Raw genomic sequence first — 286910 nt, forward strand, 5'->3', positions numbered from 1 at the left:
CAAAATCCTCGGAAAAAATAAACCGTGTTACCAATTTATTAAGAGTGAACCCTGTCTTATTTGACTATTCGGAGGTCCCGTGTGACATTTGAGCCTAGAAACGCGCATCCCTCCCTCCGTTTTTTCCTTCCATTCGCTTTCAAACCCCAAATTTCTTCCGTGAACGAAACTAACTCTCCATTTAAAACGTGACGGCATTCATTTCAAAAATACATAAACCTTGACACCTGGGCGAGATGGATGGACATTCTGGCTCGTGGCACGGATCGACTCTGACTTGCACCAAGGTCAGCCAGTCCGATGTGTGTGACATGCACAATACAACAATAGCACACACACAACAATAATGCATCTTCTATACCAAAATACATAAGTACATATTTACTTGCATCTCCTTCATCCATCCTCGTCGTCTTCCCCTCTAAAGTGTAAAGCGGTAATGATGATGGTAATCTTCAGGGTTGCAAAGGACACCGTGTTTTTGGTGGTAAATGCTTGCTTTCTCTTAATTTGTGTCACAAAATCAAGAAAAAATGTGGTATGATTTCAGTGAGTACTTGAGTTGAAGCAAAATGAAATGAAATAAATGAAATTTAGCGTTGGAAAACTTGAAATCTTCTTTTCATTTCCGAGACGAATTTCCATTGACTCGTGGATAAATTTGTAGCAAATTTTTCCACGTGGCATAATTTGTGAAGAAATAAATTCTTGATTAATAAATTTCGGCATGATTTACAAATTTAACACAAAAAACGGTGGAAAAAGAAATTTCATGAAAAAGCACGGTGTTTAAGGAACCCTAGATGATGATGAAGAAGATGATCATTCACCCAAGAGAAAAAATGCAGCGTCCATTACATTGTAGGAAAAAGTCAGACTTTACGAATTCATATGTCCATTCGACCAGACGGAAGAAGAGGGGAGAAAAATCCACTTCTCCAGAACTGGAGAGGATTTCTGATTTAGTTGTGGATAAAAATGGAAAAAAGTGGGGGTTAGGCGGCTCCAAATTCTGGACTATATATAAATCACGTGATATATGTATTTTTGGATAATATCGGGCAATTTTCGAAGTTCAGATAACAAAATATCAATGTGTAATTAAAGTAATATTAATGACAAACTTTATATCCTACGCTTTTAACAAAAAAACTAACTTACCTATAGTATTAATTTATAAAAACTAACCTTTTTAGGAAATGGAAATATAAATTTTTCTTGTTAATTTTAAATTTGATAACCACATAAAGTTTGTATTAGTAAAAATGCTCCATCTCAAAAGCCTACCACCACCTACCACAGTGTTTTCATTAGATAAACTTTGGATTACAACAACGGGAGAATCTAAAGCACAATTCAATTTATTAAATGTTTAAATATTTCTATCTGGCGCGATAGAATACCAAATAACTTTCCATTGAATATATATTTTTAAACATGATAAACTTCACGCATTACAATGCAAAAGCTAGCTGAATACATTTTTCCATGTCTCTTTCAAATATAGATAATTTAGTCAAAGTAATAAAAACAAAATAAAAAACAACTTACAAAATATAATTTTGACAGATATATTTATATACAAGTCAAAATTCGTACATATAATTGCACGACCATTTTTCATAAAATTAAATAAATTCCTTGATAATTATTAATGTAGACTTTGCACGCGCAGCCTCACTGTGTCAACTTATTTTCACAACCTTTACCTTCATATTTCCATAAATTAATACATATCAGATAAATCATGCACGTGCTTTGGAAATATTGGCAACGAAACATTCCTATTTTCTGAGGAAACTCAGAAAAAAGGTTTGACATTTTCATATTCAAATTCTCATAAAATTTTATAAACAAGTTATCTTTAAAAAGTATCCAAAATCCAATATGCAATCTCCTCCAAAAATCCTTCACAATCTTCTAATTATATTTCACCAAATACACAGTTACACAGCGTCACGAGACCACTTTACAATTTTATTTCATTTCATTTCATAAACACAACTTCAAATATTTGATCACAATCAGAGAAAAAAATCATGAAACGCGTTTTACTTACTCAAGAAAAGAAACGAAGCCCAAGTTTGAAAGTGCTCACACATTCGTCTCGTCTCTTACGTAAGTAACTTTGATATTACATACAACATTTGCCCATGCAGCATTTCCCCTTCCGACCAACGAAACAGAGGGGAGAGAGGAAGTTGAGAATGGTAAACCTCGCATTCTAGTTTTCCACACGTAAAAAAGCTCCCCAGTCTCAGTTCTCTCTGTGACTGCGAAGACGGTGGAGGCTGCACTTTTCGCTCCGTCGACTGCATTCCCTTCCCACTTTATTAATCGGGCTATGCACTTATACTGCTTTTATTTGGGTATGTCCATGTCCACCTAAGAAAAAAGGGTGCATCTCGCTCTTTACTTACAACCTTTACACATGTACAATTACGTACAAGGTCAACAATTAGCCACAAGCCAACAACACGGTATACGACTGCATGAGTACATGCATATTTACGACGATTACGGCACAGGTGTGGGTTTTATTCAATCAAGCGAACGTTCTTGTCTTGAAGATGTGAGTAAATAAAGGTGTGAAATGTGGGCACGATTAAAGTAAAAATTTCCAATCGTCTCCAACCACTTGGAACAAAAATTGTGGAAAAATAAAAGAGAAAGTGACAAATTGTGCAGTTTATGAGAAAGTTTGACACACTTTTCCAATATTTGAGTGCTTTCGAGTGAGAGAGATTGGCAAAAGGGAAGATTTTCGACATAGTGGAGAAGCAACACGATTATTTAAAGGAAAGTGAAAATTGAAGGGAATTATGAATGGAAAAATTGTTTCGTTTGAAATTTGAGGTGAAACTTGTGTAATGTAATTGGTAAACAATTTAGCGAAATTTTTGTCAGAGTTGCATGAAAACTAATGCTATTTGACTTTATGAAAAATTGAATGGTTTTAATTGAAAATTTCTCGGGTGAAGTGCAACAACAAGTTATGAAATTTACTAAATAATTGAAGCTGTGCAATTTTGCTACACTAAACTTGCATACTTTATTGTGTAATAACAGCAGTTGGGCAATATTTATATAAGATTTGGAAACCAAGTAAAAGTTCAATATTTAAAAAAAACATGAGAAAATGTGCAAAAATAGCAAGTCGTGAAATTGTGCTAATAAATATAGAAGGATGTCCTTCTGATTTTATCGTGATCCTAGATATTGTTCAAGTATGAAGTGAGACAAAACGAGGACTGGTTCATGAAAATCGGATAAATCGGATATTTACCAAAATCTAAAACACTTAAGAAATTTCAAACTATGAAAAGTAATGAATGTGTCTCTTGGATGTGCACAAGATCCAAAATTGTGAAATTAGGTGTCTCCAATTGTTTCCAACTTCTGAACATTTCACTGGGTTAAAGTGAGACACGAGACAAAATTCTTCCGTATTTGGATGGAAAAGTGTCGCAAGGACGAAATGTCAAGATTTGATGGTGCATTGTGAGAAAATCGGACAAATATTTCTTGGATTTCATTCAAATTTTTTAAAACTACGGAAGATTTCGGAAAATGTGAATTAAACCTTGATCCAAGGCGTTGTTTGAAATTCCGTCGTAGATTTTGAGAAACTCAAAAATAAATAAAGCAAATTTGAAGGCTCTTTCTTAAAATCAGTGTCCAAGTTTAGTGAAAAACTCAATTCTTAGAGAATATTGTCCCTCAACTTAAATTCATTTTTCATGAATTTTACCCAAAATGTGAAACAGATTTAATAAATCCCGAATTGTGAAAAGGAGGATGAATCAATAGTTACTTGAAAGTTAATGGGAAATTGGTGCGTGGGAAAATCCTTATGTTATTCAAGAGTGTAAAGTGCATAACGGAAATTTATCCACTAAAATAAGGTACCTGGCACTTCCATATTTATCGAATAGTTAGAAATAGGCAAATATTTGCCAATTCGATCAATACGCAAAATTTACACAAACGCCCTCCCCTACCAACTCAAGTGTCAGTTTTAATTACTGTTTTCTGAATTACGCCCTCTCACTCCTCAATGGCTCTCACTCTGCAAAGCGTGAAAGAGAAAGTTATTCTGGATCGATTTATATATTCACGTCGACTTATGTAACCCTCATAAAATTATCAACTTTTCAATATACACTAAATTAACCGGACAACACAATGAAATCTATTTCTATCTAAATCCATATGCCTAAATAACAACAGGATCTTCCTAATAATTTAATCTAGCTTAACCTTTTCCAAAATTGTATACGGCTTCACAAAGTTGCAAACTTTATCATGAGCCAGTATTCGTAACTTACATATTTATTACTCTAAATCGTCAAGTGATATTTTGTAGTGGTTCTGCCCAATAAAGGCGAAAACCACGATTCATTTGTGGCTGGATTGAACCCTTGTCCCGTTTTATGGCGACCTGCCACACACACCGCGAAGCAACCTAAATAATTGGATGCGAACGTGTCCCGCACAATGCGCGTTTTGTCGATATTTCCAGCAGGTGTACAAATAAATACGATCAGCGTGTAAAAAAAACGATGGAACACTTATATGAAATCGTGCACAAGGCATGTCATAGGTTTTGAGTGGTTAAGGAATCGAACGTATGGATAGGTCAAACCAATGGGTCAAGGGTCAAAAGTCTCAAAATCATTCCCATCCTTTACGCACGGACCGTTAATGAGATCGATAAATGCAGGCAGATGGATATCGTCCTGATCTTTATGTCATTATAGATTTTCCATAATTCATTTCGTTATTAGGAATTAATCCATTTCCATACAGCTTTCAATTTAGCAATTTACTCGAATATTTGTAATCAGATAAAATATCAGTAAAATGCAGTACAAATTATACTGTCAACTGTACAGTTGTGCTACAATCTTTTATAAACGCATTAAAATTTTTGTATCTGCAGCTGATTTTCATTTATAAATTTTTGGATTTTACTCAATAACAAATAGGCGAGTGAAGTGCAAAGAAAAATGGTTAGAACATTCATTAATGAGCTGGGCATATGTATCGTAGCAGGTGGATATTTATGTCTACAATTAATTTCGTGGCTGGAGTTAGGCCCAGATTATTTATTCAGTTAGCAAATTCAGGCCAAGTGCAAGGGTCCCAGCCTAGCCTTATTTCTACTTATACCCTTAACGCTATTTGACTAAATAATAAATGCCTTAAAATGCCTTATTCTCTTATACAAACCAATCCTGCTGGGATTCCATGGGCCGTCCTTCTGTTAATTGGTTAGCCTAGAGTAATTGAGCCGTTCTAAGAGATGTGGGTGTGCCGCAATGTTTCCCGTATGTGGAATAATGGGCGGTGTGACCAATTTGTGGTTTAAACAGGAACAAGAAATATTTATTCTCTTAAAGCTGGAGTCCTCCCGAAGAGTTCCGCCTCAGTTGAAGATCAACCGAAGACTCTCCCCGATTAATACAATACCAATCTTTAAATACCAAGTCTTACATAGTCATTACATGTAGTGTATCTTAACATTAGTAACTATTCTCGCGTAGTCAACACATGGGTCGGCTTTTACCTATTCACCATACATTAACTCTGCCTATTCATACAATGTGTTATTTAACTAAGGAATCTGTATGACACGGGAATTCCTATGTTCCAAGTGAGTGTCCAAATGCGTAGTGCGGCAGTTGCTATTCATCCAATATTTTAGCTATTCGCCCTATTCATTACATACATTTGACGTTCGCCCTATTCATTCAATACATTTGCTGTTTGTCCTATTCATCCAATGTATAATAAATAATTACAAAATAATTACTCAACGAACTAATTGATAGCTCCTAAATAGCATAAATAAATAAATAAATGACTACATTTATACAAGTTTGTAAACTTAAAAAACTGAGGTATGCAAATAAAATGATGTAATTCATATTTATCATTATCCAACGCCAATAAGATTTTTGTTGTAGATTTGTAATATTTTAATACCAACGATAGGTGTCAAAAACGTTTGGTAGATACATTAAAAATATGAAAATTCGAAAACTTCAAAACTTGAAAAACTCCGTTTCGAGTTTTTCTTCCAACCAAAATTAAACCCAGCTCGTTTGAAACAGTGAGAACTTTACAAGCGTGGGAATATTTGTCTCCTCGTCGTGAACCCTCCATGAATCTCTTTTTATGCTTATTTAACCACAACTCGACACAAAACAGGTTGGAATCTTTTGATTGCATTCCCAACCTGGCTGGAGAAATGAGACGCATGAGAAAAATGTGCACTTGCCAGGGCTCGATTATTTCCACCACCTCGAGACCTTTATTATTCTCTCCAGGGACGATGACATCGTCCCGACCAACACAAATCTGTCGGTAATGAAACGCCGAAGCTACTGTTCTTCACGTCTCGATAAGACATAAACATTGAAATGTTGCCGATTTTTCGTTACCAAATTTGTTCCGGTAAACAGTTGTCGTTATTTTTACCAATTTGATACCGAAAAATCGGCACCATTACCATCCTTTTTGTCGGTATGGGAAGCCCCTCATACAAATCACATACTTTATGCAGGACTTCTTAAATGTCATGAAGAGTAACAAAGCAACAATAGGATCCGTTTACTAAACAATTTTTTTCTCCTGGGCAAATCTCCCGTCTCGTTTAAATTTTAACAATTTGCCAACGTCAGGTTTACTTAATCTCGACGAAATGTTTGCCCTCTCGTCGTGCATGGAGAGGTTTTAAGGAGCTGAGGAAGCTACGAAGCAGGTGGACAAAAAACCTCCATCCACCTTAATTGTCATTCATCCCAGAGAGAAGGGAAACGTGACCTTGTTTCCTAAACGTGACTTTTACCCAAATTTCTGAATATTTACATTGTTCGCAAACTCTAAGCATAAAGCTAAACAGGATTCTTAATGCCGTGCAGCGAGCAGGAGGGTCTTATGATACAGGCATGATGTATGTCTGTCCGTCCGTCTGTATAAATGCATTTCCAAATGTGTCAATACAATTTTCACTTTCGGTTTACATTGCCTGCATTGTTTGTAACACTACCGAACGATAATACTAATCATGCGCAGAATTCAAATTTTCTACAAAAAATTGCAAAAAATTATCCCCTCTAAAAAATAGCAGTGAGCTGCTCAGAAATATGCATAGTGAGTGACCGTCCATCAGAGAATCGTTGCTTAATAGCAGACTGATGATAGTTTTGTTATCTCATTTATTATGTAGAGTTATTCGGTTTAGAATATTTCCTCTTGTCTCGGGCCACGTGAAGTTGAGACATATTAAAGTAGCAGTTTGGCCAGAGGAGGAGGAGGAGGACGGAATACGAAATGGTTTGTTTGGCAGGATTCGTGTCACTCATTAATCTTCATTACGCACTTTAAACTTTAAAACTTCCGCTCGAAATTCGTCTGCGTCCTTAATTCTTGCCTTGTTTTGGATTTGGATGCGAGCCCAGATTAGTGTTTCGTATGGGATTATAGTTACGAATTGAGAGCCATAAAACGACTGACAGTAACAAATTACTAAAACTTACTCTAAACAACTTGGTAATCAAATTGCTGGCAAATAAAATCTGCTACACACAATAATTTTCCGCACAGTTTCGTGAGAATGGTTGGAATTTCGGGTCGGGTAAAACTGAAATCTGTCAAAATTTCCAACGAATTTAGTAGGAATTTGATACTGGACCGGAGGCAAAATTCAATTTAGCAGGAGGAAATTGCATAAAATCTCAAATTAATTTTGTTACCATTAATATGGTCTCAAAAATTGTATGCCAATTGATTCCAAGGGATGCCTACATCCGGTAAAACATTTCTATGCCACCATTTAAAGTATAATGATTCGCTTGTACATACATATTTTTCTGCAATTCCGCCCCATTTGTCCCCCATTACGTGGTGCATACATTTTCATACAAATACAAATTAACCGATTGAGCTACTTGTTTGTCTCCATTTCCCATCGGGATTAAGGCCACAATGCCAAGTTTACGTGAACTGAATGAGAATAATCCTGGGCTGAGACGTAACCCGGCTCGACAGGAAGTTGCGTAATGAGTATGACAGACAGGATGGGAGACGACCCCTGCCCGTCTTTAATTTCTACGCATCAACAATCTCACAATCTCATGACTTCCTTTAACAAGGTAGTTTGGAAGTTCAAGTATTATTCTGGTAGGAGTGATATTTGGAACTCAAAATTTTTTCGTATTATTTTCGAAATTGTTACAAATTTCGGGTTTTATGGCCTAGATTTTAGGGAATTGTTACAAAGTACAAACCATTTGCAGGTTTAAGGAGGTTACCGGATTATAAATATCGCTTCGTGAAGTTCATCGTTACCTAGTTTTGAAGTTTTCGATTTTAAAATTTTTAGTAATGTAGAGAACATTAAGTTTTGTGTGTTATTGTGAATTGATAATTTACAACGCCATTTCTGGAAAGTTCAAATGTTTTGATACAATTTTAATTTAAAGATTTGAGCATTAGGTGGTGCACGAAGTTTGCTTGTATTTAATTTTGATATTCACGTAAACTGTGTAACTCTTCAAAATTTTCAAAAAATATTTCATCACGAAATTTCTCAATATTTGCATATGTAGTTTGCACAGGTGAAGGAATAAACGAATATTATTTTATTTTAAGAATTCTGATAACCTAAAATTTTAGTTACCCATCAGTGAAATGAAACAATTCAAAATTACACACATCCGTTACCGCTGGAAATGTGGAAAAAATTATTTCGATGTTTGGAACCCATATGAATACCATCAAAGCTTAAATGCAATTCCAATATTTTGCAAAGATTACAAAGTAATATTCGCTAAAAAAATTTATTCTTAACTTACGTAGATCGTTGGTGTCCTTTACTGTCTCTGTACCTAATTTTGTACCATTTATATCATTTTTGCAAATTTTGCAGAAATAGATCAGAATTTTTAATAAACTACAAAATTAAAGTACTCCAATCAACTTAAATTGTAAAATGAACCAGATCGTTGTCCAATAATAGTTGCAAATAATTGGCAAAAATATTCCAACTAAAGTTTCGCATATGTAGCAAAATTAATTAAATATCGATTTATTTATTTCCCTTGAACAAGACGCAATCAAAAGTTAAACTTTAATTGGATATTGTTCCCCCAAAATAAGCAAATAAAATATTCGCAAAATTGCGATTTAATTATAGCAACGTCAAAAGTATAACATATCAAAATCCAAAATTACGGAGTAATCAACAAGTTCGGACATTGTCCACCTTGTCATTTCCTTTTTCACAATGTTATGTAATGTTGAGACAATGGGTTATAAATAATTTGTAATGGTATGAAATTATTGGTGTAAAAAATTGCCTCCCACTCTAAAACATAACTCGGTAAAAAAATTACTACTAGACCGATATTTGGTAATTTTTGGTAAACTTACCGCAAATTTGTAACATTTGCATACCTTTTATTTTCACCAAATAAGCGTCGTAACTATTCTCCAGCCGGTAAAAAATAACTTCCGTAACCTTTCTTATCCAGTTTGTACTTCGTGGTAAATAAGTGTTACCAAAAATTCCTAACCTCACATCCCGGTAACATCTACCTACATATGGGCATATATATCTGTAACAAATTATTGAGTGTATGTCTCACCAATCACCCCGCAAAATATTCCCATAATTATACCCTTCGAAACAGAATATTTTAACGTACATAATTCTCTTATGCAATTGTATTATCGTACTTCACGCACCCTTCAATTACGCCGTAACGCATACAATTTAAATCATCCCATGCAAAAATAAGTCGCAAAATTGCAAAAAAACAAAACAAATGTCAACACTCATTAGTTCTATCTCCTCTTATTTACTACTCCATTTTTGCATTAATGTTCCACTAAAAAATGTTGTAAACACTCATTACTCTGAATTACGCCTATTAATCTACTCAAATCGTTTAATGATATCAATTTCTAGGACGAAATTTGACTCTTGCTTGCGCCAATTTTTGTCCAACTTCACAATTCAATTTACTCGCTCTTATCATCGCGTGCTTTTGATTAGCGTGACATCATTATCATCTCGATCTGAAAATGATATTGAGCAATTCCCACCTGCTTTTACGGCGTGTCACCGCCATAAAATGTCCTCCGCGTAGAAAAACAACAATATTATAGACACATATCGGTGGCTGACTAACTCCGAAATTCGGGGGAGGACTGCGACACAACAGCACTTGAATAAAATATATTGGTGGATGAGTAAAAATGCGGATGGCATGTGCGGTGTGCGGTGGGTCGTAATATTTAATTCGGCACCCCCCACAGAATAGGAAAAGGTTGAGCACACTCTAAATAATGCGGCAACTCGTCCCTGTTGTTACGCCTCGCCTCGCCTGGTTGAATGTGTGGAGGTAATAACAGGGTAATAATAATGTCGTGTCTATGTATAAATGCGGGTTTTTAGGGGATCTAGGTTAATGTATCACTCTATTCGGTTGTCATTCATTCTTATTGTCCATGTTTTCGGACGAGTTTCATTTCATGCATATTTCTGCGAATCAATACATATCGCATCATGGAGAGGAAGGAGACCGTGCATACAGAATGGGAAGGATGTAAGGGGGCTTGATTGCCAGGTTAGTTAGTTTGTAGATAGTATAAGACTTTGACAGTACACCATATCTCTAATTCTATCGGGTCAAAATTCTTGCAAGTATCCAGCACACGCGTTATGCGTGGTGCGTGGCGTGGAACGAAATGCGAAATTCGAGGAAAATTCGATTAATTGAGGGAATTGCAACTCTATCGTGTTACGAGTTTGGCAGGGTTCGAACCAAGTGTTCTTTTGTAATATGAATTTTTGAGATGTCGTATGCGTTTTTTTAATTTATCAGAGGGGTCTTATCAGTAAGTTGAGCGTAGTTTTACACTATGTGAACAATGTAATAGGTAAATTTTCAGGGAAATTTTTGTTTCGCAAATTGCAAATATTATTTATCTATTGCGTATTGGAATAGATAACTAATATTTCATGAAAATAATTGCTCAATGTTTCTTTTAAAAATCTTTATGATTGTAAGATTTGTTGCAAATATTGTTAAAAGTTTGGTTAATTTTTTTCTGCATAAATCTACCAATTGACACACCCTGACACATGTAATCTAGTCAGTATCGTAAATTACGTAACAGAACAAGTTTACTAGACAGAAAAGTAATGGATTTTTGTACAAATTGACGGTACGATTAATTATCTCCTGCAGTCAAAAGTTGGTTTATTGGTGGAGGAAATTTATCACATTTTTCAAAAGTCTTTTACTCCTCACAGAAATATTTGAACATTCACTCAGAAACTGTGAATAATAAATCATACGTTTCTCCACATTCCGAAACCATCATCGTAAAGTGTACAGTTTTTTACGGCCGAATGCTTTTTATTTGTTTCTTCAGCCCGACTAGTGTATCAACGTCAGGAGATGAAACCAATACCAAACAAGAAAATAGAGCTCAAAAACAATGAAGACAAACACACTAAACAATTTGGTAGCATTTTTTAAAGTTCGGTAGCACCCAGCGTTATGAATTTAACTGGTGTGTTACTTACAATTTAACTGCGAAAATTGGAGCAAAAATTGAATTTCGCGGTAAATAGGTTTTACCATTGGCGCCAATTCATAAGTTCGAAAATTTACTAGTAGGTGTTATTTATCACCGCAAAGTTCAAAAATCAGAGCCAATTGTATTACTAGAAATATTGAAATCGTATTTATTGTACACTTACCATATCATCAACCAAATTATTACCAATCCTGGTAAATTTGTTACCGAATTACCATCACGGGATTATTAAGAGTGAAGCTTTTAAGGAACATATCTCACTCACTGTTTCTCCTTTTGCTTCTGCTGCTGCTCGTCTGTCATTCAAATCATAAAAAGTAGCGAGTAAAATAAACTTTGTGAGGCAATTTGGTATGAAAACTAAATAAACAAGCCTTCATCCATTGAGCCAGATGAACAAAAGTAATAAATTTCTTGACATTCATTTCATCTCAGGAGGGAATGGAATTTATTACCAAACGTTATTTGCAAATTTGGCATTAAAAATAGTTTAAAGAAAACATTCCCAAGAAATTTATGGACCTGAATATCCCTGAAATTAACGCGAACATTGGTAATTGTGTAATTCTTAAAATCATCTGTTTTAAAAAATTCAGAGTAATTAATTTCCTGAAAAATTCAATATTAGTTTTGTACATACAGATTTTTCTGAAATTCGAAAATCTGATTTTTTAAACAACAAAACTTAACTAAGAATATATTACATATTGGCATTGAAACTTTACAATTACTTACAACTTTTACAACTTTTGTAACTTTTCGCCACTTCACATTTGCCCAACTTCAAGTCTTATAGCTATAAATTAATTATTAATTTCACCTCTGACATAAAAATCAATCTCACAAAATCTTTAACGCTTTTCAAACGTTTAATTTTGCACACTTATGCAAATCGATTTTATCGCAATTATGTATTTACAACATTTCAAGTTGGCATGCAAACACAATTTCTTTGGCTCATTTGTATTTACGGAGAATGAAAAGTACACAAATCTCCTCTCACTGCAATGACTTACTCCCATTCTCCCCGTGAATTATTCACGCATCCTAAAATCCCATCAGTACAGAGAAATGTGCGTGAGTTAAGTTGCGTAATCACGGAATTGCTCGCAGCCTTGTTTACATCTCCTCGCCCAGTTTTCAGGGTTACGCACGAATGCAGATACGACCAGAGAAAAACCACTACTTTATGACTGGAGATGTAAACCAGAATCACCAACCAAGCCACCCAACAGACGAAACAATAAAAAAGGGTGAAAAATGAAGTGGAGCCAATTTGTTTAAAAATTCCGGAAGAATGTTCCCCCATTTTTTACGACTTGGCTAATCCTAAGCTAAACCGGTGAAGAAACTGGATCTTGACACGGCTCAAATAGTTCCATTTCTTGTTTCAAATACAAATTTAAGTGTTTACCATGCGCTTAAAGGTTTATGGGGAGTGATAAGTATGACATTTTAAAGAAGTATGCATAGTTCTCCGTCTGGCAGGGGTTTCGATTTATGGTGAAATGCGAAACTCTGAAATTCATGAGGAAAAAATAGAAAAAAATGAAAGCCAAACGCGAAAAATTGAGAGTTACATAATAATGACGGACCTCAGAAATTGTTAAAACTGCTAGTAGGAAATTCTCACTTTTTCATTTCAAATCGTTACAAAACATTGTCTCATAATTTATTCTTATCTGCTTTCTCCCCACTTTGAAACAATCTCTAAGGACGTAAAATATTGGGAAGATAACATATCGAGCGGAAATTGAGAATGATGAGTGTGCTCCTTATTTTGACAGAGTTCGTCTGGGAAACAAATCTCTTTCTTCAAATAAATACCAACAAATCGGTTTCTCCTTTAAACTAAACTCAATTTTACACAATTCCAATTTATTTCACGTCTCCACGCATCTTATCGTCTGCAACGTTCACCAAACTAAAAAAAACACATTTTTTCCTTTACATTTGAACCCCAAAAATATGACATGTTCAAATATTCATTTAGATATTTGTATTTTTTAAATAACCAGGACTTTGCAAATTTCCCGTTACTAAAAAAATGTGCCAAACTTACACAATCCTCTATTTCTACTTAATTTTGTTTTATAATAATAATCAAATTATCCATACTTTCACACACGGCGTCAGATACATACATACATACAACAATTTCCGTATTTTCTTACCCAATAATTTGAGTCACTCGGATGTGTGTAACGTAGTAAACTCCATGCGCTTACACACAAATGCTTTCACTAGTTTGCAAAGTTTAAGAATCCTTTGTCAACTTACAGAAATCCAGCAAATTCATTTATACATTTCATAAAAATTTACAAAATTTACACCGCTTATGGAAAGGAAAATACTTCTAAATAAAACTTCATTAGGGAAAGTTGCGTTTTTTTATTTTAAAAATTTGGCAATTCATTTTGAAAAAATAATAAATTTTATGAGTTTTGACATTAATGCTGCTATGCGGTATACGAACTTTCCGCACCGGAAGCCGCAACAAGAATACGAACGTTGAAAACAGAACCCTCTCGTCTCGTCGACATACATTTTTATTTGCAGATTTGCATTTTTATTTATTTCCATATTTCTCTCTCTCTCTTTCAGCCGAGTCATCTTTCTGTCCTGGTTTTGTTTTCGTCCCTGTCGCGCGAGTAGTTTAGTTCCCACTCGGACATGACAGACAGGCCTGGTTGTTTCCTGTCAGGAATATTTTCCTGCTTGACAACACTCGGATTCAAACCCTGTCCAAAATAAAATTCGAATTTACATTCAAGTCAAAATCAGGGTGCCAAAAGCTCCGTGATTCGTTTCATTTAGACCGTTTCTTCTGGGTTATGCACTTTTTAAATGTGGAAATGGGTAGATCGTGTCTATATTTATTAATCTCATACAATAAGTAGTTAGAAATATAAAAATGTAATGGACCAAAGATTAGGAATATAAAATTCGACAAAAAATTTTAAAAAAACACGGCAAAGTAGCAAAATATTTACTTTCTCCCATTGCTTGAATTGATTCTTTAACGCAAATTTAAACCACAAAACGCACCAACTTATGGCACAAAAACACGACACAAAACAACGCCACATTTGCAATTTGCCACACAGAAAGTCCGAAAACCGCAAACAAAACCCGTGTTAAAAAGAACCCTGGCCAAAATGTGGCATTCGGGCAGAAAATGGAGTCACTATCTCGCAACAGACTCTTTCTTTGTCTCATGAGACATGACACACAAATCGGAATGACAAAAAATCCATGAGATCCACTCCACCAGACAGAAAAGGACAGAGAATAAGTTTCTGAAAACTTTCTCCCTGTCAGAAACGGAGAGAAAGTGACACAAACAAATAGATAAGGGAGGCGAATGGAAATGGAAGCGCAGTCATGCACCCAGTCGACTATAAATTTTAGCCTGATGCGATTCCATGCAACTTTTGGCTATTAATTCCCCAATTTTGTGATTTATTTATTTTTTGTTTGTTTTAAAGTTTCACGTATTTTTTGTAAGTGGCTAAACTTTCTAAACTTTGCAACATTTCTGCAAATTTACTTTAAAGTTACACAGATCAAGAGCTTTTCTGCATTTTGTATAAATTTCTGTAATAATTTTATCCAAAAATTCGTGTAATTTTTTCGTCAGGATAAAAACAATCAGGAATTTGCTGGCTCGAATAAAGCTATTCCATTTCTCGTTTTTATCTCCTCGTTAGACTCTCTGGGATTTGAATTAGCCTGCTAAATCAATCCCGTTCGTCTTACCACGCAGGGCAAACACAGCAATAAAATAGTTATGCATTTGCAGACGCGTCAGTCAGTAGTGATGGCACTAATGATAATCTGTTTTACATGCCATACGCCACTCCACGACTACTTATTTACATCTCACTATTTATCCTGGCATCCACTCTAAATAATGTGGCAAAGAATTTCTAACGGTTCTTGATAACTACATCGTAACCTTACAAAATGATAACCGGCTACTGCCTCAGTATAACTTCGTACCAACTACCAAAATCAGAAAATAATATGGTAATAATATCTTATTATCTTAGGGTGTTGATTTTACAGAGCTGGTAGAGTACCAGAGTGGTCGCAATTTAGTATTGCTTATTTCACGCGAATCGCAAATTTGCCATGAATTTGTGCCAACACGATTCACCTTGGTAATCACGTTTTTTTTACTCAAGTAAGTATTTACTCTAACAAAATAAATCAGGAATCTCTGTTACCGACGAATTATTTAAAGTGTCCTCCACAGAATAGAAAACGAATCTGGTTCGTTCTTCTCTCTCTCTCTCCTCCAAATCGTGCAGGTGTTCATGTTTCATCTCTTTTTAAAATTTCAATCCGAACATCAGAATTCAATAATGCCGATTGTATCGCATTGTGATGCGCCAGTTGGTGGTAAATGCTCCCTTCTTCCTCCATCCACGTCCACATACGTATCAGTGGACCAAACGTAAAGCATTTAAAGTATCGATTTTCACATGTTCATATTATTGACACGTGCAAATGTGTCTACATCCCTACCTCCAAATCCAATCCCATTCTTCCCGCAGCGTCCCCAACACTCGGAAAATTCTTGTCTTTCTTATTCTAATTTGATTCAATTGTCCACCCAAATAAAAAAGAGTTTGGTCCATTGTTACATTTATAAGATCACGAAATGAATGAGGCATTGTTGCCCAGAAAAGGATTGAATTGAATCCATTTGCGTTCCATGGCGAAGTAAAAGTGTAACAAGGAGATCATTTTTGTTCGAAGAATCATTATTACGTGGTCTCCTTCTCGTTATTATTATGCTACACAGAGCCCACATTATATATGGAAGTCGTTATTTTTCTGTTAGCAGTGTTACTTTTGTCTATGAGAGGAAGTTGTTTGCAGAAAATTGTGTTGCGAAATGTTCTTCATTCTTTTGTGGAGGGAGAACATAACATAAGTCATTTTTTAAGGAGATGCTTTATACACTTTAAATAATATATGGTAACAATAATATGTTAAACCGGTAAAAGTTCGATATGGTAAATTGTATAGCTATTGTTACCGGAAATATTTACAGTAATTTTTCAAGAAAGCTTCAATCCAAACTGCCTAATAATTTTCGTCAGAAGGAGAAATTTCTTTGATGCACTAAGTTTACAAGAAAATCTTAATTTCCGAAGAAAGCTGTTACCATCCGGTGGACACATTTTCTTGTGGAATTATTCAGAGTGTGACGAGAAATGGAGAGAGATGGATAGCTTTTTTAAACCCCATGGAGAATTCCATTCCAAGAAAGGGTTGACTCTCTTGTTTTTTTACTGGATTGGATTGAGTGGTGGTGCTGGTAGTGGTGCTGGTGTGACAATGACAATGTTGTGAAAGAGTGACAATGACAAGCAGTCCGGCCCAGTAGTTGCGTTTCGTGTGGTGTCACTAGCCCACTTTTTTACGTCCAGTCCCTGCACAAAGGATGCCACAAATTTTTGGGGTGGTCACGTACAAGGAAATCTTCACCCTTCACATGCCAAACTACATATTGTGCGTTATCCCAGAATCCATTGCACGCTTTACGCACGGTCCCTTGTGTCCTCTTCAAAAACATGGACGGCTTTGTTCTCCGGAAACAAAAGAGAGTTGTGGATGCGGGATAGAATAAAAAAAAAAGTGAAATGGAAACTCGTGTAGTTTTGGTTTCTAGTAAATTGCCACGATTAATGAAACAAAGACTTGAGGAATTCATCATTCACGCTTCAAGCTGTGTAACTCTGTGTAACATTTCCTTTCAATTTTTTAATTAAGAGTGCCAGATTAAAATGAAGAGAAGAGATCTGACAAAAAAATCGGGTGGAATTGGTTCCGAACAATTTCAGAGAGAGCAACACTCTTATCTTAGCTTTTTAAATGCGTAAACGTAAATCGCATAATTTGTTTACATATTCCGTGGGTAAAATTATGTAAAATTATGTTCCAAACTTAATTATAATGCTGATGGAATACTGTTTGTGCGAGAGAGAGAATCGATACTTGCAAACAAATGTGACTTGAATTCTCGTGTGATTTAATTTTTGGGATGGGCACACTTACGGAAATTGTGCAGCAAGTTTAGTCATTATTTTGGCAGCTTGTTAAAATATTCAGATTCCGAGAGAGTCGGGGAGCAGTTAAAATAAATGTTTCAAACAAGCGAACCAATTTTACCGACTAATTGACATTCATTCATTCGAATAGTCGAAAGTTGTTGGTTTCTTACACACTCAATAATTTACCACGAAATTATTATTATCGAGGACACGTGGCCATTTGGTAACGAGATTAGGTAACCATGGTGACTGTAATTATCATTCCGTTGCAAAGTCTGCTGTTGCCACAGTATCTTCCTTTCTCTCTTAGAAACTATTTAATACTTCACGGTAATAATAATTTCGGGAAATTCAAATTCTTTACCAGTTCCTTAAGATTTATTACCAACTTTTTTTTAGTGTGTAGTCTCATTCTCTTTTCCACTGTTAACTAACCTGCTGGCAAAAAGTGGTAGGAATTTGAATCTTAACGCGACTCCGTTTTCAAATATTTCCTCCGCCACGGAGTAATCCTTCCTTTTAGTGCTCGTTAAACCGACTGAAATATCCCATTCAGCAAGGAAAATATAAAAAAATGCAAACTACACCCGAAAACTAAAACCCGGGTGACGCAAATCGAGTAATAAACAAGACTACCCCAAGACAAAGAAAACATTTCGGTAGTAACAAATATTTCTTTTTTAACCAAAGTTTTATATTTTTTGAGAAAAAAATATTCCAAACTTATACAATGTTTGCTGCACAAAATTCTGAACCTTTCGCTGAAAATTTTACAAATTTTTTTCAGGAAAGTTTTCCAGCTTGTTTAAATCCCTGGATTTTTTATACTGGTGTTTATAATATTACGAGAATTGGGCCAATATTTTTCTCGAATTATTCAGGGTGCCATTTTTTTCTGGAATGAGTTGAGGTTAAAAGGTCCAACTTTTTTTATTCGGTCGTCTCATCTCATCTCATCTCGATGGTCTTTAGGAAGCAGCCCATTTCGGACCGTGCATAAAAATATGTCAACTTTTTGGTAGGGTTAGAGGTCAAGCCATCCCATCGTTCCCATGTGAGTTACTTGTTACAAGGCGAATATCGGCTGAAATTAGCAAATTCTTAGCGCACGACCCTTTAAGGAACGATCCCATTTCGCGAATGGGTTTAAATCGGAGAGGATAATTTATGCGACACTTGGCCTTTGATGATCACCACTTATACTTTTCTGGAGAGATGTGATGTGTGACTTAGTCGCGGGGTTATCTATTCATCCACCTCGTAAGAGTCGGAATATGGAGAAAGTTGACATTTCCTCCGTCTTAAGTATCGCCCTGGAACGACTCCACGCTTCACTAGCTTCGACGCAGGAGAAGACGAACATTTTTACATTTTTAACTCACATCTCTCCTCATCCCTTTGACATCGTGTAACGTACCATACAATTTTCCGACAGGGTTTCTCATCCGATCTAATTTACATATTGGTAGTAAGAAATTGGGAAGTAGGAACTAGTTGGCAGTGAAATTTATTCTTTTAAAAAACAAAATTTCTGGAGGTTATTTTCAATTTTGAAAATCTTTAAATTTTTCGTTTTACTAGCTTTTCTAGTTTTCTAGACTTGTAATTTCTAATTTCTAAGATCTCTTCTTTCCATAATTTTTCAAAATACCCTCAATTTTTTATTTCATAAACTTCTTTTCTTTCTAGTTTCCCTAAGTTTTTCGTAATTTTCAAGGTTTCTTAATTTTCCCCATTTCTCTCAAATTTTGAAATTTTCAAAAACTGTTCCCACGCACGACACCCTGTTCCTCCTCGGGTTTGCATAGCCGTTCGCCCTCCACGCTTCATTACCTTTGCAACGTCCACATCCACCTCAGGGCCCGAAGAACTCTTTACCAGAACCATTTCTCGTTAACGATGAGACAGAGGGAACCCCAGCCAGCCTCACTTTTTTTACAGCTTCTCCTCCTCGATCCGCCTGGATGAGCAGATTTTTACAAATATTCCTCCCCACGCCAAATCCACCAGACTTTGTAGGAAGGTGATTAGTCAGCTCGAATGGATGATGAGGAAGGACTTTAAACAAACCTTCACATTTTGCTCTTCAAGAGATCACGATCAATCCTTCGTTCCATTTCATTGAATAGTTTCACATTTCGGGAGGCAATTGCTCCATCAAGGGGACAAATTTGGGAAATTTATTCACTCTTACAAAATCCGTTATCGTTTTGCATACAAAGACAGACCGATTTGGTAATTCTTTGTTACCCGTTAAGAAACGTTAGGTAATTATAATTCTTTATGGAGGCACTAAACGTGCAGTTGTAAGTACTGAAGGTTCCCAGGCGGAGACAGATTGCAAAGTTGGATAAAAAAAGGCTTACAAAGTTTACTAGCAAAATATGAGACAAAGAATTACATAATTTCGATGATACATATGATATTTAAATATTTTTCGGCTTGAATGTTTTATTTTTTGTCTATGTTTAATTAATCTATCGGTTTTTATTACTTAGGTTTTCCTTAGTTAATCAATCACAATATGATCTTCTATCCAACACTAATCTATTAAATGTAAAATTAAATATGTACAAATTTCATTCAATTCCCAAATGGCGTGTGAATTGTGCATAATTTTACTCCTTCGAATTTATCTTCGCCATTGATTTAAACACAAATTAAATTAAGCACAGGCGCTCACAATTTGTAACCAAACAATAATTTACCGTTTACATCGTATGAAAATATAAGATCACACTCTGAATTTCAATCAGGATCCATGTTTAGATAAATTTTATTGAATACTTTTGGGCGGAGACTTGATTTTTTTCTTATCCGGCGCAAATTTGGACTTGCCATAATTTTTTCCGGAAGGGGACGATCACTAAATAATGCTCGACTCCAAACCGGGACGACAATGGGGATCGTTATCATAATAATAATTCCTCTTATTACGTGACATTGTTATCTTGCATCGTCTCTGCCAAACCGCATCTTCGTGGCAAATTCATTCTTCCTCTCGCTACTAAACAATCGTGGGTTTCAGCGTGAGGTAAAGGGACCCTGCATAAAGCACGTGGTCAGTTGCTGCTCGTTATAAAAATAAGGGCAAAATTCCTCAAATTTTACTAAATTTAATTTTTTTGTCAGAAAACCTATCAGGTTTGTGTGTCTCTATTTTTTAACCTAAAAGCCAAGGCATCATTTAGCTCCGTGGCAATATAAATATGGTTCCAAATTCCTAAAAATTTGGCGTGATCCTTTCCGCAGGATCCCTTCCAGAGAACGAGACCGCAATATCGTCAAGATCCTCATCCGCCCCGTGCCGTGTCTTGCTTGATGAAGATGAGAATTGCTTATTATTATTAGTTCGAGAGGGGAGCAGGCGGTCTATAACTTGACAAATTCGTCTCTTCATCATCTTTCCTCCTCTCTTTATCGCGTTAACTCGACAAAATAAGAATCCGGTCCTCCTCCCCATGTAAGGAACATGGGAAGGAAGCAAGGTTAACAAAATACGCTACAGGCCGTGATGCACATTCTTCAGAGTTCATTCCGCCCTCAAAAAGAGGCATAACTCATCTCATCTCGTGGCAAACAATACTCGTCGTCGTGATGAGCAGATTCTCTCAAACGCAACTTTGTTGGAGTTAAGATTTAGAATTTAAATATTCAATTTTAAGTCCGTCATGCTTTGGAACTTTATAAAGGCAGGGAATTTTGGAATGTTGGGTGACTTTTAGAGGAAAATTTTATCTATTTAAAAATGAGAATATGTAAACGATGTTATTTACGTTGTTGTTGGTGTCCTTACGAAGAATTGCATTCCAAGTAATGTCAATTATTTCACACTATACTTTGCAGCTCTGCAAATTTTTAGAGTTATGGCAAAAATGTAAGTCAGAAATCTTTTAATTCTGTAAGTTCCCAACTTTTGTAAAAATTGAAAAAATGATATCAAGCACTTTCAAATTTAGCGTGAATTTGCTGTGAAAGAAAATTAGGGTATTATTTCTTCGCGTAAATGCATACCATAAATTTGTATTCATTGCAATCTTGAAAACTTTGTAATTTTTTAAAACATTCATAAAAAAGGTAGGTGCATATTGCTGGTCATGCCAATTTTTACCCATATAAATTTCCTAAGCTAAATATTTTTCAAATTACGAAACTAAATTTACTTCCATTCTACTTATAGTGACCAAATTATTTAATCCTCTGGTCAAACAAGATGTCCAAATTCCACAGGAAAACGTGTCACTGAAGTTTTCCAGGTCTAAAATTTGACGTGAATACCCCTCTCATCTCATCTCTCTCTCCGGGTTGAAAATACATAATTCCATAAAAAACAATTCCTCTCTCTCTCAAAAATTAATTATCATTCTGCTCACCAATGTAAAACCTTGGTGTAAAGTAACTCATTATTTTTTCTTATAAATAATTGTGCTCGTAATTGCCACTCCCCCCACTTCGTCTCGCCCTCTCGCTCGCCTGCAGCAGCGTGGAATGCGGTGGCATTACACAAATTGTAATGAGATGCATTTTTCTCTCGCCGCTTGATCATCATGATGATTGCATTTTTGTCCTTTGTAGCTGCATTCATTCACCAGTTTAATTACGACTTCGCTCCTCTCATCGAGTTTAATGACAATAATTATCATGGACTTTTGTGGTTCTTGGGACGTATAGGAACATGCATATTTGCCGCCGGGATTCGGGAGGGCGGGGGAAGGGTTAATTTATGACGCTGCCGAGTTTGAATTGAATCCCAGCTCGTTAAGGACAAAAGAGGAATTAATCCTGAATTGCGATGAGTGATGAGGAAAAGCTGTGAACTTTGTAATTTTCAAATTTTGTAAAATTTTAGTCTAATAATGGAACATTGGTTCATACTTTGAAGAAGAAATGTCTGAACAAAAATCACTCCAAGAGTTTCATGAATATGCAAATAAGTCCGAAATTTTTTCCGTGGTAGACAAATTAATTTTGAGTATATTTACATATTTCCAATAAATTTGAAATGATTACTAACAATGAGATTTACACGGCTATTTGTAACGATCGTAACGTTGTGAATTCACCAGTGTCAATTCAAAATTATTATGAGTGCAGACTTACGGTTTGAAAAAATCATTATGCGAATCGTAATATTTGCGTAAATCGAAATCCGGTATGAAAATATTTTAAAAATCGAATACCTAATTAACCATAAGGTTTATCACTTTTATCGTTAGAACTTGAATAACTTGGGAAAAGTTTGAAAAATAACTTACAAACATTGTATAATTCAGGAAAATGAAAAACGTAATTAATCCAATTGTTTATAAACAAGGTCCCAAAAAATGGGAAAACTTAGTGGGGCAGTGCAATCTCAACTAAGAAATAAAATTAGATTGCATAATTTTTGAATCACTGCTCTCAGAAATATATCCCATTAATAATGGTATTTATGTGTTTCTAAAATATAATGGTCCATTATATATGATCTCAGTTTATTTAGCACACTTCTCTTTGACTAGTAAAAACTCATTAAATTCTCAATTAAGATTGGAGAATTCATGCTTCTGCAAAGCAAAATTTACAGTGCATCCAGTGAAAATGATATTGAGAGCGGTGATGCAAAAATTCTGCAATCTAATTTTATTTCTTAGTTGAGATTGCACTGCTTCACTAAGTTTTCCCATTTTTTGGGACCTTGTTTATTTATAACTTGTAACTTGTAACTTGGGTTGTCAACGACATTATATTTGCATCCAGAATAATTTTACTAAATTTTTAGTTTTCAAAATTGAATAGCGTCGTGATTTCTTAACCGATTTCGGTCAACTTGGTTTTAAAATGATCCGAAGGAATCAGCGTAACTTTTTCCAATAATTTAGAATACTGTGATGCTCCAAAATTGAACGGTGGATAAAAATGTGACTCCGAGTGCAAATTTTTGTTCCTTTTTGCCCATAACTTGAGTAAAAGTCAAGATTTCTCTTAGTCGGATCAGAAATCGTTTTCAGGTTCCCTAACAATGATCTGTGCAAAATTTCATCAAAATCGGTTCAGAAATGACTGACTAGGGATACCTTTTCTATGATAGTTGAAAAATGAGTTCTAATTTAACTTTTTGCATGCACCATCCTATGTTTTGATTGCAAAGTGAAACATTTTTCTGCAAAACCAATTTGCCAATTTTTTAATAGCCTTCAAAGTTGGCGAAAGTGGGGGTGGACTAGACGGAGTGGGAGCGTGTGGAGCTGGGGGCGTACGTGCCCCCATCTTTATCATTTCCTCGAGATTATAATTATTGCGTTCGATACTTTCAATCTCCCATTCCTGCGATGACGATTCTTCGGAAGTTGTGTCGGTTTGAGCAGCACTGTCACCGTAAATGTCAATTTCATCGTCACTGGTAATTTCTAATGCATCGAGCGTTTCAAATGTACTGGTTGAAAAATTTAATTTAAAAAGTAAATTTTCGATTAAAATCAGTCCTTCACTTGCTAAGTCGTTTAGATTTAAACCACTGTCAATTATAGGTACTCCAGCCGTGTCATATTTTAGTTTTACTAATTCTAGTAATAATTCGCACACTTTAATGATTTTCGCAATATTTAGAGTGGTAATTGCTAATATGATTACTTAATTGAACAATTTTCAGAGAAGTTTTAACAAAAGAGAAAGAGCTGATGACTAAAATAACAACAGGATTTAAGTATTTATTTGGTGCGCAAACTGGGCAAACTGATCTTACCACTTCGCACAATGCCATCAGCATGCATCATTTTTTTCATTCACTTAACTAAGTTTTCTTACAATTAATTAAATTTCAAGTAAACATAAGTTACTAAATTTATCAAACATAAGTTACTGATGGATTTCCTTGCGTCATACAGATGATAGTGACCGTCACAGGTGGTTAGGGTATAGTGGGGGGCACGACCGCCCCCATCTCCACACGCTCCCACTCCGCCTAGTCCACCCCCACTTTCGCCAACTTTGAAGGCTATTAAAAATTGGCAAATTGGTTTTGCAGAAAAATATTTGCACTTTGCAATCAAAACATATCATGGTGCATGCAAAAAGTTAAATTAGAACTCATTTTTCAACTATCATAGAAAGGGTATCCCTAGTGAGATATAGAATTATTTCACTTTTTTGGGGTGGGGTAAATGCATACTTAGTAAATTTTTTTCGTTGTTAGGTATTTGCCTCACTAAGAAAAAAACACGAATTTTCATTTTATGCATTATTTAACAAATTTTTCCACCGTGTACAAATTAAACTTTATTACGGTTTATATAATTAGGCAAATAGTTAGAATCTAAAGACTAATTATAAAGTCTTTGAAATTTTGTACACTCAAAATAAAAATTTGTCGAATCAACACCGCCGGTGTCAATATATGACTTAACCGCCTTGGTTACAATGTTGAATCCGAGTTATGATGATTTTGATACCGGTAGTTATAATGTTATGACCGGACGGAAAAAATTCATTACTACTCGGAATTACAATTGTAACCAAGGCGGCTAAGTCATATATTGACACCGTTTTGTTTTGAGTGTAGAAAAAAATCAGCATTGCAAAGCTTACAAACTATGTCGACACGAAAAGGAATTTTGCATACTGCTCAAAGCTTCTTAACCCCGTGTTTTTAAAGTTACTAAGTTTTTACAAAATTTGAATAAATTTTCACTGACAAATCATACATATTTTTGAACACAAAAACACACACAAAACACAAAAACTGATTGATTTTCACGCCGGCTTAAAAACATGGAAAAGTAAACATTATTAGAAACCAATTGGTATCTTGCAAAAGTCCATAAAAATAGTCCACACATTATTGTAAAGTTTTCAAAAGTATTCTGATAACTTTTACCAATTTTATAAATATATGACGTGAATATATAAAAAATCAAACCAAAATTCCCCTCAGACTGTTTGATTTAGACACCGATATAAAATATTGCGAAAATATATATTGCATCATAGCATAACACAGATAATGCAGCCGTATTGGTATTTTAGTAATTAAACTAATTATTAATCCGATAATTATTATTTCAATTTCAGAGTTTACCTTCCCTCCAAATTCTGATATCTGCCACTGCCATCGACTCGACCAAAAATCCCAAATTTCTAGAAACTCATCCCCACAAAGTCTCATCTCTCGGATGCCACGAAACCACCACCTTCGTCTCCGTATCATCACTAATTACATTCGTTAACTTTCCCCCTCACCGCAGAAAGACCAGAGAAAGGAGAAAAGAAACCAATTAATTCAATATCCTCACTCGTGGTCAAACTAACAATAATCGTGCAACATGATACCAAACCACTACGAAATCACGAATCACCCCCTAAACTAAACTAATTAGCGCCCCGGGAATTGCGGAATGCCCGACAAAATAAGATAAATTCGGCGCAAAGTGCGTGTCCTGTCGGGATTAATTAATAAATTACGTAAAAAGTGAAAGTTTTCATGGACAAAAAAATTCAAGTTCATTTCCTTCGAGAATTCCAATTAATTTTAGACCCAGGAGTTTCAAAATGCCCCCAAAAAAAGTGCTAACAAACTTCAAAAAATCGTGTCCTACACCTTTCGAAACTTCAGAATCGCGCAATGCCCCGCAAACCGAGATAAATTCGTCGCCAAACTGCGTGATTAATTAAAGTGAAAGTTCTCCCACGCAAAAAAAACCGTGTCCTGGGAGAAATCCAATTAATTTTCCAAAATGCATCTTCCCACCATTATTTCGCTGGTTTTAGTCCTGTTCGTCCTCATCCCCCCAGGGGAGGCATGTCCCCTTGTTTGCATTTGCAAATGGAAGGGTGGCAAGCAGACGGTAAGTAATTAATTACACATTTTCCCTCCATTTTAGCCTGATTGAATTGAAATGGAAATTCAGAGGAGTGAAGTCCCACTCGAGGGGAAGAGTTGGTTCCTTTGTCGGAATCATATTTAATTTCGCGGGGGAATTTATCGAGGTTGATTGCATTTTCGAAATATTGTAGATTCCTTTTATTAATTAAGTTGTTCGAGAGAAGGGAAAAGCAATATTCGGCCAGTAACTAAATTGAACTCGAGAGTTGAGCTTGATTGTGAATGATTACTCCACTTAAAGCGTAAACAATTAGTGAGCACACTCTAAATGATAAGATTAAATGCAATTATAAATCCACTCTTGAGAAATATTACCAGCCTGGTTATAAATTTCTGCATGTAAATATGAAAAATCCACACACAAAAAGCTATGAAAGATATACGGGAACTTTCACTGTTTAACCTTTAACAAGAATCAGGGAGAAACTGCATAATAAATTTCAAGGAATATTCAGAAGGAACAATTTTATCGTCATAATTTTGTTCCCGAATTTTCAAGTGTGTGAAAGCGAAGAGAGTGCGTCGAGTGGTGTATGTACTCGAGCGGAGTGTGTGTGACGAGGGAGGAATAATTAATATTTCGGTTAAAACCATTGATTTCAGTAATGCTGTAAAATGAGGCGGATTTATTCACAATTTCATATCTGTTCAACCTTGATACGTATTTATTGTGGTGCAGAAACTCCCATGACCTTCCCTTGACATTCCTGCCCAAGAAATAATAATTACGAAATTAATACCATCGCTATAAATAAGTTTAAGTTCCTGCCATGAGTTACACGTACGTTCAGCTTGTGCATGGACGTGGATGGCAATTTGCCATCAGCTAGCAGGTTAGTGACCAGACAGCCAGCGTACTATCAAAATTTATGAAAAACTCGTCAGTATTTCCAAAACTTCTGTAGTTACTGGAAATCGTAAAGTCATACCAGTGGGAATGCGAGGGGACCTGCGTTGCAAACTGTGTCGACATTCTTCTCACTGTCCATCTGCACTTTGTAAACGTCCTTTTGACATTTGATGAAGGCCTCGGCGCCCTGTTTTCACGTTACAAATCAGAACAATTTTTAGGGAATACTTGGGAAATTTCTACACTGGTTTCATGTATGTAGAAACTCACTCAGATCTTTATAACCCAGTAATTTGTGGACCTTATTACTTACCGGAACAATTTTTTCATCGTAGCAGGCGTAGAAATCCTTCGCGACGGAATCGGGATGGGTTCCAGCCTCACAAAGTTTGGCGTTGATGGCCTTCGTCCACTCGATATCTTCCAAGGCTTCGGGCTTTGAGAACAAAGCGGCGAAACTGGCTTGTCCCAAAAGAGCGACCAGACCCAAAACGACCAAAAACTTGGACATGATTCCAATTTTTTCTTACAATTTCACGTTTAGTTCTTGCAGAGAAGATGGAATGATAATGTGAAAATTATGAAATTGTGGACGGCTTAAATACCAATGTTGCATAATTGGCCACGCATCCAGCAGGATTCATCCACATGACAGAAAATTTGTATATTTGATGAGATGCAGATCCACAATGCAGCACATGTCCCATAATTTGGAGAATACAATTAGTTTTGACGTCAATTATTGAGCTAGCAAATCAAATCTGCTGGAATTCTATTCAATGTTTTGTTTTGTTACAAAACTTGGGCGAGGTTGGGGTGTAATTGTTAATATTTAATCAACTGCAGTGTTATGGGCAGATTCACGTCAACCTTCGCAAATTCAAAACCAGTTTCATTCCGAATAGTAATAAGTCTGCTAACTCGATCTCATACTACTATTTACCAGATTTACAAGTGCAACTTGGCTACGTGAAAAGATTAAGGCTGAAATTTTTAAAATTATACTACAAATTAAGTACATAGTTTGAGACAATTATGGTTTCTAAAATTCAAATTTCCAACATTCTTCAATTTCATGAGCAGATAGATTTTACTGAACTTGTAACGAATTCGAATTTCGCGAACTCATCTTTAAATTGTTACCAAACCGGTAAAACTGCAAAATTCCATAAAAGCTTGGATCCTCTCCAGCTAAATTTTTTATAGCTCCATTCTTGGGATTTTGAGTTCTTGGAGGCATTTGCATTCAAAGAGTCACGATGCGGAGTTTGTTGCTCCGACTGGATCGTTCTTAATTCGATTAGAATAATGCTCAGATGCTCGGAAGAGTATTTTCCTGTTCTCGAGAGGACTGCTTTCTCCGGGTGAAAGTTAACTCTGGAAAAGGGCAACAAACTCGGGACTAACTTTCTCCAAAAATTCCAGCCCCTTTGTCACCCATTCAGGTGGAAACAATCAAATTACTTCCACTTCAGTCCGCATTGTAGTGCTCCTTGGAAAGTAAGCATTGTTGATTAATTAGTCACGAGTGGTGGCGCGGAATTCAAAAGGACAGAAAGTTGAAGAACTTCAAGTACACTTATGTATTTACACGGGGGGAATGTGGTAATTAAATTTGACAGAATTTCAGCCGTAGTTTTTGACTAGGCAGACAATGAAACTGGGAGACAAATTGTTCTAAATCAAATTAGACAATTCACTCAGATCTTTTTACAAAGATCCGTAAAATTCTTCACAAATTCATAACGATAATTCAACATTTGAAATTTAACCGGCATAAGCAAAAGCAGATTGCAAATCCAGCTAAATAATATTCTAACCTTACACAGATCAGTGTAATTGTTGCGGTCAATTGGTTTATAAAAATTTCATAGAGTTGCATAACTTTAAGTAACGATTTTTCATCGAAAGGAAACCCTGGGTTTGGATTATACTTATGTAAAATTCAAGCAATAAAACCATCACATGCTAAACGTGAGTTTATACTTGTTTCACTCCTAGATAATTTTGGTAAATACAAACCTTTAGTATTTCGCACGATTTTTACCATATTTTTTTTACACCGGTGCCAAACTGCTCTACAATTATACGTACGTACAAGAATTTCACTCTGGTGGGTATAAAATTTGAACGTCACACTATTCACAAAGATAAAGTAGTTATCCCGGGTAACAATTCTGCCCTCAATTTATTTAGAGTTGGGCCTCCATCAACGAAAGGATTTTCATTAAAAAGGACTGTCCATTAATTGCATTCACAAGAGAAAGTCGGTCGTCCCAACCACAAGCAGGACACCCACTTTCTGTGTCTTCAAAAATCCCCGTTCATCGCTGACGTAATTAATGGACAATCCCATTTTGATAGTGCTCTCACCTGAACATGAAGATTTATCTCGGGCGACAAAGATTGAGCCAGTTAAAGGATAATGAATGAATCCATTTAGTGCAGGTTGCGACACTAACGTGCCATACTCCCGATTCGGTGCGGGCACATGAGTATATCTCCAAAATGCCCGAGTAGGCAAATCTTTACCACTTTCTCCTCCGAGAAATGCGATGAATTAGAATTAAGAAAGTTGTCGAGGAGAGCGCGTCGCGGGTCTATAAGTTACCAGATTACACCTTGTTTTACCACGTACAGGACATCAATCTCCCCCTTTTTTACACCACTTTTTTCTTTAATCTCCATCAGGGAAAGGCATCCGTCACGATGTCAGAGACGAAACCGGGGATGGAGATGGTCTGCATAAAAAATGGCCACTTGATTCCAAACTGTAAAATTTGCACGTGAAAATCTAGACGTACAGACGTGTTAATTACGTATACGTTTCTTAATTTTTTACCAATAAAAATATATAACATGTTAATGTGAAACGGTTTAATTTGAAGTGACACAAATCATAAAATTTTTCAAAGAAAATTAAAATGTTCTACAAATATGCTACATAATTTTTCAAACTTGGAAAAAATGCATTAAAAGTATGCAATTCAGGGCAAATTTTGTGGAGCAACGTAATCTTGCAACAAAATCTTCATCATAATCACGGAATATAACTACAGAATTCAAAATTTTATATGTTGGCCGTGCTTTAATTTTGTCAAAGTGGATTTTTACAAATGAATTTGCATAAATAAATTTGGTACGTACAAAAGTTAGCGTCAATACCAAGCTTAAAATTTAGTTAACAAAACCGGGTTACATAAATGTCTGAAATTTTTCCCATATACTTATTATCAGACCAAAGCATGATCCTCCTCCCACACTGGAGAAAGTTCAACTTAAACTATGTCATCGTCTAATCTATTGCTCATAACTTTCACTTGCAGCGTTCCCAAATCTTTTACAAAATTTCACAAAATGTCAACCAAACAAATTACTCTTAATTGTGAAAAGTTAAATAACAATAATTTTTCCAAATTCCAAAAAGTGCAAAAGTTGACGTGAATACAAAGTTTAGAATTTATAAAGAAATTGCGAGGTAAATATTCATCCAATTTTTTTCCGACGAGGCCAGAGCAGTGGAGAAAAGTTGTGTAGATTTAGTGGGATCTGAAATGTATAGAGAAAGCAGGAGGAGAAAGCTTAATTTTTCCTTACAACTATTTTGGGGGGATTTATGCCCGTCTTAAATCCTGTCATCGTCTGATCTATTGCCCATAACTTTCACTGGGAAACTTTATTGCTACCTCGTCTTACTTTCTCTCTCGTTAAAGTAAAACTCATCCGACTTTCTCTCCCCGAGACCGAAGGGAGTCCCATTCCGCGGACACGCAAAACATACTTTCATCACTGCTTCCTCCCTTTTTTCTAGACACTTTCTCTCCAAATGCGGGTTTTATTACGACTTTTATCCTTCTCCTTGTTCAATACGAAACTCTAAATAATTCGGGAATACATGCTCAAATTATTCACATTTCTTGTTTTTTTTAAGATAAAGGTTCGTAAAAAGTCAAAATATTCAATTAATTTTGACAATATATGTAAATTCGTTCGAAGAAGCATCATTGTTAGCTGTAGGTTAACGCCAAAATTCAATTTTGTACATTTTTCCTAACCTAAAATTAATCGAAATAGATTTTGTATAGCATACTTCCTTGTCACTTGTAGAAACAAATATTAAATTGCTGACTGTCATTTACTTTTGAATTAAAAAAAAAGAAAGTTACCAAGTGCCACGAATTCAAATTAAATTAAATGGATGAAAAAAATACACACAAATCGATCACATAGATTCCAAACTTTAGTTAACCACCCTAAATAAATATTTTGGCTTGTTTAATTACGAAAATAAAAATTACAGGTTAAGAAATAATTTTTTTGATAGTAGTTATAAATGGTTAAAAATCATTTTTCAATTTTCTCGCTATACGCAACTAATTTGTAGCTAAAATATTTTGAGGTGAATTAGTCACCTAAAAATGTTAATTCTATTTAAAATCTTAATTTGAAACGTTCACTGTAAAATTTACAGTACGGACACATTTACAGTGTAAATGTGTCCGTTTCTGGTTGAAAAATGTGTCACAGGAAAGTGCAAAATTATGAATGGGGAAAGTGCGACCAAATTATTTCCCAAATAAAAAGTGCTTTATTTTTCACTTTCCTTAATAACGAACACGTTACACATAACCGATACCGATCTGATGATACCAACTTTTAAGAAGTTTTCAAACTATCCCAACCAACAAATTACGGTTTATTCCATTACCCGCCAAATAAACGTAATCCGCTTAAGATTTCCCGATTTCTAAAGAATTTGATGTTCACGACAAACCAAAAAATTATAATTTGTCCCTTTTCTTTTCAAACTTTCTTTATCGATTGCGTTTTTCTCTCACCCAATTTCACCGGGTTTTATTTTCTTTCAAAATAATGAGAATTTAGGATCTGAGCGAAATCTGGTCGGCTCATCTAACTTGAAAAAGTTGAGAAAAGAACAATCTGAAAAAATAAGTGGCTCCGGGACAAAGTAGATTCGGTCCCTTTTTCTACTCAGGCTTTCTCCCACGTTATTATTGTTCTCTCTCCCACTTTTGATCACACACGATACATACAACCACACTCTCAATAATGCGGTAACGCAATTTTCAGAGGGTGTTGGCACCACCACTTTGGTAACGATTTATTACCAAAGTCAAAAACATACTTATGATTCTACCAGTTAGAATTAATATCTCTTCGTTCTTCATTCTGTGACAAAATTGAATTTGGCGGACAATTAAGTAACTAATTCAGTAACCAAATATGCACTGATTTACAAATCTGGTAATAAACTCTATACTGTTTAGTATATTTATATTCAAATTCGATACAACTATGGGATCGATTTTTCACCTTAGATCGAGTAATTGGAATTTTATACCCAATTATTTTTACCCCACGGTAGCAAATCCTTCCCAATTCAAGAGAAGTACTCAACTTTGGTCCGCATCTTATTTAGCGTGCAAAAAATAATAATAGAATCTTCATCTCGACAACGTTATCTCGTAGCGTCGTCGGCTTTCTTTTTGTCTCGGTTTTCACTTGCAGAGGAAACTGGCAACCAATCAACTTTCTCCGAAATGGAAGACGGGATTATCTCACAGATCGAAACTTTCCTTTTTCTCAGAACTTCGATAATCTATGTTTCCATCAGTGCTCAAAGTATTGATTGGCACGGACACCCAATTCGCATTCTCGTTTAATTCGCGAATCCACAGAAAGTATGCCGCACCTTCCTGTCCAAATTCGGTAGCAAAGTAATCATTACCAACGCGACTTCTCCAACTTTTGTAACAGTTTGTTTGACAGGAAGCGTACCTAACTCATTTATTTCGTGCCAAACTAGTCGGATGTTACCGTACAAGTATTGAGCATCAGATTGCCCCCACATTATTTAGAGTGTCAAAATTATTCCTTAATTTCAATATCGTTTGGTCCACAAAATTTCAAATTTCAATATTCCCAACAATTTATACGGAAACTTGTGTCATTATAAATGTAACATGACTCTCACATTCGGAAACTCCACGTGTAAACGTAAACGATACAAAATTAATGGGAGAAAGTTGGTCAATTTGGCCTCATCGTGTCTGGACAATATTTTTTATCTCCTTCTTTCGTACAAATATTGTTCCGGGAGCTTTTTAGGCCACCGCAAATCCACTCCTTCACCTGACACGGGTTCCAGGCGGGTATTATTTATGGTCGGTCTTACGCAACTGGACTTGTGTCCTGTCCATTACCACGACCACCTACGTAACGAACTCTCGTGTAACAGGGTCGTCGTGGTCTGGAGAAAGTTGGTTGTCGGACGAAATAACGGGATGTCATATGGACAATCTTTATCTTTCCTTGGAGAGAAAGTTGTCGTGGTGACGGAGAAAGTTGCGGGTTGTAAGTAATCCTCGCAAAATTGGACAATCGTGTAAAGACTCGGGTTCATTACGTTACGTGGCACATATTTCTTAACGGTAAAATGTGGCACAAGGATTGTGGTACAAGTGGGAGGCCATTTCTAAGATTGGGAAAATTAAGTGAGAAATTATTTTGTAATTGGGATGTCATAATTTGGTTGTTGATGATTAAAATAATCTAGTAAATAGGGTTTCCGATGACTATGCTCGATTAATCGCTTGCTGTAATTAATTATATTGCAATATTTACATTCATCTAAATCTAAACATTTTATCACTTTTAAAAAAAAATTTTATCGGAGGTTTAAAAAATAAGTAGAACTTTACCAGTTCTACTTGAATTACTCGGTAACCAATTCGCATAAATGAAACGAATTGCCCAATAATTTTCAAAACTTATTTGAAACTTTATGTGCTTGTGCTACCAATTTTTCTATAAAAATATATTTTTGCTCGCAGGTATCCTGTCGCAACCAAGGTTTGGACACGTTGCCGGACGGGATTGACCCCGAGACGCAAGTGCTGGACATATCCGGCAATAAGTTGGGCGTCCTTCCCAAACACGCCTTCGCGCGCGCGGGATTGCTCAATCTGCAGAAAATTCACGTTTCAAACTCTCGCCTCACACAAATTGATGCGGGTGCGTTTTCCGAGCTGATAAACCTGGTGGAAGTCGACCTGAGCGATAACTACTTGCCCGCCGTCCCCTCACTCGCCTTCAAGGAAACCCCCTTCGTCAGGTAGGCAAAATTTAAATCTTTAAAAAACCACGAAACATATTCACACAAAGAGGTAAATCAGGGTTGCCCCTCTTCTGGGTGGGTCATAAAAACAATGAAGACCTCCAACGATTTTGCTCAATTTTTTATATGTTGTGATACAAGTATCGAAGTGTCATCCCCGTGAATTTCATGAAAGAGGCATGCCTTGAACTCCCGTATTAATTATTTTAGTGGTGGGGGTTTTTTACATGCATTTAAATGGGAGAAATGCATGTACCAAAATCATGCTAGGATAAAATCGGTGAAGACCTCCAACGATTTTCTTCAAACTTTGCACACTTACTTATTATATAAGTAAGCATGTTTTAGCAAAGTTTGGTGAAAGAGCATGCCTGGTTCGGGTGAAACATGAATAAATACGCAAAAAATCATGCAACCCATCATCATTTTAATTAAAACTACCAAAATGAGGGACCAAAAAGTGAAAATAAATAAAAATAATTCCCATCCCTTGGAGTTCACTTTTGCTACCTTATCTGATCGTGGATTTCGTCATATTTACCTGGATTTGGAGCAGTTTTCATCATTCTAACCTGGACCTGGAGCCGATTTTATCATTTTTAAATACGGTGAGTGGTGGTTTTGATATTTTGGTGGGTTGCGAGAAGGAAAAATCCTACTCTGGGCCGAAGTGAACGTCAATCAGGGGAGAAATCCCTTTATTGACGTGAAAGTAAGCCGCAATGCACAGTTTTTTTCTGCCAGCTTTCTCCCTTTCTGTGCATTGTCATGATCTGAGGAGTAGGTGGGGAGGAGCTGGCTACTTTTTGATGTTGTATTGAGTACAACAATTACATTTCTCTGTTTGTCTCGCAGACATAAACGGAGAAAGTCGTGGTGCCGGTGGACTTCGGACTGTGTGAAGGGGTGCAGTGATAGTTTGAGGTAATTATGCTAATGTTCTTATAATGCTGTTAAATATGAGTTCATGTATGACTATGATGAAATGCAATACATTTTCTACCAAAACTATTTCAAATGCTAAAAATAAAAAATAATACTACATTATTTAACGCATGTTGGTTTATTAATTGATAATTGAACAGGTGTCCAGTTCATTGATCAACCAGCATGGTGAAGTTTACATGTGCAGTTTGTGACTCACACACAAGCGTCCGGAGAAGCATGCGCCCAATATCAGAGCAACAAATGTGGACAGTACTACCAAATGCCATGCTAAAAGTCGGAAAAACTGCAAGACTCGATCATCTCATCTGCAGTGGTTGTCATGGTTTCATCAGGGGCAGATTGAGACGAGGATTAAATGTAGACCTGCAAGTACGTCTGAACCAAGTGGAGACTTCCCGATCTCGTAATTTTCAATCAAGACATCATGTGGAGGAGGGGATACAAGACCAGAACGATGAAGACATGCCTAACACCAGTAGTGATCATGAGGTGCCACATGATGAAGAGTTAAGTCAAGCTATGGTCATCGATGCACAGGTCCCGGAAGATTCTTTTGAGCAAGATGTGCGCCAAATCCAACAGCACGACCCAGTTGTAGAGATGCCGGGTATTCCATCAGCTTCGTCAAACGAGAATCGGTGCCTTATTTGCAAGACATCAGTTCGGACTCGTATCAAACGCCGAGCCATTATTGAAGTCTTCTTAAGACGAGGAATCCTAATTCCTGAAAATAATAGATGCTGCAAAGACCATCTGGAGGATGAAATATTGAAACCGGAGGACATGGATGCAATTGAAGTTGAAAAGCCTTATTCGACGCTTACAGGAAAGCAAGTGGCAAAATGGTTGACTACCTTAAGAAAACTTGCAACAGAGAAAAAATTACCCATTGATTTCTCCAAAAATTCGTCATTCACCAACTCGGATTACGAGATGTTGCTAGGAGTATCGATGGCCAGTTTTGAAATCCTACTCAAACATTGCGAAGGTCCCTTAAGGAATAGTCCAAATCGTACTATTCGTAGTGCATTGGCCATGTTTCTCATGAAACTTCGACTCAACATTTCTCAGAGAGTTCTTGCATTCTTGTTTGGTATTAAGAATCAGTCCACTGTATCCGAAAGCATCTCAGCTGTCCTTGACGCCCTTATGTCCACCTTCGTTCCACTTCACAGCGGCTACAACCACATTACTAGAGAAGACCTCCATGAGAAGCATATGAGAAGATTCTACACAGAAATACTAGGAGTACCGCCCGAATCCTTGATCCTTATTCTCGACGGTACCTATATCTTCACTCAGAAGGCATCAGACTTCAAGTTGCAACGTAGAAGCTACTCAAGTCACAAGAAGAGAAATCTTTTCAAGCCCATGATGGTTGTTTGTCCAGACGGATACATAGTTGAAGCTACAGGCCTCTTTTATGGAGATTGTGGAAACAATGATGCGAACATATTGAAAAAAATGTTGGAAGAACATGAGTCCATCATGGTAATACTAGAAGATGGAGATGTCCTAATCTTAGATCGAGGTTTTCGGGACGCGATTGAAGAGGCAGAAAGCCAAGGATTGTCTGTGTATATGCCCGAATTGCTTAAGAAAAATCAATCACAATTTACGACGTCTGAAGCTAATCGTTCGAGGCTTGTAACTATGCTCCGATGGGTAGTCGAATCTGCAAACGAAAGACTGAAGAATAAATTCAGGTTCTTTGATAACACAATTGCAGCCAGTTACTTTCCAAAGCTACCGGGATTTCTTAAAGTTGCTGTTTCAATTCTTAACGCCTTTTCTCCTCCACTTTTTACTGAAAGCGATTGGAACGAGCAACTAGTTGAACTTGTCAGTTCCCGACTTGAAACAGAAAATTCTGTCCAGATGTTAGTAGAAGAGAAGAATCTACAGAGGAAGAATGCGGATGAGGATTGTGTACTCGAGTTCCCTCAACTGTCAATGGAAGAATTAAAAAATATTACTCTGGGCCCTTATCAAATAAAGATTGGAGCGTTGTACAACAATCAACATGCACCATCCGGATCTGGGTATGAGTTTTTCTTCCATGAGGAAATGGCGGATTTAGTACGAGCGAAGTTGCAATCTCGGTTCTGCAAGCGTGGTCACCACACCTTGTGGATTAAGTTCATCCCATGGGGACGTAGACCAGAAGCAATAGTAGGGTGGTACTGTCTCTGCAAAAATGGAGCAAGAACGCTTGGGTGCTGTGGACATGTAGCTGCGGTAATTAATTCACCTTACTTTCAAACTTGTTTATCATCAGCTTTAGCATAACGTGGCTTCAGGTACTTCGTGGCTTCGCTACTTGGCTCTGGATCGATTTGTCCCGCCCGCTCACAGAAGACAGTTAGACTTACAAGGGTACATTGACGCCACTCCAATCCAACAAGTTCCCTCGTCGTCTCAACCTGGTCCTTCTCAACGTGCTTTAGTGGAGGATATCGTCCAATTGGTAGATGATTCTTCCGATGAAGAGGAGTTGTCGGATTTCGAAGAATTGCTTGATATTTAAGAGTTATTGCCGGACAGTTTGAATTACCCATTCTACAGTCATTTGTATTAAACCAGGTTTGTCGGCTTGTGAGTTCTGTTACATTTTTCTGTGCTCTATTTTATGTACGTTTGTTGTAAAATGCTATTTTGCAATTTTGTCACAATAAAACTATATTGTAACTAACCCGTAACCTCTGTAGTTCCAAAGTTGATTATAGATGTATGAAAATATCAATTAAATAAGTTACAAACTATGCTAAATATTAATATGTACATATTTACAAATACATACATATGTAGATGCTTACATGTATAGATACATACATATGAAGATGCTTACATATTTAGATACATACATATGAAGATGCTTACATATTTAGATACATACATATGTAGATGCTTATATATTTAGATACATACATATGTAGATGCTTATATATATAGATACATACATATGTAGATGCTTACATGTATAGATACATACATATGAAGATGCTTACATATTTAGATACATACATATGAAGATGCTTACATATTTAGATACATACATATGTAGATGCTTATATATATAGATACATACATATGTAGATGCTTACATATTTAGATACATACATATGTAGATATACACACATGTAGATGCATACTTATATAGATACATTCATACATATGAAGATGCATACATATACTTACATAAACATCTTAATCTTTTACCAGTAATTTTCCATGTTTGGTCGGAGTCCATCTAATTATTCAAACGACCAAATTCCGCCAACTTAAAGTATCACAGCCACCGAGAAACCTGTGTAGGCGGGCTTTGCGAAGTTACACAAGTAGATGCGACACAGGGTAAAACGGGCAGTTTCCTTCCTGCAGAATGTCGCATCATCATTTGAAATGCATTAATGCGAGGATAGAAATGCAAATTGGCCTCATCCACGTGCATCCCTGACAACACAACTCTGCTTCACGGAATCAGCCACGGTCTGATTCTCGACCTCTATTATTCACTAGCCCAAGGAAAATATCAGGTTTCTCAAAGACAAAAATTTAAGACGGAAATGTTACCTTGCTTAAGGAGATTTTTTTTTCGTGGAAATTTAGTCTCGAAATTTTAGGTGAAAGTCGAGGAATAATCTTTCTCGTGATGATATGGGCCCAGAAGCGTGGGTTATTATTGTGTTACAACTCTCGCAAGAATACTTAACCTCGTTTCAGTCTAAAAAGCTGAAAAAATGCAGATTATTCCATTCTGTTTTTTTTGTCTGGACGAAAATAGGAAAGAAGCAGCCGTGACACGTGTTGTCTTACACTCACGATCTCGCTCCATAAGCAAATTATCTAGAGAAAGTTCGCTTTACAAATTTTTACTATCTAATAAAATTTGATGGAAAATGGAAAAAAATGGAAGAAAAAATTCGTTTCTGATAAACCTCTTTTTTACTATAAAAAACGAAACCCAGATTTGAATGTTTGTAGCCTCATTTTTTCAAAGAAAAACAGTGTTTCCAAAGCCCTTCTAAATCCGCAAAATATGATGCCATATCGAAATAATCATGAAAAGCGGGACAACATGTTGACATTAGGATAGAAAGTTTTGTGTAATTAGTCGAAGGGGAATTAAAAACTTGCTAAATTCAGTCGGACTTCAACTTTCAATATAATTTCGGTTGATCTTATTTCACTTTCACTGTCCCCAATTTTCCATATTTTACTCCATTTACGAGAATTTTCTTCGCATCCGTGACCATTTTATGTGATATGTTTCGCTACACAAGAGAGATTCCAGTTTTGCGTAAATTCAAAATGGAAAATCTAAATCTCGTTAATATTTTCGTAGTTTGAGCATAAATCGAGAAATTTGCATAAACGGGATGAAACTGGGTTTAAGGAGTCGATTAATATTTCAGCACTTGACTAAAGCGAATAACGGGGCAACGAGTGGCATTTCGTAGGAAGGACGGTGACAAGATCCAGAAAGAGGAGGAAACAGATTGTAATGGTTTTGTACTTCCTTCCGCTCGTGGCCGAGGTGAAGGCAGACAGATGGGCTCTTCTCATTCATAACAACATTCTGAGGCTCCAGGGTTGCTAAATTTGAGGCGAAAAGTGAGATTTTCGTGAAAACTTATCAAAAATCTAATACTAATTTTTCAACATTTATTTAACAAAATTCGAATTTCTCGATTTCGAATTGTTTCGAATTTCTCAATTTTGCCCAAAGTTTGTATGTTGAGTTTGTTTTGGTAATCGTTTTATAGTTGTGCAAACTTTGAAATTTGTGAAAATATTGCGCAGTTTGCGTTGCATGGTTTCTCATTAATTTGTCTGCGTCAAAGGTAAACGTTATAGCCTTTTTTGCCAGTTTTAACCTTGGCATGCTTTTTTGGGTAAGCAAAACGCCGTAATATATTTTTCGCGTTATTTTAGAAAGTGTATGTAAAATTAGATGTAAGCCAGGTGAGTGAGAAGTTTTTAGTTCTGTTGAATTTTATCGAACTTTTCAACGAAATATTTTAAAATATTTTACCTAGAGTAAAAAATATTGGAAGTTGCTACAACATAAATTGCCGAATTTAGTGGAAGTTTAATTCGAAGATAAATATATTCAAAAATAAATAAATATTTTCCACATTTCATAAAAGTTGCACGTGGGAGACGGTGAAAGTGCACCCTGTCCATGCACATCTGACGGAGTTCTGCTCCTATGTCAAAATTTGAGAACAAGACGATGAGCACAATGGGGCGGAGGGCACTTAATTCATTCACAACGCTGCCCATCAATTCTCACTTCATAAATACCCGTAAAGAACGGATTGCATATTTCTTTGGTATACCGTAAATAAAACGCACGAATTTTATGTTGTATAAAATGGCAGAGCGGGTCACAGAAAATACACACGTTAAGCTACGCAAGTAAAACGTGCGTTTACCGCACAGTGATAACGCACGTATTATGGTATGCAAGATGAAAATAAAATGTGCGTAAATATTTCCCAACCACGCAAATAAAACGTGCATAATTCTTGCTTGCTGTGTATGCATTTTACCCAGATCATTTAACATGCAGATTACTGATTAATGTACATAACATCCTTTATTAATTTTAATCAATGATTTTTAACATTGGAATGCAAGTAAATGTATCTACACTATCTAATTGGCAAGGAATTAGTACACACTTATTTACAATACTCTGCACGTTAATAATAATAGTTGAACAATGCTTTATGGATACATTAACTATTCCAAGAAGTGAACTATCAAAAGGATAATCTGGAACTGATGTGATTTTATCGAACTTTTTACATCTAATCATTACGTCATCCTCGAGTTTAAATATTTTATCAACAATTACGATATCATTATTTTTTAAAATGAAGCAGTTGTCACCCATCTTGCATGTTACCCAGTACGACAAAATCCTGTATCTTTTGAGTTCTGTCTTTTTTGACATTTTTACAATATTGTTGGAAATTTTCACAGTATGTTCAGCACTTTTAGAAATTTGACATTGCCCCCACTCCATCACTCTTTTTACAACTTGCTGTAATGGTAAATTATTCCCTCTAATTAACTTTTTTATAGAAAACAAATAACTTTCAAATGCGAAAGCACTAATACTGTCTAATGAACCAAATTTAAGTGCATCGTCTGCAATATGATTCATCGCATGTACATTATAAACTATACTTTTACGACCATAAATTTCAGCCATTTCTTGAACAAATTTGGAAAGAAGAGTTTTAGCGATAGAATTCCATTTAATATTATTTGCATTAGGAGATAATAAGATATACGCCGCAGTATGAAAAAGTAAGAAATGTTTTAAGTTTTTGCCAGGCACAACATTTCTTAAAGCACATTGACCAGTATATAGAAGAAATTGTCTAAATTCTGTGGCTTTATATCTTTTTATTTCAGCTAAGCCTCGAGGTCGGCGTGAGAATTCTCGGGGAAAATTTTTTCTTATTGACGCTAAATAATCAGAGATCATCTGCATCATTCTAGAGGATAGCCTACACGACAACGGGCCGGAAATAAATAGATATAAAAGTCTTCGCATTGTTCCTAGACAAAATAAATGCATATAGTCCAACACGAACTGGCCAACCAAATCTAAATCTAATCTTAATAGGGGTGAGTCAGACTGGTGATGGTCAGGGTCACATTTGTTACGAAAAGATTCATTTGTTCTTAAATTCCCTACCTCAGTTTGGAAATACACATGACCATCATAAAATCCTTCGATGTCACAACGTTCACAAGAACTATAGCCTGAATGTCCTTTTATACATTTTAGGAAACTACGGGCAGGGGTGTCACAAACGATACAATACAAAACTATTTTTACTTTTTTTTCGCTAGTTAACTGAATTTCACTTTGTTGTAAATGATAGATTTCATCAATGAATTTCTCTAAATACTCCCTCAAAGACGTAGGCTTTGTTTCTCCACAGAAAAGTCCAACTAAAATTGGCCTAATTTTGGGAAATTCCTTAATTCTAAATAAGATTGGCCACATTTGAGTACTCGAACTTTCAGTAACTGGAAACCCATCACAGCCAAATAATAATGAAATTGATTCGAAACTAAAAATTAAATTATTTGAATCATACAAGGATTTTATTTGGTTTTCTATTCCAAAATAAAAATATTGCCCTCCAGCAATATCTTCAACTGAAATGATTCTAGGGGTTCTCAAAAATGTTTTCGAACAATTAGGAAGCTTTACGTCAGGAAATTCCGAGTTAACAATTTTAAGTAAATCACTCAAAGCTGAATGAGTTATATTGTGCTGAAGGCTCCATAATTTGAGACTTTCTTTGAAATCTAGTGTTCTGGGCACTGGTTGAGGCTGAGACTCAATATCAATGTCAATATCAATGAAATTAGAATTCTCAACAAAGGAAGTAATATTTTTGTCACCTAAAATACTAGTTTCTAAACTAATGTTGATACTATTATCTAAAACTAAAGTGTTACTAATACTTTGCTCGCTTTCTTCTTGTTTTCCATTGCCTAACGCTGATTGAATTGATTGAACAAATCGCTCTGTCCCCTCATTGATCCTTCTTCTTTTGCTTCTGTACGACGACATTTTTCGATGGTGGACACTGTCCAGCAAATTCCCTTTGATTTCGAAGCCAGTTCTGAATGTGCTTCGCTACTTCGGTAACGGCAGGCAGCTCTGTACTTTGTTCTGTCTTTGTCGCTCGAGCAGCAGCTAAAATGTTAAATAATAATTCGTAAATATATTAGGGATAGTCAAGGTTAGCGATTATGTGGATTATAATCGATTCCTGATTATAATCCGGTCAAAATTCTCTATGGGCGATTAGATTATTTTTCGCAAAAAAATGATCGTCTAAATACACGATTATTTTGGATTATAATCGTCTTTTCAAATTAACATTTAAAGCGAAGCAACATCTCCATGACCACAATTTACTTGTGTATTTTCGTTTCTTGAAAAAAAAAATCTCGTTTTAATTGATCGGAAAAATTAATCGGGGTACTCACAGTTTTGAATTATAATCGGAAACGATTATTATTCACATAATCGCTAACCTTGACTACTCTTATTATTAATGATGCTCATCGGATAAATATATCGCAGCATGACTTTACCAATGACAACTTTGCAGAGGTTTGAAATTTCAAAGCGAATTTTTTCGTTGTGTCCGTTCCAATTGACTTTTGCCGCGAGTTCCTTGGAGAAAATCCTTTTCATAATTCCTGACACGACTTTCTGTATGGATTTCCCTCCGATTGCACAGAAAATGTGTTCCTGAAAACAAACCATACTTTAATCACAATATTACTAAAAAAGTCGTGTTTAAACTAATCATAACATAATCTAAGGTCAAACTGTACCAGTTTTTTTGAATTTGTCGCATCTTCCAGCCAAGTGTCAAGTTCAGAAAAGTCAGCAGCACATGTTAAAGGGATGTCGACTGGAAGCAAAACATTTGGCTCTGAATCCTTCCCTCCCAAATGTCCCAGAATGCTCCTATTATCGTCTTTAATTGCAGCAAATCCTTCACCCACCAACCGCTCTAATGCTAGAAAAGATAAGTTCAAAACCCGGCTGTACTTTCTATTATAAATATATATAACCATACCAAGCTGTCGTTTCAAGATTTCAGAGAGCAAATCTTCACATGATGTTGGAATCGCTGCCGCGGAGGATTGAGCTTGATTATTTTCGACAGGTCTTGCTAATGGTGCTACGCTACTTCCTCCTTCCTCTGAATTATTCGAATCGTGCGGGAATGTGGCGTTGTTGAATACGTCTACTTGAAAAATCTGGTCCTCAAATTGAATCAGACCTGAATGCAGTGCAATATTTATTTATTAAATGTGTATTATTTTGTATTCATTAATTATTTACTTGTGGACTTTTACTAAACTGGACTTACTTGATGATGGATGATTGATTCCCTTAATGGTTAAGACATTATCCGCCGGATTAGATAAGGTCTCGTTCATGCATTGAAAATTGTCAGTGCTTATAATAAGTGGACTTGAGTGTGCAGCCGCGTTTGCACTTGAAAGTGACGTCGTTTCAGTATCCGTTGTATCAAGGTCAGATGTTTCCCTTGCGGCCTTCTCCAGATTTCTGGCTTCGTTGTAATTATCTAGGGGACATATAATTTAATTGAGTATAAAATATTTAGAATTATATAATAATTGGTTACCTGTAGCTTTCCAGAATTTCACTTCCAGCTTTGGCCATTTGCTAGTGGGAACTTCGTGCTTTTTGATTTTTGCTGTTGGATTAGAGTTCGGTCCGGGTGGCCAGTGGCAGTATTTTTTGTCGTCACTCAACCAATTTGACGACACAACTTGTACGGAATTATCAGTTTTGAATTTGACGACGGAGAACATGTCTGGTCTTCTCTGCTGCTACGATGAAACTAAAATACCCGACGAAAAGTTTTCCTTGCGTCGCACTTCACTTAGTGATTCATATTATCCGCGTTTTACCTTTCATTTTAACGAGAGCAGCTTTTAGAGGGGACTAATGTATATTTTACACACTCAATTTACTGCGGAGAAAACTTGGGAGTTTTATGTACATTATACCTGTGTAAATATGTTGCCTCCAACACACGCGTGAAAATAAAATTGTCACGCAACTTAAACGTGTGTAATATTCTCAAAATTTATGCATATTTTTTTTACTCTCGTTTTACACGACTACTAACAAAATATTCACGAAATATGAAGGTCTGTTCTCTACGGGTAACGCTCGACTTTGTTGCAGCAGCCTCTTCTGCTTCCTTCGTCGAGTGGGATGAGTTATGGGCGGGAATGGAAATGAGACGGCTTTCGGGCACAGATCACTTTTTTTCGTGAAGAGGAGAAAATTTGTGTCCACTTTCTCCCAATTCGATTTCCCTCTTCTTATTTTGTGCGAAGACGTTATTGAATTGAAGGAACTCTTAATAATTCGGTGACTAATTTTGAGTTTCTGGGTAAATGCATGCTATTTAAGATTCTTAGCAGTATTGTCTTTTCTTTTATTATAAAAGATTATGCTAAAACCAGCTTCACTATCAAAGTTATTTCGAAATGTTTCATTGCTTGTGTCATCTCGTAATTACAATCTCTTAGTCTCAATTAAAAATACTTAATCCAATCACCACAATGACGAAATTTTTTGTCAATGTTTGAAACATTAAACTCGAGAGCATAAAATGCATCATTACTTAAGCTTGACGAATACAATTTGTAGTACTGAATGTAACCAAATTGTTGACGGTGTCGCTTCAACCCGGCTGACGATGAGTTCTCGCATTGCTTAGCGTGTTGAGGACAAGCCGGAGAAAGTCGCTTTCTCTCAGTTGCAGAGAACTGCGAGCGAGATGGATAACGAATTATCCGATTTTTCTTCTGTAAATTGGGCCGAATCGTGCGTGGCATTCCATTACGCATTAGTCTGGCCCACTAAAAGACCATTCCTTCCTTTCTGGCCTTCTCCTCCGTTCGGTTACAGCTTTCACTGTGCGAGTCAGATTAAAATGCCCTGATCTTAAACTCGAAAAACGTATGTTCAGAACCTAAAAAGTGGGAATGTCATAATGCCACGAGCACTGGCAATAAGTTGGCTGTAAAACGAGAATCGTATAAAAGGCAGATCTTTTCGCGTGGAGCCAGAATAGGAAATCTTTTGGAGGCGAGTTGGGGGCAAGGGCACAGTTGTTGGCAACACGGCGTATTTATCGCTTTCTCTGCAGACCAACAAATGGCACAATTTCGTATTTCTGATTTCGCATCGTGATTATCCGTCCTTTCAGTCAACAGCAGGGTGACGGGTTTTCAATATTCTTCCTTAAATTGGAATAATGGGAACAAATGATGTAAAAACAAAAAGCGGAAAACTTGTATTAAGTTGGGAAAGTTTTGTAAAGTGATATAAATTTTTTTTAATTAGAAAATTTGGAAATAATACATTTTTCACCAATTCTCAAAAATTGTTAAAATAGGGAAACGAGAAAACTAGGAAAATTCGAACGTCTGACAAATTCACCCTATACATGCTGACCTCCCATATTAAAGTCGCAAATGGGAAATTTCTAATTTCACATTGATCACGGAATTTTGCTTTCGTCACTAAATAAGTACGTCGCGGAAACCCTGGAACATCTTCGAAAAGACATTTTTGGAATTAAATTCGATAACTAGCTCGATTGAGAGAGACGAAAATGTTGGAATTATTCCATTTTCATTCCAAATTCCTCCCCTAATTTCCCTTCTCTCCGTCATCCTCGTTTTCCAACCGACTTCTGATTCACTCCAACTCTCAATCCTACCAATGTTCATCAACTCATTGAAAAAAATCACGCTTAATTGATCAACGCATTCTTTAAATTTTATCTTTCTCGCTTATTTTGAACGGAGTTTTTAAATACAAGTATTTTGCCATTTTTAGATTTTACGAATAAATTCCTTTCCTTTTTTGGCGGAATATTTTTTTCGTGTAAGAACCGGAATTTGCTGATGTTGGCAGAAATTTCCGTGAATCTAATTAGCCACGTATCGATTGGGGGGCGAGTGGGCTGAGAGAATGTCATGTCTTTATCCCATTAGCACAACGCCACGTTCCCTTCGCCTGCCCGTCCTCGTCTCGCGTGTTCTCCTCTTGGCCAGAGATGACATTCCTCCCGGGAGAAAAAAATCTTGCCCCGTGTCACTCTTGTAATTTTCGGAGTGGAAGCACAAATTTGGTCTGGCTTGTGAAATGACGAGATGTTGCGAGAGATGTCGGATTAGCAGAAAGTTGCCCAACACAGAATTCCGGCAAATTCCTCAATTTATTACAATGAAAAATATTTGCAGGATACCGACTGGGCAAGCTACGTATTTATTTTGCTTACGTCTATTTTGTGTTACAACTACAAAAGTTAGAAACGAAAATAATTCATTAACAGAATACATAAGGGACTGCTCTCTACAATTCAGCCTAAATTCAGTCTTAACTTTAATAATTATAAATTTTGATTGAAGTTTTGGTACCTAAAAATTGTTGTTGGTAGTTTAAAAGACGAAAATATTTTTGTAATTTTTCAAGAGCATAGGATTTACGCCAGAAATCAATATCTTCAATTTTGAAAAATTTAAAGTTAGAATAGATAATTAGTGAGACTATAAAAAGTTAAACAACAACAGCACTAGAATTACATAGTTAAAAAATTGGGATTTATATTTTAAAAGAAATAAATTATTTTTGTAACTTTTCAAAACTGTTCTGCACTTTGTACACCATGAAGGAATATTTTTGATCTGGAAAAATTTAAAATTATAATAGGTGATTCCTGGTCGATCAAAAGAATTATATAAGCAAAGTTTAAACAAAAAAAAAACAGGAATAAAACCTGGAGGACAAGAATTACACAAGTCGATCGTTATGGATTTGAAGTTAACCATTGCCGGAGGAGTTGTAAACTTAAAGTCATCATTTCTCTCTTATCTTTTTTTATTTGCTCCCATTTTTTATCCCGTTTGATCAGATTGGCTCCTTCCCCTCCTCCCCAGTCAAGCCTCCTTTCACTCACTCTCGACTTTCTCTCAAATAGAGCTGCCCCACTTGAAGAGGTGAATTCGCAGGAACGATTTCATTACTTGAGACGATGAACTCAATCACGTTTCTTCCAGGTTTTATTCCGACCTCGACTCCTGGCTGGCGTCATGTTCCACCTGAGAGCGAAATGTGACGGGAAAAAGTCGAAAATATGGACTTTCTCCCCCGGCGGATTTTTTATTGTGGGCGACGTGTCGTTAAAATTCGTCATATTATCTCAAACACAAATTGGCCATTAAATTTGACAATGAGAAAGAAGAGAAGATTTAAAATTAGGGATCCCGCACGTTGCCAGGGATTTTAAAATAGCAAAGCTTGAAAAAGCCTGTTTTTACCTAAGTACCATAAAACAGGGTTTTATGCGATTTAATTAGAAATCAAGTGCAAATTCCTGAATCAAAATATCAAATTTGATAAAAATAAAAGCGTATTTTAACAAAATTTGTATTCCTCAGACATAAAAGGAAACAATTATTAAAACATCTTTCTGAGACCAATCGTTTCCACATTTTAGGACAAAAACGCGTAGTTAGGAACCCTGGAGGAGGATCGGTTATACGTAAGTTTGTTCGTAACGATTCTCTCGGGGAGAAGGGAGATTACGGCTTTTCACCCTTATGCAAAGTGGTAGGGGACATGTGGAGATGATATTTTTTAAATTATGCAATTTATTTATGGGAAACAGCCATTGTGCAAACGATGTAATCCGTCTAAGGCATTTATATTTATATCTTCCACAAGTACATCTTTATTTTCGTTGGGTTTCTCACCCTACGAATTTTGTAATATCGCTAAATACACTATTAACCAATAAGTATCAACCAACCTACTTAACATCGTTCGTTATAACAAAATATAAAATCCAATTGGACTCAAAGTCTTCGTCATCGATTTCATCTTTGAAAAATCTAGAAAGTTTACAAATAATGGCTATCATAATGAATGATTATTTACACCCGTAAATATTTTTCTAATTTGAAATCGGGCAATATTTTTTGTAATTTTCTAGCTAATTGTTTCTGTGTAACTTTGCAGAGACCTGAATTTGGGTGGGAATCCGATAAAGCGGCTGAAAAACGGTGCATTTCGCTTCCTTCCGCAGCTGGTGAAGCTTGACCTGAGTCGCTGCCAAGTGTCGGACGTGGAGGACCAGGCCTTCGCACACCTCGCAATCCTCGAGACCCTTAAACTCAACTCCAATCTACTTCCCATCCTCTCCAACTACACGGTCAGTTCATAAATGTTTTACTACTCAGCTTCGTAAACTATGTTACTTCTGTAAAAAAACTTCACGGTTGCAAAGTTTACACAGTTGCGTACAATTCAAATCCACTCGTTATTTCAACTTTTTCCTTAATACATATTTACACTGCAAAGAAATATGTCATTGTGACACGCCGAGATTATTATTTTTTGTATTCTCTACTACAGTAAATTAATTTACATAGGTTTGACATATGGAACGGTTATCTATAAATTACAATCAAGCTTTTATAGATAGATAAAGAAACATACAAAGTTTACATAATATGGCAAAAACTAATTTTCCACATCATATATTTTTGAAAATATTAATTAAGCTTTAACACAATTACAAACTAGACCATTGTTATACCTAGACCTAGGCCATTTATTTAAAGGTTTAAGAGTATACCTGATGATTTTTTAAATTCCTTATCTCTCACTAGAATTACAAAAAATTACGTGAATTGGTTTTTCTTTCAGGTGAAGTCGTTGTCGCAGCTGCACGGCGTGGAACTTCACGACAATCCGTGGGAGTGCGATTGCCGTCTTCGAGACCTCAAATTGTGGATCGAGACCAAAAATATACCTCATCCAATTTCACCCACCTGCCACTCCCCCCAAAGGCTCAGCGGTAAGTGAGGAATCTACCTTAAATTTCCTCATATTATTTAGGAAATAATATAATTATTATATACATATTGGCAACATAAAAAGGAGATCTTGATTTATTTCTGTGGAAATTTTTCTACAGCGAAAAATTACCAGTCAGTACTTTTCTCACTTGTCAAATTTGTAAGATTTGTAAAATCTTTAAAAAAAATCAAAATTATCGTTGGTATAAATGCCAACGAAAATTTGGTTAATGAATTATATTTTATAAATCATCCATCTGAGGAAGTTTATCAATTTTATGCAGGTCGTGCATTTAAAAACATTTTACGCACGGCGCGATTTGTACAATAATATTTTTGGCATCGTTGCACGCCACTGTTAATTATTTATTTTGCTAATCCTAAGGGTTAATAATACGTAAAGGTACGATCTTCTTGAAGAACTTCAATCGGATGTTTATAACTCGATACACTGTGTAAACCTTTGTAAAATTATTTGACAAACGTATATTTAAACATGCAAATGGTAACCAAGTTTTCTTGGACACAAATGGCTTATTTCAGTCAAAAATGGTTGCATGAAATTGGTAATTTGGTTACCTTGATGCACCTGCTTCAAACTGTATAAAAATAACTAATGCAGATTTTTGCCCATTTCTTAAACTCATTTAATGTCTTCATTATACTGCAACTTTCTCCACTTTCGTAATAATTACAAGGTTACACAAGAAGACTTTGTCATTCTGTGGACCCGCTTCGGACTAAAAAGTTGCAAAAGTTATTAGAACTTTCAAGGTTTGCCTATCTCAGGGAAATTTCACTGACTGCGAGGAATTTTATTTTTATTTAAGAGAGAAAGAAAACTTTGAGGGGATTAGTTTCGACAATTTGAGAGTAAAATGGAATGCAGTCGTCGGGAAAGTTGTTGCGGTCATTTCGAGATGCCAAAAACTTTTGTGAAATAGCACAGAATTTAAATTTATAAACTTACCAATTCTTTAAAGCCAAGAAAATGGATATTTTTAATGTATGCACGACACAAATTATTTAGAATAGAAAGAGAAATGAATGAAATTACTTTCCACGAATTTTCAAGCTAAGGATAAAAACCTTACTGAAAATAATTTCAAATATTTGATCAAATATTCACAGCCGTGTAAATTCGCTTTTTAATTTGTTACCTGAACTCAAATATTATACAATGACATGTGTACGTCTATTAAATATTTGTATTCGAGTGAACAAGTTTATTTTAGCAGAGCATGCAAAAATGCACTACAAATATTTTGTAGAATTTGGTTCTGTTAAAGAAACCAAAATTGTGAACGTTCAACTGTGTCGGGTAGCCTGATTCCGTGTCAAATAAATAAGCGGAGAGAAATCTCTTGAAATCTGGGCAAACACAACGATGGTTAAATTAGCATCATTACTTTTGCAGAAAGTCGAGAGTTTGTTCGATTCCTGCGATCGCATAACGTTTCTCCATTCGAAGAAAGCACACTCTTAACAATGCGGTAGCAAATCTTCACTATATTTCAGATGTCATACTAATTTAATCAACTTTGACAAAACAAAATATTAATTTAGGTCCATTGAGCTCTTATTAAATTAATCAAACCACAGGTTTCATACCACCTCTAAAACTTGGTTTTGCATAATGTCTCGTAGAATTATTTAGCGTGTCCCCATCGACCCGAGACTCGTTAGTTTGCCGTATCTGTCAGGGAATCAGCTTATGCAATTGTCCTCATGCAAAATAAACAGACGAAAAATATTTCGCGAGTCTGGGCCTCGTTGTGTAACGTTCTTAATGCAAAAGCGGATCCGCATTTTTATCCGGACTCATTTCATCTCGTAATTTCCTCGTCGTGCGAGTGATGGGTGAAAGTGAAGTGTTTTATTTATGGGAGCCAAAGCAGGGGAAATTTGTGATTTGCAGAATTCGACAACTTTTCCTCGTGAGGTTTGCGATCGGTGGGGCGAGAGGTGATCAAAGGCTTTGACGAGCGATGAGAGAGACAGCTTTTTCAAGTGTACCTTCCAACTTGCCTTCTGTTCTATCTTTAATTTCGCCGAGGTAACCAAATTCTGCTCCTATTTGAATCCACTCTGGGGACAAAGTGGAACCACAGAATATTCATTTTTAACTTTACAGGATGTGCGGGAATTGCGTCATTAATTTTAATAATAAAATGTAGCGACGTCTACCCGGTCACAGAATTTAAATATTTGACAACGTTATTTTCATAGAAGCGGACTTACATTGCCAACGTCTTTAAAAATCCGCATGAAAATTTAAAAAAAATTCTGACCAAAGCTGCGCAAAGTGAAAACAAATAGCAACCTGTCTTTTCAAATAACTATACTGGCATTTCAATTTTATCACTTTCGGCGTCAAATTGGAACTACGAAAAAAATGCCGTACTAGTTTTAATTCGTGTGTGACTTGGGCCGTATAATTTACATGACAAGGAGAGGTTATCCGTGAATCCTAATTCCCCTCAAACCGATCACATTATTAATGCACCGTCCTTGACCACATTAACTGAGAAATTCAAATTTGCACTGCGTCCCCACGTGGAGATGCAATCACTGAATGCACGACGAGTCAAAGAAGTGGAATTCCAATCCATGCATGAAACCCTTCTCCGTTTTAATTAAAGTAAATTGTGGCAGAAATCTGAAATGTGAGGACGCCATCGATTCATTCTCGTTCGGAGAAACATTCGCAACATGGAATTCGCTCAGGTTGACAAGAATAAACAGATTGGCAGATGAAGATCGGAGACAATAAATAAATGCACGCTTAGTAATTTGGTAGCTAAATGGTATACACGTGATTATTCATTTTGGAAATAATTTTTGTTGTTGTGCTTATGATAACTAACAAATTTTAATTTCGCGATAAGGAACTACTACCAAATCGGTATGGTCTTACATCACTACCGTCGAATGCCAGATTGTTACCGAATTTTTTAGAGTGCAGATAAAATCGAGATAGATTGATTGATTCGCAATTTTTCTCTGTACAACAAAAGTCACGTAGGAATCCGACAAACTGATCCGCATTCTGGTCACAGGCTTCATTTCGTGGAGGGAAAAACCTTGGCGGAGACTATTCTAGGAATCGGCCTGATTTACAAGTGTCCACCGATCTCACGGCGTGTATGCACGCTGATCGAAGGACGGAGACGAATTTGCCAAGGTTTTTTGCTCTCTTGGGAATTTGTGATTGCTTTTCTCCAAATCGTCGTTCAATCCGGTTGATTTTCTTGTTTCCAATAAAGGTTTGCTTAAAAGATTGGTTAAATCTTGTACGCAATTCACCGCAATTAATATGTTCTAGATTAATGGGAATTTGAGGTTTGGATGAGGCAGCAACCTCTCCCTTTTAGTTCTCTAATTAATTAATCATAATTACAATGTTTAAAATAGTATCTATTCCGTCTACGGATTTAAAACTTAATTACAATTAAGTAGTTCCCTACTTGCGTAATTGGGAATATACGATAGTAATACTTGTTCTCATCTTTATTGATCACCGTGAATGTTTAAAAGATTTCGACGAAATGATCTCTGCAAGGAAGGATGTCACTGTTTTCAAGTGGATCTTGTGGCCATGATATTGAGTAGAGTCATGATTCACGATGTGAAAGTTATGTCACGATCAGACAAGAAATGAACGCGGAAGAGCAATCGCGTTGCAAAAAACACACGATCTTCTCTCCACTCAAGGTATTTAGCAACCAGGGTTCCGTTCCTTCTCCCACAATTTTCGCAGCACTGGTGGGAAAAATTTAGACTTTGCAATACCGACAGAATTATTTTCGTATGAATCACAGTCAAGACCAAACAATAATTTTTATGCTTTTCTCATTAAAACCATCATGACATCTCTCATAATGCGACATTTTCTCGTTTTCCCCACGACAATAATACTGCTATTAATACAGTTCTTAAACCTTAAATTAGTAAGACATTTACGCCGAGTTTAGAACTGGGCCCGTAACGGCCGTAACGTCCAAGTGCCTGCCAGTTCGTGTTTTATTTCTTTTTAAACCTTGTCGAAACAATAAACAACTTAACAGGAATAGCAAATTTATGGAAGGAGTAGAATTCATGTTCATAATTGATAGTTCTAATTTCTAATTGGTATTAAATGAGGTCAATCTGGCTATTTTTCGCAAGTAATCTTTTACCATGACAACCTAAGATGCTCAAAAATAGCACTAAAACGCACGTTATTACACGTAGTTTTTTTCCAAAACTCATTTTTGGCAAACAAGTCTTTTTTATACAATAATGTTACAAAACTTATGGCGCTACAAACAAACATAGCTGTGAATTGTCTGAAAACTGATATTCCAGATTTTTAATAATTTGAAAAGTATGAATAGAAAAAAGTATGGAGAAAGTGGAGATGAGAATTAATGAAATGTCGGATTTCGAGTGGGATGATAAAACTTGTTAGATTATTTATCTCCGCTGTCTGCTCATCCCTCGAATTCAAGGATATTTACCGCTTCACAAATCAAACACGTGTCGTAAATCATGATTGAGAGATGAAAGCTGGATAACGCGGAGAGATGTTCGTGCAAGCAAGGAAAACACCTTGAGAGACCAGTTTTACAAGATGATGAACAAGGTTTCCTGCACTCTAAATAATTCAGTGAAAAATTTCTACCGAATTGTCACAGTTGCTAATAATTTTCGGTGCAGTCAAAATTTGTTTTTTTAAACCTTCTAATTTCAGGCCGGTTTGGAAATTGATATTTCCATGAAAATTGTGTTGGTGAATTTAAACTGCGCGTGACCTATTATAGACAATTAGGTTATCCAATTTTGATCTCATATTTTTAAGAGTGTCGGACGTAGTGGGAGTGAAGCAGGACGCACGTTTTTCCCCATTTTGATGAAAAAGTCATTTCATTTCTTTAAAAGCCTCGAACTCTTGAGTGTTTGAGAGCGACTTTCCCCTTTCGGCTTTCTCCCCGTTTTATTTTCTTTGAAATACACTCACAAGTATAAAATACGACTTTTAAGGGAAAAAACGACGTTCACATATTTCTTATACTTTAGCCGAGTTCAAGGGCATATTTTGTGAAGAAGGAAGATCAAATTTATGTTGCCAATTTATTTGCATGGAAATTTATTCATGTTGTAAAATGCTGAAAATATTGTTTTTATTTTTCTTCTGCCAGGGCGAAGATTTTCGGAGCTGCCCGTGTCGGAGTTTGCCTGCCCGCCGCGGATCGTGTGGGAGGGTGGGGGCGGGGGTGGGGTGCGACAGGTGGGCGTGGTCGAGGGCGACAACGCCACCTTCGACTGCGCCTTCGAGGCCGTGCCAAGCCCCGTCGTGCGATGGTATCTCTTCGGTCGCCCAATCCTCAACAACACGATTCTCTCCTTCTCCAGGAAATTCATCATTTTCGAGGTGAGCCGAGTTTTTGAGGGTTTTAATCCTTTGGGTTTTGTATTTAAATATCTGTAAGGTAAGATCAATTTTGTGATCAACTAAACCGTAGAATTTGTATCTACATAAATGCAAATGCCCGATAGAATATTTAGAAAATATCAATTTGACACTTAAATTGTACAAGATTTAGAAATCTGTCAATTTAATGTATTTAATATCCCAATCAGTTCAATCTACACGATACATAATTGCGAATTCGACTTCATGACGATGCTTCTTAGCAAATATTTATGCATGAATCTGCCTAAAGCCGAGATCATTTTCTCCTCAGATAGACACGACTCAAGTCCCTGGTTATAACCGAATTCGCGCGTTGAAACTGTACCGGTGCACTAATTTGATCCCGAATTCTGCACACCTACCGAAGATTTGATTTTTGATTCGATTTCACGACTTGGGAAAAATGAGGTGCATGTGCCTTCTGCTCACACGACCCGTGCTGGCTGCGATGTCGAGTGTGCAATCAGCGGAAGTTAAATGACGCAAAGGGAGAAAGTCTAGCCTTGAGAGAAAGAGGTGAAAACGGTGAAAAGATCGACGTGTTAAATTCTGAAGATCTCTCATTTTTTAGAAACTATTTCTCTTCCCGAGTTGAAGTCGAAATGAAGTGAAAGTCAATTTCCACTTTGATTCCGGAGTCATGTTAAGAGTTCTGAGGACATGGATCAAACTCAAGTGGGCTGAAATTATTGAGGAGAAATTTTTTAATCTGGAAAATAGTAGACAAGATTTTATACAAGTTTGGTAGTAGCTAGCTGGTGGTAGAACTGATTTCAGTTGGTCACCCATCAATGGCATCAATTGAGTAACAGATTGCATTTCAATTCACATCTTATAATTTTGGTAGAAATTAAAATTTTCTATCTCGTTCGCAAAACATCATTCAAACGAAATTCAAAATTATTACCTACTCTCATAAATTTTGAATAGGTTGTAATTTTTTATCGAATTACTTTCAGCGTACTTTTTTCATAAATAATACGTAATTTTTCCGAAAATGACTTTGATTCTGCTCTATTTCTAGGAAAACTGGAAAAGCAGTTTGGTGCTAACCAACACGAATTTGAAGGATGGCGGCGACTTTTTCTGCGTCGTGGAAAACTCGGCGGGTTTTGTGGAGGCTAACTTTTCCTTAGAGATTCTCCCGCTCCCCCCGTACCAAAATATTTTGGATACGTCGCACATCGTCGTCGTAGTTTTGGCAGTTGTCACCATCCTCATCATGCTCGCCATAGGAATCGGAGTGTTCCTCTGGTAAGACAAAATTTTTAAAATTTTCGAATTTTTTATTTTAAAAAAACCCTAATTTGTGTCTTGGTTTGCAGGTACCGATGGCGTTTGGCGAAACAAAGGGCAGCCCAGAGTTACAAGGGGAATGGGCACGGTCCTCCGGGTGGCGAGTTGTTGACACCGGTGAAGCCACCGCGAATCAGCTACGACTATGAAATAAATTCGGGTTCCCTCGTCCACCAAAATGGGTTCAAAACCCACCACGCCCATCACGGCAAAGGCGGCGGCGGAGACTCGAACACCGCGGATAATCCAGACCTCATTTTGGAGACTAATAACACTTCCAATTATCAGGTAATAAAGCGGAACACAAATCTCAAAGTTACCAAGTTACTGAAATTTCGACAAAAATGGTATCCTCGTGACTTTCGTTACATTTATTTTCATTGGGGGTTAAAACGTAAGAGTAATGACAAGGGCTGAGTTTTTTAATCTGCATAATATGATACTCAAAACAACCCAATGGTATACCAGAAATATACAAACAATTATTTTATTCGACCACTTTCCAAAAATCCCTCTTTGAATTCGTAGCTTTACAATTTACGAAATTTAGGAAAAAACGCACTCACTTATGTAATTTTCTCAAGTTCTTTAAATAAAGTGTTTCTCAGTGAAATATTATTACTTTTACGTGGATTCTATTTCACGTAACTTTTCTACTCCTCCATTAAGAGAAATGTAAAGAGAAATTGGATATTCTTCTTTCAACCTACGCAAAGGCTGAGGTCGCCTTTAAGAGAGATTTTTCCGAAATGAAAGTCATATTTCAAAACAAAAAATATTTCGCTATCTGCAAACACACGAATGGATAATCTCGTCTGACAGGACGGCCTCCACTTTCACCAAACCTCGTGTTTACATTCCGTCTTCTCCTTCTTCTTCTTAAGCCTTGGGAAAAACAGGATAAAATCGCGTGTTTAGAGCGAGATAACGTGAAACACGGTAAAACAGCTGGTAGAAAAATACCCAACGAAATGTTTCCTTATTCTCGAGAAAAGCTGAGATAATCTCGTGTCCTGGTTTAGGGAAAATGCTTGTTTTCTTAGCTAGGTCAATTACTACGAGCCAATTCACTCGGGTATTTGTAACCCAGTGAACTGTGTAATTTTTCTAAAATTTGTGTACAACTTGCACAAAATAATTTTTCTGTGGTGGGTTCTGTTATTAGACTTTGTTTTTCTGTCAATCTACTTTGTCTTAATTTTGTAAAAAAAGATTCATGGTTAGAAAGGTAACGTGAGTGGCCACCTTTCCAGGAAATAACACGTCCTGAAATTCCTAAACTGAGTGCACACCGAAAGCGGAAATTAGAAACAAAGCTTTTTGTACTGGTTGAACTTATCGGGCGAGTTCATCGAGTTTGTTTTACTTTCTCCGCCGTCACCCTCGAGTTAAAATTCTACTTTGTTTCCCTCCTCGAACATTTCGTAGGCTGCGTCTGATTTCCTTTTGGAGGAGAAAAGTCAAGTGGTCGGGTGACATTGATTCATCGCGAAACAAAATGTGAACGATGGGTCGACTTACATTTCACTCTACGAGACGCGAGGGTTTTGTATTTCCTTGCCCACAGGCAAGAAATTAAAAAGTGGTCACAAATTGTATACATCGGATCAGAAATTATGAAAACCACCTATAGAACAGCACTGAATCTTTTCTAAAATTTATTACGCTGTCAATAATTCTAATATTTCCCAGATTTCATTATTAATGTTACCTTAAAATTTAAATGCAATAAGTCAATTAGGTGAATTGGATTTACGCGAGTTCTTCATACCTGACTTTGTTTTTATCCCAGTGTACATAGAATTTCCATTTCCCAATTTCCCCACTGGGAATCATCACTCTGACAAATTCTACTGTAAACCCTGGTTAAAAATAAAGCGGACATTTTATAGTTTGAGTTTGTCTCAAATATAATTCCAATTTGGGTTTCGAGATAAGAAAAAAGAAATTTATAATTTAATCGAATCGTGTTCCCAAGAAATGTCGATTCCGGGAATCCGACGCTTTCTCCAATATTTGATCTGCTTTCACCGAGAAGATTGGATTCATATTCCGGGAAGAATTTGTGGATTCTTCGTACCTGGAACAAAGTGTGTAAATAAATGCGGGAAATTTGAGTGGATTGCTAATCTGGACACAAGGTCAGGCTAGGTCAACATCGGCCGTGTCGCCCAAATTTGTGGAGAAAGTCGTCGCGAGTGATTATGAATTTCCTTTGGCCACTCGTTTCCCTCGTCGGATTTGTTTGCTTGGTTTTGTAGAATTTGGTTTAGGGAAAAGTGGAGGATGTTGAAATGGGGAAAGTAATGAAATGGTTGGGACGACTCGAATCTAAATTGGATGATGATGGTGATGGTGATGGATGAGCTTTTCGCCCCACTTATTCACCACTCGCGACACGAACACGCCAGCAAAAGAGTCGAAAAGGCGGAGGGAAAACCGATACGAAATCCGAACAATTCCATCCTTCAAACTTATTCCGCTCAACGTAAACACGACCAAAGCCATTGAGCAGCCAAAGCAGTGGGAGAAAGCAGAATGAAAATCCGATTTGTTCAACTCAAGGCAAACCTTGAGCAAACAAAAGTCGTGGCGAAAGTCCTTTCGGTCCTGCCATGCTTTAAAAGGGAAGAAAAGGAATAAAGGATGCAAAGGCAAAGTTTCTGTAGAATTTTGAAATTGATGGATTTAAAATTTCGAGAAGCATCAACTAAAATTAATGTAGAATTTTGGGACAGAAAAACCTGGGAAAGGCAATGAAATTTTGATCTTTTTAATTTTATTTAAGAAGTTTAAACTAAAATTAAAATTGAAATTTGATGTTGAATGCGGTAGATAAAAGCATTTCGAGCGACCCTATTTTCGGTTAAAATAAGGAATGTGAACCCATAATATGAGACTTCATTATTCTTTGTAATATATATCAATATTTATTTTTTCGAAAAAAATCACAAAATTTTGATGACTATAATTATGATCTACTTTACTTTTGAACTTTAGGAGCACGGGGGTCTTGGAGGGGAGGAGGAGAGCAACAATTCAGAGCTGAACTGGGAGCAGGCGAGCCTGAGTTACCGCAATCTTGGCTACGCGACGGAATACCCGACCGACTACGGGCTCCCAATTATCCACGAAAACTCCGTCTACAGCGACGACACCCACTCCACCGCTTTCTACCCCCTCCCGCCACACCCCAACGGCGCCATCCCCCACAATGTCAGCTTGCCCCTCAGCAACGGGTGCTCCTCAACCGTCATGTCCGGCGTCTGGAACAAGAACAAGGTTGGCGCAAGGATCACAGCGCCCAACGCGAGAGACTCGCCTGACGAAGGGTATCAGGAAGGCTACGTCGGAACGGACGTGTAACAAACGGTGGCAAATATGCTAATTTAATATATAAGCCAGAATATATGTAGTTCCTCCCTTGAGAAGAAGGAGAGGAGTCAAAAGTGTGTGCTAATTAAGTTAGGATTTCTTTTTCGGGGAGAAAGTGAAGAAATCAAAGTGATGTTTAAATTTTATGGGACGAATGGAATCTGGAAGAAATATATTTTGAAGTGGATTTTGAAACCTGGGAGCTTGAAAATAATAAGGTAAGCAATTTGAAATTATGTTTTAACACGTTAATATTTAAGTCCGGGAATTTATGAGTATCAATTATTTTATTATTTTATAGTAGTAACAAGTTTTCAAAATTAGTGTATCCATTTTATGCATTTTGTAAAGTTATAGAAATTTTTGGAATTTCGTATTTTCTCGATCGTACGGATTTTTACCAGATCTCATATTTTCCCTACATACATATTCGAGATCTTTCTCCCGAAATTGAGTCCAGTGCCGTCCACCTAATTTTTAAAAGCCCAGAGACTTTCTCCGTTTCATTCATGGCACGATTTTTTCGAACGAAACTGGAATAAGAAAGCAGACGAGGAGGGTTTTTTTGCTGTTTGAGTGGAGAGGATTTTCTCAAGAGTTTGTTATCCGGCCTGTTTTTTCTCCCGTTGAATCCAACTGCGGCCGCATCAGAAAAACAGGGAGGCGATACGTAACAATGGGGGCGAGATCTGTAAACGAGATGGTATTGCTATTCTGCGCGGCTGTGACGTGACGTGACGGCGACATGGTGCATCAGAGATGAAAGAAAAAGCTGCACTCTGGGCGGAATAAAGGAAAGTGCATTTCTCATCAAATAGAAATGACAAACAACGAAAAGGATAAGAACGACGAGAGAAAGTTTATCCGAGAAAATCCATATTTAGGAAAATATGGCGTTAAGAAAGTTTATAATTTTGCAAAAACTAAATCTTCACATTCCTTCATCCGTCTCCCAATACGCTGCAAACAATCCACGAACAAATGTTATTACACCATCGCCAAATTTTGGTAATATATTATTATAACACGCAAACTATATTTTGTGACCTAGTTGGTTTTAATTTATTCGGACAAATCGTCGTTCGCTGATCGGACACAAAGTTGAATTTCTTGGTTATTTGGTATTGAATTTCTCACCAACGACGATTAATCGAATGTTATAGGCTTGTCAAATCGGTTTAATCATACATATTTGCAACCCTGTAATAGATTCGAACATCATTATTTACAGTGGAATTCGAGACACTTGCTCCACTCGGATGAAAGTCTAAATTTAGGAAAAAATATGGTGTCGAGAAAGTTTTAATACTGCAAGGGCGAAGGGAATATCGCTATTTTCATATTGTGTCTCATTTCTCCAAATAGTTCTAAACTTTTGTTTCGCTTTCTATCATTTTTCTCTATTTTTCCGTCGTCATTGTTTTCCACGGTTGAGATGTCAATCGTGGATCGAATTGAGTTTCAGCCCTCGGAGCCTGTTGAAGAATTGAGTGAAAGGAGGCGTATGAATTTCTTCACCTTATTTACTCTCACCATCGGTGCACGTCTAACTCTCGCCCGACTGCCTCTATCCCTCGCTCCTTCCTTCTGTAGTTTCGGACTGCTTTCCATGTTCATGGGCAACGGGGGAAGGAAGTAAGTAGACCAACGGTTTATTTCTGGGAGGATTGGGCTGATACAGCGGACGGAGGCTGACAAAAGGAGCAGAGTTACACAACAAGAAAGACCTATTTCCCAGTGAGGCGAAAAAATTGGACCTTCTCCTATTTTTCTCAATCATTCCTTCATTCAGGTATATACGAGTGGGAAGAAGAACGAATTTCGGGTGCAGCAGGAATGATTTACATTTCGTATCGTGAAATAGAGAACGGATCGATCCATTGACGGATGGGAAGAAAATGCAAATCTTATTTGTGGTAAAAGAGGCAGAGAAAGTTGATGTTTTGGTTTTGCAACATAAATGCAAATATTTCGACCCTGGGAATATATATTTATTTGAATAATTTGGGAATATATATTTCGACACTAAATTAGAATTATCATTTAATGATTTTGACCTTGCAACTAATTTCGAATTGATACAATATACAAGACCTAATCAAAAATTGATAATTATTTTTTTGTCGAACGAATGCAATTTTAATGATGAAAATTGAAACATTCAATTTGAAAAGCTTGAGATCAAACATGATTGTCACAGTTTTTCTAGCTCTTTGATTAATATGAAATATTACTAACTATTTTTTAAGAAAAGATGGCTTCGAAATGTAGCAAAAATTATCGCATAATATGTACAGCCAAGTCGACAGCGTATCAAATTGCGCACCTTGTGATGAAAGGTTGCTCAACTTTCTCTCCTTCCGTGGCGAGACTTTCACTGTCTTGAATCCCATCCAAATCGCAAGTTTGGCCATTTTCCAGATTTGCAATTCACTTCCTGGCCAACGAGCTAGGTATAAACTCGGGCAGTTTGCAGAATGGGCCGTGTTCATAATGGGCAAAGGTGAAAGCAGGCGAAAGTGAATGTTTAGCAGAATGGGCGACATTTCTGGTACGACTATTTTACTTCACATATGACACACATTTCTTCCTCCGCACACAATGCACCGCGTTTCCGACCGAGTTCACTTTACTGCACATTTCTCATAAGGCTAGTGAAACTCGACTTTCTCCAAGATTACCCCCGGCACCTCTGCCAAACTTACCGGCATGAATGAACTTTGGCCCGTTTCCTGCTAGTAAAATGTGAATTATTCTCCCATTTTTGCGCAAACTTTTACCTGGCGAGAGTAGGAGAGAAGGACAGCACTTTGATGATGGGATTGGATCGAGCAATCATTTATAGATTTTGCATCAAACAAAGTTTCCGATCAAAGCAAACTAATTAAGCTTGCATCACACGAGCGCAAATAAAACTTTGCAAGCAGGCTCTCGTTGGTGTCAGTGCACTCTAAATATTTTGGCAAAAATTCTACATGTATAGCAAAAGTATGTGTTCAAATTGTGCATGTGCCTAGTTACAACCATTCTGGTTCTACCTAACCTAACCTAACCTAACCATGATTTCCAAGGTCTATCTGGCCTCTATTTTTTGCAATTATATATTTACCTATATTACCTGAAATGTTATTGCAGCATAAATATGACAAGATTTAAATTATTAAATTTGACTTTATAAAGGTGCACTGAAAATGAACGTCAACTTCCACATTCATTATTCACATAAATCTATTTAAAGGGCGAGAGTCCCATCCCAATCTCTATTTCGTTGCCATATTTTTTAGCGTGTTTCTTTTTCTTGGAAGCATTTGCTTGCTCCACTTTTTGGCTGAAAGTTTGATAAGCGAGGAATATTAGTTCCAGTCATCGGTTTCTGGACTCATTTTGCTTCCTCATTTCCACGACAGGTAATTAATGCTGGAGAGAAAATCAGTACTTTGGGAAATTTTGGGCCCCATAACGGAGAGAGGATCGATTTTCTGGAAATAATGAAAATTGGATACGTATCGGGAGACGGGATTTTGATGACTGGGAGGAAACAAGAGCGACACAAAAGAGCGATGACAGTGCAACGGTGTTATTAATCTAGAGAAGATAATAGCACACGCTTAAAAATTATTACCCTAAAAGGAGTAAAATATAACTACATATAAACGTAAAAGTGACTTTACCCGATTTGGGGTATACAGCCACCACGCAGCAACAAAGTAACGGTAGTTACCCTTTGCAAATAGCCATTTACCCTATTCTCGTCTTGGTGCTAACCCTGGTTGGGGTTACTGTTCTAACCCCATATTAAGTAAAATGAATAATGGTCGCGGTATTTAGTGTCTCAATAAAATGAATGCGGTATTTGTAAATATCCTCATTAGCATATTTTTATTTCAATTAAATCCACTTGCACTCTTTAAATCACAATTATAAAACAACCAAAAATAATATGAAATAATCGCCTTTGATAACCTATGTACATATTTAAAGTGACCGGAGAGTAATGGTAATTTAGTGAAGGAATTTTTGCATTGAAAACATACGTAAATAGTGCCATTTTGCTACTTCTGAATTCCTTCAAAAGTTTCGTATTGGTACAATTGTTGCCAAATTTTATTCCGCGTCGCGTCGTCCGTTGCATTTTCTATTTTACAGAATAAAATAAAATGAAATGAGCAAAGTGTAAGTTATGGACAATTGTAGATAAACTTACCCTTGAAAGTATCAAAACAATAATCCAGCCCACATTGCGATAGTAGTCGAGTATTTTCTTCCATATCTAGTACAGTTAGTGTGGAATATTTCACGAGCTTCAACTAATTAATTATTAGGCAAATTAATTAATGTATACTTTAGTTTTAATTCGCAATCGGGCACTCACTCTTGTTACAACAGCGAGGGAAAAGTTGAGCGTGGACTAAGCTTTTTTTTGGCGGGACAAAGTACCCGGAATGTAGTAAATGCTAGTACAGTCTGACCCTGATTGGTGTAACGTCTAACTTATTTTAAAGTAATATACCGACTTAACTAAAATTATGGCTAAATGATGCATAACTAAAATTGAAGTTATCCATTTAACGCTAAATTTAGTCAATGTTACTTTATATATAGTTGTCTACCAGTTCACTTCTTGCAAAGTCGGGAACATTTTTAAGCGTGCAGCAAGATATTACATTGTCAACTTTGCAAGGGCTACTGGCCATTTATGCAATAAAGACATACATACATATTACATTGTCAACAGGGTTTCAATTTTTCGGAAAATTGAGAAATTTTTCATTACTCGTTCACCTTTTTCAAAATGATTTGCAAATTTTTAAATTAATTTTTTTGACAATGATTTTTCATAAATTATTTGCTCATTTAACAAAAATTAAATTATTTTTTCATAGAATGCGTCTTTGTATTGGTAACCGGAAAAAATCACCTGGAAAAAATCACCTCGGAAAATATCTCCCGGAAAGAATCTCAAATGGAAATAATCCCCTATGAAAGAATCTCCTATGGAAAAAATCACCAATGGACAAAATCACCTCGGAAAAAATCCCCAAATTAATAAATTATAGATTCACTAAATCTATATTATTTTTAGTAAATTTTACTTCAAATAATGTACTCTTGTTTTTCTCTCTACATACATATTTGTATGTTTATACATACTTTTAATCTTAAGCTCGATGGTTTTTGAATAACTTCTATCATATGAGTGAAGAGGAACCACAAGATATTTTAATGCCATATTCACATTGCGTCCGCCACACTTAAAGGGTTTAAAACACTAAAACCACCAAAGATTTTAATTTGTTAGGATTTTGAAAATATGTATGTGCAACATTGTACTCAGGTTCTCATATCAAATGCTTCATAAATTCAACTTTAGGAAATTTTGATCGTTCCCTGGTCAGAAAATTTTGCAAAAATATTAAAAAATGAAAATATTTGAGTTTGACATTGGGTTATCTTGGACTACAACAGTCGAAATTTAGAATAGAATACAGTGAAGACTTCCTCCTGAGTATGCACGTATGTTTGTACATATATGTATGTATATAGAGTGAAAAAATAAGAGTTACATGAATTCAACACAAGCTGACCAGTCTATTTCTATATTATTTGTAGTAAATCTATAATTTATTAATTTGGAGATTTTTCCGATGGTGATTTTGTCCACTGGTGATTTTTTCCATAGGATATTCTTTCTATAGGGGATTATTTCCATTGGAGATTCTTTCCGAGGTGATTTTTTCCAGGTGATTTTTTCCGGTAATCCTTTGTATTGGTCAGTCAGACCTACGAGATGCTTGGTCTTATATTTTTTAAATTTAAGTTGAACCTGAAATTCAACTAACGAAGGTTGACGAGAAAGAACCCTGACCCTTGTTTTGTGTGAGGTGATCCTGCGGACGGTTGGGAGCTGAGGATTAGAATTTGAATGTTGATTACTCATCTCGTTCTCTGAAATCGTATCGATCCACCTGCCAACAAATCTCTTTCAAGTCCATTTTCCTATCTACACGCAAAATAACGCAAAAACAATCCATTACCACGTGGTGACAACAGTGTAGATTTCGATAAACATAATATTTACTTCAGCAATGTTGGGTTATATCATTACTAAATTCCAGTGTGTTTACATTGCCAATAGCAAGGTTCTTACCTTGTTAGCTATACTTTAAAAATTGAGGTATGACCTTCAATTTGTTTAGTTTGGTCCGAAAGATTGCAATTGAATTTACTTTGTAATCAACCCATGTCCAAATCCAGCTATTACCAAAAAGTGCAAGACCATGATGGTTTTAATAATTCGTTACTCTCTGAATCCTATATGCACACTTTTCCTCTGTTCTTTTATTTCGACGAGGAGGACGCCGTGGGAAAGTGTGGGAGTGGTTGTGAGCTGGGAAATATGGAAATTTATGTATCGAGCGATGTATCACCGTCGACTCGAGCACAATATCGACCCGGCCAGACAGACACCACTTCCGCCACAAAAGCTGAATTATGATCTCATTTTGAACTTGGGCCACTGCATCGAATAAATTCAAGATGAGATGGAAATGCACTATGGATTTCGCCACGTTTCATGAGAATACATAATTTTATGCGATTTTGAATTCAGCTCGATGTGGAAAGGGTTTTGAGATATGAGATTTTTAACACTTTGCTCGCCTGAAAGCAGAATGTATAAAATTAAAACTTTTAAATGGAAGTGGCAGTTAAAATTAAATCCGCCTTGGAAATTTTTGCATTTTCATAATTTTTAAAGTCTTTTAATGGATTGTTGGGATTTTGAACTAAAAAATCATAATGCTTTGAAAAAATAACCGTATAAATCATAAGACATGCTCCAAGATATTTCAATTGCTGATTAGTAAATCGAATTGAGACGTCAATTATCCAAACTTACTATTAGCTCCTTTCCTTATTTATGCTTCCTAAATTGCAAGTTTGCCAATTGCCTCGTCGGACATCTTCCTTTTCTGCTTAAGCCATCTTCTCCTCTTTTTGTGGTATTTAGCTGTTTTGGTAAATTGATTATTTGATAAGATCCGAGCACGAGTACATTCGGGAAGAAAGTGAAAGGAGCACTTGAGCTGATGGCTGACTTTCTCCACTTGATCCTGATTTATTGCTTTTCCATACACAGCCCGGTGCAGACGGGGCTCTGGAGTTGTGGGGGTGCCAAGTTTGACTTGATCTTGATCTTTGCCTCACCCTCCCGCCGTCTGACACCCCACTTTATCCCTCCACGCCGAGATACATGAACCCTTTGCCCCTTGGACGGGCCGATTGATGTGCAGGAGTTTGGTTTTTAGGCAAGATTTCACTTTTCACTGGGAAAATTTATGGCCTTTTTCGAAATCCACCAGCTTTACAATCCAGTCCACATTTGGAGAATGTTGGGAAAGATCGCATCTCTGTCGGTCGATGTGTTTACGTTGCGTTTGTGGAAGTGGCTAATAAAAGTTAAACCGGTCTTTTACAGAATTCACGAGGATGTTTGTAACCCAGTGAAATCGGTTACGATATAAAGAAATGTCTCCACAAGGATCGTCGGACTACAGAATTGTTGCAGACTTTTACAGATCAAGGGAATTACGTATTTTGTGAAAGGTTGTACAGACCAAAGATTTACAAACATTGTAACGATTGGTTTCACGTCAATGCTGAGTTTTTGGTATTATTTTGTATGGTAGAGAACTGTTTAGAAAGTTGTAAACATCGCAAGTCTAGGATTCGATCGCTTTGATCTCTGTTTTTGCAAACTTTACTCGAAATGTGGGTGAGTTGGTCGAGTGGTTGAGTTGTCTTTGATGTGCCACGAGGTCGTTATAAATTTATGCAAAGCATGGTCTGCACAAGAAAACGAGAAAATGTTGATTCAATGTTTACCTGCGTGAAAGAAGTAAAGCAGTAAAATATTTGCATACACTTTCATAGACGGTGACTCTTTAGAGCCTTGATAAATATCACTCTACGTATCAGTTCAATGACCGATTGATAGCAATTTGCTATGAATTGGAAATATTTATTCGTTGATAAATGCAAATTTGTCATCAATTCGTTTCAACCAAGTCGGTCTCGAGTCACGGTGGAAATTATGTTTGCTATACTGAATTATTTCGAATCATTAAAACCATAATTTACATATGCAAGTTCTCTATTAATGTGTCGCGTAATGCGACACTCGAAGCCATTATTTGGTAATTTTAATATGACAAATACCTAGAAAATATTAATAGATTGATAAATGCATAAATCCTCAAATAATTCGTTCGTAAAATTGCTACGAATTTTGTGTATGAAATTGAGTTTAAAACCGTGATGATTATGAAAATTACACGATTGTAACTATTTTTATGAATCATTATGTATTTCAAGTGCAGAATTTAAACAAATGTTTGACCTTATTTTATAGTGAAAGTACATAAAATAGTAAAATATCTGCCTACGTGTCGTCGTGTCATGAGTAAATTTCGAGTACGAGAGTAAGTTACGCGTAAGAGAGGAAACGTTGAGGAGGTTGAGTCGTTGGGGAAGTTTAATTAAACAGGTTCCATTCAAACGGCAGAGTTTGTAATGAAGTGGAAATTCATGTCATTTTGGAATAGGTCAAGTTTCCGTTTCTCTGTTGGACTGAGGTGAAGTGAAAGTTATCAAAGTCATGGAGAGCGAGGGAATTTATTTGATTAGGTGATCGTGTCGCATGTGGGAGTCACTTATGAAACAAACTATTTTCAGGGAATCATTATGAGAATGACTTGCGTTCCACATTTAAACTATGCACCTTAAATAATTCGTTAATAGTAACACAATAATCTTGCAATTAGTTGAAGACTGCGTTTTTGAAAATATTAAAACAAGAATCGTTGGCAAAATTAAATACCATAATATTTATTAAGTAAATATAATTTAAAATGGAAGCACACCTTAATAAACTATGTATGTAGAGCTACTGAAGGTCTGGTAGACTAGTACTCAAGAGTAACAGTTTTGATAATTTTTTAAGTGTGCGTACTTCCCAATCTAAAAGTGACGGGAAAGTTGTTCCAAGTTTTTCTTCCATGTCCCGTTGTTCCCCAGCTGCCAGTCAAAGAATGCACTTGAAGACGTGTCTGTCCTCCTCGACGGACAGGTGTCGTGTCCACTTTCTCTGTTCGTCTCCCTCTCCGCACGGCACTTGTCACGGGGAGAAAGTTAGCAGAAAATTAGGTTCCATTTTCTGTACGAACGTTTAGATCACATAACGCCCACAAATGGAATTGGCTATTTTTACAAAAAATGCGTCCAATTACTTTCACCTCCACGTCCTCTTCTTGTTTCACATCAATTATTTGCCGTACAAATTTACGGGGGAGGAAGGATGACAATACGGTATCATGTCCGGTCAGGTGTCAACTTTTTGAGTCAACCGGCATTGCTAGATTTTCAGCTTGAAATCCGAATCGAGCCCGCCCCTTCATGTCACCCGGATTTTGAGGGGACTCGTTTATCTGATGACAACTGTTTTTGTTTGGCGTGGGAGTTGATAAACAGGAAAGAAGGGAAAGTTGGATTTACGAAGCGATATCCGCCACGGTTGAAGCTTTAAATAAATGTAACCATATACAAAATCCGTATGATTGAAAAAAGGAAAACTGTATGTCGACAAAACTTGACCAGAATTTCAAGTGTGCAAAGTCTGATATTAAATATTAAATATGCTCTTTATTCGAATGCCGATGGGCGTTGTTGCAAATGTTACTATTCTAATTACTTAGTTCAGATGTTGTTTTAGTGGATTTAAGCGTGGGTACCTTGTACTTACATTAACGCAAGGCTGCAAGCTCCATAAATTGGCAAAGTTTAGAAAGAAATTTTAACTACCGCTAGCTGTCAATGTGATTGTTTAAATTTTGTAATATGCACAACGTGCACCTTGTTTGCAACATTTTTTACAAAGCAACGTTTCACGCACAAATTTACTGATCATGGTGACAACGCCGACGCCACAAGAAAGGACGGAGACTGAAACGCAATCCATCCCGTTTCCGGTCGTATCTGGAAGTATTTGGATTTTGGCTGGCTATCACTGTTTTGTATTTGGACAAGGAATGGGTGACACAATGGGAATAAAAGAGCTCTTATTTAGCTTTTCCAGACCATTTTATGACGCCATTAGTCAGTCAGAGTGAGAATGAAGAACTCCAATATCCAATTCAATCTCGTCCCCTCTTTTATTCCAACAGACGAAATGCCTGGTTTTGTCCTATATGGCTTTATTTAACTGCGGTAGATATTTTACACGAACTGTCTGTCTGTCCGTCCGACTAATTCTGTATTTACACAGCATGAAATTGAACATCAAGCTTCTCCCTTCGAATATTTTGGGCAGGTACGAAACGTAATTCTAATTATCTAATTTGTTAGTTCACACAGAAGCTCACGGGTCATCAGACCTTGAGTTTTAACTTATACCAGCAGAAGTATCCTTCTGACCTTCTGCATAGCCTGAGTTTGGTCAAAGGTCAAATAGTTGACTTCAGTCAGAGTGAACGTATTACAACTTATTTCGATTCCAGGTTGCACTACCGGGACTTCATTACATCTGTTGACCAAAGTATATTCTCTGTTTAAGCTGGAGTGCATGTCCATCTCGTTGAATAACGGAGATTGGGAAATAAAATGGAACCCGTAAATTTCCATCGACTTTACTACCTCGTCATCGGAAACGATGCACTTTTGGTGCAGTTATGGTTTTCTCAAACACCGAAATCGTGATGATATCCATTCTGCAGCTATTTTATCGGTATTCAGGTGTCCTCATGGTCAGTCTGTGGGTCCAGATAAGCAAATGTTGAGAAAAACCTTGCCCTGAATAAAGTGCAACTGTTGCGGTGGACATTGGATAGCCTTGAAATTTTGGTATCGATAAAGCAAGAATAAGGCAAGGTGCGATAAGGTTGGCCCAGTTATACAGTGGGCCAAAAATTACTATCTTTGGTTCACAATTATTTTGAGCGAAACTAATTCTATATTAATCTTTCTTAATTAACAAATTATTTACTGTTCAGCTTAATTAAAAACATTTTTTAATCCTTTCCATGAAGAAAATCACGGAAAGTTTTGCTGGTCCGAATCTTCGGGTAAAAAGGTCGTACAAACAACAGCGTGGGTGGGTCAATTTGAGAAGATTACATTTGTCTAATGCCAACTTTGACACGAGAACCAAACAAATCTCAACCCACGCTCACATAAATTTGGTTTCTTCGCTGCTGCAGTCCAAACATGACTCGTTCTCCTCACTCATTTCGCTTCCAATCCTAAAGAGTAAAAGTACATAGCTGAGAATTTGACACTGGTGAAAGCAACTGCACACGTGAGTTTGGCTACCTGACAAGAAAATGTGTGGGCGTGTAGCTCCTCACTTTTATTTGCATTGCATGCTGCTTCATTACACGTGTCCGTTTATACAGCATGAGTGAGTTGGCAAATCTCGTTACAAAATCTGTTCGAGCGAGTTTTGGAGATTACTGGATGTCATTTCACTCCTCGTCATGTCACACAAAATGAAAGGTGAACGTCGTAATCAGGGAAAATTTGGGCGGATGTGGATGTCGAAACCTTGACTCAAGTTGTGTTTAAGAGTAATCAGCAATAATTTCGATTGCGTGGTTTGCCTCGGAAGGTGAAAGTGTGGAGAAGGCGGGAAGTCGGAATATGCATTGAGAACCTAAAATCATCTCTGGCACGATAAAGCAGTTTCTATGAAACGGAGAAAGTTTATTTCGTAAAAAAAACAGTGAAAGGTTAGAAACGTTTTCAAAGTTGGAAATCAGATCTTCAAAATTGAAGAAAATTTTTAAATACGCAAATATGTAAAAAAAATTTATGGTGAAAAATTATGACGCCGTTTTCTAATCCTTGCATTTCCGTTAGTTTGCGAATATCGAGCAAAATTTCCACCCGATTGGTTCCTCTCACTTGAGCGGAGAAGGTTTAGCAGGTTGATCCAATTTATTGTGGTGGAGACAGATTTACGATACTTTCCCCCTGCTTTCACCCAGGTTTCTGTTTACGTAACGAGGAACAACCGCCACCAAGTCAGTCATACGTGGTCCACCTCAACGAGCTCTGCTTACCTTTCTCTCCCTCCAAGTCCCCAACCGGAAGGAAATCTGGATCCACATTTCTTGCCAGAGTGACTTCACTCCTCGCAAATAGAGTGGAAGATCGGGAGAAAGTAGGCTGGAAATTGGTTCAAAACGGTCCAAATTTAAATTCTGGTAAATCGTCAAGTGGGCCGATTTTACGAGTCCCCACATTTTAGGTACTCACATCTTGTCACTCTTTCAAATTGTCAACTCTGACAGTTTGGCGGGTGGGTTAGGTAACATTCATGCAAAATAGATGAAGAGTGGGTAGTTTGATGGACGGCGGAAATTGGCCAGTCTGCCGTTACAGAGGCATTCAATTCAATGTCGTGCGTGATGATTATGGATTTTTACGTCAAACTTGCTTACTACGTCGTTACACAAGTTTACAACTACTTAACTCCGAGACCTGATTCCACAGGAGATAATAAATTTTGAAAGGACCCCAACGTAAAAATTTACATAATTTTTACATGACATATCGGGTCAGAATTTATGTAATTGATACGCAGAAATTACGTTACGCCATAATTAAGTTAGGTAACAAACGTTATCATTCACACGAATGTACAAATTTGGTTATCTGTTGTTGTTCACATCTGCGATAATATGTTACCAATTAGGTAAAAGTGTCAATTTTGCGGTAAATAAGTTTCCTCATTTTGTGCCAGGTGAATTAAATTAGTTGAAAAATGTTGAAAAATCTAAGTCTGCTTCCAGAAGCACATTTGCACGATCGTATTCTTAATGATGTGAATGATTTTGTTATGAAATCTTGCGTCAATTTTTTTTATTACTTAACTTTGCAACTACTTAATTTTGACACGACTCGTTAGTTTGGAAAGATTTATAAAGGTCGTAACTCGTGACGCACAAATTTCTGCGTATATCGTGTTGAGGAGAAGTCGGGATGATGATATAAATCCCGAAATTTGGTTCGTTACGAAATTTCACCCATCGATCAAATTACAGTGGTTAATTCGGAATGTAATCCATATCTGGACAATCGTTCACGCGAAACCGCACGCAATTTCCGCACAAAGAGCCAACAAAAACCGTACAGCAAAAGACCGTCCAGTCACAAAGCAGCAAAACACAAATAATTCCATTCTACTGTCCACTCTAAATAATCCGAAAAAAATCCACTATTGGGTTTTACATGTTTAGTAAAAATTTAGTGGAGAATATATCTAATTGTTTCCATTCTATAACAAAGTATTTCAAAAATCTATACTCGATAAAACAATGTTCCAAACTTGATGGCTGCCAAACATAATTGTACCAGTTTGCAAATAATTTGCTCAGTTTTTCATATTCAGCTGGAACAACTGAATTAAAGGAATAATTGTATAGTAGTTATTACCAAGCTCCACTGGGAAATAATTTTGCTCTCCCATTATTTAGGGAGCTTACTCACTTGAACGTGCTCAGTCTGAGAGGAAAAACCATGTAAACGAGTCGCTCAATGAAAATGAAATCCTTTTTCAACGTGTCAAACCAAAAACGAGCCAATTTCACTACTACACACGTAACGAACGGAAATACTGCAGTGGATCGATTACGTCTCTCGGAGGGTGCATATCTACGTTTCGAGACCCTTAAAAAAATTTGTCTTTCCGAGTGAAAACATGTGCCAATGTTTGTGAGAGAATTTCAAGCAGGAGTTCAAAATAGCGCACGATGACCGCACCCTGACGGCCACTCAATTTCCAGCTAATGTATGTTAACTAATGCTTATTTCTGGCGTAAAATATGTATTTATTTGAGTTCTCCTCGAGTGGACAAGTTTGGCATTGTTTTTGTGCTCAAGTGAAAGTGGAATGATTTTCAGACTCGACTTGACTTTCTCTCTCTCATCGCCGCCTTTTGTTACGCATTACTTTGCTCCCTATGAAATGAAAGGAGCGTTATTTTCGAGGACGGGGGAAAGGAGTAGTTTTGCCTCTCGGGAGAAATCATGGGTAATGTAATAGCCGTATTCCAACAACTAAACGACATGCTCGGCTGGAATGTTATGCTTTCCCTGCAAACTCATCCTGCTTTCTCCCTGATTATATCTCACGGTGGAGAAAGGCGTCCTTGCAGCCCTCTAAAACCGTTGCGGTTTTACATGTTACAAAACATGTAAAATGGTCGAAATTTTGTCCTGTCGTAATTACTTAATTTATTATGAGTTAGATTTTGACGCCGAAAACTAAATTTCAGCAATCTGTAGAAAGTGTATTATTAATTAGGTACGATTGCGGCAGATTTTTAAGCGTCATCCGAAATTTTATGTTTAATAAAATGACTACAATAATTATCTGCGTACTAATTATCTGTGAAACCTTTTTACTCAAAATTTTTTAGTAATTTATGTTTTGCTCAGTGAGTTTAGTTCAGAGCGAAAAAGTAAGCTTGCATTGTGAACCCTGTCCTTTTACACGCGGAATAATGTAAGTGGGCCACTTGGTTCCGCGTTATGTTTCGTCATCTGCTCTGCATGTCGGCCATCTTTGTCGATAACAATACGTTCTTATCATCATACTCGTCATGTCGGAACGTAACGTCCTAAGTGGCGTCATTTCGCAATCTTGCGTCCCATGCGACTCACCCGATTCGAGAAATTGGGGCCATAATGATTTCCATAAATAGGGAAGAAATATATAACGATACATTCCACGAGATGCCAAATAAAAATCGATTTCTTATGAGGATAAAATTGTCCAAATCATAATTCTCGACTTGTCCTGATTTGCATGAAATGGTCGTTTATAAAATCAAAATTCGCCTGTTGTGTAAATTCTGTTGGCAAAAGGTCAAGCCTGGTCAGCCCACTAGACGACTTTCTCCCCACCCGCAGTTTCCTCATGTTGTGTAACATGCGTGATAACGCTCACTAAATAATGCGGCAAAAATTGGTTACCATTTTATTATGTAAAAATATATACAACCCCGAAGATTTTTGGGAATGAATTTCTTGAATTTTACTCAGGAATTGTTCTTTATTCAGTTATCAGTCTCGATTTGTTCATAAATGGACGTTTTTTGGAGCTTGAGCAAATTATTTTAATTTTGGTCTTCCATGACCCCGAGATAAAATATTTCATGAAATCAAAAGCAATTATTCTGATCGAATTTTAGAGTTTCAATGAAGGACAAATTCAAAGTATGTATGTGTTCAAAGTCAGATCCGTAATTGCTAATTACCGAATTATTTAGAGTAAATTCCGCAAATTTTGTTGCAAAATTGCTATGTTTATGCTCTTGGAAGACGTGGTTACTTCGTGAATGGACGTTTGTTGAGGAGCAATTTATTTTACTTCACACGCAACAGCATTCCCACCGCGGCGGAGACCTCGTCCCGATATGGGTCAAACTTCCGAGTGCATAAATTATGACCGTTTTCACAAATAAGGCATTACACGCGCTGGGTGGACATGATTTGAATTGTCCCGCCTCATTTATTATTAGGTGGAGTGGAGGGCAGCACATTTTTAATGATGGTCACCTCGTCGAGGTGCAATTTTCGTAGGAAACGTGTCATATGTACATACACAGTATTCAATTTTGTATGTACGTAAGTGCACATTTTCGAATTATGGGTGCACTCTAAGCAATCTGGTGGAAAATGCTATTAATTGACATTAATTCAAATTGTATCCATTTATTTGCTGCAAATATATGTACACAATGAGTGATTTACTTGAAGCATTAAATGGTCACAAAAATTGAGTGTAACAATAACTTTTTTATCTTTAAAGTAATATTTTTACCTCACGTGCGTGATTTGTTAATTAAAGAAAAACAAATGAGTTTCTTGGAATGCAAAGTTGCTTTTGCTGACGTGATTTTTAATTTACATACGACAATTCCATTCTTGGAATTTTGTGTCAAAATATCATAAAACTGGTAGTAAATACTTAATTCCCAAATGGGCAGACTTTATACATCCACTGGTATTAAATAGTTACCACATATTATTCAGTGTTTTATGAGAAGGTGGGGAAGTTCTGGGTGTGTGTGCTCTGGCGTCCTTGGGGTTTCTTTGTTTCGTGACCTTTGGTTTCGTTTTTGGCATGCAACGAGTCCCACTTTTGTTTCTCTCGGTCGATATTTCCTTCCAAGACTTGTTCTAGGAAACAGAGCAAAATCTAAAAATGGGCAAAAAGTAGAAAGTGGATAAAAATTTGCATAGAATAGAATCTGGCGTAATTCACACCGATATTTGTAACGTTGTAAACTATAAATTTTGCGAAACTGCTTTTCAAACTTTTATACAACGCCCACATCTTTGACATGCGAAAGTTTACAATATATTCGTGAACAAATTTTTTTTCCGTAAACTTCGTAAAGGATCTTTAAACGAATTTACTCGGTGTATTTCCCTGTTGAAACGCTGAATGAAAACTCATTCCGGGAAACATAGCAAAATAGAATGATGGACAACAAAGAAGAAAGTGAAACATGTCCAGTTTCGAAACCAAAGTTCGTTACGAAGGAAAGAAAGTGAGTCACAGAGAACTTTCTTTTTTTTGTCCTATTTTTAAAATGGGATCGCTCCTGAAGCTCATTACTCAATTTGGGAGAAAGTGAGTTATTGCTTTTGCAAGAGAAGCCGGACATGGAGTTCTGCTAAGCTCTAGGATTTTTAGTTTGGGGAAAATTTAGCAGTGGGTTTTTAATAGAATTTCGTATTAAAGATGACAAATTGGCCATAATTTTACCGATTTAATTAAATTATATTAAGCCCAGTCGACTTTGACGGTGTAACCCACTGAATCGTAAATTTTGTAGAATTATTTTACGAAGTTCTGTTGCAATATTATTAAGACAAATTGGTATCGACTTACCATTTTTTTAAATTTAATTAGGACACGATATTTCTACTAGAATTTGTACTAAATATTTATCATAAATTCCCAAAATTTATTTCTGATTTGATTAAAATACACTAAAATGTTGACCTATTTAAAGCCTAAAAAATAATTAGTTTCTTTCTCATCCTTGTTTTTCCAGAGTTCCGACATTCTCAAACTAAGGCAGGAGATCTTCACCGCAGAATTTTCCACAGCCTACTTTCTCCCACCGGACGACCTGCCATTCTAGCAACCCAGCCAAGAAAACGCACCTCCACCTCCAACACCCACCCGACGAAAACAGCAGCGACGGAAACCACGAGGAAAGCAAACTTCGCGAGACGCGGAATGATGAACGAGGAAAATAATGGAGTTGTTAATTCGCTGTAAGTGCAGCAAAACAGCAGAAAACAGAATTTATTTACTCGCCACCCACCACAAACGACCTGCGAACTCAGACCTTCGAAAAAGACAGCAGAGATAGCGCACACTCTAAATAATCTCCCAGTAATTGGTTTCCTGAATGTGGCAATCTTCACCGAGTTGATCGTAACTTGATACAAATTGGAGGTGCTTACATTTAAAACTAAACGACAAATATTTGCAACTAAATTTGTTGTCACCCGACCCGATAAATATAAATCTTAATTTATACCAAAGAGTGGTATGTTCCGTGACAAGTTTGAAAAAAATTAAGTTTCGTTTGCATCAAATTTAGTACCATTTCGTGGAAAGTTATCGCCCATCGGTAACACAATATAACCAATTCCGTACTCGAACCTCAGTAAAGAATTGGACATTATTCAGAGTGTATCTCTAACTATGTGAGATGGACGACATTCTATTTTATGAGGGTCGTTGCCTATCTAATCGCGTCGTTGGGTGCTCCGAGGGCGCGAAATAATTTGCTTATTCGGGGAGAAAGCCCTACGAAACCTGAGGCCGGTGAAAGTTCGCGGTGAAGGCAGCACAAAGTTGGACATAAATTATTTGGGTCTTGGTCGTGTCCTCCACTTAAATTCGGTTCTTACATGTTACACGACGTTAAATAACTCATCGTCCCAAATCACGGTGACCACTTTGGGGCCCTGCATAAAGCATGTGACAGATTTTAGGAGGGTCAGGCTCAAGGCATTCTATCCCTTTCGTGACAATTTCAACATCGGGTAAAAATACCGGTCACAGTGGGCCAAGGAAATCGTTCGCATGCTTTTTGCGCGGTCCTGTTGCTCCACACGTAATTCTGTTTTATTGCTTAATTAACTTGTTGTTTTTAATTGGTTGGAAAGCCAGAAATTTTAATGTCAACACGAGTCGACCGTAAAGATTGGTGGGTAGGTGGAAGTGGATGGTGGAACTGGGGACAGATTTATGGGGGCAAGTAAACCAGCCAAGTATTTAATGAACCACCGATTAAGTAAACTAGATGTAGTTAAGGAGAAAGCGAGGGGAAAAATAAGGGGTAAACATAGAAAGAAACATGTAATAAATCTATATTTTATACCTGTCCTCAAATCTATAATTCTAATTGTGTAGAATAATTAACTGTAATTTGTGTGTAATAAAGATTCAGAGAACTATTGAAGTAAGACGATGTGCATAGAAAGGAAATCCTAAATATAATTTAAATAAAATTTAAATGCAATTTTGTGAATTATTTTATCAACTGATTTATTATTAATTTATAATTAATATAGTTCTTTATTTAATTTATTAGTTCTAATTTTACAAAATGCCGTACAGTTTATTATCCATTGTCAAATGTCCAAAACGGCTCAATACCTCAAATCCAACCACGAATTGAACTACTTAATCGCCACGACCAGATTTCCACTCCACATTAGACCAGCCAACCCTGCGCAACTTCGCGACCGAAATTAACATAAAAAACGCACACAAAAGTGGTCGTATTTTCCCTTGTGGTGCAGAGAAAGTCGTGCAATTCATGTTACTCGAATCGGGTCGTGGTCACGGTGTGGATAAAAATTTATCAAAAATCCAAATCTCATATCTCAAATGGCTAGCTTTACAATGTAGGCGTCTCTTTTTTAACAGTTCGTCCACTTTTTTGTAATTACAGCTCGAGCAATTAAGTCTGGAATTGCGCTCCATCAACGGAGTGAAAGTTGAGGCGTGCTCCTAACTTTCACTCGTTATTTCCTGTGACTGAGTGACCGGGTGAGATCGTAATTACCGAAATGTCACTCATTTTAATTGCGAGGGCGAGAAACATTCGTTCAAATCGGGAGAGGTTTTAGTAGTTTCTCTTTTCCGGTTCGTTACCGTAGGAAGGTCACTCTTAAAAATTTGGTAACACAATTTTTCATCCAGTTTTATTGTTAGTTTACCAATTTATCAACGTTTCTATTTCCAACTAGATAGAGTAACTTTGATAATTCTTTTCGTTACGGGATTTAATTGCAGTGCACCAATTTTATTACCAAATTATTTACCGTGCATTTGTTCAATTTCTCGTGGAGGAAGTGTGTATACCGCGGTTTGTGATTTATTTAAGGCTACGAAAACAAACAAAATATTGAAACGGGAAATCTTGTCCTCTAAATTTTCTATGTACATAAATAATCGACTGTCCACGATGACAGGTAATTAATGCCGGCGTCAAATATAAATATCGATCGTAAATGTTGGTCACTAACTGTAAGATAAATTGTAATACATGAAACAATGTACAGTACTGATTCATACGACTAAAATATAATTAATTAGTTTCCGTAATTATTGTAATTTAAATATTAATCAATGTTGTCAATCTAAATAAATTATTATTACACGAAGAATTAATTTATTGATTCATGACTACGATAAGTAAAAGATATGTATAAGAAACTGTAATAAAGAATTAAAAATTAAAATTTTTCTGCTTATTAAATATTCAATAACTCCGAAAAGAAAGTCATATCATTTTCATAACTTCATAAAACAAGGAAACTCCGCAATTAACAGTTCAAGGATTTTACCGAGTTTACAAACATCCGACTTAATCGCATCTTGCTAAATTTAGTAACTTTTTCCCGCTATTTTCATACCCGTCGTATTCCACCAAGAGAATTTTATTTATTCCAAGTCCCGTAAAATTGTCGACGTTAAAAACGTAACGCGTGAGATGGATTTATTTTCAGGGGATAAAAATTCCACTGAAAGCGTGGAAACTTTCCCACGAGTTTTTTTCCCTCATCCGGCACGATGTGCTATAAATAAATGGGAATCCAGAATTGGTCTCGTTTTGCATAAGGAGGACATTAACGTTGTCACGAGACAAGGTATGAAGTGAAGAATGAGTAAGCCAAATAATGTCGCAACAATAGCTTCGAGTATTCGGATTAGGTGACAATAGTGACACCGGCATTTTGGAAATTTGGGAAAAATACTAATGTTTCCCAAAGGTGCACAAAAATTTCAGCATATTTGACATAAACCGCAAGGCTAAAAATTGTGAATCATAACTGGAGAATTCGACCCTGCACCATGCTCAAATGAGGACAGTGATATTTCAAACTTGCAAAAATTATTAAATTATTACAATCACTCTACCATCAAAGTAAGCATTCATTCTTATTTAATAATTAATAATAATTAATTTCTCAGAATCTTAATCAAAATCTTAATAATGTGCGGCATCCATTATTTTCAAATTATTTGTAATTGGCTTCCAACTTCAACTTTATTTAAATCAATTGAATATTTTCATATTTAATTAAGAATTTGAATTATTTCAAAACCAATCATAAATCATTTAAAATATTATACAAAATTGTATTTGAAACCCTGCCCCACAAATCGTGTGCATTTCGACATGTGTCTATTTCGAGGGGAGGAAGTAATTTGTGCCACTTTTCCCACGAGAACTCGACGGATGCAGAGAATGACACGGCTCATTTTACACCAAAATCGCCAAACACAATACAACAGCCACGCCAACAAAGAAGTGGCAAATACCTTGGAAATCCTGGCTTCGTCTCGAATACAGAAACAGGAGGCCGTTCAAACATTGCTTCACCAACTTATAGCAATTTAGTAATCTTTTTCCTCCTGTCAAACCTTGGACGTAATTTTCTTCCATAATTTCAGACATATTTTTTTTCATAATACCTGAACGTCCCGAAAACCTGGTAAGCATTCACGCGGCCGAAGAAGGCTTTACGAGGCGGAGGATAAATTACTCTCTTGACAATAGCCACGTCCAAACAGCACAAGACTTGCTCAGTTTACACAGAGAGAAAGTTTGAGGTGGAGATTGTGTGGTCGGAGTTACGAAACCAAAGAATGATGACCGTGCTTATACGCATATTTAGATAATGACGCCATCGTTTGCTAATTATTATTATACGATTGCACCGTGTGAAGGTAAGAAACTAGGTAAGTTGTAAAATTTCCAAGTTATATAAAAGTAACAGAAAATGCATTGCAGACAACAACAATTTCTTAGTAAAATTTCCAAAGTAAAATATTTCCATTGGATAAATTTTCTTGGTACTTGACTCATAAACAAATAGCTAAACAATCAGGTTTCGAGTGAAAGTGTGAAATCATAATCCACGAAAAACCAACAAATTAAACGCTAAGATATGTTAAACCGAAGAAAGTACGCTTGGTTGCCGCAAAATATGAGCACAATCAAATATTCTCCATCCGGTATAGCATAAATTGAAAATCGATTACGAACGTATGTACTTTCTTAAACAAATTGGTATTTAATCGGTTGAAAATTTCTCGACAAGTAATTATCATGTAAAAAAATGATATGCAATTCGAGCTTGTTACATATTTCCTGTCCAATCCTACCGACTTAATAGTAAAATTTGTAAACTTGAAAGCAGTTTTTGTCTAAAGGAAATAATTAGCAAAGAGTTTGAAAATTATTTTATGCAACTGTTCAATACGTAAGAAACAAATAAAATATTCAACTTTTCAAGTTACATACGTAGCAAGTAAGCTTTCAAATGCACCAATTACTTTCTTCGTAGTTCTTTAATCTTGGTATTTAACCAGTTCTATAAACTTTCTGTTACGCAAGAACCTCAGGAGTCAAATGGGAATTGAATTCTCTTGTTATTTTGGTAGTAAAAGTTGTCCAGCGCGATGGCCAAGTAGCCAGTAAACAAACCGGTGGAAGCATCGGAGCGGAGAAAGCAGCCGAGAAAGATTGATTAATTCTCCCGACTTGGCTTTCTGCCCCACTTTTAATCGGGAGGAGAAACTTTTGCATTAATTACAGGGTTCCTTCAGCTACATATTGGTAAATAACTGCATTTTACGCCGTGTCAAAGGTGGGAATAAGAATAATTTATCACACCGTATTTAGAAAGCATAATTACCCAATACGGCGTAAAAGTCTTCAATATCAAAATGCTCCTGAGAGAACACACCATTTTAGAAAGGAGAGAAATTGCCAGTTTAAGCAGTATTAACTGTTAATATATTATAACTTGCTCAAATTCTCTGGATTTTAAGTAGGAATCAATATTAGCTTGCCTTTCCCAATAAAATTGACAATATTTTGCACTCTCGAATGCTGATGCAATGTATCCGCACACATATTTAGTGACCTAACATCTATTAAATTCCGGTCAATGGCGATTTATTTCATGCAGCGCAACCCACAATTACATGATTCTGACTCGAACATGGCCATAATTTGACTAATTGAATTAAGATAAAAGAAACGCTTTTCACATCCAAAATATCACGAATGTCAAATAAATTTGACAGTAGCTAAACATTCTGTCAATTGTATTCCAAACCAATAGGCAATAACGCACAACAGCACGAAAAATACAGTTTTTAAAGAACCGTAACTCTGAGCAAGAGGAACCCTGATTATTTGCGAGCAGATGAGTGTGGTTAAACATGCCAGGCTTCTCTTAATAACGAAGCCCTCCTTTAGGGAAAAAGTAGGCAGGAAAATAAGGATTCACAGAAATCAGATCAGTAGGTAGATAATTAGTTTTCTGAACGAAATAATTATCTCTGCGTAAACTTAACAGCTGCGGTTATACATGATTTCACGTTAATTTACTTATCTAATAGTGCATTCTGCAAGATCGGAAGTTATCTTTAAATCATAAAGTATAACGACATGCATATAATCTAAATCTGTTTCAGTTTTAAATAAGTTAATCATGTTGCAAGGGAAATTTTGCAATTAAGGCAAATAAATAAAATACAAATTAAGCATATGTAATACAGAAGAATTTTATAATCTGCTAGATATCTGTCTTACAAAAAAAGGGTTGACGTAATCTAAATAAATCGAACTTTTCATACAAATCAATGTCATATAAAATCTGCAACTGTACACAGTTATATAAGCTGGTAGAAAATTTGACCAAGTTTTGTTCAGATTTATTGAGACATCGAATTACTTACTTCAACAATATCAGGACAGGATAGGAACATTCTTTCTTCCTCCAGATTTCACTTCAGGGACGACTTTTCAAATTTACAAAAGTTTGCAAGTCTCAAATTCAAAGGGGGTATTGTCGGCAATTAGCCTTTACTTTGCTACCGCCGCTAGCCTGGTTGTCTCCATTACTGAGTAGTCTGGTCACCCAGCAAAGTGTATACATAGTAGCAGGTATTTGTACATATTCTGGAGAATGAGTATGAAAAATTATCTCATTTTCTTCATTTATGTGTAAATATGGTGATGGCCTCGTTAATAATTGATGGCGGGTCTAATGCGGAGAAAGTTGATCTACCAGGAACGTCGCTTTGTCGGCTTATGCGGTTTCTGATGGTGTCGTTAGTCCAAATATGAGTGGATTACATAAGTATTAGCACACATTTGGGATGGCGACATTAATTTTTACTCTGCTTTTGGTTACTCTGCCCCTAACCTCTTTTCTGAGTAATAATGCACTCTAAATAATGCCAAGAAACTTTTCGTACTGAATTGATAAAAGTTTGTTACCAAATCATGCTATTTGCTGCATTGTTTGATTTATATTATTAAAATTTTTAAAATTTTCGGAGTTCATTAATGCGAATGCATAAAATTGGAAAATCCTTAAAATCCAGTTGCTGTATTGAGTGATGTCAAATTGGTGAAGCATATTCAACGAACATGTGAAACTTTAATACCACTTTTTATAAGAATTATGTACATTTTGAATCTGTCGTAGTTAAAATTCCTCAAGTATATAAAATGTAAAACTTTGGTCTTATATTTTTAAATTTAACCATGTTAAGTTAATTAATTTGTATGTACATAGATAAGTTTGTCGTAGATTTAAAAACTGATTTAAAAACAGATCACATTCGTTACGTTTGGCACGAATTACAAAAAAAAGAAAATCCAAGCACGGTCAACGGTGAAATTGCACCATGGAACAAGATATAGAATTGCAGTTTATTGAAACACGTTATCGCGGCACATTAACTCAAAACGTAAATTCGTAGGTGCGTTTAGATCTAAATTTTAAACAAGAGGAAAGCAAATTGCTCCAAATAATGGAATTTCAATGTTAAATCGATCAGGTTGTCGGTCAATAAGTTGCAAAATTTTAAACAAGTAGGGTTTTTTATGGACAACTTTGAAAAGGATAAATTCGATATTGAAATGAAATGGGTGCATAAATGTCAAGGTTGCGAATCAAATTTCACTTTTCGGTTGAGAATAAAAGTGAAAGTCAATTCGTTTAGAGGTTGCCGTAATTTATTGCATGCAGTTTGATGGCCTAGTTTTGAAATGACGTCGTTTTTAATCTACTTAAAACACTGGGAAACAGTCAGTCCAAGAATTATTCGATAACGTAACAAATTGTGGAAGAAGGCGACGCCCGGAATCTCTTCAGTTACAGTTACAGATTATGACTTGCGGTAAATTTAGAACTTTTTTGTATTTGCATAAATCATCTCTGCACATCTGTTAAATGATTACAAAAATCTGAGGGAATTAAAATGTATGCATTTCGTACTTTCAGTTGAATCCAGCGTCTGAGTAAGATTTCCATGTCTAACACGATTCTCCCAATTTTAACGCGGCTTGTAGAGTTGCATAATTTCCATCGTTCTGTCTGCAAATAAGGTAGATAAAATAAACTCGTATTTTTTCCTTGGAGAGGTAAATCTCCTCCTGTTTGCTTTTACTCGAGGTCAGATTCTCGTCAATATTTTACTTTGTTAGTGGCGAACGGCGGTTTAAATCACTCTCTCGTCTCCTCTGTAGTAAAATTGTGTCGGATTTTGTGCCTGGTTTTGCCCTGTTTCGGATTATGTGTGTCGAATCCAATCCCGGTCATGTAATCCTGTCATTACTCTCCGCTCAGGCCTAAGCCAAAGGGCGACGGAGGTGGGTGAAAGCAAAGGAGATGGGAGCTTGATGCGGGGCTGACGTAATGTGCAGCGTAATGTGTGCAGCGAGCAGAGTGAGAATAATCCAGGATTGGATTGGAGATTATAATTTCTCGGATGGTTTAGGTACTGGAGTAACGCACTCTTAAAAATTTGTGGAATTTGATAAGCAATGAACCAATAAATTGATCTGCGTCATTCAGAGTCTATTCGTCGTCATTAAATAAATTGAGATAACTAAAAAATCTTGTATTTCTTATGACAGATTGGTCAATGAATCCTAGAATTTTGGCAATATTTTAATCATGGCAAACTAAATAGGAATGTCAACTTAACTTTGTGTTTCTTAATTTCTAAGGGTGGCAGGGATACAAAATTGGGCTCACCTCTGACCCCGAGACCTTTTCAACCTGTGATCCACTTTGGATCGGATTTTGAATTGAGTACCTATCGGCGAGGCCAAGTTTAAAGCTGAATTTAATTACGTGACGCAAGCGAGGGGATGAATTATGATAACGAAATTCCAAATTTGGATACTAGCTTTAATTAAGTTTAGTACAAAGTTTGTGTAATTGGTCGAGTCAAAGAATTGGGATTGATTATATCCTCACGTAAAATTTGAAATTTGAAAAATTAAGTTCGTCGTTCCAACCCACGAAAATTACGACAGCAAATTATCCTACATACACACATATATTTGTTCCTACAGAGATCGGGTGCACTACTAGATGCATATATTTTGCACAAAAAAAATAATTGCGAAAATTATAAAGCTTCGTTGCCAAAATCGGAGTGAAATGTATCCGTGTTTTATGTATCTAATCAATGAGTCACACTGTTTTAATTGATGGGCAAACACAGGAAAACGCTTAATTTTTGTGGCACCAGGGACCCATTAGATATTAATGGACACCATAAAAGACATTAAACGGTAGTCATTTCCTCGTATTCCTTACAAATTACAATGATTAATCTAGTTTTTTATTTGTTTTCGACGTGCATGCACATTTTGCATTCCATAGACCAGCTTATGTACAGATAAATTTTGATCGCTAATATTTTATTTACAATTTAGTGACGCTATATTTTGCCTCATCAACTTGCAATCTGTCAATAAATGTGTTTATTTAATGTATCTATTAAAAATTTATTAGAACGTCCAACCTGCCCTGATTTACTTATGAAACTCCAAAAACTAAAATAGTCCAAAAACTAAAATAGTTTTCGTTTTGAAAATTATTTTTGTTCAAGCATGAATAATCTTGAATTACCACATTATCGAACTTCAAATAAAATCAACAGCTTTCCAGCTAGATATATTTAGACTTTAAGTGAAACATTTACTAGCATAATTATTGGTGTCACCGTGAACTCGTATCCGACCTCGTGTTTACTAACCTCGCACTTTCAGCACTCCCATGTTTTCCGGGTGAGATGTTTAAATTACGAGGTTAAATTTTAATCCGACACGACATTCGGTGTTTTGTGGAAGTAGAAACATGCAAATCTATTTATTTAGCGGGCCCCATTAAAGCCAGCCTTTGTTCTTCCCTGTTTGTAATTTGGTTTGAAGAGTAGCCTGCAAATACCGGCGGGCATTTGGATCTTGAATTTACAATGAAACGCGTAGATGACGAAATTTGGCCGCACATGCTAATCCGAGCTTTCACCCTAATGGACAAATCAACAATGAATTCGCCCATCAAGCGGAATTTTTGTTACTTTCCTATGAAAATATTTTCTTTGCCTGGGAAGAGTGAGCAATTCCTGGAATGAGGGCAACCACTGTGCATAAAGAGTGTGATCGATTTTCAGGAATTTTCGACCTTTGACCCAGGATGAATGATTTGTCTATTTGGCTTCGCATCAATGTACCCAGCCAACAATTCTTTGTGTTTTCGGGATCAATTCGGCCACAATTTTCGACCTATTCGGGATCGATTTCTTGACGATTCGTACAGAAATCCCGAAGAAATCGGTGGGAAATGTCCGCAGAATCGTACAGATTTCTTGACGATTCGTCACGAATTTTTACGTCGAATTCTGTACGAATTCTTTGCGATTCTTGCAAGACTTCGTGTTGATTTCTGATAGAAATCCTAATGTTTTTTATACGAATTCTGCCCGAAATCACTACGATTTACATTGAAATGAAAAATTGGATAAATGATTTGTTCTTTTGAATTATTTTATTATTGCTTAGAATCTAAGCCTTAGATGACCATAACAAAAATAAGCTAATTATTTGTAAATTAAGTATGTGATGATGGCGAGGGTAGGTTGTTGCTGACTGGCTGTTTCCTGTGAAATTAAAACAGGTTTTAAATATTTTGCACAATATATTGATAATAGCAAAAAACTTAAAAATTTGAAGCAAAATTTTATTGCAAAATTTAATGGCAAATAACATAAAACTCACTTGTTGCTTGTATACATACGATCACGGGCCTTAGTAAACTCCTTCGAGATTCCGTCATCAAATTTTGCAAGGTCAGGTAGAAAAGGGGTCATCAGATTTGCTGCACCCCCTAATAATTAAAAAATTGTAATAAATTCAAGGGAAGAAATCTATCCTAATTATATACAAATAATTTGATTCTCCTTAGTTATTCCTACTTACTGTAAAGGACATCTTTGATATCCGCCGGCGTAGAAAGCGAAAGCTTTTTCTTCATTCCTTTTAGACTATATTTGGGCAATAAATCGTCAGTCAGCAATTTTTTCGGCACCTTGCAAATTACATCGACTTCCTCTTATCCTCTCACTCCTCCAGAGACGATGGTGATCTGAATACCCCAAAGAACAATTACCAAAAGCAAAACGAAATAGAGATAAAACTTCCTACAACATTTTACAAAATCAAATACTTACCAGGTCCGAATTTGGAGAGAGGATTTATTACTCAGATAAATTTCCAAATTATAGTTGTTCTTTAAAATCCTGTTTCTGTCTGATGGAGAGCAGTAATAAATTGCGTGGCCTCATGGCCACCTCGAAGAACAGACTTCGGCCTTAGCTAGAATTCCTTAAAAATTCGTACACTCTAATTAAGATTACCGAAATCTCCAAGAAATCATGACGAATTCGGGCTATCTTTCTGTCTAAATTCGATCAAGATTTTCTTTTAAGAATTCGGAGTGAAATCACAAAGAAATCGGAACGAATTTCGGTCACCTTTCGGCCTACATTCGTTGAAGATTTTTCTGTGCGAATTCGCAGTGAAATCGTATCGAATTCTTCAAGAATTCTGGCAGCTTTCGAGCTCGGTATAATTTCGACCTGTTCGTACAGAATTCTTTCAAAGAATTTTGGCCGAATTGTTGGCTGGGTAAGCTTCATTTCACATCAATGAATGAAAGCATGCATTTCACGTGTTCATATGAATACATGTGAAAAAATTTAAAGTTTAAGTACTGATCTGCCAACGTCACGTGATGGTGGTGACATTATTTATGCATGTTCAGGTGTGGTCAGCCTAAGATGTACTCGTAGACATAGCTTTCTTGGGGTTGATGATGATACGAGAAGACCGGAAATGGTCCAAATTTTGCCCAATTCTTCGCCTTCGTTATGAATTTCGTGGTCTGTCTCCGCACGAGTTGGTTGCTTCATTGATATCACGACAGAAATTGGTGGCCTTTGTGTTGATCAAGAGAAAGTGGATTCGTTCACTCGCTTGATTTCATCCGCGTCCTCGACTTTCACTTTGGTTCCGGGTGAGTCACGGACCGTGGAATGGACTGACCATCAAACGAAGAGGGAGAAACTAATGGCCAGTCCACCAACAAAACAGGGCAGTGAATGAATCAACTGAGGAGCTCAATTCCACTAAAAGTTGATGATGCTCTCCTTCCTGCTTATTTATCGATACTTTTGTTAATACACAAGGAGATGAATTATGACCATGTTTATTTCTGACGGGAATGTCTTCATTTTCGGAGGGGAAAAGATAAAACCGAAGAGTATTTTCCACTCTGAGTTTTTGGAAACTTTCTGACAAAATTGTAAGCGTCTAATATAAATACATTTAGAGATGGGTGATCAAAATGAGGACTTATTTCTTAATAAATTACTGTATTCGGTGTAAATAAGATGGAGCAATTTGTATAAACCGTGCGTTTATTATAGACATGACAATTTCGGCAAAAGCGTAACATCCGTGTGGTCCTACTTTGAAATAAAATTTTAATTTATTCATGTAAATAATCGAAATTCCACTACGTGAGTGCCTAACATTCGTAATCACTAAATTAAATTACTTGTGGAAAGTGGTCACACACTTTCTGCACGACCTTTAAGAAGGGTGACGAGTGGGTGCGAATGAGTTGATTTGGAGGGGCGAGAGGATGAGACCCGTCGGCACCAAAAAAGTACACTTCACTTCACTTTCATTCAAGTGAAAGTAAGTGCATGATATGATTTAGGTGAGAGTAACGCTGGAAAAATAGGGGAGACTTTCTGGTCAGTTTTTGTATTATTCTTGGGAAAATTGTACCTTTTTTGTCGATAGTTCATACTTTGAGACGAAAATATTTAGTTTTTGGCGTTACTGCAAAACAATTCAGATTCAACTGCGAAATGTACGATGGACTGGGTCTTTATGTTACCTAAGTAGCCCGTGTTCAAGCAGTACAATCTAGAATTAAATTATATTGATATGTATTTTTTTTAATTTTTTAAAGATTTCAAGTTCTGAAAAAAATGTTTATTTATATTTATTTAATTACTATTTATTTCTCGAGGGCTTCGTTGTAAATAAGGCGATGGGGACATTATAATTTCTCCACGTTATTCTGCTTAAATATTGCAAATATTTGTACCCATGCAAAATGAATATATCAGTGCAAATGAAATAATTTATTCGACTCATTATCTTTTAATGAAACAGCATGATAATTTAGGGATTTGACATTTCTCGTCTTACATAATCATCATCTAACATACTCCTCATCAACCATAAAAATACTCTGTAAAAAAACCTCAGGAATGTACAACACGCAACAAAACAAAACTTCTGGAAAATAATTTCTTGTGGTAAAATTTCTGGTCGTGATTTCTCACCAGTTTAAAGTTTGGTTTAAAAGGATGCATCTGGTTTGTCTTGACCTCTGAAAATGCTCACCACTGTTTGGTCCCATATGCAAACCTCGTTCCCATTGTTTTGTTTACTGGAGTTGGTCTGGTTTATGGCGATGACGGCGAGGCGAACTTGCCTCCCTCGTGGACCGAGAAAGTTTAGTTTCCTCGGCGAGTGAAAGTAAATCCTGCCGTGGTGGTCTGGTCGGCTTAAAGTTTGTAGGATAAGTTTGGCGTGGGGAAAGGGGGGAGTCAGACACTTTATGGGATGAGCTGACTATTATCTTATATGATTAATGTCGGCTACGACGATGCAGATTTGGGGGATCCATACGTGAGAATTGTGTACATAAACCTCAAACTAAAAAATTCAGGATAAAGATTAAGACTTTTGGATCTTCTGGTTAATCATACTTCTGTATTAATGACGAAGACAAAGAGACGATTAATGAATGTTTAGCAGATCGAATTTAATAGGAAAAATTCAAATATTTAATTTTGCGAAATGCGGATTACTTTATAATTAAATTCTTATATCGATTGTACTGAAGGAATCTTTCACAATTCTTGAAATAAGAGATCTCCTAAAATATGTAACCGTGAAAAGGTGAAGAAAATAATGAACTGTAGAGCAAGCATAAAAAATCTTCCAGTTAATATAAAATATATCTTAAAATTAATCTTTTAGACCTAATCAATCTGAAAACCTTTATCGTCGTGAACCTTTACCATTTTGTGCATTGCTTTGGAATTTTGAGATTCTTAATTTTACCGTTAACAGAAATAATAGAAATGAGTAATCCAGTGAAATTAGCTCTGGAAAGTTAATCAGTTTTTAACATTTGTTTCAAGTAGGAAGTTGATCTTCTGTGCTTTACATTATTCATGTCATTTATGTATCAAAAAATATTACTTAATAAAGCGTAATCAATTCTCAAACTGTTACATTCACACATAAATATCAGGACATAGCTACTTGATCCAACCAAAAATGCCAATTTTTATCTTATTGATTGACAAACTTTTATGTAATTCCACTAATCAAATCAAGTATAATTGATCATCTGTCTGATAAGTTTCATGCTAAAAATAACTGACGAAATTAATTTTATATTTAAGTATTTGGGACAAGTTCCAAGTTCGGGCATTCCATCTTTCCATCCACTTGCATAGTTCCAGTAATTATGAAGGCTGTCGGGATTTTTCTGGTATCGCTGGCTTCCATAGCGGCCAGCACTTTCAACGGTTCGAAAAATGGACTCAAAATAAATTTTATTTTTTATATTCCTGAAAATATTTACATACGTAGATCGAGCAAAGTATGAGAGAATAGTGGGTGGTGAAGTCGTCGTGCATGGAACAGTTCCATACATTGTTAGTCAAAAATGCTTGCAGTAAATTTTGAAGTTCTTTCTGAATATGATTTTTTTAGGTCAGTCTTCGATGGAGGGACTCCCATTTCTGCGGTGGGAGGTGCAGTTTTTAAAGTTGTATTAATTTTTGTGACGTAATATAGATTAAGTTCATTAATTTGTATTCAGCATCTTGAACGGCAACACAATCCTGACTGCGGCTCATTGTCTGTACGGATATGAAAACGATCCCTACGTCGTTGTCGCGGGGGAGTGGTCCCTCAGTGGAAACGATACGACCGAACAATTTAGAAATGTTACGGCTCTTCGGGTACTAAATTAGAAATTAATTTTATCCGTAACACTTTCTTAGTGTTTTTTGTTCCATAAAAAGTTACATGCTGGATATAATGACCGTACATTTGTGAATGATATTGCCCTCATGTGGGTAAGTTGCCTATCTTTACTTTCATTTTATTAGCCAAATTGGCAATTTTAAGTGAGTGAAATTTTAGGTGGACCCTCCTTTCCAATTCAACAATTACGTTCAAACTGTCAACCTCCCACCTGCAATGCATAACGCAACTGGTACATAAACTAAAGCACTGTGAATAATTCGGTAGTACGCTATTACCATGAGGTTGATACATGTTCTTGAGACCTATACCCTCGTCGTAATAATTCATTCTTGATTAGTAGTAAATTTAGTACCATTTTGGTGGTATTTTTTTTTACTTAGTGGTTGAATTTTACCAGTGTGGTGACAAATTACGATGTACCACCTGGTTACAAATGTACTACGACTCGGTAACAAATTATTACCATGGCGGAATATATATGTAGTAAGCATTTGGTAATACCATGTTGCCGGATGACTGAACGACAAAATCTAAACGTTAAATTGCGCAGGAGATGCTCCCGTGTCTGGCTGGGGAGTTGAGGCAGAGGGAGCATCCGAACTTTCCGATAAGCTTAAAATGACAACGATTCACATTATTGACGATGCCACGTGTAGATCCGAATTAGGTGGAAATCCCAATCAAGTCGCTGATTCCATGATTTGCGCCTATTATAGACCCTCCGGTGGGAACGATTCTTGTCAGTAAGTGTGCAGCAATATGCTAAACAATAATGCGCATAAAAATTATATTTATCAACGATTAAACATTTATGTTTATTTAGGGGTGACAGTGGAGGTATGCCAATATATGTATGGGATAAACATCACAGATTAATGTACCATTTTACTGAAAAAATAAATTACTTGCCTATAATCAAGGCCCATTAATGGCACTCGATTTGGCTCAGCCATATCAGTCTGGCATCGTTTCTTGGGGTAATTTTTGAGTTCTATTTCATATTAAATTATCGTAACTTTATATTCCTTACTACCTGTAAATATAGGTTACGGATGTGCTCGGCCCAACAGTAAGAATCCATCAATACTTCATATTTTATTGAATTTCAAAAGTATAACAACTCTTTTATGAAAATCACAGTGCCCGGAATGTATACAGAAGTTTCGCATTTTATCAATTGGATTAGTGCAAATATCGGGGGTTACTAGTTAACACATTTACTGCAATAATTATGGTCCTTCTCACCATACAGATTTTGAAACCTTGATAAGCTAAAATTCACTGTCATTCATGATGACAAAGTTCATGATCGTGTTTGTAAATTAAATGAAAAATATTGATTTATTTATAACAAAAGTTACATCAGTGATCATGGGTGATGTCACTATGTAAATTGTGTTGTCGTTTAAAATTAACAATACAATGGCAAGATAACAAATCCAGTTTTTCCATTCGAAGATTTTAATTAGCAGATAATATATTCGTGTGACAGGAGTTATTCAGAGATAATTCACCTTTGCATATTAATTTACGTATGTATTTAATAAAGGAACTAATGCAATTAAAAAGATCAATTTTTGTTCGTACCATTTGTTATGCAACTTATTTATAAATGATAAGTCTTCAGATATGTGATAAACATTCCTGCTTCGTGCTTGGTTATCGTCTGTATAATTATGCTAAATTTTGAATACATGTCTTATGACACCTTTGTTACACAAAAGATCCAGTCTGGTCGAAATTGATTCTGGAAAATTAATCAATTTTGAACATTAAGTAGAAAATATAATCTCTGCGTTCTGTTTTTTGTTTAACTTTGAAACAGGAGACAATCCGTCTGTTACCGAAATTTAAGAAGGATGATTAGAAATATTTTACCTAGATGAATGTATATCAAACGTTGGATGAATTATTTTCTTCGTTTTTTTTCGACGAATCCAATTTGAAGAAACGTCTCTAAAAAATTAACACCTACTTGCTTACTTGCTTACCAATTTCTTTAATTATAAAAAATGTCCATGATTTACGTAATACGAATTTTCGATAATATTGATCCTGGTGTTCCACTGTTCAATTGAAATGTGAATTCCTCACCAAAAATACAGAGGCAAATTCAACCGAGAAAAAAGTTCAATTCGTCTGCTTGCCGACCAGCAAGGTACATATCAACTTTCTCCCACAATTTTGTTATTTTCTTCCTCTCTGTTTCAAACGGAGATCCATTAACTCTTGCAAATCGTTCCCATTCTCTTAAATCCCCACAGCCGGTTATACAACTCGCTTTCCCTCTTACTCTCTCCTCCTCAAGATTACAACAAAACAGACAAATTCTGCTCCTTTCTCTTTTAGATGAGATAAGGAACGAATTGTAAATGATGTTCTTCTCTCCTACTTGTTGTTTGTAGTGTGAGTCCATCCTAGCAAAAAGTAGGCAGAGAGGCAGATAAGTTGTGCTAGGGTGTCGTACATGCGTATTTTTTCACCAATTTTTCCGCGCAGTGAAAAATCTAGAAACCAAAATATCCTGCGTACATAGATTTGAACCCGGTTTTAATTCTTGTCCCGGCTTCGGCTTCAGTCTCACTAAACTTGTTAACTGCTCATTCGAGGGCTACATAGTTTAATAGTTCAAATTTGATTTGCATGCTTAAAATACTGGGAACATTTAAATGATAAAAGCTTGGTCCTTGCTGCGCAGAAAATACAATTGTTCACACTAATCACACCAGTTACAAGGTCTGCACCGACAAAGACTTGAACCCTCAATATTTTGACTTGATATTAAACACCAGTAGTAAAAACTACCACGTTAGTCGAAACCCTGTCGTTTTGTTTTATCCAGAAATGTGCCTGGCCAAGGAACGGACTGGTAGTTGCTGGAGAGTAGTTTAAGCTGCGAGATAAATTTGGGGTAAACGAAGTAGAGGAAATAAGTTTACACGAGTTTAGGGCCTAAGCCACGATGGGCCAAATCTCTCCGACAGAGAGACAATCATCGCGGAGAAAGTGGGAGAGAAAGCGGAGTGGAAACAATAAGAGAGATCGTCTCAACTAAATTTATTTATACGTGAGCACCAACAATTCTGTTTGGCTTATCGAATCAGCAGGAGAAACTTGAAGGAACAGTTTTAGATTGGACAGGCGTTTCTAGCTGGATACGTTTCTCGGAGGACGGTGAAAGTAAGAGGTGAAATGGATAAGGAAAGATTATACTGAAATATTGAAAAAACAAGACAGCGTCTCGATCCTAACCTTTTTTCAAAATCACAAAAAATATTTTCCTTTTCTCGACGAAACTCGAACAACGCGGTGAGCCATCTCGAAATTACGTCGCTGTTTATTAGGATCATATGTTCGAAGGATGTACGATGAAATTTAATTGGCACTAAATATCTGTGTTTATCATATCATAATTTTTTGGGATTACCGATTTTCTTCTTGACGGCATTTTTGGAGACTAAATCCATTCAACTCGATTCGTTGCGTCCAAATGCGTCCAAATTCCAAATCTTTTCAGATTTGGAATTTGGAGCAATGCAAACTGACTATTTTAGAAAATTGAATAACCTACAGTAAACACTCATTAAAGTAATTAACATCTACTAAAAGTTACCAGTGTCATTCATTTGTCTACTATTTGGAATTGGATGTTTACTATTTTTCGTAATGTATTTTCTCAGAGAACCCTTCAATCATGACTTTATTTAAATGTCGTCACATAATTTTTTCCCTAACCTGTGTGAAATCAAGGGTGGAAAAACCAACTAAAATGCATCAATCCTAGTTAACTTCTAGTTGTAAATGGAACTAATTCCACATGTTACGAAGAGGTAAACAGAACGACAAAGTTTATGCTTTTGTCCTAAGTTGTATCGTCTCGTGGGTGGTTGGGAGTGAAAGTAGCGAAAATCAACAACACCCAAGGCGTTCATTTCACTGAGGAAAACGAGACCAAATCCCGACCACATGCTAACGAAACAAAGTCTTCTCTCCTGTACCAACTAACTAACTAACTGCATGACACCGACAAGATTCTTGTTATTGCTACACTTTTTGAAGTGAAAGTGAACCAGTGAGCTTAACCAGGACGGAGCTGTGTATTTGGAATGTTTTGCTTAATTTTGTACAAATCGTGCGAGTCGCATAGAAGAAGGTGAAGTCAATTCAAACTCCACACTCACTTTACAATTTTGTTTATAACGATTTTTGTGAAGACGATATGAAGTCAAATTTTGTTTTTCATAGTTCATACAAGTTTTTATCAGATTTTTTCAAATTGGTAAATTATTTTTTAGAAGCCAGTTGATAATTTTTATATTTTGAAACTTTCAAACTTGTTTCCTCATTTGATTTCTGGAATTACAGTTCCTAAGTTGCAAAGGGGAACTTATTTTTTATCGGTTCTTGAAAAAAATTGGGTATTCGATTATTATTTCGACATCTTTTCACAATATTGTCGCTACTCTGGAAGTTTCCTGCTTTCTCCCTTCTCTCCCCTTACTTGGCTCGCAGCGGTGTCGGCATTTGTCTGGCTGGTAAGTTACCAAGTTGACTGGAAAGTTTGCTTCGGATGCTTTTGTTGACTAAAGTAGTGTGGAAGACAACAACTTTTTGGCTAAATACCCGGGTGGCAGTTGTCTCCCCGAGCAAGACCCGGGTGGAGATCAAGAGAGAAAGTATGACTCGTGAAGGGTGAAATAAATCTCAGTGGGCAAAGCGGGAACAATTTCTGCAGGAGACAAAGGGTCGATCCCGACCTCAAAATATTTACTGCACTCTAAACAATGAGGTAACAAAGTTTTCACTGGTGCAGCAAATTGTGACCAATACCCTAAAATCGTATACGAGTACGATTTAAGTTGCGTACAGTATTCTGAACGTAATTATTAAGAGTTGGCCAAACTTTCTCCACATAACAGGACCATCTTTAGGTTTAGTTAGCGGGAGGAAAATTTACCGAAACGTTTATGAATATTTAGAATGGAATATAATTAATAAATAGGACCGAGTTTGGCATTTCGTGTAACCAGGATTTTTAAATGAAGTCAATGGAGAGTGAAATTTGAAATTTTCTGGGTATTAAGCTCAACACATTTACATATTTAAGGTTACGTGGAAAACTGAAAAATTTTAGAAATAAATCAAATCACTTAAAATTAACTTGGCGGAAAATTTTTCCCTGAAATTCTTTTCATAAATACCCGGAGAATTAGGAGAGGAGCGGGGTTTTTGTTGTGAATTATAATCGAAATCTTGACAAAGGTTGAGAATGAAAAAGAAAATGTGGGAAGAAAGGAGGAAGCACCTATTTACATATCCGCCTCATATCTCGTCTAACTAACTAATCCCAAGTAAGCGAAATCATAAAGCGGGAGATTGGAGGACGAGATGACAAAGAAACATGAAAAACTACATGTGAAAGTAACATGACAGGGTTCTCAGGTTTGTAAGAATTCCGTAAGTTATTCTCGTGAAAACACTGATCCTGAGTTATCGCCAAACAGAAAGATGAGAAGAATTTGGAAAATCTAGAAAATTCAACAAACTTAAGACTTTAGCCGATTCATAAAAAATCTATGCACATAATAAATCAATCCACTGAAATTTACAAGATAGCAAAAGAGGCAGAGAAAACAAATTTCAAGATCAAACTTCAAGATTTCTCAAATTTGAACCAAGTCCGCATAATTTTTTGTACCCTTTAAATTTTTGAAACCCTGCGACCTAGAACTGCTTCTGTTTCTTATTTTCTTAACTTTTCTTCCCAAAATGTTTCGAGTTTATCATATTATTATAAACTCTGTTATTTTATCCCGCCTCCTCATGCGGCGTCTTTTGCCACGGAGGTTCGAGAGAGATGTAATCCCTCCGGTTATTTTCATATTTTCATCTCCATGCAAATTCGCCTCCTTCTTCATATTCCTCCATATTCATCTCATTCCAACCAAACTTTATTAGTTATCAGAGCCTGAGAGATCGAGAGAAAGAAACTATGCGTGGCCCAAGTTCAGGGTGATGAATGAACACACTAAACAATGTGGTAACAAAATTGGCACCGAGTTAAGTGAAGTCAAATTTAACATCTTTCAGCGAAAAATTGTTATCAATATGGTTAGAAATTTTAATTTCTCTTTCGATAAGAAATTTATCTTTCGTCAAGATTATGTTACGACTTTGTTCGTTCGTATCATTATGATGGGAATGGTGGCACGATTGACGCGATTTTGCATATCGGTGCAGAAAATGTAACCTTTATCCAACTAAAAAGTTAATCTATCTTTTAATTAGGAAGTTAAAACGTTGAGAAAGTTATTTATAGTTTAAGTTAACTTTTGCGTAATTGCGATGCCGATTAGGAATTTCTCATGATGTTTAAATACTGTGTCACGTTTTAGATCAACATATCGTCGCCCATTTAATAATATGATACATGTGAAGTTTTGTTTTTATTTGATAATTCAGAAAATTTTGGATAAATCCGACAAATACTCATCCTACTAATTCGCACACTACCAATTTTTCTCAAGGACGTCTTTATGTTGTTACGAAAAAGTATGAGTGACAAATATATAAATTACCAAGGTTGGAAATTTATTTTCTAAATTCACGAATTATTAAGGGTGTGGTTGGGGATGAGGAATGAGAGTGAAAGTGAGACGAAACCAGGAATATAATAAAATGCTTTCCCCTCATTACACAAACTGACGAGATGCTCCACTTCATTTAATTTCGGGCTAAAGAAAGTAAACAGGAAGGAAAAATTGAGGCTTAATTTCCCCTAGAAGAAAAAGTTTATTGTTAATTTAGCTACATTTCTGACAAATCTGAACTTTTCAAGTGGAGAAATCTTATTTTTTGTCTGGTAGAAATTTATCTATCGTTTAGTCAAATTTTCAAGCAACAAAAATCATATTATTTAATAATTGGGTTTTTTTACAATTAATTGTTACTCAAGTCATTAAACTATTGAGTTCTTCCTTCAAACTTTAATTGACGAAATAAAATGTGCAAATTTGTGTAAGATTATTGAGCAAAATAAGATTTATAAAGTTAAACTTTCAGCTTTTATGAAAGTTACCCCGTTAAGACATTCTGACTGAAACAGTATTTCCCATTTCAAGAAAATTGAAACCATTTTGTCCCATTGTTTTTTGCACTGGGTTCTCCTCGATTTCGTACATTCGTAGAATAAGCCAAAATACTTAAATACAGATTTCATCCCTTGCACACAAAGTTTGTCCCAAATTTCGCAAAAGTTTTAGCAAACGAAACGAGAAAAATATATCGAATTATTCCCGAGTGTTGCACATTTCTGGGGAAGCAGAACGTGCCACGGGCAGACTGTTCCTCGCCCATTGTCCAATTTCTCAGCACTCGTCCAACTTTCTTTTGTCCACTTTCACCAAGAAACAAACAGCGCGGGGAAGGATTGGTGGCCCCCCGGAGACCTAACTACCCCCCACTGAGAGCGGAAACTCGGCTGAGAAAAAGTCCTCGTTTACGCCACACTTTGCATGAAGGGCTGTGTGCAAACCATGTCACAAATCTGTGCCCGAGTTTGATTGATTTTCCCCTTCAAATTGATAACGTTCGTCATGAGTGGCCCACGTCGGAGGAAAATGCTTGATAAATAAGTGAAAATAGGCAAATCGATCCTTGTGGTGAGCCGGGTAATAAATCTTTCGGAAAAGTATGACAAACTGGTGACATGTTGTTTGCCTGCCTAAATTGTCCCTCGGAGAAAGTAATAAGTCGGACTTTCTCTGAGGCGACTTTCTTGTCTGAAACTCAGATACAAAGCTTGACCGACTTACTGACCAGACAAAGAAATTAAATTAGATTGAAAATTCGGAATGAATTTATTTCCAGGTGTGGCCATATTTTTGAGTAAAATGACGTTTTCGTGACCTCGATATGCTTCTGATTTGTTTGCCTAGACGACTTATTGGGGGCAGATAATGAAAGTGGCGAGGAAAGTATGTATATAATTGCAAAATACGAAAACACCCTAAAAAGCTTTTTAGTTGACGAGTTGGTTTGATTTTGAAACTCCTAATGCCTGGTGCTTACGTAAACACCAATCGGAAATTGAAATTGATTGATTTTTTGGGGCATAATTGATCTGAGGTCCCGCGGAGAAAGTCGGAATTTTATGTAATCCGATGAACCATAATTGTTAGGGTACCAATTAGAAGGACCTTAGAAGGACTACCGGCAGGAATTTGGGAACTCCTGCGGAGTAATAAATACTTGTCAGTTTTATGCAACTTAAACAACTTCACAAATGTTCGTCAGAAATGGTCACCAAAAATACTGGGCATTTCTCTGTATGCTCAACCATATACCATTTTTGCAGTTAAGATAATTATTTGAATAAGTACACTCTTAGAAAAAATTTTACTTTTTTGAAAAGTAAGTGCACTTTTTACTCCATATGAAGTAAGATTTACTCTGTATCAAGTAAGCGTTACTCTGGATTTAGTAAACTTTGCTTCATATGGAGTAAAAAGTGCACTTACTTTTCAAAAAAGTAAAATTATTTCTAAGAGTGTAGGCGGACGAAACGAAACGTGTGGAAGTAAAAGCTCTTAAAATTTAAAACTTACAAAATTTAACCGTTTGCTAATTCCTGGTATTTCTTAAATCAATTAAATAATGAATTCCTTACTTCGCATAAAAAATAGAATACAAATAAACCGTAGTAACGTTAGAAGTAGCTCACCCTGTCACAATGGAGATATGACTTTGCACCGAATGTGCGGAATAAGCCGACAAAAGAGATCATAATTTTTATATATTCTTGCACCAATGGTGCATTATTACCAGAAGAATACAGAAAATGGACGAATTAGTTTGCACCACTTTAGCAAACATTAGCTGCATTAGCGTGCAAACTGAGCCATAATTTTGAAAACTTTGTCAAAATTGTATGATTATTTCTCCCGGATATTCTGTACTATTGGTGCGTATTGCATCCCTTCTCCCAATTATTTCGCATCATTTTGGGTTCCCGATTGTTAGATACCAACGGTGCACACTTAAAACTAATAAGCCCGTACCGAGTAAAAGTCAATCCGTAGCGTGGTAAAAAGGGCGACGACGCTGTACAGGGTTAGCGAGCCCAAAAGTGCAAAGGGGTAACCAACTTTACTTCACGTTGAGTTAGCGATCAACCCTAAAAGGGGTAATCTGTTTTACCCTATTCTGGGTAAACTTTACTCAGAAACTCTGCAGCGTTAACACAGGTCGGGTTACTGTTACTTTTTTATGGGTTACAATGCCAGATGCGCCAAATGCAAATAATTCAAAATTTTTAAATTATTCATTTATAATTTATTTATTTGAGTTTATAATAATAATCGCTTTTAAACACAAATTAATTACATGGTGGCTCTCTTACAGGGTGACTCACTATGTGTCTTTAACTCGTGAGACTCCGTCTAATGTTTGGAAAAACTGTCAAAATCTATAAATTTGGCAATACACTTGAAACATACATACATATACCGAGCCGGCGTTAATTTTGCTAAGCGTGTTGAAAAATTTTGTCCTGTGTCCAATTCTGGAAATATATAAGTTCTGCGAGGTCCTCCTTTCTTCCAGAAAATATTCATCGGTAATACGACGCTCTAGAAGAAAAAATTATTCAAAATTATTTATAGATACTTTGGTTATGATTTACCAAATAACTGAAGTTAAAAGGGTTTAATTGTCTTACCTTCAAATTTAGTGATATATTCGGCCAATCCACACTGCGTGAGAACTCTATGTACCTCCGCTTGACTCATGTCGATAAATTTCAAATAATTGAATAGATAAAATAATTAACGAAATATTTTCTCCAAGTCATGCAGCAGCAGGGCAGGAGACGCACTTTAAGACGGAATGAGCGGCGTGGTCTGGCTTGTAAAATCTAAATAACCGCTCCACTTTTTACTCGAGCTAGATAACCATAACTCCTTATGAAGTTGTGGTAATACACCCACGAGTAAATTGGTGGCTTTTACCCGTATCGAGGTTATTTTGTATGCAATATGACGTAGGGTTATGAAGTTTACTCCACCACGGATTGACTTTACCTCGTCCAAGATTGACCAGTTTTTAACCCAAAAAATATGTTAAGCCCATTTCTTAGAGTGTGCTATTAATTTATAAAAAAATGGAGCTGGTCCATTTTAATTAATTTCATCGGTTATTATGCAGTTTTGGCGCGATTTGCATCTAATCCCCCAATTGTTTCGCATCATTTTACATAACCGATTGTTCGATACTAACGGTGCTACTTATTCCAAAATTGTAGTACTTTCTCGATCGATTTGCACGATTAATTCGCACCATTTGCGCCATGGATTTTTCGATACCAATGATGCACCCAACTTATCCAATAATTGTCAAGGGGCTGTTTAATTAGCATCAATTGATGCAAAAAATTCGTTAACAGACAGACGGACGGACAAGAGGAATTCAATAGCTCCCGTGCTACGCAGGGTGAGCTAATAAACCGTAGTAACGTTAGAAGTAGCTCACCCTGTCATAATGATTTGCATATAACTTTCCACCAAAGGTAGGGAATAAGCAGACAAAATAGATTATCTCTCCTAGATTCTTGCACCAATTGTGCAATATAACCGGAAACATAATTTTGAAAACTTTGAAAAAATTGTCTGGTTCTTTCTCCCGACATTCTGCATCATTGGTGCGTAGGGCGTCCCTTCCCCAATTATTTATTATAAAATTTATATATTTAGCGTCAATGGTGCAGAATAATCGAACAAATAGAACAGCATTCTGACATGATTTTTGGTGGGAAATAGATGGCCCAATTGTTACGCATCATTGATTTTTGGGGAGAAATAGATGGCCCAATTGTTACGCATCATTTTTAATAACCAATTGCTCGGTACTAACGGTGCTACTTATTCCAAAATTATAGTCCTATCTCGATCTATCTGCTGAATTAACTTGCACCATTTGCGTCAACGATTGTTTGATACCACTGGTGTTCCTTAGTCCTTTAATAATGGAGCAGGGACTTATTAATCAGCATCAATTGATGCAAAAAGGTCGTTAACATACAGACGGACGGACGGACAAGAGGAATTCAATAGCTCTCGTGCTACGCAGGGTGAGCTAATAAATGATGAAAAATTAAACACATCCTTTTCACTCCGGATATTTTAAGAGAATGAAGACTGCATTTGGCTAACTGAAAGTAACGAAGACGAAGCAAGGGAAAAAATGCAGTGTATGCTCATCATCGAACTGCAGAAAGGATGAGATATCTAATTTTCTGTAATGGAAGAGGCTGTCGACTCGACTGTTTCTTATCGCTTTTCAAATTAAATCCGACACAATTCCAAATCTCGAGTCAATGCAGCCGCACGTTGGTTTTGTTCTAAGAAAAGGCTGACTTGCAAAAGCAGACTTGGTTGGTAGTGAAAGTTGGTTTTGCTTGAGGTTGTTTACCTCAACGTGAAAGCGGGATCACACATCTCTCAGAAAATATATATTACGGAGGACGTTTCAATTATTTGGGCTTATCTTATCAAACGTCTAATCCGTGAATGGAGCTCCTGCCCAAACCCCGACTACAAAACTTGGTTAGTCTTCTGAATTTCTGGATATCCAAAAATTTCAGGTTTTGTCGAATCAATCCGAAATTGTTCTGTTGAATTGTATCGTTTAATCTGCATTGTAAAAAAGTTGCAGAGAGAGATCTGACAAAACGATGTCAAGTTAAACCTCAAAAAACCAAATTTTTCATTAGAAATCGATGACGTAAAATTTAGGCGATGGAATAACTTATGCACGACCCTCTTCAATTTTAGCCCATTCTGGAGATGACACAGGTTGAATTTGTGGTAACCAACAAACGCGTAACTTCACCTCGCATTTTAACTCCTACTTTCAGCCACTTGCTCGCTCTCACTTTGTTCACTTTCTCTCACATCCAGATGGGCGTTATGATAGTGACGACGGAGGTGTTTGGGTCATCAACATCACGACCACGCTTATCCTATAACTTTCACCTCGTTTTTATTTAGTTTTCAACCCGAATACCTGTCCAAACCGGATGACAAGGGTTCCAATATATGTATTGTACGACTTGGGAGCTTAATATAATTTATGCCGCTTAAATATTTACTTAATTCCGTTAATTGTGTCCAGGACATTTTTAAGTTAAATTTTACGCACAACAAATTCTTACTATCCAAGAAAATCTTGTTTTGCTAACTTAATCAAACTTATAATTTACGTATCTTCAGACAATACTTAAATTAATACGATACTGGATGAACTATATATCTTGAGATTGTTCAATGCAACGGATCGCTTTATTTATCAAGAAATTCCTCCCTTTCTACAAACTTTGTCCGACTTTCTCTCTCCTGAGATGTACTCAAACAGCGTTAAGAGAGCTTTCATTGTCGTGATTATGCCACCTCTCAGGCTCCACTTTATTACAACTGCTGCCCCGAAATGGAGATAAATTTGTGGAGAAAGTTTATGTAGGAGGGACGTAAAGCAATTTAAAATTCGCGAGTTTGTTTAATTGGCTGCGTCGGTCAAAATCCGAATTAAGTTGTCGAGCGAGATGACGGAGAGTGAGATGGAGTTGGTGGGCGAAAGCTGAGATAGAGCGAGACAGGAACAATTTCCTCTGCATGTCAAATTCACACAAATCTTAATCTTCCTCTCCTTAAATAAAAAAAGTTTTAAAAGAGTACACACTTTTACATAATAAATGAAATGAATTTCAGTTATAACCAATGCAAACATTGAAGGTGCATAGAAAGTACTAAAAATTAGGTGTATAGTGTGAATTATAACGGTAATCCTTCCGAAAGTGACATCCTGCTTTTCTAGTTTATTGCCTCCGAATATCTTTAATAAGAAAATTAGCGATTACGATTTCTCCATTAAGGGGCATCCAAGTATTATGTACGTCATCAATTTAATAAATTAATATCCTATTGTCAAAAATATCGTAGGTTCAAAGATCAGACGTTTTTCTAATGATTCTTGATAACCTAATAAATACTCAAACGGCTCCAGCTTTCTATCGCTACGTATCTGCTATATTATCAATTTCGGCGACATTTCGACCACAAGTATGCCATGGAAGAGTAATCTTGGAGAAAAATATCTACCTCACCTTAATAAAATATTCTTCACCATTTTCTTAAAACAGGATTGGATTGATTCTCACAACTGGATCTAAAGACTCAAAGATTTGCTATGCTATAAAGCTCGATGGTATACCGTAAGGTAGTGATTTGGTGGGGGAAGATGGTCGTGGTGTCGACCTGGATATACGTACTTTCTCAACATCCCATAATTCGGCACTTGGCTGCATAAGTTAGCCAAAGAGTCAAACTTTATGCATTGGCAGGTTCGGTTGTGATCACTTCTGATTTTTGGCCACTGGCAAAGATTCGTCCCATTTGGACGATTTTTTGTAGGAATTTTGGTTCATTGCCCATTCACGCACCGTAAATTTAAATCACAAACTCAGCCGGGCTGTGCGGAAAGAATGTGATCGATTTTCTGAGTTGCAAACGGTAATAATTATTTAGCAAGTGTTCAAAGGTCAGACTTTTGATTGCTTTGTGGGAAGAGATTAGATGGGGTTCTCCTCACGTCATGTCTATTATTTCGTGGTCTCGAGAAGTACACAATTCTATTAGAATCTCGTCACATTTTTGAGATAATGATTACTTTCTCCATGACTTCTTCACCTGAAAGATGACTTTCATCCCAGAAACTGATCTGCTTCTCATTAATTTTCCCATAGTGGGACCACATTCTTCAGAAAATTGTCATTTACTGTTGTCTCAGCTGCAAATCTCTCTTGGGCAAGGGGACCGAAATCACGATACGTCACCACAACACACCATGTACAATAGCCCACAATCTCCCACTTCCTCCAGTGTCATCATATTTACTTAACTGCTTCACACCCAAATAAGTAAATTCGTTAGGTTACCTCGTCCCTGTCAAACCTTGTCGAATCCCAATTTTCAAGCTGAAACTCCAAAAGGGAAACTGGTTCCCTTTTCCATCCCCCTCACTCGCTAATCTAAACCGCCGTCATTGCCGATGCAGCCTTTTAACGGCATTATCCACATGCCGTTTCATTTCCTCCACTTCCACTCGTACTCGTCCATCAATGCACTCGGTGAAATAATGAGTATTTGTTTTACTCCCAAACTCTCCCCCAACGCAAATATCACTACAGCTCGAGATTGGAAAGTGTTTGATTTTGGTGCGCTTCCTGGTTTCCTAATGACATGCATTTCACCGGAGAAAGGGTTCGAATGGTGGGGGAGCGTGTAAAATCCTAATCCGAAGAATGGAAATATTTCAGAATCGGATTCAATATGGGTCCGATTTCGTTCACAATAAACACCACCAAAAAGCTGATGTTGCTGCAACATGAAAAGCTAAATCAAGTATGAAAACTTTGTGCAAATTTTTGTATTTCAGTTCAATATGATAGGTATAAAATCAGATAAGAAATTATTTTTATCGAACTGGTTGCAATCGTGCTTTGCAAATTTGTGAGTTGATGAGAGAAGAAAGTCTGAAATAGCCTGGGTTATTGAGAAACTAAGGAAAACAGGCTTTCATTCTGAAATCATGGAGTAAGAAATATTTTGTTTTGCTGCTATCGAGATTTTGACAGAAAAGGAAGATAATGCCTCAAATTTAATGAACAATTAGATTTAACGAGTCGCATAAAGTTTGACGATATTGTTCTCACCAACAGCGTAGATTTAGGCCCAGGGAGAGAAAGCAGGAAGCAAATAGCGGTAAATAAATTGTATCCACTCTCCTCCAGACACTAACTGGACTGCACGCTAATTAATCCGGTAACAAAATTATCGGATTGTTACCAGCACTACAGCCTTGGTAGCAACATTTTTTTCGAATTTGTCCCCGAGATTCATATGTGTCACCCGGCAGATATGAATCGTTACCAACCTTGTAAAGCGTGTGATGTCGACACACCTCGATGGCAATTTTGTTACCGCACGATTTAGAGTGCGTAAGTGGGATACGAATTAGTCCCTGATTTCCTAGAAAATTAGCACTTCCATTTGATGCTGAGTTGAATAACTGCTAATTCGCAATTCTTGTCACATTGCCAGAAATAATTTGCCAAAAGGGATACAATTCAGGAATTGGAGATTGACTCGCAGCGCGAATTGAAGTGGAGATAGGAGGTAAAATAAAATTTAATGTGATATTGTTTTGGCAGGAAGGAGAGCGCAGAAATAAGTTTGGTTCGGTCGGAATGAAAGTTATATGCTTATTTGTGCCTCAATGTTATTATCAATTACAAATGAGGAGATAAATAAGGGCTAAATTAGACCGTTATCGTACCTTAACGTCAAGGCTGGTTACGATTTACAGATATCCAGAATGGTCAAAAAGTCGACTGCAGACTAAACTTTATTAAATCTCAAAATAATTCAAATTCTACGGCTTATGACAAATTGGTAAGCTTTTTATCTTAAATCATTTTTGGGAAGTGTTTTGTTAAAAAAACAAATTTTGGCTTTAATATCACACTATTTTCGAGATATTCAAAACATTTGATATTCATTCAAAAATACATACATAATTCAATTTGAGCATCAATATCAATGCAAGTAGTGCAACCTAAAAAAATCGGTGGTATAAAAATGCTTAATGGCTGAATAGTTACTCAAATAAGTTGTGAAAACCAAGATGTACAAAAATAAATAAATAAAATTTAACCTAGGCTTCAAATTTTCGAATACAAATTGTCTGTATTTTTGTACACTGCCGCTCTCCGGACTCCAGATCTACTCCGGATGCACCTCGGATCTTTGTGCAAATAACTAATTTCTGCAAACATTTAAAATTAAAAGCTTTTAAAATTCTGGTTTTGAGTCTAAAACCGAAATTTAAAAATTACTTGCAACGATGCTCAATGAGATGAATTTGCATGCGTCCTAACATACATATTGATTGATTGATTGATTGATTGAAGTTTTTATTAATGGTGTCGAACGAGCGTCAGCACATGTACTGATTTTCAGCCTGGACACCAAGCGACAGTAATGTACTTATATTTATGTTACGTATTTATGTCACAAAATTCTTAGTCCCCGCTATTACACATTTTTCAGATAGAGTTTCGCACATGGGAACGAACCACACTTTCACTTTGTGGGTTACTTCCAAATTTGTGAAAGTGAGTCAAAAACTAACGAACCAGTGAGGAAAAACCACATCAATTACGACAACCAAAACCTCCCATTACACGAAATAACCCTTCACTTCACATAAAATGGAGAAAATACCAATTAAAGTTAACCACAAACAAAATGTACGCATCACGAAGTAACCAACTGAGGGAATAACAATGTCTGTTTTTGAGTCAAATGACACCATTAAGTTAACGAGATGACCAATAAATAAACGCTCAAAACGGGTGAAAATGAAGAAATTGCGTACACGGTTAGGTTATTTCATCCTACGAAATTTAGCACACACGTGTTCTCACAATTTCTCTTTCTGTTAATTATCACACATATCTCTCAAAAAATTACTGCGATAGTGCGATGGGTTTTTAAAAAATAAATGTTTCTCGGTTTTCTTTTTTACTTGTGCACTAGTCAAATCTTATCTTACAAAAGTTACGATTAGATTTTACGGTTATGTGTTAAGTGACCATGCATAAAACATGCAATCGATATTCATAGAAATCAGACCAGTACTATCTTGTCGTCCATGTATGTATGATTTACATGTAAGAAACATACGATGCCGTGAAACTCCTTAAAACTTATAAATACTTTATGCACTATCTCAATTACGCATTAATTCCCATACAGTTTGCCAACAATTTAGTACCCACACTAATCAGAACACTTCATATAATTGTACTAATATATAAAGAAATTAGTCCAATTTTCAACTTTGAAATGCACCAAGGTTACTTTCCCCATAATTCTTAGTTTCGTTAGCCTTAGCAAACTTTCTCTTACGTAAGAACCCCTGGAATCAAAGGGGAATTGAATTCTCTTGTTATTCCGCTAGTAAAAGTTGTCCACGGAGGAAAACTAGTCCACAAACAAAACGGTGAGAAAGGAAACCGGTGGAGCGGAGAAAGCAGCGGAGAGAGATTGATTAATTCTTGGCTTTCTGCCCCACTTTTAATCGAGAACCCAGACTTCTCGGTTCCTTGCTGGTGGTTAAACATGCCAAAATTCGAGCTCCCTTAAATAACCGAGCCTCCCTTGTGGAGAGAAAGCAGGGAGTAAAACAAAGCTCCACACCGCGATCAGATCAGCACGACGCGAAACTTGAAGACGATTAGTTCCCGAAACGAAATAATTATCCCCTCGAAAACTTAATCCAAATTTGGACAGCAGCGGTTTCGGTTTAATTCCCATAAATCACGGAATGTTGTGAGAAAAAAGATTGCAATTATGGAAATAAACAGTAAAATTCGAAATTTAATTATTTTGCAATTTGCAAATTTTTCAAACTGATTAGTTACTTAATTCGGTAACAAAACGTTATTTTCAACGTGTTCAAAGTTTATTGCGCTTCATACTAAATCAGCCAACAGCATAATTATTTTGCGCTAAATTCTTGCCGCAATATCCATTCAGAAACGAAAACTCGTGTTAAAATGAGTCGCAAATTCAAGGGAGTCATTACTGCTACGAATAATACTTATATTTTTGCGAATGAGCTTTGGAAAATTGTCTCATTTTCCTCATTTGCGTATGAATATGGTGATGTCCTCGTTAATAATGGATGGCTCGAGTGTGGAGAGCGTTGAACAAAGGGGGACATCATGTAGTTCGCGGGGATGTGGTCGTTACTACGAGTACGACTCGATTAAGTATTCGCACTCATTTGGGAGACGGACGCTTCGGCGACATTAATTTTTATGCAGTTTTACATGTTGCTGTTCCTCCGTCCCACGCAAAGCACCCGCTGCTCAGGGAAATAATGGGTTCCAAATAGAGTATTCCCATCTAACCTACCTGACAATTGCCTGTTTTTGGTGAAATGCAAATTCACCACTATACATATTTTTAGATATGTTAGACACAATTCGTTAGCAGAGACGGAACTCGCGGAAAATTAAACCGGTAAAAACTTAAAACCAAGTTGGTAATGTGACCCACTGCATAAATAGCTGCGACATTATTTAGCGTGCCTTTTCCTATTCCCTCGCCACCCACAAAGTAAAACCATACTGCCACTTAATCCACTAATTGCATTGCACCAGCCTACATAAAACTCTGAGAGGAACGACGTGTGTAGAAAAAAGCTATTTATTTTGTTCTCATTTTGGTCATTACTTACATATTTGTTCCCCTGTGATTAACGATACTTTTGCATTTTTTCTACGCCCAGTGAAAGAGGGAAAAGAAGTTAATTTAGTCGCCTGCCAGGTGAAGGTGGGCCCATCCTCCCCATCCTCCCCATCAGCTCATGAGGAGGGTTCCCTCAAGGGGAGAACGTGAGGAGGAGGTGAAAGTCAGCCGGGCAAAATTATTATGAGCTGACCACTACTATTATTTCCACCTCGGTAATGATAAGAAAGCACTTTTCCCTCACGGGTTATTAATGTCGAGGAGTGAATGATGAATAAGCAAGGGAAATAATACACTCTAAATAATGACAAGATGATTATGAATGTAATATTTCACTCAGGTTTTCGAACCAAATTATTTAAAATGATTTGACAAGCACTATGATTAATTGTGTAATTAACAGAAAATTATACATAAAGAGCTAATTTAACTGATGTACATTCGCACATAACATCACAGATTATACAGTTCTTGTAAGAAAAAAATTAGGAATTGGCTTTGTTTGCATGCTGATGGTGTAGTATATCATTTTGTAAACGAGTTTGGGTATTTACTTTGTTGTGAAGTTTGGATTCCAATAGTAAATAATTTAGGAAAATGTAAATAATGTGAGGTACTTCTGCAGGTTTGTTGTCGGTCGAGTGGAAAAATTAATTCCTGATACTCTTCAGCTAAAGTAGATTTCACATTTGCATTGAATAGAAGAATTTCACTTTACGTATGAAAATTTAAAAAAAAACGCATCGGTGTCTATCAACTTTCACTTTTCGGTAAGTGAAAGTCAATTCATTTCAAGGTTGACATACTTTATTTCACATGCAATGCAATGGCCTAGTTCTGAAATTACAGCATTTTTAATCGGCTTAAATAAGTGGGAACCTGCTAAAATAAGATTATTCGATAAAGCCAACTTTACATAAAGTTGGACTATTTTACACGAACTTTGGATATAAGTTTTGTTACTTTTGCTAAGTCAGAATATTAATTCATTTAGATCTGCTTGGTCCATTAAAATTCTCAAGCTTACATCAAGTTTTAGAAATTTGTGACCATTAAGAAAGAAAAGCAGAACATTGTCCAAAAATAAGTATACATCCGCGATCATTCCTAGTTAAATTTACAGCATATTTATAATCTGATGTTATTCGTAATCTTTGTAAACTTGCGGATTTTATTGGGCAACAACCATCGGAATGATCTGTCCTACTCTTCAGCTGTGAATCACTGTGCTCTGTTTGCACATAAAGTAGATAACGTGAACTAGTATTTTATCGTTTGAAACGTAAATCTCTCCTTGTTTGCTTTTACACAGGGTCAATATTTTACTTTGTTAGTGGCGAGGAGTGGTTTAAATCACCCTTTCGTCTACTATGCAGCGAAAGTGTCTCGGATTTTGTGCCTGGTTTTGCCCTGTTTCGGATTATGTGTGTCGAATCCAATCCCGGTCATGCAATCCTGTCATTACTCTCCGCTCAGGCTTAAGCCATGGGCGACGGAGGTGGGTGAAAGCAAGCGAGATGCGAGCTTGATGCGGGGCTGACGTAATGTGCAGCGTAATGTGTGCAGCGAGCAGAGTGAGAATAATCCTGGATTGGATTGGAGATTATAATTTCTCGGATGGTTTAGTTACTGGAGTAACGCACTCTTAAAAATTTGGGGAAGAAAGTTATAGGTGATACTGGTGGTCGCAAATGTTGATTTGTGTTAGTTCGACACCATTTTTCATTATTAAAGGAAGTTGGATAGCAAGTAGAGTTCGTATATCTATGGACCCTTCAGTTGCAGTTCGTCAGTCACAGTCAAATGTAAATCTTTAGAGTAAATGTTTTCATAAATATCATACGTTTTTACCCATATTTTAATCAGGTTTAGGGCAAACTAATGGGAATGTCAGGTTAACATTGTGCTTGAATATTTTTAAGGGTGGCAGGGATAACTCACCTCTGACTCCGAGACCTTTTCAACCTGTGATCCAATTTGGATCCGTTTTGAGTTTGAGTAATTATTTGCGAGGCTAAATTTAAAGCTGAATTTGACTACGTGACTCAAATGAAGGTGCAGTGGAATGACACCTTATGCACATCCGCTGCCTAATTCAATTCTGGTGGACATTAATTTGCATTGAATTTAGCACAATGTTTGCACTGTTAATCAGTCCCTTCAAAAATCATTTTAATTCATGCTAGGATTCAAGAAATTGTTACGTTGGACTAAAAACTAGTAAACATCACTGTTGTACTTAAAATGAAGAATTTCAGAAGAGTTTGTAACCTGTAAACTTTACAGGTTCCATTTACCGTATAAACTTCTTAGGTTATGAAAACCTTTGAGTCTATATGATACATTTTGAAGTTTTAATCAGTGAGACCAAATGTACCTTTAAAATCACTTACTTACTATTTTATTATCCCAAAAATATTTGCTGACGCCGAAGTTTCACAAAACCGAAATATTTGCCAAATTTACTACAATTCTATAGAACACTCTATTGGTAAATTTGGTCGGACCAGTGGCTAAATTGGAAATTGGCGAAATTTGAGAATCTGATTTATACAAATCCAAAAAGTGGTACACTTTACGGTTATGGGAAAGAATGGCGCCAAATGTGTAATTTTTGATATCTCATTAATTAAACAGTTTCTTTATAGGTTGGAGAGGAATCACCGTTTAATTAAGGTTTTGGCCTTTAATTAACATTTGAAGGATACGATCATTACTAAATATTTACGCCCGAACCCACCCAAAGCAATTTCGTGCTTTACCTAGAACCGGTTACGTTCTTGAGAATGAAAAAAGACCGGAAACCATCCAAATCTTTTCCAATGATTCACTCTCGCAATGAATTTCATGGTCTGCCTGCGTAAGAGTTGGTTTCCTTCATTGATATCGTGGCAGAAATTGGTGGCCTTTGTGTTGATCAAGTGAAAGATTCGTTTACTCGCTTGATTTCATCTCCGTCCTCGACTTTCACTTTGGTTTGGAGTGAGTCACGGACCGTGGAATGGACACTGACCATCAAACGAGGAATGGCCTTTCCATCCTCAAAAACAGGGCAGTAAATCAGCCAGGAATCAAGAGAGGGGTCCAATTCTACTAAAAGTTGATGATGCTCCTCCATTCTTATTTATCGATACTTTTCTCCAGTTCCTTCCTGAAGTGGGTGGGAGATGAATTATAACAATCCTTATTTTTCACACGAGTCAATGAATGTCTTCATTCCTTGAGGGAAAGAAGGCTCATTTAAGAAATGTTTCGGGGTAAAAATAATCATGAAAAGAAGGACATTTTTTTAAAGTTTGGAATAAGAATTGTGTACAAATGTTCCATAAATTCTCGCACAACGATCGGTAAGCTACTCATTTATGTCCTAAATTATATTTTTCCGAATGTTTGAGTAGCACAAGTTGAAGACCTCTGCAGAAAGGGAGGACAATGGGACAAAATGGATTTTATTGGGTAACACTTGATTTTTTCCGGTCTTGTGTAGGAGTTAAAAGTGGAACAAACTGGATTCAATTGTTACTGAGGAGATGTACAAGACCTATGTCACGGTTTTCTTTAAATTCGATCCGACATCACCCATCTCGGTTTCACTGCTTTAAGCAAAACCAAGGTGGAATTTTTTTGAAATCGACTTTATCCTACTAGAAAACTTGCTTTCTTATTTTTTACACTGCAAGTTTCTAGATTAAAAATATTCTCCAAATATTTCTTTTACATGCTTGTAAATTTTAGCGGACAAGATCTGAGAACTTTTAAGCTATGCAATAATCGAAAATTAGTTTTTCAAAGTGTTACTTTCTTACTTCGAACTAATTAATGAATAAGTGAATTAATCACGTCGAAAAATACGTGTTACATTCATCTTGCACGGTCCATTAACAAGAAACGTCGACGCGTGGGTGAAAACCAATTGAATTGAGAGTGGCGGAACCATCGTATGAAAAAATACAATTCAATGCATTTCACACGAGTGAAAGAAAGCTATTATTTTGGTGAGAATAAAGCCTGGACAAACAAGGTTGAAGGTAAACTATGCTCCAACTTATTTTCACCTCCCACAAATTTCTTTATTTGCTTATTTATAAATCGCTGTTGCGACGTAGAAATCTATCAAAATTAAATTAATCGAAAAGCATCAAGGAAATGAGAAGTATTAAGAAATTCTATACATAAGGCCCCTCGATTATACGTGGGCGCCCGTATCCGGTAAAGAAATCAAACTTCAACAATAAACCGATACGCTGAAAAAGGTATGAATTTGCATACGCATAAATTAAATAGTTTATCTTTCGTGTCACTTGTGGAAGAGCATGGTTTGTAGCTGTGAACTTGTTAGACACTTTAATAAAGCCTCAATCAATCAATCAATGAATTTCCCTTCGCCTATAGCAGGGCTATTCTTGCCTTATTACCTATATCATAATGCCCCCTAAAATAGCGTCCCCTCAGGAAATTATGTAACTCCCCCATGGGGGGATCCGCCACCCTATCAATAGGAATAAGATGAAGCGAAAACAATAGGTTTACGTCATTAGGAAGGGAAAGTCCGTGGAGAAAGCGGCCGTTACCGCAATAATCCTGCCGAGACAAATAATGGGAGAAAGATTGGTTCATCCTCTCTTCACTTTCAGGAGCAGTAATCTCATTGCACAATGGAGTCACATATTACAACAAAGGGAGTGGTAGAGTATGTAATATAATTATGACATGAACACCATCCTTGGAACGACGTAACGTCTATTTTTAGTCCATTACTTGCCTCAACAATTTGCTATTGTGTTGTGCAATGAGTAAAGAATGCAGACACACTCTTAAAAATGAGATGAATGGTTTTTGTCGAACCAAGCCGAATTGACAAATTTGTAACAAACGAAACGCAAACTCATGTAAGATTCGCACTTGAATACCAGTCGTATTTAACAGCAAGCCATTATCCGTTAGCGCAAAATTAATTTAATGGCTCACGAAAGATTCTGTGGTGAGACTTACACAGTTCCATATCCCATTTCTAAGAGTGTGGAAATACTGGAGGGGCTGGTTTCTCTTCTGTTCTCCATTTACCTGAAATATGAAATTCAGCACTTATTTTGCTCTCTGGTATTATATTGTTCTTTGAGTATCATTGATTCTGGATCATGTTCATGTTCCTTGGCCATCCCCTTAGACAAAACACAACCCAGAAGTGAGTATCATTTTGGCTGGGAAAAGTTATGAAAGAAAGGACCGTACATAAAGCATGGGAATCATTTGCAGAAAATTGTTTTGTTCTATTCGCTGGGATGACAAAAAATTGGATGGCCTACCCCCATGGCATCGTCCATGCGTGGCGCTTAGGTTGGTCAGCCATGCCGTGATATGCCACGATATTCGTGTAAGATAGAGTACTTGCTATTTGGGTGATCATTTCAACCCGGCTATCGTTCCACCCAAAACGGAACATATTGTTTGGTGATGAATTATTACCAGATTATTTATAATCCACTTTTGTTAAGGAAGCAAAATTAGCAACTACAGCATTGAATTGTTAGTTTAACAAATTTTGTAAAAGAAATTAAAATTGTGCCAACATTTGATTTCATTTTGTTTAAATTTCTTAAAATTTTACTTGCAAAACGTTTTGAAAGATCGTAGAATGAATAATTTAAGAAATTATTTCTGTAAAGGAAATAATTCAGGTTTTCCTTTTTCATTTTTGTGAGAGAAAGTCTGTCGAAGAGTTTTTTATGGTCTTTCGTCGTCGAGAGGAGTTCTGGGCACGTGGCGATCACGAGAATCTTCGACATGCGTGAGTTATGTAATGGGCAAGAAAATGACCATTTATTTCACTTTAAGAAATTTAAGTGAGCTCCCAACACCACCAGCAGAAGCCGATCAGGATAGACGATCAAGTGGAATCACACTCTAAATAATTGGGGAACCGATTTATGCTGAGAAGTGAATTCAAATCGAGGAACGGGTCCAATAACTTCCTATAAACCTAATCTAGCTTAGACAAACACACAACAATTTCACATAGAGAGTGACAAATTCCGATTACCGTTCGGTAAAAAATTATGAAGGCGACCAAACTTGGTGATAATTTTTTACCAACTTATTAAAAAAGTTTGCCCGATATTTGTTAATTTATAATTTTACAAGTTACCAATTAACAAAATCCCGACGTTGACCAAACTTCAATTTTTGACGGATTAATAAGAGTGCGTGAAACGCTGGAAATGAGTGATTTATGACTCGGACATTTTTCTCAAGTGGAATTGGGAAGAGAAAATTTGAAATTTATGACACCAACCGCACTCCCTCATGACACACCTCCATCTCGACCTCCTTCGTGTGAGATTGATCTGCACTCGTCCAGTTTCTAAGCAACGAGAATCTATAAATTCATTGAAGTTACTGTGAAATCTTGCAAAAAATCATCAGAGAACGAAACCCCAAAGCCTTAGTATTGCATTAACTTTGCATTCCCATTAGTACACCGCTTTCTTACCCGTTTTTACACGACTAAAATATGCTAAAAGAAATTCTTTCATATGTGATTTATCCCGTATTAAGATTTATATGCATGCCGTGAGTTCGCCCAATGCGTAGGATGTCGGTTGATCTTTACGAATCGTGGGGGAAGTTTGTGTTTTGTGATGGGATTGGAAGATGCAGCCCCAGAGACGACTCATCATTCGGCCGGCACCCTCCCGTTTAACCTTCAACGACGAAACCAAAACCACACGACGACTGCACCGGAAGGGAAAGCGAAACCACAACGGCACTCTCTCCGATGGATTTAATCCTACCCCACTCGGAAATCTCAATTCTAATGTTTATCCAAATAAATGGGATACAAAACCTTGAATACGCAGTTTGCATCTGTATAACTTTAGGCAAATTGCAGTAAAAATTTAGGTATGTATGTTTATTTAGTTTGGGGAAAGTAGGCAAATTGTAGTGAAATACTACAGATATTTCGTCTTTATTTTTTACACGAGTAATGATAATAATTTTTTTACCAAAATGCTTTGTTTCGTCGCATCAAAATATTATTATCAACGTGATTTTATCAGGTTTATTAATATTTAATTTGTGACCAAGTTTTGGACGTAATTTGGCATGCTAATTTACCATCTCCTTTGGGTTATCTTCTTTTCAAATACACCGGAGAGTGTTATACGACATTGCATATTTTTAGTGGAGAGCATCTTTCAAAGATTATCTTCCATAATAAGATCACAAAGATTTTTGTCTCAAAATTTCAAGAAATATGCAAAATGTCGCCCAAATATTTATGCAAGTTACGATAAAATTCAGTGGTGCACCCAACAAAACAAAAACAAATATACATTCCAAAACAAAACTGTTGTATGTGAAGCTTGTTTGTGGTAAAATTTCTGGTCGTGATTTCTCCTCAGATTAAAGTTTGGTTTACGTCTGTAAAAGGATGCATCTGTATTGTCTTGACCTTTGGAAAGCCGTAGAGTTTGGTCCCCACATGCAAAGCTCGTTCTCTTTGTCTTGTTTAGTGGAAGTTGGTCTGGTTTATGGCGATGACGGCTCCGCGGATTTGCCTCCCTCGTGGACAGAGAAAGTTTAATTTTCCTCGTAAAGTGAAAGCACATACACGGATTCTGCTGCGGTGGTCGGCTTAAAGTTGGTCTGTCGGAGATGGAGAGGCAACCACTTTATGGAATGAGCCATCCCGATCCCATGATTAACCTCGGCAAAAAGCAAGATTTGGACCTGGGGGACCGTAACGCAATACGTACACAATACGTACTCACGTGCACGTACATACGTATTCTTTTTGCAGAGTTGTTGAATTATCACTGCAACTAATTAAGTTAAAATTTCACATTTCGTGCAAAAGAATTTAAAAATTTGATTAAAAACTAAGCTGAATTTAACTAGGAATTAAAACTTAAAATTGTAATGCTTTTAAGTTAGTGACAATCTCACTATTTAAATAAAATATGAATGCATATTCATTTATGTATAAACATGCATCACAAAGTAAAAAATCTAATTATATTAATTTAGCAATTGGGTAGCTTTGAAATTTGACTATTTAGCTTCTACTAATTTCGATTATCTAGTAGTTGGAAATTTCTAATTAATTGGCAATTACATTTTTTGCCAAGTCGTCTAATCGAGTTAAATCAGCATTTAGAAATCAGGTCAAAATTGCTACTTCAGTGGATAATGCATTATTAGAGCTCTATAATCTTGCGTACGGATTGTCCCTCGTTAGTGTAGTGTTCCAAAATAGCGTCCTAAAATAAATAAAACCTAATAAAATATTTGATAACAGGAGATACTTGTTATTTGGCTGGAATGTGACTCAGTTTTCACTTTTTTACAGACCTCCGCTGAAGTGTTATCTGGTTTGGTTAGTCATCGTTGCATTGCATTCGATGGAGGAAACGCCGGGTGTGCAAAAAATAGATATTTGCTGACTCGTGAATTGAATATTATCCTCGTTATTGAAATCTATAGCCCACAAAAACCGGCACGAGGCTCCTTATCTCCGGAGTCTTAAGTGAGCTCAGCGAGAGCAAAATCGATACATGAAAACAAATCGAGTCGTTTCTTAATGTTAAGGGGCGATTTGCACGAAAGAGAAAATTCTCACAGGAACTAGTTACACAGCTCGACAAGAACATTTCCGTCTTGACATCACCCCACGTTCCTCGTGGTGGTTTGCTTACTTTTTGTAAAATATTTTGAAGGAGCGGATTTTGCCCGAACATTGTTTAATGCTAAGAGGTGATTTGCACGAGAGAGAAACTTTCCATTTAGAGAAGTATGTACCAATGTAATGGGACAATTCACGGCAATCTGTACTTTATCTTGACAAGTTTTAGTAAATTGCATTACAATTCAGTACTGACTCTTGACTGTTAATTTCTCAACGTGCAGAATTTTGTAACTTTTTATAAGCTTGTAAACATTCATATGATTTGCACAGTTTAAACAAAAAACTTTGTTGCGAATTCTATGCATGTTAAGGGCCCGGGGGAAGATTTACTTGATTTTATGTTAGCAACAATAATTGCCAGGGCCCCAAGATTATTATCGCTCTGTTAGGTTACGACCACAATTAATTGACACCGTTTCTATGGGACACTCACGTTCAAAAGCTTTGGTTTTGTCACTGCTTTTGAAAAAGTTTCCCTCAAGTCCCTCGAGTTTTTGAAAAAAGTTGTTTCTTTTGTTCCATGGATACTCAAAATGCAATTCCTGCCATTAATTTGGCAATTCTAAGCCAATTTGTCCTCACTTTGCGACCAAATATCTCCACTGCACAAGAGGGCAGATCGTCAAAAAAAACTCAAGTAAAATCTAAAGATATGATTAACGCATTAAACATAATTTAAAAAATCTGCCCTCTTGTGCATTGCTGAATTTTATCGTCAAAGTTGACGTGATTTCTAAGCAACTTCCCCCAGGCCCTTAATAACACCCAATTCTGTACTTGTGCAAATGTTTAACAATGAGTTTAGAAATTTCAGCATGTTAAAATTTATGTCTAGATAAGCTATGTTTAGTTTCATAGTCATGATATTTTAATAAATCTGTAAAGATTCAGATCTAGATTAGAGGTTCATAATTACGTTAAATATATTTTATAATTAATATCACCGTTTTGACGCCATTATTAAATATTTGTAATTATAAATACTTTCTGTAACATTTTTAGATATGTTATTTCCTGTAATCCTGGATAGTTTGACGTTAATATTGCAAATTTGTTAAAAAATTGTATTAGTAAGATTCCTCCATTGGTATATTTTAAGGAATTACAAAAAATGTTTCGAAAATGCATTCTTACATGTCGAAATTGGCTCTGGCCGAGCAAAATAAATCAGGAACGGTTTTGAACATTTGTTTACCCACATTCTCATCACAGAAAGTTGGTCTCTACACTTTGTGGTTTGTTGTTTTCAAAGAGAAAACCGAGTCTCCTTCACCATTGGCATTTTCCACAAAAACGAAGAAAAACTTGGGAAAAGAATGATTGGAAATATTATGGGACATGTCAAACGCGTATAAATCAAAGAATAAATAAATTCTTTGCATTATTCTGCTCCTCTGTGTGCATAGTTTTCTTCCTATCAAACTAAATGTCACCCTCTCCAACCAACCAAGCAGAGAAAGTATTAGAATTATAGTACAATTTTGTTTTTCCCCAATTTTACCTGACCGTGGAAAATAGAAACTGTTATCATCTAGCGAGTCGAATTTTTTCTAAGGTGAGCTTTTATAGTTTGAGATAAAGTTTCATTTAGCAAATTTATCAAACACGAATACTCTAAATAAAGGTGGTATTTTTCCATTTTTCCCTCGTCCATACCATCGGGAAACCCTGACTCGTGGTTTTGTGCAAGTTAAATTTCCTCTGGGGAGAAGGATGACTGGAGAAAGTTGCCATACTTTCCCAGCAAAAGGAGAGAAAGTATGTGCGTAAGTTGTCAAAGGAAAACAAGAAATGAATGTCTCGTGATATATTTGTTGAGGATGTTTGGCATTTGAATTTTATCAATGGAAGCACGATTTTTCATATATCGCAGCGTTTTGAACAACGTGTTTGTATGACTTTAATTGTGCAGTATACATTTACGTTATACGACGTGTAGACGTTTCTTAAGTTGAGTGTCAATATTTCAGTAGCTTATTTTACGGAAAGGGGGATAGCATTCTGTGAGGTTATATAAAAATTATCATCGAGTCCCCCTTGGCCATCCGTCTTTGTGAATTTGTCTCCATAAAGACAGTTGCTCGGCAGATTCATTTTTGCCAAGAAATTAATGATGGTAATACTCCTCTCTAAATAATCTGGTAACGATCTGCTTATTTACAACCATATCCTGATTTTACCGATTAGGTTTTTCGACACCAGCCATTTAATACCTATTTAGTAGCAAATTCAAATTCATCCCTATTCCGTTTCAAAGCCCACACTTTTCCTGCTTGATACACAATTATTAAAGGTGCAGTTGGGCTTCTGGCTAGCTATTTAATTTGGTCAATGTCTCTGCAAACTGAGACACTCCAACGGAGGTGGATTTTGCCGTGGAGAAAGCGTAATTTCAGCCCAACCTTCCGAATGAGGACACCACACACACATCGAAATGATGCGTATATAGCGATGAAGGGGATCGAATCATTAATCATTTATCACGAGGCGGAGGAAATCTTGGACCAACGTGGTCGTCGTGGGAGAAAGCTGCTCGTTTTCATAATGAGAATTTGGCGGAGACACGAAATAAATTGTCCCGCTGCGTCAAATTCCAAATTTCATCTCCAATCTGGAAAATACTTTGTCTTCTCGGGACGACAAGGAGATTGTCAGGTGGAGAGAAGAAATACTAAATTTGGCCACTTAATTCTTGAATGATCGATGTGTTACATATTTTGGCAAATGTTTCCAATTTTTTGCAAGATAAAAAACCAAGATTGAGCAGCAACAAATTGATTTTTACTCGAGTTAACAATGCTTTAAGCTTAAATAAATAAGATGGAACGTTGTTGAACGATGTTATGTAAGAATGTCAAATATTTTCTAAACTAGGCCACTTACAGATTGTGTAAGGGACTGTGCAAAAAAAGTATGTGATCCAGTTTGTTTTTTACGAATTTTTACCCGTTAGTTGGACGTTATAATCAACCCCGGAGGGACAGGATGCCTTAACTCGTACCTCCCTCAAGTCGAGGACATGCTTTTTGTACAGCCCCGAATGTTCATGGTTCGTTATTTTACCACTTTTTCCTCAACGGAGGTTGAAATATTCCGATATTGAACGAAAAAAAAACTAGAGTAAAGAGATGAGATTGATTATTATCGCCGGATGTTGATCTCCCGTGAAGAAAAAAATATTAAATTATGTAAACCGTGCCAAAAATAGCAAAATTATATCGATTTCGCTAACTTTTCTAAGCATATAATTGAAAATTCAGTTTGGTGAATGATCTGATAAAGTTGTTTTATCTACTTGCCTTTGCCAGACATTTTTTGGGTATGTTTTTACAAATTGGTAAATACCTCTGGAAACTACATAGTACTTCGATGGTAAGAGATTGTTACCACCCCGTAATTTGGAGTGTACGACGAGGAATCGATTTATGTATGTACCTATTTCTAATTATGTTTACACGGTTCGTTTATTTTTTAAGGGTTTGGGACCAATTTATTTTTAATACCGGAGGCGATTAAAAGATAATTTTTCAAATGGCGGACAATGCTGACTACTTTATAATGAGGTAAAAGAGAGACGAAGTCAGATTCTGGGTTGGATTCAAGGTTCTTAAAACTGTGTTTTTAGGAAATTTAGTTTTTGACTGTTTTGTTTTTATTGTAGAAATAAGTAGATGCTGCTCTTATTTTTGTGTTTCATTGCGACTTACGTAAATTAACAAAATTGGAAAAAATGCATTGAAATGAAGAACAACAAGATCATTCTGTCCCAACTGCATAGAAAGTTAGATAGCTTTCTATGCACTTTATTTATCTTTAGTACTTACTTTGGAACCCTGTAACAGCCGACAATTGCTGATGATCCCGCTGCACCTCCATTGTTTCTTGTTCTGTTAACTTTTCTCCACAAAATTTTAAGAGTTTATCATATTATTACAAACTCTATTATTTTATCCCGCCTCCTCGTGCGGCGTCTTTTGCCACCGTCTCTTTTCGAGAGAGATGTAATCCCTCCGGTTATTTTCATATTTTCATCTCCATGCAAATTCGCCCCCTTCTTCATATTCCTCCATATTCATCTTATTCCGACCAAACTTTATTAGTTATCAGAGCCAGTGAGATGAGAAGAAAACCATGCATGGCGACATGAGAACTCTAAATAATACGATGCCCAAATTGTGACTGACTGGATATAGATACAACCATGTTGGTAATAATTTGTTACTCAGCGGTGACAGTAATGTTTAATTAGAAAGACTGGAGTACACTTACTCAGAACGTACGCGATGACTTTGACCAATGATTGTTACCGAATGGTAGAAAATTGTCATCAATGCAGCATGGATAAATATTTTCTAAACTTGGTTACAATTTTGTTACCACATTGTTACGTGTGTGGTTGGGGATGAGGAACGAGAGTGAAAGCGAGACGAGGCGGAGAATATAATAAAATGCTTTCTCCCCATTACACAAACTGACGGGATGCTCCACTTCATTTAATTTCGGGCTAAAAAGAGAAAACCAGAGGGAAAGAGAAAGCAAATATTGCAGGAAAAAAATCTGGCTTAATTTCCTAATGAGAAAAACTTTGCTGCTAATTTGGCACAAATATGAATATTGCAACGTCGAGAATAATTAAGTTATGGATGTTAAGATCCCAATTTTTCATCGAGATAAAATCTGCCTTTAATTTAACATAATTTCACAACAAAAATAATAAAGGCATTATTTATTAAAGAAAGTGTCCAAAATTTAAAACACTTCCTATAATTGGATCCGGTCAAATATGTATACTTTTGCGTACATTTGTCATTTTTGTATGATTTAAGTTTGTAAAAGAGACTAGCATATATAATCCGACTTTTTGAGGCTTTCACAAAACTTTGTTAACAAAAATGTGCACAATTTTCAATATTTCATTTATCTTTGGATAGTTTTCATCTTAATTTTGTGGAATATAAACAGAAATCTTTCAGCTTTATATAATTCCTTGCTCTCAAATTTTGTCCCAAATTTCGCAAAAGTTTTAGCAAACGAAACGAGAAAAATATATTATTCCCGAGTGTTGCACATTTCTGGGGAAGCAGAACGTGCCACGGGCAGACTGTTCCTCGCCCATTGTCCAATTTCTCAGCACTCGTCCAACTTTCTTTTGTCCACTTTCACCAAGAAACAAACAGCGCGGGGAAGGATTGGTGGCCCCCCGGAGACCTACCTACCCCCCACTGAGAGCGGAAACTCGGCTGAGAAAAAGTCCTCGTTTACGCCACTTTACATGATGGGATGTCCATACAAAATGTCATAAGCTTATAGTAGACACTTACTTTTTGATTGAATTTAGACAATATTCAACTTTCGAGAAAATCTTAATCTTTGTTAATTAGTGGGTTAGCCTCAATGAAATTATTAGAAGTAGCCACCCACCCTCACAAAATCATTCTTAAGGCCATTCCATCTTTTCTGGAAGGCCCTCCTGAAGAGAAAGCTTGATAAATAAGTGAAAATAGGCAAATCGATCCTTGTGGTGAGCCGGGTAATAAATCTTTCGGAAAAGTATGACAAACTGGTGACATGTTGTTTGCCTGCCTAAATTGTCCCTCAGAGAAAGTAATAAGTCCGACTTTCTCTTCTGAAACGTGGATACAAAAACTAACCGACTGACCGGACAAGGAAATGAAATTAGATTGGATTTCGAATCAAATTTATTTTCAGGCGTGGCTATGATTTTGAGTAAGCGACACTTTCATGACCTAGATTTCCTTGGATGGACGACTTATTGAGGACGGAGAGTGAAAGTGGAAGGAGTAAAAAATTTATTTAAACTTAGTATTTGTTTAATTTGTAAACCCTGACTTCTACTCGTGTAAAAATGTATAATTTATACTCAAATAATTTATGAAGTCTAATCACTTTTGTGTTCAACAAGATGGCAATTAGCAGTATTCCTGTTGGTCGACGGGATGTCAGGATTCGTGTGGTGCAATAATTGCGCATTTGTACATGTTCAATTATTTAGTAGCATGTTTACCCAGCTGTGATCAATTACCTACCGATTTCATAATAGTCTATACTGCCCTTGGCAGTCATGAGATAGTAAATTCATAATCACTAAACTGGTAATATCTAAAATACCTTTGACAAAATAAGAAGACGTGAGTTAGTAAACTTACAAGTTTACAAAACTTTGTAACTTCATGTTCCCTAAATATTCTTGAAATTTTGTGAAACTTAGGAAGTTTGCGGATTTTACGATGTTGCTAAAGACTGTGTGAATCGCCTCAATAATTTTTTAGTGTGCAAAATTGTGACCTTCGGTGTCCACTCTGAGGACAAACAAGCAGATGCGCGTGACTAGTAAGTGGTTGGAGATGCGCGTGACTTAATCTCACGTATGAGTCATACGGTATGACGTAAGGAATCCCGTGGAGCAGTGCATAATTAAGGGGCCACAAACTTACGTCGAGACGTAAGAAAGTCTCATTGCTAAGTAATCGTGGTGTAATCGTATCTCTACGTCTGGCGTAAACGAGTCAGAATTTTATACTATTTCAGGCCGTGGGTAGACTATTGATGGCATCCTTAATGCAAGGTGAAGCTCCTGGAGTACGTTTCTGAATGTCACGGTCAACTTGACACCATCCAAATAATTTCTTAGTATCGGAAACACATCAGACGGTTATGAGAAACTGTCACGAGCCGATTTGATCAATACGTAGGCACATAAAAGGCAGAATTTTTACTCGAATCTTTGCAACGCAATGGAATTTAAAAGAGAAAACATTAAAGTGATTTTGCACATGTTATTTATTCGATTTGTGTACAAGAATCTATTCACAAATTTAAACCAGGTATGTGAAATAGTTTTTAATAATTGACGTCCTCTTTGTCGCCACCGTATCGCTTGGCGATTTGTGAGGGGTGGATCCACTTCCTAATTTTGGGTGCCCACTCCTCCCTCCGATTTCCATAGACTTGGACTGCGTTCCGTAGCTCATCAAGGGACGCATCACTTGCACAACCGTTTCGAAAATGGGTGGACCTATGCAATTCAAATTTACGAATTTTGTATTTCACGGTTTAAACGATTTATGTATCTGAATTAAAAAAGGAACAGCATGATTAAAATTTGCGGAGAGAGCGGTTCGCATAATTATCATAACGGTGGCAGAATTTTACCGAATTATTCGGGTAGATATGCATTTGCATAGATGATTTACTTACTATTGAGCTGAAACAATTTATCAAACATGTTCGGAAAATGTTGGTCCAGCGCAGTTGCAGCCGTCGCGTAAAACGGGAGGCCTATAAAATTATCAACAATTAATTCCATTCATTCCCATCAATATTTCTATCTATCTATTTGTGCAAACTTAGTACGGCATTTTTTTAAATTTTATACTTTTCAAACACTAATTACTAACGTACTTTAGTCGGTCGTTCTTACACAAATAAGCTAAAAACGCATGTACGGCTTACAAAGTTGTAGGAACCGTGGCCTTACTTGCGGCAGAGATACTGGTGGCGCTGAAGCCCTTCATGTCGTATATGAGGCTAAATCTGGTCACGTTTTTCCCCTCCTTGCCCAGCTCACGGGTTCGCATTCTCGCTAAATCGTAATTTTTCGACATCCATTTCGCCATACGGTCCGCTTTTCCCGCCACAACGGCCGCTCGAATATCCCATTCACCAATGTCGAAGATCAAAACTAGGCGAAAATGCCAGAGTAAAAATTGTTTGATGACGTTTTATATACAATCTGAAATTGTGCGATTTAATTTTGCAAAATTTTGCGTTTCGCTTGCATGGAAAACTGTGCATAGGGAAAACCATAAGCGATATTTCGCTATTTTATTACTATTAAAATATGCAACATAGTAGATGTCGCAAATTTTACGACTCATAATAACAGGATGACAAAAAATTGCATTTTGCGACTAAAAATGCTGATACAAGGGATGTGGTTAAAATATTTTTTTTTTCTACGTACGTGGTTTCCCTTCACGATCGACGCCCTCGAGAAAAACCGGATAACAACACTCCATGTCAGACCAGTCCTCGTTATGGATGCCGTCAAAGCCTTGCTCTGTCCGCCATTTCGACTCCTAAAAAACGACGGCAATGACTAATTAAAAAAAAATCGCAGGTTTGATTCAAAGTTTAAGGAACAAATCTACCCTTAAAATAAATCGCTCGGCTTCATCAACATCGAATTTCTTTGCTGCATGGATATTACCATTTTAATAATAATAAATACTTCATGATTTCCATTTCCTGTCACCTGTGTTTTATACCTCTGAGAAATTGGAGAAGATACAAGTCTTCTTTCTCAAAATCCCTTTTCAGTTTGGGAATAACGTGTGCCTTGAACTTAAAAAAGTATATTTTTTAATTCACATGCTATAATTCAAATAAGTTACTGAGAAGCAATGATCTATAAATTTAATAACACACTAATCGTAGGTTTTACCAAATTTTCAATTTACTGTCTACCTGTTGAAACGCACTGGCCTGGCTTGCACTTAAACTTACGTCTTCATCGTACGACACGCAACTCACACTTGTAAAAACCAGTCCAAAAATGCCAAAGAAAGTGATACTATTTCGCATTTTATTCTTTTTATTACAATAAAATCTGTAATATGTTAAATTTCCAGTCTACGATGAAACAAGCTTCGGCGTTTAACCTGCGAAAAGCATTGTCTGTAACTGATTATCCATTGCATTGGTATATCTCGTTGGACCATTACAAAGTGCATTTTTGCCTAAATGGCAAACGAGGAAAACTTACTGGATATTTCAACTGGTTTTTATGTATGTTGTCAAGTCATGAAAAACGACAAATTTTGATTTGCGAGTTATTAAAGATGATCGCTTATTAAATGCAAGGTGATGGAACATGGTGTGCAATTGGCTTCTTCAGTATGTGAAATTTCTGCAAAGTTGTTACAGGAAAATCGTCGAAAAAAAGTCACAACACCTTCCCAGTTGAGGTGCCAACCGAACCAGTGTCAATTAATATTGTTATCCCATGACTATTTAATAGTGTTGGTTGATGCTTGCAATTTAATTGCTGCAAGTAGTTGGCTCTCTCAATGAGGAAAATTGGGCTGAAAAATTCATAAACTGGTTCCAATCTCTCACGGCAAAGGTACACGAGACAAAAAGGAACCAGCATTATGCACAATAACATAACGACATCCTCACTTCCGTACTCTTTACTGGCACCGCAAAAAATATGTCGATTCACAGTCAATCATAATTAACTTATGCATACCTTTATCTGATAGAATGCATCGTATGTAAATGCGTGGACGTGGACATGAACACGTTGGCTGGACCAAACCAGGCAAATATTCAAGATTTGGACATGACTATGGTTTTAGTGGAGACGGTACAATTTGGACAAATCTGCAGTGTAACTTTTCTAAATGGCGAAATCAAGAGGTGATTTTGGACATGGGGGGATCGTTTTGTGCGTCACTGGCCATTTATCTACCTCTTTTAAATGATGATGAAAAATGGTAGTAAATGTTGGATGACTCCACATGATGGGGATGACGGCTCCCAACGAGCAGGGGGTTTGTGTGAGTGATTAAAATGAATGTTCCCTGATTATGGGTATTGAAATGTGTGCAAATATGTGTGTGGATCGGTGAGAAATAAGATGGCAATGTGAAGTACTTGATTGTAGTCAGTTTATACAAGTTATTAAATTCATACAAATTGAGGCAAATTGAGATTAGGAAAATAGACTGACGTGACCTGACTGACTTGGACAAATTGTGTAACCAGAATGACAACGAGGAAAAATATGTAACTTGTATTTATAACCTATGGTAAGTAAATGAGCAATTAAGTATGTAAAATTAGACCTTCTGGAAAGTTACTGTCAAGGTAAAATAAGAATACTTAGAACTCGGGTTCAACTTATTAGTCACAATAGAGATTAAAGGAAATGAACTCGTACACAATTACTCAAATGAAGTTACATGGGTAACTTAAATGTAAAATACGATAAGGAATGAACTCAAGTCAGTACACAAAATTACATAAATAAATAAGCATAGCATAATGATTATTGAAGGTTATTTTGGATAAAACTTGAACTAAAGTTTAAAACTGTACGAATCCCAACACCACACTTATTTCTGGTTAATACACATGAGGATAAAATACGATGTAATTATTTTTTTAAATTTACTAATTAACGTGACAAGAACCTGACTTTAGTAACATAACATAATCTGAAAGTCGTTTACTGATTACTCACTAGGTTGAGATTTCGTTCGCAAGTTTGTTCGCAAACTGAAGCCTTATTCTTTACTAAAAAAAGAAATTCATAACTGTCATTTAAATAATCTATTCATGGTGCATCGGGTTACACAAATATTTCAATTTTGTGTGCCAACTCAGCTTGTAAATTGTCGTGTAAGGACATATTTTTATTTACTTACGGAGCAAATCCAGAGGCATGCGAAATCTGCCAGGAGGATGAAATAAATGTGAAATAGTGCACACTTAATCACTCAAAATAGACTGCGTGGCAATAAAACGGTATAAAAGTCAAAGTTTTGCAAAGGGCCCGTGCAAAATGCTAGTCGTAGATTTGAAGTATTTAGATAGCGATGAATAAATCCTAGCCAGCCCTGAGCTCATTTTAATTATAGGATGATGGGTCAAAAGCACTAGAGACTGATAAATTTCTTTATGTACAGAATAAAAAATATGAGAAATATACGCGAAAAAAAGATTAGCTTTTAGGTTTGAAATATGAGAAATAAAAGACAGATCTTAAGCATTTAATTGAATTCTAATCATCTATCAAATATCTTGGCTGAATATCGCAAACTTTCTTGGAACCAGGAATCGAATACAGAATTCTTTTCGCCCTAACGCCACATGGATAAGAAAAAACGTTTTCAGTTGGGAAAATCCGGATTTTTATCTGTTTATCTGTTTATCTGTAAAACAATCCTTCTCAAATGTTGTGTTCATGATAAAAAAAGAAATTCTGTGTGAAAGTTCTCAACTATGGTGAAAATTAAGCCAGCTATTGTTCCTCCCTTGTCATCCATGTGCTCGCCCACTCATGAAAGATCAAATACAATAACCAACGTATCATTTTACGGCGTGATTCTCTTTACAAAAGGGAAAAGTTAAGTTGTTTTTGAATGAATAACAGGCTGAGCAAAAAAACAGGAAAATAATCGGATTAATCTTCACCAAGATTTTCTTGTGGCACAAGTCGGCACGTGCTTTTCAGGTTTTTTTTATTGTACAATTGAGGGATAATATATTCTCAGAAGACATGCGAAATGAAATTTCTTAGAAAATATGATATTTTGGGAACCCTGTTTTTAAACAATAGGAGAACGTGAGGAATATTATAAACTTCAACCGAGGAAAGAAGACAAAGAGCAAATTGTGTTTGTTGAGTTGTTGAAAGAAAAACAAGGGGTTCGTAACAAAAAAATGACTATGCATGAATGTGAAAGTGTGTGTTACATGTCTTTGTAAGAAAAAATGGAGAAAGCATACGACTGCTGTTTTAACTATTCTCCTGCTTTCCTTCGCAGTGAATAACAATGTTCGCAGGGTTTCATTGTCCATAAACTTACATCACCACCTTTTCTGAACATCCCCCAAGCCAGCACCAGGTCAAACCAGAAAAATATAGTTCATCGAAAAAGAGAAAGTTGGTGCGGGAGTGAAATGAAAACACTACAAAATGCGTATGGCTTTATAATTTTAGGGGAAATTTCACATCCTTTGCTTCCTCTTGTTAGGCGACCTTACTTATCCTTAGACAAGGGAAAACATCTTGTAAGGAGCAAAAACTAGAGAGGAGAAAGTTCGAAAATCAATAACGTTCCAATAAAACTTTCAATTTTTTCAGGAAACGGATGTTTCTATAAAAGTACTGCCCACTCAACGCCATAGTTCGTGTATGTGCATCAAGTTCTCGATTGAGGACCGATCTATGTATGTACTAAAAAAACCTACGAAACCCTGGTAAACGTGCAAACTTGAGCATCTACTAACCTCCACAATTCGTTAACCTCTCTCACCCGTTCTTATCTGTCCTTGGACAACATAAATCAATAACACATTCGAAAATATACTTTTATCACAAGGAAAAATTCAATTCCTAGATTTCCTTTTTTTGTTTTTCTCCAGGAATCTGTGGCTAAATTATTTTATCGCTTTTCTCACATTGAAAAAGTGGGATACCATTATTGCTCTCTTTGCGAAAAAGGAGTGATTTTAAGAGCTTGGGTCAGAAATCAATGTCACCACGGAAGGGGAAAGTAAAATGGGGTGAAAGCGATCCCAGTGGAGTTCTCGAGGCGATTTCCGCCACTGGAGAAAGATTTGCGTCTCTGTTTAACGTGGATTGCGTAATACGTCTTTTTAACAATTCATTGCCCACATTTCAGTTTCAATCGCTAAACCAAATTCGCTTTTTTCTAGGACGACGCGATCTTGGCGCACGTAGGTTTACTTTTGGCATCGTCAAGAGCGTGTGATCACAAGGTTTGCCGGAATTGCTGTGCTGTTACTTGACTTGAGCATGCAAAAAACGTGGTCGCAGTGTACATTTTTTAAATTTTTGTAAGCTTATTTCACATTATGCTGGTCAGCCATTTCCAGATAAAAGTTTGCCCCATTCGACAAACCACGCCCCTAAAGTAGGCGTTTTTTTTGCATTTCGCCGTTTCGCCAAAGTTTGACATGAATAACTTTTTTGTTCATTGATAGATAGATTTGGTTGAATTTTTTTCTGAAAGGCGTCTAATCGCTTAGGCTGAAAATTTCGTTAGGGCGATAGACCATAAACCCACTAGAAAAAAACTTCACCCAAAGTGGGTGTGGCTCGTCGAATTTTTTGCAAGTACTTCTTTGGCCACCTAGGGCTGAGAATATGCAAAAATATTAAATTTTTCCTATAATCTGGACAGTGTGGGGAAGGACAAGACGAATTTGGGGAAACCTGAATATGAATTTGCCCCGCTGGACAAAGTCATCGTGCTGTAGAAGCTAAAGTAAAGCTGGCTGGAGAGAAAGTTGCGATATACTTATTTAATTTTCCATTTTAATTAATTAATTGAAAAAGTATCTCAAACTTCTTGTCATTAGCTAAATACCTTTCTTTTCATGAAGTCAATGGTAGTGTGAGTAGAGAGTAAGTTCTTAATTAATAAAACGGTGCTCTATTTTCTATTTTGAGCAAGTCACATGAAACAAATGTCAAATTGGGTTTTTATTTGTAGGCCATGGAAGGTGATTGGGGTCAAGGTCGTCCATCGGGAGGGGAAGAATTCAATCCTCTCTCAGCAATGGTGAAAGCAGTGGATATGCAAGAGGAGAGGAATAATGGCAGTTACCAATTTAGCGGAGGGGCGGAACTAGTCAGACTTTCGGGGCAAGTAATTAATACATTTAATCAACATCAAGGAGGTCAACCTGCTTCTGGGGAGATAAGTTCATGTCAACAAGATCGTTCGGTTCCGCTCTCTGCCGCAACGAGTCAAGCGAGGGAGAATCAGGTAAGACCTCAAGTATCAAATTTTAATGGAAACGTACTTTTTGGCGAAAGTTTTAAAATTAAAACAGTTAGATTCTAGTTTTAAGTTATAATTTTAACCTTATCTAAATATAAGTAAATTAGTGAAAACTTTATCAACAATATCCAAACTGTCACCAAAAAACAGTTCCAACTAGTTAACAAAACTACCTCCAGCCAGCTACCTAATCTGTCAATAATTTCTAACAACAAATTCTTGCTTTGAACATATAATTCTAGATTATCTCCATCACGTCCCCTCAACAACGACACCTTTTAAACCTTTCACATCGAACCCCCGAGATGGCGACACAGCCTCAAAGTCAGGGTCAATTTCCCAGTGAGAGAGTTCGAATTTCCCCACGCTCCGTGGCCGCACATATGAATCGCCAGTCAGCGACGCTCATTCGCACTCCACCTCCACGATTCACCATTCCCCTCACTCCAGAAGGATTGATCGCATATCCGCCCATGATCCCGACTGCGGGGGCGCGGGCATCACCGCCAAATCCATCCAGTTACCAAATTTCGCTCGGGATGCCACCCAGAGCGCCGAGTTTGTCCACGCCTGCGCAATTTGGCGTAAGTTACATTGTCATTGTCATTCCAAGTTTTAATTCACCTGATGAAGGAAAAAGTATTTTCCGAAAGCTTGTGACCAATAAACATCGAACAAAAATACATCCATGAGTTCCGAAATAATGTCTCTTATTGTTATTCTTTTTAAAAAGGTTAATGTGTTTTAATTGTTGGCAACCTTATTGTCCCAGGTCGACAGCAGTCCTTTTCCGCCAACGACGACACCGCAACGATCAGTTTCGACACCACCGTTAAATTTCCACGCATCGGCTGAATCTGGCATGCGAATTTTTCAAGTTCCACAAGCGCCGCGGGGAATCTCGTCATCGTCTGCACAGCCCATGCCGAAAAAGGTCCCCTTCCAAAAGTATGAGATAGCACGGGCCGCTCTGAATAGTGGGATAGGAGCCTTGATCCCGCCCCCAGCTTTTCCTCCCCTGCATCGAGCCACATCGCCCGCCAAGATGGGCGTGTTCCCACCGCATCGAGCTATCTCACCGAGCAAATTGTTGTCACCAGCAGTGGTGGGACAGATAAGATACGGTGACAGCAGAATGATACCAGTCCAACCAGTCCGGCCGAATAATGTGACTGCGACAATTTCGCCCACCGCCACGACTGAGGTACGACTTCCCTCGTTTAACAATACGTTTGGCGGCAGCGGGGGTGCTGATGGCGGTCAGCCGCAGCAACCTTTCGTGACGTGTCAACCATCAGGTCAGCTTGGGATGAATATTAATAACACGCCGACGACAACGACATCCCTGCTACGACCGGAAGTGACGGGACAAAAAAATGTGAAGCAGCGGGTGTCCAAGAAGAAGGTAAAGGTGGAAGGTCAACAGGCCGAGAGGAAGGGCAGAGGTCCCGACAAGAATAAGCGGGCGAAAAGAGGAAGTAATAGTAAAGAGGTGGATACCCTCTTCAAACTGAAAACTGAAATGGTAATTTAATTAATATTCATTAAGTTTATAACTAAGTTATTGATTGATTGATTGATAGTCATTTATTCACATGTTATTCCTTGATCAGTACAATTTAATGACTGGTTTACATCAAGTAACACTAAAAAATAGATTGAGTAAAGAAACTAAATTAACTACACAATGTATCTGACTGCAAACCTAGATGTGATTTGTGCAAGTTTGCAAATTATTTCCTAAAAAAATACTAATAAATATTTTTTAAATTCTGATTTTATTGCCAGCCTGGCTCAAGGAACGACATGGTGGCGCCTGACATTCCTGAAGTAATGGATCAACAAGGTCAACCAATGACTCTGACAAATCCTTCCCAAGAAGGAGCAAGGAAAAGCACAAAAGGAAACCGAGTTTCAACGGGAAATAGGAAAAATGCCAATAAAAAGTCATTCCCGACCGTGGTAGTTCCCTTGGAAAGTGCCATGGAGCAAGTTAGTCTTGGGGATTTCGCCAAGATGACCTTTTCATCGACCACAACCACAGTTCCTCCAACGGTGGCATCTTCGTCGACAACAACCACTGGTCCATCGGTGATGACTACAATCAAAATTCCTGCAACGACGACCTCTTCTTCCGAACAAGTCGGCCCTCCCACCCACGAGGAGAATGTGGTTGAAAATGGAATCGTAAAAACTGAATCGCTGAAGCAAACGATCATGCCTCCTCCTCCGCCACCTGTAGTTTCGACTTCTGCGTCGTCATCGTCGAGTTGCAGGCCACATTTTGTGGTGAAGAAGGGTAGACCCAGGAAATCAGAGGGAAAAAGGCAGCCTGCTCCGCGGCCATCAAGGAAACGGCTAGATATACCGCCCAGACAGCAAGTTATCGACCTCAAAAAATACAACCCCACCGCAGAGGAGCAGAAGGAACTTTATGCGGTGAGTTAAGTGGAGTAAAACGTAGTGTTTTGTAATTACCTATGTAACTTGGTAAATTTTGACTAACACATTGTGAACTTTTTTCCAGAACGGGTGTTTTTTAGTTGAAGCAGGGAAAGTCGGGCTAGCCCCAATGAAGACGACCCTCTACCGCGTCCACATTATGGAGGACAAGTCAATCACGCTCCAAAAATATGAACCAGTGGACCTCAGCGGGAGAGAATTTCATAGAGCGACGACCTCCGTAAATGCATTAGTTGATTAATTAATTAATTAATTAGTGAATTGATAATTTTAACTATTACTGCAGATGCTCGTTGTGGACGCGAGGGACAAATCATTTTTTCAGCGCTATCATCCAGTCTACGTTTTGAAAATTATTGACACGGCTAAAGTTTCAGTGTACCAGTACATCCATGTCGACCATATAACACCGTATGTAACGATTTTATTAACAATTTTTTGTCATAATTTGCGGAAACAATTCTGAAACCTTTTGGTAATAATGTTTGGCATATTCTTTACAGATACTTGCTCAAAATTCGAACCACGAAGCATCTCTTTGGCGCATTTTACACCGTTGCGGAGCTAATTTTTCGCCAAGTTATTCACAACGGGGATTTTATTAAGGCGCGGATTGACACGACCTCGGAAATTTGTAAGTGGATCTCGTCGCGTAAATTTTACACATCTTCGTATAAAAACAGCAAGTTTAAACTTTTTGTTATCCAATCGAGTTGAAAACTTAATTTTCCTAAAACTAAACCTTCCGAAAATGTTTACTTAGGAGAGATTCAAGTTGAAAATTTTGCATTTTTGTTTTACCTAATTTACTTTGCTTTTGTACAGATGACCCCTTAGCGAAAGAGGCCTGGGACATATATCATGCAGCTTGTCGAGATCGAGCGAAAGATTTGATGGGTGTGTCGGGAATTGCGAGTGGATTTTGGCGCCCGTTCATCCAGTTCCCACAAGTTCGCTTTTCCAGAAGAGATAGGGTCCCGAAGGGAGATAAGAAAAATTGTGGAGCTTGCATTCAACGATCACGCATCGCTAACTTTTTCGGCGTCTTTCGGAGGATGATTTACGACGAGGTCTCATTCCAGCCGGAGTTCTTGAAGGATTCCAACGTCAAAGAGGTAGAGTAATTTGCAAACGTATTTAACCTGTAGTGAAATTACGTATGTTGTCGTAAAATCTTTGGTTGCTTTATCTTGCAGGAGAGAAATATGTGTGGCCTGTGCAAGATAAAAGTGTATCTTGCCTGGAAACTAACACACCACTCGTGGTATGTCTACAACGCTATTCGCAACTATGTGGTTGAGCTTGTCGAAGAACTCGACGAAGACGAGAAGCTGAACCCTAAAGAAGTCATCGACTCCTTACTTGGCGACTACGAGTGGTTGGCACGGGTAGGTTGGACATAATCAATAATAATAATTTGAACAATAATTTCCAGATAAAGCAGCGGTTATAGATACTCGTTGTTAACTTGCGCCAGAGTACATAAAATTATTTGTAACGTTATTGCGAGTTACTAATAATGAGTGAAGTCTAACACATATATATTTAACAAGTTTGACAACAATGATATTAACACGCTTGTTCTTTCGTGCAGAGTATCGTTAAATACGTGATATTATTCTTGTTCCAGACTTTCCTCGATTTTCAAGTCCTTTTGGCAGAAAGTGATTACGCAATTGGGCGTTGTATAGACCAGAATAGACGAAAAGGTGCGAGCAACAGCCTCGTGGAAGACGACTAATAAACAGTTGACTGAAATTTGAAGACTGAGGCTCAATTAAATTTGACTAAAAACTTAATTAATTCATCCTTATTAATCAGCGCCGTTTGGTCTGATAACGTTCGTGTTCCTAAAAAGTAGACTTGATAATAATTAATTAAATAAATATAAATAAACTTGTGTTCATTTCCACATTTGGTGTATTATCTTTGGCTCATGATAGTGAGCTATTTAATTACAAGGTGTGGATAAAAAAACGACATTTGAAGATTTGATGATGCAATTTTTGTCAAATTGTGGTTTGACGGAATCTTTCCCAATTAATTTTTCGTCAATAGATAATTATGAATCAACACATTACTATTATTTTTATTATCCTTGTAAAAAAAACAGATGCGACCTTAACAAGAAGTCAATAAAAAATAAAATTAGAAAAGCACGAAACGTCAAGAAAATTTTTTTGGTCATAATTAAAACTTGTAACAAAAGAGTCATCATTGTTGCATCGTCGTGGTACTGGTGGGTTCGGGACGCTGAACACGTTTCCTGTGAATTGCGCCACGACGCCACATTTTGGCCTCGAGCGTGAGTGGTATTTCTGTTCCGGGATGTTCCAGAGCAACGTGTTCTTGGACCCCGCGAGGAGACTCGAGACCGCGACCGCACAGTCGACACTCGTAACAGCCCAACTCCCTGTATTTGAAGATATTAATCTATAATTGTGTAATAAAGTACTCGGAGTGGTGGGACGCATTGGTAATAAAACAAAATTTGACCTGTGATGGATTTGGTACTGGTGGTGAACCATCGCCATTTTCGCGTCAAATGGAGGAGACGAGCAGAATTCGCAGGTGAACTAGAACAAATTGTGAATTTGAAATTAAAATTTTGAGGGTTTTTTTAATGTGTCCTGGAAATACCTCGCCATGTGCTCGTTCGAGATGCCATGTTAGTTCCCATCTACGCTGGAACTTTCCCTCACAACCGGGTTTTCGACAGTGGAATTTTTTGCGTTCCACTTTAGCCGGTGGGAGTGGCTGTTTGCGCTTTTTTCCGCCTCCGCGACCCATTACGGCGGCGTTCTTACTCGTTCCCACCGTCTTCTTTGCTGGCGTCGTGTTGGGGTTACGTGGAGCGCGAGGTTTTCGAGTCTTCTTGGCAGTGATGAGAGCATTATTATTGTTATTACTTGGCCCGGGAGATGGGTCACCTGTAAGAAAGGTACGCACTTAAGTAAGTCTCAAGGTCATAGGTATTGTGCAAAAAAAGTATCTCTCACCCAATGGAATGTGGCCGATAAGAGCACCCATGGTTATTTGTGACACGCCAAATCCAACAGGCATCCGCAAACTGTAGTGTTGTTGCTGGTTGTGGTTTTGATTTTGATGTTGGGGGTGCGTCTGTACCTGGACGTGGTGCTGCTGGAGGGACATGACGTTGTGGGCGTGGTTTTGTTGTTCTTGTTGAAGGTGTTGTTGAGCTTGTTGCTGTTGCAGCATGGAATGAAAATCGGGTTGGATTTGAACCGTAATGGTGTGATGTTGAGGTTGGTGTTCATGCTGGCCGTCGTCCTGTTCCGCTAAAATGACGACAGTTTCAACATCCTGCTGTGCCAGGGAGGCGTCGCCAATTCGCCAGCCTTCAATTTCCTCGCGTGGAGGCAAGTCTAACCAATGCGTGTATTTATAGTGACCCCGGATGGTGGCAATGTTGGCAAAGTTTTTGGAACAGACGGGACATCGGTAGCCGTAGCCTGGAGGAATTTGTAAATTAACGATTTGACTGTTTTGATATTTGGGGGAGGGGAAAAAGACCTCTTACCCAACTCTTCGTTGTGGGCGTTGGTTTCGTGGGCTCCTCTAGTATGCACTGCAAATTGGTACAAGTTATCAAATTAATGATTAATGGTAAGTTCTTATCGGAACAAAGAAAAATTACCATGGGCGAACGGGGCTGAACAATATCGGCAGCGGTAAAGGTCACCTGAATGGACTCCCATATGACCTAAATTAATTCATTAGTGTAGATTAGTTGAATTTATTGTACGTGTCTTGATCTGAAAAGCAGGTTTTTTTCTTATGATTTGCGACATTTAATAAACTTCAGTAAACAATGATAAACCAATAAACCAGAGAACAGAGTTGATAAATGATGGAAATTTTGGAAATTTTGGACATTTTGGGAACAATGTATTTCTACTGGCATTAATTTTTTAATGCCAGTGGAAATAGGGCGTGCGTATAACTCTACCTGAGAGACGATTTTGCGTGGGGAAGGTCTCTACGCATTGTGGGCATCGGAAAGGCAGGTCAGTCGCCGATTGGCGGAGGACGTGCGGGTTAGTTTTTGGAACGCGAGACGTCATAATTTGAACTTCTTCGTGATGTTGACCAGTTTGAACTAGCGTTGGAGTGAAAAATGTTAGGAATATATTTTGAGTTACGAAAGAATCTCTACTGATGCAGGTACACACCTTGACCATCCGCGACACAGCCTGACCCATCGAGACCCAGCCGTTTTGCCTCGACGCACTTGAACCTGACGTGTTTCTTCATGCTCGCCTTAGAAGAGAAGACACGCCCACAATGCGCCGAACATTCGACGAGGCGGGCATCTTCTTCGCGCTTGAAATAAAATTGTAAATTAATATTTTTTAGAAAACTTTGAATTTTATCAAGTTTATTTACTTCTCCAGTATGGGTTTTGACATGGGCTTTCAAAAAGGATGGTGTTTCCGCTCGAAAGCCGCAAAATCGACACAGATTGAGACCAGGGACTTTACAGAGGCCTCTGCAAAAAATAGGATATTTAAACATTAATATTGTTATTTATTTATTGCGGTAGTGAAAATGTGGACGATTTTGCCCCCGAAATTAAAAATTGTTAGCCGTTCTGATAAAGTCGCATCATCTGAGATCAGACCCGATTTTTAACCGACAAGTTCATAACCGGTAACCTCTGACTGATCTTACCTGTCATGGTTTTTGAGAAGATGAGCGTACAAACTCTTCTTGAACGCGAACCACATGTCGACGGTGCAGAGGTCACACTTGAATTTTTTCGCAGTTTCAGACAACACGAGTGTGGCTGGATTTGAGGTCGTCGCTGCATTGAACTCTTGTAAGGAAAACGTCGGGGTGACGGTCTGCAAGGAAAACACAAGGTCAACTAGTTTATCAAGTGCAAGATAATCAACTTTAGATTGATAAGGTACATCATCAATAATAGGTTTTGCAACCCGTTCCACCGCCGTGATCGTGGTGCCCTCGACCTTGACCCTTTCCCACCAAGTGGCACATTTCTCGTCGTTGTTATCCAGCCTGATATGAAAGGTTAATGTGTTATCGATATCAGTATAAGTGTGAAGATAAGAACTTACTCCCATTCTGGTCGGTCGGGAAGGAGGTGCCTCGTCTTGAGGTGGCGGACGATGAGATGTTTCAGCTTGAAGACGGCTTGGCATTCGGTGCAGCGATACCAGGCTGTTCAAAATCATGATAAGCACGATGTGGAAATAAATAATTTTTGAATAATGTTATCAAAATTAATCTAACCTGATCCCTCGGACGCAAGCGACCTTGAACCCACAATCCCCCCGGTTAACATTTAACTCTGATTAATGACTGCACATTTAAATAATTCGAAATGTTGAAGAAGTTAAGAATTAAATTAAAACTAAATTTTTGTAAAGGTTCCTCCGGGGAGAAGAAATGTCAACAAGTCTAAAATTTGTTTATTGGCGGTGGGAAAGATGAGACGTTTTTTCCATGAAAATGAGCTTATTATCCAGCTTATCCATTATTTTTGCATGATGAGTGGCTTAACGTCGCATAAGACATTTATCAATATGTAGAATGTTTGCATAGCGAACAATGTAATGCATTCAATGGAAAATGATAGCGAAAATTTCGCAGCTAAATTGCATGCAACAATTAAATGCAACATGTAACTAAAAATCTGCCCAAATTGCACTTCAAATTAATGATTTACGATAAGTTCTTATCGGAACAAACGAAAACTACCCGGGTGCAAAAAGAGGTAAACATTTAATACAAATCAATAAGTACAAAACTGTGTCTACCTACATTATTAATGGCACATTTATTTGTTATGTTGTTATCATTTCGATAACCCCATCTGATAAGGATACTGTACACAATACACAATATGACAGGAGTGTGACCTGAGTGTGAATAGTTTATAGTTGTACCCAAGAAATAACCTCTTGTGGGTGTGGGAGAGATAACGAACCGACGGAAAAACTCGTAGTAATTTAGCACACATTTATTGGCATTAATTGGCAATATATACATATTGGCTGTAAGAGACTAAATTTAATGTGACTTTTAGGAGTCGAGTGCCGGAAGAGAACTGTTGAAAATCAATCGAATGCTACAAGTCGACGAGAGGAAATAATTTAATAAAGGTACACACGTTTCGACCACAGGAAGTGGCCAAGACTCGAAAAAGTTCTCCACTCCGTCCTATCTCATGCAATCTTTGACGGATTCATTAGTGACCAACTAATAAATCCACCTTATTTAATATTCATAGATATTATTTTTCCAAGGACATTTCGGTGCATTTCAATTGATCACCGGGATGTTGCAGGAGATATATAAACTTTGTTTTATTATTTTTTTACATTTCCTCCTGATCAACTCCAACAGATCGAAAACGACGCCCAAATTCGCCATGATACATCTTCTTGTCGCACTTTCTGTCTCCACCATCTCGGCGCAGACGACATCGTTCGTCTCCGTTGAAGACAAGTTGGTCGGTTACGCGGAACCTGAGTGGTTTGTGGCCAATGTGCCATTTTTGGAAGTGCCGGACGCAGCGATCGAAGCGGTCTATTATTACCGGTGGACCTCGTTGAAGCGCCACCTGCGCTACGCGACGCCCGGAGCGGGATATGTCATCACCGAGTTTGTTCATAAGGTCGGGTACTCGCAGAAATTCGATACCATCAACGCCGCCGCTGGTCACCACATTGATGAGGCGAAATGGCTCAGAAACTCGAAATATGTCAAGGTGAGAAAATTTTCAATTTGTAATTACATATTGGTGCAATGACGTGGCTAACTGTGGTGTGTAAGAATTAATTAATGTAAAATTGTTAGTACACATTTAAACTAATGTGCCTAAAATGCTGGGCAAAGTTGTTACACGTCACAGATTGATTCAAAGGAAGAAAATTAAGGTATCAAATGCTAGAATATGTTAGAACATAAAAATAGGTACAAGGTATCAAATGTTAATTTTTTCATGAAAATAATTGAGGATAACAAACTTGCAAACTTATATGCCAATAACAAACGGGGATCAAATTAAATAATTTCCTGCAAAATTTCAAGAAAACTTAAATTTTAGGCTTATACATAACTAGACGAGACCTGTTTGTACTTCTTACAGGACTACATTTCGGTGTGGGGTCGAGAGGGTGGTGGCAACCAGCAGTACTCAGAATGGATTGCTGACTCTGCATGGAACGCTTTCCTCCTCAACGGAGACGCCGCCTTCATCTCCGCCCAGCTAGCCGGTCTCGTGACCAATTTTCGCGGATGGGACCACAAATTCGAACCTAACCTTGACCTCTACTTCCTCTCCCCGCACGACGACGCCATGGAACACTCGGCCAGCTCGGAACAGACAGATGACCCCTACCACGGCGGACTAGGATACAGGTTACAGAATAAAATTAAGGCGTGGCGGATTGCGGAATTTTGAACGCGCACTAAAACCCAAGACTATTTTTTAAGTATGCGTTTATTAAGTCAAATTTTATACAGATTTGGTACACAAATTATTTCAGGAAGTTAGAAAGCCCAGACTTTAAACTTTAATGAGAGAAAATTAAATATTTTGCATACAAAAATTAACGTAGAAATAAATTTAATGTTGAAGAAGATTGATTTTGAAAAAATTATCTGTTGTTTTGTCCTAATTTGCAGGCCATCTTTCAACTCTGAAATGTACGCGAATGCAATGGCGATAAGTAAAATTGCCGCCCTCGTTGGTGACTCAGTGATCGAGGCGGAGTATGCAGAACGGGCGAATGCGATTCGGAACGCAATTGTGACCTACTTGTGGGATCCAGTGAGACAGTTTTTCTACCATGTTTTCAGGTAAGGCTATAGTCATCATAATTAAAAGGCGACCCTAATTCATGCACCATAAATTTGCATTCAAATCGCATTTTGAATGCAAATTCATGCGCCGCATTTCATACATACGCTACATTAAAATTGTTAACGGCCACTAAAACCAGATTCCCTGAATCTACATCTCCTAGAATTCTAATCCCAAAAATATCGTCGCATTGTTGAAAATTGCTGGCGGCCTGACATTGACATTAAATTATTCCAGGGAGGACAACCCGAACCTTGATTTGCTGGATGCCCGAGAAGAGATAGGTTTCTACCCGTGGCGGTGGGAAGTTCCGCCCAAAGATGACCCCACATTTGAGGCCGCCTGGGTCCAGTTGCTCCATCCTGAAGGCTTCAATTCCGCCTTTGGTCCCACCACGTGCGAAATGCGGAGTCAGTGGTTCGATGGAAATCAGACGAGTCAGTGCTGCTGGTGGTAAGTCGACATGCGTATTTACATACATGCAAGCAAAATTAAAATCCAATTTGTCTGAAGGAATGGTAACTCGTGGCCTTACTCGACTGGTCACACCCTGCGCGCTTTGGCGGCGCAGTTGAAACGTTATCCCTCCGCTTTCGTGACGGTGGCGGATTACGTCGGAATGCTGAACAAGTATGCGCGGACGCAATACAAGGATGGGAAACCCTACGTAGCGGAGTGCCACTCCCCCCATGGGGATTTCTGGGTGTGTGATGGCAGGTCGGTCCAAATTTGGGTGATTTTCTGCATCCAATTTGAGTGTGATTTTGTATTGGGTGCATGCAATGTGATATTTCTTTCTTAATTTGCATCCCAAGTATTCTTACATATTTTATTATTTAGAAACCACTCTGAGCACTATGCCCACTCTACGTACAATGATAACGTGTTATCCGACCTTATCGGGATAGAGCCTCAGGGGGACGACTTTTTCCAAGTGAATCCGCTCGTGCCCGCGACCTGGGACTATTTCATCGCGGAGCACGTGTCCTACCACGGTCACAACGTGACGGTGTTGTGGGACCGAGACGGATCGCGGTACAACAGCAGCGGTGGGCCGGGCATGCAAGTTTGGGTGAACGGCGGGCTGGCAGGGTCAAGGCCCACGGTGGGCTTGATGAAGGTCAGCCAGAGTTTGGGAAACATTGAGAGCTGGGGAGATTTTTGAGATTTTAGTGATTTTAGAGTTTGTAAATTCGATCAATTTTTGAGAGTTCCGGGAAATGGCAGATTTTGTAGATTTGGCCATTTCAAATAGTTTTAGCATGAGATAAAAATTGCGAAAAAATATTTTTTAATCTATAATTATGGAGATTAAGATGACGCTTGTTTGGATGTACGTATGATATAATTTTTCAGCCGTTTGAATTGCAATTTTTATTGGAGAACTTTTCTCGTTACGCAATTTTCGACTTGCAATTTTTTGTATCTACAAATTATTTACATATTCAACTAGATTTATTTGAGAGTTTTCAGTAATTGAGATGGTTTATAAAATGTAATTGGATAATTTCCCAAGGTTGCCATTCCGCCCCCCATCCCCGACCCTTCATACCCCACAGGACGCCGCCGCCAGGAAAATTACGCTGCGAATGTGAACAGTTTTGGCTATCCCGCCCCCTCGGCGTCCTTCATAAATGGAGATTCGTCCATCTGGCAGGCCGTCGACGGGCGAATATTTTACGATTTTATCCCAATCAACCGATGGTCCAACTATGGCAATCGAATCGATGCCGAGGACTGGTTTGCCATCAACTTTGGGCCGGGAAGGATCAGGGTCGTAAATCAAGTCAAGCTCTACGTCTACTCGGATTACGCGGAAGGTCGTGGCGTGGGTAAGTGAGGCAAAATTTAACGAAACTTCCGAAGGTCATCATTAGTCATATTCGAGACATACCTGTTCGAAAATTTAGTTTTCGTTCAAAAGTCAGTCATCAGGATTTCTGACTGAAGAATTCATATTCAGTCATTTTCGTTTAAATTCATTTCATTTCACTTCATCCGACTTCATTTCTTACTCCGTCCCATGTATTAAGAATAGAGTGAAAAATGAAATGAGTGAGAAATCCTTTCATTCACAGTCGATTCATCTAAAATGACGGAATCTTTCAATCACTTTCATTGACTTGATTCACTGTCATATTCAGCCAAATGAATGAAAGTGAACAGGTATGATTCGAAATTCTCAAAGAAACTTTCCCCAATTTGACCTTTGATTCAAACCCACCACACAGATTGTCCAACTTCCATCACCGCCGAATATTTCGACACATCTCTGCAGGCCTGGACTCCTACGCTGGACCAGGTTTTAACCCCCGCGATCTGCGTACCCAACAATGTTTGGACGGTTGACTTCCGCCCCGTCGCGACGGAATGGATTCGCCTCATTTTCACGAATAACATCTCCCAAGGAACGTTTGTAGGTGTGTCGGAGGTCGAAATTTGGGCGCCTTGGCCGCAAAGTGATGTTGGCTATGAGGCCGAGGATGGGTATCTTACCGGCACGAGCGATATCTTCACCTCCCCCACGGCGTCAGGCAGATCGTACGTGGGCGCGAGAAGTGGCGACGACGACATGTCGGCAGAATTTACCGGCGTTTGGGTAGATGTTTCCGGAGATTATGAGATTGTTATCGGTTACACGAATGGGGCCCAGGTCACGGCAGGAATGACCTTGAAGGTGAATAATTTCCACGAGGTTGACCTCTCCTTTCCCCCGACGGAAACGGGCTGGGGGGAATTTAATCTGGACGATGGCGTCATTCGGGTCACTGTACCGCTCTGGAGGGGAGGAAATGTCCTCGTTTTCCGGCAGAGAGGCGTCGATTTGGTGCAATTGGATAGAATTAGGATTGTGGGGGGAGATCAATAAATTACTTGTGTTTACAGAATAATTAAACGATGTCAAAATTGTAATGAACTTTCATAAGGTGGACGCCATTTCGGCAATTAATCCTAAATTTTAACCTTTTAATTAAATGGTTAAACTATGAACTGTTCAAAATTTTAAAATTAAAATATGCATAATTGACAAAGCTTGAAGAAGTTGACAAATAAAAAAGCGAAAATTGCAACAAATTGGCACATATTCTTGGTTCTAAAACTCTCTTTTAATGGAACGCTCTTTTAACTATTTAAAAGCACTTTAAAACTTTTGGCATGTATGTTCATACGTGTTTTTTAATTCCGCAGACCTCGATATCCATTATCACACGCCTAGATTGGATATGTCGGAAATGTTTAAATCACACATTTCTATTGATAATGATTTTACCGGGTGCATTAATGTTATTACAATCCAGCATGAATTTGCAAATGTCTCGATGAAAGGTGGCTTGGTGCCTGGATTCTCCAAACTTGGCGTAGGGATTTTTGCATAAAGACAATGTTGTCCTTATGCAAAAATCCCTACGGTTGCTGTTCAGCAACGGTACCGAACAGCCTAAAATGAGAAGATGAATATCGCAGAGAGGAAAGTGTCGAACTTTGAGATGAGAATTTTGGCGAAAGAAATACACCAACTATGTACACTGATGAGCGTACCGTACACTGCGGCGGTTGGGCGCATGTCAGTGTAGTAGAAACAGAGGGCTTCATATATACCGGGACTTCAGTGTCGTTTTCAGAGCAGCGCAGTGCAGACCTGTGCGCCGCGAGCTCTCATTTTTCCAACGGGATTTCCGGGGGGGAACTCACAATTCTCACAATTTCCGTGACCGTAGTCTCACATTGACGACAATTTGTTCTACCAAACTTATTTTGATGGACTAAAAGAGAGACTGAAAGTGGACACGAGACGTGCAATGTGGTCTTGTGAAGAAGGAAAGTGAAAGTGGGAAAAGTGCGACGAGGATTTAAGTAATACTCAACGCAGAAGAGAAAACCGGTGTTTCATGTGAAAATGTGAATTTGCGAAAGTTACCAAAGTACAATTCTAGTCGGACGAAGGGACGAATTGTTCAGTAAATGCTAACTGATAATTGGTGATGAAAATCCGTTGGAATTAAATACATTTACTTTTTACGAATTCTTTGGGGGTTCTCCTCGCAGTATTTAAGTTTAAATAACACGACGGAGAATGATTCTGTGACAAGGAGAGGATTTGAAGGGGAAGAATTGTCACCGCGTTGGTGACAATAGCGGTCGAGGGGGAGGGGCATGGAGGACAAAATTGAGGATGAAATGGTCTCTGGACAAGATAACAAACGGTACCATCACGTGGTGACAATGCTTTAAGGATTGGCTGTACAAAAGTAAATTGGCACCGTGTGATTCAGACTTGAACCGAGTGGTGTGGTTGAGCATGATGGGGCCTGACCTGGGTGAAAGTGTGCAGGTCATTGACCTTCATTTGGGACGTTTTTGAAATAAAAATCAACCAGCGGAAGGATAAAGGAACAGAACAGAAGGTTCATTGACCTCGTTGGACCATATCGTTTCGTTTCTAAAAGTTTGAGAATTTACAGTATTTCCAAAAAAATTCTGGTGAAAGCTGTTCTCCAATTTTTCTTAAGGTGGATCGTAAACAAGTTGGTAAATTTGCTGCCATTTTAAACAGGAAACAATTCAGGTAAGTATTTTTTGTATAAATAGTGTGTAATTTTTGAATGTCTTGTGTAAAATTGCCACAAAACTATAAAAGGTTTCCAAAAAATGCGAAAGTGTGATTTAATATTTTGCATTTAAACAAAATATAAATTTCGGAAATAATTTTAATGATACTAAACAGTATATTATATTTGTGTTAATTACCACAATTATGTACTAACTCTAAATCTACGTGACTGGATGAAACGTGATCTCAGTTTCACTCCAGGAAATCGTTTGCTTATTTCCTTCCTTCCTTCCATCTTTGACTCGAACTTCTAATTCAAGTTTCTTTGGCACTGTTTTCCTCCTCTTTGAGGTAGAGAGAAATTGAGACGACGACTTTCACTGCAGTCGTCCGCACGGCACTACTCCTGCCCAAGTGGTGGTAGTAGTGAAAGTGCGGAGGAAAAGTGTATAGAGTTACGTAAATTCCAAGCCCTGTCTATATTTCTTCCTCCAAGTAAGCTTCTCGGGGAAACTGGTTTCTATTGTTTTCCCATTTATATATTTATGCACCATTGAATTTGAACAATACGAAAATAATTTTGAAAATAAGATTTTCGAAAAGGTCTTGGATGATTTTGAAACAGTTGTTTAAACCTAGAGTAAATTTTCATTTTCATACAAATTGAGTAAGATTCGTTAAGAGATTTTAATCACGTGAGTTTAATTGCGTTCCAAACTTTTCAAAATGTCATAATAACTTTTTGAATTTTTCACGGGTACCTACACATACATTGTAATTTAAAGTCCATCAAATAATCTCAGTCTTGCCAGCTTTTCTTCCTTGTGCAGTTTACAAGCACGACGCGAATCCAATAAAAAAAAATCTTATTATTTTTGTCCTCTGGTTTTTACCCAGGCGAAACACATTTAATAAACTTCTTGTGTTGGACGTGGCTAAGATTTCACTTTCGCTTTCTTGTCCTCATCATTAATTCCAAGTGGAGTGGGTCGTCTTACGTCGTAAGACAACACCGACCTCGCCGGATTACTTTCTTCTCACGACATTATTACACCTTTCTCTCTCCTCCACTCCTTTTCATCATTGTTTATTTCTCCGTCCGCCTCCACCACTTCTGACTTCTACTTCCGTGGGGACCCTGCAGAAGGGGTGTGATCTATTGGACGGGGTAGTAGGTCCTGTCCCTCCCACAGGAATTGTACCATGCACGATACGCACATGGATGTACAAAGGGCTCCTTTTATTTATTACCACTCCAGCCCAGAACAACAACGGCTACAGCGAAAACTTTATCGTAATACCCACCCATTCCAAATTTGCACCAGTAATTCACTCAGAGCTTTGCAACCCAGTAAAATCCTGTACCAGCGCGTCTATAAAAAAAGATGACGAAGGAAAATCAGGAGTTAAATGAATGAATTTTTGATTTTCTAATGTATCCCACCCTTTAAACGATACACTCAAATGTACAAAACAAATCGTCACGGCATGAAATTAGGCTGGCACTTTGCATAAATGCCTTGACCATTATTATGACGTTCACCTTGTGGGGCATATATTTAAATGGGGGGAAGCAGGAAAAGTTGGACAATGTGAATGCAATAATGCTTAAATGCACTGGACATGGGCATAAATGCAACTCTATCTACTCACAATAGGAGAAAGTAGGGAGGGAACTTTCTCCCCGAGTGACGAGATCGCGCCCACTTTATTTATTTATTATTTGTATTTGCTCTTGATCTCTTCCTTCTATCCCTTTTTTCCCATTCCACTTGAAACTCCTGAATACAGATAAAGGACACGCAACGGAATAAAGGCAAAGGAAAATAAAGATAAAGACAATGCCAAATAGATTCCCATGTTTTGGGGACAAAATCGACAGGAAATTTCTATAGCAGGCGAAAGACTAACAAAGCAACCAGGGTGCACATGAAATAGTTTCTTGAGTTTTATGTTTTTTGGAACTTGTAACTTTTAATTTTAAAATACGAGACAATAATTTTTACCATTTGTGTGACATTTATCGATAAAGTAAAAAATCACTTTTATCACCAAATGACATCCTATTACATTCTTCTCAGCAAACGCAAAGTGAACCTGTTTTTTAAGTTAAAGTTTGATTAGCGTTCTTATTTTTTATTAAAGGCGTGAACATTAACAAAAAATCTAAAACTTCGAACTTGTAAAATATTGGATAACAAAAAATCCAGTATTAAATTCAAAACTGCAAATTTTCTGAAAGTTCTTATTTTTTCGTAAATACACACATCGGCCATGTGATTATTTACCTTGTCGAAAATGTGTTACCGGATTCTTTAGAGTGTACGAAACACGAGGACATTTTGGTCATGCAGTCTGCATGGCTTCCTCCTGGTGCCCATATCAGCACATACTTTCTCAAATAAAGACCTGCACCACCACAACCGGACGGAAATCTGGGGAACAACAGGAAACAAATTTATTCGCCTTTATTTATTCATCGGGCAGAATCTGAATCCAAATCCGATCCTTCCACAATATCCCACACATATTTGTACAATATTACATCATATCGACTCACTCTCCGTCCCAGGCTGTGGGATCCCCTGTGCAAATAGTGGGTTGACGAAGGGAGAGAAAGTCATGCCATTCCGTGTGGGAAAAGCTCACTCAAAATGCTGCCGAGTGAGGACGGAATGGAGTGAAATATGGAAATCAAATCGAAACTGGTGACGGTGGTCTTATTTTTTGGAAAGGTAGATATTTCTGAGTTCTGACATGGTAGGATTGATTTTGTCGTCAAATTTTTCCCAGATAGTGACGATATTCTGAACAGTTGTTAAATTTATGGAAGCTGGAAGTTAGTTTATTTATTAGGGAAAGGGATTAATCAAGGAGGACAAAATGGGTGTGGTTATGGGGTGAAATCTGCGAAATGTGAAATGTTTTGTAAATATTTTATTTCTCAAGACTTGCTTAAAAATATATTTGGCAATTTAGACACTAGGATCTCCACATGTAAATTTATAAGCGGTTCCAAACTGCGTAATAGTTTACTTCCATGTCATCTCACGCAATCGTGTTACATAAAATTTAAAGAACACTAAAGAATCATCAATTTTGTCACCATCCATTTTAACCTGTATTCCCTTACACGTTTACAAAAATTAAAATTATTAAATCATGGCGTTGTGATATCACATTCACCACAAATTAAATTGCTATCATTATTTTCAGGGTAACATTTGCGTAAAGTATTTAATAATATTTGGTTTTTGGAAATAAATATTTTTAAAATAAAATATATTTTCTCTAATTAGAAAAATACTTAAAATTGGTTAGGTTGAAGTATAAAACTCGCAATGACATACATACACCGAAATTATCAGAGTTACAAATTCTTGTTTTTTAACTGCCTCAAATTCTTGAATATTTTACAAAAGCCATGCTTCTTTGAAAAAAATTCACAGAACGCATTCATTAAATGAGTAAATATTGGTATGCAAAACGACAACTAGTGTTCACAGTTTAAACTGAAGACAATTTTCGAATTAGCATCTAAAATTGGATAAAACCAAAATTTATACGATTTGTACGAGACGCGGATCAAAATTTAATCCTTTTTCTTGGCTTGACAAGTGTGCAAAATATTTACAAAATTGTTCCATTACTTTATTCTCTTGCGTATGTGTTTATATTTTTGCGAGGTTCACTCCAAAAATTATTGGGAAATTTACTTCATCCGATTTACTCCACATCACGGAGCAAATTTTCCTTCCTTCGGTTTGGATTTGATCCAAATTTTAATACCGGTCGGGCATGATATGAAGGAGCGAATCATATCCGTCGAGAGATGACGAGAGGATGCTAATCTGCACGTGGTTTAGTTTTGCTGTAAAGCGATTCGATTTCAAATTATAACTTACTTTGAAATCACGGCTGGATTAAGTTACGCGGGACTGAATGAAACGTTACTGACAAAATTTTGGTGAAAGGATGGGCTGTTCATAAACAGTGAGATGGAACTTCTGGGAATAATCTATCACGAAATTCAAATTTGTTACCAATCAGTGATAAATTAAGACGAAATATTAGCAAAAACAAATTAAGTAGCGTCACTTTGTTAGTCATTTTGTTACCAAAGTATGCTTAAAACTAGGGTTCGATTCCACGCTTTATGCACGGCCCGCTGGAAACAAAGCCGGATGGAATGAAACCATGATGACTTTGTTCTCTTCGAAATCAGATTATGTAAATTGCCGCGAGCGAATTGTGGGCGCATCTGCTCAAATATTATTCGTGGAAAGATCATCTTTCTCTTATCCTCGTTATTATCAGCAAATACTGGATAATTCTACACGCGCATGCAATCAGCATCATAAAGGGTACGCGCACTCTATATAATATGGTAACAAAATTGTTACCGAATTTGCTAGAAACAATTTATTACCGAAATAATCGTTCACTAAATTCAAGTAAACATTAGAGAAAGTTATTAGAAACTTTTATATTTAGGAAATTTGACTTTTTTGACAATTATTCCAGGTAAGAAATGTTAAGCAAAAAAACAAATTAAAAAGTGATGTCTCATGTGTACACTCCCAATTCAAAAAGTGGAAGGATGACGAGCATAAAAAAATTGAGAGAGGAAATTATTCCACTGAAAGAGACGATCTTTTCATCATGATCAAAATCAAATCCTCGGTTCTTATGTTACAAAAAATTGTAATCCAGGGTTTCAACTGGGCGAAAAGGTGTGACTTTTATCGAATTTGAAGAACTTACTTATTTTAAAATTTTTTGAACACGCGAGACTTACTAACTTAAACATCAAAAAGGGGAACAATGTTTGCATACAACTACGTACTGATTTGTGCTATATGAAATTATAACATAATGTTGCGCTTAATTAATTACTAATTTTGTCGTAATCAAAATGTCGAATAAAACCATTTTTGATGAACTGGAGAGAGACTCGTAGTTCGTTCGAAATTAAATTATTTCCAAATATAAATAATATAAAACTTTAATCGGTGCCAATTTGTCTAAGCGTACAAATTCAAGGCGAAACCTTTAAAATTCCACTAGGGCTTTGACCCACAAATCCGAGAAAAAGTATTACCAAACCCGTTATAAATCATTAATACTCCACGTGACATTCATTACCGAATTATTATTAATAAGAACTCGTACTTGTATATCAAGTATTCATATTTGCAACCCTATAAACTTCGCTCGTTAGCCACTTACGTATTTCCCTTGAGCCGAATCACGCCGTGTGCACATGCATCACACGATCCTTGGAATAATCATAATCACGATCAAACTTTGAATATTGATACGCACGCGAGAAGATGACGACAAATGTGAAAAGAAGAAGAATCTTGTTTGATTTCGCCCAAAGTAGGAGGAAACTTTTGCTTTGAAGTTTTTTTCCTAACGAGCTCTCTCTCCAAGAAGGAGAAAGTAACGAGTGTGCTCTGATCTTTCTAATCAGCATGGAATCTTTACACCAATAATCATAATAATGCCATGCAATGTGCTCCAATGATTGATGATCATGATCAAAGACACGTATCGGGTGCTCTTCAATAGAAAACTGGTACTTTGGATATGCTTCGTAATACTTCGTACCAATTTGCATACTGATAGTACTTACATAAATAAAAACGCAATTTACAACCAATTTAGCATCCAATTCGGCAAAGATGCTCACAATGGAGGTCTCCCAGCGTATGCTCTTCGATAAAGTGGTGTTAATTGATCGCAAATTTAATTAGTTTGAAATTTGCAATCTATCAAAGCGCAGGTTGGGCAGAGAGATAATTGAGAAGGAGAAAGCGAGCCATAAATATAAAAAGTATTAAATTTGTGAACTCTTGTAACTGCGCGTTTTCTTCTCTTCGGATGCAAATATCTCAGCCAAACGTCTTTTTCAAATTGCATATTTATTAAATTTATGTAATTATTTATTTATGCATAGTATTTATGTATGATTCACACTAATTTTGTCAAAATAGGAGAGCATACGCTGGAAGATCTCCATTGTTTGTTATGTACAATAGATATTTGCTTTTGGTAGGATTGAGCTATATGCACGACCAAATGTCTTGTTATCAAGGGGCTATTTTGTGTTATCAATTTGCCAAAGTATTGCTTAGGGTGGGTGCTACATATTTAGATATTATCAGGCTTCAGAGGCCACACAATTTTACGCCCAGATTTTTCTACAGTTATATATTTTTCTCCTTGGGCTAAGACTTTATCACGTATTATGTGCCCTTATCTCAAATTATTATTTGTTCCTGAGGAAGGAAGTTGAAAAATTAACCATACTTTTTGACCCCTGTTTTGTTTATCGTGAATTTTGAAACTTGAAATTAGGAAATGAATAAACCGCACACCGTTTTCATGCTAACTAATTTTCTACCTGTTTGTTCTCTAGTCAGAAACTCTGGCATAAAAAGCTGTAACATGAAACTTTTACAAGGTTCAACGCCACTAATAATTTTGGACGTAGTTTTTAATTGCAAAATAGCAAGAGAGATCTCTTCTTGTTATTACAAACAGAAAATCTTTAATAGTTTGGTAAAATTCGAAATGAAATTTTTTTTAAATTTGTGTACTTACTGTATAGATTTTATATGATCAATTTGCTAAACTCGTACTGAAATCAGACATTAATTATTCCCCTAACTTTTAATTTTACCTAAAAACTAGTAAATTAATATCAAATAGTTTCTTAAAAATTGGTGTTGAAATAATTATTCTCGCACAATTGTGTGTGAAAAAGTGAAAGTATTCCGGATTAACGTCCCGAATAAAATAACTCCCACACAGATTACCTGTGTTTCTTTTTTAAAAAACCCTAATTATGCAAATATTATCTCGGCCAAGCACAAAAACTACTTGTATACATACTTTCCCCACACCCAGCACAACAACTTATTTAAACCTGCACACCAACTATCTTCACTTTCACCACGCTTTCTCTCCTCCATTCTACCACAAACAAAGTCTTCTTCTTCCATTCTTCCCGTTCGGTTTACTTGTCCCATCCTTTGTATTCCGTGCGAGAATCTAAGAAAGTGAAAGGTAAAGCTTCTCGTGTGATATTGTGTCGTCCTCCTTGTGACATCCTCATTTAGCCGCTTGCCTGCCAGTTTTGAGTCTTTTGATCTTCATCCATTTTCCATCCACGCGACGAATGCACCTTCCATCCAATAAATAAGTTAACGCTTTCCCCCCTTTCTTCTCGTACGAAGGCAAACAAAGGGAAAGGACAACAAGGAGATGGATGGGGAGAGTGAAGGGAGGACCTTTTACCTAGAACCATCTGCATGCCCACCTTCCTGATCCGGTGGTGGAGATGGAGGTATTGTACTCGATATTTTCCAGACCCACCCAACCGGACTAATTTATCCCGCTCTCGTCCCTCCGTATGTATCTTTCCCTTCGTTCTTTACAATCAACAACTTTGTAGTCCACGTCGCAACCAAATTACGAGAGAGAAAGATAAACATTTTTAGACCGAGATGCCCCCCCATCTCGGTCTTATGGAATCGACATGTCGAGTGTGTTGGGGTATTCGTGTCGGACATACGATTTAAAAATGCATAGGTATCTATGTATCTATATCCTGTTTCGTTTAAAAACAATAGAGACAAAAAATCTGAGAGGTTATCTGGTAGACTAACAGATTAGAAAATTTTAACCTTTTAAAAGAAATGTAAGGATGTTTGTTTCTATTTTTTGAATGAACAGTAGACTGAACTTAACTCAGCGCTAAATTTTCCAAATTTTCTTCGAAATTTGAAATCAAATCGCACCAGTAAACTGTCTACACATTTTAGTTAGCCAAAGGTACAAAACAGGGTGACACACTATTTGTTAAATTAGACCTACAACTCTAAAGTTCAGCCAGGTTAATAAAATCTATTGTAACATGATGCACAATGGCTCGGGCCATATGAAGTCTCCCCTACAAGTTTTATGACAGGATTAACCTACCCTTAAAGAAATACGGTACTGCACTCCTCAATAAAACGAGACGACAAGTGAATCAATGTCCTGCTTGGTCGACACTTACACTCGACGGGCACCCGACTTGATTTTAAATTTGGTGATTGAACAGACCTAAAGAGGAAGAGGGGACATATCTCAAAACTAAAAAGAGCATCAGGTCGGAAGCAAGTGAGCGAGAGAGTTGAGTTTGTTTAAGAAAGCTAGAGAGAGATTGGGGAAAGTTTTGGGTGTGCAAGTTGTCGTGTGAAGGGAGCAATTTGCTGACAATGATAATTTTGATGGGAACAATAACCATAATTTGGGGGAGAGAAATTGGATAACTTATTGCCAGTTGTTTTTAGAGTAAGGAGTGATGATTCCAATGACGACGAGAGGAATGGAATATGTATGAATGCCATGGAATTTCACAATTGGACACCCTTAGAAATTTTGGGATAGAATGTGACCCAGAGTTCGGGACGGTTTGGGGAGTTATGTAAACGGTAAAATGATAAACATGTGATTTTTTGGTGGTGAAAGTTGTTACCATTGATCATGTTTTGTTAAAAATTATTACTACCGGGTAGCAAGTATTACGCAGTCAATGTTGTTAATTTTTCAAATTCTGTCACCGATTTTGTGTCGTTGCAAATACTTCCTCCTCACATTATCGACCCGAAGCGGGAGAAAATTTGGCTAGTGAATTGTTAAGAGTGAGGAGCAGGCTTTAGAAATAATTGGATTTTGGATGACTGTGGACTAATTCAATTGCGTAATTCTCGCTCTTCCTCGCTCTCGTTTGCTTTCTCTCTCTCATAGTAAACTGATGAATAAAATGGATTGAACTTTCACTTCACTCTCTCTTCTCTCAAATGTGCATGTTTGCAGTTTGGGTCTTTTGGTTATTTCACCATTTTAGTCGTTTTGTGCCTTATATAAATGTTTTGTCGTTAATTATTTCTTATATATTGGTTCTTTTAATTTGGATTGAAGTGATTATTTTTTATACAATGTTTTGCTACCGATTTGGTCATGATATTTGTTACCCGACGTGTGTATGCTGAAATTAGTTTAGGTTTGAGCTTATGTACAACCGGAATGTGGAGAAATTTAACTCTGGTTCAGTACAAAATTTGTATTTGATCATTTTGTACAATTACACATTCATAATTTACAAATTAATGGGCACAATCTTACACCAAGTATTTTTCAGGAATTATAGTTCGTACTTATGATTTTAAGGTTGGACGTTGCTGCGTCAAATTTTAGCTACTGTTCAATCAAAAACAAAGCCGTGGTGGAAAGCACACGCGATAAAGTAATTACCCAAAACAAGTACTTGTGTCATTAATTAAACCAAGATAATTATGATTTACATACACAGCACTGCTACACAAATTATTAAATTGGCTACTTTTTTTTATCTCTGATTAAATTTCGGAATTTGCATATTTCTTGTGGCTAGTGTAATTATGTAATTAATTAGAAATTCGAATTATAAACGCGGAGAACTTGCATATTTCGTTTTTATTTGGGTTGAGCAACGCCGTTAATAAAGTTAATAAAAAACCATATCATTGATTTCAATTTCTGCTTGATTCTATGAAAATCATCTGGGTTTCAGGACGTCCTCAGTTTTCGCCATAATTTAGGATTTATTTACACGAGGAATTGCGTCATTCCATAATAATGACATATTTTTGTTTCCCCGTTATATTTTGAGCCGCTAGTCAAGTGCCCATTTGACAACTGACTGACTGTCGAAAAAGGGGATTGTTTGCATTATGTGCTAAGGGCCACTTGAGTTTCGTACTTTAGTCACGAGTGGGTCTGGAAGATAAACCTCTCAGGCCTCAGAGTAATTAGTGGCAAGCCTAAAATTCTCGTCCACATGACCAACATTAAAGCATTTCGAAGAGGAACTTTGAAGTAGCACCGTTAGGTTTTTATAGACTGGATTATTGTTACCGAGTAAGGTTACGAAATTCACATTTGTTACCATCCGGAGCGAATTATTTAAGAAATAACTCACATTAAGGACAAAGTTTGCTTTCTTTTTTCCTTAACGAAATATGTTACGTGGGGCGGAATAGAGTAGAACAAAGTGAAAGTAAAAAAGTACACGGGCTAATCTTCCCCCCGAAATAGAAACGTCGTGGGTGAAGAAAAGGTTAAAAATTAAGAAGCAGACGGACAGACAGACAAGCAAATCAATTAGACAAAACATGCACTATTCACCTTCGTATAATCTGCTAAACCTCATTTTTTAGGAGAGAAAGGTTTCAAACACTGTGTTTTTTATAGGGCCTGGTGTTTTTCGGGCTGTGTATTTGCTCCATTTTCCTGTAGCAAACAAATGTTGGCAGGTTTTTACTTATTGTTAGATTTCGTTATGATAAGTAAGATTTTTCATTAAAAGTTTGGTAACAAATTTGCATTTCTTGGTAAATATCTCTTGACCTGAAAAATTTGAATATTTCCTAACTGAATGAGTGCAAGGAAACCTGGTCCGTGCGGGGTTAGAAATTTTCGAAAAACCGAAATTCTGATTTTTCCACACAGGTTTTGATATGTTATCACATTTACAGTTTTAGAAACCCTGTAACGCAAAAAGTAAGAGATAAAAGTAAGGGGAACAAGCACATCAATTATTCCTTACGACCAACAAAGCAGCTTAATCTTTCTTTCATTTTTTAACCTTTACATTTTCCCCTTGTTTAAGAAATATAAGAAAAGTTTGACTATTTAAGGATGGAAAGTAGGATTTTTTTTGCAGTATAAAATATGGAGTGACACGTACTCAGGTGGAGAATTTCGACATGGTAATTTTCTTAAGGAAGAAAAAGTAAGAAAAGTGACATGTTCTGCACGATTCATGTCGCATAAGATATTTGTCTCACTTTTAGCTTAATTGCCACCACGAGTAGAGGAGTATTTTTAGGAGGAGAAAGTCCAGAATGGGGGTACTCAAGCCAACTCATGTTTGGAAATACTTTACAAGCTGTGCATAAAGTTATAAAGTCCCCAAAAGTTTGAACAAAATAGAAAAAAATATTAAGTCAAAATACAGTAATTGATACCACTTGTTTTGATGTTAAATAACTAAACTGTTCAATCTTCTAATTTTGAGTTCATTTAATTTAATATTGAATTGCACTATTTTCTTCATAGTTATTACGCTTTTAACTATTTTAACGTGACATCGGTCTATCTATAAAGCACAAATTAAATACAAGAATATAGGGATAAACGTAGTGAAAAGGCTGGGCAATTATTTAGCGTGTGGTTTCTGCTTTCTCTCTCATTGTGCTTGCAAGTCATGTCTCGCGTGTCAAGTCATTCCCTGAGAGAGAGAAAGTGAAATGGAGAGAAAACAATGACACGGAGACAGCCAGGTCATATAAGCAGCCGACCAGAAGGGAAAGCACTTTATGGTCGTCGTAATCAAGACAAAAACAAGAAAGTATGCCCACGTCCAGCTGGGATTCCAAAAATATATGAGAATGACGCAACACAAAAGAAATAGGAAAAAAATTCGCAGCTCCCCGACCCAGCCAAAACATTGAAGAAAAAGGCTTGCTGAGTTTTCGCTTCTCTCCATGCACTAAAAAACTAGACCTTTTTAAAATTGTATTAAAATCCGTTCTTGCAGTTGGAAATAATCGATTGAAATCCTACAATTTTTTTAACTGCATTGCCAAAAAACAATGTAATTTGACTTTTTACGACACGACCCAACCCAATCCGCGCTTTTAAGTGTGTCCAACAAATAATTGTAATAAGCTCTTAATAAGCTTTAAAAGTAAGAAACTCAAATTCCTTTCTACACGTGGACACAATATTTTCAAAATTTTAGTTTTTAGATTCCTAGAGAACGTGCACTTTGTTATATATGTATTATTATTTTTAAGAGTAAAAATTTGCAATCTTTTGTTTCAAGTTAGACCAGTTATAAAAGAAATAACAAGCTTTTGGTTTTATTCTTACGTAACAATTTAAGGGCCTGGGGGAAGTTGCTTAGAAATCACGTCAACTTTGACGATAAAATTCAGCAATGCACAAGAGGGCAGATTTTTTAAATTATGTTTAATGCGTTAATCATATCTTTAAATTTTACTTGAGTTTTTTTTGACGATCTGCCCTCTTGTGCAGTGGAGATATTTGGTCGTAAAGTGAGGACAAATTGGCTTAGAATTGCCAAATTAATGGCAGGAATTGCATTTTGAGTATCCATGGAACAAAAGAAACAACTTTTTTCAAAAACTCGAGGGACTTGAGGGAAACTTTTTCAAAAGCAGTGACAAAACCAAAGCTTTTGAACGTGAGTGTCCCATAGAAACGGTGTCAATTAATTGTGGTCGTAACCTAACAGAGCGGTAATAATCTTGGGGCCCTGGCAATTATTGTTGCTAACATAAAATCAAGTAAATCTTCCCCCGGGCCCTTAAGCTTACGCAATAAGCTTTATCCAAAAATGTTTCTATATTTAACATTTTTTAGGAAATTTAAATGTTGAGTTAGAGCTACTGAAATTTCAAAAAATATTATGCTTTACATTCAATGGACTTTGACAAGTTGTTAGTTATTACAATATTACTTGAATTTCAGAAAAATTCACTTTTTGAATTTTAAGACGTAACCTTTGCAATAACATTTCTTATCAAATCATTTGCACTCTATTTTATTTTCTGTCCAAAATTTCATTTCGTGAAAATAACTTCGAAAATAAGTTTTTTCCAATAGAAGAAATAACTCCTTCAAAATGTGACTCCAAAATTGACAAACTTTCCCTCATTGAAAGTTTAAAGTTTAAAGTGGGTTGAACAACTGTTAGTGGAGGAGAAAGTGGGGCTGTTGAAAGTTATGAGAAAATTATCCCAGGCACGAGCGCACAGCACGCAGGTTGGGAAACCAAATGTAATAAACAAGTGCAGGCAAAAGTACTCGAGTGAAAATATTTAGACTTGAAAATCTTATTTCCTCCATGACACAGCTGCCTTTTCGAAAGAAAAACAAGGGAAAATAAAAATAAAATGAGAAAAACAAAGAACAACTTTCACTCAGAAATTACAAAAGTCGAACATGCTTTGTTCCATTTTCTTGCCATGTTTTATTAAGTGAGAGGCAAGAAGAAGGGAGCGGATGTAAAAGTGAAAATGGAAGTATGATGAAAAATTTATACAAAATAAGAACAACAGATTTCTTCAGAGAAGGGACATTATGAAAGAAACGGTAATGTAATATCGGCATCGATCCACCTACTTACTTTGTTCACTTTTTTGGGAGAAAGTGTCGTTAAAAACTCGTTAAATGGGGCATAATTATGTTAAAGAGGTGAGGGAGCTAATGCACTAGCTTGTACTTTTCTAGCTACGTTATAACTTTCCTTCCAGGAGAGTAAGTTTTGCAATTTTGACACACAAAAAGTTTGGCAGGATGGGGTTTTACAATTTCTAAAACCAGTCTGGTCCTATAACTTGACGCGAAATAGTAAATTTTGCTTTTTTGGAAACTCTAAACTCATGCATACATTTTTTATCTACAGGTAAATTAATTAATTTTTAATCTGAAAATCTGCTAAATTAAAATCGGTCTTAAAGCTGGACTGGACATGGTTCTGAATATTTTGATCTTTTGCAAATTAAATTTTTTCATAACTAAAAAATAGTTCGAGCCCCTTTTTCGTAAAATAATTTTTCCCAAAAAGTTCTACCCGTTCCAGTTTCCATTACTTTTATTTCATTCCATTCACTGCACAGATTTGAAAATATTTCACACTTTGAGTGAAAGAGAAAGTTTTCGGATTTGGTTTTAGTTCAGCGGTGAAGCTATCTAGGTAAATAGAAAAATGGTGAAAATCGTGGTGTGAACGGGTGGATGAATTAATGTTGTGGATGAATAGGTTGAAATGAAAGGAGGGATTGAAGATTGTGTGAATAAAATCTTATACGGAATGTAAACTTACTCGTGCATGGGCGGCTTTCTCTCTTAACTCTGGCGAAAGAAAGGGAAGGAATGCGGGAAATTTGTATGAGTTACATTCCAATATTTTTTATAAACCATGCAAACGGAAGTAAGTTACGCATTATAGGACGAAAAATGATGAACAATGGGATTTTCACGACTTTCGTAAATAATACTGTGGTAACTTTCGTAAATAATACTGTGCTAAAGTTTTTTTTAATCTCCATTTGCACGTATCAATTTTGCGTATTTTTACGAAATGTCTTAAGGATCGAATTTTTGTGAATGACGTAAATTTATGACGTTTACTACAGTTACGAAGTTAACGTAAAAACCCTGTATTGTAATGTCGTAATCTTTGTAAACTTATGGTAGAAAGAAACTTTTACGACCTGATTTGTCTATTTTGGTGCGTCGAAACGCTGGTATCATTTTACTCGTAAGTTAAAAACCATTGCGTGATTTGCATCAATGATCTGAATGTCGGAGCGCTTTGGTCTGATTAACCACAAGAAATTATTATCTAAATGGGCTATCTAATAACTCTCCAGTGTGCAAAAATATTCTTACTGCCGTGATAAATGCACACCTGTTTTTGCAATTTAAATACGCAGAAGGTGTATATCTGTAATTTTATAACAGATTTCCAACCTGATTTTTTCTCTAACTTGAAGTATAAGCTTACACATCTGACAATTGTGAGTGATTTGAGTCAGTTAATCAAATTACTGGGTTAGTAATAACCTAAAGATTACAATTTATGCTCGCAGAAAGCCTAGGATTGAACAATTACTAAAAATAAGAGATAAAGTTAGTCTTCTGAATTGAAATTAAGCACTCGTAAAGTTTCTCAGGAGAAGAAAGTGGCGGAAACGGATGTCGGAAATGGGAGATCGTTCCTCTCTCTTATCTTCGACACGTGCTCGAGCTCATCCCGTCCACCAACGGTGCAATGCATCCTCCAACAGTTCCAAGCACTCTAAATAACGTGGTAACAAATGAATGAGCACTGAATCCATACTACAAATAAGTTTTGACTTCATTATAAAAAACGTTTTAAAAAATTGAGGTTGAATTTGAAATCATAAAATTTCGAAATATTTACACCAGATGAAATTATGAACACAATTATATATTTACAAACCTCTAATGTTAACGCCGCTCTGAACATTGAGTATCTTAAACATTTTTAAGGTTCATCCAATTGGAACTATTTTTTTTACTAATTCCTATAATTTTCCAGAATTTGTATTTGTATTTATTTTTCGCTGAAGTTTAACGCCGAGCATGGAAAAGTTAAACGCTGGCAAAAAAATAAATAGAAAAAGATGTAATCCTCGACATATCTCAATAATTTTATTGCGAAAAAAAATATCCCTTTAAATTCTGCACGCTAAACGTTCCCCAGTCAATTTAGTATGCAAAAATAAACCCAACACTTCTCGCATGATTCCTCTTCCAACTCGTTATTGGGTTTTGGCATAGCTCCTCAGTCCATAAAACGAGTCAATCTTGTCTGTCGAATTTATTGGAACTCCTCTCATTTTGATTTAGACGTGGCTGACTGATCACCCCTCCACTCACTCCAACAAGACGGAGCAGAAGAAGAAGGAGATAGATACGTGCCACCAAGAAATTGTGCGTCTCTGCTACGTACGTGATTCCACCCGATAAAGTAAACTTTCTCCCCCGGCGAAATGATCAAGAAAGAGAAGGAGAAAGTAAGTTCACTGAATAAATGAGGATGAAAAACTGTGTCCACTTTCTCCCACAAAGTTTCGCCTGCTGGACTTCCCCTCCTCGGGAGGGAGCCCCATAGAAAATGCTATAATACCCTCCTCCTCACGCGGATTTTCTTTCTATTTGAAGAGAAAAATAAACATTTTGATTCCTTTAAAATGCAAGGAAAATGTTGGGAGAAGAAACTCGTGAACAAGAAGTTGAGTGAATTTGTAGTGCAAATAGTAGCGAAATTAGTGTGGAGGGAGTGAAAGTAAGTGAGTTAAGCTGAAGAGTCTCTTCATTAAGGAAGTGAGTGCGACGAGAGTATTGCTCCCGAGCAGTAATCCTGATGGGGAAAGCGGGCCGTGGTGGTCGTGGTGGGAGAAGAGGCTGCTTGATAAGCATCACCTTGGTCGGCCTCCTCCTCCTCCTCGCACGGAGTGAAAGTAGTGAAAGTGGAAAAGTTCTCGCCACTGGAAATGTTAATCGTGGCCAGGATGGTGATGGTGATGATGGGGGTGAAGAAACGACCACGACCACGGTGAGCCCAGCCGATGGGTTGGCGAGATCCTGGCTAAATGCGACGAGAACGGTGGAAGAAGAAGATCCGTTTAAGGATTTAGTGTCGAAAATTCCGAAATCGGGGAAGAGAAGTAAGTCTAATTTTTCTTTTACGTATTTGTGTATTTACTTATATGCGTTTGTTGGCTTATTTTGTGGCTTAGCTTTTGCAAGTATTATTTTCCTAAAGCGTGAAAACATAATGAGCGGGATCTGCTTAAGAAAGTTTGGAGACTCCTTTCGTAATCTTTCGAAAGTGTGGGAAACAAATGAAGTTTATCAAATTTATTTGTTACAAACTTCACATTTTCCCTAAAGGTTGGAATACTCTGTAGAGTATGACGTAATTCTCGGAGATATTTAGCAGGAAAGGTTTGTATTGTACAATTATCAAAATTCTGGCATATCAAACAGTGCTCGAATCGTGGTGTAAAATTATGATACGAAAAACGCATGCTATAAAAGGAGCAATTTTATGAAATACAAATATTATCTGATTGAAATAGGTCGGTAAAATAGTTTTTAATAAGGTGGCAGTACCACATAGTATAACGTGGAGACATCATTGGTCATCAAGTAATCAAGTTAGCATGGCCCTACAATTCGTTCGGTGTAATTTCCAGGCTGAAAATGCCTTAAAGAAGCAGGAACTAAAATACGACAGCTTCCGGCGGAAACACGAAGAATGAAATTTCAAATGGAGAAAGAAAAAATGATTTAGCACACAAGGCAAAAATGGAAAAAATTGAGTTGCGGAAGGCTTCAGGGCTTGAAAAAAAACTGAAGGGACTTAGGAACTTAATTACACATCGTGTGTAGCCTTATATATTTTTTCCAATTTTGTAAAGCATAATAACTGAAGAGACTAGGACTATTCTGTAGGGACTTAGGAACTTAATTACACATTTTATAGGTAGTCTTATATTTTTCCCCCATCTTGTAAAGCATAATTCCAGCCTTAAAAATACATAATTTCAGCAGAGAGCTTTATTTTTGAAAATCAAGCCCGTAATTTTTGGACGAGCCATTTATCACCCACTCTCCGAAGAAGAAGAAGAAGAGGATGGAAATTAAGTGGTAATTATTCCCCCCGTTCGCGAAACATAATAACAGTTTGGGTGTAATGGTGGATCGCATTATGATGCCAATTTTGTCTCCAAGTCGATGTCCTCCTGCAGTGTAATTTACTTCTCCTCCGCGTATGTACATACTATACGAAGCCCTTTATTGACTGGCTTCATTTTACTCTACCTCTCATCCTGAGTGGCTGTATTGAATACAAAGTGTGATTCCAGCCATACAAAGCTTGTGGGTGGCAAAATATGTACCCCAGTGTTTTCGGGGCTGTACATAAATTTTGTGGGGGTGATTTGAATGTCGTTTCCGGTATAAAATATGGTTGCAAATTTGTCACCAAATCGGATTAACTATTAATACATTTCAATTAAAGTTACTTTTTGACAATATTTTTTTTTACTAATTTGACTTTTGTCGAAATTATGATTATTTTTTGGCTGCGTAATAGTTACGTCAGCATCTGTCGTTATTATGATCAAGTTTTTTTACTTTTTGTATAGCTTGTGTAAGGACTTTGATACAATTTTGTACCGGAATTTAGTGCCATTTCGTTGCATATTTTGTTGAGTTTTGTGATAAATTTCTGTATTTTCTTGCAGGAACTGTTTACAGGAATATTGCGAAATAATTGAGTCTCACTTTTTCCCCTAAGTTTAACACCGATTATTATTTTTATATAAAGTTTATATTGCCTTAGACAGTGATTGAATAGCAATTTGATTTGTTTAAATTGTAGAATCGTCCTATATATTCAGGCACGAAATATAAGGAAATTTGTCCTTGGCTCGTTCTTTTGGTAGGAATTTTGTGCGAGTAGTAAAATAAAAATTGATGGCGGAGTGGAGAAAGCACTCGCGGATCTCTCAGTGGGGAAAAATGGGGCCGAAGAGGACACGTGTCTCATTTATGATCTCTGCAACTCCTGCTCAGTGGGGCGTATGTTAAACGGTTAGTGGATCGCGTCGGATAGTCCTCGTCCGCAGTAGCTCCCACTTTTTGGCCTCCCTTATTCTGACAGGGTTTAAAATTTCCAATCCATCTGGGAAATGGAAGAATTTTGCGAGTATTTTGTGGAAAATGGGAAATATATTTGGAAATTTTCGCAAATTGGTAACTTAACAAGCGTTACCTAATTTTAGTGATTTCGCAAAATTTTTTTTTACAAAGTGTTTGATTCTTATACTAAAAATTACCATCACTTGACATATTTCGGTTTAGTAAGATTATTTCGCAAATTATTTGCGAAATGAGTTGCGACGCGTTTTTGTCATTTCGCTCAATATTTTCCGTTTGAGGGTAAAATGGAAATTTTCAACTTTCTTACAGGAAATTATTCCCAGTCTGTGAAATCCCACTTTTTTAAACCCTACGAAATTTCTTGCTGTATGAATCTTCGCAGCACTTTGGCTTCCACTTATTCTGGAAAGGATGAAATGGTTTGAGAAATTTGAGACGATTTTGTCCCCTTCCTTTGTTACGGATTGATGTAGCGAAAAATCTTGGCAGCTGTGCATGAAGGATGAGATTGGTTTCTGGTAGGGGAATGCTAACCTTGACGTGATGGAGATTGGGAAAATTGAGATCGTTTTGGTCATGCAGGGCCCTCCGAGTGAATAAGAGTCAAAAATAATTTATTTACTGGAACATCATAAATATACCTATTTTTAGAGTGGGAGGAAAATGGAAAAAATAGAAAATGGACAAGTTAGAATTACACAATAAAAATTTCACGGTTTTTGAAAATTTATAACTTCAAGTCAAAACTAGGGCAAAAATGAATGAAAAATATTTAGACGCTTTCATTTAAAAATATAAACTAAGAAATTTATTGGTCATTTCGAAATATCCATATTTCCTAGCATATTACTTAAGTAGAATAAAATGCAGCATTGATTTTTCAGAGAAATATTGGGCGTATTCACAACACAAAACCTTTGAATATGTAAGTAGCTCGCAAATCCAGGAGGCTGATTTTTGTTTGCAAATTTTCGCAGTGACGTATTTCGCATCATTATTTCACAAGATATTTGCTAATAGTTGCAATAAAAAAAATAACTCGTGGGTAACGTTATCTGTATATCGAAGACATACTGCAAATATAATTATAATCATCAATTATAACTGGCAATTATTGACATGGACAACTAAAGTGTCAAGATTGTAATGGTTTCTTCCACATGTGTTATCGAGTGTCACTAACGTCGTATTGCTTGATAAAATTAGCAAATGATTTTTTGATGTGGTGTGGGCCCATCGCTAAATTCATATCGTTTTTCAGAATCCACTGCAGCCCTAAATTCACATTTTTATGTAATAAAACTACAAAATATTTGGCACCGTGGTAAATTATCAATCTGTGCTTCAAGTTTAATCTGCTACAAATTTTATACAATATGTGTTCCTAAATCTGATCATACGTAGTTTTATTTTCTTGTGCTTCAGTAAAACTTCCGAGTGTCAACTTTCTCTTGCTTTCTGTCTAATTCGTTTTGTACTTTGTCAAAAGCAAAAAATCAGTCGTATCAAATCCTGCTAAAAGTTTGGAAAGTAAAAAGTAAAATCTTTCAAGCAGTGTGGTGTAGTTCACTCTAAATAATTCGATAACAATATTATAACGCTGTCAATTCTTGCTCTTGGCTACAGTTTTTGGGTAACAAATTCGAGTAAAATTATTAGAACTAGCGTAAACAGTCGTCTTATCTGCGAAGTTATTACTTGCCATGAATCCGTGTCAAATTAAAACTAGGACATAATATCGGTAATAAAACTTGGTACCGAATTATTTACTTGGTGCAAATTGTTACCACATTTATAAGAGTTCGAGTACTTGAGAAAATCAGGGAAGAAAAGAAATAAAGAAATCTAGAATTAATTCCAGTCCAGCAGAAGTAAACTTAAACCATAATATTCTCCAGTACACTAAATTTCCTTCGCTTTTTGTAAAAAAGAAAGGGAAAGTGTGGAGCTTGGAAGAAGAGGGATTTTTTCCACAACGGAGAGGAGAAAGGACGGAGAGAAAGTTGCCATAAAATAAATAACTCTCCAGCAGTGAGGTACTTTCAATCTGGGAGAAAGTTGTTGTTTGCTGGATATAGGTGCTGGCAGCTTGAGCAGGTGTGCCTTCCAAGGTGCTCCACTGCCCGGGGTTTCGTATTCTGCTTTCTTGAGCATTTCGTATTTTTCGCATTGTTTTGTGATGTGTCTGATTTTGTATATTGTAATATTAAGTGTATTATTCGTGTTTTTTTAGGGATTTTTCTGCGTATTTTGTACCGTATTTTTGTTGTTTTGAAGTGAATTCCATATTGAACATATTTTTTCTCATTTTTTGCATATTATCTTAAATTAAGTTTTATTAAGTCTGCATTTTTTGTGTAAATTGCTTTGCTATGTACAGAAAAATTAGAAGTTTCATATTGTTTTTCATATTGGGTGTTTTTTTTAAATCCGTATTGTTGAACCCTTCCAAAATTTACATCCGTCGTACACACTTCTAATCTACTCTCTCTCTTTCTCTCCGTTTCCACTTTCTCCCGATTCCTGCCCGTGTTGAGACCTACTCGACGACATAGTTTTCTTGAGTGACGAGGAAACTTTATAATTTGCTTTCTTCCCATTTTTTGTAATACTCGCTGGTTTGCTCATTCGCATTATTTTCTTGCTCTGTTTGCAGGTGGGCGGAGCAGCGTGTGTAAGATTTCCGAGTTTGGATGTCGCATCGGGAAGTGCATTTCGTCCGATAAATTTTGCGACGGAGTCGACCACTGCGGAGACGGGAGTGATGAACCCAGATTTTGCACACGTAAGAAGAAGAAATTACATAATGCTAACTTTCTCTTTTTGATTCTACGATTTTTTAGTAAATTTGGCCATTTGAAATCGAGCCATGTATTAACAAAATGTAGGAAAGACACATCTCTACCGTGTTACCGAATGATAAAAATAATTGTGCATACAAATTAAAATGGGAAATTTGCTCCAATTTATTATTTCCTTAAGGAAACAATCGTATCTGGTTTATATTTATTAAAACACTTTTTTCGCCAAAACAATTAATTTTGATTCACAAGGCCAGAATCTCAACGTTTTAAACGGTACATAATCAATCATGGAAATTAAAAGTGGTAGCAAACTTTCCCAAAACGAGGAAAAAACTTTGCGATTAGATTTTTGGACAATTTTCTGTAAAAAAACTACTTAATCCAGAAAGTGCAAGGCTTAAGAAAAATAGATTTTCTCAGGGTAAAAGACCACATTTCGCTGGGAAAAAATTCAAATGCCGTATATTCTAGTCCCATAAAATGCATTTTATGATAATGATGACGATGTTGTAAAAAAGCAAGATAAGAAAATTGCATTAATTGATATTTTAACGATTTCGAGGACACCATTGGAATATTGGTGAGCGTCATGAACCCCATTTTTTTACCCAGAAAACTTTTTTTCTCCCAGAAGATTTCTCATGTTTTTCTTCTTCTAAAGAACTTTCTTCGCTCCGAGAATAGCCAGAAATGGAGTGAGTGAGTGAGTGAGTGGGTGAATTCGAGATGAATTAAACTTTGGTAAATAAAATCGATCGGAATTCTCTCCTCTTTTCTAATTCAGTTTTTGAGCCTCTAAATATAAATTGAGATGCAGGCCACACACTTGATCGATTCCGGTTTAATTCTGGTCTTGAATTTATGAGGGATTTGAACTGGTGAAAGTCTGCTTTCTCTTCCTCCCAATCCTGACTTTTACTCGGCACAAGGAAACGAGCTAAAAACTATAACACACTCTAAATAAGGCATCCTTTAAAATGCCCGGGTATATAATCTCTTATCCATTAGATACCCCTCATTTAGTAATGAGATGGTACATATATCATTTTATAATAACAGCTTCGTCACAATACGATAATTAGGTAGCATATCGTCAAAAAACGTAAATTTTACCTAACAGTTTGTCCATGTTTTCTGCACTTTGGCATTTCTATGATTTTGTGCTGCATATTATAAGAAATGCATGGATATTATCCAGTGAATATGGATGCTATCAATTTTCCTGACATTTATTACCAATAGCTTACGTAAGTGTTACACCATGATTTATGTAATGTTCTACCAGATTGGTTATATATTGTAGAAATCCGCAATGATACGTATTTAGTGCTTTACCAAATAATGAGACATTATTTCAATTTCCAAGCCGCAGTAGTTTTTACCAACACGTTATGTTTCCAAACTGGTAAAAATACATGTCACTAAATGACCAGTTGCTAACCCACGGAGAGAAAATAGTTATATTTTACCGAATTTCTAAGGGTGCTCTGAAGGAGTAAATTCAGCCGAGAGAGGAAGACGAGTTAATCTTTAATAATAAAAGCGAGCCGAGTTGAATGAGGCAATAACCGTGAAATAAAATGTTAACTGTAGTGAAAGCAAGTGAAACCGAAAATGCTGAGCTAGTCAGAGAAACTATGAAAGAAATTATTGTCGTCATTGCGACTCCCAGTTCACTCTGCTTTTGGCAGCATCATCCTCCTCTTCAAATACCAGATTCTCCTCCGCCAAAATACAAAAGTTGGCCAGTTCATTTCCGTCAGCGCTTCATTTCCGCGAGGTATATAACGGAAAAGAGATACGGCTTCTCTAACCTCACGCCGATGTTTGTAAACTGTGTAAGGATTTAAAAATTATTAGATAGACTTCGAAATTATGAAGAGACTGATTGTGGTGACAAGTTTACGGATTTAGAAACTCGGATTACAAATATCCGAGTCAATCATGTAAAGTATTCGTGATCCTAAAAATATGTACGTTTACACCTCTAATAGTTTGACAATTTTCATTTTTTGAGTAATTTGGATGCCATTCGTTAAAAAACTAAATATTTGCTCACTTTAAAGACTCAAAGGTTCCTCATTCTTTCTCTTTTGGTAAATTGATAGGAAGTAATAACTACGAGGCAACCGTGCAGACGTACAAATTTCATCCTTACATACATACTTACGTACATACATCTGCGTAGTAATGTTGCACTTGAAATATTTTTTCCCTTGTAAATATACTTTTCACTCTCCCTTTTATTCTACTTTTACTTTGTTCAGCGGAAGAGAGAGACCACTCCGGCTCGGAAGAGAGAAGGAAAACATTGTTGAGCTGAGAGGAAGCGAGCGAGGACTTATTGAGTTATGAATTCTAGTCTTTGATGCATTTTTTTATTAAGCCGGGAGCATATTTACCCCCCGCAATGTAGGAGTGGGAGCAAAGAAGAAAAGGAGAATCAAGTAAATGGGAACATAATAGTGATAAAAAAGACAAAAGAAATCAATTTCTCCTACCACGACGGAGAGCATAATTTTCATGTGGAAGAGGAGGAAAAAGTAGTAAAATTTTCTGGCTGGCGAAACTACTTTTTGACATGGCATGACACTTCATACCCTTTACATTCATACATTTCCTCCCCAGAAGAAGTTCTCGTGGGGTAAAAATGTGTATGTACATGCGTGAGATTTGTGGAAACAGGAACGTTTTGTAATTTTTTATGGTCCGTTTGTTGGTTGCTTAATATGTTTTCCGGATATGTCTTTTGTGTGTTACCACTGTGAAACTCACCTTACAATCTATTCAAGTCTAAGAACTTCGTATAATTTTATACAGTTTGCAAAGATTGTATTTGATTACTCGGAATAATTTTGGGATTTCTATTTATAAGTCAACCGCCAGATAAAAAATTGTTACCGGACAGGTTTTTCAAAAAAGTTCAGATAAGAATTGTTTGCACCCAAATTAATCTGGCTGAAATGTTTATGTATTTTAGCGTGTAACCGGACGTACTACGGGGAGTGGGGGTGGACGTATTCCATTTCGCTGTCATCCGCCACCATCGCGGCGGCCCTGGGGCTGAGTCACGAGCAACAACTACTCGCTGGTGACCAGCCAGCGACGTCGTCGTTTGGGGGCTCTGGAAAGGCGAAAGGTGGGGGCATGTCCAGACTGAGAAACTTGACGAGCAAAGGGGGCCTTTTTGCGAGTGGGGGGATCACGACATCTTCGACGACGTCCACACCGCAAATGACGGCGTCGCCTCTACCGCCAGTTAAAAGACCCGGATTACCACCACAGTTCGTGTGCCAGCTAACCTTCGCCGCAGCGGGAGACAATTTCGGAGATTTTATCCAGGTAATTTATTAAATCATTCATTTTTAGACAAATATTTGGACAAAGTTGTGCGAAATGATGAAAAGTTTTGACGTTGGACACAAAATTGATAGGGAGATACAATTTTGCAAAAAATTACGGGGTGACATTTGGAGTTATAATTAGCTAAGTATGATTTACAGATTATGCAGATAATGCAAATCTAGATTTATTTTTGAACGTACAAAGTGTGGAATTATTTTAAGAATTGCAAATATCGAATTCTACTTTATAGCTGCTCAAAAAAATTGCAAAAGATAAGTATCTCCATCCACTTTACTTCTGGTGGATTTACTCAAATTTAATATCGAGTGAAGTGGGACCACAAATCTGAATAAAATGCGTTTCTTGTTTTCTTCCCTAAATCTACATTGAATCCGAAGAAGTAGAATCAAATCAAAGACGGTTTCTTCCAATTTCACCATTTCATTCCACAAGTTGATCTCAATTGTTTCCATTTTCTCGGGAAAATTGAGTGAATTGAATCGAATGGAAATCAAGTTGGTATATTTTTCCTCTTTACTTCATTTTATTGCCGTTCCACAAATACATACATGACAAATCCAGATGCACATTCCTTCCAAACGTATCCATTATGAAAGAAAAGAGACAGTGTGTCGTACACAATTCACTCATGAACATATTCGAGTTACATAAAAAGAGAAGAGAATATGCTAAATTGTGCAAAATTCTTGCATAATTTTGGCATAAAATTACAAACTTGTGTAAGAAATAACACAATAAAGCTTTGCATTTGTAAAGAGCGGAAATTTTCAAGGTCCGTCAAACAAAATCAACTTTAAACAAGTTCGAGTTGAATTTAGACAACGGGAAAATTTTGAGTTTGCAAAATTTTTAAAATTTTACAAAGTTATCGTGAATTTCGTTGCTCGTAATATTTCTGCGCTTTTTGTGTGCATGAAATAGCCGTGAACGTTGCAACACTACTGCTCATCTGGATAAGGACGAGTGAAAGTCGAGACTGCATGCATGCATACGTAACTCGCCAAAAAAGAGAAAGGAATGAATCAGAATGAGATGTGGAATCAGGAACCTGCGAAATCTGGTTCCGACTTGGATCCAGAGCCTCGAGGGAAATCAGATTAAAATAAAATACAAAAAAAACAAGCAGAGAGGGAGAGACCACACATTATTTAAGAACGAGTGAATAAGACCCAGATCAAAAAATTGTCCAGAAATCCATCAACTTCTTCTTTCTGAGAAAGGTTGGATTTGAATTTTTAAGATGAGTAAGGCGAGATTCTGCTCAACTTTTCAAGTGAAACGTAGATATTTGAGCCGGTAAACACTAAGATAATTTAGGAACTGCTTCCTGGTAGCTTTGCAAAGTCGGGAAGTTTTGTGCAGTAATTTTGTTAACTTTTACCGTAGAGATCTTTGTTCATACGGGATAGATTCATAACTTGATTTTCCTTCGTAATCCATATTTGAAAATTTGACTAGGTTACAAACATCGAAGTCAATTACTTAACCATTTGTCTAATTTACAGATATTCGTATGCATAAATTAATCTTATCCACTTGGAAAATAATATATTTGCGTCTTTAAAGCTTTGAAAATCTAAAGTGTTTTAGTTGACCAATTTTTGCGCCGTAGATAGAAAAATTTAATATTTATTTAACGTACAAATTTTGAGATCCATTCCGCATAAATTGTAGTAATTTAATATATACTTAAGGATTAGGAATACAAAATATACATGAACTTACACAAACTATGTGCTTAAATTAATTTATGGAGGAAAATTAACAGAAAACATAAACTGCAAATATTTGTGCCATTTTTTACAACCGATTTGCGATAATTTTAAAACTTTTGACGTGAGTAAACCTAGAGGAGAGGTTTTCGTGGTTTCGTAACCTGTGACGAGTGGATGCAGCTGGTAAAGAAACAAAGATACGAATCCGCCCAAGACATATTTCCTCTCTGGCAGGACCAGAATACAAATGACGGGAACGTACACAAATGACGTATCCCGGATCGGTAACGATTTGTTACCCAACAGCTTATCCACAAAATTCAATCTACGCATAGGCAGTGGGGCGGTGAGAAAGTAAAAACGCCAATTTCTGTATATCGTTCGCTTATAATTGTGTTAACGGACTATTGATAATAAATACCATTATCAAAGATGGGTTGAAATGTGATAAAAAAATCTATGGCATCCTGCTTGCACAGCCTCCGAGAGAAAGTCGGATTTGAAAATGAAATACAAAGAGAAATGCAATCGAATGACGATTTAGTCAGAAATGTATTTTATTTATTCCGCCCAAACTTTCTCTATCTCAATCCCTCCAGAAATTCCTCCTTTCAAAATTTCTCCCCAGATTGGATTCTGTTTCTGAGGGATGCGATTATTTATTTGTTTCTCACCCAGGAGAATTATGTACTCCCGTTAAAAATAAATGGAAAAAACTGCAGGTTAAATTCTGAAAATTGATTTCTCAACTAAAATGTGGGATTAACACGTCGTTTTGAGAAAATTTGTTGAAAAAAGTTAAATAATTTTAGGAAAGATGTTATAAATTTTTTAATTAATAAAAGATATCGGTTTCTTTTCATGGCGTAGAAACAGAGGTTTTGTAGTATTTAAAAATTCTTTAAATTTCACATCTGACTTGTCAAAAAGTGTATCAAACTTTAAAGTTTACACGATTTAACTTCAGTTTCATTTCTTGTCACTTATAAAATTCATTTCATTCAGCACCTCGTGCACATGCATTCCAAAGGGGCCTTCCACAAAGTATTTAATTGATTTCTGACAATATTTTAACCTCAGACCAACGTATGAAATGACAAAAAATAAGCTGTATTAATCAGGGGAGAAATTTGCCTTAACACGATCCAACAACGCGACGTGTGTAAATAATAATTTCGTACTATATAAATTAATGTTTAAAAATTGATTTCCCAAATCCTCAAAAATTAAGAGATACATAAATTTGAAAACGTGCGTAAAATGAAGACAATGAGTAACCGTAAGTCCTATAAATTTTTACGGAAGTTGATACTTATTGAGTCAAGTCAAGTCAACCTTTATTCAAGTGTTAATGGATATCAGTTTACAATAAAACTGGTTTGAAAACCATGACACATTAAGACTATTGAGTAACTTTAGAGCCAAACGTGAAATTTTAAGAATTTTGAATTATTTAGTTAAAAATAAGATACGATGTGGTTTTCCTATTAGTAAATGCGAGGTAAAAGAAGTAAAGAAGATACAAGTTAATCGATGGTATGGTGGAAAACATTGGCATTCTTCCTGCCGGTTCCCTCAGCAGCAGAAGAAGAAGAAGTTTATCTTATTTATTCATTCGATCAGTCACTGGGTCTGAAGCCTGTCTGGCGTTATGACCGAATTCTTGTCTCCTACGGCAAAACTGTCAAATTCAGAGAGACGCTCATTTTGTCCCCAGTCGTGTCCTTGTCTTCAATAAGTTTGGCCTACATGCCTTTTAAAGGAGCTGGCGGTTCGCTGACAGAGAGTGAAAGCTGGCAGAAAGTTTCAATACATTTTATTTTACGACGATTTCATTTTATTTGTGGGGAGAGAAACATTGTATTTTGTGACCAAGGCGACATCTGCTACCGGTCGAGATCCAGGTAGATTAGATTAGCCTGCAGGGAAAGACACCCTTAAAAATATGTTTTTTTTGTGACTCGGATGGTAAAAATAGTACCGGCATGAGAATAAAACACATCTGGCTGGATTTGGGTGGTAAAGGTTACAAAGGCAATTCAGGTAACAGCAGATCGATTGTAAAGTTACACAAATTAAGGGTGATTTTTTATTTTGCAAAAGTGTGCGTTGTAATTTTAACGAAACATGTACTTACTATTGACAAAATTACAAGTATCCGTGCGAATTTTACTAGTTAAGTGATTTTTGCAAAAACGTAATTCATAAATACTACTTTTCTTACAGTCTAAACTTCGTTATATTTGTAGTAAGAAATTTATGTTAGATTCTAGTTTTAAATTAAAAAATAATTACGAAATTATTGATGAAATTCCCTCTCACGTTGTTAAACTGGATAAAAATTTAGTGAAAGTAAATGGCATAATTCTATGGTTTAAAGAGATGCCAAATTCCTAAGAGTGTGAAATCTACTAAAAATCAGCCAAGAGAGGCAGAGACGGTTAGTCAGTTGGTCTCCCGAGTGGTGGAATATTTGGCTAGGGAAATATACGCACGCTTCCACTAAACGGTGGCGAGAGAGGGAGAGCTAGAGAAATGGAGAAATGGACGAAACAGTTGAACCAACAAAACTTGGAAACTTAAGAAGATGGCCTGGAAAAAACGATTAAGTATTCCGTCCCAGAACTGTCTAGACTTTCACTTTCTCGACCATAATGATACTTACTCTCCTGCTCCCTCCTCTCCCTACCTGCGAATTCAATTTATGCATCTGGCCGGATGGACGGATGGATGGGGGAAGAAAGTAAATTAATTTTTAACCCGGCGCTTTTTCGCGTGTTCAGCCCTACTTTGTGCTCTTCTTCTTAGGCCTGTAATTATGTAAAAGTAAATAAATAAGGGAGAAATGAAAGGAATGGAGATAAATATTTATGAAATTTTGAATGCATACGCGACGGAGGGAGGGAGGGAAATGAGCTGGCGGCGAGGAGAAAGTGGAAATAGTAAAATATGTAATTCTGGATTTGAAGAATGAGAAATTTTCAGTGCTAATAATTTTTTGGTAGAAACCTTTTCTGAAAAATATACGATGAGAATTTTGTAAAGCATGTATTATTTTTTTGGTTTATTGTGTATAAAATTATGCAATCGTTTCCGTACAAAAATAGTATTGAGTTATTCACGAGGTTCTTTGTAACCCAGTCAGATCCATAAACTTTTATACTTTTCCCTCTACATTTGCAATATCATGAAGAAAGTCTTGAATCTATCGTAATATGTAAAGTTAGGTAAATATGTAGATCACATGATTCTATTCATTCATTTTGCACAAGTTTGCAAAATACTTACGTGCACAAACTTTACCAACTTTGCTGAGTTGCTAATGCTCGCGTGAATCACGGCATCGTAAGAAATATATAAGTTGAAAAACAAGCTGAAAATGTTACATAACGATTAATTTATGTTCAAACTTAACTAAAAAAAATTCGCAACATACGAAGAAATACGAAACATTTGTGGAGAAAGTACTTAATTCATTTTCACAAAATTATGACACAAAAACCGAAAAAAATATAATTTACTGATAATATAAGAACGATATTTTGGTTAAAGTCATTCATCCCAGATATTTCGGGACCAATTTGCTCTCTGGCGTTTGTCAAATGTGTAATATCCATACATTCCACGTCTAAATCGATACATTCTTCGCTCCCAGAAATCAGAAATGACTCCTCGAGAAACAAAGAACAACATTTCTTTGGACAAAGTGAAGAAAGTTGTTTCTGTTTTTTTTCTTTTCTTTTCTGGAGTCAGTTCGAGTTTGTTTTCGTGTTGATGGAGAAAGTAAACTGAGAGAGAATGGGAGAGAAAGCACGATCGGATCGATGAGTTTGGCTGGGATATCATCTCTTTCACCTTACTCTCACTTTCACCTGGTCTGGCCTTATCTCATGCTCAACCTCAAACCCAGCCCAGCAGGGTCAGATTATCCGATGTCATCGCGTAGGCAGACTCCGCCATGGGATAAGAAGATAGATCAAGTCGGGCTCAAGTTCTGCTCCACGTAATCAAACCTTACACCGCACATGGAAGATTGGAAAGAGTACTTTTCGAGTTTATGTTGCTACACGTGCCCTGATTTTAATTGCTGGCGGATCGAATTACCGATTTTTAAAGGAAATCGAGAGAAAAGTGATTGTCAGGAGTAAAGAAAAGTTTATTTCATTTATTTCCAAATTTCTGGTGAAAGTAGACGAACTTAAAATTTAGAAAAGTCAAATCTTTTTTAATTGTTTAGCGCTTAGGAATTTGTTATCATATTTTTTAAAACTTTAAGAGCATTTTTAGCGAATTAATTTTACTCAAAGATGAAAATAATGCAGACTTAAAATCGGACAGTATTTTTAAAAGATCCATAATTTAATATTTTATCTACGAAAAAAGAACTGGTGAATGGATCCCTCCAAAAACTCTGTCTCGAATGGAATTCATGTCTTGTTTGATAAGTGGATCGGCTAATATGACTCGTCGTAATGTCATTCCTCCCGGATTGGAATTTGTCCCAAAAAATGCAGCTCAGCTTCTTTTTTCTTCAGGGTTTAGAGAGATTTTAAGATTTTTATGTCAGCTTTCTCCCCTTGCAAACATAATACATTTGTTCTCGTCGTTGGAATTTTTAAGGAATTTTTTCCCTTACGAAACACAGAAAGATTGTATTTTATAGGGGAAAGTCGGGCTGTGGGACTTTCTCTCCTGACGGAGGCGAAGATTTGCCCGGTTTAAAGGATTACTTCTCACTCACGGGAGGATAGATATTTCGTCCCCTCAATTTAACAGGAGGAACAAAGTTGGAAAGAATTGAGGCAAAAATGTTGGAAAATTTATCCAGTTTTTAGCCCAGGTTAAGGGAGAAAGTTTAAGTGTGGGTATTATCTGGGAAGAAGAATTTACTTGTAATAAGAGGGGAGAAAGATACCCGGGTAAAAAATGGGGCTTGAGGTCTAAAGACACGATTTTTGTGTTTTATAATGGAAGAAAAAAGCTGAAATTCTGATAAAACTCATTTACTCACATAGGATTCGCATTGCTTAACGCCGTAAATTAAATATGTTAGGAAATTTGTAGTAGTTAGTCTATATTCCTTAGATAATTTGTGATCCTAGTAATAAATACCAAATTGGTGTGTGTACAGGAATTTTTTAAATTTCTTAAAGCATTTCAAAATTTGCAATTTTTTAGAAGACATAAGTTTACAACCATGTCTTCCCAGAAATGCACTAATTTAGTATTTTATTATTTTCATGCTTATTTTTTACTAATCGGTTTCACACGCTATTCAAGTCCTGAATTTCGAAATAGTAAATCAAGACCCTAGTTTTTTCATTTTTTTCTGCTCCGTTTGTCTCCCACATGAAATAAATTTATAGCTATCTCCGCCCCCCTTATAGATTGGCGGAGGTTGTTATTAGTTAGCACCCAGTGAAACGAGGTCCGACTTAATTTGTGGTTTTGGATGGTTGCCGTTTGTGTCTATTTTCAGCCCGAGTCAGGACTTATGTAACCCATGTGCCCGTCATTCTGTATGTCTGTCTGTCTGAGACACGACAGACCTGAAACGACTGAACCGACTGAGGAGGACCTCCTGAGTTCAGATTTAGCACGTATATAAGTATGTCAAAACAAAGTTGTGAGTTAAGTTCGAAGATGAGAAATTTATTGACCGGTGGGGGTCACGTTCGTGGGTGGGGTAGTATATTCAACAAAATTTCAAAATAGTTTTAGCTGAAATTTCGCACACATATTTCTATAGACCTGCAATGAACGTTGTTGAGGTTAAATTGGAAAACAATTTTGAACCACAGAGTAAGTAGTCTGGTCAATTCGGCCAAAAATTTAGAAGCGGACTCCGTCCCTGACTCGGGCTAAATGAAGGCTGTACACGGGAGGCTTTTTATCTCTGAAACCATGTTGTTGTCCACCAGTTGGAGGATCGAGCAGAAAGCATTGCTGCTCTTTTAGTCCGTTTGGTGATTTCTTTGCGTTTGCCATTACTTTCACCAATTTCACTAAAATACCATCTCTATATATATATTAAAAGAGGCGAATGTATTGTGCTGGGTTGGTGGCATACGTAGGTTAGAAGTGGGCACTTGGTTTACTTTGTCTGCAGAGTAGAGAGAGAAAAGCTATGGGAAATTAAGACTGTACAATTTTGTTACCTGAGGTGAAAAATTAGTAAATTAATGATGCTGTAATGGGCTGATAGATACGAATCCCAGCTAATTTATAATTATACTTAATTGTTCCATAATTGCTCCAGCGTTCCCTTGAAGGCAAGAATTTTAACGCCAGTAAATAAAATTTATTCAAATTCATTATGTCGTGTCAAAATTGGCATGGTGAAATCGTGTGACCCGTTTTATGCAGGGCCCCTTGAGGAGAAGAAGGAAGCACTGCAGTGCAATTTTTCCCCCTCTAAAGTCCAATCTTCTCAAGGCAGCGATAAATTAAGTGCGAGGAAGATCTCCTTCTCCGAAAGTGCGGCTTCTTCTTATCTTCTTTTCCTACTTCGCTGGTCTGCTCCTATGTCCAAGGTTTTCCTTATACTTTTGAACCTACCAGGGTTCCACATCAAATTAAATTTTCAGAAAATACATAAATACAATTCATGAAATCTGGTCGAATTTATTGTGGGGGATGAAAATTTAAATTAATATAATTCTTTATAGATTTTAATCATGTTAGGGAATAGATTAGTTCGCGGTTCTGAAAATTGTTAGCTGTAGGAACTTAACTGATAACTTAATTTGCTACTACGAGAGTCACATGAAATTGTCGTTATTAAAAAATGCATTTTAATTTAGAGCTATTATTTAACCGTAATATTTGAATTTGAACTAGAGTTCAAAATTCGCTTTCAACATGTCAAAGTGGTTGGAGCGGAACCCTGTGAAGCATTGGACTGGACATGGTTCGAGTAAATGGGGGAAAGTTGCGTTGGGCCGGAACTGCTTTCACTTTCATTTCATGATGTTTATTTCTTCGCGTGGAATGTGCTGATAGTGATGATGCCAGGAAAAATGTGTCCCCGCTAAACAAGAGGATCAAGAAAACAAATAAAATATAAATGAACAATTCGACCCTCAGGCATAATTGGGATCGAAAAAGTTCTTGGGTTCCCTTTCAAAATTGGAACGTGGAAATTCGTTACAAAAAACGATTTGGTTTAAAGTAGGGTTCTTTATCTCAAAATCCTTTTTTTTAAATAAGTGTTAATTTTTCTGTGATTGGCACCTAACTTGGTCAAATAAATCAATATCTCCCTATTATAAAGGTTTTATGTACTGTATTGGGTAAAATATTAAAAAAATTAAATTAAGCGATATATACAAATAAACTAGATGAAAATCTAATTTGCACGCTTGACTCGGTTATTTACAGCTCCGTAAAATCTGTAAACTCACACATTTCTTAAATTCTTTCCAGATAACCGTTTCGTAGAATATGAGATAAAATCTAAAAATTCCAGATCTATTTTTTTCTCCGAATTATATAGCTCATAACAAAATCAATAATTGATAACTTGGAGTACGTACTAACTTTGCAACATTACAAAGATCAGAATAAAATAGTCAAATATTTCCTGACATAATTTCAAAATTCATAAATAATTTTAAACTTGCCACAAATTCCGATTTATGAATTTGTAGCTATAAAATTTAGGGATTATAAAAATCTAAAACTGCACTAGACCAAAAAGTGGAAATGTGAACAGCACGAAATAATAAGTTTTTTTCTGGTGACATACCGACGTACACGAAGGATTTGGTCGTGTTTCCTCTCCACTTGCAATTCTCTGAGAGTCCATTTCTGTAAATGAATGTCGATGCTGGTCCATGATCCTGGTCCAGATTGGAGATGCGTGTTGACGGGAGTAGAACGCAGAGAGAGAAAGTCACCCACTTTTTTCCCCAACGGTTGGAACAGAATCCGAATTTTGGATGAGAGCCCGAACAGGAAAATACCCGGGTATTCTACTCTCTCTCGTCCTCCCATATTATCAAATACTCGTTACTTGCACGTTTTCGGAGTGGTGTCTTCTGCGGAGAAAGTTGGAGAGGAATGCTGCTTTCTCTTCCGTACTACGAGAGGATCCGCTCTACATATTTGTGGCCGAGGAGCGTCCAATAAGGCAGAAAGGCGAGGGGGAATGTAATAGAAGCAGAAAACATGAAACTTTCGCGACTTTGTTGAATGGAAAAATTTCGAATTTTTATTAAAGTTTGAGAATGTTGTTTGAGAGGTTTTTGTAATATTTTGTGAACCAGTGGTGCCGGTTTAAAAGTATTTCAGTATTTTTTTCAAAAATGTGACGTTAACAAATTGATAATGTTGATTGGTATCAAACATTTGGTCGAGTCGGCTTGTAACAAAAAAAATTCTTCGAGGAATTACGTTTTAAAGAAAAGGTTACCAAATGTAATTTTGAATTCAAATTCAAATTCAATCTGTTATGGGACGAGCAGACAAAGTTGATTTTGTACATTTTGTATATTTCGGAGGTTCGAGTATGTGTAGTCACTCAACAATTCATGTAATTACTAAATTTGTTCAGCGGAAGACTTTGGAAAGCAAAATCAACTGAGGACATCGTAACAAAGCATCTTATTAGTAAATTAGCCGTTTGGAAATCACCCGTTTTTTTAAATGACGTCAAAGTCTCTCAAAACCCTGAAATCATCTTCTAAATCCAAGTAGAGTTGTGCAATGGACACGGCGTGAAAATGAATGCCCCACATTTATGTGCATTACATATCAGCTTCATGTAGGCACCAATTTCAACTGGGAGAAAATAAGGAATTCCATAAATGCCCAAATTTCTAGGGCATACACGGACATAAATACGACTTCGAGCACTCCGTCCTCTGGAGGACTGCGACCTATACGACTGGCGTTACTTTCTCCCGGTTTGTTCCCCTCCTGACAAGTTTAACGAGACGCTGGGCCTGCAAGTTTCTCTGCATAGGGCGGATTTCTGGGCAAGATTTATTACGCAATCCTCTCCGTCGGACGGGCACAGGATATTGTGTTCACTTTTCGTGTCCCACTCTACTTTCGCCTCTCTTTCATTTCCTGCCGGGTTAGGGCTCGCCTGGACATCTGGAGGCTGCAGATGACTGCAGAAATGAACGCTTTACTTTATGAGTGAGCCGTGGTTTCCTCTCCTTCTTGAGGTTTCGATTCTTCAGAGAAAGTTTAGCATCACAGATTTTCTTTGAGGAATAACATTCGCCAGAGGAGGACGCAGGGTTTCGCCAAATTACGAAAATCCAGTAATTTTTTAACATGAAAATCAATCCTGGATGAGTTCGAAGTGGTAGAAATGTCGTACTCGTTTAATTGCAAATTTTAACTATTAAAAATTTGGTGTTCGATTATAAATTCGGAGTTAAAGGAAGAATTGGCATAATTAAAACGCAATTTTAAATTTGACATACATATTACGTGCTAAATAAATACGTCTCGAAATTTTGTATACTACAGAAATTTCTCATTTTCGATAATTTGACGCCATTTATGGATGTTTGACGATTCCGAAACCGCGTTAATTATGAAGGTAAGGAGGACTCGGAGTTAGATTAAAGTTACAAATTGTCTTGAAATAATTTTAATAATTTCCACTTTACTAGTTCATTGAGAGATGAGAGATCATCATACTTTTCTTATTTTGCGAAATTGGAATCACTCAATTTTTAACGAAAACCAGGTTTACATTTCGGATGAAACACGGCATCTGCCCGCAGCAGCAGCGGGTAGTCTGCTTGCTGTGTCACTTTCTTTCAGATTCGACTTCTCTCACTCTTACTTTATCTCGTCCGTGTGTGTCGATGGAAAGTGGTAAATAAGATGAAATAGAAACCACATGAAATAAAATGAAATATTGGCCGAGATGCAAATTTTCTGACTCCTTTTTTGACAAAAGTCGTCGCCACGACACGTTCCACACACGACATCAAAGTCGACGTCGAACCGAGTCTGGTGAAATTCCAAGTGGTTGATTCCTCGGGTGGAAGTCGTCCAAAAAAAAGTGCATTAACGTAATGAAGGAGAAAGCTGCGAGACGTGTTTTTCATGATATGGACTGAAAACTACACTGCTAATAATGCAGCAACCAAATTTGTCCTTCTTCTGACCTTCTACCGAGTAGGTAACGAGTTGTTACTGAAAGGAGATAATAATAATTGCAGCTGAATTTCAAATTTTACGTGGAAACTTTGAATCTCACGGTTTTTAATTTTACATCCCGGTTAAAAATTCATTATGGGACAAGCATATGAAAATCAGAATTATGCGCTAAATTTTAGATTCCAGCATGGAACAAATTTTAATTTCGTATCCAATTTTGTTAACACCTTCAGGTAGTAAATTACTACCAGTTTGTTGGCAATTTAAAGAAAAAATTAAGTTAAAAGACTTATGTTATAAGATAGATTTGTCACGACTACTTTACATCCAATGCTCACAGTGCCATGCTAAATTTGAATTTGTAAAAAATTGTTCCCGTTTTGGTGAGGATTTGGAAGGGTATTATTAAGAGTGGGTGGAGGTATAGTTGAGGAGAGCGTATAATCCGACCCGAATTGACAAGGACTTATTACACGGCTTTCTCCTCATTTGGCACGCACCAGGACTCGACTTTTTCCTCGAGAAACTTGGAGTGAATTCCACTCGAGATTTAATACCCCTTTTTGCCTCCTTTGCTAATTAGGTGATGTTCGACGAGGTGAATATTGGCCACTTCGTGTCGCCCAGCAGAGCCGGCTGTCCAGACGGGTCGCTCCAGGTGAGATAAGAACAAGACATTTATCCATTTCCTTCCAAGTGCTGCGGGCTTATCAGGCCCAAATTAATGAGATTGATTACGTGTGCGTAGTTTTATGTGCGACAATGTACTTGGAATTTATCAGTTTAGAATATAACAATTTCTATATTTCGGGTTGATCAATCTATCAATTTTGAGCTTGACAGGTTACATATTTTGAGCCTACAAATTTTAATCCGTGCGGATTACCAATTTTAATCCATGGAGCTTATCAATTGGCTACAAACCTATAGTTTTGAATGGATGTACCAATAATTCATTTTTGCCTAATCTTGACATTTTTCTCCCAGATCGCGGAGATAAACCGGCCTTTGACTGGCGGAAAGTGGTGTGGATCCGGTTCAGGATATGTAAGTTTATCTAAAAAATCATTTAATTATAATAGAATTCTAAGGGATATTTGTAGTCCTGTCAATTGTACGCACTTTGATAAAATTATAATGAACGCTTCCGTTAGAAAATATTTAGAAAGTCTCCCTTACTTGTGTAACTTTACAATCAATTTGTAATATGATTTTCCTTCGTAAACTTTACCACCCAAATCCCAGCGAAATTTTTATAGCTTTTATTTACCACATTATTTAATTAATAAATAATGCATACTTATTCTCAGGCCGTTTACTTCAGTGAAACGTCCGCCATCGCGCTAACCCTGGGCGTCACGTATTCACCCGACAGCGTGCCCCCTTTGGGTTCTTCCAATCTAAAATTTTCTCGCGGAAGCAACGCCACCACGTTGACGTCTTCTCCGGGGAGGAAGAAGCCCGGACTGGGCGACGAGGTCACCTTGACGAGCAAACAACCAAGCGGGACTTCCTCCTCCACAGTCGACGACTTCGAATTCAAGATCCGTTTCAAATTCATACCCCGAAGTTTAGCCAGTGTCAGGTCAGTGGCATTTATCGAAACTTGAAAATTCTTCTCATTTTCCAAGCGTTTTTGTGGTAGAAAAATAAAAATACTATTGTTGCAAAATTTGAAGTTAGAAGAATTTTGTGTAATGAATTTGCCATAATTTTAGAATATTTAAATTTTAACAATTTTTAAATTCCAAATTGTAATTTAATTTTGTAATAGACATTTCGACTTATGATTTCGTCTTAATTCAGAATTTGTAAATCTGTTTCCAGATTCGGAACTCACGGAAACCCCATCGAACGCGGCGAAGTTGTTCCGGGTTCGTACTGTTCCCGGGATTTCGAGGCGTGTCACCGACGCCGGTGTCGCCTCCAGTCGCCCAATTATCCCGGCCTCTACCCGCGCAACGTTTCCTGTCATTACACCATCCGCCACAGGGCGCAGCAACCCTGCAAACACGTGCTCCTCCAAGTCAGCCAAAACAAGGGGCACAAAGTTCAGCTGAAATCCGTGGCCGCGCGGGTCGCTCAAGTCGCCTCGCAACTCGTGCAAGAAGACGCCATTGTCGCGTGGGAAGACTGCGCGCAAGGAAATCGCGACACAATCACGATTTACGATGGGACCTCGACAGACGACCCGGTCCTTTTGGTCGTCTGTGGGGGTGGTCACATTCCCCCAGTTACGTCCTCCTCGTCGGAATTACTGCTCGTTTTTCGCGCCACTCCGTTCGGAAATCCGTTGGAGGCGAGACCAAGCCCGCCTTATCCGGAACCCCTCAGGGGATTCGAACTCGACGTGGATGTCATCATGGTGGACTCGGAAAGCGCCGAGTATTCAAATGTGAAGAATAATTGCACTTTTTTTGTAAGTGGGACCATAAAATAATTGGAATTTGAAAGTCGTGCTACTTCCTGTGAAAAACATTGGCGGGAATTTTCTTAATTTCAGTTCGTTTCGGAACCCAGCGACAAATGCCTGCTTTTCAAGCCGCAGGAACATGGCGGGAACTGGATTACGGGGAGTCGGGGGAAAGTGACCAACTTGCGTCACACCATCTCACCGAATACGACGTGTCGCTATGAATTTAAGGGGACCAAGCATGAAATAGTTTGGGTCTATTTTGTCTCGTACAGCAGATCTGCGTCGAAGGTACGTTGGCCAAAAAATATTTTAGCACAAAATTTGAGCTAAAAAAATTTGCATACAAATTTGAGCTTGCAAAAAATTTTGTTTGTGCCAAAATGTTATAATTAAGTTCATCTTGTTGTTGCCTTTATAAAAACGTGACCTTTGACCTTTCTCAGGACCCGAACGTAAAGCCGGTAGGAAATTGTTCCTCCAGGTTGAGCATAAAGGACGGGATCGACCTGAAGAACGAGGCGCTGCTGGGCTCCTACTGCGACAACGAACTGCCAAAACTATGTGATCACAAAGCACTGCAGAACGAGTTACGTGTCGTGAGGTCGTGCACAGAGGCGGAATCATACATTTCCGCAGGACCAAGACTGATCATTGAACAGACGTTTTTCGAGGTGAGACAAAGTTTTACGATTTTTCATAACTAAAAAAATAAGACATTCAACTTTCATAATGTAAGATAGAAAATGAAACGTACGATGGGAAGGGATTTTTCGTTACAGATTAAATCTAAAATTTATCAATGTTTATCGCTAAAATCCCACAAAATTTTCAAATGGCGTCAAAATATGTCAATTTCTTCAGAAAATTATTTTTACAAATTGAATTCAAAATTAATTACGCTACAAATCCCGAAATCCTAATTGAATTTTTCAACTTACCTACCAAGAAATAAACCTTGAGAATTATTTATTCTATAAGACAGCAATTAAAAACAGCAATTTAGTTTGAATCATCCCGCCAAAACGTTCGAATTGCTTTCAGGGAACCGCCCTCCGTCCTATCAACTATCAATTTCACTACGAATTTGTTTCCCGCCACTCGGGCAGTGACGGCACGTGTCACCGGAGCTACGTGCTGTCCAAGATGAAGTCGAAAGGGGTGATTCGAACGACGGACAACGTGTTTGATTTTGGGCGCGGGGGAAGAGCGAACCTTTCCTGTACGTACACTTTCATACTTGGCGCCTACGAAGGCTTGAAGCTGACCTTGAAAAGTTCCTCCTTCGGGGACCGCCCCTGCAGAACCATGACCGATTTTGAGACGGGGAGATACATTTGCAATTATTTGGCAACGCCCAGTGCGTCGCATCCTGCGGCGGGAAATAATACTTCTATGGGAAGTGGTGGTGCAGAGAAAGCGGGAAATTTTAAAGGTATGCCATCTCAAAAATTATACTTAAATGCATGCTGATAATTCTTTTAAATTGTCGTTAACTTTTTCGACCGAGAAATTTGTACGTAACACTTCATATTTATTACGTACTTCTAATTTTACTGCATTTTGCTTCAGAGGCAGGGCGCATAAACTTTTTGTTATTTAACATATCTTTACTTAATTCTAATTTTACTGGATTTTTACTTTAGAGTTTAAATTTTATTCGGTATTTACAACAAAATTGGAATGCAATTTTTTGGCCAAATTCAAATTTAATAACATTTTTATCGCGAAATTCAAATGAACATCCCTATAAACTGAATAGTCGTCTTATTTTTCATACCCATATATTTACACTGATCTTACCTTATCAGGACCATCGTCACCCCCACCAAGATCAGAGGTCCACCTGCACGAGTACATCTGGCCTTCTTCCCCCTCCGCGACCAACATCACGTCCCACGCGCACTGCATCTGCTCCAATTTCTCCTCCCCCTCCCCACCCGCGCCCACCTTCACCTTTCTCGGCAGGAAGGTCGAGCTCACTTTCGTCATCGACTCGATGGGCGGGGCAGACTCGCACGAGAACTTTTTCGCCCACTTCGACTACGAGGTCGTGAAGGAGGCCGGGTGTCGCGGGGACAACCACCACATGCGCTCAGAATCCGGCCTCATCTCCCTCGACAGCACCTACATTCACGGCGTGACCAAAAATCCGACCTGCGACCAGTACCCCTGGCTCCTCGAGGCGAGAGAAAACCACTCCCTCTACCTCAGAATACCCGGGTATCCCATGATCGAGGAGAAAGTGACGGGGTCCAGTCGGAGTGGAGGGACGCCGAGTGTGAATCCAACCCCGCAAATGTAAGTATTTTATGCAATTCGGAATTTTTGGGTTTATATTTCACATCAATTTGTCGTAGATAACATTTCGAAAAAAATCATAAACATGTCAAAATTTTTTAAATCGGCATGTTTGGTAGAATTTAAAAATATCAGCCATATTTTTTATAGATTTTTTTAAACGATACAATTTCCATTTTTATGCGATTTAAAAACTTCCTTCCTGTCACGTCACTTATTCGTTTACTTACGTTTACAATGTATTTATTTAATTTTTTGGCGTCAATACTTGTGCAAAAACCTCTTTTTCTAAATTTAGTACGAATACTAATTTGTAATGATTAGAACTCCGTACAGCATTTTTAAATGAGAGCATGCCAAAATCTTAACAAGCACCTTATTTCCTATATCCATTTTGCCCCACAGATTTAACTACTACGACAACTCGTCCTCCTACACGTCGCCAGAGTACAATGCGACATCCCCCTCGAGCAGTGGTGGGGCTGGGAGTGGGACGTCCTGGCACACCAACAACCACCCCATCGACCCCGCCTTGCTCCCAGGCCTCGCGAAATTCCAGCTCGACCGCGTCTGTCCCACCACCAAGAACCGCATCCTCATCTACGACGGGGACAACAAGCTCGTGCAGAAAATCTGTCCCGCCTCCTTCACGAGCACGCTGGCCAAATCCCCCTCGCAAATCGTGGAAATCTATTCGGAGGACTTTGGGAAATTCCATTCCCCGCTCTGGCCCGCACCCAGGGCGCGATTTGTGATCGAATTCGTGGGACGAGAGTTGGGTTCCTATCAAATCAAGTGGTTGGAGCTGATCTCGGCAAAGATGAAGACGACCTTGAAGGCGGCGCAGTTTAATTATGGAGATGAGAAGGTCACAGGTCAGACTGGAGGTGGGAACGCAACCACGACGACGGGTAAGTAAATAAGAGCCGGTTATTTAAATAAATAAATACATGTAGTTCGTAAAAGGTGTAAATGAAGGTTTACAAACGTGAATGCACAAAATGCCAAAAAATTAACTAATAAGTTTTGGAAAATTAGTAACAATTAGGCAATTTCCGCAGTTCTTTGCAAGATTGAAAAATTCGCAATATCTTGAGCAAGTTTACAACTTTAAGAAAATGTATTCGCCATTTGAGAAAGTTTCAGATTTGAGTTTCCTTCATGTTATTTGCAAATTTGTGGAAGGTTTGTAACTTTGCGGAGTTACAAAAATTCAAATATTTTCTAGCTTAAAATATTTGATTTATCTAATTTCAAATGCACCAAGATTCTTGTAAAATTTAATGCATTATTTTTTGGCATTGAAAATATTTTCAAGATTTTTGAGTTTAATTTTTGGTAATATTAAACTCCAAAAATATCATTTTACAAAAATTATGCAGGTTATTTAATACTTTAGATCATATATTTTCGCCCGAAAGTTAAACAAATATCTTTGTCTTAACGTTTTCCCAGACGGTGAGCAAGACGGGTTACGCCCGGGCGGGAAACCATCCTGGGATGAAACGCTGTCGAAACTATTCGAAGGTCAGAATGGAGACGACGACCCGCTCGTGATCGTCGACTCGTCCCAGTTCACCTACTCCGAGACGAATTACCCGATCCGCTCCGGTGTCGGGATTTGCACGTCGTACTGCCCCGAACTCCGCGCCTGCATCAGCGACAAGTTGTGGTGCGACGGGGAGATTCACTGCCCAATCAGTCGAGCGGATGAGTCCAATTGCGACTCCTTCTGGGCGACGGTGAACCAGTTGTTGTCGCCAGCGGTGTACATCCCCGTCGTCGCGGCCGCCCTGTCTGCCCTCTGTTGCTGCGGACTGGTGATTCTCTGCGTCGCTGTGAAACGGATGGTGCTCAAGATGCGGGATAAGGGTGAGTTATCTGGGGGCATTGAGAGATGTATTTAGTTCTATTTGGCGGGAAAATTTGAAATTTAGTTGTAATGCAATTTATTTTGCTAGATTAGATTGGTTTAATATTGTTTGGGATAATTCAAAATCGGGAAAATATGAATCCCAATTCAGGGAATCCGTTACGAAATTGCGGACCTCGCCTTAGTTAAAATCAGTTAAACCCCACCGTTCTCTTATTAATTTTGTACCCCATTCTACTAAAAAATATATGGAGATATTACAAAGTTTACGAAAAACAGTAAAGAAAATATGATTTTTCCTACATTGCAGGTCAACTAAGCCTTGGAATCCCGTCCACGTCTGCGCCCTCGTCCCGCACGTCGACGGTGGATCGTCGTCAGCGCGACTACTTTTACGACCCTCACCAGCCCAACTCTTGATATGATGCCAATTCCGTAGAGTTCATTAGAATTGATAGGGAAACTACCGTCTAGACTTTTTTTGGCGGGAATGCACAAAGTGCCGCCATAAATTTGTGTCCCGTTACACAAATTGCGATTTATTCCTCCAACTATGATTAATAATTGGTGCTTAGCAAGAAGATGAGAAAGCGTCGTTTTTGGTACAAGTTTTTTACCGCGAGGAGAAAGTGGAGAAAGTTACATCCCGACCTTATCTGATGACCCTCAAGTTTGTGCAAGGCAGTCAAATGGAATACTAGTGCTAAGTGGCAAGGGTTCCGTGTTTTTAAGAAATCTCATCTACGTGCTCTTGTGTTATGGCCGTGTTATAGGTGGCAATTGGTAGATTGATATTGTTGATAATCTACACCATGCATTTCATTGTAGAATTCTGTTGTGCTAAAAATTTTCAGATTTGTTAAGTTGATAAATACATCAGTTTTCTATCAATATTCGTGAAAAAATTCATACAAAGGATGTTTTAGGGCTAACTTACATATTTTAGTTCAGGTATTGCAGCCTATATAATCCCACTATGCGACCTCTCAATTGGGTAAAAAAATTTTTTAATCGCCAAAAATACGCACCTTCTTCGTTATCATTTGTGGGTATCTTTCAACTTGCTAAATTAAGGCAAATAAACAAATTCTTAACTCATGGCGTCGAGATTTACAAAAACGAAAAAACACTGGTCGGACGGAACCCTGGGAGAAGAATGGCGAGCGAAGTGCAGTGCCTTCTCAAACAAGACAGGATGTGACGTATATTCAAATATATCACAAAAATTAGGCACACCAATTTTCAACAAGTTTACTCTACCCATTTTAATTTCATGATTTTATTTCAGGTTGGGAATATTAGACATTGTTACCAAATTGGTGACAAAATATTACCAATTTAGGGATAAAAGATTGTCACGTTTAGTTTCACTAACGCGTGAAAGTGGGCATGTGAAGGTGGGAAAATTGAGACGAAAATATTTAGCTGAAACCCGGACTTAAATGAGACTTGTAAATTTTCCTGCAAAACGTGAAATTTCCGAGAATAGTGAAAGTTATCGTAAGATTCTGACTGGTCTGGTCACGATGAAATGTTCAGTAAATGTTAATTGATAATTATAATTGAAATAAGTTACTCGGATACTTGATTATATTATATATATTATTAACATAAACATTGATAAACTATGAAATACACTTAATACATTATATTATATTAGTTGTGTTTGTGAGTAATAAAACTTGAGACATAATTTCCTAAACGCAAATATTTGACATGGTTTCTTATTCGCAGATTTGCTCTTTTTTCATAAAAAAATGTAAACAAATGTTTGACAGTGACGAAATGTTGATCATGAAAATCCTTGCATACTTTTGGATTTTTGTCTTCCTCTCAGTTTTGAAGTGTAGTTTGGCCTGTAACACGAGGCAGAATGAGAATTATGATTCCATTGCACTAAAAGAGGAAGAATTGTCACCGCCTTGGTGGCAATTTTGGTCGAGGGGGAGGAGCAGGGTGGACAAAAATGAGGACGAAACAATCTCTGGACAAGATAAAAGGTGGTATCATCGCTTTTTTGGCTGGAGCAGTTCTGCCGGAGAATCTCAAGCCAAGTAAGATTTTATTAAGGAGACGGAATAAAGGATGTGATTCCACTCAATCTAAAGGGGAGAAAGTGCTCAAGGGGTAAAAATTCTGGGGAAAATGGCAGGTCACCCTCGTGGGTAGGGGTCAAAATATGATCACATCCTTCATGCAAGTTCTCTCCTGAGAGGAATTAGATCAGATGTGAACAGGAAATGAAACGAGATTACACACGAGTGTGAAACCAAATGAAATAAAACGAGGCAGGAAAGTCGTAGTTTTTGGAAGAAAATCAAATCTAGAATTGAATTGCAACTATCTAAAGTGCAATTTTGATACATTCTAATTTTTGAAGTTGATACAAGTTGGCTAAATCAAGTCTAAATCATGCAGGAAATCTATCCTTTTGAAATTGAAATTTCGAGTCCATCAGATTTTTTTGGCAAGAATCACATTTATTTATTGTTCCAAAAACTAACCACTCTCAGGTCCACGGGTACAACGACGAATTCGACAAGTTGGACGGAGTGGGTCTCCAGATGGGGTCCGTCCTCGTGGGAGTCGCAATCTCGAGCAGGAGACCCAACCTCGCATCCCCAAATTAGAAATAGCGGGAAACAGACGCCACAACGCGGGGGGGATTCGTGTCCATCGTCGTGGTGGTGGTCAGCCTCACCGCAACCGCCACCACCACCCGTCGCGTCGTCCTCCTGGTGGTCAAGCATCGCCTCGTGGAATTCTTCAAGCACAAAAGGTTCACTTTTTTACCCTGCTCAAAAATGCGTCCGTTTTACGATTCGATTTCCATTTTTCCTTTTGATCCGCTTACTAATTTTGATTGGATTCGTGCCATCAATTAATGGCACCTAGTAAAACTGCATATTTTGACCTTTGCTCCTCCGTAGTGCAGAAAGTACGCCCTGCAAAATACGACCTCATCGACCTCTTGACCCCGCACATGTGGGTTACCATCATGACGGAAGGGATGTCCGGGGAGGATTTAAATCAGGACGAAGACGACGGGCGACGGCAAGTGGCTGTCAAACCGATCTCGGGTTTCTCCAAGTTGGCTGACTGGTGGTCCGGAAGAAATGTGACGAAGACCAAGAAGTTGGAGGCTGGAGATGGTTGGTGTTCCCTCTTTTTCAAAGATTTCCTGGGATTTCCGTCCACCAAGGGGGACGGAAAGAAGGGGGGAAGAAGGGGGAGGAGGACGACGGGAAAGGTGAGATTTTCCTGGTGGACGTGGACCAAGAAGATGGCGAAGAAGACGCTGAACTTGGAGCAGAAGGAGGAACTGGATTTTCAAAAGTATACGCCAAGGGGGATAATTAAAGGCGTCTATTCCGAGTGGGTGGAGGAGGGGGAAGAGTAGAAATAGTGGGGCAAGGCATGCAAGATTCATGCATGGTATCCATCCTGGCTGAAAATGTGTGAAAAAAAAATCTTCACAATTCAACCACTGTATTTCATAATTAATGTCTTTGTGCAGGGTCGGGTTTGCAATCTTTGTTGCAAATTTAACATGTTTTCAGATTTCAAGCAGGATTATACAAAAACTTCATAACGGTTCAATATTGTAAAATTGTGAAATATATATTACAAATTTAGTTGTGCCAATTTGGCAAATAAAAATCTTATTTTACCATTTAATACGTAAAGAAAATTATACTTATCACAATCATCCGTTGAACTTACAATCAGGGAGTGACCCATTTAGAAAATTGTACTGTTAAAATTTTACTAGCATATTTGAAAACCTTTTATTTTATCTGATTATTCCTAAACTTCAGAAAGGAAAGATTAAATCAGGTTCAAATTTGCGCATATTGATTGCGTGGAAGTAAATGGGATGCGATGGATTCCTGTCTTGTCCCCGTCCGTCACAATTAGCGTTACTTTAGCCACCCCCACTTTGTTCGTATCCAGACATGTCTCCATGTCCCTCACTTTACATAACACTGCACTTCATCTCGCCGCACTTGGAATAATGTGCTGCCCAAATTGTCTGGTTACAAAATTACCCAAGAATCGGGCACCATTCAGTTGCAAATTTGAACACTTGTGTGGTAACGAATCTTTGTCATATTCACACAGTTTTGTTGCTAGATTATTTAGAGCATGGCGAAAGTGTTACAAGTCCGTGATGAAATTGAGGTTAATTTTGTCAAATTTTGCTCCACCTGGAACCGAAGTCAAAGTGAAAGTTTATAAACTAGATCATTTTTGATGATGAATAACCAACAAATGGCGGATGGGATGCAAATAACGTTGCGGCGAACGTAAAATTGACTGACGTCGAATAATTCTTCACTTTTAGCCACGAACTCATAAAAAAATAAGGAAAACTAGCCAAAGCCTGACCCAAAAGTAGTAAGTTGTAAATGTCGTTAAAATTTATCAAACTTTAACATTTACTTGTTAGGATCTCAACAAAATAAAAATTGGTTGTATTCTTGCCCTTTTTGCGATTTGAAAAATTTCTGCAAGATCGTCACAATTTCCAAAATTTGGTGAACGTTAATCTACAAATTTTAGAAAGTTGTTCAAGTTCATTTTTTCCATGAATTTTCTGAGATTGAACATGAACAAAAAGTGCATTTAAAGGTTCTTTTCCTCGAGTTGGGTTTCACTTTGTGTGGAGAAAGCAGCGAAAGTTAAAAAGGAGGATCGATCCATCTTCTTCTTTTCTTCTTCATTTCGAGAAGGAAGCTGAGGACGAGAGGGGATCAGCTTTTCTCAGATTCGGCCAGGATCAGACCGCAGATTTATAGCTTATCATTAAATAAAGTGAGTGAATGAGTAGGTGAGTGAGTGAGTGCATGAGTCAGAGAACAAAGTGGAGCCAAAGCAGCCAGCTTTTACCTTCGTCTCGTGGACTACTTTCTAGCCCTGAATTGGACCATATTTGGAATTATCCCCCCCGTTCTCGATTGATGCAAATGTTTGTGAACTTTTATGTCCAGAAAGTTGTTCGCTTGTTGAAATAAACGGTTTTATTGTTTTCACTAAAGTAGATAGATTCGAAAGTAAATTAACATTTTAGTTTCGAGTAGAATCAATATCTAGACAGAGTTAAAAAATATTTCTTAGATTAATCCACCACCATTGAGAACATTTTGGATTAATACGTACGTACATCATTCAGAGTGTGTATGTATTTTTAATCAGATATCTGGTCCGGGTCAAAGGCTGCATCATACTCAGCTAATTAATTTCACTCGATTTGCAACGAGTAAATTTATTGCAAAAAAATATAGTCACCATTCTGTCGCAAATCCGTCATTACCCACTTTGTCGAGTTTCACGGTGACTGAGCAGAATGCCAAGTTTTTCTTACATAAATACGTAAGAAAAAATTGTCACCGCATTGGATTTTTACGAGTAGGATTAAGGTGTATTTTCACCAGTTTTTTTACACTAAAATGCATAATCCAACACCTTTTCTGGTTGTCTCTTTATGCGTGCGGCTGCCTGGTTTTTGGTCCTGTCACATCGATGCACTACACGGTGGCAGTGGCACTTTTTGGGCCGTGCGTCCTTAGAGGATGGATCATCTCGAGGCGAAAGGATATCACTCATTCCTCACTCGAGCAAACCCACTCCACTCCGTCGCCTTCCATTCCGAGAGAAGAAGAGAGGGGAAATATCGGGAAGATGGATACGATATCGGTCCTACGATGGATGGTCGCGAGATCAGACCAGTGTTCGCTCCGAGGTTGAAATAGAGGAAGAAATTGTAGACCAGCCAAACTTTCTCTTTTGGATTTTTATATTCGGGGGAACCCTGTCCAATTTTTGGCCATGTTTTGAAGTGTATGTGTCTGCATACATTGATCTCATCTCATCTCTCGAGTACGGCGAGATGGCGGCGAGGAATCTATAATATTCCAATTCTCATCTGGAGGGAAAACAGGGAGCCCACTTTCTTTCAAGTGATTTCTCTACCTACACTTTTTTCAAGAGCGGAGTGGTCCTAGCTCAAAATTTTTTTTCTGGGGGAGAAAGTTACCACGTGGGTAATTTCATGATTATGTTCGTTGTCGTTATTTAAACGAGGCTAGCAAAGGAAGGTGTTTTTTGATGGGAATTTAAAAATATTTTAGAGTTAATGCGATTTTCTTTATATTGTTATTTTCAGATTTTTAACTTTATTTTATTTATTTTTGAAATCTGTTTTTAATTTTTGTTCACGGTGTGTGTGATTTATTTCTTTGTATTTCTGTAGATTTATTTTCTTCGTTCGTGTTTTTCTACTATTTTAATTATTCGAATTAATTTTGTTCGTGATTGCATTTTATTTCATATAAAAATTGCATCGCTTTAAAACACAAAAGCCTTAAAGATATACGTATCAGACCTTAAAAAAACCTGGTGTTCTTCTCTGACCCATTCCATCTTGGTTTTGGTGGGTGTGGTCGTGTGTCGGTCCTCCAGCCTTGATTAAAGGCAGGAGAAACACGAGAGTACGTATAGGGATCGATATTTCCACTTGCTTATATACCATCTTCCACATCGCCCAACTAATATTTCTCATCACGAAAACGAAAAAAGGGTAAAAATTGGATATGTTTTTCCACTTTCTCTTCAAGACTTTCTTCAAATTTTTTCTATATCGACTCCCAGAATCCCATCTTCCATCATTTTTGTCTCCTTTTTTACCATGCTGGCCACGTCGGAGGGCTACCTGCACATTTTCGGTTCATCGTCTCCTCCTTTTCGGGGAAAGCGGTTGAAAATCTCTCCACGGAACGAGACCACACATTGAACGGGCAGAGAGGAAAAAACATAATCTTATAATCCAGTCACTTTCACGGCAGCTTCTTTCTCCACTCGAGGTCCCATCTCCCAGTCTTCCTTGCTACGTGTCAATGCTTAAAATGTGCGAATTAAGTGATTTCACCAAAAGGCGAAAATTATGAAAAATTATGAAAAGTAAAACAAATGAATCCTATTTTTGTTCGTCTCAGCTTGGTTTCCCAGAATTATTTAAAACGTGAGTTTAAAAAGGTTAACAAAAAATAACACGAACGTTAAATTCAGCCGTTTCACTTTTTCGAGAACCGTCCAAAGCCATATGTGAAATTAAAAAAATTGAATTCAATAATGCCAGATAATACGACACGATGTGAGAAAGTATGGGTATGAGAAAATATGAAAATGTGAAGATTATTCAATTAAAGAAACAGAGAAACGAGATTCTACTGAAGCTTATAACGCTAATGCTATTAACCTTGTCATACCTTTGCCAATTGAGAATATCAATAAAACTTACGTTTACAAATTTTAGAATTTGATAAATTTAGCAGATTTCGGAAAACTATTCAGCCAATTTGGCAAATTTTCTGGGAAGTTATTTTATGCCTACGAAATAATCTAGCAGGAAACCTTTAATATCCCGGAAAGAAGAAATTTTCACCGAAAATTTCTTGAAAGTTTACACATAAGAAATACCCCCGACGCCATAAACAATGACAATGGCATGAACCTCAACCCCATATGGTCATCATTAATGCTACCCCTCATTTAAATTCCATAACTACATTTTAATGCAACAAATGTCAATTTCAATTTAAGAAGAGCAATGTTTTTTCGATTTCCAAAAAATTGTTAAAAGTCCTGATTTCCTGATGATGATGCGAGTTCAGCATCGAAAGCTTGAATAAACTGCTTTTAAACCACACCCATGTATTCCGACGAAGCTTCCTCAAAACTTTAATATTTTTTTAGGCTAGTATTAGCTGAACATTAAACTTTGTTAGGCCTTTTAAGATGGCCTTATAGATTTGTCAGGATGTCTGTCTGTCCGTCCGTCTGTCTGTACGCACGATAACTTTCTTTAAACACATTCTATCGATTTGAAATTTTGTACACTTGATCTTCGGGTGAAAAGTAAGGATGAGTTCGAAGATGGGCATGATCGGTCAAATGTTTGGCCAGTGGGGGTCTTTTCCACCGAAATGCGTTGTCATTAACTACCAAGATGACATTAATGCCATCTTAAAAGGCCCCGCAAAGTTGCTTGGAGTAGGTTTTTTTTCTAACGTTGGTATCGAGTATCATTAGTTGATAGTATAAAATTGTATATGTACCCGAATGTTTGTAGATATAACCCAGCTAAGTCCTCCGTAACCTTAATCCCGATGTGAATTACGATGTGGGGAAAAATTAATTAATTTTGACAAAAATGTGACACTATTTAAGAGAGAAATTCCGATTTCTGATTTTTTCTTTCCTTTCTTTCTAGCGTTCTTAATCCGATTTGATCAGACGAACGAGGAAATGGATTCTCAGTAAATTAATTCCATCCGTTAATTAATTCGGGCAGAAGATAAAAAAAATGTTCTGTGGAAATCCATGAAAAAGTAATCTTTCCAATTAATTTGTTGGATTACTCATTCATTTAAAAACCGCGTTTCTTTATGCGAAGGTTTATAACTTATTAATTAATTAATAAGTAATTTTTCGGTGAGGATTCTGATCCAGTGTAATTCTTAAACTTGCAAAGATTACGAACGAAACTTATGTCTCGTTCTTTAACAAAAGTTTGCAAAATTATTTTGCAAAATTGACAAACATCCTCTCGTGTAGTGAGCAGTATGTATTTGAATTATTTATTAGAAACGTATCCTCTCAGATTCTACTGGAGTAGGACGGAAGTATTGTTTGAGGAGAAATCGAGACGCGTTTAATAAATATGTAGTTGAGGTTGTTGGGTAAACTTTCTCTTTCGTGGTGGTTCTCTGCCCATCAGAAATGGTTCGCTTTCTCCAACTCTCGCTGGCCATGTTTCCCTCATGATGTTTTCCGCAAGGGATCGTGCATATGGGATTCCTATTTTTACGCAATTTGCCTAGGAATTGGGTAATCCGATCCGAAGAAATCCGATCCGATCCTAATCCGTCGGATTATGTCGGATCGGATTAAGGTTTTTTCTGATCCGAAGCCGATCCGGTCGGATCGGATTGGTTCAAAAATCCGAGGCTTTCCATCGGATTTCGGATCGGATTTCGGATTAGATTATTTGGGTCACTCCAGCTTGCTTCCTCTATTCACCCCACAGTTTTTCACCCACAAATTTGACAAATTACGACAGATCTCAAAAACAATATCTCTCTTTCTCTCTCTCCTACCTCTAACATAATTTGTCAACACATGCGTCTAAAATTGATTGGGCAAAGTTAAAAATTCTTGTTCAGTTAATATTAATAGTCGCAATTCGTTGATAAATTTTCTAAGAGGTTATTTGGTTGTTCGAAAACACTACGAAATAATCTGTCACGAAGCTTTTAGATTTTTTCAAGATAATAATATTGGGTGAACGGTAATTAATTATTAATTACAGTGAAGAAAATTAAAGTGTAGGATGTATAAGCTGTTCTATCTCAAACGATGGCCACGATCATAGCTTGAAAATTTGCAGGGTGCAATCCCAGAAATATTGTGATTGGATCACGTCCCTATTTTTGAAAAATTTCAAAAAGCGTAAGGGTCACTATTCTTTACTAAAAAGCGCGCTTCTCAACTCTCGCAGTGACTTGCTTTCCTTTGGCAAATTTGTCTTTATTTGTTGACAAATATAGCTCAACTGGATGCGAACATATTGATATCTTTCACATTTCCGGACAATTTTTTAAGTAGTGAATTTTTTAATAAGGCAAATTTTAACAATTTGTCAAAACTCGCCTTATCAACAAATTCGCTACTTCGTTCAAAAAATCGCACGGAAGTGTACAATATATCAAAAGCGTTCAAATCTCACTGCGCTATAGATAAAAATAAAGCCTGTAAAGAAACATATTGTCATGAAACTTGACCTTGTGGGCCAAAAATTGTGACCTTTGTTTTCAAATTCGCGAACGGCATCCAACCCCAATATTTCTGATCTACCACCCTGCAAATTTTCAAGCTGTTATCGTGGCCATTGTGTGAGACAGAAAAGTTTATCCATTATGCAATTTAATTTGCCCCACTATTAACTATTGCCTATTCAATATGTAGGGTGAAATTTGGATTGCTTTGTCGGTTTTTAGTAACCATATACTAATAATTAATTGTTGAACCTTGTGTATATGTATTGCATATTGGTGAGTATTATTATCCTCTCTTGAGTAGGTATACATAATATGTATTACATATGTATGAAATTATTGAAAGTATTGGATTTTATATCGATATAACCGGTTTAGTAATCCGATCCGATCCGAAATCCGTCGGATTGATCCGAATCGGATCGGATTGGTCGGTCAATCCGCCTCGGATCAATCCGATACCCGGCATAATCCGAGTCGGATTGATCCGAAGACCCCAAAATCCGATCCGATCCGATCCGAACCCATTCCTAAATTTGCCATTGCATTTTCCCGAAACCATTATTTTCCAGGGCCTCGATCTGTGCAAGAAAGTTTACAGATATAGTAGATTTGACCCCTGATTTGCCTTCTTAGAAACTGGTGTAAGTTGACGGATTTTAAAATCTGTACTGGAATATCCGAATAAACTGAAATTTCGTCCAGTACTCGAGTCTATAAGTTAATTTATAGCCTCTCAATTTCAAGTCTAACATATGTAGATTGGCGTTTAATCAAATTGCAATAAATTATGATTGAATTAATTAGATTATTTCCTGTTTGATACATATTTTGCGGAGGGGAGGGTAATATAAGTTATTGACATTTTATTAACGTTGTGTTAATTAATCTAGGTTTGCGATTAATTACGATGAGCCGAGTGCAATGAACATATTGTTGTATAGCGGTTTCACTTGTAATCCCAACCATGTGATAAATCTTATAGTTAAATATATGTATTACGCATTTTTTGACAATTTGTAAACTGAAATTTTTTCGTGTTCTTTGTAAACCGAATTATAACCGAACCGGTTATACTTTAATAATAAAGTATAATAAAAGTGTTCGACAAGTTTCATGACTTCAGGGGGCTGCAAAACTCGAGTGAGTTGATATTGCGGTAGAAATCGAGTGAAATGAGGTTCCATGTGCAGGGCCCTCTCGGACCGAGTACGTCGGAAGTATGTTGTAGTCGTGAAAGACATATTATTGACATGACAGATCCATTTGTACCTGTTCTCCTGCCCTCCTCAACTTTCCCTCCCCTCCAGGAAACCTACCACACTTTCACTGCCAGTTGACCTCCACTTTCTCCTACACAAAAATGCGTACGGGGAGAAAATATGTAGAGAAAATTTATGTACGGAGGCAAATCCAGTAAATCGGATATGGTAATCAGTTTGTAAACTCTGTAGAAATTTTGCAAATTATGATACAAAGTTGCAAATTGAAGGTGCAGCTGTAACCCGATAATCATAATTCTTCTATTTTAAATAAGCTAAATTTGTGAAAAGTCTACTAACCAAACATTTGCGAATATCGACTTGTTAACTTTGCAAGATTTTTTTTTTAATTTGCTGGCAAAGTGACTTGCAAATAAACGAGCTTGGGATTTGAACCGTTTTATTTCTATAACCATCAAGAATTAATTTTTCCCTATACGACAAACACAAAATATCTATGTTTGTAAATTCTTAAAAACTAAAATGTTAGAAAATTTGATAAACTAAAAAATATTTCGAGTAGAGTATAAATTGTAAATTGGAATCCTTAACGCAGGGGCGTTGAAGAAGTGGGGTGAAACGTGTACGAAAAAGCCAACTTTCTCGCAGACATAACAAGCCATCAGTCACTCTCGAGTCACTACTTTCATTATTTTCGGTTCACAAATTTGTACAAACAAACTGGGAACGGGTGTTCATAAAAATTGGGAGATTTATCGTTACGTCAACGTCACATCCGCACACACGCCTGGGTCAGGTCCAGGTCAAAATAATGTAAATATGCGCTCCGGTCAAGGTACTCATTCGAATGGGGATTGCAGAACATTGGTTTTTATTTTTGCAAATCTTTTGCAAAAGTATGCAAGTATCCTGCAAATTTTCAAGTAATCACATCCGACTAAATTGACAAATATTGGCAAATTTGTTGTTGTCCTCATATTTCTAATTTACAAAGTACGAGGCGAGTTGCCACACCCTGTACGCAACGACATCTTATTGTTTTATCTTGTTACCCCCTCGTTTTTATTATACGCACATTACGAAATTTTACTAATTTTGGAACTTTTCCGTCTGCATATTATTTACGGTTTGTGTTTATTCTTCCTTGGTCGTCGTCTGGAGTGGAATGAACTTGGTGAGTGAAAGTGGGCATTAATTTTTAATGATGCCTGTGCTTTCAGTCTTCTGGATGAAGGGTGAAAGTCATGTGTGGAGCGGGTTGAGTGAAAGTAATTAATTTTATGCGTGGATGTGGATCTCTACAAAATTCTGGAGTGTTGTTCTGCCCCGTTGGTTGGTTGCCTTTGCATTTTCGACCAGACTGACCATCTCGTGTCGGCCAGGGTACTTTCACGAGCTGATAAAACAGCGCTGTGTGTGCAGGGAAACTGGGTTCGAGCGATAGAATTGAACTATTTTTCACTTTTTTGAACTGCGGCGCTTTTCTTAACTTTCTACTAGCATAGTGTGTAAGGTCAAGGGTTAGGAAAGTCTCATACCATAAATGAACTTGTAAAAATTCTACTAATATTTGACACAATTTTAGGGTTTTAAGTATTAAAGAATCACAAAAAGTGTGTGGTACCAGAATTTTTATAAATTTTAAACTTATCTTCCTGATGTGTCCAAGATAAGCGTTTAAATTGCATGACAAGTTACTGTCTATTCTGTACAAAAGAAACATGGTTTTATATATGCCCCCACGTTAGCGCATTATTTAGAGTGGAGTGATAAATACACATTCGTACCAAAAATGAGCCACTTTGACAAGAAGTGAAAATGGAGGTGGTACTTAAATAGGTCTGCAGAAATGTTGTGGTTTTCCTCATTTTGTTTTGATGATGCATTTGTGTCCTGTCCTGTGGTCGAGATACTTTGCTTTCACCTCCTCGCCATGGTCACGGGCGGTGCAGTGGGGACGTCAGTCTCCCCAATTCCAGGTTCAGGCCAGCTTGGCATCGTACGTATTTGGAGTTATTTTCCAGTTTTAGGGAGCCGACATCGCTTTTGTGCGGGTCTCCTCAGAGGATATGTTGATGGATGGATGGATCTATAATTCATGGCTGGCTGTCTATCTCCCCGAATGAGAAATAATGTCGTGATGTTGATTAGTTGTTACGCCATTCGCTCGGGTGTTTGTAATTCTGGGAGCTTAGCGCACATGGTACAAAACACGAGATGATTTTCGGCTTAAGTTTCCCACCAATGCAAAACCATGGACATTTGACAAAATGGATGTCGTATCGAAAACTCTCACATCTCAGACGTGGCATCAAATTGTCAAGTTTTGCCAAAGAAAAATTACCCAAATGTGAACAATTTCTAATTTTTTTAAACGTCGACATTTAAAAGAATTCCAGATCACACGGCAAAAAAACCGTTTGTGTGAACTCTTAGGAAACCTGAAATAAAAATTCCTGTAAAATTCACACTTTCTCCTGGACTTCTGCAGAAGTGTGTGCAGACATGTCTGTACTTACGTCGACACAAGTTATGAAATGGCGGTAACCTTTCAACTAATTGCACATCCTGGCGTATGATACCTTGCATACATAGCGGTCTCCTAATTGCGAGTGGGCGACGACCAATGCAGACCAACGAACCAATGCTTTCACTTTGATTTACGCAATACGACACATTTTGCACAGTTCGCTCATCATGATCTCTCCTCTTTCGCAATGTTGGCCAAATTTGAGGAAAATGAGTTTCCTTTCAGCCCTTTCTTTCCCTTCCATTACGAAATATTTAATTAAATTTTGATTCACGCTTTATTAGAGGAAATATAGAAATGAAAAAGGCCGAGGGGAAAAAGTTAGTGAAAAACGGACAAAAGCTGACCGGATTTATTTACCAGGAGGACTGTGCACGTAGGATTTAGCGGTTTCTCATATTTACAAGAGCCTCGATATTTTTGTGCTAACGTTGAACATCAATTTAGCTGAGATTTGGAAAGACCTCGATTTTGGTGTGTTGATCATTCGCCATTTTGGGACTGTAAATTATGATAAGTAAAACATGAAGATTACAGATTGAAAATTTTGAAAATTTACAATTCTCGAAATTATGGTGACATTCTTTATGCACTGCCCACCCGAAAAATAGTTGATTTGTATGCTGGAATATCAGAATAAGAATAAAAGGTCTCCCAACACCTGTCAGATTCACACTCACCTTGACTCTTCCTCTTTTAATTCTGAGCTGACCTCCTCAGCCCCGATTTTTGTCCTGTTTCGAAATTCAAAAAACAAATGGAAGGTTAGGTGCCGAAATATATGATGGTCGAAAATGTGAGCTGAAAGTGGGTTCACTAAACCCTTCATAAAATGAGGACAATTTTGGTCTTAATCTTGAAATTTTGAATAACAATGATCATGGTTTGCTACTTCTTACCATAATTTTCAAAAGAAAAATGTAAGCTAATAAATTGTAGGACAATAATGGCGACGTAATTTGTGGTTTATTATACAAATGTCAATTTACATACGAATATGCAGGAAAATATTTTCAAAAATATATGCATAATTCCATATAATTTTTGTAGTCAATGAAAATGGTTAAGAAATTTTGAGGCACCCAATACCACATTTTTGTGGATTACTCCAAATCCAAGATAAAACTTGTTCTTTTGTCCAAGAAATATAATCAATGCGAATTTCCCCATTTCTAAAAAAAACTGGGAACTTTTCCTTTTCTTTCCCGTATTCAATTTAGATTTCTTCTTTTTTTATCGTTCCTCCATTCTTTTGAAATTGGTATGGTGATGAGTTCGACCGCAATTGGTGGTGGTGGACGCAAATCATCTCATCCTCTTTTATTTTATGTCTGTTGCTAAAAAATTCACTAGAATTGATGCACTCTTAAAAATTTCAAAACACAATGTTACCTTTATACGCTACTTTCAACTTTCTTCCGAACATGAAATCCATGAGATGAGTAAAAGTAAATGTAAGGAATTTCTCCGAAATATGAAATGAGAGGGTTCCGGAATTGTGTAGATGTTTAAAATTTTAAATCTGATTGCGTACGAAATACGAACAATTGAACCTGCTTCATAAAAATTAAAAAAATCTTCCTTTGTATTCCAACAACATTAATAAATTGATAAATCCCAGCAAACTACCATATTTTGTGGCAGATTGATGTAAATTCCCATTATTTGACTAACACATACAATTTTAAACCCTGATTTTTACGAGTGCGTCATCCTCCCTACAAAAGAAGAAAAGAAGAGGAAGCAGCGAGGCAAATAAAATATGTAGATTGGTGCAATTAACGGATATAATTGCCCATCACCATGACTCTCTCGCAGTGGGAGAAAGCAGAATACAACAAGGACGCGGAAAATCCAGCCATGCTTTCTCCTCGCCCGAATACAGAATAACTTTCGCCGCAAGAAATGTTTAATGTTATAACTTGTTCCGGGATGGGGATGCACATGAGCACGCTAACTAATCGGGTAACAAAATTGCCACCGAATGAATTATCGTTCTACGTTACGGAATACATGCATAGGTAATAAATTGTTATCTTTGGGTAACAATACCTGGACACGAAATTCGAAATATTTGACGTAAGAAATTCATTTTAACGTGGGAGGAAATACGAATTTCGTACACAATTATGCCCCTTTCATTAAGAAATCATTACGAATGTGTACACTCGACGACAATTTTGTATCCAAAACGTGGCAGCGTGCACTGATTGGTAGCAAATTTGAATTTCCCGGTTTCCAATTTATACCTAATCGAAATGCATGGTGGGTCTTTGATAATCTTATAAATTTTGGAAATAAAGCAACATTGATCATAAAATTCTTATTTTTGCGGTAAGAAATTTGCTCCGTGTATGGCAGAAGATTTAAATTTACCGAAAATTCAAGTCGTTAACACTGCCGCAATTTAGTTCCAGGATTATTTAGCGTGTCACATAACTTGTCTGAGAACAAGGAAACTGGATGTAAATGGAACGCAACGGCGAACTTTCTCTTTTTCCGAGAGAAAGTGTTGAGACGAGTAAAACATTAAAATGCGAAATGTGAATTTATAATCGACCATAATTCACCCGCTATTCCGAATTATGTTGGCGGCACGATGAAGATGACCCCATTTCGGAATAATCCTCTCCTGCTCTTCCGAGTTGGATTATGCATACAAAATTGAGAAAAGTTGAAATAACTGGGTTTTTGGAGTGTCTGGTATGGAATTTGAATTTCGAACATGAAACTTATTTATAATAATAAACGCGTCTTTCGTTCTGTTCGTACCGTAAAAAAAATAATTTGGCAATAAATTTAGTAATTTAGTTTCCCCCCGAAAATATAAAGTCCTTGAACTGATTGTTTTTGAGTGTGCCATGAAATCCAAGATTTGGTACGATATTTTTATAGTTGTAAGAAGTTTACCGGTAAAAGTGTAGCGTTTTGGAGGAAAGTTGCATACTGCAGTGTTTTTGGAGGGGGAAAGCCGAGGGGAAGTCGTGGAAAGTCATCATCCAACAAAAGTGTTGGTGTTGTTGTTGGTGGGGTGGTATCATTGGAGTTGGAGGAATTTGATGGAATTGCCCTCGGCTAATGGCCACCGTACCGTGGCAAATGCTAATTTAATGGTCGACGTTCTCATGAAATGATGAAGGTGGGCTAAAGAGAAATCTAAATCCAATCCGACACTGGCTTGCTAATCTCTAGATTTTAAGCAGTGTAAGTTTTGTAAAATGCCAATTTTTCTAAAATACATTCTACAATATTGACGATAAAAATTGATCTATGTCCAAATTTTAAGATTTGCTCAAGACTACCATGATTACATTGAACTGAATTATTTTATGTACATATTTTCGGTCTAATAAGTTTTTTGACTTATCACAATTCTCACGCTGATAATAATTTAGTAACAAAATTCCCACCGGGTTCACAGTACTACCGAGTTTGTAACGATTTAATGCGCCACGAAAAGGCATTAGTATCTCATTTTGAATTTGAATTAACTGTGTAAAAATCGTTACCAATGCGGTAGTGCATACATTATTTATTATATATGTACATTACATTACACATTTGTAAGCAAACTATTCAGTACGCATTTAGAAGTAGTTTTATTGTCAAGTATCTATACATATAGTCAAGATTGATCTGTGAAAAATTTTGAAAATTTTGAAAATTTTGAAAATCGTCGAGTTTCCTTCAATTGATAATCTATGATCATACGTACAAATCAAATAAATATATCCACATTGAATGATTGCCTACTTTCATTCGGAGATTTGACATTTGTTTGTTGCCACGATTCCCCAAGAAATATGACAAATGAAAGGAAGCTGGAATAAAGACGACACGAGTGACACTTGTCAAAATGTCGACGTGGTTTTGTTTCCTTCATCCATAAATATTTATGTCGTGCGTATCTGTATTTTGACTCCGACCTAGGCACAAGTCGATACGAATTCGGGTTCAGTTTTATAAGCGTGTGTGTACATATTTATGTATTTGTGTAGCAGCATCACATGCACATGTCGCCGCTGCACTCGTCACGAGATTAAAGTGACATTTGACAGAGTGAAAGTTAACCATCAAACCCAACCAGAACTCGACGAAATAATAATGACATGACCAAGACATGCCACGACGACGACGACGACGGGGAGAACAAAGGATTTATTTTTGTTTAATCATTTCCTCCACGTTGTCCTCATGCCCGGTTGGACTTGCTGCTGGCATGGCGTCCTTTGTTTCGTCCAGGTTGTCACTCATCCTTCCGGAAAATCGGGGGAAAGTGAAAGTTTGCCGGATTGTGCAGTGAGAACGTGACAGATTTCTTTTTGGGCTGTTTATCAGGACAATTTACATGATCGGATATGGAGATATGTATTTATAGATTAGTATTGTTTATTTAAATTTCGCCTCAATATCTTGAAGGCTTACTTGATTTATTTATTTTGGCACTATTTATTTTTCTCGTGCGAAACTACAAAACGCAAGTAAAAAAGGAGCAGACCGTATTTAAGATAATGCAACAAAGTTGGAACTTTAAAATGATAATTGTACACGTTGGTAACAAATTTTAAGGATTTTACTCCGTTGCATGGGCGAGTTTCTCTTGACATGTTAACAAATGATGACAAGAAGTAAGTTAGAAGAGCTGCTGACATGCGTACTGTTCGACCCCAACGTAATAAATTAGAATGAAATAAACGGCACGAAAAGATAAAAATAATACAAAATGAATTCAACGGAAAAATGGCTGGAGGCCGGATGAAATCTGAATCTGCTGAATTTATGAAATTACAAATAGAAATTGAAATCACAAAATGAAAAGTTAGCAAAACGGGAAAAATTATAAAATTGTAAAGTTCTCCATTTTTCACATATATAAATCATTTAAATGAACATTTAAAAAAATATTCATTCGAGTCTCGGAATATTTTTCGGTCGATGGAAAATCTGTAAATTCATTTAACCTTCCGAATGAATCAATTTCAAACTGGTATCAAAAATACGAAGTTTGAGGATTTTTCGAAATCTGGATAAAATCCATATCTCAAATTGTCTCGATTATGTACATAGATACGTTTTTAGATTCCAATATTTTGTTTTCCATCGAGGTGAAAGTCTGCCAACATGAAAACTCTTTCTCCACTTTTCCGTAATAAAGCGAGAAAGCTAGAGGGAATTGTATGGTTATTTCATTTCCACTCTCCACCAGATGAGACGAGAAGTCTGGGAAGAATTCATAGCATGTGACATTCTATGAAATATGGGGACCAGATGTCAATGGCATGCGACATGACACGCGACAAACACAAACCCACCTACGAGACAAGCCTGCCCTCAGCAATATGAATACTAAACTCCCACTCCGACGGAAACGGAGAAAGCAATGAGAATCAAATTTAAGAATGCAGAGGACCAAAGCAGGGTTTCCAAAGTGAGAGGCTGAAATATGTCAAAGAAGAAAATTTCCTTCATTTTTTTGGAACATAGAAAGATTCGAGTTTTAAGTATACAAAGAGTACGAAAACAAACAAATCTTACAAAAAATCTATTTCAAACTTAGGCGTTTCTTTATCTATCATTTCGTTAGTTTACGATTTAATTCCTTATTCTCCATTTGATAATTTGTAAGCTTATGTCAACGTTCATACGTACTTATGTAAGTCTACTAATTTTGGCAAGCTGCAAATATGGAACTAAATTGCATGCCACTTTAATGAATTAGTTGTCAAGCCTCAGCCGCTTTGCTTAAGATATTTTCACTTTATTTGTAGAAAGAACAATATTTAGCATATGAAAATTGCCCATAAACTATGCATTAAGCCTACCCAGTTTACCAAGTTACAAACATTTGAGCGAATTGAGTCTATCAAGCAAATTAAAAAAGACGTAGCAATGAGACATACTTATGTTCCACCAATACGTCACCTCATGTAAAAATTTGCAAAAAAAAATCACGCAAAGTTAATTTTGTTGAATGATTTTGTTAATTCATCCTGCAAATTCTGATTTGACTTTCACCTCTTACCATATTGTGAGAAGAATGCACTCTGTTGTGTTTATTAGTCCAGATTTCTTCGTCCTTACCAGAAGGGTGACATCCTATAAAAAAGAGTGGCATTTCTCAGGGAGAGAGTTTGTCTGGAATAATGTTTGGGTGGAGAGAAAGTCTGCCGGCTGAGGGTGAAAGGAGAGACGGTGACCAAATTATAGTCAAGTATAGTGCGGACGATACATGCATATATTTATTTAACATTATGCTGAACATAAATAGATATATCACTTCAGACTCACCTGTAAGCACATGTGTACGTTACGTACAGGATTATTTTGCTTGGCTAAATTGAACATGATTCTATCCGATCGAAACTCAAATACTTCATGACTACTCAAAGGTTTCCTCGAGTTCTTTGCATGAAAGGTTTTTTATTCGGAATTTTAGAAATAAAATTTGAGAAAATTGGGCTGTTAGTTCAAATGTGCTCCACATTGTAGAACGGGACTCAATGTAGTCAAATTTTGTGTAATAGAAGAAATTGACGAAATAAAGATCCTCTGGATTTTCCTTCCGAAATAAAGTCAGCACTCGAAAGATCGACTCGAAACTTTCGAATGTTTCGAAGCAAATTAAAAGTTAAACTTTGCGAATCATGGTTTCCAGCATGATTCACCAAGTTGGAAAACCCCAGGGTTGCAAAAACCTAATAATACGTTCTTAATTGTATAAATTGTGTACAAATTAGTAAAAATTACACGGTTTTCAAACCCTTGAAAGTTACAATTTTTCAATTATTAACAAATCTTGTGAAAGTTTATGAGAAAATTATTATAAATTTTGGAAATTATTAGAATTTCAGCAGATTTACGAACAAAGTTGACCTGCATCCAAACGAACCTCGTCGATAACACAAATTCCGCTACATACAACACCGAAATGCCCTTGGAGTAAACCGGATGCAAGCACATTGTAAACCAAATGGGAAAAAGTCGCAATAGAAATATTCTTATGATCCGAAACCCTGTCTGAACATTTAAGAAGGCTGACTTTGAAGAAATTGTGGTCTTCTCCTTCACACCCACTTTCTCCTTCCTTGCTTTCTCCACTTTTAATTACTTTACTTCTCCTCTCATCATCTGGTTTACTCTGGCCACACAAAGTTTAAATAAACCCCACGAAATTAAAGCAATAAGTAGTCTTTAAAACAGTGGAAAGTTGAAGAATTATTCCAGGCGAAATATTCCCTGAATTTAAATTGGGTTTTAACCTCTGATTAGGAGAGAATTGCATATCCCGAGTATCCTTTTAATTGCGAATTACATAGTAAATGCGATTAAATATTTAAGCGAAATAAAAAGAAAAACATCAAATATTCAAATATTTTGCAAGTGCAAAGTAAATACAAGAAGTTTTTAGATTGGAATTATTTGCAACCAGTAGTAGTCAAATTTCCCGTTTCATAAATCAGCGAAAAAATTTGCAGCCATTTACATAGAATTTTTGCAGTTATTCGCCGTAAACCAATTTAGTACAAATATTTTTATTTATTGCTGAAAACTAGTACAACAGTTGCGAATTATACAAGTTCCGGTATCACCGATTTCTTTAAAGTCTCAAATTTCACATTCAACGAGGAGTACCATGCAAAATTTGTAATGACAAAACAGCCAACTTAATATATGAACCTTGTAAATTTTGAGTGTTATCCGGGCGAGATTTATTTGTGGAGGGAAGAGTTGTGAGATTCGTCTGCGTGGAGGAATAGTAGTGAGGCAACAAATCAAGGGAGACGGCACAGGTAGCGCGTAATGTGTCCCATGGTGGCAACAAAGGTGTAATCGACTCTGCAAGGACGGGTAATCCGGATATTTCCTCCGACAGGGTTCCCTTCTTCGTCCCACGTGGAGCTGTCAAATATGATGAGAAAACCCCTTAGACTAGGGGCAATTTGTCACCCTGAGGTAACAAAATTGTCACCGAGTGAAAATAAGTTAATATTACATAAATATTACACATCTCTATCATAATTGGTGACAACGGTGATTTGCCATAACACTTGAATTCGTTACTAAAGTTGGTGCATTAAATTTGCATTGTTACCAAAAGGTTACCGACATGGTGATAATTATACTATTCACACTGTAAACGGTCACGGGCGTGCTATTTATTTCCATGTTTTTCCCATTAACACCGGTGGTATTAATGGAATGGGATTAACGCTGGGATGCTCTTGCTTTGCAACTTTTGCCACTGGTGACTGAAGGGAACCCTGTATCGAGATTTGGGAGGAAGTGGACCTGCAGGTGGGGGGAGCTGGTTGGCGAAAGTAATGGGATTTGAGTCTCGTTCGGTAATAAGATCCGTGTCGAGAGATTCCGGATGAGATGAGGTGTTTCAAATATTAAATGCACCCTTAAATCTGAAAGGTGTAGAGATTGCGAGAATTAAGCTGGCAATAAAATTTTCTGCATGACGATAAGCAAACGTGAGGTGGAAGGAAACACATCCATGCAACCAAATTTGATAGTAAAATGCTTGATTAACATGATCGATTGGTAACAAGTTGTAAAACAAAGAGTAATACGATGGCGTTAACTAATTGGTAAAAAATAAAGGACAATTTAGTTATGATATTATCTACAATTTAAGGTTAAGATGCTTAAAATTCGCATTTTTCTAATTTAAATTTTTATGAAAACAAGTCATTTCTGGAAACATTTCTAAAACATTAAAAATAAATTATTGATAAATATTCAAAAAATCGTAATTTTAATAAATAATACAAAAAAGATGTCAAACTATGAACAAAAACATAGTTTTAAATCGTTATATGTAAATAAACTTTATTACTGCTTTTACATAATGTGAAATGAAAACTATAAATTACAAACGACCCAAAGCCACAAAACAACACAATACGATGCTAAATTTCTGCAAGAAAATTTCTCACTTTAAAATATCAATTGTACAAAAAACTATGCAAACTATTTCATAAGAACCATTTTTTTTAAATTATGCAAACCCGAGCATGTTGAGTCTTGGATGGGTTGGTTTCTGGAGGTGAAAGTGCAGCAGGAGAAATGAAACGGAATGCCGAATGGTCTGATGTTCAGTAGAAGCCGGTGGGTTGGCTGCTTGAGTAATGAGCACCATTTAGTCGGGAATTAGACACACATGTCCTTGTCACCCATCCACGGACCAGAGAACATAGGGAACGGATTTGCATCTCCAAAGCGAAAATGAAAATTCCACCAAAAGTTTCCAGCTATTTTTGGAACATGGAAACAAAGACTTTTGTAATTCAATACAGCTATACTGACTGATTTGACGGAACATATTTATATTAAGGAGACAATTATTTACCTGAATGTACTTGTAAACGTATTTAATACGCAATTGAGACAATTTTTAGCATTCACATGCCCATAAGATTAACGTTGGAGATAGATTTGTGCTTGTTAAAGTATATAGTTAGAAATGCACGGAGTTTAAAAGCCAAAAAGTCTTATGAACTGCACCAGGTGTGCATATCGTCTTGTTCATGACAATTAAACGGCTGCCCGGATAAAATATGTTTGTCAGTGTGGGAGACAATTCCACTTTTGGTGGCAGTTCTCCCAGAAATTAATGGCATCTCGCGAGGAGATAAAGTCCGCAGCAAGTAAGGAAGCGAACTTGTTTGTTTCATTGCCACAATAATTGTCTACATTTGGGCTAAGACTCGCCTACGTATGAACATGACACGAGGTTAATATTTGTGGACATGTGGAAACTGCAATTAATAACGGACCAGCTAAAGGGAGAACTGTGGGCAGGAGAGAGAGGGAGAGAGCAAGATGGGCAAAGTTACGCCGGGCCTCCGCATTGCCATTAAAGGTGTCTCAGGTTTGGGATGATTTATCACTTTCTCTTTCTCTGCCAGAGGTGAAAGTCAGCCTCGTGCCGGAGTAGGAGTCAAGTCGGGAATGGTGCAACATAAACGAAAGGGTGCCGTGCTATTAGCGCGGATGAAGAAAGTATCATCTGTCGCTGGTCGACCCTGTAGGTCGGGTCTCCCGAGAATTCTTCTCCATGTCAAAGATCACACTCTGTTATAGGCTGGCTCTTATCATGGTATGGAAAATGTGATTGCGATTGCACAGAGATAAGGTGGGGGCGCGCGGGTAGGATGGGTGGAATTTGGGTAGAATTTTTTAGGGAATTTTGGAAATTTTCGGACGGAACTTTTACATCTCAAAGAATGTAGATGATTTTTTTAATTTTCCTTCCCTAGTTTTGTCTGAATTTCGACGAATATTTTGGGCAGATGAAAAAGAGTCCAGGTTGGCAGAGAGATTTTAGATTACATCGTGCCCATTAAAAAAGCTTGACTTTCTGGATGAACGACCCCTCCAAATCTGATCCAGGATTCGAAGGTGCAACGGGAAGGACAACATAGTTTCTGGAATCCAATCAGGAATTTTGGAACGAGGGAAAGCGAAATCGAGCAAATTGCTGCAGTAGTTTTAATTGCACATGAGGCTAATTCTTGAAAGTGGCAGGGTTTCCAAAGTATAGGGATTTTTGTCTATTCAATAATTTTCAGAATCGTGAAATAGAAAAAATATGCATGTTTATATATTATATATATATTCGATTCTCATAATTTATCGTTCATTAAACAACAGACGCACATATTATCGTTTATAGTTTCTTTCATTTTCATTTCATTTCAACTTTTATTCACGTGTTCTTCAATTTCAGGTTCTATTTTTAAATTATATGCAGAAATAACGAAAATATTTTATTAAATCGTCAAACATAAAATGCCGGATTTTGAATTTTTGGATTTCTCCTTCATTTTTTTCTTATGGAAGACGTATAACAGATAAAAAAAATTAGGTGAATATGCCAAAGTTTCGCAAATAGAGCTTTAGCTAAATATGTGAAGGTTACAATCCAAAGATGACTAATTATACAAAAGTTTAATTTGGCTTACTTGCTTAGATTAGATAGGTACCCTAAAAAAAACCCTCACAAACGAATATAAAAAAGTAGCGTCAGAATGATCGAAATGTCCTTTAAAATTAGATCATCTTTGACAATTCTGTATTTTTGACTCTTGACCTCGTCCTGAAGATCATGAGGTCAAAAATATTGATCTCCTTGAAATCGCAGCCAAATTTCCTTCAAAATGACACCCCATATGACAATTATGAATTTTTTGACCTTTGACCTCGTCCTCGAGGTCACGAGGTCAAAAATTTTGACGCCATTGAATTCGTGGTGAAATTTCCTTTAAAATGACACCCCATATGAGAATTAAGTGTTTTTTGACCTCATGACCTTGGCGACGAGGTCAAAGGTCAAAATATTGGCGTCATTGAATTCGTAGCGAAATTTCCTTTAAAATGATACCCCATATGAAAATTAACGTGAATTTAATTTTGGACCACACCCCCTGGCGCAGTGGGGGGTAGTCCGATTGACCCCATTTTCGAACTCGACCGAGAACTAAAAATTAGAAGTACAATGGCGAAAACCGCTTTTGATTATGTTGAGGCATTCTAAAGATATCCTGCTTACGGACGGACGGACGGACGGACAGACAGACAGACAGACAAAGTGATCACAATAAGTAGCTGACGCTACTTAATAATTGTCGTTTTCATATTTATAAATATGTAATTTAATTTATACATTTGCTAAATTGGATAAGCTGACAAATGTTTCAATAATTTTGCAGAGATCATGAGTAAAGTTATCACAAAAACTACTAAAAATTTACTCCGATGGTGGGTTTTCTTTAGTTTCTACAGTACGAAAACCTGCACGAGTTTTTAACTCCTACGAAACCCTGGGCGTCCGATTTATGGGGGATAGAAAGCAAGATATGTTTCATTTCTTTGTGAATCGCACACTCAAGTGCGTACCATAAACCAAACCCAGACCTGAAATATATATATGCATGACACATTAAACAATAATTCGCTCCTTTGCTGGGTCAGTTTGTTCACTAGAATCTAACTAATTCTCAACTAATCAAGTAAGCCGAGTGTTTTAATGCCATCAGAGTTAGTCCATGGACAAAATTGTCGTCCACTTTTTACCACCGTCCCAAATACATAGAAAATGGAAGAAATGTCCTTTTGCCTTATCCCACCGACTTTTCCCCATATTTCCCATTTTGGACTGTAAGAAAACTATTTTTTCCATTTCTTTCCACCTATCCTGGGAAAAATGTGTATTGGACGAGACAAACGAAACCCTAAATGCTATAAATTCGTACAAAATTTTGAACCAGTGCAGCAGTTCACATTGTAAACTTCACACTGATGTTTATAACATGGCGTATGGTACAAATTTCGGATACGATTTAAAATGTTAAGTATTAAAATGTCTGACTTATTTCTGCAGCAACGTTTGTACAATATTTTAAGGATATTTAAGTCCTTTGCAATCTTTGCATTTTTTAAGCAAGCAATCTCTCCAATATTCTGTGTACTTATTGAGCCTGTGATTATTAAGGGTGCGGTGGGAGCAGGAGGAGAGGAGCAGAGGTGTCCAAATGTTGGTGATTTATAGACTTTCACGTAAACCATGGGTTGACTTTGATTTCTTGTTTGCCATCCCTGGCTCGTGTCCTTCAGCTCGTCGTGCTGGGCGCAGAGAGATAACTTCCCCACGCCAAACCATTCATTTTATTTTATTGTACCATGAGATGATTCGCATAGGGGTGAAAGTCGTCAAATTTCCCAAGTGTTATACAGATACTTTGGTTGGAGATATGATAATACCGTGTCATGGACCTGGAATGGCTACGAGATTGAAATGCCTTTTCCCACTGTATTATGTCGCATTAGGCAGAAAACGATCCAGAGTCGAGGTTTACGACACCTACGCATGTCTGGATATGAAAAGATTTTTACACGTAGTTATTAAAAGTAGTGCAGTGATTTGCATATTCGGGTGCACTACGAGGGGAGAAAGTGATGCAGGTATTGAGACAAAGTTGCAAACGTTATCTGCAGAGGAGGAAATGAGAGACTGGCCAAAACTCAATCTTTCCCTCGAGTAGAAATCAACTCGGATCAAATTCACTCGAGAAGGAACAGGTTTCGCAAAACAAAATTAGAACTTTTGATGCTGGAAATGGGAGAAAATACTTTAAATGAATCGTCTCAATATTTTAGTCTAAGGAATGTTTGTAGAAATTTATTAATTTTTAGCTAATGCATACTTCGACCTGGGTAAAAAAAATATAGATTGCGATTGAGTGTTCGGTTATCAGATGCGAAAATGCTCCCGTTTTCTACCCGGATTTTTACATGACACTTTTTCATGACAGTAGCGGAAGAGAACCCTGGGACTTAGGTGTCGTGTAGTAGTGATGATATTGTCTTATTGTGCATGTGTGTCGTCAAGTGGAAGGATAAGTGGCACTTATCCCGGTGAAAGTGTTCTCTCATTGTTCTCACTTTCTCCATGTCGCATTCCTTCCTTCGTCGCTCCTACGCTTTTACGCTCAACACGACCAAATCTTTTCATCCAATCTAATCCCGTGTCAATCAAGGCCACATTGTTTCCTTTTTTCCAGCTCTTTCACTCTTCTTCAAAAACTACCAACTTTCTGCTCGTTTTTAAAAGAAAGAAAGTTATTTTGTTCCTGGGTTTAAATTTGGGGTGAAAGACTCATTACGCAACTAACACGTGTATATAACTTATAAAGAGTAATGTTACCTCGAGAGAAGTTTTTACACCAGGGTGGTAACGATTTCTGGGAGGATGAGTGGACTCAAAGTTCAACTTTACCAACAACCCGGTGTTTATTCCATGCCAAGTTTGATTCGAGTAGAAATGTTAACAAAACAGAGCGAAATCTACTCGTTTTTTATAAATAACGTCATAGAGTCTCTCAAAATTCTTATAATTTCCAATATTCGACACACAGGAAGAGTTGTACGTGTAAATCAATGTCTGGCATTTTTGTCATGACAAAATGTGCATGTCCCCTGGACATTTATTTAACATTGATCTTATCTGTGTGGCATGAATTTAAAGTCCGACAAATTAGACGTGCCATAAATGCCTAAATCCTGGGCGCAAGTACAAATATACTCACATCTCAAATAATTTTGTCAAGTTTTCCTTTCGAAAAGGTGGTGGATAAAATCGTTCTAGTGATAAGAGCGAGAAAGTTGGTGTTAATCCTTAATTAACTCAGTCTTTGTTGGCACTTTGGTCGCAGTTCTGTTCCTCCCCGCACTTTCTCCTTCCGAGAAAAGGCACTCCTTTGGAGGTACTTTTGGTAGAAAACTTTCTCTTTTTACAAGTTTATTGAATTTTGGAGAAACACAATGAGAGCATGAATCCCGGGTGAAGTGGAGGTAGGAGAAAGTGGGAAAAAATCTGATCACGGGGGACAAGTAGCTTTCTCCTTTTTTCCCATTGTTACCTTTTTAACGGGCTTTCTGGAACTTGATTCACTTTCACTTTCACCGACGTCTCCCTGGAATAAGGTTGGGTTGGAGGTAGGGAGGAGGAGGGGAATAATGCGGTGGGATAGGATATGCTAATTTTATGCCACATTTAAACCCGAATGTGCCGTATTTTAGAAATTGATTGATGCATTGAGTGAACGTATTAATCTGCATTAAATTCACGATTTGACACATAATAAAGAATATTTATAAATCGATAGCACATAACGTGCGAGATGAAATTTAAAAAATCAATTATAATTAGCAGCAAAATGCTACTACTTGTCTACTTATTATTTTAAATATTTAGCATATCCGTAGCTATGTATTGTGTATCACTGGTCCGACCACTCCGACCTGTTCCCCAAATCCAATAGAAAATGTAGGACTAAAATCGGTCCCATCATTGAGAATGAACTAGAGCATAATCATGCACAATTATGCATAAAACACCAAAAAACGACATGAATACTCATAAGCGTAATTTTTAATTTTTAAGACAAATAAGCAATTTTTTAGCAATTTTAATAATACACACACATATGTACGTAAATAAACGAATACCTAAATATCTACATTAAATGCATTGTCATCAGTACAAACGAACACTGATCGTCTTTCTGGCCGGGAGCACATTCGCCTCGTCCACTGCCAAACTTTGCATTTTGACATTGATTTCCTCCTCGAGGCGAAGTTGACTTGCGAGCAGGGCGCGAAGGCTCCGTTGTGTCGCGGCGAATTGCTGTTGAAGCAGAACCACCGAATTTTGCAGCGATGTCACCTCAAGTTCTAACCCTTTCTGGACTTGATCTCTACAAGTTGTGAAAAATAAAATCAGGTTATAGAAAAACTCGAACACTATTTAATTTGCGTACTATATGTCACATACTTTACAAGCTCGAGATTCGGTCGCGTTGCTCTCAGCGCAATTCTTCTCATTGCCAGCGCGAGGGAGGCTTCCTTTTCCACGATGGATTTTTTAACCTTGTCCAGCGTGTCCTCCATGTTGCGAATGTTGATGGAAATCTGCGGAAAAAATTATGCAAATTTAATTAATTCAAATTACCTACTCTTATTCATTTTGAAAATGTGTGTGAATTTTATTATCATTTTCAAAAATTGCCTGTTCATGTTCCTCTTCAAGGTGACATTTGAGCCTGCGGAGAGCGATGAGTCGTGCCTCAAATGCGGCGTTCGTGTCGCAAACGGCGGTCTGGATTCGCTCGCAGCTCGACTGGAGCGTGCTTTCGACCAGGACGAGAAGCGCGTCGGCGTCTTTGAGCAATTTTTCTGCCGCGGCGCAATGTTTCCAGGAAAGTGATTCCCAGGTCTGCTCGTTCTCCAGCGTGGGCAGGAGGGGGTTCCTGAATCAAGAGCAAAAATATATAAACTACCCATTGCATAATTACCAATTTTAATCTAAAATCATTCAATTGAAGCTTAATTTTCCTAAATAGTGAGTAAACAATTAATTCGCATGTAATTAATTAATCGACTATAAATTACCAATTAAACTTGGTTACTTAACTTTAATTGGTAATTTTCTGAATTATTATGGGCGCTTCAGAAAGTACCGTAATTCCAAATGCATTTTACCTTGTGCTACCTCGCCCTGACTTGGCCTCTGCCATTCCCTTCGACTCATCCCCACCAATCTGACCCCCATTGTGGGCAACGACTAGGCTGGAATGTGCGTCCAGCGCGAGGGCGGTGTGGTCAATTTGGACCGTCAATTTCCGGTCGTCCAACTCTTTGCCCAGCACGTAGCCCATCCTTCGCAAGAGGCGCAGGCACTCCTCGACACGAAGGTGCAGGACAATCAGGCGCTGTTCCTCCCCCTCCAAGATGCCCACTTCGAACAGCAACGCCTTGTGCGGGTCGTCAGCCACGAGGTCAACTCCGATGCGGGCTTCCCTGTAAAATGCACATGCATATTTGCCACCCTAAAAGCAGTGACCGCGGAAGGGTTGGTTTATATGTTATATAAACCCCTCCCACCCCTAATGCTAATGTCCCCACGTCTTCCGCGCCCACTGACTAAAATTATTAAATATTGTGCAACTAGCTAAATCTCACGTAAAATTTTATATGCTTGGCAAACAAAATGTGCAAAAAATTCATTTAAAAAAGTTAAAGTAGTAGAAGAATTCAACTCTGCAGAAAAAATAATACCATGAATTTAATATCTTTCACCTCATTTTGAACACGTCCCAGTCCACGGTTAAAATCGGTGCGACTGCTTTTGCCGCATTTTTGACTCTGTCAGCATAACCTTTGACCCGTTCCACTTGGGCCGTGACCTCTTCCGATTTCCGAGTGAACTCTGCCACCCAGAGCGACATGTCCTGCAAACGTTGATGGAGCTGGAACTGAACTTCGCTCTCGGCGTGCACCGCAACCTCGCGGCGTTGGTCGCAGAGGTGGAACCCCGACGCCATCACGGCATCAGAAATCTGGCGGTTGCGATGAGACGTTCCGAACGTGAGGTTGGACCAGAGCTGGTCCAGCTCCTTTTGCGAAGGGGTCTTCCGCTTGAGGAGTGACATTGTCCTGCCTGCAGATTTAGACAAGCCCAATTCTTACGTGTGGAAAGTTCGATGAGAAAACTAAATTGCGAAATAATGCGCTTGATACAATGTGGTAGTAATCTGCTACCGACTCTACGATTTGGTAATAATTCGACACGAAATATCTACCAACAAATATTCGAATAAATTGAAGCAGAAAAGTTTAACTTATTGTTATTTGAAAAGCTTGTCCTCCTGAAATCCTACCTGATCCGAACAGGAAGATAATCAAGGTGTATTTCCAGGTAAAAATAATTATCAGATTTGCTGAACTTAAAATTCTGAGCTTGATCGATAACCTTTACTGCACTCTTTTTAGCCCGAACCAGGGCTTATGTAATTGTCATGTCCGTCTGTCCGTCCGTCTGTCTTTCGATAACTCTCGAACGAGTTGACCGATTAACTTGAAATTTTTACCATATGCATATTAGACAAAGTTAGGAAACGAGTTCGAAGATGGGCGAAATCGGTCAAGAGGTTGACCGGTGGGGGTCATCAGAGTGGGTTGGGTCTTGTGCACCAAAATTTCTAAATTGTCGTAGAAAGCTGAAATTTGGCACAGAGGTTGCTAATGGCTCCTAATAGATAAAAATGACTTCAAATTGGAAAAATTTTCATCTTGAGTGACGCTAGGGGGTGACCCATACTGATTTTTCAAAATTGTCATATCGAGCTGAAATTTGGTGGAGAGGTTGCTTATGGGTCCTAATGGAAGAATATGACATGAAATTGGTAAAATTTTTATCTAGAGCGACTCTATGGGGTGACCCATACCGACTTTTATAAATTAACATAGAAAGCTGAAATTTGGACCAGAGATCCTTACTGCTTTCTCATGAAATAAAAAAAGTTAAATATGAACAAAAATTAACCGGAGGGGTTATAGAGGCGATCCCCATTGGGAAGTAGTCAACGACAATGGATAGTAAATATTTTTAGAATTTGGAGCCTAGTAGTGCGAAAGATTGATGCTAGTTAATGCACAAATTAGTGTAAAATAGTGGAACATAATTTTATAGAAAACGACTGACAAACATGGTTTTACTAATCACTCCTGGTTCGGGCTATGCAAAGCTGTACTGATAGGTTTTTTATTAAAGCAATCCACTCAAGTATGTATACAGGGCTAAAGTATGGGCTTGATTCTAACTTGTTATGCTTTGTCTTGACTTTAAGCGTAATTGAATTTTAACTTATCGAGGAAGAATGCTAACTCAAGTTTGGCATGATGATGTGGATATTAGGAAAGGTGAAACACGGGGATCGGATGGAGTGAAAGTGCAGAGAAAGAGTCCAGAAAGAAATCCAGCCAGTTTAAATTGATTGATCAATACTATGTAATGACTCAAATTCAGTATCGGTTTTTCTCGCACCAGTTGATCAAACAATGTAGATACATAAATACGTCTACCAAAAAGGAGCTCGTAATAAATTCGAACCTTGTCCAGAGTTGCGATGTTTGTCCGAAGGAAAGCAATAATTTAGAAAAAATGTCTCCGATCAAGTAGCGAATGAAATTAGAAATAAAGAAACTGGTAATTTTTGTGTGCATTTACACATAATTGCAGTAAAAATGGATTCTAATTTATGCTGGAATCTATTAATTTGAAATTTTGTCAAATTTTCAATAGTCAAGTCAAAAATGTACTAATCAGTGATGTGCATTGAACAGTTGAGGATTGTTATCTCGTGAATTATAAGTTTTACAAGGGGTGATCCATAAATTATGTCACGCTGAAGATGGGGGGGAGGGGTGCCAAGCATCCGTGACAAAGTGTGACATATGGGGAGGGGGGGTTCGGCCGATCCGTGACATCACGTTTCGCAGGCCTAACTTAATGCAAACTTTAACTCACATTTTAATTCTCTGCCAAACTACAGTTTCGCAGTTATTTAGAAATATTTGTCCACCCGAATATCAGATGAGAAGATGATCATCCAAAATTTCGACCAAGGTTTGGATTTTAAGATTTTCAACCACGTTTTTAAATTTTGTTCAAGCCTTCTAATAATTTGCACAATATACAATTGTTTGTTTATTTAAAAAAAATTAAAATTAAAAAAACTCCGTGCCGTAAAGTGCCGTACAGTTTGTACAATTTCAAAAAATCGGTGTAATTTTGTTCAACAACATTTAACAATTAAGAAACTTTACTAAATCTCCAAAAATTTCCACAATTTAAAAAATTCGTCCGAAAGAACCATATTATTCATAGTTCAAAAATATGTACTAATTGGAGGCAGCTGCATGATTAAAAAATGTTAACAATTAAAAAAATGTATAGCAATAAATGAAAAATTTCGTGGATTTTTTTCAACTTTTGAAATCTAAAAATAATAATAAAAAAAATAACGGGAATTTTGGAAAAGCTTGTTATTTACAAATCTAAAACGCTATGAATTTTCACTCCATCAAAGGTGTGATAGATATGAGTATAAACAGAGCTAAGAATTGTTCCTATCCTGTAAAATTACACGGGTTTCACTCGTTATTGAGGAAATATTTCGCTTCACCGCTATTTGCAATACATCTTCTATGAAAGAGGCGTGGCTTCATGAAGTTTGGCAAAATAAAGTTAATTTGTGAATAAACCCAGGTGACACAGCACAAAAGATTCCCTTGTGAGTCTTGCTATTACGCAATATTTACTACTTTACGAATATGAATGTTATTCCTGCTAGGTATCGGAAAATTTCAGATTTTCAGGCGTGACGTGACAAGAGGGGGGGAGGGGTCACGACTAGCGTGACAAAGGCGTGACAACAGGGGAGGGGGGGTCCTAAAAAAGGGATTTTTTGCGTGACATAATTTATGGATCTCCCCCAATGCGTTTGTGAGTACTACGTAGTATTTAATCCTCGGACGCTCAGGTCACATACCACGACCCTTTAAATTATATTTACAGTGAAATAGATTATAACTTTTAAATTATAACTTTATATACTTTATTAACTTTTTTGCATAATAAAAACACTTAATTTATTGTTGAAAAAGTTACAAAAGAGGTGTGCATTCATAAATATTTGTAAGATATAACAGTTATTTTCATAAAATTGCATAGATAATAATGCTTTGCATATCTATAAAAATTATAATTTTTAAATTACAATCATTTTCTACTTTTTTTACTTGAACAAAACTTCTCTATATGTAATTATAGGTAATAACAACAAATAACGGAGGCATTAGATAAAAAATCATTCAAATCGACTGTCCATGAAACTATTTAACAAAATGAAAATACTACCTACAGAACTAAACGAAATTGCAGAAACCATTAAAATATTCCATCCGACTAGTTCACACGCACGCACTCGTTATTAATACAAAAAATATATAACAATAGTTAAAACAAGTCAACAAGTTTTTAAGATTTAATGGTAAAAAAAATATCAAAAATATTTAAATTTCAGTGCGAGCTTAATTAATTAGCGTTGATATAACTACTTTGTGGAATTGTGTGATAAGTGGTGCTTATCATCTGGTGTGGTTGACTTATCTGGTGATACCTCCTCCACTGATTATGCTTCCTTTCCCGCAACTTATTGAAAATTATCCGCCCAAAAGACTCGTAATTGTGGTCGCTTCCCGATCCCACGCTGTCCTCGCCTTGGTAAACAACATTCGCCGGTTGAACCATAGTCTGACCTTGACCTTGACCTTGACCCCTTCCAGGAATGAAGCGTCTCAACCCGGCCATGATTTTCGCCTGGATTTGACTCTGACTCTGACTCAGACTCGGTTTTGGTACTCGCCTCACGACTTTACCCGGGTGTTGGTGAGTATGGGTTTTTATCGGTTTTTCAAGATATCGGTTCCCATTTTGATGCCGTGTAAAGCGGTCGAACTCAACATTGTCCAAGACCTCTTGTGGAAAGTTGAACTGGAACGGGACAGGCGAACTTGTCGTCGTGCTTGACGTGGCGACACCTTGTGGCGACAGTGGCGGTGGCGACATCCGGAAGAATGTGGGCGATGGATTTTTAGCCGTGTAGAACTGCTGTCGATGGAATCTTGGTGGCGAATTGGCGACTATCGGGTGGTACTGGTAGGACGGGATGTTTTGGCTGGCAGCCACATTTCCCACGATCTGGTACATGATGGGTTTCGTGGTTGAGGCTTCTTCGATGGCGGGCTCGATTTTGAACTGGGTCATGACCTTCGGAGGTAAGGGCGACTGTTTGACAGGGTCGAGACTTTCGAGGATGGATTCGTTGTCCGGGTCAATCATGACAATTTCGGGACGATACGTTGTCGGAACGTCGGGGTAGATTTGTCGCACGGGAAAATCCGAGGAAATAAGTTGTGCCGGGTAGTACGACGAAATTGTGGACGTTTCCGGTGGTGACGTTGCTGGGACGTACGTTTTGAGTAAGGATTCCGACACGGAGACCTCCTTTGGCGACGAGGTCGTTGGACGAATCAGTTTCCGCAAAGGCTTCTTCTTCTGGTAATGAGTCGTTGGTTTTCGTGTTGTTGAAGAGACGATGGGAAACGACATGTGGGTCGGACTGTTCACCTCCAAATTGAACAACATGACGGGTTTACTGGTCGTTTTCGGTGGTGGTGGCGTGGTTGTCGTGGTTGGAATCGTCGTCGTCGTCGTCGTCGCCAAAGTTGACGACATAAAAGACAAGAACGAAAACGGCTTGGGCGTCGTGGTGGTCGGAATATTCAATTTTGGAATCGGTGTAGGGCTGGATGTCTTTATCGTCACAGAAAACGGGCTCATATGCTTCATCATGTTACCACTTGCCGTCGTCGCCAAGGTCGTGACCTTTGTCGCCAAAACGTCATTGTTCCCATTTAAGAACAAATTCACAGGTTTCTCCAGCTTGGCCACTATTGTTTCAGAGTGTGCCGTTCCCGAGTCCGCGATCGAATTGGAAATATGACTCTGACCGTGACCTTGCGCCAAGGTAGAAACACCGGCGTTTAGGAGATCGTCCAGTTCCTGCGGGACGTGATTGCTCCAATGCGAAAGAATCATGTCTGCCGCCTTCTCGGCGATTGCTATCGTGGCCCCCGTCGTTCCCCCCGACACGATCGCGGGCATTATGGACGCGTCCACGACTCGCAGCCCCGTCACGCCCAGGACGCGGAGTTTCGAGTCAACGACGGCGAAGAGTGAGTTCTTCGGACCCATGGCGCAAGTTCCGACGGGATTGTACGCGGATACGGTGAAGTGGCGCAGGTAGCATTCGAAATACTCGTCCGACCGGAACTTTGTGGATTCGCAGCCCGGTAGGATTTCTGAGGTGAAGCGTCCTCCGATATTTTGGAAGGCGGTGGATCTATGAAGAGATTCAAAAAGGGAGATTTCAAATTTTTGGTGTACAAGTTTCATTAATTTAATGTGCTGCAGAAATTATTGGAAGATTATTCAAGAATAAAACTTTTCGTTCAATTCAATTTGGCTGTAAAATCCTAAAAATATTTTAAGTTTTTGAATATATAGTTTCTAGAAATCATGTATTACAATTTCAGACATTGAATAAGAAGCGTTAACCGTTTTCTCGCTTTGGTACGATTATTCCATTTCATGTCATGGAGGATTAGAACTTCTAATTTAGAAGTAAAGCAACCCATATCTTGAATGCCTTCCCATGCTGTTTTTTATTCGAAAAATTTACTTGAAAATTTACTTGAAAAATTTACATTGCATAAGTACATACGTACGTATAGTGGAGAATTTGAATATTACAAAATCTTTTTCGGGGAAATAACTCCGAAAATTCAGAACTTGGCTACCCAAAGTCCATGGCATTTACATATATAATTAACTAATTCTTGCTATTTTTTGCGAAACTTTCTCACCCTTCGACCAATCTTAGGGCCTTTTTGAGTCCATCTACTCCTGCCTTGACGTCGAGGTCCCAGGGGTCTTCCAAGTACTTGGGGTTGATGACGAGCGGGTTGGCAGGGTTGCGGGAGGCGAGTTTGATCTCCCCGCGGCCTGCGGGTCGTGCCACGTTGAGCCAGACGTGGAAGGAGTGCTTCCCCAGGGCGTGGGCGTAGTACTTCTTGAGCACCTCGGCGTTCAGCGCATGCGTGTGGGCCAGGTCGGTCGCAAACGATTTTTCCACCGTGGTCGGAAAGAGGGAAAGCTGAAGATCAGGCCAGCTCGCTTCGCCGCGACCTTTCGCGTACAGGGACGAGATCAGACCTAATAAATGCCACATTTTTTTGTAATTTAATATGTAGTTCCTTACAAAAAATTCGTCATCATGTGACAAGAAAATTATGTAAGTTGCTAAATCTAATTGCAATTGAGTTAAGCTGTGTGAATAATATTCATATCTCATATTTTTTTCGTAAAAATAGAAGAAGTGGTTGCATTTACGTTTGCTGACTATTTATGCGAATATGTATTTGTAGCCTAGTAAACTCCACAAAATCTGCCTGATTTTCCTTCGTAATTTTCGCAAATTGTTGGGACATTTATAAATTAAACAAGTTCACAAAGTCTGGCGTGAATTTTCTTCAGTTGTACAATTATTGTGCTCACCCGTGGCGCTGTATCCGGTGTAGCTGAGTGGCCCTGTCCCCTGGCCCCCGTATTCGACATAGCTCTCGGCTCGGATGTCCCTGTCCTTGGCGAAAGTGAGGGGCTCGTTGATGAAAAAGGGGCCGAGATACGTGCCCACGTGGTCTTGCAAATTCTGACCCACTGGCAAATTCACCAATGCTTTCACCTGTATAAATCATTTCTTTAACTCATCACTTCCAAGAAAGATTTACAAAGTTGTAAATTAAATTGCAATTAATTCTGGCCAAAGGTTGTGGGAAACATCGTGATTAATCTCGAACCTGAATTATGCAATGTAGATACTTTTTACATGTGTAAAACTCTAATTTCAATTTGGCCAATATATACCGCAGTCCTTGGTAATTTTGTAAATTCCGTAAAATTTTGTAGAAAAATTTTACAAACTTTGCATATAAAATAAAATATAGACATACATATGCATGTGCATATAAATATGTTTGCACCCTTGTAAATGTGAATGACATCATGAAAGACACATTTCCATACAAGTCACTTTTGAATGATTTCAAACATCACCATTCTAGGAAAGAGTAATTTCCTCGTTGCAAATGCAATTTGAATGTTAATTTTGCATCTCTAAATTATTTTAGCTGTATGATTTGACCAGAAATTGTGCAAAGTATGTAGGTAAATATATCAAAAATTCACAACTAGTTTTGCAAATTGAAAAGTTGTAATCACTTTCTTACCCCGAACTCTTCCAAATGTCTTTTGGGCCCTATTCCGGACAGCATCAGAATTTTTGGCGAGCCCACCGCACCTGCCGACAAGATAACTTCACGGTTCGCGTAAACTAGAAACTTCTCACCGTGACGCTCGTACTCGACTCCGTATGCCGTCGTGTCCTCGCGAAACTTGATCTGCAAAATGATAAGCAATGATAAGCAACATTCTTAAGACCTAAAATCTTAACAACCAATTATGTATTAATTTGATCGTGCATGTCGGATATTTAAAGGGTATTTCAAGATTCGAAGTTTACGATTTACTCGTGTAAAATAATACCTTCGACACAACGGCGAATTTTCGAATGGTCAGCGATTTCCGCTTTCGAACAGGGTCCAGAAATGCTCGCACGGGGGCTTGTCGTTCACCCTTCTTTATCGTCGAGTATACGTAATCGAAACCTACAATATGTTTTTCTTTAATTTGCAAAATTTCCACGCTAAATTTGCACTAATTAAACAAAGTTCCCAAACCTTCGGTGAAATGCCCGTTTAAATCGACATTTTTATATCCCAGCTCCTCAGCCGCGGACAGGAATTGTTTCCCGAGAGGAAGATAATCCGACTTTTGAATCCTGAGCGATCCTCCGTGGCGATGTGCGCCAGCTGGAAAATAACAAGGACAAATTCTAAATTAATTCCGGCTCACTTCCGCGTTTGTTCAAAACGTGGAAAGATTTCAAAGTTATTTACAAACTATCGCAAGTATCAGCCAAGAGATGCTTTTTTACGCTATGGGCCAAGTAAACTTGTACATATACAGGAAGATCGGGTTACAAATCTACCATCGCGTTTAGAACATGCATAATTTCAAACACTGCTTCGGAGCAGTGTTGTAAAATTTGTTTTAAGTTGTAAAATTATGCATGACGAGAAATTTCAACGTTTCCGAAAACGTTGAAATTTCTCGGCATGACTTCCCAAAAACTGCCTAATTTTAACAAGCTGTTCAATATCAAAATAACTATCCGGAAACTTAAGACTTGAAAGGTAGAATACAATTGATATCGTATTTAAAAATTTAGAAACTTACGATCCGTCGAATTTGCAACGAGATCTTCCGCTTTTTGGAAATGTTTCAAAAGGTTGTCGTAGTTCCAGGAGGCGTCCCCTGTGATTCGTCCCCAGTTATCGAAATCTTCCGGATTTCCGCGCAAGTAGGTCAAAAAGTCCAAAGAGCCGCTGCCCCCCAGCGTCTTTCCGGATGACCATGTCGCTCTCTTAAATTATCCGTAAAGAATGGACCAAATATTAATTACTAGCTTTTGGAAATTTATTCCCAACATTTTCAGAAAGTATTTTAATATCAACATCTTTATAAAATTGAACTAATTTGTAAGAGGGTTTGAGGAAGGAGTTATGGTTTTATATCAGTTTTATTGGCTGAAATATACTGTGGCTTACCCTGAGGGGTGAGAAGGCGCATGCTTTTTTCTGCGCCACGGTCATGTAGCTCCAATCGACTTGGGGGTGGTTGACAATGGCACGGGCGAAGCCTGGCACGAATTGGAGCGGACTCGGCTCCCCGCCTGCCTCCAGCAGCAGCGTGTTGTAATGTTGCGAAAGACGGTTCGCCAAAACCGACCCCGCCGTCCCTCCACCCACTGAAAGAAAACGATAAGACTTTGGATAACCACATCGAAAAAGATTGTCACTAAAATGATAACTAGGATAAATGATAACTCAACGTATTCAAAGTTAGAAAATGAAAATAATCACTAACATGGACAAATTATAAGTAAATGATATGGGAGGCAAAATGAGACAAATTTTGTCTGCTTGATGATGTTCTTAATTACATAAATTATTTTACTGCAGATAAGATAAGTTGTTCTCGAAGAGGCCAATGTGAACGCAGAAATGATATCTAATAAAAAATGGAAGAAAATAAATTAAGAATATCTACGTCTCTTTAAGAATGAGGCAAATTGAGACACCGACTTTTTAGCCCATTTTTCTACATACAATTTCTTTCTTCCGTATGCAAGAGTGCAAGTACCATACATTTAGTACCTAAAATTCATGCACATTTGCTTTGAAATGTTGAAAGCCGAGGGCGTGCTACTGGTAAATACTTTGTAAGACTAGTTGATTTTGATTGATTTATTAATTTAATAAAACCCTTTCGGGCAAAATCTGCCCATAGAGTACATAAAATTCATAATTATAAAGAATATAGTTAAGATATTGAGCTGGTTTCGTTAGTGCCATGATTAGTTGTAAGATTAGTTTACAATGTGCTAAACAATTAAGACGAGCCGCGTGTCAAAAATTTTATTGTTTGTTAGGTAAATTCATATTAAATTACAAGTGAATAAATTTATAAAATTTGTAACATTACATGTGCACACATTTTGCGAGAAAAGCTTATCTGCTTGTCTGAGATATAAATATTCTTACGTTATAAAACCTTGTAAACCTTAAACTTATATAACAGTAGCATTATTAAATTTCACTCTTATTTCGAGAAGAAGTAATTGTCACAGATCGGCTAAAAAATGTAAAAATGGGCTAAAATTTCCCTTCTCTTCTTTTTGCATTTTCATAGAATTTTCTTGTTTACGCATTGAGTGACAATAATGTCTCGTAAATCGTGTTAACTTTGCAAGATTAGTTCACGGCGGAAAAGAAAATTGTAGCGGATCTTGTCTACATTAAATGCATGTTATTAAAAGAAATTAACAAATCTTGTATGATTAAAAGACCCAATTTGCAAAGGTGTAATCACATTTTCAGATTAACGTGGAGAGAAAAATTGAAAAGGCTTGTAAACAAATTTTGTAAACTTGTCAAAGTTACAAAACCTACCTATTATAAAATTCTGAAAGAAAATTTAGCATGCTATCTGCAAATGTTGCGCATAGTATGGAAATATTCAAATTTTACTAATACCTTTTACACAGTTTGCTAAGTTAGGGTGAACGAACCTCCTCAATAATTTTTATGACCATACATGTAAATTGACTTAGGATTATTAGTAATCGTACACCACATAATTTTTAACAGTGTACAAAAAAACTTGAGACACGATTTTCAAAATGTGGTCAAAATTTGTTCAACTTGAGATTCTGCATTATTTAAAAATGGTTGTAATATTTTACATGCTTATAAACTGACAAGTTTTGCAAAACCGTCTTATAAGCTTTTACAAAATAAACGTAATATTTACTTTCTATGAAATAGGTAAACAGACACCATCAATCAGTATATGGTATAAAGATAAATTGGTAATCGATTTCGTTCGTAAATTTGTGGAATGTTTTAAAATTTTAGGTTTTGCATAGATATGTACGAATTAAGTTGTGGAGTTTATTCAGTTACACACATTGGCGTGAATATCTCTTGATTCACGATACCTGTGTAATAAATATTCTGATCCAAATATATTGGTTTGCAAGCTACAAATTTACGACGTCGGTAAAATGGTCACCGTTCTCGGGATTAAACATGCCACTCTTTTTGCTACATTTTATACGGCCTTCAAAATTACAAAGCTTGCACAAATGTCCAGCACAATCTTTCTGCATAAATTTTCGTGGTCACGTGCCATCTCATATTTCCCTCACCAATAATAAAGTCGAACTTGTCGCCCTGATTTTGGTATTGGTCTTGAAACTTGTCCTGCGTCCTGTCCCCCTTCTCCCACGTCGCCAACTGCAACGCCACGCTCGCCATGACGCCATAATACAGCACCGGCGTAAACAGGAGGTTCAGCCCTTGGCGCACATTCTGCAGCAAAACTCCCATCTTTCCAGCGTACAAATTTCAAACTTTTGTCAAAAATATTCTGCAATTTCCAATATCTTATTTTGCACAGTTTCACATTGTTTCACTTCAAATCAAGCTAATTACACACAAATCACGATAACTTTTTCGTAGGATTTATTACAATAATAAATTATTTGGACCTCTTTACAATTACTTCAAACTTAAATTTGCATTAGATTTTTGCAAACACGTTAATAAACTCAGAACCGTTTTACTAAATTTGCAACATGTTTATTAAACTTGCCAAGATTAGAGTCGTCTTATTTTTAAATTTTGTACCTTTCACAAAAAATAAAATTCTTGGTCTTTTACAAAATCGGGGACGTCCTCGAATTTTTCCTTAAACTAAAAAAACACACCCTTTTTCCACACTAATCGCAAATATCTATCTCTTCTTTCATCCACCACCCCTGAGACCAAACTAACTAACGGAATGAGCTAATGGACCAAACTTGTCCCTCCACAAGTGAAAGGAAGCAAATACGTAATTTCAAAAGTTGAGTAATTTCTTACCCCTAAAAAACTACAGCCAGCACCCTTTACTTTACAATAGTATTGCAGGATTGCCTTGCAAATCGTCCATTACAAAGTTTACAAACGTAGTGGGGGACAGAAAAAGGTGAGATTTTCTACTTCAATGCGAGTATTACGAAAGATGAGGATGGCGATAAGTGAGTCAACTTCCGTCAGTCGACTACCTTCACCTTATAACTTGACTTTTGTAAACTTGACTTGATTTAATGGGTTGAGTTTCTTGGTGAGTTTTTTATTGGGAAGAAAGTGAGAGTATAATAGACTGAGCAAAATAGAGACGGCTTCGTCCACTCTTAATAAAATCTGAACCAACAGTGGTCACACATTTTATAACCTTTTCATAATTATGGTGCAGAGTGCTTACCCAAAAATTAAAAACATATGTATCAAAGTTTAACGATCTTTTTAAACTACATATTACGACCAGTTTACCAATTTGGTTATGTAATTATTGGTACATTTGGTAAAATATTTTGCTACCGATTTTGTAGCAAATGATTTTAATACACATTAATACACATACTGTGATGTGTTACAGATTTTATGATGCAAAGATATTGCATCAGATTTCTTAATTTATTAACTTTGTTATGTAACCTATTAGTTTGTTAGTATAATTTGTTAAAAGTTTGTCTAAACAATTAGCTAATTATTCCGGTTTTATACGACTCGATGGAATTGGTAGAATTTTCTGCAATTTTCCAAGAATATGATGTATATTTTTCGCAACAATTTTTCCCGAATTATTTAGAGTGCAAATTATGGTGCGGTTTGAAATAGCGTGGGTACTTTTTCTATAATGTTCAATTGTTATTGTTTTTTGTATCAGTTTCTGAAATGGGATTCAGTCAAGATTTACTCGCCAATATTTTCCCAGTAGGAGTAGGAAGTAAGGCGACACAAGTAATTTTTAGAAATGCGAAAACAAAAGAAATCTAAAATTTATGAATCATTTGCACCAAAATTGTGAGAAATTTAATTAAATCTTGGCATTTTACACAATGCATTCCCCACCAATTAGTTTTTTCACCTTAAAATATAATGAGACAATTCACGCAGTCAATTGTTACAGATAAATTTGTACACCTTTGACGTCGTAAAATCCATCTGGCAAACGTTGATAAAATAAATAAAACTCCAGGGAAAATCACAAATTATACAAATTTTGTAATATGCATGTATCTTGATTTTGTAAAAATTCGTAAACCAACCTGCTTAAACTAATTTTACAATCCCGGACTCCCCTTCTTCTATAATTATAGGCGTTTGCTTGAAAAAGTAAATACGTAAATACAACATTTTACAAAATGTAATGTAGCTACAAGAATTGCCCCAATGGCATATTTAACTTTGTGAACGGTGTAGAATTGTAAAATTTGTAAAATTATTTTCCAACCTAGGATACTTAAATCAAATAATACACTTGATCTTTATCAGATGTATAATATGATTTTTCTTCGTAATCAAATGAATTTCGGAGGTTCGCGTGAATTGATTAAGCGATTATTAAATAGAAAATTATCTGTTCATAATAATGTCCCATATTCCATAAATAAACCAGTAATAATTTATGTAGTACCTAATCGAAAATTTTTAAACAATTGCTATATATTGGTGGCTTAGGCTAAAAGATATATTCGCATATTATGGTTCTTTTCTGCTTGTACGTTCTGTTTAGCAAATGTTTGCATAATTAGTTAGCATTTTCGTTTATCAAATTTTGGTAAAAAAAATATCATTTTTAAATCCAGAACAAATTTGCGAAAGCAACATGAATCTAATCTCCCTTATGTTTTAAAAATGCCGGTGAACTCTATATAACATTATAATAAAGCATTAACATTAATAGAACATTATCGATTCACAAGATTATTTTGAAGACAACCTGAACAAACTTAAAAATCCAAGTCTTAATAAATAACAATCAATATCCTTCCCTTTCTCTTCATTGCTTGAACACGAAGGTTGTATCAGTTTCCATTAAATTCTGCAACCAATTACTTCAGCTGGCAAAGTTTTCTATCACACAATTAGAAATATTGGAATGGAAATAAATTTAATAAGCTTGTACATATGCATAAACTTATTAAACTTCATTAAAAGTTTAGTTTTGCACATAAAACTTAGGCAGCGTAACCATCGTGTACAACATGACCTACCTCATTACGTATATATGCACAATTCCAATTTTATTCAATTATGAATACTGTATAGCAATCATCCAATTAAATCAATCTGCGAAACTCAAACAAAACCGCAACCAATCTATAATCAATCAATGGAAAATCAAAAATCTACATAATCAAAACAATGATTTCCCTCTCTGGTAAGAACAATGGCAAATAAATTTCTTGTGTAAACAGGACCAATAAATTCTTGAATTCCTCATCTCTCATAAACAACGACAATGTTACGAATCGAAAACATATCGATGCCAGACACGCAATAAGAAACCCAATAAAATCAAAGCTCACCAGGAGATAAAATGAAACCTGTCGTCTTTCCCATGGGGGCCGTGCATGAAGAAGGGGTCACATTTCCCCATTCACTTTATCCAAAATATATAATTCACGCAAAAATATATTACCAATAATTTGGTTGTAAATTGTTACAGGGGGATTGATAAGAAATTTCGAAATTTGGATTTTATGGAAGAAATGGAGTGACAAATTGGAGTTAGAAATTGTGTGTCAAATTATTACTATACTATATATTATTACTCAATGAGGAGGTCCCTGTCTACTATAAATTGCTACATTATTTAGAGGGTCGTTCATCCAGGTGATTTTTTTGTCGATATGAAACCATTTTTTGAGATTTTGTTAACAATAGTTAAATCTGTGCATAGCCAAATTTCTAAATCGGTTTCTCCCCGCTGGGTGATATATGTGAATTTCGTGAACAATTATTGCCACCGCTCGGCAACAAATCCTTATCAATTCGATAAGAATTTTGCCTCACATTATATCCCACGATTTACAAGGATAAAATCTTTGCCCCAAAAAATTTAAGAGTAACAGAGCTTTCAAAATCTTTGGGCTAATTTCTTGACAGAAAAACAGGGAAATTTCCGTCACAAAAAATACTGTGTTATCGCGTTTTTAATTTCAAACTTATCCAAGTGACATCGTCCCTGCACAACACCTCGACTTAACCAGAGTCACAAAATGGTAACAAAAAATGACATTATTATCACATCTCTCAGAAAATTAATAAGAAAAACGAGTCAGACGAGTACATAACACTCTGAGCTTCCTGGCTTCCACCTCGGCTAAAAAAGTCCCCAACACACAAAAGGGAAAATTGAGCCGCAAATTAATTCCAATTATTATTACGTTGCATTGCATTGCATTTTACCATCCACCATACAATTTTGGTCGTTGAGGGAAAGTTATATAAAATTTAAAATACAATCATTAAGCGTAATGCTACAAGAACAACAATGTCGTTAAATATGCGTTAGGAATGAAAAGGTTTTTATTCATTTCGAAATAAAGTGAAATGAATCAGTCAATCAATTTTCAAAGTAATCGATAACTCTTGTTGCTTTTTTATTGCTCGTTTGTACATATCGACAGATCTAGATTCAAAACGGGATCTTGAATTCAAATCAAACTTCAAGTTTAAGAATGCAACACTAAATAATTTGGGAACCATCTGCAACAAGTTTATTTATACTAATTCATTTTAATTCATTACCACCGCCTTTTGAAACAGTTCAGATGGTTATAATTTGCACTGATTGATAACAAATTTATACATCGTGACAAATAAATATTTGAACTGTGAAATTCGTTTAGAAAATTAGCAATTATTTCAAAATTTACATTAGCCTCCCAAATAAGTAACTTGCCAAGTTAGAATTTAAAAAGTTGAGAAACAATATTTATAACAACCGGAGTTCAACCTTAGCAAAAAAGAAAGCTACACATTTTCATAGCGCTGCAGAAATTTTAATTTACAGATAGATACATGAAAATCATTTCAGTTATTTTTTTTCAAGCATGCTTTTAAGTATTAACTGACAAATTTGACAAAAGTCAGTAACAGGTCCCTACCGAATTTCGCAACAATTTATCATAGCAAATAATGCTATTCCATAATTCAAATCCTATACACTGATTTCTGAAAAACTCAAATCGAACCGGTAAGAAAGTAGCTTACTCAGCATGGTAGTGTTTTATCACCAAATCATCATTTAGGGTGTAAAGCCTAGTACTCAGGACGAATGTTCACGCGGAATTTCATCGTGCTTAAATTCTGTTAAATTTTTCGCTGGAGAGAAATTCGTAAGCGGGCAGAAAATACCACTATTCCACGTATATTTCGCTCAATTTTCACTCGTAGGTACTCAGGTCATTTGAGCTGAAAAACAGGTTTCATTTTGCCCCATTTTAAATTAACCGCCTTGCCATTGAGTTGAAACTGAGATTTTGAGGTTGCTCCGCCCTCTTATTTTGAACTCAGAGGGCCGCGAGTCACTTTCCGCTCACATTTCACGTGAAAGAATTGCCTCGATTTAACGGAAACTTTGAGCTTACATTGAGCGTAAACTGCTCGCGCGGAAAATTCCGCACAAGTTTCACGCGAAGACCTGAGTACCACTCGGGCTTAAATTGAGCAGAATTTCTGCAAAAGTCGTTTTCCGCGCGTAAAGTCCATCGTGAGTACTAAGCTTAAGACAACACACATGTCGAGGCGGAGTTGCACATGGTACATGATCTTGTTTTACTTTGCTTGCTTCTCGACCTTCGCTGACCCCACGGACTCGTAATGTCACGTCTTTACACAAATTACTCCCTTTACGCGGCAAATTACCGTGTCGAATTCATTTTCAGCGTGGTGATTAGACGACGAGGGCATCCTTTTTATGAGGAGAGGTGTTCCTCTTAATAAAAAAATGCGAATATGTAACATTAAATGTATCACTATTATTATTTGGGTAATGAAATCACAACAGCATCAACCGTTTCTCGTGAAATGCTTAATAATTTACACGTAATAAAGAAAATGTATATAGTTTTTTTTAATTTTAAGAAATTCTACAGCGTACGTATGCACATGCTAATTCACTTCGAAAATACATATGAAAACAATTTTGGTTTTACAGATTTGATAATTTTCTACATATTCGCATTATTTTTGAATTCTGTTTAGTATAAATTTTCATGCTTTATTTATAATACATTTTCATTCAAGTTTAGAAAAGTATTTATTTATCAAGCGCTGTTGTTATTGCAATTCATTCGGATGTTCGTAACTCGGTAAAATCTATAAACTTGTAAATATTTACCCAGATTTTGCAACAATTTAGGGAGAAGGTTGCAAATTTATCGAGCACGTGTTTTTCTGTATTTTTATGAATATAGAATTATTTAACAAATAACAAAACTTACAAAATCTTACGGAGTTACTTAATACGAGAATGTGAGTGAATTGGTTACATAGTTTTTAATTTAATTAATATTAACGCATTTTCAGATTATGATTGGTTCGAATAACTCGTTTCATTTTCATTCCTGTGACTTGACACTGATTATATTCACAAGTTAGCAGAAATTATGTATGAAAATCATAGTTGCGGCGTTTATTTCTAGTGTAATATGAAGGAATGTTGCCTCTCAGGTCGGCACGTCATTTCATTTCGTGTCATAAAAGACTTGTTAATTGTTTACTTGTGACTTGCACAGTTTTGCCTTCTGCTGCTAAACTGAGTAAATTGCCCTCTGCAATTATGTACCACAGGTTTCCTTCCTTTTCGCAAAACAGGATGAATTTCTCTTACGTGATTCTATTCATAATTTGTAAATAAAAAAATGTTATTTATATAAATTTCAATATTTAGTATTTACTTAATAAATAAATTATTTACTAATCATCATTTCATTTAACATTTTTGAATACAAATCTATGTTTTTAGCTTGAAATATTTATCGCAAGTTACAAAACTCTCTTCAAGAGGTGCATGTGGAGAGCCTCTCCTCCTTATTAAATATTTAGGTGGTCAGGAAAATCTTGAGCTTCTCTTTATTTTGCAGCGATTTATACTCCAATTTTACAAACTCGGTATTTATTGCGTTTCAAATGTCGTAATGAATTACTTCTTTTAGGGGTTAACGTTTAAAAAAATAAACTTGACTTCCAATTACGTGTTTCATAAGAATTTCAAACGGGGAGACTACAGTCAAGTCTCATCGTCTCATCTCATTTTCATCGTCAGAAATGAACCATAAACGAAATGCGAACTCAAAGCGATTAGACTAAAAATTGTGTTAAACTCTTAAGACAATTAATTTCTCATCGAATTTTTGCCTTAAATATAACAGACAACAGATCATATTTAAATGCATTAATCGTCATTGAGAAGTGCATACGAATAAAGATTTGATTCCAGAAATATCGAAATGCACCCAGCCCATGAAAAACGTCTTTTCAAAATGCATGAGAAGCTTTTCCAGTCCAGTGAAATCTTGCATTTTCTAAAGTCTGTAACAAAATAAATGTAAAAATACACAAAACCCCCCAAAAAAACGAATTCGTTGTCATTAAAGTTGCGGTAGGGGAGCCCAGCTCTGATGTTTGTGGAGATGAAAATATGTATACATGCTGAAGCAGAAACGCTAACGATTTTACAAAAATTTAAGAATACGAAGAATTTTAAAGAAAATAAACATATGTATTTAACGCTTTCCTGCATTTGAATTAAATTGTAACCAATTTGCATACTCCTTTTAAAATTTGACATTTATCCCAGCTGCTTCAATGCAACAAGGGGGTGACGCTGCATTGCTAAAAATTTCATCGCCGCATCAACGTCACTCAAGCGAAAGGGGAACTTGCTTTGCCAAAATGTTGAGATGAGGCAGGTTCCCAAACTTGAAATTAGTGAGAACTTACCAGAATGAAAACGAAACATGTTCTTCTGGTCAGCATAATCTGAAAATCCATTAATATTAATGCATTTATAAGTATCTAACCATAAGTATGTATGTAGAATGTGTCAATTCTGGTGAAAAAAGATGACACGGTAATGATGACAGGCCAACAATCAGTCGAGAAATTATGAAATTACGCATTCATACGCATATGGAATTGTAAATTTACCCTCCGAAATCAAGAAAGTGTTAAACTTATAATTTTTAGAAATCTCTTAATACATTGATAAGGATGCGACATGGAATGGATTTATCGACTAATTGAAATTTTTCCAAAAATTTCCAAGAGTGTGCAAAATTCTGCCAGCCAATGCCAGCATACAATAAATATAAATAATATAGAAGAATAACTATTATCTAATTGCTAACCAATGTTATCAGAAAATTATTATTTATGCAAAGAAATATAGGTGTATTAAAAATCCTGATAGATGTAAAACCGTTCAGAATCCAACCACGATTACATCATCAAAATTGGTTAAAAAATTACCAGATTAGTTCACCGGGTAAATTGCCGGGTCCTAAATTAGTTTTGTCACTTTTGGTGTGAAATGTTGAAATGCGAAATTTTGTAACTTTTTAAAAGTTTGCATGCAGTTTGCATTTGCATTTTCGCACACCTGGGTGCTTTTAAGTATTATATTTATGACATGTTTGTGCAAGAAAAAAATAAATTAGTCGTATTTAAGAAGCCTATTTATGTATAAACCATGAATGCTCGAATTACGCATGCTATTTACGCACATTGTTACATATCAACTCTACAAATAAACATAAAAATTTCTAATTATTGTTAATTAATCACAATTGCTTTTGTTTACAAACAACATTGTTGTTATAAACATTTGCTAAATACAATCCGACAAATTCATTAATAATTTAATTCAGTCCGCTAGTTCACACGCACTTCACGTCATAATTTTATTGTTAATGAAATGGAAAATGCAATTAAATCGTCAACTTCACTAGGGATTCAGATTTCAAGTTTGACTTCCCGAAACAATATTCCAAGGTACGGTATATTCCGACGGTGTTTTTTTGTGTTTTTGAAAGATTTTTTAGGTTTGTGCCCTGACAGTAAAATATTTAAAATACAATTTTAATCATACATAGAAAACGTGCTTCTCACATGCGTCATTCAGATTTTTCTACTTACCCCTTACCCGTCCACGTTACGACTACGTAAATAACGTGGTCGTTTAATATACATTTACGAAATCTTGATATTTTCTCGGAGAAAATTTCTCCTATAATTAGATGGACTGATTAAGTTTTGATTAAATGTGTTGGACACGAGTCAGTATTTCCTTTATACAAGTGTTTTTACTTTTTGATTCGTTAAAATATCAAAAAGTTCTTTAATTTAATACTTGGGGGTTAATTGTAGATTATAATTGTCGATAAACGCAGTCAATCATGATCTGGTGACTTGTGACTTTATGACAATATCCTGTTATACCAGGAAAAACACAAAAACATGGTGTTTCTTTAGTTTGTCTGAAAAACACAGTGTTAGGAACACTCATAGATATAGAGTAGAGTAGATTCGGCTACTTTTGAAAAAAGCGTCTCGGCATGGAGGAGAATTTGGGGATAATTTGGGGATAACGCATGGTTGCACGGTAGCGCATGGAATGCTTAGCACGCTTGCACATCATTAAAAAATTATTATTTGACACCTGTTATTTTGAGTTTGGCGTTTAGATCATACGAAATTGAATAATTTAAACGCCAAAATAAAAATAAGTGGTGTCGGATAATAAAATACGGAGTTTAACAAGCTTGGTTTGTAGACACAGGCAGGGTTTAGTCCCACCTCAAAAACATTGCCGAGTTTTTAACATTGACTATATGGAAGAAGCCTGATCTATTCTACTCTATATCTATGGGAACACTATCACTTTTTTCACGCTAACATAATTTTCATAATGAAACCTGCTTTCCTATTTAGCTTACTAGAATAATCAGATGAACCGTACAATCATAAAATAATATTGAGAATTGTCGCAATTTTGATAATTTATATGCGTAAAGTGTTGATTAAAGGGCATTCAATTGTTGATCGACATTAGATAAAAATACAAATTCACATTAAGATTTGTCGTCGGGTGATTTACACGATATTCAATTATTTTTATTCCCAATAATTTGTTCTTAACTTTTCAGGAAATGGTTGAACAGCCATAAATATTTGCATGAGACTTTTATTTATTGGAACAAAAACGAAGCTTTCATTTATATAAACGGCGTTGAAAATTAACAAATGAAGGAAACCGAAGGGATGTCCGATAACATAATTTTGAAAAAATTGACGCGTTGGAGCTATTGTGCTAAAATTCACACCATAAATTATTGTCCATAATTAGCACTACTGATGGATGTACAAATGCATTCTCAGCTCACTATTACGGGCGCATTTTTACCATAAGAAAATGCCATGGAATAAGATAATCACATTATACTCACATTATATAGTTTCTCCCTGACGCTAATAAGTAATTATGAACAGTCCTCGACCTCGTGAGTATGCTGAGATAGAATGGGTGACAATCGGCGTGATATATTGTGACCTACCCTTGACACGATCCGGCAAATCATGGTAGCAAGAAAGTCAAATAAATCTCTCACCAATCACTTCCAAGTTTTCTTGGAATTAATTTGAAAGGCGTTTACAAACGCTATGCAGTAAGTAGTGTACCATTGCGCAATTAAATCTCAAAATAATCATACACTTCTGCATTATAAATTCGTATATAATTTGCATTAAAAAGAAAATGATGAGCCGAGCCGTTAACGAGGATGTTAACAAGTATAATTAATTATCTAATTATTGCAGTTTTCTACTTGTGTGGGATAGCGAATGGAATACAAAATAAATGGATTTCGACTTGTGCATTTGACATTTCACTTTTCTCTTGATTATGCAAAATCGTGAAATGTTTGTACAAATACACGTGCGATTAAATTAAAATAGGGATATTATTTTCGATTTGACTTGGAAAATTATCATGCTACTATTAATACTCGCTCATAAAATAGCTCTGTAAGGGACATTTGAATCTGTGTGCTACATATATTTACAGATTCCTTCATCTGGAATTTTTCCATTCCCTTCGTAAATGAGGAATCGACTTCAATTCTATGTAAACCACATTGCCGTTCATCTTTTATGTACTTGACCCACAACGTTCTCAAGTTCAGAAATTAAATGAAACCCAATTCGTCCTAATCCCACCAGCAAGTCACCAAACATACCAAACAAATATGCACTTAATCCTTAAACTATGTAAAATAATAGTAACAAAAATGTAAACCTTCCAGAAATTCTATATACCCATGTATGCAAATGAGGTCAAATATGTACTCACATAGAATTTAAACTTTTCCCCTGAAATTATCATAAAATTTGCCATCTTTTTTACACTCATACATAATCCAACCCAAAATACTCAAGAAATATGTCAACCCAAAATTAAGTGGTCACATAATTTTTAAAACATGGTAAAATTTTCCAACTTTTTGTTGCCTTAAGATTGAAAACATTTAAACCAGATCGTATTTAAGTAACCCTTGTGAACTAAAATTCGTGGAAGGAGACCCTTGCTTAAAATATTCAAAAAGTTAAACAAAGAAATCGTCCCTTCCAGAAAGTTCATTGCCTTTCTTTGTTAAAAATACCCATTCGACCTTTCTGCAAAATGCGAACTAAATAAGTCTCCACAATTTCCTTTGGATAATTCCGTCTGGGGTTGTCCACCCAAAACGTCGCAAATTCGCTCCAGTGTTTAACAATTTATTTTAAAATATGTAAACATTACTTTAGTTCATAATCTCATTTCTGTATAAAATTTTACAAAACTAAATAATATACATACATACATTTCATACGTTCCTTCCAGCAGATTCGTATCAATTGAAAGCATATCGATTGAATAGATTTCGCCATTAATTTGCATAGATTTATAACTCATTTTATATTATATCGATCATTTATTTCTATTTCATATTGCGTATGAATACTTCATATGCAATATTCACGCCAAACGCGTGACCTGAGTAAATTGTGTCTCGTATTAATTTATCATGCAGAATTTAATTTTGCCAAGTTTACAAAGAGTTAGTCACGTCATATCTGCAATGCATCGAGTTGCTAACCCGCTCGTCCTTTGTTATAAAAAGCGTTGGTTAAAATAAAACGCATTCCCAATCCGAGTTCTCTTTCTCACGGACAAAAGATATTTCGTTCAGTGTAACGGAGGCGGCCGAGCTGGTTGTATGCCGAATAAAATTCTTCTGGAGGCATGGCCGGCCGACATTTTTCTAGTTAACTAACTCCATCGACTAGAAAGTTAATGTTTTACTAAAGTGGGAGGAGGTGAAAGTTAAGTAAGCAAAGGTAAGTGTTAAATGTTTACGTAATTCGTGGTGTTAAAATTACGAGATTTGCTTTGTTGTGGCGTTTGTTGTTGGATTTTTTATTTTACAATCTTGTAATGAAAGTTTTTTTTGTAATTGCAGGATCTTGTGTAGTGGGAGGAGGTGGTGACCTGATGTGACGTGAATTTAAGGAAGTTTGAAGAAAGTGTAAGTGCTGACGTTTTTTATGGGAGAAAATTATGACGCATATCACACTTACAACGTAAGGAAAGCATTCTTGCATTCTTTGAGTTTGCTAAATAAGGTTTTTATTTTTTAACAGGATTTGGAACCGAAGATGGGAAACGACTAAAGTTGGTGGAGGCGAGCGATGACGTGATTTTTAATCGGCTTTACACTGCTGCACTTTGAGTTTTGTAAGTTTGACAAGTTGGTTAGATATTTTAAAGAATTACTTTTGGGTTGAAATTTTTATTTCTCTAAATGAAATGAGATTTATTTGGTTAATCGATTTATTCAGTTCTAACTTTCCATGTATTTCTTGATTTGTTTTATTGTCAATTTTTGACAAGTTTGTTCATAATAATAATTTATTAAATTTATACAGATGCTGAGGATGGTAATCCGCACCGGAAAACTTTCGGATTTGGTCAAATTAGTCTTCCCATTTGCTATTAATTGGTAAATAAATATAATTTCATAATTTATAGAGACCTTACAAAATTTGTTGCAAACATTGTCGACTTTATACTGATATTTACATTCTAATGTTTACATAATGTAATGTTGTTTAAAATTTTTACAAAATCGTTCAGTAATATTTAAGTTTTGGACTTTGCATTGTTTGATTGAGTTTTAAGGTTTTGTTTTCTTAATTTTTGTACAGATTTACCTCTCATCCTGCGACGACGACGTGTCAACACTCCGGCGGCGTCAAAGTTTCCTTCATCTGTGTCATCGTGACCTTTTCTTCTTGGTTGGAGCCGATTCTTTCTCGCAACGGAACTGGTGCGTAATTAAATAATAGAATTTTTTACAGAACCACCTAGAAATATTTTGATTTTGTAATAATGCATATTCCTTGATTGAGTTCAACATTTTGCTCTCTTATTTTTTTACAGAATTATTTCACATCCTTCGACATGATATGGACGACGTCAAATTTCTACTTTCCACTTTTCTCTGCATCATCTCGTAACAGCAAGAAATCAAAGGCAAATTTTTATTTAGTTTGTATTGTAGAGCAAATAAGTTTAAAGATGTAGACTTGAACAAGGTACCATTCGGTACCAAGTACTAATCAAGGTACCAGCCAGTTAGTTAATTAGATCAATTTGGGAAAATTGACTTTAGTATTCTTGAGTTTTTTTAAATCCTGAATCTCGGTATGTGTAAAAGTGACCCAGATTTATTACTAACTACATTTTACAAGTCAAATATGTTAGGATAATCAGATTTTGATTCGGTGAAACTCGTTATATAGCTCGATAGGCACCAGGAAAATTAATAAAAGATGGTTACCCTCACTATGGGATAATCTAGCTACTTTTGGACGTCATTTCTAATTAATTAATACAACAATAAAAGGGAATATTCGACACCAATTAGAAGAGGAGGAGGGCTAATCACTTGACCTGCAAGGTATTTAGGTCAAGTTTTTAGGAAAGTAATTAGGGAAACAATAAAAGGGAATATTCGACACCAATTAAACCGCGACTTGTCCTAAAAGGTATTTAGGCCATAATTTATAGAACGTAATTAATTACACAATAAAAGGGAATATTCGACACCAATTATAATAGGAAAGTAATTAACGAAGCAATAAAAGGGAATATTCGACACCAATTAATTCGCGACATGACCTACAAGGTATTTAGGTCATAATTTAGGGAAGGTAATTAATTACACAATAAAAGGGAATATTCGACACCAATTAAACCGCGACATGACCTTACAGGTATTTAGGTCATTACTTGAAGAACGTAATTAATTACACAATAAAAGGGAATATTCGACACCAATTAAACCGCGACATGACCTTACAGGTATTTAGGTCATTACTTGAAGAACGTAATTAATTACACAATAAAAGGGAATATTCGACACCAATTAAACCGCGACATGACCTTACAGGTATTTAGGTCATTACTTGAAGAACGTAATTAATTACACAATAAAAGGGAATATTCGACACCAATTATACTAGAAAAGTAATTAACGCAGCAATAAAAGGGAATATTCGACACCAATTAAATCGCGACATGACCTTACATGTATTTAGGTCATTATTTAGACAAGGTAATTAATTACACAATAAAAGGGAATATTCGACACCAATTAACTTAATCAGTTAAACTTGTTACAAGTTTGTATTTTAATATTGGATAAATTTTGTTACTGATTTTAAATAACAATTGTTTGCACTACAGATTGAATTTAGCCCTACCTGTACCGATACTTGTTTTTGAAATTAATAAAATAATCAGCATATAAATGATATATTTTACTGTTATTTATTCACATACATAATTCATCATTTTAGTCCCGATGGTGTTTTCAGTATTATTTGATTTACGAACATTCATGTATTTGATGCGAAAGTAGGTAGTTAATTAATAATTTAGTATGATCTGTCAGATTAATGTTCAGTTTTTCATCCCATTCACCAGCGATGTCCTCGTTTAGGTACCCGTTCTCACTCAGTTTTTCTACATAGATTGACACCCACTTTTATAAGATGTAAGCTATGTTGAGCTACGAGGACGTTTCTGAAATTTTGTGAATTTCCCCCAATTATGACTTAAAATACTGACATTATTAGACTATTTTTTGGTGTCTTGTGATGATGCTAGTATTGATTTGATCACGTTGTTCTTTCTCCTTTAAACTTATGAATCTTTCTCCATGAAATTGCACCGTTTGATCACAAAATGTATTTCGGTGAATTACCACTTCGATGCTATTATTGGTACGTATGTACCTATATTTCTTTTATTCGGAATCCGAATTTAGGATTATGCTTTTTGTGGTGTAAATCGCATTCACGGAATTGTCGTCATTTTTAGACCCCACTTGTCATGCGGTGGGTCACTTGAAACGCCAACGTTTATTTTTTAATCATTACCTTCCCCAAAAATCCAAAATTCTCGTTTTATCAATTTTTATTGAGACAAAATCATTTACAAAATGCTACACATGCATAACATGGTCATCGTCATTGGTATCTTTAACAAGCATTTTGTTCAGATTACAATTAAAAGTAGATTAATAATAATACGGAATTAATAAAAAATATATAAAACTAGTCTAACATCAATCATCAAGGAATTTCTTTCAATTATTAATACAGAGTATTTTATCATATCATCACATACTATATTTGTATAATATTTATTTACAAGCATACCATCAAAACAATTACTTGAACAATTAAGTATATTTAACTTTGCATTTCATACATAGGATCACGGTGAAACCATCTTAATAGTTATCTACTTGTCCAATAATTTTATTCCAAACTTGGCCAAAAACCACATTACGCAGCAGCGAAACAATAAGAAGAACGGCCACACCGTTCTACAAAACGCAGGACAAATTAAACTAGAATATTCTTAATTAATTAATTGATTAGCTAATCTACACGGTGAATCTGTTAATCATATCAAAGCTCCAGAGGGGTTGGTCATAGCCCGCAATATTCCCTGCATTCCTCATCATCAAGTAGACCAGATTTCTCACGGTTTTCGTATATCCGGCAATGTCATTGTTGACCTTCCACACGACCCGATCCGTCAACTGGTATTCCGCGGCGCCCTTCCAGCGTAGGTTCTTGATGACGTTGGAAACCGTCGTGTGTGGCACCACGGCGTCCAACTGGCCGGCGTAGATGAGCACTTTGTAGCCATTCTCCGCATCCAGCAGTTCTTCGAGAAGGTGGCGTTTCGATTGGTAAACGTCCTCGTGCATGGAATAGTACACCGTGTCGTTGAAGTTGGAAAATTGTTGAGGACCGACGTGCAAAGCGCGGCGGATGGAGTCCTGAAAGAGAAAAAAACTTTACAAATCGGGTACAAAATTTCGGATAGTTTGTAATTTTTGAAATTTCCAAATGGAATTGTGGCCGTGGACAATTTTTAACATTTTCTTGGGTTATTCACGTCGCATTCGGAAACTGTCAATGTACTTGACAGTCATAAATTGAAGATGAGTGAAAGATTGAGCATATGTATGTACGTAGGTGTAAACCGACTAAATTATTTACTTTGAAGGGATTTTAGTAGTCTTGTAAATGTTTGGAAATTTAGAAATTCAAGGGAATAATTTACATAAGAAATCTTGTTTGTAGAAGAGGAGGTTTTGCATGAGCAAATCATGCTGTGATCATTTGGCTAAATGATTTTTCTTGATAATATATATGCCAATAAAGTTTGTAAAATTGCAAAGATTCTCAAATTTTAGTGGTGATACCATCAAACCTAACCTATCCGTCTATGTAAATAGTTCACGCCCTGATTTGAAACCTATGTAAATTTACTTTCTCATTTTCTTTTGTGTGTGTTAGCTTTGCCACATTAGTTTCACAAAGGTTACAAAACTTACAAGGTTGCAAAGTCATCATCATTTATTAACTTCGTACATACCTGTTCCAAGTAGTTAATAAAATAGTGACGGTCTTCTGGTCCCGTGGATTGCAAAAAGTTCCGAATGTAACGGAATCCAGTCACGTTTTTGAAGTAGGATGGCGACGTGAGGGGGTACCCGACTGAATATTCAAACATATTTGAACATATTTCAAAATTTGAAAATTAAATTAAATGTAAATTAAATAAAACCACATTTTGATATAAATTTACCCATAAGTGACTCGCCCACCTGCATAACCAACAAAAAAATACCAGGTTTAAATTTTCTTAAATTTAATTTCTTCTCAAATTTACATTTTACAAAATTTCAAAATTTTCAAGCTATAATTTTTTAAATTTAAATTATTTCTCTTTAACCCCCTGCACCCCAAATTTTCTCTTTAATTCACAAATTTTGACGTCACCAAATGACAAAAGTAGCTTCTAGTTTAAGTCCCTTAACTTTGTGGCACGCACCTTGAAGGCGTCGGCCCACCTCTGCTTGCGGATGAGGTCAAGGGTCACTTTCTCCAGCTCGTGGAAGAAGCTCTGCTCCTGTTCCCCGATGAGACCGATGCTGTGGAAGAAGTTGCCGTAGTCGAGCTGGTTGTAGGGGTCGATGAAGGGGCAGCCCAACGCAAAGCCCCGCAGGTTGATCGGCGTGATCGGAAAATCAGAATTCTCCCGGTGAATCTTCGACGCAATTGTCAATACATACTTGGCTATAATTGAAAATTAAAATAAGCAAATCATTGGACACAATTTCCTTCAGATTGCGAAATTACGAAAGTTTTGAGATCATTTTTTGTAAATCAAATTTAGTCAAATTGTTAAGTGTAACGAAAATGTGGACAAAAATCTTCAATTCCTTGAAAATTTAGTGTTCACGTAAAAATTACTACCAAAAATCTAATCAAAATTTTGACTCGTCGTCGATTAGATTAAAAGATTCATCTTATCGTTGCGCTTATCATCTTACCAGCATAAGCTTCCCCAGCGATGAACAACTCTCTGCCCTGAAAGTCCGGAAAGAGCTGGTAGAACTGGACAAGTGCGGAAAAAAGGTCACGCGCAACGTCCTCGCTGTTTCTCGCGTAACCTCGCTCGTCCTCCGTGAAACTAAAGCCTGCAAATAATTCACAAATTGTGTCACAAAGTATAAAGCAGCTAAAAAATTCCAATGCTGGGTTAAAGAAAAACTGTCTCAAGTTTATTAACCCTTGCTCGGAACTTGACCGTGGTGTCAACCTACCAGCACCGACGAGGCTGTCGATGTAGAGCATGGAGTGCGTGAGTGACCAGGGATTTTCTCGCCGGTGAGGCCCGAACTTGGCGTCCACGTAAATCGGTCCGTTCGAATTGAACAGACCGTACATCGCCGTCACCCCTGGTCCACCGCCCAACCACAGGATGATGGGCGCAGTTTTCGGCTGGTGCTGCAAAAAAAATATTCCTTACTTGTCACGTCAACTTTTGTAAAAACGTGCAGAGTAAAAAAAAATAATTCATTATGCTTCATCGGAATTTTAGTTTTCTAAAAGATTGGAATGAAGTAATAATTCATTACAAGATTTGTAAACCGGGTAAACTAGTGAGAATTTAACTCGAATGTTACTTTGTTTGCCATCCGGTAAAAACATATTTGCAGATTGCACAGGTTATGAAAGAAAGTGAGGTTGCAAATCTACAACAAATTTGCATGCATACATATTTATTTGGCCAAACTTTTAGTTTTATCAAGATTAAAAAATTTTTCTGCGTTAAAAACATCAACGTCAGCATAAAATTTGTCCATAATTATAATCATGGCACTCTCGGACTCACCTGTGCCGGAAAAAACCAGAAGAACAGATTGGAATTAAAGGTGGAATTCACAATCAAAAATCCGCTGTAGCTCTCAGTCGACACGATGTTCTTCACCCGAGAAAATTCCCGTCCCACTCGGGCACTCCCATTGTTCAAAAACCCCGTCAAAACCAACCGATCGCCCACGTTTCCCAAATTTTCGTCTGGAGGAACCAGTCGACCCCGTGACCCCTCCCCGTTCCCCACACGTTGACCCGTCGCGACCCCAACCAACAAAACCCCCACCATGAAAAATACACCGTTTAATGAAACCATTCTCAAAAATTTCTAAAAATCAATAAATTTCTCTAAAATTAAATGAAATCCAAATCTTGAATGAAATCACGTCACTGCGTTTGCGGAAATGAGCAAAAACAAAAGCAAAAGTTGTTGCGTAACAGGCAATAGAATTAAATAAAAATCACTTCATAATTAGGGGTCATTCGTAAATTATGTCGTTTTCTCGTCTCCCTTTGCGCCACATGTTACCATAAAAGAAGGGTAAAAACGGAAAATTTCACGCATTTTCCACGGACACAATTTATATGTGACCCCACCCAAAACTAATTTGATCTTTCATTTCATTTTCGATATACTTCAAGTGGAAAGGTAATTCTGTTGAAGGAATAGGGTGCGATATGTGGGGGTCGTGCAGAAACGCCGTAATCTCATTTTCGAGTTCCAGTTCATCCTTCACCTCGTATCGTATCGTCAAAAGGGAATCGAATCACGAAGCGATGGGGTAAAAACTTGGGAGAAATATTGGGAACATATTTCCTGCGCGGCCCCTGCTATTGGATTAGATTAAGAGTGCCAATTAATAAAAAAGTGGTTTACACACGCAATGTAATAAAATGTGAAAACCAAATCGAAACAGAGATCTTGTCGATTCTCATCCGTCCGACGTGCTCTACTTGTCGTCTGCCCAGTCAAATATTTACTTTAGTGGAATAACAAGTTGCGGTGTAGTGAAGACCTCATCAAATTCGATGCACGGAACCGTACCTATCTTGGATTTGAGTGGGTCAGAGGTCAGTATTCTATCCGTCCAATGCTAGTTTTGGGGTGGACCAGGTCAGTGGAGGCCTAAATTCCTCGAAAATCGAGCACATGATTTGTGTGCGGTCCCACAAATGCAAAGATGCACATACATAAGTAAACTAAATAAATTAGATGAAGATTACAATGTTTGGCAGAATTTGCACCCCCGTTATTGACGCGATCCCGACCCTCCAAGCATAATGCATAAACTCGGTAAACTAATCTAACCTAAACTAATCTTAAGCAATTATTCCAAAGTTTACATCAGTAAATATGCAAAGGCTGAGAAGATGACTCGATGTAACTTTCTTTAAGTAGTAAAAGTTAGGAAACTAATTTTATTTTAAAATTAGTCCATTGATTTGTAAAAAAGACGAATAAAATGTGGTAGAATTTTTCTCATAATAAGAGAAACATACACAGAAATGTGAAATATACATACACACACGTTTCATGAATTCAAATCAAAAGTATTATTTTTGTTAATTTGAATGCATAAATAAGGTAAAAGCAATAGCAATGTCATACATGAGCAACTCAATGGGATTGATTATTAGTGCGACTGTGAAATTTTCCTGTAATTAATTGTTATCCTGTAATTATACATATGTAGTAAGAAATAAAAATCCTAAAAAAATTGGTACACGAAAAGTCATAAAAGAGATTACTGCACATTTTTAAGCCCCATGTAGATTTATATTTATCTGTATATATACCTACCTCTATATGCAATATGTAATTATGGAATAATTTAGAAAGAGCATTGTGAAACTTGTAAATTCCTAAAAAAATAGGTACCAATTTTGTATTCCCAATAAATTATATTTTACAAATTTTTTGAACACCAAATTTTAGAAATCCAACTCCCGTCGTTTCTGCGACCATTTTTGGTCAGAGATTCCCCCCACTGGTGAATTTGGTCATGACTTCGAACGCAACCTGGGGCTGGTCCAATATCCAGAGATGGCCAGAATTTCGTAAAAACAGGTATGTCAATTCGTCCACCTGTCTGACATACCCCAGCGCGACCTTACGTTGACCTTGACCCCCTAAAATCTTGGATCGCGACCCCCTCCACTCTGAACCCTTCTTCCAGTTAAGACCGTTGAGGAACGAGGTCAAACTCGCGTGGGGGACGATCAGGTCAAGTTGGTTCCCAATTATGAGCACTCGGTACAACCCCGAGTCGAGAAGCTCTTCAAAAATAGGCTGAAATTTTGCACAATAAAATCGTTTTTTATCCTTTATACAAAATCCTTTAAGATACGATAGAAAAATTTATTTGCAAATATCTTTAATATTTTTTTAATTCGCAGATTCTGATTTATTTAATAACCCAGAAATTGCAAAGTCTCAACTCAAAACCTTAAATAAATGTGAGTACAATATTTGCACATATGTGTTTCTGCAAAATTGTATTTTTGCTAGCAGATTATAATTTAGCACAAACCTTGACCGATTGGTAGATGTCTTGCTTAAAATTTGAGTAGACGATGCTACTGGACGTGGAATAGTTAAGGCTTCCAGTGTGAATGGCCTCTTGGATGTCCGGTCTGTTGAGGAAGGCGACATGTCGTCTCAACTCGGGGGGATTTGACACCCAGTCTTTCGCCATGTTGTAGGGGAAGGTGATCCCGGTCAAGTTGGTGAGACGCGAAGGGGCCTCGTCAACCCCGATGATAAGGGGCTCGATTATCTAAATGAATATGTAGCTTCTGCTTATCGAAGTAAATAAGTGAACATAGTAAATTCTCAACAATACAACTCACGTCGAACGCAGCACTCCAATTGCCTTGATTTATGTTTGCCTTGGCTGCCGTTTCCTGTTGATGAAAGTTGTCGAATTCGCCAGCGTCGATGAGACCTTGTGCCAAGTAGACGGCGCCATAGTCGATCTGCGAAATTGGGTCTGAGAAACCGGAAGCTATGCAGAAACCCTTCAGATTTATGGTGACTGAATTTCGGTTCTGGGTGTGGATTTCGTACGCTATGGCCGGAACAAATTTACCTATGAAGTAAAGACCAATTTATATTTTTGAAATATTAGAAAGTGTAAAATTTATGGCACCAAATCTCCCCTAATTCGAGTCTGTTTACCTCCGTAAGACCCTGAGAATATGAAAAAGTCGTTCTTCCCATATTCTGGAAACATAATGAAAAATTGGGACATTGCGGTCACCATGTGTTTCGCCGTCTTGGTCGTCGTTCTGACGTAGCACTCGGGACGGTCATCGTGTCGACTGAATCCTAATTTCATATACGTGCGGTTATCTATCATGTCAACTCTTATCCATCAAGCTCAAGATAAAGTGGTGGCAACTTGTTACCGGCTGACTGAGACTGTTACCGCTTTGGTCATATAATTTCAATTTCTGTCCGACGTGGTTGGCCATACATAAAATTACCGATTGTAATTGTACTTTCTCACTGATTTGGTTAGAGTTTGTTACTGAGTGGATAATAATTTGTTACGCCCGTTTTAATAATGCGTACTAATAATTTTGTAATCACACTCAGCCAGGGACAAGTACCACATTGTTTGAGGCTCACCCGTGCCGACCGGGCTGTCGACGTAGAGCACTGACCGCGCCAGTGCCCACGGCATGTGGCGCAAGTGGAGAGTGCCATCGTCTCCCAGGGAAAATGGGCCGTGTTGTGAAAAGAGGGCTGAGAGGCCACTGCTTCCTGGTCCTCCGCCATGCCACAGGATCACGGGCGCAGTGGGGGCGTCATACTGGAATTACATATCTTACGTGCAATGATTATAGCCAGATTATAGCCATAATTTGAATGTTTTATTTGCTTTTCTGCGTTAACATATCTCATTGAGGATATGTAAGGGACACAAATTTGGTAAAAGAAACATGATATTTCTGAGATTGGATATTTCAAATATCCAATCTCAATTCAAGGTAAATCAAAAAACTCTAGGTAGTGCAGTGCCTGCGTGAAAAAATTACGAAGAATTTGTACACGTTAGAAAATTTGATACCATTAAAAAAAACATATTTTCGGCTTTATGAAGTTTAATTTTCATTAAAAGTTTCAAGATGAGATGAGACGTGTTTTTGAGAAATTATAAAAATGCATTGACAAAATTTAGCGAAATGTGTACTGAGGTAGAAATTTTGAGAGAAATTTAAAAAATGTTTTCAAACCATGGCCGGAAAGAACCAAAAGAAGATGGTCGAATGACAGGCGTCGTCCACGGTGAGCAGGCCGCTGTAGCTGATGACCTCGACGGGCAGCGTGTCGCCAACGGAAGAACCGGAAGTAACATTTCTCAATTTGACCAAGGCCAACTTCCTCGCGTCCTCCACGCGTCCTGCCGACAACAGCGGGGTCAACAAAAGCGGGTCCGCAGAAGAGGTCACGAGGGAAACCCACTTTAAAACCAGGATTAAAATGGAAACCCGAATTTTACTTGAGAAACTCATCCTTCGTTTTTGGAATACAATTTAGACTACAATCCAAGTCCGGATGCGAATGTGGATAATATGGTAATTACGAAGATGATTATGCTAATTAGTTAGGATATGTATGGGATGCATCATGATAATTACTCCACTAATTATTTATTTTACTGCTTGGTGTGCTGTTAATTATTTCTTCAAAACTTGTATGAAAATGATAATGCATTTCTAGAGAGAGTCTAGAGACCCAAGTTTTGGATTGAAGTCGGATAAAGCCATGGGATAAAACTTGCAAACTTTACACTTTCATGTATAAATAAATCTCATGAATTTACCTGAATTGCATATTTACTTATCCATACATTTCTCAAACGAAGGTTTTCAATGAAGTTTTCATGGATGTTGACATGGTTCGCAAATATTCCCCATTCACGACAATTCACGTTCACCGTTATGCACATCTTGCACATTGTCATGCATGTGGTGAGAAGTGGGCGGATGAGAATCACATGTGTCTAAAATCAGCTGGCAGGCCATAAACAATCATAAACTTCCCCAAAAATCAAGGTCTTCATTTTATAATTATTATAATTGCCTGTTCCTTCAATAATTTAAATTTGCAACTTTACAAAGTCTGTGTGAATCCTCTTTGATTAACAAAACGTGCATATTTGCAATTCAGAGATTACCCAGTAAAAACTTTAAAGATTATGCTACATTTTTAACTCCAAGTTTTATGTTATAAATTATGAAAGCAGCCGATTTCCTGTGGTGATATCTTCAATCTTTCCTAAACATTTGTAAGTTTGGTTAATTATACGTCATACATTCGGATTAAATTTACCTATTGTTAAATAGTGAATTTTCTAATTAATGATGCAAATTGCAAACCTAACCCATGTGTTCTAGTTCCAGGTGTACCTTCCGTTGGGGAATAGTATGTCAGGGGACCTTAAGGTTGCTCCCACCAAAACCACGTGTTCTACCGACTGGCGAAAGCTGCGTCCTGGTCCGACGCAGAAATTGGCATACATTCTGGAGTCCAAGGAACTCACTGATGTCACTTTTTCGGTGGGCAGCCCTTCCAACAATGAAACCATTCACGCCCACCGACTCGTCCTCGCCATGTACTCCACAGTCTTTGAGGCTATGTTCCAAGGTGGGAGGAATTTTCATTCACGTTTACAGCGTTTGAAATGAATTTTAATTTGATAGGATCAAGATATTACGCAAAGGAATCTGCGTAGTACTAAAATTTTTCTAAAGTTTAGGTCAAACTTGTCGTAGTTGACAAACTTTAGCGTTAAATATAAATACGAATTTATGAGTAGCTGAATTTGAAACTAATTGGTATAATTAATAATTATTATGTTATCTAGGTCCCTTGGCTGCCGGACCTGCGGAAGTTATCCAAATTCCAGACATTGAACCTCATCCATTTAACGTACGCTTAACAGACAATGATTACAATTGATTTCTTCTTGTTTTTTGACGCAGTAAGATGCATTACATGTTAATGCTCCAGGTAATGCTCAAGTTCATCTACACGGGCGAGTTTCAGGGAGATTTGCCCGTCGACGGAGCCCTCGCAGTTTTATACGCGGCCAGAAAATACGACATTACAGACCTTGAATTGGTTTGTACAGACCACGTCAAAAAGTTGGTCAGCCCGTCGACCGCCATCAGTATTTTGCAAACTGCCCAACGTCTCGACATTGACGACTTGACCAGTTCTACGAGCGAATTTGCAACTCGGTGAAAAATTACACTTTCTTTGCATGAAAATTGTAGGCCTTATTTATTTCTTAATTTGATTGCAGGCATTTTGATGCAATTTGTCGAACAGAAGATTTTTTAAACATCACGTTGCCAAACCTTGTCAATTTCTTGAAAGATGACAATACACATGGCCAAGAACTGGATTTATTCCATGGTGTGGTACGGTATGTCATAAAATGAATATTATACGGACAAAATTCATCCTAACATGTTTACATCCCAAGTAGCCTCTGTGCAGATCTTGTGCAAGTCACAATGAAAATTTATGCAGATTTTGTGCAGATATTTTAGTACAATAAAATTTGTGCATGAAAAGTAAACATTATGCACTAACACATATTTACAAGTCTATTTGTACAAAATGTTTACCAACTTTGTACGTATTTCTGGGCATCTACTTAGTAATTAAATATATGTATAAGTTTTATGCAAACTTATCTACATTAAAATTGTACCATAAAATCTGTATCAAATATGCACCAAATATGCACCAAATAATATATGAATTCTGCTGCAGATTTCCATGTACCAAACTAGCATCAAATATGCACAAAGAAAAAAAGGGTGATCAGGCGCCATCTTCATGCTACACAGTTCTCTACTCATTTCCTACAGCCGTCAAAACGTGGTTTTCTTCTTTCTTAAAATATTAAATAATTAATTAATATGGAAAAATTGGTTCAAAGTGCAGACCAAAGTGATAAAACTTTCACGGTGGTCGAGTTTCACTTAGATAATGGAGTAAGTGTTGTTCCAAGTTCTTGGATATCGGAAAAAGTAGGAAAAAAGTTTTGTCCGTTTCCTGATCCGATTCCGAAGGATTTTGAAAGTATTCAATCCAACCTAAATAGTGTTCCTGGCCAGGATTGGATTACTTATGAAGTCACTTGTGTCAGAGTTCATGGTAAATTTATTCTAGTCCAACCTACTGAATTAAAATTACTGGTAAATTTTCATTCTTAACATATTTTGTTTATCTAATTTTTAGATAACTACAAAAGAGCACAGGGAAAAGCAAAAAAGCACATTAGGAATCAACAGGTTGACTCGACTGATGCAGAATTAGGACGAGGAAAACGATTTCGAAAAAATGAAGAAGTCCTTGTCACCCCGGCCGTATCAGAACCACCTCCGTCGTTGCTTCATCAAATAAATAGTGGTGAGAACTTTAAAAAAAGTACATTTTATATTGATCTTAAAATGTATAAAAATATCAATTGTGGTTTAGGCTCGAGTCGGCAAGTGAACGGTCCTGCTGAAATCCCAAACGATCAACAGCTGCAGACCCTACAAATTCCATACATACGAGTTGAGGCGGATCAGCAACTCTCAGAGCTATTTTCAGAATTTAGAAGTACTTATTAAATAATATTACTTGGTTATATTTTGCATTGTAAAAATACTTTTTCTGAACTTGCAGATTTTCAAGAAGAATCATTACGAAACCAAGCATTTTTACTGGAACGAGTGCAAAATTTGGAGAATCTTCTATTGAACTCATTACAAAATCGAGGTGCCAACTCCCGCTAGGCTGGATGGAAATGGCCAATTAAAACAACAGCTGACGTGGATGCAGTCGAATTATGGTTATTGGACCCACGCAACTACCAGGAAGAAGTATGTACTATATATGTTTTTCAAATTCTATTTTGCTTGCTTTATATTGATAACTGTTGTAGGAAATAAGAATATATATTGCTTATGTGTTTCAGGTTTTGATATTGTCAAAAGTTGGTGGTAATTCCGGTGGCACGAAGTGTGTTTACGACACCCTTGATTGGATGATTTGTCATCAACTGGCGCTGACCCTTCGCTATACCAGTAAGAGTGGAAAAACAGCAGTTGGGGATAAGTTATTCGTAAAACTTACTCGTGGTAAACAAACCAAGTCATACACATTAGAATACAAATTGTAGTATTTTTTTAAATAATAATAATTATTTTTCACTTTCAGAGTCCGTCAGACTATCAAATCCTGGATTAACGGATCGCCAGATCAATCGCTTCATTGCTTCCTGGTTTCGACAGTCCTCACAACGTGATAAATCGAGAAATGAAAACAAAACTGGTCACCCCACGCAGAACACTGCAACGGCGAGCGGAGAGGGTGGTCACCGCGGCACTCAAGAGAATTCGAACTCAACGAACTCAACGTACGACAACGATTCTGGCAGAGACGAGTAATGAAGACGAATCAAACAACCAGCATTCTCGTCACATCGCTAATTTAGAACATGTAGAAAGTAATTTGCAAATTGAGGAAGCTGAAAATCTTATGCCAACTTGTTCTGTTATCCCACCAATTAATAATAAGTCTAAATTAATTCAGTTAGGTAAATGGGCAACCGAGTTTAATATTAGTCATATCGCTCTGTCAAAACTATTATATTTAGCCCGTGAATGGCTGCCTCATGAGGGGTTTCCAATGGATCCTAGAACACTTTTAAAAACTAAACGGGTCATAGAAATTAGGGATATTGAAGGGGGAAAATTTTATCACTTCGGAATCCTCAAACATATTAATGAAGTAATAGAATCGGGGAACTTATTAGATTTTACAATTCCCAATTTGAGCAATTTTCTAGAATTACGGAATCTTTTAACACTTAAAATTGGAATAGATGGGTTGCCAATTTCCAGAAGTTCAAACAAGCAATTTTGGCCAATTTTAGGGAAGCTGGATCAAGATCCAAGATCGAGAGTTTTTATAATTAGTTTATTTTATGGATCTCAAAAGCCACAAAGTTTAGAAACCTTCTTGGGTCCATTTGTCAAAGAAATGCTAAAATTGGAACAAAATGGTGTGCACGCTAAAGGCTGTCATTATTCAGTTAGGATTCGCTGTCTTGTAGCTGATGCGCCGGCTCGCAGCTTTCTTAAGCGAATAAAAGCCCACAATGGTTATTTTGGATGTGAAAGGTGTTATCGCAGAGGTAGTTATAAAAATTCCCGTATTCTCTATTCAATTAAAGCTCCTTGTGAAGAATATACGGACCAGTCTTTTAGAGAGCGTTGGTACGAATGTCATCACAAAGACGTTTTGCCATCTCCTTTAGAATCATTGTCTCTTGGTATGATTTCACAGATTCCTTTAGATTACCTTTGCTTATTAGGAACAATGAAAAAATTATTGCTTGTTTGGACGGAGGGAAAGCGGCCACATAAATTATCCAGTGTTCAACAAAAAATAATATCAGATAGATTAATTAATTTTAGAGTTCAAGTACCTAAAGAATTTGCTCGAAAATGTCGAGGTATTAATGACTTAAAACATTGGAAAGCCACCGAGTTTAGACTTTTCTTACTATATGTTGGTCCCGCTACGTTAAGGAATATTCTTGACGCAAAAAAGTATGAACATTTTCTATTATTTCACTCTGCGATGTATATTTTAGTTTGTAGTCCTTTAGAACGTAAATGGATAGATTTTGCACAAAGTTTACTAAACAAATTTGTGCACGAGATTCCTAAACTTTATTACAAGGAATTATTAATTTATAACATGCATAGTCTTCTTCATGTAGGGCAAGATGTTATTATTCATGGTCCTTTAGATAATTATAGTGCTTTCGAGTTTGAAAATTACATGTCTCCTTTGAAAAAATTGCTCCGCTCTAAGTCAGCTCATTTAAGCCAAATTGTAAAGCGCATTGGAGAGATTGACGAATTCTCTAGCTCAACTTTAGATAAGGTAAAAGCTTTAAAATTAGGTGGCTCGCCAGCCGATAACTGTTACGTTACAAAAGATGGGAGATTCTGCATTTTAAATTGCAAAACTTCTGATTCTGATAATGTTAGTGTAAAATACTTCAAGTCCAAAGAAGATGTTAACCTTTACCCTTGTGCTAGTGGTAAACTAGGTATTTATGTAGTTTATAATTTAGATGTATATGAATGCGAAATTGCTAAAGGTAGCATTTACAAAAAATGTGTCTTGTTGCCTATTAGTGGCAAGAAATATTTTTGTATACCATTGTGTAATTAGCTGATGGGATATTATTTTTTTTACTTTAAAGATCAAAGGATTATCATTTTTGAGCTAATAAATTAAATAATTGTTAAAAATATGCAAATTCATTTATTATATGCATAAATCTACAAGCATGTGATACATAACTAGCATTGATTAATTGTACATATTTTGTGCATAATTTTGTGTACTAGATTTGCACTAACTTATACTGCAGGTTTAGTACACGCCACTATGCAGTGCATTTTTAGTGCATATCACTCGTACAAAATCTGCACTAGTTGTTTGTACATGTAATGCAAATAAAAATGGTCAAACTTGCATGAAACCTGCACATATTTTGTTGTACCAATAAGGTACAATACTTGCATGACTTGGCTACTTGGGATGTATGCAAACTTTAAAAAACTTGTCTTTTACCACAACCGATAGACACAAATGTTTACACAGTTGAAAAACTACCTAAAAACTTTGACTTTATTTAAAGAATATAATTTATTTCTACTTTAGGTGGACAAATGCTGAGTGCAACCGAAGAAATTTGGAACCCAATCCGTTGAATCGACGATCTCTCTCAAGCGAAGCAATCGCCTCGATTCGATTTTCCATCATACCCGTCGACGATTTCGCCCTCCACGTCGTCCCACAAGACCTCCTCACTTCCAAAGAATGCACTTTGCTCTTTCAACATATGGTGGTCGACAAGGACAATCGGTAATTTACACAAAATTGCGTACATTGGGCAGTGACATTTATTTTGTACTTTTGTTTTAAAAAACGTTTTCAGCCTCAGTCTACCAAAGTTACCCTTCAACACCAAGAAACGAACGTGTTCAACCTACACGGTCAAATTTTACGACGAGGTGGCAACCACTCCATACGTTGACATTAGCGCTGGATGGTTTAACAAGTATAAATCACATACTTTACACAAACCCAAGTAATTCCATGCTTATATCGTTTCGTGTAAAATTCCAGGTTCACGGTTGATCAGCCCGTTACAATTGTCAGTTTTGGCTTCTACGGTCCACACACGGCGGAAGTGGCGTCGTATCAAGTCAGCATCAAATTGTTGAAGGATTCAACTCAGGAAATCTTGGCGGAATTGACAGGGTCCACCGTCGTCGCCAAAATGAAGGAAATTTTTCATGTCCTGTTTCCAAAACCAGTGGCAATTTATCCCGGGTGCAGTTATCGGGCATGGTTTTCTCTCAAGGTGGGCACCAGCTTTTGTACATATGCAAAATCGTAGTAAAATTGCGAGTTTTTTGTGACCCCGTGTATTCAGTGTTGTATTGCATGCCCTCCTGGCTCCTACACTCACTGAGCTGGTAACAATTATCCCAAATAAGATTTTCATGGATCTGACAAATATTTATCTACGAGTTGATTGAATTTTACCCAAGCATGTTAATATTTGGGTATTAACAATACTTGGGTGTCACCGTCTTTATTTAGCCAATTTATGCCATATTCTTCGGAGCGTCATAAAATGTATATTTTTTTTATTAGGGGCCGCTCACTTGTCATGGATCTTCGACCAAGTCTGGAGGAGATGTGTATCCTGTTTCGGTGAACTGCAGGGCCTTCGACTACGTCAAATTTACCTATGTAATTACCGGTGCACATCAGCTACCTGAAATTGCTTTTCAAATTTAGCAAGTCAAAAGGTTAATTAATCAATCAAGTTGGCACACATTGTTAAGTTTATAATTGTAATTAATTATGTAATTAATTAACTGGTGTATATGATTCATTTCCATTGTTAACAACAATTGTGGCAAATCCTTTGTAAATATATTCATTAATTATAGAGTTAAAAATTTATCGGACTCAGTTATTCACGTCAACATTGTATGTACTTAAGTTTCCAAATTTTAAAGTATATATATTTTGACAGGCTGGTTGATTCGGGTTCGAAAATTTGACATGTTAACTTCCACTTTTCCAAAACGTGACTTTATGAAATTTATAAGTAGTAAAGCCATTTTCCAAAAGGATACAGGGTTGACGTGAATCTCTTCCATGCATAAATACACAATCATGCCTTGATTGGACCTTGCCATTCCACAATGTTTAATGAGATGAAATTAAATCAAACACTTTATTATTTACGACAAACTATTTAAAATTGCAAATTAACGGAAAATTTTACAAATCAACAACCAGGACAAGAGAAAAAGTACCGCTATGAATCTCATCATGTCAATATTTTAATTATGATATAACGGGAAGCTTTATAATTCTATGCACGATATCGTTTTCGAATGTGCATTATGTGTTGTCTGTTTGCTAACTTTTTGTTATGTATTTCCAAAGGGATAAAACGACTAAAAAGTGACATACCACATTATGTACCTAAACATTAACGATATATGTCATGTCCCTTACAGACAGCACGCTATCAATCAAATATTTATATTATTCAAAATCACGCCATGCATTTATTTGACGTGTTATAAAATATCGCAAATAAAAATTATTCATGAGCTAAAAACCAGTCAGCTTGTGTTTAGCTTCGTATCATTTTTCAGTCATTAATGTGTCCTCGTTAAATCGAGTTGGGCAATTTTTGCAATCGCATTCCCACGAATTACATAACAACTATTTCCCCAGTCTCAAGTATCCGGTTGCATGTTTGCCCATCTAATCTGGACTGGACGACACATAATGAAAACTTTTTAGAAGCAACGGTTCAACGATCCATCCTAATTGTTGAGACAGTTTAACCAGAGTAGAAACCCAGTAATCTGTGTAAGCTTTGTAAAATTACTCTAAAAATTAAAAATTCGTTCTAGTCTGGGAAGTTTACGATAAATTTTGACGCTCATTTTGCTTCGTAATCTTTGTGAATTTGTTGCGAGTTTTCGGAGTCCACCTACTGACTGAGTTTTAAAGATCATACAAGTTTTTTGCCTCGTGGAAGTCTTTCCTTGATATTACCTCCTTAAAATAAGGTAAGCTAATGTTTGCAAAATGATATTAAACTTTTACTTTATCTTTGATAGGATAAGACAAAGATGTGCGTGCATATGCGCTTGTTTTAAAGTTGGACATCACAAAAAAAATATTTGGCAGGGAGTCATATCGTCGTGACGAATGTACATGAATGTACGTACGCTCGAAACTGGGTCAACTGTAACAAAAAATGTTTTTATATCTTATGGTTAGTTCCAGCAGGTGCATGAAACACAGAATTGCACCAACTTTGTTGAATTCAAATTAATTTACGGGACGAAATGTACCCATGTTTGCTTCAGAAACAAATTTCAAATTACATAAACATAATTTTTTTTTCAAACCACACAATTTTACACGTTGTTAAGTATTTTCCGTTGGGTGTTGGAAGATCAAACACATACGTAAAAATTTGAACATTGAAGTATTTGCTAATGTTTAATTATGAAAAAGCTACATTCATACCCGGAGCTCAACGAAATAAAATAGTCGGCTTTTATAAAAGCATGGCTGGAAACTGTTACGGATCATAATGTTTCGATTCATCGGAACAAAATTGATTCAATCAATTAGCCAACATTTTACACGCGTGCACCAAGCCCAGTTTGTACATATAGTACAAAATGTAACTTAATTTAATGATAGCATTTAAACAAACTGGCTGAACTACGCATAATTTCATGTCATGGGTAGAACTTGACTTACAACAGGTCTGATAATTCCAGATTCATTCTTTCTTATTAGGTCTTCCGTGTAAATGTATCAATGAACGTGCCATGAGACACACACCCGTTTTAATAAAGAAATGAATACTGACGTAATTTCGCAACATACCACAGCCCCCATCAAGCCATCTTTTGCATTTATCTACATGAAGTATCAGTAAACGACATTTTTAAGACTTTTCGTTACACTTCCCAATTACAATTACCTATTCCGTTTCATGTTTTTTAGCCCGAGTCAGGGCTTATGGAACCATCATGTCCGTCCGTCCGTCCGTCCGTCCGTCTGTCCGTCTTACGATAACTCTCGTTAAACTCATCCTATCGACTTGAAATTTGGTACACATGTAGTATGGGGCAAATGAGGAGTTAAATTCGAAGATGGGCGAAATCGGTCAAGTGGTTGACCAGTGGGGGTCATATAGGTGGGTGGGGTATTATGCATCAAAATTTCAAAATCGTCATAGAAGGCAGAAATTTGGCACTGAGGTTGCTAATGGTGTCTAGTGAAAGAGTATGAATTCAAGTTGGAAAAAATTTCATTTTGAAAGACCCGAGGGGGTGACCCATACTGATTTGTCAAAATCGTCCTATCGAGTTGAAATTTGGTAGATAGGTTGCGTATGGGGTTTAAGGAAGAACATGAAATGAAATTGGTCAAATTTTTTATCTGGAGGAACCCGAGAGGGTGACCCATACCGATTTTTGAAAACCATTTAATTGAGCTGAAATTTGCCATTGCTGTTTCTAATAGCTCCTAATGGAATAATATGAAGTGAAATTAGTAAAATTTTTATGTGGAGCGACCCTAGGGGGTGGCCCATACCGATTTTTATAAATTGTCTTAAAAAGATGAAATTCGGTACGGTGATACTTAATGGTTTCGTATGGAAGTATATGAAGTTAAAGGCGAACAAAGTGGAACCAGAGTAACCTAGAGGGTGACCCATACCGTTTCTAAATGTCGCTATTTTAAAAATTGGTAGCTGAAATTCGGGAAATTGGTCATACTTGAATTGGCGAGATGAGAAGAAATAAAATTAAAGTGAAAGTTATTCATTGCGTTTTTTATACAGTTCAAAAAGGCACTCAAAAAGGCAAAAAGGCACTCAAAAAGGCAAAAAGGCACTCAAAAAGGCAAAAAGGCATGAACAAATAGCAAAAAAACTGACTTTTTGCACACACTGGTCACCCCCACTGGTTTAGAAAACGGACGTAGACGACTAAAAGTTGGCGTGATCCTGCAGGGTTAGATCAGCTTAATAAATGTGAAGTAAATTTTAAAGTTTTTTTCCAGGAGGACCCAGTGGGGTTTTTGGAATTGGTTAAAGAAGCTGCAATTTTTCAGCGACGATTGCGAATCATTCGCAATCGTCAAAAATTTTCCCATAATACCAACTACTAATAGTAGTTGGTATGACACATGTAATATGGTCAGCATGCAACCTCGACCATCACGTGCTCGTATCCTTCCCACACTGTTAGTATGGTAGGGATACGAACGCGGGAATCAAATTTTGGAAGAGGTTGGATGCTGAGAACTATTAGTATGTCACTTGACAAACAGTTAGAAGTGGACTCTGTCCCTGACTCGGGCTATATAAACACTGCACACTGTAGGTTTTTACTCTGTGCTTGATGAAATTTATTGCAAAAAATGTTACACAAGGTTTTGATCCATAACTTGAATTCCTTGTAGGTATGTATTTTTGCGAGTTTTCGAACACCATGTTCAGACAATAAGAGGAATAATATATATAATGTAATGCTTTTTTTAAATTTTGAAATCAACACAATGAATTCTAAACCACACAGTGCCAGGTCTTCTACTGGAAATATGCATATTTCGTGCAAGTGCAACTCCTATTTATAAACAATGAATACATCCCATACTGTTACATTTTTAGTTAACACAAGCACAGTTTACATATAAAAAATCATGCGAAATCTTAAATCTGCTATTTATGCGAGATACAAATAACATGCGACGAAAAGCAGGATGCACATGTGGGGACCATGCGTATCATAAATTTCCTGGGAATTTTCCCCCTGTCCCTCGGCCTTACCTTAGCATGGAAGGCAGGATTCCACACCCCATAAAATCCATCACATGACTTGTGCACGATCCCAGCTGCGATTTACTTACACCAAGATTTTCACATGTTTCACTTGTTTGCCAAAAAACTTGAGACTACTTTCGGGGACAAGGCATTAAGAATGTGATCCATTATCCGAGTCGGCTCCCATTCAATGAGCTGCATTGTGTAACGCCTATTGTGAACTCCTGCTTTCTACTATCTCTTTACTATGAAGGGCTCAAATTGGCAAGAATGGGATCGCATCCTTGATGCACAACCCTTTAGGATCTGGTTCATGGGCTGGATACATTATTATTGGGAAATTGAGACCCATCATAATCTTCTTGTCCCAGTTTGCAAAGATGCCACAAGTTCGCTCGTGTTAAAAAAATTGCGACAGAAATATTCCATCTCTTAAAAGCACCAGTAAACTATTATGCACAATTAAATTATTGTACATACTGCGTATACACATAATTATTACCCAAAGTATCTACTTGTCCTCTCCTCACTCGGGTACCATTTTCCTTCAAAAGTCTCGCACAGCAGAAAAAATATTCCTTCGATAAATTGACGATAATTCAACAACGGCGCAATAAATAATTTCTGTTACATCCACGCCTCTCTCAAATTCTTCACTTTGGGTCACCAAAGGTCACTCCCCGTGCCAATCAATTCATCCTCAACGTCATCAACAAATTGCCAAACACACCGCGTCATCCTCTTCTTCCTTCATGTTTAATTGCAATTAAATACATTACACGTCGTCAAATTTAAGTAAATCAACACACGCATCGTCTCGTGCATATCAGACGTGCGACGCTATTTAATTGCTCAATTTACTATACACATCACTGCACATCCTTGTGTACGTGGTCGTCCAAAGAAATACCGAGTCAAGACTCACATTCTGCTCTTACGTAATCAGACCAGGGCATATTTTTCCGCTTTATTTACGCAAACTTAATCCAAAAATCTGTTCATTCATTGAACAAAAGCCCAACTGAGAACAGCGTTTCAATAAAAATAGAAGAGTTCATTTTGAAATAAACAGAAACCAGTGTAAACTTTACAGTGTGTATAAAAAGCTATCACCCAATAAGTTATCGTTTTGTGGAAAAAGTGAAATTTTCCAAAAAACTCGAAAAGTAAATTTCTTAACAAAAATGCGTTTCAATCACAGCATGTCCAACGGAAGGACGAGCGTGCCTTCGGTTTCGATTAGTGTGGACCAGACAAATATCGCGAAAGGCGGAGGCCTTGACATCCTGCGCGTCGTGAGACCAGCATGGACCTCCTCAGAGATCAAGTCAAAGGTATGCAAATCATCTTTCGCATTACGGTACTGAAGACTTAGATTTTGTCTCAACTTTGCACACAAATTATTTGCGTATTATACAACACTCTGAAATCTGATCTGAGCCAAAAATTTGGTTTTAAGTTTAGACAAAAATGCCAAACACCAAATGTACAAATCTTGTATAATGCATACGTAAATAAATACCCGTAAGTATTTGCTAAAAACATTTCGCAATTACTCGCAAATCCTAATTTCATAAGAAGTGCATGCACCTATGCACGCAGTTTAATTTTGTGTAATAAATTTGGTACTTGAAAAGTGGCAGAATGATGTGATCTGTGATCTTGTGTTAATGTATTTATCGTGTGCTTATCATAACTCAGGTATTCACCGACGGCTTATCCAACATTATCTGGGGGTTCTTCGTACCTTCCAATCCGGAAGATATGGTGATTATTAAAGTCTTCGGATCCCACACGGGCTCGCTGATCGACAGGAAGGCCGAAATCGAAACCATGATGGTAAGTAATACTATAGGTATATTTACAGCCATATTTAATCCAACCTTGACCACCGAGTCAGCTTACTCAATACATAGATCCTCAAAATCTAGATCTGATGAAACTCTGTAATCTTGCCTTGGAGTCTTTTGCCATGCAGTCATTGCAGTCTTTTCGAAAAATCTGACGCACATTCGCATCACGAACTTTACTAAATTCCCTTCTTTCCATTGAGGTTTCTTAGACACTATCGTCCTAAGACCCTCTATCTTAATTCAATTTCCATTAATTTGCAAAACTGCTGACTAAAATTTACACACTTTACAAAGTTGTCTTGCTAGCCTTATTTCCAACCTTGCCAAAAATTGACTTGATAGAATTCAGGAAATTTTCAGATTCTGCACGACCGCAAGTGCGGCGCAGAATTGTACGCCACATTCGACAACGGGATCTGCTACGAGTTCATGAACGGGTCGACGCTGGAGGTGGAAGACTGCGCTAAACCGGAAGTGTTCCCCCTCGTCGCCGCGGAAATGGCGCGGATGCACTCCTCCCTACAAAACAAGAATAAGAACAAGACCGTCCTCAACGAGAACATCTTGTCCCAGGATAAGAACAAGAAGAACGGAACGACGACGACGACTTCCGGAATGACGACGAGTCCACTTTGGAAGAAAATGAGACAATTCAATAAACTGGCAGAGGAATCTATGCAGGTTGGGTGGCATAATTTTTATGGCAAAAGCCTATACAATGATTTCCACAAGTTCGATAATATTCGTGAAAAATATAAACGGCTAAAACAAAAAATATTTTTGCACAAAAATTATAACAAAATCAAGCGAATTTAAACCAAAAATCTTAACGCAAGTTTAAATAGGAAGTCTTTTTATTTCAATTTTGTAACAGCTTTACAGTTACTTTTTTTACATTTTACATTCGTCAGAATTGGTTGCATTTTCGCAAATTTTTCCACAATAATTGGTACTTTATCCATATCTTGCAGTGGATATTTAAAAATTTTTGTTGTCGTCATACAAATTGTAATTTCGTTTACTCTGTTGCAGAACGACGCCTCTCTTCGGGAACGTCTTTCAGCAGTCGGGGTGACGCCGGGCTGGGCGTCTGGAGCCATATCCGCGCTGCACGACCTTCTCACGCCTGCGCGAATGCCGGTCACGTTTTGTCACAACGATTTAATTCCGCGCAACATCGTCTACAACGACAAAAAGAAGCGCGTGACCTTCATCGATGTGAGTACAAATATTATTTATTGATAGGACTGATGACTGGCCTTAAAATGACAATTGTATTGATAGTAAGATGCATATAAAAACAGGTCGAGTATGCCATGCCAAACTATCCCGCCTTTGACGTGGCGAATCACTTCCTCGAATTCGCAGGTACTAAGCAATTTAATACTTATTTTCGGTTGCATTCCTTTCCTTCGAGTTTATGCAACTATTGAAGAATAGTTGCATAAACTCTGCAAATTTACAATTCTTACAAGAACTACAAAGTTTACGTAGTTTTGGCTTATAACCGAATGGAAAATAATTTCCGGTTTAGGTTTAGACTGGCAGATTGCACATTATTTTTGCAAATTGCGTGTGTGCACCTAGCACTTAAGAAATTAATTTCTCTTGCAGGCGTTCCAGAGCTCAACTATTCGAAATGTCCTGGGAAAGAGTTTCGTCTCCGTTGGATTTCCGAGTACTTGGCGAACCTGCGCCTTGACTGGGAGGGGGGCAAGGTCATCACGGAGGAGGAGTTCAACCACTGGGTTGACCTCTGCACCCCTGCCTCACACCTCTTCTGGGGCTTGTGGGCCATCCATCAAGCCAGACATTCCACCATTCAGTTCGACTATGTGCAGTAAGTCCAATTTGCGAATTTTTTTTTGTGAAATAAAACTTTCCCTGTTGATTTCAATTAAGTTCTATAATTCTGCCCTCTTGCAATTTCAGATATGTCGGAAAGAGATTTGCCGAGTTTACCAAGTGCATGAAAACATTAACGGAGGAGAAGAATGAGAAGATTTAATATTTCATTACCATTTTAAAAATAAATAGTCTAGTAATTATTTATGTAAATGAAGTTGATTATCTGTGACACATGTTTTTTATTAACCTACATATAGCGACTCGTTTTAAAAAATGAGGAAAAATTTGACTTAGACATATCTAAATGGCGATAATTTTATAGATGAGAGATTTTTGTAAAGAGTAATAAAATCAAAACCATAATAAAAAACAAGTACTTTATAAACCGTTTTACATTATTATTGATTTAGAGGTGAATTGACAGATTAATTTAACTAATGATTATTAATTTCATTTAATGCAGTGCTCTCCCATAAAAATATAGGCAACCATTCATTATAGTTCATTCAATAATATATTTATTATAACTTTTCTCTTTCAAATTAACTACGAAAATCCAAGTCTGTTTAAAAATAATGTTTTACTTAATATCACATCCAAAATAGATTCCATACAAACTCAAGTTATTGTCGTTATTTGAAGCTTCTGTAAAATCTGTAAGTCTGCACGTATGTAAACTTGGGTCTTATCCTCAGTTATCCTCAGTTTCCCTTAAAATTGTTATTATTTAACAAAGTTTAGCATAAAAATTCTATGCATAAACTAACACAAACTAAACTTCTTGTGCTACATATAAATATGTAGATACAAACTGATAAGAATATCCTACTGCGCTCCTATCAGATCAGCCTTTTTGAACATTCAAAACATGAATCTCCTACAATCAAATCACGTTATTGCCTCCTCCGATCTACCTGAAAAAATGCATATCTACTTGCTGCTAAATCTGCATGCAAAAAACAAAACCTACCTGCAAAACTAAATAGTCAACAGTGCAGCATGAATTTGCTGGAGAAATGTACAGTAGGTACATAAACATATTGGTAGGTATTATTTATTACATAACCACTAACCTATTTATATAGCGTGCACTAACAATTAAATGTGCTTATTATCATGGCCAAAGTCTAGAACACGTACCATTCAACCAGTTTTGTGCCAGTCATGGTCACCTTCTTATCGACATCGTCCTCATCAGGTAGATGTACAAATGTGGTCTGTGGTCAGTTGTAGAAATTTGTGACCACAGTCAGTTCGAGATAGACTGTCTTCCAGGCAATAAATATTCAATAGTGGTCACACGATCAGTTATATATCTAACAAAGCTACATTTCTTATCGTGTGAATAGTGGTCAGTCAGTTATATAGTCAGTCTGTGCAATACTTTACACCCAGTCCCCAACAACCAATTTGCAAATATTTAAGCTCAAAGCTCTCGCTTCAATTGGGATTCTTGGGAAATTTAAGGGTAAAGTCAAACCAAGCCCTCTGTAATTCACCAGTCAATCAATCTTGTAAGCTTAATGAAATAGCTTTGTCAAACAAAGAGGCGCCCGTGATCTATTCTTAATTTATTTTTTATTATGGATGGATTTGTCATTGAATTGAAGGAATTCATTTTCCGTCAGGAGTTTGGTTTATGGAGGGTTTAGCATTAAAATGACGCTATTTTATTAATAATAAAAGTTAGTATTATTTCACTCGTAACGAAATGAAGACTGCTATTAAATCGAGAAGAGGAAAATTTGGTTAAAAAAGTGAGTTAAATTTCATTCAGGGTACGAGCACTATTTTGCATGCAAGAGAAAAGAGAATGCAAAAAGTTAATTGCAACTTACGAGTTTATTTAAATCTCCCGACTATGCAAAATTTCTTCATCATTATTTATCGATTGATTTGAATACCAATTCATACTAATAGAACATAGCACTTGCCAAATTATAGTTTTTTTTGCAAATTCTAGTTAAACAATTTGCCGAAAATGGCATCATCGAGTAGGCGCAGACCTGAGCACTTTTCGACCAAGGATATTCCCTCGCTGACGGGAAAAATCGCCCTTGTCACCGGCGCCACGGGAGGACTCGGGTTTGAAACTGCGCTCGCTTTCGCCACGGCTGGGGCCACCGTCTTGGTCGGAGGAAGGGACGAGACAAAGGGAAAAAACGCGGTCGAAAAGATCAAGACCGTATCGCCAAATGCCAACGTCTCCTTCGCCATGATCGACCAGGCAAGTCTCGCCAGCGTTAAGAAGTTTGCAACCGAGTACAACGCAAAACAGCAGCCATTGGGTGAGGAGGATTTTTTAGAATAATGTTAATACTGAAATTTTGAAGCATTTGCTAGAAATAATTTATCCATATGCAATATTTTTATACATTTCTTCACCACGCAAGTACGCATGCGTCATTACATTGCAAAAGGAATAATAATCCTCCCGATTTTTGTAGACATCCTCGTCAACAATGCCGGAGTGATGGGGCCCCCCACTCGACTGGAAACCTCGGACCACTTCGAAATCCAATTTGGCACCAACAATTTGTCCCATTTCGCTCTCACAGGGCTCCTGCTGCCCTCCCTTCGCCGCTCCACCTCTCCCCGCGTCGTCAACGTTTCCAGCATCGCGGCGAAGTCGGCAAAACCCTTAAATTTCGACAACCTGAACTGGACCGAGTCCTACGACCCTTGGTTAGCATACAAGGTCTCGAAACTGATCAACCTGCTCTTCACGTTGGAACTCCAGCGGCGCAGTGACCTTGGGTCATGGGGAGTCACCGCCATATCGGCGCATCCCGGCGTGGCGAAAACTGACCTCATCGCGAACGGGCCAGGGAACGACACCTGGGTTGGGAGACTGATCAATTTCTTAAGCTATTTCCTAGCGCATTCAGGGGAAAGGGGCGCCCTGCCACAAATTTACGCCGCCGTTTCGCCAGATGCCGAGAAAAACGGGTACTACGGGCCAAATGGGTGGTTCGAGATGAAAGGCGATGTCACCCAAGTGCCCATCCCAGAGTTGGGAAAGGACGCCGAGGTGGCAGAAAAGTTGTGGGAGGTATGCGAAGAGTTGACCGACGTTCATTGGCCGAAATAATGAGTTAAATGGCTTCAGACAACTATGTAACTAATCGATAAGAAATCAAATGTAAGAGTGAGTGTAAGATGATACGATTATGATGACACTGAGGTTAATGATGCATGGAAATTCGTGTCATGTTTTTATTATTACCCTAAATATCAATATCTCAACGATGCTCAGTATTAATTTTAGTGCGGATGCTTATCCAAATTCTAATGTATCCAAAAATATGTTTAACGAATTTAAATTTAAAGTTGTAATGGGTTCGTTTAAGTTCATCATGGTTTTTAATTGTGTGCAATTGTCTTGTGTCCCGATAGTGAAAATAATCTATTTTTCTTTAAGTTTAATTGTAAGAAATCAAAATTTTCAAAATTGCTATTACCGTTCCACACTATTACTCTGAATTAAATTTAGAAAGGTGATATATATGCGTGTTATCCATCACTTATCGTCTTATTACCTACATATTGTACATACATATTACATTAGATCTGCATTCTAATATGTTACTAATGTATTAACCACTGGTGTTCCTGGCTCTTTTATGATGGCAAATTGTATATAATATGATATGAAAAATTACTAGTTTCTTCTTTAATAAAACAAAAATTCTCAGTTTTTAAAAGTTTCGACTTATTGTTTTCCAAAAAAGATTCATCCAGAAATTCCATTGTATACTAATCTAATTCTAGAGAAATTCTCATTTTTTTTCACCTTGCCTTTGTCTCAGTCGGTGGTGGTGGCGGTTCTCGTAGCGGCTGTTGTCGGGTAAAAAATGTGCATTTAGTTTTAGTCGGCTTTTTCCCACTTAAATTAAGTAGACAATAATAATTAACTTTTTTAAGGGTAGTCATCAATAAATTAATATAATCTTATCAAAACCTTCTTCCCCTTGTGAGCACAAGTTTTTTGATAATACTTATTGTTAGAACAAGTCTCCTAGTCGAGTTCACCAAAATAAATTATGAGTTCTCTCGAGAAGTAACTTAAGTTTTATACAAGTTCACAGATAAGTGCTCCGTCATGAACATGGAGCCTGACACCAACATTGACCCTGAGGAGGTGATCTCTTCTCCCGTCGCTCAAAAGCAGCAACGCCCCTCCTACCTGGACATCGGTTTGCCAGTCCCCCTCTCCGAGACCTTCAACGAGGCAGTTATCCGGAAATTGGAGTCAGATTTCGATATTGCCGCGGCCGAAGAGTCGCGTCAACGATGCAATAACAATAATAATAATCAACATAACGGGCGACCTTTTCATCACGCTGACGACGATGATGACGACGATGCTGGCGAACAGATCAAGACCTATCTTCGCATCCGCCCATACATGAAAAGCAATCCGAATGAAGTGGACGTAAGTACTTGAATGGTTAATAAATAATATTACTTGAGAGATATTTTGTAAGTTATTATTTTTTTCCGTTCAGCTCCTTCAGATTAAAGATGACCGGACGGTGATTGCTTCCTGCGACGCAGCAGGAATCCGAGTCAAACGCATCAATAAGAAAATGTCCTTTAACTTCACAAAGGTCATGGACGACACGTACACGCAAGAACGCGTCTACGAAGAGGCCGTGTCACCACTTCTAGACAGATTCGACGCTGGCGAAAACTGCCTCATTTTGTCATATGGGGCGACAAATTCTGGGAAAACATACACCATGCGCGGTATGTCTTGCATATTATGAAAACTAGTGTAGAAGCCCGTCAATTGACGTGCAAAATAGGCCCGTCGATAAGCCCGTTACCCCAACATTAGTGAAGTTAGCCTCTCCTGTTCTCTCTGCAGAGTGGAGAGAGGAAAGGAGAGGCTAACTTCTCAAAAAAGCCACCGACCCAGCAGCGATACACTCGCCTGCTTTATATAGTTTAGATTCTTAAATCCAAAGATAAGATCCATAAGATACGATAACCCGTAATTATCTTATGTAATTCCCAGGCTCTGCAACCAAATACGGTATAATTCCACGCACCCTGTACTCTATATTCGCCCGATATCAAGACCGTATCTACCAAGGTGGTGAAGTTCAACCGTTTCGACATGAGAGTACCCGCTCATTGCAGGACGGACAGAAAAAAGAAATCAGCGACAAGAAGAAATCTCTCATAGAATCGGCGGTACGACCTTATCAATCCTCTTACATATTTGAAATAATTGCCATCGATCCGTAAAAATTCACACATTATTTTATATTTATTACAGAATGACACTGTAGAAATGAAGCACCGTGCCGTACGCTATTCCACCCTCGCCGCGTCGTCGCAACTTAATCAGTCCAAAGCTCATAACATTCGCACATCGGATGGTTCCTCGCACTGTTCGCCTGTCCAGTATGTTGGTGGTAAGTTAAGCCAAGATAACTTAATTTTAATTAAGGGTATCTGTACTTTTTTAAATTGATCTTTGTCTCGTATTACAGCTCCCACGCCAAACGTTAACGAATCAATGGTTGAGGGGACCGTGTTCGGGATGTGGGTTTCCTTTGTTGAATTGTATAATGAAAAGTGCTATGATCTGTTTTCCCACGGGAGGAGAACCGAGGTTAAAATCGTATCGGAAAAGGGAGGTTATGCATACTTTAAAGGTAAGATATTTATAATCTACATATGTAAAACGTGGTAAATACTAATCCACAATAAGTCTAATATTCTTACGGTGCTTAACACTACACTCCGCGACAAAAGGTTAAAGGCACCCTGCGTCATGATCATATCCCTTGAACCCATGAACCACGGTCGACAAATTATTTTTTATTTAATAGCTAACTAACGTAAACAATTGAATAATACTTAAAATCTACCAATTTAATTCGTACAAGGGGAAAATGAGACAAATTTCAAAAATCGGAAAATTCATGCGCGTCAAAAGGTTAAAGGCACTTCGTAAAAAGCACCCAAATTACATTTTAAAAAATAATTTAGTAATGATCCATTCCAATATGACTAGAGATAACTTCAAACGCCTATTTGGAAAAGATTTAAACCGCTTGGTTATCTCAGATTGAGCTATTTTTCGCTATACCTTGCCAATAGCTTACTTTTGGTCATTTACGGTGTTAAACTGCTTACTATTTCTATGTTAATGTTCCCTGGAGATTCTCTGGGATGCATAGGTAAGGTGACTTTACAGTGTAATCCAAAATCCTTGTCTTTGTCGCAGAAAACAAATCTTTCCTTGGCTCGATGTGTGGATGCTAGCGTTTTCTTGTTCAAAAATTCACACTGGATCACCAAACTATTTTTTGCGAGGGACATTTCGACTACTGCAGTTCTCACTAGACATCTACGAACCGCTAAACGTGTTTTGGAAAGTTACTCGTACTTAGCAGACAAGCAAATCGGCGACATGCGTAATTAATGAAACGTCACAAATTTGCAAAACCGAAAATCCCTAAGGAATTCATGTTCTTGTACAAGAATTAGATAAAAGTAATTTTTAGTGATACAAATAAGTTCAATTGACATGGTCCATATGCGTTACCCAGCTACTGGCATGATCTTCGCAAACAGGAAGTCATGCTCTCAAAACGTCAAATGCGATTAGGCAGCATTGTGGTATAGGTGGCTATTGGATGCGAGAAAAAATGACACAATTTTCTACATCACAGAAATTAATCTGTACACTTATAAGAAATGTAGGAAAACACATATTTTGATGAAGGACAGCATTTGGGTGATCCAGTGTGGATTTTTGAACAAGAAAACGCTAGCATCCACACGTCGAGCCAAGGAAAAATTTGTTTTCTGCGACAAAGATAAGGATTTTGGATTACCCTGTAAAGTCACCTTACCTATGCATCCCAGAGAATCCCCAGGGAACATTAACATAGAAATAGTAAGCAGTTTAACACCGTAAATGACCAAAAGTAAGCTATTGGCAAGGTATAGCGAAAAATAGCTCAATCTGAGATAACCAAGCGGTTTAAATCTTTTCCAAATAGGCGTTTGAAGTTATCTCTAGTCATATTGGAATGGATCATTACTAAATTATTTTTTAAAATGTAATTTGGGTGCTTTTTACGAAGTGCCTTTAACCTTTTGACGCGCATGAATTTTCCGATTTTTGAAATTTGTCTCATTTTCCCCTTGTACGAATTAAATTGGTAGATTTTAAGTATTATTTAATTGTTTACATTAGTTAGCTATTAAATTAAATATAATTCGTCGACCGTGGTTCATGGGGTCAAGGGATATGATCATGACGCAGGGTGCCTTTAACCTTTTGTCGCGGAGTGTATGTACACATTTGTAAGGTAAAGATAATCATCGCGTATCTTATCTTTTCCAGACCTTACCGAACTTCCGGTTTTCTCGGAGGAGGAGGCCTTCGCCTTATATGTTGCAGGACATAAAAAACTTGAAATATCTGCAACGCAAGTTAATCAAACGTCCTCGCGGTCACACTCCTTCTTCACTATTCGTGTCGTCGAGCTAGGGAAAACGTCCCAGACAGTGTTTCCAGTTACTGCTCAAAGGTAATATAACACGTTATCATCCAGTCCTCCCACCTTATCTAATTCTACTTGTTCAGGATGACCTTCTGCGACCTTGCGGGGTGCGAACGGGTCAACCAAACGGAAAATACAGGTGGCCAGTTGCGTGAATCTGCCAATATTAATCAATCTCTCTCCTCCCTGCTCAAGGTCATTCGAATGATTAGGTAAAATCAAAAACACTTTAAAATTTACTAAAAAGAAACTTCCTATCGCTCTCTTCCAAGTTGACAACAATTTTTCTAAATTACAGGGATAAGCAATCACAAGGACAAATGCGCGACTTCAAGGACAAGATTCCCTTCCGTGATTCCAAATTGACTCGAATTTTTCAAGGTTATTTTTCCAACTCGGCGCACATCACGATGATCGTCAATGTCAATCCGTCCCCAAAAATGGCCGACTCCTCGATGCAGACTCTCATGAATTCAGCTATTGCAAGCCATGTCTGTTTTATTTTTGAAATATCTACCAAAATTTTATTATCGTAGTTCCCAATTTTTCATTTCGTTTTTCAAAATAAAATAAATATTCCTTGTTCTATCTAGGTTGTCACCTTCCGGCCTCGCCCACCTCCCGCCTCCCAACACGCCTCTCTGCTCCACGACTCCACCAAGAGCATCTTCTCAAATTCTTTCCTTCACCGTTCCCTCGAACTCGAAGACGTCCCCGAAGAGCAAACCGAGGACGATGAGAGTGACGAAAACAATCCTCCCCCAGAGACCGTGGTGCCCACGAGGATAATGCCACCACCAGTGGGAGTATTGAATCAGCAAAATCGAATCATTACCACCACTGCATCCATGGTTAACGTACAAATTAATAAACCCACAAATAATCTAAATCCACGCCACGCCGTCACCTCAAAGTCAACCTTGGCCGCTCGGAAACCAGACACAACGACGTTTAATGATTTTAAAGTACCTAAAGCGAAGCCCATCAAGGTCATGGAGGTTGTCAAAAACGCACAAAATGAGAAATTGCGGGCTGCCGAGGAGGCGGACGCGCTGCGGAGAGAGAACGCCTCCTTGAGGGAAGAACTTGCCGCATCGGTTGCGTACTTTCAGACCCAAATTTTCCAACGCGACGCCACGATCGCCGAGCTTACGCAGAAGATAAAAACGGTGGAGGCGGAAACGAGGGAACGAATCCTCGCCACCGTGACACCGCTTATTAATGATACGAGAAATATGTAAGTGGCGAGGAGGATCTTTTTTCAATTTTTCTAAAATTTTACTCAACTTCGAAATTATATCAAAATTATTACGAATTTCAAAAATGATGCAGGAAAAATTTAATTTAAACTTCGAATCCAACTTCGTTTCTTCTTTTTAGGGACCAAAAAGAATTAGCATATTCTGATCAACGCTGCAAAGAATTGAGGACCCGTATCGCCAAATTGGAGAAAAAAGAGATCGCCCTTTCCACACCCACGCCGTGCCCTCTTTCTCGAGACGCTGCAATCCAAGTCATTCCAGAAGTTATTCCAGAAGTTGATTAATTTATTTTCTGAAGTGGTCTAAACTTAGTTAAGTTAGGTTCCAAAGTTAATTTCTTAAATCCTTCCATGATTTTTATACCTTTTGTATGCCCAATGTGAATTATGTAGACTTGGCTCACAAGTTTGCAACTCTATAAATTCTGCATGCCTTCTAAAATTATTTTAGAAACGTTTGCCAAACAAGAGACGTCTTAGATCTGCATAAGTTTACTATTGATTTATTACCTGATTTTCGTACATAATCCATCTTTACTTATACGAAGACAAAATCAGAGAAGAAAGACGTGTGTATTTTGACAATAAAGATTTTTCCATAAAATTTTATATTTATGAAATTTCTCAACTACAATACAATTTTTAATACGCTTAAAATTCTGTCCTGCAATAATAATTTTGATACAAATTTGTACATTCTGTCACAAACTACTTTATTTTATAATTAATTAAAGTAAATGCAAATAATCTGTATTTATTTACTCAATAGTTAAATGATAAATGATATGCAAAAATAAATTCGCGTATCAAGTCAGGTCTTTTTTGTGTACGACATTTTGTAAACTTGTGAGATTCATGGCATGAATTTCATGCATAAAGAAACAAAATACCGGTTTGGTTAAAACGTATCATGTGACTCTTGCTTAAATTCTTCTCCAGCGAACTCAAAACCGGAAGTAATCTGTCCTGTGACTTGTGAGCGTGACGGTGACACAAGCAAATGTCACTTCAAAAAAACATAAAAACATAATAAAGTCGCCAACATTTTACATGTATTTTTATGCACTGGCAAAATTGGATTGAATCAAAAACCCTAAGAAAAAGTGATGCAAGAGTTCCCACAAGTTGTGAGTCACAAACTGATTTTAATTCTGAAAATCTAAATCGTTCGCTCAACCTTAATTAATTAACCAAAAGTCATGCAGTTTAATCACTAAAAATATAAACACATTTAAGTTTGTGTCTCTTCACTTCACCACAATTACAAACACGACATTGATTAAAATTTCATCATCCTCTCCTCTTGTTGTTCACGTAAAGGACAATTAAATTCTCTCGCGTATTTTTCATAAAATACTCTGTAAGAACATTGCCAAATTCGTTGCAAAAATGCAATCAACCCTGCATAAGATTGTTGTCGTGGGGGGTGGTGCTGGGGGCCTGGAGTTGGCTACGCATCTTGGGAAACGTCTTGGCCTAAAGCGCCTCGCCCTCCCTACCCTCGTCGACGGCAGCCCCACCCACATTTGGAAACCACTGCTTCACGAGGTTGCCACCGGCTCGCTAAACACAGGTCAGAGGTCAACTTTTGAATAATCTTGGTTGCATTGCAATTGCAAGCCCCACAAGGAAGAGATATTTAGCTCGGGAAATGATGCTAAATGTACACGACACACGCCAATGAAATGATTTCGAACCGATTTTGACTTGATGAGGATGGAATTGCACCTTAGGCCGTAGGTTTTAAGACATGCAAATATTGCTAATAACGGTATCTTAAAATGTTTGTCAAACGACACAATACACAAATGTCCATTATTAGTCGAAATTTTTGCAATAAATTTGTAGTCTGATTTTCCTTCATTGTATGATTTTGTGGACGTGTGAAATTATCGTTTAATTATAGCCTATAATTTATAGGCGAGGATGAGCTAAATTACTTCAGTCATGGCCATGCCACCGGGTACGAGTTTCAATTCGGCTGGATGAACGGTCTCGATGTGGCGAAAAAGGTAATTAAACTCGCTCCCATTTCGGTCGATGACTTTGATGGGAAGGGGTCACGGGTCATCGCGCCTCCACGCGAGGTCCCCTACGACACGCTCGTCCTGGCTGTTGGGGGAGTGTCAAATTCCTTTGGAACCCCCGGTGTAGACGAACATTGCGTCAAACTCGATGCTCCAAAAGATGCAGAATTTTTAAGGAAACGAATCCTCAGTAAGTTGGTCAAACAATTTGCCATGCATGCATAAACGCATTATTTGTTCCCTCTTGTGTAGGTCAAGCCCTGTCCGTCTCAATGGGAACCTCCCCCCAACCCAAACTTCGGATCGGTATCGTTGGTGGTGGCGCTACTGGGTATGTACATATTAAATTGTACTCAATATGCTGACATTGCTAACTTTATCCATTCGGGTATTTGTAACCCATAAAACACAACATTTATACCGGATCCACAAATTTATAAAGCTTACGAAAAGAATCAGGTTACTCAGTCCTGCTGTAAACATCTAGATCATAGACCGATCATTGGACACCATTGGACACAAGCCTCTTAATTTTTATCAGACCTTGTAAACAAAATAATGTTAGAAAGCCTACGCGCTTAACAAACATCCGGCTAGCAAACATCTCACTATGTTCTTTATCGAAAATTTAAACTAACGATAACAATTAATTTAGGGTTGAGCTCGCGGCTGAGATCCACCACACAATTTGCACATTGCGTTCGTACGGGGCCAATTTGTTCGAGGAACAGTTGCAAATCACAATCATGGAGGGAGGACCGCGCATCCTCGGCGGCGGTGACCCTTCCCTCTCAACTTTCGCTACAAAGGAACTCAAAAAGGTGACCACATATTCCTAACGTAAAGTGTTAGAAATTTGTGTAATTTGTCCCGAAATGAGTACAAGTCGTATACATGTTTTTAATACCACATTATGATTGTCAATTGTCAAATTCGAAGAGTTTTCGTGCAAGTTGCAAACAATTGCAAACTTCCTGCAAATTTGTATTCCCAATTTATGTCAAACATTTTGGCATAATCGATCCAACATCCTTTATGAAATCTCTACGATGTATTTCAAAATCTGTCCATTTTGTTTGACAATTTGGTAATTTTTTCCCAAAATTGGTGGAAGTACATACGTACTCTTTAGTTTACTCTTGCTCACCTTTAGCTCATAAATTTTCTAAAACCTTACGCAAAATTCGTACTTATCTAATATCCTTTTAACATTCACATCAGCGGAGAATTGACGTGCGAACGAGCTGTTTCATCAAGGCGGTCACACCCACCGGATTCCTACTCCAGGATGGCACCCTCCTTGAAAAGGACATCAGAATTTGGACAGCTGGCATTAAAGCGCCCGACTGGCTGAGCACACTTGGCCTCAAAACCAACAAATTCAACCAGATTCTGACTGATGGCGAATTAGCAGTGGGAAATTCGGGCGCTGTATTCGCGCTGGGAGACTGTGCCGCAGTTCCATTTCAAAAGGTGGCATTTAAATATCTCTAGATTAACCAAGTTTTGGCGTGGTGTTGACCCCGTAAAAATGTCGCGACTTCCGGTTTAATAAATTCCAGGTTGGCGAAAAGCCCAAGAACAGTAAGGGTCCTCCCCCAGTGATGACGCCGTTGTTCCTTCCTGCCACTGCACAGGTCGCTCATCAGCAAGCAGAGTGGCTTGCGTCCAAGTTGGAGGCTCGCCTCACTTCGAAAACTTGTCCCCCCTTCACCTTCAAACCCCAGGTACTTAAATGAGGATGATATCCACTTCTTTCAAATATCACATTGGGTTCTGTAGCACCCTTCTCTTTTCAAAATTAATTATACAAACCACGTAAAATTTATGAAAATTTTTGGTTTAGATGATTTGATTTTTACGAGAAAAGTTATTCCCCGTCAAATTATGTACATTTAATTTACATGGAGGTAATCAATTTGTAACAAATCCATGAAAATACATGTGGAAATGATTGTTTTTCAGGGCATGTTGGTGTCTCTGGGTGAGGGGAAGGCGGTGGGGAGTTTGGCGGCCATCGTGGGGCCGCAGCGGGACTATTACGTGCAAGGCAGGGGGGCCAAGCTCCTCTACTCCTCCCTCTACCGCATGCACCAGGTGAAATTACGTCTAATCGTCTCAGTTTAAGGGGCATTAACTAATCATGGAAAACATTTTGCAGGCCGTCCTCTACGGTTGGACGAGAGCGGGGCTGCTCTTTATCGGCGATAAGCTGCGGCACGTCGCCCTCCCTCAGCTGAAGTTACATTAACTAAAACTCCCACATTAGTCGCAAAAATTAATTAATATTTCCAAAAACTTACAGCAAATATGAATATTATGTACTTTACTCCTTATATTTATTACACCTTTATTAAGTACTGTTTCATTTAGTTCCTTATAATTTTCTTAGCATGATTGCACTGGCAAAAATAGGTTAAAATAATTAACTAACATTTCCGTTTTCGCGACATGTAATATTATTTGCAGTTCATTTTTTAAAGAATCAATTGTCCCTCACTATTGTTTTCTAGTCGGTCGACCTTATCAAAAAATAAATTATAAGTTTTCACTTATCCATGTGCAACCATTGTGTGCGTAAATTATCTATATGCCACCACAAAAATCCCATTATTCATTACATGCTCTTCGTGTCGTGGTCCATTCCGCCGCCCAGTCACCAGAGTGTGTACTAGAGTTTTGTAACCTGATTTTAACAAGAACACGATGGACTTTATTTACTAGAATTAAATAACTGTCATTCGTGCATGGATAATATTTATAATATTTGCACTAAATATGTATTTATCATGCATGGCATAAGTTATACTGTTTATTATCATTGAGCGAAATTAGCGATACAAGTGCAAATTATTCATGTGTCAAGTGTCAATGTCAACCTCGGCTAAAAGAAAAGTCCATTCTATTTACATATCATCCATGAACTGCGGACCGTGGGGACATTTTGGGTGCAATAGCGTTGCAAAAAAGGTAGAAAAATCCCTATTTCTTTAGGGCTTGGTTCCTTAGCCCCTGCATGGCATCAGCACCACCACTGATTTCTCGTGTCTGTCAATTAATTCACGGCCATTATGTAATTTCCAACTTGAGCCAGGCATTTACAACTTCTCAGAACCGAAATGTGCGTCTGCATTCAATCTCTGACATTGATTTATGTGTATTAGAACCTAATCAGGCAATGAACACTACACGAGTACTGGAAACTCATTGATGGCTGGCCTAAATAGATAAACAAATAGGCCCATAATAAATAAATATAGCTGCGATACATATTTACATATGTGTGATCATAATGCGATAAGATGCGATAAGACACAAGTCAAATGTCAAGTTTATAGAAATCTGTTATGATGTATGCATAGTTATCAGTGGTGCATGGTCATGGTTTTGAACCAGAGTCAATTTGGTGAAGACGCTTGGAGAGAAGCACAATTCTGGGTGATTTAGCAAGTTTTTACTCTTTTTACCATTTAATTTCACACTTTTCGAATCAGAAATATGCAAATAGGGAGTTCATCTTGCAACATACACATACACATACATATTTATATTTGCATATTTAAATACGTACCTATAATAAAAAGGGATTTGCAGTAGAAAATTTGCATATCGTAGAAAATTATTATATTCATCGTATTTCAAATTTTGCAAATAAATAGTCTGGGCAATATTTTTTGGTTATTCCGACAAGATAGGTACCAACCTATCCTGCTTTTAATTCATATTATGACACTTATAAAAGAGCGGTCTAATGATATGTAGAACTCCGTAGTGCATTTTGTACTTCTCCAAGATCTCGAGTAAAATCAACTAATAGCCTGAATAAGTACATATATTGGAATTTCAAATTAGGAGAGAATATGAGCTATTTTAAATTGAGCAATTACAAGTTATCGGCACTACATACAACTTGCATGCTTTTTTAGTAGGTATGCGTATGTAAATTGTACATGTACATACACCATTCTAGTGCATGGAAGCACATGTCTCCTCTTATCATCTACTCTGGAATTCCGACCGAAGGGGTCTAAAAGGATTTTAAATAATAAAAAAAGGTTGTCATTCCTCTTTCCTATTTATATATTCAGCATAATCTCATTCTTCTCATGCACGGAGTTTCGTATGCCTACGCACATACTTACACAATTGGTTAATATCTACCGCAAAATACTTGTTTCGTCTTCAAGTAGATTTACATGCAAATTTACACTTTTTTTCACTAAAACAGCTTTTGCATCGTGTGGGTGAGGAAAATGGACTTTATTACATCTCCAGTTGTAAAACAAGTACATATTTTCCTGCATGTCCATAAAAGTTTAGTCATTTTTGGGAAATTCGTCCATCTTTTGCGTCTCACCGAATAAGTTGTACTCGTATTTATTTCTTAAATTACAGAAATTTTACAACACATCCATACTCTGTCACAACAGTCAGTTTTTGGAATATCGAGATTTCAAATCCAATTTGAAAAGTGAAAAGACACGATGCTGGTCGTCCTCGTCTTTTTCGTCACCTTCTTCCTCCTCGTCTGCGTCATGCTCCGTCGGAACGCTCTCAAGGACCGAGCCCACTTTGAGAATCAGGACCTCCTCTACCTCGGGAACAGGAACTACAGCCTCCTCTACGAAACCCTCATGGGCATCACCATCGAGGCCACGCAGGAACGATGGTACACCCAAATGGTCACAAAAGGCCAGAAAATCGCCGGATCCAAAGAATTCGGTACAAATGTTATTAACATCAACGACCCCGAGCTAATCAAGCACATCACGATTAAAGACTTTGACCACTTTATCGACCGGTGAGGAGCTAATAATTCGGGGCCTAAAACCCTCTTACTAATTAATCCCGAGAATAATAATGGAACATGTTGGAAAGCATGGAAATACATGGAAATCTAGGTTAACTTGTATATCTTGTTTTTACCCAGGCGTGAGTTTGAAATGCCCAAGGAGGAGATTCTCTTTGGGAAAATGCTCTTCTCTCTGAAGGGACAAACTTGGAGAAATTTCAGGTAATTTTTTAATAGCTCCAAAGAACTCTGTTTAGAAACTTATAGAAAAATCATTTGCATAAATAAAACAGAACCACCATATCACCAGCTTTCACCTCTAGCAAAGTGAAACGTCTCTACCCTCTTTTCATGAAGTCTGGTCACTCCATGATCAAATATCTGACCGCTTTTTCCGGCCAGGAGATCAATTTTACCAATGTAATCCCCAAATTCACCATCGACGTGATTTCTACCGCCGTGTGCGGCATTGAGAGCAACAGCTTCGAGCTGGACGAGCCTTCCATGGTGGAGCAAATGTCGCGCAGGATGGAGCTGGCCTTTGGGGGGGTGCAAGTCCTCAAACTGCTCCTGGTCATGTGCTTCCCCGCAGTGGGGAACTTATTCAAAATGTCGTTCTTCGACAAGGAGGCGGAGCACTTTTTCATGCACGCCATCACACAAACGATCCGGGCGCGAGAGGCCAACCCTGGGGGGAAGCAGGACGACTTCGTCCAACTCATGCTCGAAGGCAGGAAAGGTCTCGACAAAAAGAAGGAGGACGGTGAGGAAAATGGTGGTGGTTCAAAATCCGTCGTGTTCTTGGACGATGTTCATATCGTGGCGAATTGTGTCCTTTTCATCCTTGCGGGACATGCCACGACGCACATCGGGATAGTTTTCGCTCTCTATGCGCTAGCCACACATCCCGAAATTCAGGACAGATTGCGACGGGAAATTGAAGATGGTCTGAAGAAGGAAGGTGTTAAAACGGATGAAGGAGAATTCCTATCCTACGACGGCCTCCACGCCTTGAAATACATGGACATGGTCATCAACGGTAATTGACTGGATACATAAATAATAGTTAAAATTTCGTGTAAATTGTGAGTACTTATTATTATTAATACGTAGAAACGCTGCGCCTGTACCCACCAACGACGGCTTTTGACCGTGGG

The 286910-nt window shown here is 37.1% G+C and overlaps 21 protein-coding genes and 2 long non-coding RNA genes across 36 annotated transcripts in view; 14 read left to right on the forward strand and 9 right to left on the reverse strand.

The window, feature by feature from the left end:
* Positions 1–2753: 2753 nt before the first annotated feature.
* LOC110862100 (leucine-rich repeat-containing protein 24) lies at positions 2754–78366 on the forward strand. The gene is made up of 10 exons (XM_035845236.1): positions 2754–3905; positions 25731–26503; positions 34246–34526; positions 49105–49297; positions 49795–49945; positions 55127–55359; positions 56426–56655; positions 56727–56985; positions 59698–60290; positions 77196–78366. Exons 2-9 carry the CDS (start codon positions 26393–26395, stop codon positions 60061–60063), a joined length of 1824 nt encoding a protein of 607 aa, XP_035701129.1. The 5' UTR covers positions 2754–3905; positions 25731–26392; the 3' UTR covers positions 60064–60290; positions 77196–78366.
* On the reverse strand, positions 12968–15903 carry LOC118433366. The gene is made up of 3 exons (XR_004833342.1): positions 15846–15903; positions 13791–14357; positions 12968–13540 (listed from the first exon to the last, which is right to left on the reverse strand). It is a non-coding gene; the product is annotated as an uncharacterized LOC118433366 (long non-coding RNA).
* On the reverse strand, positions 27138–27972 carry LOC110862130. Its single transcript, XM_022111291.2, has 4 exons — positions 27705–27972; positions 27471–27578; positions 27327–27398; positions 27138–27248 (listed from the first exon to the last, which is right to left on the reverse strand). The coding sequence occupies exons 1-4, from the start codon at positions 27900–27902 to the stop codon at positions 27207–27209; spliced, it is 420 nt and encodes a 139-aa protein (XP_021966983.1). The 5' UTR covers positions 27903–27972; the 3' UTR covers positions 27138–27206.
* On the forward strand, positions 34536–38160 carry LOC118433364. Its single transcript, XM_035845235.1, has 4 exons — positions 34536–35137; positions 35385–35453; positions 35615–37715; positions 37778–38160. The coding sequence occupies exons 3-4, from the start codon at positions 35640–35642 to the stop codon at positions 37841–37843; spliced, it is 2142 nt and encodes a 713-aa protein (XP_035701128.1). The 5' UTR covers positions 34536–35137; positions 35385–35453; positions 35615–35639; the 3' UTR covers positions 37844–38160.
* Positions 41054–45220, reverse strand: LOC118433365. 2 transcript variants are annotated; one of them, XM_035845238.1, is made up of 6 exons: positions 44684–45220; positions 44405–44623; positions 44108–44314; positions 43860–44047; positions 43614–43773; positions 41054–43209 (listed from the first exon to the last, which is right to left on the reverse strand). In XM_035845238.1, the coding sequence occupies exons 1-6, from the start codon at positions 44871–44873 to the stop codon at positions 43046–43048; spliced, it is 1128 nt and encodes a 375-aa protein (XP_035701131.1). In that variant the 5' UTR covers positions 44874–45220; the 3' UTR covers positions 41054–43045. The 2 variants fall into 2 exon arrangements, with proteins under 2 accessions (XP_035701131.1, XP_035701130.1); XM_035845237.1 differs by having other exon boundaries at positions 43860–44314.
* Positions 78367–91339: 12973 nt separating the features above from the next.
* Positions 91340–93709, forward strand: LOC110862169 (trypsin-1). Its single transcript, XM_022111346.2, has 11 exons — positions 91340–91669; positions 91734–91798; positions 91857–91897; positions 91966–92107; positions 92171–92224; positions 92292–92364; positions 92686–92878; positions 92959–92972; positions 93056–93112; positions 93181–93204; positions 93276–93709. The coding sequence occupies exons 1-11, from the start codon at positions 91609–91611 to the stop codon at positions 93341–93343; spliced, it is 792 nt and encodes a 263-aa protein (XP_021967038.2). The 5' UTR covers positions 91340–91608; the 3' UTR covers positions 93344–93709.
* A 32263-nt stretch (positions 93710–125972) lies between these two features.
* Positions 125973–128996, reverse strand: LOC110862132 (phosphatidylinositol/phosphatidylcholine transfer protein SFH2). Of its 2 annotated transcripts, none has more exons than XM_022111292.2 (7): positions 127677–128990; positions 127478–127553; positions 127361–127404; positions 127174–127288; positions 126688–126891; positions 126408–126488; positions 125973–126225 (listed from the first exon to the last, which is right to left on the reverse strand). In XM_022111292.2, exons 1-7 carry the CDS (start codon positions 127791–127793, stop codon positions 126026–126028), a joined length of 837 nt encoding a protein of 278 aa, XP_021966984.1. In that variant the 5' UTR covers positions 127794–128990; the 3' UTR covers positions 125973–126025. The 2 variants fall into 2 exon arrangements, with proteins under 2 accessions (XP_021966984.1, XP_021966985.1); XM_022111293.2 differs by having other exon boundaries at positions 126085–126225; positions 126663–126891; positions 127677–128996.
* A 3193-nt stretch (positions 128997–132189) lies between these two features.
* On the forward strand, positions 132190–137142 carry LOC110862124. The gene is made up of 11 exons (XM_022111285.2): positions 132190–132369; positions 132458–132733; positions 132991–133332; positions 133521–134273; positions 134537–135187; positions 135276–135431; positions 135498–135622; positions 135715–135845; positions 136037–136326; positions 136408–136599; positions 136842–137142. Exons 2-11 carry the CDS (start codon positions 132461–132463, stop codon positions 136950–136952), a joined length of 3024 nt encoding a protein of 1007 aa, XP_021966977.1. The 5' UTR covers positions 132190–132369; positions 132458–132460; the 3' UTR covers positions 136953–137142.
* Positions 137143–137212: 70 nt separating this feature from the next.
* On the reverse strand, positions 137213–140659 carry LOC110862125 (zinc finger protein 443). Its single transcript, XM_022111286.2, has 13 exons — positions 140486–140659; positions 140311–140413; positions 140146–140251; positions 139904–140076; positions 139619–139721; positions 139405–139555; positions 139182–139331; positions 138870–138935; positions 138753–138800; positions 138211–138684; positions 137852–138141; positions 137708–137787; positions 137213–137624 (listed from the first exon to the last, which is right to left on the reverse strand). The coding sequence occupies exons 1-13, from the start codon at positions 140535–140537 to the stop codon at positions 137426–137428; spliced, it is 1995 nt and encodes a 664-aa protein (XP_021966978.1). The 5' UTR covers positions 140538–140659; the 3' UTR covers positions 137213–137425.
* A 387-nt stretch (positions 140660–141046) lies between these two features.
* On the forward strand, positions 141047–146148 carry LOC110862163 (beta-L-arabinobiosidase). The gene is made up of 10 exons (XM_022111340.2): positions 141047–141199; positions 141282–141357; positions 141602–141965; positions 142347–142618; positions 142886–143059; positions 143301–143516; positions 143577–143780; positions 143904–144183; positions 144580–144895; positions 145295–146148. Exons 3-10 carry the CDS (start codon positions 141627–141629, stop codon positions 145930–145932), a joined length of 2439 nt encoding a protein of 812 aa, XP_021967032.1. The 5' UTR covers positions 141047–141199; positions 141282–141357; positions 141602–141626; the 3' UTR covers positions 145933–146148.
* Positions 146149–146694: 546 nt separating this feature from the next.
* LOC118433375 lies at positions 146695–192244 on the forward strand. Its single transcript, XM_035845275.1, has 15 exons — positions 146695–147630; positions 163117–163937; positions 168596–168724; positions 171724–172085; positions 184533–184607; positions 184937–184996; positions 185260–185534; positions 185777–186368; positions 186453–186653; positions 186809–187036; positions 187407–187797; positions 188174–188663; positions 189069–189574; positions 190119–190535; positions 190847–192244. The coding sequence occupies exons 2-15, from the start codon at positions 163634–163636 to the stop codon at positions 190954–190956; spliced, it is 4140 nt and encodes a 1379-aa protein (XP_035701168.1). The 5' UTR covers positions 146695–147630; positions 163117–163633; the 3' UTR covers positions 190957–192244.
* Positions 192245–219100: 26856 nt separating this feature from the next.
* On the reverse strand, positions 219101–221491 carry LOC110862101 (tektin-1). Its single transcript, XM_022111256.2, has 6 exons — positions 221351–221491; positions 220770–221130; positions 220173–220490; positions 219700–219940; positions 219466–219602; positions 219101–219388 (listed from the first exon to the last, which is right to left on the reverse strand). Exons 2-6 carry the CDS (start codon positions 221120–221122, stop codon positions 219169–219171), a joined length of 1269 nt encoding a protein of 422 aa, XP_021966948.1. The 5' UTR covers positions 221123–221130; positions 221351–221491; the 3' UTR covers positions 219101–219168.
* Positions 221492–224264: 2773 nt separating this feature from the next.
* Positions 224265–241189, reverse strand: LOC110862165 (glucose dehydrogenase [FAD, quinone]). Of its 2 annotated transcripts, XM_035845263.1 has the most exons (10): positions 240813–241189; positions 239619–240727; positions 229824–230023; positions 229453–229639; positions 228894–229025; positions 228700–228821; positions 228384–228554; positions 227653–227839; positions 226962–227310; positions 224265–226438 (listed from the first exon to the last, which is right to left on the reverse strand). In XM_035845263.1, exons 2-10 carry the CDS (start codon positions 239635–239637, stop codon positions 224569–224571), a joined length of 3237 nt encoding a protein of 1078 aa, XP_035701156.1. In that variant the 5' UTR covers positions 239638–240727; positions 240813–241189; the 3' UTR covers positions 224265–224568. The 2 variants fall into 2 exon arrangements, with proteins under 2 accessions (XP_035701156.1, XP_021967034.2); XM_022111342.2 differs by lacking the exons at positions 239619–240727; positions 240813–241189 and adding an exon at positions 231986–234799.
* A 2691-nt stretch (positions 241190–243880) lies between these two features.
* On the forward strand, positions 243881–246532 carry LOC110862149. Of its 2 annotated transcripts, none has more exons than XR_004833345.1 (6): positions 243881–244052; positions 244175–244295; positions 244356–244449; positions 244641–244714; positions 244920–245041; positions 245155–246532. It is a non-coding gene; the product is annotated as an uncharacterized LOC110862149 (long non-coding RNA). The 2 variants fall into 2 exon arrangements; XR_002549136.2 differs by having other exon boundaries at positions 243887–244052; positions 244175–244240.
* Positions 246533–247176: 644 nt separating this feature from the next.
* Positions 247177–250862, reverse strand: LOC110862102 (venom serine carboxypeptidase). The gene is made up of 7 exons (XM_022111257.2): positions 250480–250862; positions 249908–250091; positions 249635–249781; positions 249133–249377; positions 248887–248905; positions 248674–248795; positions 247177–248071 (listed from the first exon to the last, which is right to left on the reverse strand). Exons 1-7 carry the CDS (start codon positions 250774–250776, stop codon positions 247670–247672), a joined length of 1416 nt encoding a protein of 471 aa, XP_021966949.1. The 5' UTR covers positions 250777–250862; the 3' UTR covers positions 247177–247669.
* Positions 250863–252190: 1328 nt separating this feature from the next.
* Positions 252191–255295, reverse strand: LOC110862154 (venom serine carboxypeptidase). Its single transcript, XM_022111327.2, has 6 exons — positions 254700–255295; positions 254092–254275; positions 253639–253788; positions 253311–253549; positions 252992–253237; positions 252191–252750 (listed from the first exon to the last, which is right to left on the reverse strand). The coding sequence occupies exons 1-6, from the start codon at positions 254976–254978 to the stop codon at positions 252433–252435; spliced, it is 1416 nt and encodes a 471-aa protein (XP_021967019.1). The 5' UTR covers positions 254979–255295; the 3' UTR covers positions 252191–252432.
* A 183-nt stretch (positions 255296–255478) lies between these two features.
* LOC118432854 (BTB/POZ domain-containing protein 2-like) lies at positions 255479–263200 on the forward strand. Its single transcript, XM_022111338.2, has 9 exons — positions 255479–255754; positions 255864–256113; positions 256334–256398; positions 256480–256709; positions 256775–256897; positions 261214–261417; positions 261491–261613; positions 261682–261919; positions 262216–263200. The coding sequence occupies exons 2-9, from the start codon at positions 255894–255896 to the stop codon at positions 262360–262362; spliced, it is 1350 nt and encodes a 449-aa protein (XP_021967030.1). The 5' UTR covers positions 255479–255754; positions 255864–255893; the 3' UTR covers positions 262363–263200.
* LOC110862162 lies at positions 256904–261207 on the forward strand. 2 transcript variants are annotated; one of them, XM_035845253.1, is made up of 6 exons: positions 256904–257637; positions 257722–257892; positions 257962–258087; positions 258154–258350; positions 258446–258608; positions 258688–261207. In XM_035845253.1, exon 6 carries the CDS (start codon positions 258787–258789, stop codon positions 260716–260718), a length of 1932 nt encoding a protein of 643 aa, XP_035701146.1. In that variant the 5' UTR covers positions 256904–257637; positions 257722–257892; positions 257962–258087; positions 258154–258350; positions 258446–258608; positions 258688–258786; the 3' UTR covers positions 260719–261207. The 2 variants fall into 2 exon arrangements, with proteins under 2 accessions (XP_035701146.1, XP_035701147.1); XM_035845254.1 differs by having other exon boundaries at positions 258688–260223.
* A 119-nt stretch (positions 263201–263319) lies between the features above and the next one.
* LOC110862127 (ethanolamine kinase 1) lies at positions 263320–270534 on the forward strand. 2 transcript variants are annotated; one of them, XM_022111289.2, is made up of 8 exons: positions 263320–263660; positions 267645–267777; positions 268145–268282; positions 268657–268977; positions 269329–269514; positions 269601–269664; positions 269911–270136; positions 270229–270529. In XM_022111289.2, the coding sequence occupies exons 2-8, from the start codon at positions 267646–267648 to the stop codon at positions 270302–270304; spliced, it is 1143 nt and encodes a 380-aa protein (XP_021966981.1). In that variant the 5' UTR covers positions 263320–263660; position 267645; the 3' UTR covers positions 270305–270529. The 2 variants fall into 2 exon arrangements, with proteins under 2 accessions (XP_021966981.1, XP_021966980.1); XM_022111288.2 differs by lacking the exon at positions 263320–263660 and having other exon boundaries at positions 266842–267777; positions 270229–270534.
* A 508-nt stretch (positions 270535–271042) lies between these two features.
* Positions 271043–273848, forward strand: LOC110862123 (short-chain dehydrogenase TIC 32, chloroplastic). 5 transcript variants are annotated; one of them, XM_022111280.2, is made up of 3 exons: positions 271043–271187; positions 272108–272432; positions 272592–273848. In XM_022111280.2, the coding sequence occupies exons 1-3, from the start codon at positions 271161–271163 to the stop codon at positions 273233–273235; spliced, it is 996 nt and encodes a 331-aa protein (XP_021966972.1). In that variant the 5' UTR covers positions 271043–271160; the 3' UTR covers positions 273236–273848. The 5 variants fall into 5 exon arrangements, with proteins under 5 accessions (XP_021966972.1, XP_021966971.1, XP_021966974.1 ...); XM_022111279.2 differs by lacking the exon at positions 271043–271187 and adding an exon at positions 271211–271342; XM_022111282.2 differs by lacking the exon at positions 271043–271187 and adding an exon at positions 271240–271658.
* A 74-nt stretch (positions 273849–273922) lies between these two features.
* On the forward strand, positions 273923–279953 carry LOC110862119 (kinesin-like protein KIF20A). 2 transcript variants are annotated; one of them, XM_035845256.1, is made up of 11 exons: positions 273923–273991; positions 274226–274579; positions 274653–274893; positions 275165–275343; positions 275429–275567; positions 275646–275810; positions 277514–277700; positions 277757–277885; positions 277972–278164; positions 278267–278910; positions 279054–279953. In XM_035845256.1, the coding sequence occupies exons 2-11, from the start codon at positions 274247–274249 to the stop codon at positions 279217–279219; spliced, it is 2376 nt and encodes a 791-aa protein (XP_035701149.1). In that variant the 5' UTR covers positions 273923–273991; positions 274226–274246; the 3' UTR covers positions 279220–279953. The 2 variants fall into 2 exon arrangements, with proteins under 2 accessions (XP_035701149.1, XP_035701148.1); XM_035845255.1 differs by having other exon boundaries at positions 273987–274117.
* Positions 279954–280090: 137 nt separating this feature from the next.
* On the forward strand, positions 280091–283527 carry LOC110862148 (NADH dehydrogenase). 2 transcript variants are annotated; one of them, XM_022111320.2, is made up of 8 exons: positions 280091–280507; positions 280855–281151; positions 281214–281292; positions 281617–281782; positions 282183–282434; positions 282524–282688; positions 282927–283058; positions 283123–283518. In XM_022111320.2, exons 1-8 carry the CDS (start codon positions 280324–280326, stop codon positions 283210–283212), a joined length of 1365 nt encoding a protein of 454 aa, XP_021967012.1. In that variant the 5' UTR covers positions 280091–280323; the 3' UTR covers positions 283213–283518. The 2 variants fall into 2 exon arrangements, with proteins under 2 accessions (XP_021967012.1, XP_035701150.1); XM_035845257.1 differs by having other exon boundaries at positions 280365–280670; positions 283123–283527.
* Positions 283528–284329: 802 nt separating this feature from the next.
* The window catches only part of LOC110862104 (cytochrome P450 9e2), a 3460-nt gene continuing 879 nt past the window's right edge, over positions 284330–286910 (forward strand). The window contains exons 1-5 of one of the 2 annotated variants that reach the window (XM_022111259.2): positions 284330–284399; positions 285357–285762; positions 285892–285975; positions 286047–286792; positions 286867–286910. The exon at positions 286867–286910 is cut by the window's right edge and continues 208 nt beyond it. In XM_022111259.2, the coding sequence (XP_021966951.1) occupies positions 285446–285762; positions 285892–285975; positions 286047–286792; positions 286867–286910 (1191 nt within the window). In that variant the 5' untranslated portion in view covers positions 284330–284399; positions 285357–285445. Of the gene's footprint in view, positions 284400–284438; positions 285206–285356; positions 285763–285891; positions 285976–286046; positions 286793–286866 lie in introns of those variants that run through there. The other variant, XM_035845265.1, reaches the window with a different exon arrangement.

This window comes from Folsomia candida, unplaced genomic scaffold (genome assembly GCF_002217175.1).
Source record: "Folsomia candida strain VU population unplaced genomic scaffold, ASM221717v1 Fcan01_Sc049, whole genome shotgun sequence".
Taxonomy (NCBI): domain Eukaryota; kingdom Metazoa; phylum Arthropoda; class Collembola; order Entomobryomorpha; family Isotomidae; genus Folsomia; species Folsomia candida.

Coding starts and splice junctions, on each gene's coding strand:
- LOC110862100 (XM_035845236.1), top strand. CDS start 26,393: ATGCATCTTCCCACCATTATTTCGCTGGTTTTAGTCCTGTTCGTCCTC. Junction 26,504..34,245: donor GGAAGGGTGGCAAGCAGACG/GTAAGTAATTAA, acceptor TTTTGCTCGCAG/GTATCCTGTCGCAACCAAGG. Junction 34,527..49,104: donor AAGGAAACCCCCTTCGTCAG/GTAGGCAAAATT, acceptor GTAACTTTGCAG/AGACCTGAATTTGGGTGGGA.
- LOC110862130 (XM_022111291.2), bottom strand. CDS start 27,902: ATGTCCAAGTTTTTGGTCGTTTTGGGTCTGGTCGCTCTTTTGGGACAA. Junction 27,579..27,704: donor ACGATGAAAAAATTGTTCCG/GTAAGTAATAAG, acceptor ACGTGAAAACAG/GGCGCCGAGGCCTTCATCAA. Junction 27,399..27,470: donor GTCCCCTCGCATTCCCACTG/GTATGACTTTAC, acceptor AAATTTTGATAG/TACGCTGGCTGTCTGGTCAC.
- LOC118433364 (XM_035845235.1), top strand. CDS start 35,640: ATGGTGAAGTTTACATGTGCAGTTTGTGACTCACACACAAGCGTCCGG. Junction 37,716..37,777: donor GCTGTGGACATGTAGCTGCG/GTAATTAATTCA, acceptor ACGTGGCTTCAG/GTACTTCGTGGCTTCGCTAC.
- LOC118433365 (XM_035845237.1), bottom strand. CDS start 44,873: ATGTTCTCCGTCGTCAAATTCAAAACTGATAATTCCGTACAAGTTGTG. Junction 44,624..44,683: donor GAAATTCTGGAAAGCTACAG/GTAACCAATTAT, acceptor TATGTCCCCTAG/ATAATTACAACGAAGCCAGA. Junction 43,210..43,613: donor CCTCTGCAAAGTTGTCATTG/GTAAAGTCATGC, acceptor TTAACATTTTAG/CTGCTGCTCGAGCGACAAAG.
- LOC110862169 (XM_022111346.2), top strand. CDS start 91,609: ATGAAGGCTGTCGGGATTTTTCTGGTATCGCTGGCTTCCATAGCGGCC. Junction 92,108..92,170: donor GAAATGTTACGGCTCTTCGG/GTACTAAATTAG, acceptor TTCCATAAAAAG/TTACATGCTGGATATAATGA. Junction 92,365..92,685: donor TGCAATGCATAACGCAACTG/GTACATAAACTA, acceptor TAAATTGCGCAG/GAGATGCTCCCGTGTCTGGC.
- LOC110862132 (XM_022111292.2), bottom strand. CDS start 127,793: ATGCGAAATAGTATCACTTTCTTTGGCATTTTTGGACTGGTTTTTACA. Junction 127,405..127,477: donor TCTTCTCCAATTTCTCAGAG/GTATAAAACACA, acceptor ATATCCATGCAG/CAAAGAAATTCGATGTTGAT. Junction 127,289..127,360: donor CCGAGCGATTTATTTTAAGG/GTAGATTTGTTC, acceptor GTCGTTTTTTAG/GAGTCGAAATGGCGGACAGA.
- LOC110862124 (XM_022111285.2), top strand. CDS start 132,461: ATGGAAGGTGATTGGGGTCAAGGTCGTCCATCGGGAGGGGAAGAATTC. Junction 134,274..134,536: donor TCAAACTGAAAACTGAAATG/GTAATTTAATTA, acceptor TTTTATTGCCAG/CCTGGCTCAAGGAACGACAT. Junction 135,188..135,275: donor AGCAGAAGGAACTTTATGCG/GTGAGTTAAGTG, acceptor ACTTTTTTCCAG/AACGGGTGTTTTTTAGTTGA.
- LOC110862125 (XM_022111286.2), bottom strand. CDS start 140,537: ATGTTAACCGGGGGGATTGTGGGTTCAAGGTCGCTTGCGTCCGAGGGA. Junction 139,332..139,404: donor CTGTGTCGCGGATGGTCAAG/GTGTGTACCTGC, acceptor CTCCAACGCTAG/TTCAAACTGGTCAACATCAC. Junction 137,625..137,707: donor CAGTACCAAATCCATCACAG/GTCAAATTTTGT, acceptor CTTCAAATACAG/GGAGTTGGGCTGTTACGAGT.
- LOC110862163 (XM_022111340.2), top strand. CDS start 141,627: ATGATACATCTTCTTGTCGCACTTTCTGTCTCCACCATCTCGGCGCAG. Junction 143,060..143,300: donor TTTTTCTACCATGTTTTCAG/GTAAGGCTATAG, acceptor AAATTATTCCAG/GGAGGACAACCCGAACCTTG. Junction 143,517..143,576: donor ACGAGTCAGTGCTGCTGGTG/GTAAGTCGACAT, acceptor ATTTGTCTGAAG/GAATGGTAACTCGTGGCCTT.
- LOC118433375 (XM_035845275.1), top strand. CDS start 163,634: ATGGGGAAAGCGGGCCGTGGTGGTCGTGGTGGGAGAAGAGGCTGCTTG. Junction 184,997..185,259: donor GTGGATCCGGTTCAGGATAT/GTAAGTTTATCT, acceptor ACTTATTCTCAG/GCCGTTTACTTCAGTGAAAC. Junction 186,369..186,452: donor AGAATAATTGCACTTTTTTT/GTAAGTGGGACC, acceptor TCTTAATTTCAG/TTCGTTTCGGAACCCAGCGA.
- LOC110862101 (XM_022111256.2), bottom strand. CDS start 221,122: ATGTCACTCCTCAAGCGGAAGACCCCTTCGCAAAAGGAGCTGGACCAG. Junction 220,491..220,769: donor TGGGACGTGTTCAAAATGAG/GTGAAAGATATT, acceptor TGCATTTTACAG/GGAAGCCCGCATCGGAGTTG. Junction 219,389..219,465: donor CCGAATCTCGAGCTTGTAAA/GTATGTGACATA, acceptor CACAACTTGTAG/AGATCAAGTCCAGAAAGGGT.
- LOC110862165 (XM_022111342.2), bottom strand. CDS start 232,166: ATGGGAGTTTTGCTGCAGAATGTGCGCCAAGGGCTGAACCTCCTGTTT. Junction 229,640..229,823: donor GCGCCTTCTCACCCCTCAGG/GTAAGCCACAGT, acceptor GGATAATTTAAG/AGAGCGACATGGTCATCCGG. Junction 227,840..228,383: donor GACATTTGGAAGAGTTCGGG/GTAAGAAAGTGA, acceptor TGATTTATACAG/GTGAAAGCATTGGTGAATTT.
- LOC110862102 (XM_022111257.2), bottom strand. CDS start 250,776: ATGGTTTCATTAAACGGTGTATTTTTCATGGTGGGGGTTTTGTTGGTT. Junction 249,782..249,907: donor CGACAGCCTCGTCGGTGCTG/GTAGGTTGACAC, acceptor AATTATTTGCAG/GCTTTAGTTTCACGGAGGAC. Junction 249,378..249,634: donor CGCTGGGGAAGCTTATGCTG/GTAAGATGATAA, acceptor TTTCAATTATAG/CCAAGTATGTATTGACAATT.
- LOC110862154 (XM_022111327.2), bottom strand. CDS start 254,978: ATGAGTTTCTCAAGTAAAATTCGGGTTTCCATTTTAATCCTGGTTTTA. Junction 254,276..254,699: donor TTTGGTTCTTTCCGGCCATG/GTTTGAAAACAT, acceptor ATGTAATTCCAG/TATGACGCCCCCACTGCGCC. Junction 253,550..253,638: donor ATTCTCAGGGTCTTACGGAG/GTAAACAGACTC, acceptor TTTACTTCATAG/GTAAATTTGTTCCGGCCATA.
- LOC118432854 (XM_022111338.2), top strand. CDS start 255,894: ATGTCAGGGGACCTTAAGGTTGCTCCCACCAAAACCACGTGTTCTACC. Junction 256,399..256,479: donor TTGAACCTCATCCATTTAAC/GTACGCTTAACA, acceptor TTAATGCTCCAG/GTAATGCTCAAGTTCATCTA. Junction 261,418..261,490: donor GTGGTCGACAAGGACAATCG/GTAATTTACACA, acceptor AAACGTTTTCAG/CCTCAGTCTACCAAAGTTAC.
- LOC110862162 (XM_035845253.1), top strand. CDS start 258,787: ATGAAAACAAAACTGGTCACCCCACGCAGAACACTGCAACGGCGAGCG.
- LOC110862127 (XM_022111288.2), top strand. CDS start 267,628: ATGCGTTTCAATCACAGCATGTCCAACGGAAGGACGAGCGTGCCTTCG. Junction 269,515..269,600: donor AGCGCGTGACCTTCATCGAT/GTGAGTACAAAT, acceptor ATATAAAAACAG/GTCGAGTATGCCATGCCAAA. Junction 270,137..270,228: donor ATTCAGTTCGACTATGTGCA/GTAAGTCCAATT, acceptor TTGCAATTTCAG/ATATGTCGGAAAGAGATTTG.
- LOC110862123 (XM_022111279.2), top strand. CDS start 271,247: ATGTGCTTATTATCATGGCCAAAGTCTAGAACACGTACCATTCAACCA. Junction 271,343..272,107: donor ATCGACATCGTCCTCATCAG/GTAGATGTACAA, acceptor TGCAAATTCTAG/TTAAACAATTTGCCGAAAAT. Junction 272,433..272,591: donor CGCAAAACAGCAGCCATTGG/GTGAGGAGGATT, acceptor CGATTTTTGTAG/ACATCCTCGTCAACAATGCC.
- LOC110862119 (XM_035845256.1), top strand. CDS start 274,247: ATGAACATGGAGCCTGACACCAACATTGACCCTGAGGAGGTGATCTCT. Junction 275,568..275,645: donor GCCTGTCCAGTATGTTGGTG/GTAAGTTAAGCC, acceptor CTCGTATTACAG/CTCCCACGCCAAACGTTAAC. Junction 278,911..279,053: donor ATTAATGATACGAGAAATAT/GTAAGTGGCGAG, acceptor TCTTCTTTTTAG/GGACCAAAAAGAATTAGCAT.
- LOC110862148 (XM_022111320.2), top strand. CDS start 280,324: ATGCAATCAACCCTGCATAAGATTGTTGTCGTGGGGGGTGGTGCTGGG. Junction 281,152..281,213: donor TTTAAGGAAACGAATCCTCA/GTAAGTTGGTCA, acceptor CCTCTTGTGTAG/GTCAAGCCCTGTCCGTCTCA. Junction 281,783..282,182: donor CTACAAAGGAACTCAAAAAG/GTGACCACATAT, acceptor CATTCACATCAG/CGGAGAATTGACGTGCGAAC.